The 275,131-nt window shown below is 40.2% G+C and overlaps 4 protein-coding genes across 7 annotated transcripts; 2 read left to right on the top strand and 2 right to left on the bottom strand.

Annotated features, from left to right (window-relative positions):
* Positions 1-39,025: 39,025 nt before the first annotated feature.
* On the bottom strand, positions 39,026-53,130 carry PTCD2 (pentatricopeptide repeat domain 2). The gene is made up of 10 exons (XM_089494057.1): positions 53,005-53,130; positions 52,041-52,133; positions 51,656-51,785; positions 50,204-50,321; positions 47,357-47,435; positions 45,257-45,348; positions 43,723-43,836; positions 42,534-42,608; positions 40,683-40,796; positions 39,026-39,327 (listed from the first exon to the last, which is right to left on the bottom strand). The coding sequence occupies exons 1-10, from the start codon at positions 53,117-53,119 to the stop codon at positions 39,103-39,105; spliced, it is 1,155 nt and encodes a 384-aa protein (XP_089350183.1). The 5' UTR covers positions 53,120-53,130; the 3' UTR covers positions 39,026-39,102.
* An 86-nt stretch (positions 53,131-53,216) lies between these two features.
* On the top strand, positions 53,217-134,320 carry MRPS27 (mitochondrial ribosomal protein S27). 3 transcript variants are annotated; one of them, XM_089494030.1, is made up of 11 exons: positions 53,217-53,327; positions 64,050-64,127; positions 72,078-72,148; positions 80,347-80,405; positions 112,537-112,651; positions 114,528-114,606; positions 116,300-116,415; positions 123,624-123,726; positions 125,998-126,143; positions 127,755-127,901; positions 133,582-134,320. In XM_089494030.1, the coding sequence occupies exons 1-11, from the start codon at positions 53,267-53,269 to the stop codon at positions 133,819-133,821; spliced, it is 1,215 nt and encodes a 404-aa protein (XP_089350156.1). In that variant the 5' UTR covers positions 53,217-53,266; the 3' UTR covers positions 133,822-134,320. The 3 variants fall into 3 exon arrangements, with proteins under 3 accessions (XP_089350156.1, XP_089350164.1, XP_089350173.1); XM_089494038.1 differs by lacking the exon at positions 72,078-72,148 and having other exon boundaries at positions 53,242-53,327; XM_089494047.1 differs by lacking the exons at positions 53,217-53,327; positions 64,050-64,127 and adding an exon at positions 82,586-83,337 and having other exon boundaries at positions 72,121-72,148.
* On the top strand, positions 87,663-109,900 carry LOC149323908 (uncharacterized). The gene is made up of 4 exons (XM_089499174.1): positions 87,663-87,709; positions 87,821-88,057; positions 88,397-88,874; positions 109,804-109,900. The coding sequence occupies exons 1-4, from the start codon at positions 87,697-87,699 to the stop codon at positions 109,898-109,900; spliced, it is 825 nt and encodes a 274-aa protein (XP_089355300.1). The 5' UTR covers positions 87,663-87,696.
* Positions 134,321-139,356: 5,036 nt separating the features above from the next.
* MAP1B (microtubule associated protein 1B) lies at positions 139,357-234,607 on the bottom strand. Of its 2 annotated transcripts, none has more exons than XM_089494014.1 (7): positions 234,251-234,607; positions 221,204-221,305; positions 170,680-170,762; positions 163,274-163,414; positions 152,123-158,402; positions 148,318-148,556; positions 139,357-147,434 (listed from the first exon to the last, which is right to left on the bottom strand). In XM_089494014.1, exons 1-7 carry the CDS (start codon positions 234,429-234,431, stop codon positions 147,279-147,281), a joined length of 7,182 nt encoding a protein of 2,393 aa, XP_089350140.1. In that variant the 5' UTR covers positions 234,432-234,607; the 3' UTR covers positions 139,357-147,278. The 2 variants fall into 2 exon arrangements, 1 of the variants encoding a protein (XP_089350140.1); XR_016277596.1 differs by lacking the exon at positions 139,357-147,434 and adding an exon at positions 151,947-152,026 and having other exon boundaries at positions 148,468-148,556.
* Between the last annotated feature and the right edge of the window lie 40,524 nt (positions 234,608-275,131).

Genomic DNA, 275,131 nt, shown 5'->3' with positions numbered 1-275,131 from the left:
TCTGTATTGCCAGTTGTCCAAGTCAAGACTTTGGAAACATGCCTGACTTTCCTGTAATACAGTATTGGGTTGAGGGAGTCAGATCACTGTGTCATATTTCCTGATCTATCCCATTGGTTCAGGAGGTTTCCTCAGGAGGTTGATCTTGTAGTCCCCTCTGGTGACCAGAATTCAGTGGGGGCTTTAAAACAGGAACAATGTAGCAAGTAAGACCCATTAGCTCATAAAACAGCAGAATTCTTAACTGTCCTGTAACAATTTCACCTTATAGGTGTTTTTCAGTGGTCCACATGGACCTCCCATAGGCATCTATGAGGGATTTTCCCCCAAAGCTAATAGTCCCTCTACAGAAGGGTTTTCCTTAGGATGGCAGCAAGGAGAGAAATAATTAAATGCTTCCTCCAAGCCTGTTTTCAGTCTGCATAATTCTCCCTCCCTGGCCCACTGCATCTGTTTATTATATATGCATTTTTAAAATATGCGCATTCAATGCAAGGACATACCATATATATTCAACTATAAGTCGATCTCATGTGGGCAAGTGTTGGAGCCAAAATTATGTATTTTGATATGACTTGTGGATAAGTCAAGGGTAAAACTTAAGACAATGTAACAAAGAATATAACGGATGAAGCAAAGGGAAATAATACCAAAGAATGTGGAGTCGAAGGCTTTCATGGCCAGCATCCATAGTTTTTTGTGGTATTTTCGGGCTATGTGGCCATGTTCTAGAAGAGTTTCTTCCTGAAATTTCAGCAGCATCTGTGGCTGGCATTTTCGGAGAATGCTTGCCTGGAAAAGAATTGGGTATATATGTAATGTGTGACCCTGGAAAAAGAGGAGTGATTTGAATGTATCCTCCCACCCTGAGACCTGCCATTAGCAACAAAACAATATACATGCAAATAACTCCTCCTTTCCCAGGGTCACACATTACATATACAGTCGGCCCTTCTTATACACAGATTTTTTATACATGGATTCAACCATACACAGTTTGAAATGTTCCCCAAAAGTATACATTTCAAATATCAAACATTGATTTTCCATTTTTTTATAAGGAACACCAATTTGCTATGTCATTATATTTAATGAGACTTGAGCATACACGGATTTTGTTATACACAGGGGATCTTGGAACCAAACTCCAGCGTATAACACGGGTCCACTGTATACCCAACTCTTTTCAGGCAAGCATTCTCTATAGATGCCAGCCACAGATGCTGGCGAAAAGTCAGGAAGTAACTCTTCTAGAACATGGCCACATAGCCCGAAAACCCCACAAAAAATACCAAAGAACTTACAAAATCACAGCAGGCATAAATGCTTCTGCTTACCTGAAAGGCTGGATGGATAAGGAGGAAACTACTGCCCCCATTTTCCAGCTAGAAGTATTGCCACAGTGGAGAAAGTAGAGGGGGTTGGTGCTTCTTTTAGGTTCCTCCAATATGGATGGTGTCCTCACCTTTTGCCACTCTACTCAGGGAACAGGATGATTCCTTTTTTGATAAGCGTTAACATACAGTACTTACATTGATCCATGGATAAGTCAACCCAGGATTTTTGGGTCAATTTTTTGACTAAATTTCTAGACATGATGTTAACCTTGGGCCTCTACTAATAGTAGGGCGAGCGTATATGTGTTCCATTAACTATGATGTCCTTTGGCTAAATTGCCAACATTATTGTACAGTCTGATTACTCACAGATTTATCAGGGTGTACACCTAAAATAACATGTTGTTTTAACTACTGTATCAGCCTTACAGTATACCCTTGGAACTGTAACTGGTATACTTGTTAAAATGGCTCATTCTCCCTATCATCAGTATCCTCACACAATGGCAGTATTCAGAATTCTTTGAGAGCAGCCATAATTTTCTGGGTCTTGATAATGGTAAATTGCTAATATAGAGACATAGGGCTAAAGATGCATCTAAATAGTTCATCAAAATCAAAATGTTTTACCCAAGAGCACACAGCACAGAGATTCTGCAAAGCTACATAGGACTCTGCCAGATACAGCAGAACAGACAGACAAGTGGAAAATTTCAAGGAAATATTGATTGCAGCTCATGTTGAAAGGATGCGGCTAGGACAACAAAGGGTATCAGTGACATGATGATCAATTAACAAATGAGTTTGGTCTTACAACAGCTGACTCAGAAGAGCTCAGATGCATTTGGAGGCTTCCTATGTCTAGGATAAACTGATGCACAATATGAAATCTAAACTCTGATTTATTGAGGCATATTGAACCATCTTCAAATTATTATTTTTTTAGATAAGGTCCTATATTACAAATTTACTTCTACCCTTATGTGAAAAAAGATATCAGACCTCAATTAATTTAATGATAATAATATAATATAATTTTATTTATATTTCTCGCCTCTCCCTATGGATCGAGACGGGATCACAGCATAAAAACATACACATTACAACATATTCAATAAAATCACAATATCACTACTATTGCTAAAAGCTTGTCGTCTATTTTCCATCTTGTCATAGTCGGGTGGGGTTCTTTCAGAGTCCTCAGGTGGGTAGGTCCACCGGAAGAGATCCGTCTTAAGTGCCCTCTTGAAAGCTTCCAAGGTGGCAATAAGATGGATCTCTTCTGGTAGATTGTTCCACAATTTGGGGGCCGCAACCGTAAATGCCTTGTGGGAAGTTGTTATTAGTCTTGCTTTTGGGTAGTCAACTAAATTCTTCCCTGATGTTCTGAAAGTGCGGGGCGGATTGGGTAGGGAGAGGCGTTTCCTCAAGTAACTCGGGCCCAAGCCATGTAGGGCTTTAAAGGTGATAACCAACACTTTGTATTGCACCCTGAAGCTGATCGGCAGCCAGTGTAAAGATTTTAACACTGGTGTAATACGGTCCGATCTAGGTGTTCCTGTGACCAATCTGGCTGCTGCATTCTGGATCAATTGAAGCTTCCGAACTTGGTACAAAGGTAGTCCCATGTAGAGTGCATTAAAGAAATCTAAGCAAGAGGTTACCAGTGCATGTACCACAGCTTCAAGGTCCCCCTGGGTCAGGTAGGGGCGCAGTTGACATATCAACCGAAGTTACTACCACACATTCCTGACCACCGCCTCTACTTGAGATGTCAACTGTAGAGACGGATCCAGGAGGACTCCCAAACTGCATACTTCGTCCCATCTAGGACTGGTTGGCAAATCTCCATTCCTGGACTAGGGGTTCCTATCACAGTACCTTCATTTTCTCTGGATTCAACCTGAGTTTGTTTCCCCTCATCTAGCCTATTACTGACTCCAGGCAGGCATTCAGAGGGGAGACACCATCCTTGGTCACTGCAATAGTCAGGGACATAGAGAAATAGATTTGGGTGTCATCAGCATACTGATAACACTGCGCCCCATGTCTCCGGATGATCTCTCTCAGTGGCTTCGTGTAAATATTAAACAGCATGGGGGACAGAATGGCGCCTTGAGGGACACGAAATGTCAGCTCCCTTTTACGGGAGCAACTGTCCCCCAGCATCACCATCTGGAATCTGCCTGAGAGATAGGAATGGAGCCATTGGAGCACAATGCCCCAAATACCTAACTCTCTGAGGTGTTCCAGAAGGATACCATGATCAATGATATCGAATGCTGCTGAGATGTCCAAGAGCATCAACAGGGTCACACTTACCCTGTTGATACCCAGACAGAGATCATCGACCAAGGCGAGCATGGCAGACTCGATTCTGTATCCCGTCCTAAAGTCAGTTTGAAATGGGTCCAGATAATCGGTTTCATCCAAGACAGCTTGGATGAGTTTGTTCTACATGGTTATGATTCCATCCTCCTTTTTTAAAAAAGTTATTTTCACATATTTTATCTAAATTAGTTGCCTCCAAGTTGATTTTCTGTTGCTGCTCTTCCGGTAAGACTTTCTCATTGGTTCTCCATCTTTTTTATCTTAGTGTTTGTGTGGTGTTTCTGCATTTGGTTGTAGACATTTCAAATCTTAAAAAGTGCAATTTCAAATGCAATATTTTTAATGCCAAAGAGAGTATTTGTTTATATCTTACTATTTGTTCAATGAATGATGCATCATGTCTGTGTAGCTGAATAAGTAAGAGCATTAACAATTTGTATTCTTGTAATCTGTCTGCTGGAATATGTGGGTGGTGTGCTGTAGACACTTTAAAAGAGGAATCCAAAGTTCCAATATAGTTCTTGATAGCCAGTAGCTCAGCTGAAAGTTACATGTAAAATATTATTTTGTTAATTTAAAACAAATAAATAATGATATACCAAAAGTACTGTTCCACTTTTTGTCAATAATCCCATCCCTAGACATTTGCATTATCTTTGTTCACATAAATAAATAATTACAAATTGAATTTACTTTCTTCTTTTTTTTAAATTACAAATGAAGTGACATGGTCCTGAACAATAGGAAATACATGAACGTAGGAATCTCTTTGTTTTTCCCCTTCAGTCTATAAGGTGCAGGGAAATTAAAATGGAAGAAACTATCATACATTATTAAAAGGAAGGAAATTATTTTCTCTCCTCTAGTTCTCCATAGTGCTGAACAGTCATTCCCATAAAAAAACTGAAAAGAATTGAGAAGAGAAAAACCAAGACATAAATTGCTATGATGGGAGAAACTGTACATAGTCTTACCTAAATGCCAACCTGTTACTGTTTATAGAAATAATGTGGGTAAGTGGGTGGGGGAATACATGATACATGTACACTTTTTCTTAAACATTTTATGCAGCATTCTAAAAGAAAATATCCCATAATCCATGTTTCTCTGGAACAAAAACTCTTCAGAAAAAGAAAAAAAAACACAGAAAAATACTGTTCCCCTCCCCCTGAATTTTCCAGGCCTTCAAATCTCTAGTCCAGAGGAGAGTGGCTAAGATGGTAAAAGGTATGGAAACCAGTTCTTTTCAGGAAAAACTATAGGGGTTTATATTTTTGTGTTCAGCCTCAAGAGATGATCAAGAGTTGATACAATAGCCGTCTCTCAATATCAGAAGTAATTTAGGGGTTATTCACACAATGAAAAATAATCCAAGCTGAATTCAGGATGAATCTTCATTGTTCACACATATCCCAAATGCACTTAATCAAGTTTTGAAAGTGGGAGCTGCCAAAAATCTCATTTACCCCAGGCTTTCCCCTGAGTTTTCTCAAAAGATGCGTATCAGCTGTGTGATTATTTGCTTGAACAACTGTGCAAATAGACCCAAATAGGATAAAACTCCATGCCTTTAAGGGGGTTCCAAGTGCATTCACATCATTGACAGCCCACACTGCTGAGAACATGCTCCCCTTCCCCAGTGGAATAGCCACCACTGGCAAGAAAAGAGGAAAGGAGAGGAAAGGGTGAGGAGAGAAAAAGGGATGCCAACCCCTCCTCTGTCCTGCTGAGGTGTGCTGGTGGGTGTGGAGACAAGTGAAGAATGCTGGCACATGTGAGCAACCAAACTCGCAGAGCTGTGGAGCAATGTGGTTCCTGGAAAGATGCTGTTCCATGGTGGGTGCGAATAACCAACCCAGAATGTATGAGTGAGGTTTTTCACATTGTTCCCTTAAAAAAAGATGTGTGAATGAGGCCACAGTGCAACAAGTTAACATAAAGAGTTCACCTTTCCCCCCACTGTAATGACTAACAGGAATGGGTTATTTTTTTGAACATTGTAATGAATTATGAAACAAATTACTTTTAAAAAGTGGCTTTTAAAGCTCTGTGTGTTTATACTTGTGCAACAGCATGATGTGGCAGCTAAAAAGGACAATGCAATTCTGGGCTGCATCAACAGAAGTATAGTGTCTAGATCAAGAGAAATAATAGTGCCACCCTGTTTTGCTTTGGTCAGGCCTCACCTGGAATGTTCTGGGTACCACAATTCATAAAGAATATTGAGAAGCCGAAGCGTGTCAAGAGAAGGGCAACAAAATGGTGAAGGGTCTGGAAACCATACCCTATGAGGAGAGACTTAGGGAGCTGGGTATGTTTAACCTGGAGAAGAGAATGTTAAGAGGTGATATGATAGTCCTGTTTAAGTATTTGAAGGGATGTCATATTGAGGATGGAGCAAGCTTGTTTTCTGCTTCTCCAGTTACTAGGACATGAAACAATGGATTCAAACTAGTGAAAAAGAGATTTCAACTAAACATTAGGAGGAACTTTCTGACAGTAAGAGCTGTTTGACAGTGGAACACACTGCCTCGGAGAGTGGTGGAGTCTCCTTTTTTGGAGATTTTTAAACAGAGGCTAGATGGCCATCTGTCAGGAATGCTTTGATTGTGAGTTCCTGCATGGCAGGGGGTTGGACTGGATGGCTCTTATGGTCTTGGTAAGGTGAGGAAAACAACCTGCCCTCTCGACCCTTGCCCATCATGGCTGGCCGTCCAGGGGGGGGATGCATTGAGGAGATTCCTCACGGATATCATCAATGCATCCTTTAGGGAAGGGCATGTTCCATCTTGTCTGAAGGAAGCTGCTGTTAAGCCACTTCTGAAAAAACCTTCCCTGGACCCCCTGGATATGAACAACTACTCTTTGCTGCCATTTTTGGGCAAGGTAATCGAGAGGGCGGTTGCTCTTCAGCTCCAAGCTGTCTTGGATGAAACCGATTATCTAGACCCATTTCAAACCGGCTTCAGGACAGGCTTTGGGGTTGAGACTGCCATGGTTGCCTTGACTGACGATCTGCGTCTGAGCATCGACAGGGGTAGTGTGACCCAGTTGGTGCTCTTAGACCTCTCAGCGGCTTTCGATACGATAGATCACGGCATCTTCCTGGACCGCTTGGGGGGATTAGGTATCGGAGGCACTGCATTGCAGTGGTTCCGGTCCTACCTCTCAGGCAGGTCCCAGAGGATGCTGCTTGGGGACAGTAGCTCCAGAAAGAGGGAGCTCCCTTGTGGAGTCCCTCAGGGAGCTATTTTGTCCCCAATGTTGTTTAACATCTATATGAAGCCGCTGGGTGAGATCATACGGAGTTATGGTGCTGGGTGCTATCAGTACGCTGATGACACCCAAATCTATTTCTCCATGTCTCGTTCGTCGGCCTCGAATTCTAATGGCATCTCTTCTCTCAATGAATGTCTTCGGGCGGTAATGGGCTGGATGAGGAAAAACAGATTGAAGCTGAATCCGAACAAGACAGAGGTGCTCACGGTAGTGGCCCCGAAACCAAGAATTGGGTTGCAACCACCAGTCCTGGACGGGGTCACACTCTCCTCTAGTGACTGCGTTCGCAGTCTGGGGGTGCTCCTTGACTCGTCACTCCTGATGATAGATCAGGTGAATGCGACGGTCAGGAGCGCCTGTTATCAGCTTCGGCTGATACGCCAGCTGCGCCCTTTTCTGGAAGTAAGGGATCTCGAGACAGTTGTGCACGCGCTGGTAACCTCACGCCTTGACTTCTGTAATGCGCTCTACATGGGGCTACCCTTGTGCCTGGTTCGGAAACTACAGCTGGTTCAAAACATGGCAGCCAGGCTTGTGTCAGGAACATCCAGAAGGGACCATATCACTCCGGTTTTGAGGTCCCTCCACTGGCTGCCTATTGGTTTCTGGGCCCAGTACAAGGTGTTGGTTATTACCTTTAAAGCCCTAAATGGCTTGGGTCCAAGCTATCTCAGAGACCGCCTCTTCCCATACAATCCTCCCCGCGCTCTCCGGTCCTCTGGGAGGAACTTGTTGCAGCCTCAAAAATCGAGGCTTGCGGCAACCTCCCGGAGGGCTTTCTCTGTTGTCGCCCCTAGGCTCTGGAATGGCCTGCCGGATGAGATCCGTCAATTAACATCTTTGGACAGCTTCAAAAAGGCTGTCAAGACGGATCTCTTCAGGCAGGCCTTCCCAGACTGAAATATCCCGGCCTCAGGATCTCAGGATTTCCCCCCTCCTCAGTAATGTCTCCAAAGCCCCCTTTTCTTTAGAACTGAAGTTGCAGTGGTTTATTGGTTGGTATTATTTTGTTTACTTTATTGTTATTTTAACTAGTTATTGTGGTTTTAAATTAGATATGTTGTTTAATAACTTTTTAAGGGGGGAGGGAAATATATTGTTTTTATGCTGTATGTTATTTTAATGTTGTAAACCGCCCGGATTGGTTCGCCACAGGGCGGTATATAAATAAAAATTTATTATATTATTATTATATGTCTCTTCCAACTCTATGGTTCTATGATTCTATGATTTGCAGTGGGTGGAGAATAGATCCGGTTGGACCTGGGGCTAGTACATGGGAGACCATTTCCAGTTTTTGTTTCTGGGCCACCAGCCCTTAACCCTAACCCTAACCTAGTGCTAGTTCCTCCAGGGTGTTTGTAGGAAGGTTTGCAGGCAAGAATTGTTGTTTACTACTGACATTGTTTCTGCTGGTGGTAAGCTCCAATCTAGGGTCCCCCAAGGGCAGGCTGGAGGAAAACAACAACAACCAAGAGAGCAATAACTCACCAGTTCTTCTGACAGATGCCAGGAATGGCCAGTTACCTGAACCTTTAAAAGTGACTTTTTTGGACTACAACTCCCAGACCCCCAGCCTGGAGCAGGAAATATAGGATCAGCAATATGGCAACTCGAAGATTGCTGAGCACGGTGTAGTGGATTGATTCTCACTTGGCCATGAAACCCACTGGGTGACTTTGGGCAAGTTACATGGTCTCAGCCTCAAGGGAAGGACAATGGCAAACCTCCTCTGGACAAATCTTGCCAAGAAAACCTCATGACCTTCAGGTCGACCTAAACTGGAAATGACTTGAAGGCACAGAACACACACACACAAATGCTAAACTCTTACAGTGAAGGAAGTGCTGTGAGGGCTGCTAAAAAAACCTGTTCAAAACCATGGTGTACTTCAACTTTTTATATTGTACCAATTCTTTCTAAATGTGCATCTACACATTTATATTATATACTTATATTCTCAATTATGTAATTTTTCCTCATGTGCTTCCCCCTCCCACATTTTGGATGTCAAATTACTACAAAAAGGGTATGTGACCATCAAAAGCTGGTGAAAAACAAAGTGGGTAACATACAAAATGTCAGGCTGGAACCATCTGCTAAAGAACAGAATGTTATTTTTCTTTTGAGAATTTTTTGCTTATAACTAGATAATGTTCAGTCCAAACATCCCAATGAACAACTCTGGGAGAAATAGATACCTTGTTAAAGGGATTGTGCTTGGTTTAGGAAAAGAAAAGAAAAGAAAAGGTCAGAGTTTGGAAAAGTTACTTGTTTGGACTCCAGCTGCTGGAATCCTTTAGCCAGTATAGCCAGTGGCATTTAAAATATTTTAAAATATTTTCAAACTGTGGATACTTGAATCCGTGGATTAAAAAAACAATGGATATGGACAGCTGACTGTATGTTGAAGATGCTCTTGAGGGCTATTAAACTAACAAGTAGATATATAGATATAATTTTTAGACAAAAGTTCTCCATCCTCATGGCAAGCAAATTCTCAAGGCAAAGATCCAAATGTTCCTGAAGATGTACATGAGTTCATAGTGCCATCAAAACAGAACTTTTTGACAGAAATCCAGGATGCCTCTCAACAGCAGGAGGGAGTAGAGGTTCCAGAAATGCAATTCTTTCCTATCTAAAGAGCACCATTTCCATAAGACCATCAGGTCTATTGTCATACGTTATCTAATTATACTGTACATTATCAAATTGCAATCAAGGGCCAAGTCTGTACAACTGGGCCAGCATCTTACATCACATGGCTAGAGCATAACCTTCCAGCTATGCATCCCTCTCATCCCCAAATGGCCATTTCCAACCACTCAGCATACCACTGCCGTACCTGTTCACTGGCCAGAGAGAAGGGGGCAGGGGGAAGGCAAAAGGCACCCAGGCAGCACTCATTTGGGAGAGGAGATCTGATGTTAACTTTCAGCATGTCCATCTGGAGATACTGCTTCTTTCTTCCAGTTCTGTAACTAAATTGGGTGTTGTATGGGTGCCTCTACCTTTAAATGCTGATGGCAGCATATTCCAGGGGATTAGAATCTGCTTGCGGGAAGGGAAGGGGTGTTATGCAAGGAGGTGTTGAATATTTCCTTCCACAATGTTAAAAAAAATGACATACACATGCAGAACTACTGGTTACATATGTATATGTCATCAATAAGATTCTGACCAAAATGTGAGCAAGTGGAGCTCTCCTTTAGCAGTGAGTTAGGCTTTGGGTTACTTCCTTCCAGGCCAACTACAGGACTCTAAAGGAACCCCGTTCAAGTTTAACTGGAACTATGAAATAAGCGAATTATGAAAAGGTTGCTCAAGTGCTTTTTGTCATTAAAAATTTATTGTTGAAGCTAGCAAAGAGGAAATGCCGACAGCCACTGATACTGAGCCACATGGGACTGTGCTGGTCACTCCCAGCTATCAAAGACACAGAGCTTCCTCCACATGCCGAATGAATTTATAGTGCCAACAAAATATACAATCAAATGCTTTTCACCATTCATGTTGTTCCCTGAAATGAACTATGCACAGAACTACAATTACTAACCTTTGCCTCAAATCTGTCCTATTGTTGCTATGTGTTCCCTTACGTGTGTTCACGTTATTGTTTATATCAGACCATTCTCTTTTAATCATGGTTCTGTTGTCATTTTAACAGCTCTATAAAGATATAGACATGAGCTTAGTTTGGACATTATAGGTTGCTTTAGGAATCGGGAAGGAAGTGTCCAGTAAAATCATTTGCGTTGCTTCCTGAGACCCAGGGCCAGTACTTCCATTCAGCCAGCAGATGCTATAAAGTGGAAGCAAGGGGTTAGAAGAGAAGTCTGTGTGTCACGCAACCTGTTATATGCCCCAAGATTGCTTGCTGTCTTCAGTAACTGTGGAGGGCACTGTCCCATTATCAGTGCTGAAGAAAAGATCCAAGTGCTATTCCAGTTGTCTCGGATACATAAAAGGGAAGTGTATTTCATTTCAGGGAGTGAAACATACAGGTACCTCCCATGTATATTAAGCCTGAGTTCCACATGTTAGTTAATTGTTGGGTATAGCCATATATTTATCATCTGGGTCTATTGCCTTCCTTCTTTAGGAATAGCAGGAGAAGTGATTGATAGGCCTTGGATGCCATCATAGCTACTTTGCTTGGGATCAGTGGGGCATCCCTAACAATCAGGTGCCTTTCACTGGTGAAGAACTGCCTTTCCTAGGAGCTGATCCAGGAAGAGCTATTGCAATGTTATCCTCATCATGCCCCTAATTAATTTTTGCACTACAACAACTTCCTGAATCTGCATTCAAACTACACTGCTACACTGGCTCTCTCTTGGTTGTGTAACTATGCCATGGTGAGCACCTGCACTGTACTTCAAAATTTACTACTATGTCACTGTGTGTACATGAGGACTTGGACATTTGGATGTCCAGATGGAAGGTAGGAGGTGCTTTACCTTGCTATGCTTAGTTTCTCAGAGTGTGGCATAACTATAGCACAATGATTTAGGAAGTTTTCCAAGCAGGAAATAGATCATGTATTTGTTGTTATTTGTTGTGAAGTTGACTTTGGGCTATGTCAACTTGAAGAGTGAGAGACCTCCAAAAGCCCCAGTTATCAACTGCCCTGTTCAGGTCTTACAAACTCAGGGCTGTGGCTTCCTTGATTAAATCAAGCCATCTCTAGTATAGTGTGCCTTTTTTCCTACTGCCTTCCACTTTACCAAGCATATCATCTTCTCCAGTCACATCGCCCTCATGACATGTTCAAATTATAACAATTTCGGTTTAGTCATCTTCACTTCTTGTGAGAGTTTAGGCTTTATCTGCCCTAAAACCCATTCATTTGTCTTTTTAGCAGTCCACAGTATCTTTTTAGAAAACAATGGGATTAAACAACCATACTTTAATGAAATAAGTTTGCATAATTACAAGTTGTTTACCCTTTAAGGCGTCAAGAATTAGACTAGGGCTGGGAAACTGATGGCTCCACAGGAGTTGTTGGGTTCCAATTCCTATCAGTCCCAACTAGGCTGCCAAACATTAAGAGATGATGAGAGTTGTAGTCCAACAATATCTGAGGGAACCATATGCCCCCATGTAATCTTCACTACATTAATGCAAGTGTGACTATATACTCTCACTATTAATATTAACTAGCTCCATTGGTTTTGCAGGCAGCAATAACATTGTGCATACAGCTATAGATGACTCACAGGTGGAATTATTTTTTGAAACTAAACCCAAGATGTACGTGAGCATTGAGCCTGTTGATGTTGGCGACTGAATACTTGCATGTTGGAGTGCACAGCTGGAGGTCTTTGCTGGAATATTTCCAGCACTGAGAATGTGTTTGATCATGGTCAAATAATAATCACCCATGCATTTTTTTAAGAAACTGAAAAGAAAAACTCGGGTTTGTGTACAAGCATTTTCATTTATTATTGTTACAATTGTGAAATATCTTGCCTGGGAACTTTTCAACACGTACATAAAGATCTAACACATTCCTGGCAATCTACACATATGTCCACTGGTACCATCAGACAAGACTTTTAAATGAAAATTGAGGACCCCACTCACCATCATTAGCAGGAGGGCTTCAAATATGGCTGAGATGGTTTATTACCTAGAGTTGCTACCATGGATACTATAAGATCATGGCATGCTGATGGGGAGAGCTGGGGGGGGCGGAATTTGCATCCACCTTACCATTCACTGAATCTTGATTTCAACAGTGGTACAGTTAAAAATGTAAGATAATGGACTTAATTAGGAGCCCTGTTGGTGCAGTGGTTAAATGCCTGTACTGCAGCCACTCACTCACAAACCATAAGGTTGTGAGTTCAATACTAGTCAGGGGCTCAGGCTCAACTCAGACATGCACCTTTCCAAGGTCACTAAAATGGGTATCCAGCTTGTTGGGGGCAATTAGCTTACAGTTGTAAACCGCTTAGAGACTGCTTAGGTGGTATATAAATGAAGATGCTATTGCTATTAATTACTGAAGTCAATTATTAATGAATGGTATAGGGCCTTGTTGTTGTTGTTGTTGTTGTTGTTGTGTGTCTGAGTCATTTTTGGCTTGTGGTGCCTATAAGGTGAACCTATCAAAGGAATTTATCACACAGGAGGAAAGCAGCCAAATCCTATGCAAAAATGCAGTTTAAATCCAGGAAAATCCTGCACAAGTGGGATTGTTTTTAGTCAACATTGGGTACATTGAGCATTAACGCAACATTAACCCATGCAGAAAGTCACAAAATTGTACCGCTTTTTACTTTCGGGAAAATCCCAAAAGTAAAAAGCAGTGTGATTTCCCCCACTTTCCTCACAGGTTAATGTCATGTTAATGCTCAATGAGCCCGATGTGTGTGAAAACAATCCCACTTTTGCAGAATTTCCCTAGGATTCAAACCCTGTTTATGGGATTTGGGCACTTTGCCTCCCATGTGATAAACTCCATTGAGTTTTCTTCTTGGCAAGTTTCTTCAAAGGGGTTTACCACTGCCATCCTCTGAAGTTGAGAGTGTGTGACCTGCCAAAGGTCACACAGTGAGTTTTTATGCATACGTGGAGAATGAAACCCTGATCTCCAGAGTCAGCCCTCAAACCTCTACATCACGCTGGCTGGGGATACCAGGCTTTTTAAAATGTCATGTTTCAGAATTATCTCATTAGCATGACATGGTCCAAAAAAATAACTTTCTCAGTTCTGGGAAGGCAATAGTGTAAGATGAATGAGTGAGTTCTGACTTAAACCCAGAGCTGAAGAACCAAAGAACCAAGGAATTGTGCTTTAAACATAGCTAAAGGACCAAACAAGATGGTTCCGTGCAAAGCATTGATGTGACGAACGTATTTGGCAACCGAGGTGAGGAAAGTCTGAAAACTTGGAAGTTGAAGCGGGGTGCCGTCCAGGTGTGACGAACCATGACCGGGAAGGACCTTATCTCCTGAGTCACCATGATGAGGAAATGACAGGACAATGGAGAACTTTGAACAGAACGAGTTGCTTTGAACACGGACTGATCTGAACAACCTGTCTGTCCTCCCAAAAGAAGAAGTTGAGTAATGGGCTGCAATATTGCAAGACTTCATCAGCCAAAAGCCAGAGAGAAGAAAAAGTATAAAGACCCTGGACTTTCATCTCCATTTTGTTGGCATCTACCGCGGCAACGGTGTCATCCCCAGCCTTCGAGAACAACTGATCAATGTTCGGCGGAAGGAAAGTGTGTGTGAGTATTGTATGAATGTGTGAGTGAAAGAGCTCTTGATAATAAATGTTTGTGTTACTTGTGTGATTCAATAAATGTTACATGCATGGTGTTTAAAACCAAATTTGGTGTCTCAATGTCTTTCTCAGCCTTGCTGTGAATAGATCCACGGAGGGAGAGGTTTTCATTACACGCTCTCAGGATAAACAGGTTGCCCTTACAATCTTGGGCATAACAATAGAAAAGTTCCAGCTTCTTACCAGCTGGATTTTCCCTTCTTCACTGAAGCAGTGGTACCAAGATCCCTTCTGTTATGTTTGAAGTGAAGAGCATTTACTGCTGAACTGGCTGATTCCAGCCCATTCTGTTCCTAGGGAAGTGTAAAGCTTGGTCTCGAAGCATGTAGGACAGCATGCAGGTTAAAGCTAAATGGGTTTGGCTATGGTCAATATCTCGAACGAAGCCTGCCTTTAAGCTTCTGTAGGAAAAGGTGACATGTACAGTATATATTATAAACAACCATTTCCTTCCATGTGGTTAGTTACTGTGACATTCCAGGGCTTGAATCCAATTGTTAGTCCTAAAAAGAGTAGATCCACTGAATCAAGGGAAAACTGGTGTGTCAACACTTATGCCATTTCCACTGATTCTATGGTTCTCATCAATTTGAAAACAATAGTTTGGTACCTCTGAAGAAATGGTCCCCAGATGTGATTGAACAAGCTACTTGGATAGGCCACTGACTCATCTCCCCTAAGCCTTTTGTAAAATAAGCCTTTGTCAACACAGTTGATACCCCCAGACCAGGCCCCTGATCATGCCTCATATTTAATATCAAGTTAATATAAAAAAGGGATGCTGGGGAGGGGTGTGTGTGACCCACTGTGGATACCTGACCTCTTTACACTTGGAAAAACCAGTTCGTGCTAGCAAGGGAGTTAGAGGGCATCCATCATAGGACTTCTCTCAAAGCCTATCGAGTAGCAATAAATGCAGCAAAGAAATCCTACTTTTCTGCATCTATTGCGTCTGCAAACTCTCGTCTGGCAGAGCTTTTCAAGGTGGTTAAGAAGTTAACTCAGACTCCTTCCACCTTGAATCCATTACTCCAACCTGCGGAGGCCTGCTGTGACTCTTTCAATGACTTTTTTGCAGATAAAATCTCTCGGATAAGGGCCGACTTAGACGCCAGCCTTAATACAGAAATGACAAGAGAGGTATCCAGCTACTCCATTAATGAGGTTCATTTGGATCAATTTCAGTCTCTGAGTACCAATGACGTAGACAAGCTGCTTGGAAAGGTTAAAAAGACCACTTGCCCTCTCAACCCTTGCCCTTCATGGCTAGCCATTCAGGGAGGGGAGGCAACTAGGACTCTTTTAAGAGCTATAATCAATGCCTCCCTCAGAGAAGACTGTTTTCCAGCCAGTTTGAAACTGGCTGTTGTTAAACCAATTCTTAAAAAACCTTCCCTCGATCCCCTAGAGAGATCCAATTATCGGCCAGTATCACTTCTACCGTTTTTGGATAAGGTGATCGAGAGGGCAGTTGCCAACCAACTCCAAGCAGTCTTGGATGACACCAATTATCTTGATGCATTTCAAACTGACTGCCATGGTCACCTTGGTCGACGATCTCCATCTGTGCATAGACAGGGGAAGTGTGGCCCTGTTGGTGCTCTTAGACCTCTCAGCGGCCTTCGATACCATAGACCATGGTATCCTTCTGGAGTGCCTGAGGGAACTGGGAATCGGAGGCACTGCTCTGCAGAGGTTCCGATCCTATCTCTCAGGCAGATTTCAGATGGTGTCGCTTGGCGACAGCTGTTCGGCCAAGAGGGAGCTCAGATCGGGTGTCCCTCAAGGCGCGATACTGTCGCCAATGCTATTCAACATTTACATGAAGCCGCTGGGTGAGATCATCCGGAGACATGGGTCGGGGTGTTATCAGTACGCTGATGACACCCAAATTTGCTTCTCCATGTCTCGGACTGCTTCATTGACCAAGGATGGCATCTCTCCTCTGAATGACTGTCTGAAGTCAGTAATGGATTGGATGAGGGAAAATAGACTTAAATTGAATCCAAATAAAACGGAGATACTTGTCATAGGCAATCCCAATCCGGGTATGGTGATAAGATCCCCAGTTCTGGATGGGGTTACACTTCCCCTAAATGACTGTGTTCGTAGCTTGGGGGTGCTCCTCAACTCGTCGCTTCACCTGTTGTCCCAGGTGGATGGGACAGCCAGGAGTGCCCACTATTAGCTCCGGATGATTCACCAGCTATGACCCTTCTTGGAACAGGAAAACTTTGAAACAGTTGTACACTCCCTGGTAACCTCTCGTCTCGATTTCTGCAATGCGCTCTACATGAGGCAACCCTTATGCCAAGTTCAGAAGCTGGAACTGGACCAAAACATGGCAGCCAGATTGGTGACAGGGAGTTCTAAGTTTGATTCTATCACACCCATTCTAAAATCCCTTCACTGGCTACCTATTAGCTTCTGGGCACAGTATAAGGTGTTGGTTATTACCTATAAAGCCCTACATGGCCTGGGTCCAGCTTACCTGAGGGAACGCCTCCTCCCATATAATCCTTCCCGCACTCTCAGGTCCTCTGGGAAGAACCTACTGCAGTTAGAGAGAACTAGACTGGTAACTACTTCCCAGAGGACGTTTTCTGTTGCTGCTCCAAAAATCTGGAACAATCTGCCAGACGAGATCCGCCAACTAACATCTTTGGAGGCCTTTAAGAAGGCAATAAAAACGGATCTCTTCCGGTGGGCCTTCCCAAATTGATCCCCTAATCTCACTCTCCACTTGCTTAAATTGTTCTCTTCGGTCTGATTTGTTCTTAATAATCAATAATAATTTGTTTTATTTATATACCGCTATTCCAAAGATCATAGCGGTGAACAGCAAGTAAGCTAATTCGCAAGTAAGCTAATTTTATTGACTGATTTTATTGCCCATTGTTTGGGAATTGCTTTTAATGTTAATTTTAGGGAGGGGGGGGAGTGAGAATCTGGAGTCTAGTGCACTTTTATCTACCATTTCTGTGCCTTTGATTTTAGTGTTTTCTCTTTTATATGCTTTTACCCACCTTGATCCAACATAGGGAGAGGCGGGTTATAAATAAATACTACTACTACTACTACTATTATTATTATTATTATTATTATTATCATTATCATTATTATTATCATTATGAGATTGCCTGAGTGCTCAGATTCATCTCTTTTTTCTTTAGAGGGAGGTAAAGGGATCCTGGCCAAAGAAGGTGATTGTTTGTGATTACCTGTGACAGGAATGCAAATATTATTGTCCAATATGTTCACATCAATCACCTGACCATTCACTTCTACTCCATGCCATTCTTTTCCTCCTGGGAAACCACTGAGCAAGAATCTAATCCTTTTATGCCTTGGTTTCTGCCCCCAAGACAAGGTTCTGAGTATAAATATAGGTAGCAAAGCAGCAGGGATGTAGCCGGGGGGGGGGTGTCTTGGGGTCCGGACCACCCCCTTCCATTAGATAAAATGAATGGTGTGTGCTGCTGCGCCGCTGCACCCAAGCCCCATTATAATGGTGGCACTTAGTCTGGACCCCCCCCCCCCCTTCCCAAAATCCTGGCTATGTCTCTGAAAGCAGCAGTTTTCCAATTTAGTTTACAAGCAGATAAGCACTCTGTCAATTAGACTAGACTAAGCTCCTCAATAAGCCAGCTACCCTTCATTTACCACAGCGGCTATTGAGTCTTCTCTGTTCCAGACTCCCATCGACTGGAATCAAGATCTATGGCCAGTAATGTATCTCTATTAGCAAGGCCTCAAACTATTCCATTTCTCCAACCTTTGCTTCCTAGATCTTGTGTGTGTGCATGAGTGCATATGTTGCATGTCTGTGTTTTGATTATTCTCCTCATAAAAATAAAATACAAAAACCTATTTGGATTTGCCTCTGAAGTTCTGTGTGATTTGGACCTGGTATAGTTAGACTGGTCCCCAAGGCCACTGCTCCCCTGGCCAGAATATCATTTCACTTGAGCTATTATTAAAATTCCCCCATAAACATATTAATTTGTGGGTGCCCTCCCAGGACACCAGCAATTTGGGTAACTTCTACTTATTTGCAGAGAGTAGGAAGACCTTCCCTTGTATATTTTGTTTGTACAATTTGAACAGCAAAACTCTCTTCCCACCTGAGGTGGCCGGGAAAATCTTCTTCACTGCTCCCCATCTTACTTGCTATTCCTATTCCAAAAGACTGTCTTTTGTCTTTGAGACGGAAACTGTGAGCAGGGGAGCTATGAGGAGAACTATACCTGTTGTGGCCAGCTTGCCTCTCTACAAAGGAAGGACTTTCCTTAGAGCCAGGCTTTGGGGAATGGTGTATCCTAGGACAGTAGTTCTCAACCTTTCATTTCCCAGATTTTCAGATTTCATCTCCCAGAAGTGTTGACCATTGTCCATGCTGACTGGGACTTCTGGGAGCTGAAGTCCAAAACATCAGGAGGACCAAAGGTTGAGAACCACTTCCCTAGAAGACTGATTAAGCTTATAGAGCAAGTAAACTCCCAGGGCTTCCTCCCCATGACACCTGGCTCTAAGGATTCCTCAGAGCCAATCATTTGATAAATTGTTAATTCTTTAGATTTTCACTTTCTGGTGTAGCAGATGGGAGTAGTACATTGAAAAACTATACAGACCATAAAACTCCACAGCACACTATTAAAAACTCATCCCATTCAGTTTCTAAAAGCTTTATGGCATGAGAGTGTTTTAATATGCCAGCTTAAGTCTAATATAATATATATTGTCCTATGCCTAGAGGTGGTAAAGCAGCATATTCAGAGGGAAATAATTATGCCTAGAGGAGTCAAGCAAGTCCAGATCACACAGAAGTAATCTAAGGATTTCACCAGATATGAAAGGAGGCACGTAGCAAGGTCTCAGCCAGAATCAGTCAAAAGCAGTCAGCAGTCCTGATAACCAAAGACAAAAGGGGAAGACAACAAGCTACTTATAGTCATCTGTGGTCAAAAATCCAAATAATTTCCAAGAGCATGAGTGTCCTGCAAGACAGTCTGGAGGAACCAATATCTACTACAAGAACTCTAAGCAACTGCTATAAAATTTATAGCTCCTTCACCTTGAGATGCCAGCTGGTTAATTGCCAGCATGTCTTATTTAAGTTTGTGCAAGAGACTCTTTTTATATTGCTGCTTTTCTGGCTGATGCACCATTAAAAAAAATTGGGGGGGGTCTCCTCTATGTCACTCAGTTTTGGCTAAGGTAGACCATACTGCTAAAGGTCTTCATTAGCTGTATCCGATACTACCTGCCCAGATTCTAAAGGAATCTGTCATCTGGAGCCAGAGCCCTTTCTAAGCCTGACTACTCTGCATCAGATTCCTCAGACAGCACAGAGTGAGTTATATTTAACTACAGAATCGTGGTATGGTTGAATGACTTTTCTAATATTTTTCCTGTTAGGTGCTGAGCCATCCAATATTGTTGTCTAGCAATGGATTCTATAAATACTGTCATATGATATTATGCAACCAATAAAATTTTAAATTGGAAAGGTTATGAAAATCTTTCACTGGTGGACAGTATAGCTGTTAGCATTGATAGCTGGTGAATAAAAGTTTCATTTGGGCATTCATCACCTGCAGATGAATAACTGATTGTCATCACACAAGTATCTTCTTATTTATGGAATTGGACACGCCTAACAAAGGTGTCTCAGGACCCTTGAACCTTGAATCACTTGCCAGCTGCCAGATAATGAAAGATAACAAAATATGTTGTCTGACAAGCTTCCTTTTTCTTCTGTTCTTGTTCCACAGCTAACAGCCAAAAAACAGTTGCACGGGAGGTCTGGCTTGATAGCATCAGTGCTGGTAGAGAGAAGAAGTGGGCCACCATTCAACTTGCAGTTGAATTTGAAATGGCAAACAGCCAATTTGCTACCAGTTGGGCTATTCACACTGCAATAGGAAGCAATTTCTCTGATGTACAAACTTCCTTCTTTTTCTGTTTTGAGTTGGGCAAAAATCTTGTGTGTGTGTACACACATGGACACACATATAAACACAGACATATATGAGAGAGAGAGAGAGAGAGAGAGAGAGAGATCCTGTTCAAAAACAAAGAGGTTCCATTGTGTGAAAACATAGCACATTCTGACTACTGTATTTACTCTCTGTATATCATGACAATGAGATCCCAGACAGACACCATGATTATCTCTTTTCTTCCCAATTAACCCCCTGAATCTATTTGTCTTTGGACTTGGACAAAAGAATCAGTTCAGGGAACAAGGGAGTGATTGATGGCTCCTTCTATTGCACACAACTTTAATATGTCCTTGTTTATTGTTGTTATTGGCTTGTGCTCCAATAGCACCACAGAAATAAATAATCACAATCCAAAACTACCATTCCAGTTCTACAAAGGTAAAATTCTCCCAGTGTGATTTCTATAGGACTGTTGAAGTGCAGGGGGGAGGGACTCTTGCATTTTTAGTGGTCTTAAAAGGCTTTTTTGGGGGGGAAATGCACATGTGGGGGAGGTTTAGGTAAGTAATATAACCAACTCTACCCTGGCTAGGGTGGATTTCTTGTATCTGTTTTAGTTATGAAGTAAACATTCTTCCCCAGTCACCATCACAATTTAAAAAAAGTGCTCAGTGAGGTCTTCTTAGTTCCATTTGTACAGTGAGCAGACTACAGCTGCAGAAACAACGGGGTAAGTGGGAACTTGTTCTGGTAATCCCCTTCTGTACAAAAAAGTTGGCTTGTGCAAGGCGCTGCCAATAGTATGTGTTTCTACACTGTAGAAATGATGCAGTTTGACACCACTTTAACTGCCATGGTGCCATCCTACAGAATCCTGGGATTTGTAGTTTTGTGAGGCACCAGCACTCTGGCAGAGAAGACTAAAGACGTTGCAAAATTACAAATCCCAGGATTCCATAGGATGGCGCTACAGCACTTAAAGTGGTGTCAAACTGCATTATTTCTACAGTGTAGATGCACCCTTCTTCTATTGGCTCTCACAAACATCACAACTGTGGTGGGATACCGACCACCCAAAAAGGGTGGTCTGCCGTCGCCTTAATTTCCGCCGGTGGGAAACCTCAGCCTCCAAATGGTGAGGCTTCCTGGCGGTGGAAAAAGAAGCTGCAAAAAGTGGCTTCTTTTTGCGGCGTGCAAGTGATGCTGCAGTGCGCCAATGGCACACTCGCAATGTCACCTGGGCGCCATGACGTGCGGACGCTAGGTATCCATTACGTCAAAATGGCGGCGCCCATGTGAACAGGGCGCTGCCGTTTTGTATGTACTCTGTACGTACTAGGGTTGCAAGTGTCTAAAAGAGATGCCCCCATGCAACCCTAGTATGTACAGAGTATGTACTTGGGTGCCCGTTTGTTCAGGGCCTGTGTCTTTGCACTCCATTTAATAGTGTCTGGCTGTTTTCTGCCTTTGGTCACATAACCATCTTTATACCTGGAACAACAAATGAGAGCTTGCATCCATGAAACAGTCATTGACAATCAGCTTAACAGCAAAAGCCAAGCCAAGCAGTTGCCTGGAGAACAATACTTTTCTTTGCATGTGCATTCTGTGTATATCTAAGCCTTCCCAGTCTAATACCATCAGTCCTTGGGGGCCTTTCATACTACATAATTATGGTGCTATGATTCTACTTCAGCTGATAGTTTAGAGAGGTGCTACAGTTTTCTGGAAGAATATTCTAAGTACCACTCTGTAAACCGCAAATCCCAGGATTTCATAGGTTGTTGCCGTGGCAGTTAAAGTGGCAACATACTATGAAAGGGCCCCATGTATGTACCTCTTACATTGTGGTAATCTTCCATTTAACTGCCTCATAGAGCTAAACAACTTCCATCAGCCAACAAGCAGTTCAGATCAGATACAGGTTTCTTTGACATTTTATTTGTTTTTCCTTAAATATGTATGCCACTCTGAATAAAAAAAATTGTAAAGCTGTTTACAAATATATATTTTTTGAAATACCAGATACTCATGTGGGAATACCTCAGTTAACTCATGGGCCTGGTCCAGATGGACAGGAAAGGACTCCAGAGTACCCATGGATTATATAGTGATATGAGAAATGCTAATGTGTACAGTTAGCCAGATTTGCAGCTTTGATTTTTGCAGATTTGATTATTTGTGGTTTTGATTACAGTTTGCCTTTTCTTTATGTGGGGGATCCATTCCAGACTCCCCTGCATAAAACAAATACTGCCTATGCTCGAGCCCCATTTACATGAATGGGGCTCGTGCACGCGGCAGCACATGCGCACCACAGGCATGCACCCCATTCATCCCTATGGGGCGCACTGCCCCTTCTCCCCGCACGGCTTTCAGAGTATGCTGAAAGCTGCGTAAAGCGCATCCGCATATGACGCGGGCACACTGTAATATGTTCTTTCTAGGTCCTCCAGCACAAATCTGCCAGAAGCTGACCATAGAGTTGTACTGGAGAATCTAGAAATTGATTCTATGATTAAAGTTTGGAAGATGTTGACCATAGAGTTGTAGAGGAGAACCTGGAGATGTTGACTATAGAGTTCACTAGAAGACCTGGAGATTCCTGGAGAGGTGTTCTCTCAGGTAAATAGAATAATGTTTTTTTATTTGTGTTTTTCCCCCACATTCATGGGGCTCTTTTACCCCTAATCCCAGTGAATGTGGAGGGACCACTGTACCAGTTTTTAAACTGCAGCATCTTAATTTACTAGTGATGGAACCACAAATTTTGCAAAAATATTCAAAAACAGGTTTCTCTGGCAGCAAGAAACACTGATGAGGAAAACCCTAGAGGGGTGAATCTTCATACTTTCAGACTTACTGTGTACAAAAATGCATGTGGATTTTCTTGCAGGGGAAATAGCATTTTCTGTGCCAAAAACATATTTATGATGGACAAACAGCATTTTCTAAACAGAAAATAATATTTCTTTTCAAAAACAGTCTTACAGTGAGAGACAGATCATACCCTAGGCACTGATCTGGTCCTGTCTCTGTTTTCTGCCAAGATATAAAAGCACAGGTGAGCAATTTGTGATTTCCCGAACCTGTGCAGAAATGATGTTTTCTGAGCAGAAAATAATATTTTCTGTGTAAGAAACTGAAGTATTATTTTCTGTATTTTTAACAGGAAATTTGTTTTCTGTGTATAAATGTTGTCTGTGCAGGAAACTTATTTTCTTTGTAGGAAACCTGTTTTCTGCATAGAAATGCAATTTTATGTGTTGAAGACTGTTCTATGCAGGAATTGCCATTTTCTATGTAAAAAACCAAAACAAAGCAATACATGTTTGCTTTTTTTTTTACACAGAATAATTCCCAACTATGAATAGTCTTCAGAAACTACAGTTTTTGACAATTGTCTTCCAGTGAGGAGTAGAATGTAGCATGTAAAATTATTCATTCTTGCCTGCAGTAACTAAATTTATGAAGATTTACACCCCTGGGTTGTTTTTCTGCTCCTAGTATGGAGAAGCAAATCATACTCTAGGCAGTGATCAGCACCTGCCCCTAGTTCTGCCAAGCTATAAAAGCAGGGGTGGTCAATTTGTACTTTCCAGAAGCCGTTGGACTCCAACTCCCACCATCCCTAGCCAGCATAGTCAATGATTGGGGGTGTGGAGATTTGCAATCTCAAAACACCCTAAAGCAATGCATTATCCATCCTTGTATAAGACCAGTCAAAGCATATTGATTTGTTTTGTTTTTTTGGTTCTGGTTTGTTCCCTTCACCTAATGGACTCTATAGCTTCTGTTTCAGAGAAAATAATCAGCATTATTGAAATAGAATGAGTGCCTTGTTTAGATTTGAATGGAACTTGAAAAATATTATTTTTTTAGACTACAGTTCCCAGAAAGTCTCAAGCCAGTATGGCCACTGGAAGTTGCAGTCAAAAAAGGCCAACATATCCAAACTCTGGATTTGAGATGGCAGATAGTAAATATTAATTTTGAAAATCTTTAAGTTCTTTTATCACCTCCAAAGATATCTTTATCCACTGAGTTAGGCTGCCAGGTTTTCACTCTCAGCTACACAGGCCTTTAATAGCTCCTCTTTTCTTTTTCGTTTTTGTCCCAAGGACTTTTAAGGGCTGTTTCTCACATAGCCACAAGAAAGGGGAAACATCTGATTATGATGTCAAAATAAGACAACATTTTTCAGAACTTTCATGTTGTTGGCTTCCCTGAAAGACACTCAAAATGAATAGGAAAGAATTTCCTGGGGAAAACGCTGGAATGCTTAGATAAAATAGAGGAAATGACTGAAACAAATCATGGCTCCTGAAGTGGTGCTGGTGGAGAGGCTGATGATTATTGTCTGTCAGTAGAAAGCTCTGGAATGTACCATCTGTGCAATCTGCAGTGCAGGGAGGCTCAAAATGATTTGATTTCAGATGATTTCATCTGATTCCATTAATAATTATAATGAGACATATGTACTAGGAATGGATTAATCTGGTAGTTGGCTTCTCTCCATTTCTCACTCTCCTGATTTTCAATTTGGTTCATCCTTTACTTAGAGAATGTTTCCACACAGTTTGTCTCAAATGCTGAGATTTAATTATTATTATTTTTTTGCAAGAAGTTGCAGTCAAGGATGGTTGTGTACTTTTACTGATAAACCCTAATATGCCATTTTTGTAAGACATTTTCTTAGTATGGCGCATTTTTAAAATAGCCAGTGACAATTGGTGCATTTTTATATGACATTTTCCCAAATGGATGGATGCATTTTTTTAATTGGGGGAAGTGCACTAAAAAAAAGTGAACGGATCACCTTGAAAGAAATGGGTGTATCGCAACATTTGATTATACTAATGCATAACCTTCATGTAGAATAAGAGGCCACCAATAGGACAGAATATAGAAAAACAGAGTAGTTTCTAATTGGCAAAGGGTCAGGCAAGGCTACATTTTATCACCCTGTCTGTTTAACTTGTATACTGAATGTATCATAGGCAAAACTGGATTCGACTCTGAGCAAAGATGTGTGAAAAACTGGATATGCAGATGACACCATACTACTAGCAGAAAATGCCAAAGACTTAAACAACTCTAGAAGAAAATCAAGGAAGAAAGTGCAAAGGTAGGTTTACAGATGAAAACAAAACAAAAATAATGACCACTTAGTTTTAAAGTAAACATTGAAATAGTGAAAGATTTCCTATACCTTTGCTCAGTCGTTAATCAAAATGGGGACTGCGGTCAAGGAATCAGAAGAAAGCAAGGACTTGAAAGGTCAGGAGAACCTATACAAGAACTTGAAGTGTAAAAATATATTATTGAATAACAAAGTCAGGATTTGTGAAGTCAAAGGCTTTTTTTGTGGGCTTTTCTGGCTATGTGGCCATGTTCTAGAAGAGTTTATTCCTGACATTTAGCCAGCATTTGTGGCTGGCATCTGTGGTATGGCTCCATGCTGTGGAATCTCTGAAGATGCCAGCCACAGATGCAGGCGAAACTTCAGGAATAAACTCTTCTAGAACATGGCTACATAGCCCAAAAACCCCATAAAAAAATAAAGTCAGGATTGTCCATGCCATTTTAGTTCCAATTTTTATTATGATTCTGAAAGCTGGACATTGAATAAAACAGGAAGAAAATCAACTTGTTTGAAATCCGTTGCTGTAGAAGAGTTGTATGGATACCATGAACTGCTAAAAAGAGAAATAAATGGGTGTTACAGGAAATCAACCTTGATATCTCCATAGAAGCCAAGATGACTAAATCGAAACTGCCGTACTTTGGATGCATCATGATTAGACATGACTCACTACAAAAGACAATTATGCCTGGCAATATAGAAATCAGTAGGAAAATTGGAAGACTGCATTTGAGATGATAGACTCAAGCAAAGAAGCCACAGCCCTGAGTCTGCAAAACATGAGCAGGGCTGTTGATGATGGGGTGACTTGGAGGTCTCTCATACATAGGGGTCACCATAAGTCAGTTGATTGTAGTCAACAACAGCAGCAACAACAACAAAAATTTCAGGGAATAATTCTATTTTTATTTCATGGTTCAAAGGTGCTAAATTAGATATTTTTAGCTCAGTTATGGATAAGAGAATTTGATTTTTTTTAAAAAAACACCTTTGCTCTTGTGAAAATAATGATTGTGTTCTTGATGCAAAAATTGCCCCATTCCACTCACCAACCACAGCTTTACAAGAAATGTGAAACTATAAGAGCAAATAAATACGCTGAGAAAGGGACTTTTAATGAACAAGTGCTATACTTTTTTAATAAATGTATCTTAAAATTCTTTTAAATTTAATAGTGTTATATTTATTTGATTAACTGCATATTTAAATACTGTAAATACTTTAAAATTATAAGATTAATTTTACTTTGTACCACTCTTGAATTCCAGTTTTCAGAAAAAAGACAGGAAATAAGTAAATTAAATATATACCTATAGTTCAACTTACAGCAACAACAACAATAAAATTTCTTACTCTGGGGTACAACATAGATTAAACTGCAACTAACTCATGAAACCATGTAACGTTTAATAAGTACAAATTAATGGCAGTCTTTTCTTTAGAAGATAAAGCCAAGAATTAATAGCCATTTTTCTATAATTTTGCATAAAGGAATTGTTAACTTGGGTACAATAAGCTATTCAAGAGGTGAACATAGCTAATCAAGTCATTCAATCTGCATGTCAGCAGGAATAGCCTACAGGTCACATGCAGCCCCAATCCCTTTCTTGAGGCCTCCATCCTCCCACATTTGCAGGCAAGATACCTGGAAAGGTAAAATAATTGAAGATTTGCTTAAAACATGTACAGTGGGCCCTTGCTATCCACTGGATAACTCATGTCCCATTATATACCTTGGTGTAGTAAAATAGTGTTCCTTATATAAAATGGCAAAATCAAGATTTATGCATTGGAATTTATATAATATTTAAATATTTTCAAGCTGTGGATGGTTGAATCCATGAATAAGGAATCTGTGGATACAGAGTGTAGATAGTATATCAAACAGGGGAAGTGACACTCACGTCTCACTGCAATTTTGGGATTCAAATGGGTGATGTGGCCTTTGGCAGTTGTGCCAAAGCTGGTCCCCACTGCAGTTGTTCACCTTAGGTGTCTGTTCATGCTTCACAATAATCGTGCAGTGATTTCACTTTACCTGCCATGATTCCATCCTATGGAATCTTGATTCCTGTATGTTTTTTTTGCACTGGCTATTTAAATTCTCAGCCAGAGAGCTCTGGTGCCTAATCAGACTCCAAACTTCTGGATTCCATAGGATGCAGTTATGACAGCTAAAGTGGAATCATAGCACTATATGGTTAGTGTGAAAGGACCTCTGCTCAATATGTTTCAGAACTGATGACCTGCGTTTTTTTCTTACCCATCACATGTCATGTCCCAATTAATATAAGGCAGAAATTCAAACCCACCATTCCAACTGCCTGATGCTTGACTGCATTTTCTGTGCAGTTTGTTTAGAACGTCAGCATGATTCATACTTTTCATTACCTTAGCAAAAAATATTCATCTTTAACAGAAGAGAACTCAAAATGCTCAGTTACAGCAGAATAGCAGTAATATTATCTATGCTGCCTGCTGAACTGCCTTGATAAATTTCATGCAATATTTTTCATGAAACACACTGCAAAGGTTTGAGTCATTTCTATGAGTTAAGTCACTGAAAACGTGCAAGTAAATGTCATGTAATCCAAATAGTGTATTCAGCTAAAAGACATGACCTTTATGCTGAAAAATATAGATACATGCATCATTTTTGAGCATCTCATGTGAAGCATGGTTGTTTGTTTCAGTTTTGATTACTGACCATGGCTAATTAAATTCAATGCACATTTACTTAGAAACAAATCTGACTGTCTTCAGTGACTCTTTCTTTTACATGGAAGAATACTGGATTGCAACCTCATTCACACAAGTTCGGGTGTTTCATCCCTGACCCAACATGTTTCAGAAACATTGGAATACATCTCTTATCTCAGCCTATCTCACCTGAGATTTTTGTGCCCTTTGTGGTTGTCCTAATAAAGCCATAACAATATGGCTGTTGTATTTTGTCATCTGGTCAGCACAGCTACCCTACATTTTGTGTGATGTGAAGAATACGCTACCACATTTAGTACTTCAACATTGGAGAAGGAGGGGTTTACACTACTTTAAAATGGGACTATTCCCACCCAGAAATCATTCCCTCCAACTAAGGCGCATTACAGACCGCCTGAAAGCAGCGGTCTGCCGCCGTCGGCGTTAGCAGCACCGAGGAGCCCCAGCGGCCAAACCACGAGGCTCCCCGGCACTGCAAAAAAAGAAGCGCCAAAATGGCGCTTCTTGTTGCGGTGCACTAATGATGCCGCAAGGCGCCAATGGCGCACTCGCAGTGTCATTAGCGCCGTGCGAGGTGCGGACACTAAGCGTCCGCTACCTCAAGATGGTGGCGCCCGTGTAGAAAGGGCACCACCATTTTGTACATCCCCAGGACGTACTAGGGTTAGGGGTGTGTGTAAAGCATGCCCTTTCCTAACCCTAGTACATCCTGGGGACGTACTTTACGCCCGTGCGGAACGGGCCGAAGCTACCCAATTTGGCTTCTATGGACTTGCTATGTCTGCTTCAGCACTCAAATTTTCCACCTATGGAATACCAGCTAAAGAATTTTCTCTTCTCAATTTACAAAGTGGACTGTGAGTTCTGAATTGGAAAGACCCTGAATTTCCAAAGGGTGTGCATTTCTTGAATTTTTGAAATGGAGACTCAAAATTTATGAGGTTTTGTTGACTTTCCTGGTTATCAGGGTATATATAACCTGATGAGTCTAATTTGAGAGTTTGCTGGCCTTCTTTCCAATAATATCCCAATAAACATGTACAATCAGCCCTTCTTATATACGGATTTTTGATACATGGATTCAAACATACACGGTTTGAAAATGTTTAAAAAAAGTATAAATTTCAAATATCAAACCTTGATTTTCCATTTTTTATAAGGGACACCATTTTGCTCTGTCATTATATTTAATGTGACGAACATTTAGTCAGAGGACATTTGCTATTTTCCTCCTCCGAGGCTGAAAGAGTGTGACATACTCAAGGTTTCTTGGTGGGTTTCCATGGCTGAGCATGAATTTGAACCTCATCTTCCAGAGTTCTAATCCAACCCTCAAACCACCAAACCACACTAGCTTTCTATGCCATGTTGTAACCAAAAATTACAAGTACAGTACATTTAGGACAACGGAGGATTAGTCAGAAATGTTCCTGTCAAACTGAGACAACTGGAGGGTATGGCATTATTCAGTAATGAGATAAATCTCAAGATGTTTGTATGAAGGCTAGAGAAAAACACCAAATATACCTTTATTCTTATTTAAAAAGAGAATCTTATTTCATTCTTCAGATGAAATTGTGAGACTTTCAGAGCCTCAATTTATCACCACTTCTAAAACTAACACCTCTCTGAAAGGTAGTAAAAGTGCAGAAGATCAGATCCTGTGGTCAGAATTTCCCCTGAAACTGCTTAACCACAGGGTGGGTTTTGTACATGTATCAGTCTTTCTCTATCCCAGTTCTCTTTTTCTTGGGCATGTTGCTGTGAGAACTGACAGAACGTGATACATAAAGGAGAAGTTCTTCCCAAAATATGGTGTCTTTTTATTTCTCCTTCCCCTCTCATACCATTGTTTGAAAAATGAAAGTTTGTGGGAAATGTATTTGTAGTCCAGTTATACTCAGTTACTGCTACGATAGAATCAGTTGTGCTGTTAGATTTTATAAAGGTCGTGAGCAAGATCAGATTTTGGAAATGTTACTTTCCCAACTCCCAGAATCCACCAGCCAGCACAGACAGTGGTTATATTAGCTGGAGACTCAGAGCAGTGCTTCAAGAATTGATATTTTCCAAGTTCTGCTCTGAGAAGACATCCTCTCCTCCCTCCCCTCCATCACAAGTTGCTTCACACTTTTCTTCCTTCCTCTTCATTTTCATCGCCTATCTGGTTCCAGTCATTTGCTCCTGAATCTGTTTTGTTCCTTTCTTTCTTTCCCCACGTTACAGTGGGAACAAGTTAGTGCATGTCCAGAGGGCAACCAAAAGGATGGTCTGGAAACCATGCCCTATGAAGAGCGACTTAAGGAGCTGGTTATGCTTACCCTGGATAAGAGACGGGAAGGAAAGCCCTGTTTAAATATTTGAAGGTATGTCATCTTGAGGATGGAGCAAGCTTGCTTTCTGCTGCTCCAGAGACATGGGGCAATGGATTCAAATTACAGGAAAAGAGATTCCACCTAAACATTAGGAGGAACTTCCTGACAGTAAGAGCTTTTTGACAGTAGGACACACTCCCTCGCCGTTTGGACGTGACACGGCCGTTACGTCAAAATGGTGGTGCCCATGTAGACAGGGCGCCGCCATTTTGACATACTGAGCACGTACTGGGCCAGGGACTGTTGGAAGGTATGCCATATGGATTGGGGAGCATGGGTGTTGTAGTTTAACACCCATAGGGCACACGCTTGGAGAAGGCTGGTATATCTTTATCAAGGATTGACCTGGGGACTTTCTGCATCTAGATTATGAGCTCTGCTACTGAACTACAGCCTCTCTAAAAAGCTGCTCTGCCCGTGTAACAACAGTTTATACTACTGTGCTAGCATTATGAATAGAGAATACGGGGCTGATGGAGTGGGCCAGCTTAATTGTAATTGCCACCAGGAGACATCACTGCAGTTTGCTGGAGAACTGTACTGCAAAAGTCCTTCTGTGGCTGAGAAAGCAAGTAAACAAATCAGGATAAAAATGGAGGACAACACATTTTTGACACATTCTGCTGGGCATTTCAATAATTACAATAAGATTGGCATGAGCTGGATGTCTACTACTAGGAGAGTGAGCAAGCATTGAGTCAGAACTGTAGCTTGAATTCTGCCTCTGAGATGAGCTCCCTACATGATCTTAAGTGCTGTGGCTACATCCTATGGAATACCGGGATTTGTAGTTTTACAAGGTCTTTGGCTTTCTCTGCCAAAGAATGCTGGTGCCTTACAAAACTACAAATTCCAGGATTCTGTAGGATGGAGGTGTGGCAGTTAAAGTGGTGTCAAACTGAATTATTTCTACAGTGTACATGCACTCTTATGCTTCTGATTATTTTCATTCCATCAAACTCACCCCCAACTCAATCTATAGAAAATAAGATGATGTGTGTGGGTAAGGATTATATTTGTGAAACATTTTGAATGCTTGAAATGTATCAAATAAATGCTAGGTGCTACCCTAGCAGCAGCTAAGAACCAGAGTATAAAACAAATGCGAGAAGCTGCCTTCACCAACTGCCACTGAAGCTAATGGGAACAGCCCTGTGTATTAATGTAACTCAGGATATCAAGAGGTGCAAAATGATGGGATAAATAATCTCATAGATGACCAATGAAGCAAAAGGCCCCATTTTCAGCTTATTTATGAAAATGGATGAAAAGACAGAGGTGACATAAAAATCAATTGATAAAATCCCTGTAGGCCCATTTCCCATTTACACTTTAGCTTTTTGACATTTCTTTTTTCTGTCACTGCAAATGGTCTTAAAGCAAGTGTTTAAATTATTTAATGTAAATGCACTGGTTCCCCTTGCCTGCTGCCCCCCTTTGAATCTTTTTACATACACATGGTACTGCAAAAGGGACCTTCATTTCAAACTCAGTGTTGTTGTTTTTTTTTATTTTTGTTTGTTTAATTGTCTTTTTAAAATGTTATACTTTATTTTTTTCCTGGCAGAAGTCTAATTCACAACACTCTGAAACACATTATTCAGTTGGCCGTTCTGCTCACTCCTTTTCCCAGCCCTTGTTAACTTGTTGATTAATCCTCTTAATCAAATCTGATGTCTTCCTTTCTTTCCTGAAATATAATAATAGTCTCTCCATTGATCAGAAACAATATCGATGAAATATATGGAATATTGGCCGCATACAGAAGGGCAAAATAAAGCTGCTTCGGGCCACTTTGGAGGTATACTGTTTAAATGATGCATGCGTACTAAGAGTCCGGAAGTCGCACCAAAGCCATGATCCAGTCCTAAGGACTAGAGCACAGCTTTGGCGCAGCTTCTGGACTCTTAGTATCCATGTATCATTTAAACAGCATGCCTCCAAAGTGACCTGAAGCAGCTGTATTTTGTATTCTGTATGGGGCCATTGTCTTAGTGCAACCATTCTGCTGTGGTGCTGCAATATTAGTAACTCTCATATGGCCCAATCCTAAATATGTTTCCTGAAGTGCTTGCTGAATTCAGTATATTATTTGTTTCCTGTTCGGAATGATTAGGATTGCAGACTTACAGTTCCCTCTGTTTTTCTTTACTGTTATTCAGATACTTTGCCTATCTAACTCTTTAGCAAGATTCTCTTCTCATGTAATCATCTGCAGTGCTTGAGAGATACTTGACTTTGTTTAAAAAGGCATCATGCTGAGGCTTTGGTATACTAAGGAATTTAGATATCTGGCTCTCAACCAGATAACAAAAGTACAGCATAAGATTAGAATATTTAAAGAGTGATAATCAAAGCATAACAGGGCATACCTAATTTGCTCACTGATTCACTATGGAAAGCATATTAAAATTAATACATGCCTACTTGAGATGTCTCTTAATCCTTTTTGTTGCCAAATGAGCTCCAAGACAGCTTTCCCCCATATGTGCCCCTAATTAGCCTACAACATTCCTTTGTCCCTGACCATTGGTCATGCTGGCTGGATTTAATAGGAACTGGAATCTATGATATCTAGAGGAATCCAGGATGAGGAAGGCTGTAAGGTTTGGGGCTGCTTTCCTGCAAGGCTCATTATGCATATCCAGGTATGGATCCAGAATATAGTTTCTTAAAAATCAGGCACGATTATCAGACTTATAAATGTTTGAGTTTTATCACCTCCCATTCATTATTTTATAGGTAATTAACACCAGAATCTTTAGTGTAATATTGGAGTTTGGCTTTGTGTACAGATTTCTTATACTTCCCTGTTGAAACTAGATGTATTGCTCCACATAGTGTGATCCATTGTGCCCTCTGCTGTCTACTCTATACTATTTGGATGTTGGAATTCATCATGGTCTTAATGTGTGCTTTAAAAAATATTTGAAAAATACTATTCTGTAGGAGATTTGAGTTCTAAAAGTTCACATGTGATGGTGATGGTGGTGGTTGTTATGTGCCAACAGCTGATACTGACTCCTAGAAGCCCTATCATCATAGGGTCTTCTTGGCAAAACTCATTCAGAGATTTGCCACTGCCTTCGTTTTAGGATGAGAGTGTGACTTGCCTAAGGTCATGCAGACCTTGTCTGCGTGGGCCAAAAGGCCTGTTCCACCCCCACATTCTGGTGTCATCCTGTCTGAACAATGCATGGCCTAAGCCCTGGTTCTGGTGCAAGCAGTCTGGATGATGTCTGGCATGTTTCACACCAGAACCAGGGTATAACGTTTTACATGGTTTAAAATGTTGCTTTGAATCTTCTGGGAAGATCTGGAGCCATCAGGTCCCACGCTGCCATGGTTGTCTGCATGGGCAGTCCACTAGGCCACCTAATGCATCCATCATTGGTCACTTGTTCTGAGGTCACAACAAGGTGGCCAGCTTGTGATCATCACTGGGCACCTTGTTCTGACCTCAAACATGAACAGCCTGTGGCAGCAATGGGAGGTGGAAACAGCAGGATGACTGTGCAGACAGCTGTGGTGATGTGGGAATGGAGAGCCAGGTAAAGGGGGCAGGTTGGGGCAGCTGCGGGGCCAGAATACATTTGGCTGCCCTTAAGAGTATTCTGGCCAGTGCAGAAAAGGCTTTCATGGGTTTCCACAGCTGAGTGGGGATCCATACTCTGGCCTCCTAGTCCTACAAATCTGGAATGACCTGCTGGATGAGACCTGCCATCTAACATCTTTGGAGGCCTTTAAGAAGGCAATAAAAACGGATCTCTTCCGGCAGGCCTTCCCAAACTGATCTCCTCAGAATTTTCACTCTCCATTTATTTAGCTGTACCCACCGGACTTTGATCTCAATTTATTTTATTAACCATTTTATTGGGAATTGTTTTTAATGGAATTTTAGGGTGGGAGGGAGATTGGGGAACTAGGATCTAATATGTCCTGTTATGCTTTTATCTACTGATAGTCATGTTTGATTTTGTTTTTGTTTGTTGTTACCCGCCTCGATCCAATACAGTATTTGTATACAATTATTATTATTATTATTATTATTATTATTATTATTATTATTACACTCCCTCGGAGTGTAGTGGAGTCTCCCTCCTTGGAGGTCTTCAAACGGAGGCTGGATGGCCATCTGTCGGGGATGCTTTGATTTGGATTTCCTGCATGGCAGGGGGTTGGACTGGATGGCTCTTGCGGTCTCTTCCAACTCTGTGATTAACTATACTATGCTGGGATGCTGGGACTATGCTTGGTTTAGGGCCAAATGCAAATACAGTATACACCTGCAATCCTCTTTCCTCACAGGGAGGGAACAGAAAGCATTAAAGATTATCACATGGGGGGACAAATGACGGGATCGAAGTGGATTTCTCCCATCTTTATCCTGTCCTTATTGTGCGATTGTGCAAAAGACTTACATGTCACGCTCATCCTGTCATTATTCTGTCAATGAAGTGGAATTGTCCTCTCACTTTTCAATAACAGAAACTTACGTTAATGCAAAATGACAAGACAATTCCACTTCACTGATGGGATGATCACCTTTTGCGTGATTGTGGACAATTGCAGCTCACTGACGGGATAATGATCACATTAGCATGATGTGACTTGAAAATCTTTCACGCAATCAGGAGAAAGGATGGGAAAAGGGCATCCTCTTCCCAATGTGATAATCTCCATTCTCTCCTTCTCCTCCCCATGCAAGGAAAGAGCAATTTGTAAGAGAATCTCTTGGGGAGATGGTGGGAAAGCTCTTCCTAGCTATTCCTTCCCCATTAATAGTATCAGGAAGGAAAGTTTGATTGCAAGGACATTGGCAAATGGGAATTCTGTTACAGTATGTGAGGCCAAGTGCACTTGTGGAAGCAACAAATTTATCAGGGTTATAACTTTTCAGACTAAGCAAATTACCTTTAAACTAACTGAATTATTAGAGCTATAGGTATTAAAAGCAGATCGCTAACTGATCCCAGGTATGTCAGCTTGGACATAAGTCCCACTGATCTCAGTAGAAGTGACTTCCAGGTGTGAGTTGTTTAAGATTACAGCCTTGAGAACTCTTTGCTCGTCATATATTATTTTAGATCTACTGTAATATAATCTTCCAGTATAGCATCATGTCCAATCAATTACTTATTTTCCCATCTGTAACCATTCTCTGCATATGCTCCTTCCAGCAAATAGTATTGTTTTGTAGAAAGAAGATTGTAAGATACCACCAAAGGCCTCATTAAAATCCAGATGCATCAATACTTTCCTTCAATTAGGTTTTCTTGCCTGTTTTTTCTTCTTCTTTCTGTTCTCAAGATGAAGACTGAGACAGGAAAATACTGTAGGTTACTGCTCTGGATTAGCAGCTCTCAAAGGTTCATCTATTCCTTACCAGTACAGTCCACTGGAAGAGCAAAACCTATATAGTATGGGATGCCTGTGTGTGTGCATGCACATGCAGGGAGCAAGGAAGGGGGAGTTTCACTTCATTTCTAAAGATGTTTAAAGCATCTGAATAGAGGTGCTTAGAAAATTCAGTATCCTTAATTGAATGCTTTTCCATGGTGGAAATAAAAACCCAAATCTGATGTACTTCTAACTAGAGTAATTGAATCAATACATGGTATATATGGTAAATGTATTTCCATTTATTCAATAGGTTTAGACTAGTTGTGACTGCCAAGTGGATTTATGCCCTAGATTTCAGTGTATTTTAAAGCCATTTATTTTAGTGTAACTGGTCCCATTCCCTCAGCTTTCTACCTGATGTACCATATTCCCCTTGATTCAGTGGTTCTAAGCACTAACACATTTTAGAAGCTGAGCAGGTCTTCTACTGTTTTTTTTAATTAATTCTTATTAATTGTTAACACGAACTGATTTACAATCAAAATAATATGCAAAGATAATGTAGAAGGGTTAAAGAAGAGAAAACAAAGAGGTAAAAAGGAAGAGGAGAAAAAGAAAGGAAAAGAAAGAAAGAAAAGAGGAAAAAAGAGCAAGCAAGAAAAGGGAAAAAGTTATATAAACACAGTAGGGCTCTGATCCCCAATCCTGACTATAATGAGAAGAAAAATAAAAAAGAGAAAAAAATTATTCTGTTATTACAGATCCAACTAATAATCCTGCTTACATTACATCATTAGATTTCTTATTGCTCAAAAAGCCCATAAATGGTTTCCAGTACGATAAATAAATGTTTTCCAATCTTTCAAAAGTCTTCACTTGGCTTATCCTTTAGAAACCGCTACAGTCGGCCCTTCTTATACACGGATTGAAGCATCCACAGTTTGAAAATGTTCCAAAAACGTATAAATTTCAAATATCAAACCTTGATTTTCCATTTTTTATAAGGAACACCATTTTGCTATGTCATATTTAATGGGACTTGAGCATCCATGGATTTTGTTATCCACGGGGGTCTTGGAACCAAACCCCAGCGTATAACAAGTGTCCACTGTAATTTGGCCATTTGGCCTTACTCAGGCGAGGGACAGACTGCCCGAAAAGGGCAGCCAGCTGGCAGCCTAATTTCCTCTGGAGGAAAGCCGCCGCCGCCAAATCGTACGGCTTCCCTCTGCCGGAAAAAGAACCCGGAAAACCGGGGGGGGGGGGGGTTGTGCCACAGGGCTGATGTAACGAGTGTGCCACTGGCGCACTTGTTACATAAGTGATGTGCAGCAACATGCAGATGCTGCACGGTACTTACGTAACAATGGCATGCCTGTGTACACGGGACGCCACCAATGTTATGGCACCACGCCGCACGGTCCCTAGCCATAAAATTGGTGCCAGCATGGTGCTTTTATGCAGTCTGTACCATGCCATTGTGACCTTAACAATCTATTTGTCCATCGCTGGTGCTTCCAGTCTGTTTCCAGGTTTGAGCAAACAATATTCTTGTTGCTGTTGTCCTATCAAAGAAGGGATCCATATTTACTAAAAGGTAAAGGTTCCCTCTTAGCCATGATTGTCTAGTCATGTCCGATTGTTGGGGGTGGTGCTCATCTCCATTACTAAGCCAAGAGAGCTAGTGTTGTCAAAGATGACTCCGTAGTCACCTGGCTAGCATCACTAAACGCCGAGGCACATGGAATACTGTTAACTTCCCACCACAGTACTTATTTATCTACCTATTTATCTTCTTGCACTTTTTCATGCATTCAAACTGCTAGGTTGGCCGAAACTGGGACTAGTGATGGGAGCTCAATCCGTCACATGGTGCTTAGGTCTCAAACTGCCAATCTGCCAACCTTGCAGTCATCAGAGTCGGTGGTCTTAATGCCACTGCGTCCCTACCCCTTCTTTTTCCATAATGTCTAAGTAAAACATTTCTGGTAACGTTACAAAATTTATCTTGAATTTTTTTTGGAATTATTATATAAATCTTAGAACAGTAACTTTTTGCCTTCTTACAAGTCCACCATATATGGGAAAAGGAGGTCTCGTTATCTTGACATCCTCAACGTTGATTTGAATTCTACTGTTGTGAGCTTCTGTGTGGAAGGACAGGGTATCAACTGAATTGTAATAAAGATGATGATGATGCTTGGGAAATGAAACAGTTTTTATGGTGGCACCTGGTGCCAGCTCTTCAGTCTTTTAAGCAGCAAACTGAATTTTTAGTTTCATAAGGATTTAATCAACAGTTATTTGGTTTCATCCTGCTGCTGCTATTTCTCTATTTCACCTTTTCATATTTAAATGGTTATTGGTAGTTTATTGTTAATACTTTTGTTTTGTTTTTTGCAACCTGCTTGAAGGCTTGCAGACATGATACCTGAGAATTAACCAAAACAGTTGGTTATCAACACTTTAGTACAGGGGTGGGCAAAACTCTTGTGAGCGTGGGAGCCATTTTTCAACATTGTTTTCCCACCCACCATCCCAGTGGACCATACTGGAGTACCCAACATGACTGGAAGTAGCATCATATTTGGATGTTAAAAAAGTTTTGGAGATATGTGTGGAGCTTGGGGTGATAGTGACACTTTCATTTTGACCCTTTTGAGATGATATTTTGGGCAAAAAAAAACCCAACTGAATATTTTTTTAAAAGAAGTATTGGGGGCTTTGGTATTTTCAGGAGTTTAAGGAGTTTGCAACCCACTGGCAACACTTTTGCCCCCGCCTCCAAGTAGGAATCAATGGATACTTATTGTCTCTGTAGTCCTGTAGTAAGAAACATGGATAGAGCTGGATTATTCTGACTTGGAAACTTTTGATCAGGAAAGGGACAAAATAAAGGGTACAAATGATGGCTACTTTCTGGAGGTCACCATGCCACCTTTATTACAAAATGATTGCTTTTGACATTTCTAGGTGTATTATTATTTACTTGTTTATATACTATTTATTCATTTAGTTTGCAGAACCTGGTAAAGCTACAATTTTTCCCCTTCCTTTTCTTTCTTTTTGGGGATAACAACTAAAATTCCTGAGCTAGTGGGCAAGCTGTCTGAGGGAATCGAGGAGATACAGGCCCCTCAGACGTTACTATGCTAAACTTTGAGGGATTTTGAAAGCAGCATTCAAAAGCATGATGTCACCAAGTTTGGTTGGTTTGTTTGAAGCATCAGAATTCACCAAGGAAAACAGAAACTCACTTTTCTAAACAAAGGAGATGTTTTATTGGATTCTAGTTCTAGCAGGAGAAAGAATAGTCCAAACATGGGATCTACTCAGCCAGGAGAGCAGAGTGTAGAGGCTTCAGAGTCCGTCGACTCACATGTTTTTGTTTCAGAACCTGCAAGTGGCGGCTCTTTGACTGTGGGATCTGACAGAGCAAGTCATCAAGAGACAGAGAGGTCACCTGTCCTGAGGCTTGCAGCTTGGCGAAGATTTCTTCAAACCAGATACAGAGGGCTGGATTGTCTTCCAGTTTCTCCCTGACTGTAGTCAGCTGTGAGAAGATCAGGGCAAAGATCAGGGCACCATCTATAAACTAAATCTGCATCTTCCATACAGCAAAAACAAACAAACAATCAAACAAAAAAACACACCCCTAATTTATGCAGCATCCTCTGGCCAACAGGGCATCACAGAACTCCCTTATGGTTTGCAATCAGCTACAACCATACCCTTCCATGCCTAGCTTCAACTGATCCACAGAACCTACTTTCTAGGGAAGTGGCAGGAGGGGGGGGGGAGAGAGATTAGAGAAAGCTGTAAAAATAGGACATGACTCCCTAGTGCTGTTGTTGTTCTTGTGTGCTTCAAGTCATTTCAAACTTATGGCAAATCTAAAGCAAACCTGTCAAGGGATTTTCTTGGCAAATTTTGTTCAGAAGGGACTTGCAATTGTCCTCTTCTTAAGCTGAGAGAGTGTGACCTGTCCATGTCACATGGCGGGTTTGCATGATTGAGCAGGGATATGAACCCTGGTCTGGTCAGGAGTACCAGTCCAACCCTCAAACCACTACATCATGCTGGCTTCAAAACCAGCATGCCATTCCTGAATGAGCATTAACTGGGATGGATCACATGAGCAGGAAATATTCTCCTGGGTGGCAACACTTAGGAGGTTGCAGGCAGCAAATCAGTAGTCCACCAATATGGCAAAAAAGGGCTGTCCACATGATTGCAGGCTCTCTGATAAATACTCTTCCATCACAGCAGCTTGATATCACTTTAACCATCACAGGTCTATGCTATGGAATCTTGGGTTTGTAGTTTTGTGAGGAACTTAGAATTCTTTAGTGCATTTCCCTGAACTATAGCCCTAGAGCTCTCTGGCATAGAAGTCTCTCAGAAGACTACAAATCCCAGGACTTCATAGGATGGAGCCATGGCACTGAAAGTGGTATCAAAGCACTATAAATGTCTAGTGTGGGTGCACCCTAAATCTATACTATATGGGCCTCCAGATCTATACTATACTATCATCTAAATCTATACTATATGGGCCTCCAGATATTCACTGCACTTTCCATCATCACTAGCCAGCCCAGCTAATGGTTGAGGATACTGAAAACAGAAGGGCTGGGGAACATGTGGTTTTCCACGTTTCACTATAGCTCCCATCAGTCTAATCAGCACAGAACACAACAGAACCTGGTTAATCACAAGTTACCCACACGTGTCACACTCACACACACAACCACAAACAAACAAAGAGAATACTATAGGTTTTTCAAGATCCTGAATCCATGAGATAAAAAGTAAGCCTTCTTTCGTCAAGGGAGGAAACAGGCCAGACTCCTAGCTATAAAAAAAGCTCTCTTGCACTCATTGCTTCCACAACAGCCATCCACTTACCACGTGCATACAGAACTCAGGCTTTTTCACAAAATCTGAAGTACTGGGATCAGCTGCTCTTTCCAAGGTCTGAACAAGGTTATTTAGGTCCCCAGATGCAGCCTGCAGAAGAAGCTTGAACAAATACACTAATAATGAATAAATCTTGCATAAGCTCTGGAAAGCAAAACACGTACAAAGCTGAAAAAATCTTAAGCTATCTTGATGTTAGAGACCAGCACTCCCCACCCACTCCAGTGTGCCAAGGACCAATACCATAATTTTCCCCGCTGGCTACAACTTTTTTTCTTTCCTTCTTTTTTGGAAAGTCATCAGGGACTGGCAGCCCATGGCTTTCACAGTGGTACAATGGACTCCCACTCTAAGTGGCACTGATCTAAACAGTGTTGCCACCTCTCTCACACCAACTACAGCAATTCCATAGTGAACCGTAGAAGGATTGTTAATTAAAAGGGATCAGAACATGGGAAGCTGCTGAAGCAAACCATTGGTTCATTTAGCCCAGTACTGAAGCTCTGACTGGCACCAATGATTCTCCAGAGTTTCAAGTAGAATTTTTTCCTACTCCCCAATCCCCAGGGACCACTGTCCACATATTAATCAGGCCTTGCTTAGATTCTGAAGTCACACAACATCAGCATTTTCAAGGCCAGGGACAATGAGAGTTGATAATAATTTGCCCTTCTAGGTTCATCTTGAACAGCTTTATTGTACTGACCACGAACATTAACCAATGTCCAGATAAATTGTATGTATTATTTTTCCATTACAAAAGTTGCACTAAGATTCTTTATGCCTTCATAATTCTGTATGATATTTTTTTTTATCCAATTCGATGAACCTGACCTAGGAAGGAAGACCCTGGTAGGGATGGTCCAAGAAGGACCATTCTTCCTAAAAATAACACATTTTAAATACATTTCTTCTCACTGTAAGTTTCTCCTCAAAAACATTACAGAAATGACCTAAGTGGATTAAGCAAGCTTTTCTGAAGGAAGTTGGTCTTTGATATTGAGTATACAGCAGTATTTTTAAGCAACTGGGTTAGAATTAATACTCAAATATGAGTTTATGTCATTATGACAGACCAGGAAGTTTATGCTGTTGGGGGCAGAATTAGTAAAAAATGGAAGGTGCGAGCTTTATTTCTAAATAAACAGTAGCTATGCTCCCTGATCTTTAGTTTCATCTTCCTCCTGATTCTCTTTGTGTCCTCAGCATGGAGGTTTTGCATAGCTGCTTCCAGTTTCATTGTATCTTCTTTCCTCAGCTTTGTCTTTCTTTCTTTCTCTCTACCTGTTCCTCAGGTCTCTGTGTCAGACAACATCCATCTTCACCTGCTGTTCCTTCAAGATCCTGCCTCTAAGTTTATTTCTTACACTTCTGTCCTCCTTGGGCCATTCTACATGTAAGCTGCTTGTCTTCTAGTTGACCTGTCATTATGGTCCTCCTCTCTCTCTGGACTGTTCCACGCTAATGGCCACTCCTATACCTAGGGAGTTGGGTGAACATAATCTTCCTCTAGACTAACCTTTCCCTTTTCTAACAGGAGGTGGAAAATATTTCATGATTCCATTTCCCTGATACCAAACAACATCAGAGGCTTTGCTAGCTCATTAAAACATGTTAAAACTGAAGAGCAGTAGGAGAAAGGTACTTATTGAAATTCCCGCAATGCAAGTCTGCCAAACAGCAATCTTAAGCAAGGCAAGGCAATGGTAGTTTGTCAAGAGTTGTTGAAATACAATAAGAGTTTATGTGTCCTAAGATTGTTCAAAGGACTGAAGAATCTTTCCTTAAAACAAAAACAACACACCCTCAGGGTTCAGAATGAGTATTCAACACACTTACTTTCAGATTATTGCATATCCTACTTTCTGTGTTTATGATCTGGGAAAAATAGGAGCGAGCTTTTGCAACATCATTCTAGAAGGAAGAGATAGAGACAGCAGTATGGTTATGCTCAGAGGTAAAGTGTTATCAAGCATTTCATTTAAGTCAGGAATGAGCATGTGCCAAGGGTCCAATTTTTGGCACCCAAGACACATCATAGTCCACATCATCTACATGCCAAAATTGGGGTGCCGGGGGGGGGGGATACTGAAACAAGAAGTAGCTAGTCATCCATTTCTGTTTTCTGGGAGGCATGGAGAAAAAAGGGCTTGCAGCAAAACCATCATCCCTAGCAATGGAAACTCACCCCCTCCCAATTTTCATCAGGAGGCAACATGGGGTCCAGGGAGGCACCGAGGCCCTTAAAAACCCTTGTGGGCTATATTTGGCCCACACTTTGCTAATCCTCATTTAAACCAAGTCAACTAAGTATCCCACAAAGCAGGGATGACCAACTTCTGTGCTCTTGTTGGGAAATCTGTCCTTTAGATTGTCTTCTGAGGACTAAAACAATTTGACCCCAACTTCGATAGTTAGGTTCTACAAGCAAGGTTAGCATTATTTACCTGGGAGAGCTTCACAGATGTGAAGCATGTGAACTTAAAATTTCCAAGATTCAGTTGGGAGGTTGAAAAACCAACCTGTTTTCTGAGGTACCTCCTTCAGTAAGTAGACTGGCAATGGTCCCTTGCCTTTCCAGAATGTACTCAAAATAACAGCCACAAAACATTAAGGCCACTAGGAAGCCAGACAAAGATGCTCCAGGTGCCACTATGCATAAACAGTTAATAGACTACCTGGTGCCACAGAATATTCGGTTTGTGATGCTTCTCCTGTGTGAGGCTTCCCCTTGATTTTCTTTTTTTTGAATTTTCAGATGGATGGGACATATGACCATTTCTTGTTAAGTGGTTAGATTTAAACCTCACTCAACAAAATGAAACTGCCATTACAAGTAAAAAACCCTCTCTCAGGAAATGTTGCATGAAGAAAATGAAATATCCAAATACATATATATTTAGAGACTAGGTATTAAAATTGTTTCCTAGGAATAGAACCCAAGTAACTAACCATATACCTGCACTGTATGTTATTCTACCTGTTCAACATCCAAACAACATAGATAATGAAGCAAACAATCCAGCACCTGTTTTAGAGCAAATGCGACTGCAAAATAGTATGCTCTTCTTAGCATCTGATCTCCTTTGAGCTGGGCTTCTTCAAGTAGTGTGGTACAAATTTTGCAAGACTCTGAGCTGTTCTGTGGAACAGAAGGTTAAAGTGCATGTTTGATAACAGTTCGAAGTACTTATAAAGATACTAGGCCCTTACTGAATTATCGAAGGCGTAATTCCAGGAGTACTGAAATTGTTCAGAAATTTCTCTAGAATCTTACGCACATAAATTCTCCAATAATTATTAAAAAAAAACAAGAAAACAGAGCCTTTGTACACATCCCCTTCAAAAAGGGGTACTAAATGTACCACTGAATGTACCTCTTAATGCTATTGAGATAGCTGAAACCTGACATAGGCATACTATACGACCCATTGATTTCTAAAAATCTCTGAAAGGAATAGATCTATAAGCATCTCCTTGGAACCAAATATGGAAAAAGTGCATCCCCAAATGGTTTAGATATTTTCATACAGCTCAGAAAGCTGAAATTTGCCATGCATGTGAACCCAGAGCTCACGGCTAACAAGAAAGCTCTGAAAAAATGAGACATGTTAAGATCCATGTATCAAACTATAGTTTTTTAGTGATTGACATTCCATCCTAGTGTATGTAAGAGAGAAAGTTGGGTTATGAGAGTTCCATTTAGATTTGGATTCAAGGTGGGAGACAACTGCAGCTATAAAAAGGAGCATTATCTGTTCCAATGGAATACAAACTTCATTTATTTGAAGCAAGCAAACAAAGAACATCTCAACCCAACATGGCAGGATAAGGCTCACTCCATTCACATCCTATTACTAGTACATACTTATTAGGGACATCTCCTTCTATTAATCAAAATATTACTGTGATTGAATTTAAACATACAGCTATGTTAGTCTGTAGAATCAGTATGTAGAGAGATCTTGTAGCACCTCTGAGACTAACTGAAAGAAAGAGGTTGGCAGCATTTATTACTGTGCTCGTTACACATAAATATTGTAAAATAACAGACTGCAATAACTATGAACTGCCCAGCTATTTAATTTAATGCAAGACTGAGCAAACAGAGAATTATAGCCTGGTATAAACTCTTAACAAATTCTTGTACAGTATATCATAGCTTTATACAAACACCACTGATGATGAGGTGCCAAAGAACTATCTAGTGAGAAAGACACGTAAAATGTATCTGGAAATAGGTTCCAGTTTTTATAAGAGTTATTTTGAAATGTCCTGCTCTAATCAAAACATCCCTTAAAGCACAACTCACCTATTTTTGAGAAGTTTTACCTGCTGCTGATTGTTAGATTATCAGTTTTTATTCACTGTACTGATTTGGTACATCTTGTCAGCTGCCCTAGAATTTATGTTTGCTTAAGATGAATCATACAAATGTACTAAATAAAATAAAGAAACAAATATCTAAATTAGGAAAATACATATTTAGGACTGACGGTATATAGATATCTCTCTCTATCGATAAAACCTGGAAACACATCTTATATAATATGTATTATTACCAGTTTGTAGCATACTGCAAATGCAAGCAAATAGGTTTCTCTGTTGAATTTTATGCCTTGCTGCTTCATTTCTAACAGCACTTCCAGAGCACCTGCCAAACAGATTTTCAATTAATGTTAGTTGATTAATTGTGATAATCACATACCCCCAACTGCTAATTAATAACATTTCAGAGAACTGCACGTTGAGTTCTAAAAAATAATTATAATCTGGGGGAAATACTTTACAGATGGGCTATACTGACACCTGATTTTTTTAAAAAAGCTAGTGCCAGATGTAATTCAGTTCCTAAAACCTGCTAATTAAAGGTAAGTTTTATCTGTGTGGCCAAGACAGTGAAACTCCTAAGAGCATCAACATTCACTAAGCAAAATAAGTTCCTAGCCTCTATTGTTTAGAAAGATTTTTAATACAAAATAGTACATTGTGACTTAAACAATGTCATCCAAACATGGCTATAGTAACATACTTTATCAACCCAGATTAAGGGTTGATACAGACTAGCAGTTTTTAGCAAAGTAAAGCTAATAATAATAATAATAAAAAATTTATTTATATCCCGCCTCTCTACAAAAAGCAATCAGAGCAGCTTACAAAGTTAAAATATACAGTCCAAACCCTCAACCCACCCCCCTTAAAATACAATTAAACAGTGTGGAATTAAAAACATAAAACATACTTAAAAAACAATACAATAACTGTGGTAAAGCTACATTTATTTGGAAATCAATCTACTGTATATGTAGTGAATGTGGCTCCTTCCTACCAGGCAGAAGGGCTCCAAAATCCTGGTCAGCCACATGACCAAATGTTAATAACTGTTTTTAGTGACCTAATAAGTGTTCAGCAGGCCTTGTTTAGATGGCTTATGCTTTAGTTGGCAGTTCAAGGATGCACAACTGGTTGGGAACAGACCAGAGGAGTCAACCTTCCTTTTAGCAATGTTATGTACTGTTCTCATATCTGTTAGGACGGGAGATAGGCCACACTTGCACAGTGCTGGTGTGGTGGTGCAATCCAACCCAGTGTTATCCAGTTGTGGGAATCTGTAGGTTTATCTGTAGGATGGTCTAGGTAGCATTTGTTGTTTAGGTGCCCAACTCTATATGTTATGAGAGGAAGATAGAATCCACCAGCTAAAAGGCTGTGATGTTCTTCTATGCTGTAGACCACCTCCTGAAACAACTAACCAGCCACAAAGCCAATAAAGTAATAATAATAATAATAATAATAATAATAATAATAATACAATTTATTTATATTCCGCCTTTTCCCAAAGGAATCAAGGCGGATTACAAGACATAAGCAACAATAGAATATAAATTATAATAAAATCATATTTCTAAACATCCCCTACATAATGGTGTGTGTACTGCATTATTATCTCTATTGCTATGTTTTAAAAATTATATATTGTTTTAAATTAATGGTGATTTTCTATGATAGCTCCTTAACTGATTTTTAACTTGTATATCATCAGGTTTTTAGTTTAGTCTTGTTTTAACCTTTTTGCAAGCTACTTTGGGTTCTTTGTTAGGAGAAAGGCAGGATACAAAGTAAATGCATAAATAAAATAAATGCGTAAGTGTTGTGTGTCAGTTTTCTCTATCAGACTTGGAATTGCAGCCAATTTCATCTCAGCTCAGCCACTGAACTCAGTGGATCTTTTCTCTAAGCAGACATGCATAGGATTCTACTGTATATTTGGTGCTCTCAACACCCACTCCCTCACCCATGTTGTACTCCAATGTGGTGTTCAGCTTTCCTGAAATGAATTTTAAAAATTCCCAGTGTCCTCAAAGAAAGCAGCTGCAGGAAAGCATGGATGAATTTAAAGAAAGACAAGACAAGACTGTTGCAGGGCTGCGTGATTACATTCTCAGAAAGACAGCAAGAGCTTAATGAGCATACTGCTAAAAGTGCTCTTCAATTATATTTACAAAAAGTGTTAAGAGTTCTTTTAATACCCAAAAGCGATTAGATAACATCTTGCCATCTCCAAAGATCAAACAATTCAGTGTCAATTACAGCTTCTTAATATTATGTTAAAGAAAAGTTTACTTTTAATAGTGTGTGCCTTTGGGGCACATGCTACTTACGTTCATAATGACCTTTGGTAAACAGCATATCCATCAAAATATTGAATGATGTGCTGTCTGAAAAGAAGCCATGGAGAGCCTGAAGAATACAAATAGAACTGGTTTGCAGCAATTGTTCAGTAGTGGTAATATCTACAACCAAATCACCTTTCTATTCATAATTTTTTAGAGTAAACCTATGATGTTAATTGCAAATTTCTAGACTGGTTGTGACATATTAAAGTCCGTAGAGGAAAAAAAGCATAATCTAAAAGGAATATAAATAGATCCCTATTTATTGTTCCTAATATTCAGGATTAGACTTCAGATAACACAAGATAGTACTGGGAAGAATATTAATATAATAAGAAGCCCTATTAGTATAGGAGGATGAGAGGTCCCAAAAGCACCATACCACACACAGATCACTGTATACAACCCTTTGGATGCCAATCTTAGGCTGTAGTCCTAAACATATTTTCCTTGGAGCAAATTTCCTTCAGCCCCAGGAGATTACCTCTGACAAGACATGCCCATGATTGCAGTGCCTCCAGATTAACAGGAAAAAAACATTGTTACTCATACACCTCTGTGATTATTCCTACTTAAAAATATCTATTGTAGGCATCCAGAAGTAAAACTAGATTTTTCTTTGAAATTTCTGTTCCAGTACAGACTACTTTAATAAAATACTCATACTAATGGCATATAAAGAACTGTAGGGAGTTTTCCCCAAATAACTATTCATAATTCTATATAAAATGTAAGGATCTGTGAATGGGATACAGCAAATGCACCTATTCATGAAGGGAGAGGTTGTTTGTTCCAGGTAGCAATTCTGGAATATTGTTACAATGTTGATTTTGATATCATGAATAAACCCACTTTATTACAAATATGAATATTGAAGTTCAGGTTGCATTATAAGGCTGTTAATCCAAAGAACCAATATAAGTACAAAGGAAGAGAACCAGATGCACAGTAGAAATAAGTTCATTCCCAAGGTGAAGAAAGGCGAGAAAAACTGACAACCCTGAAATCTTGCTAACATGGTTGACTCATTCATTTATAACAAAATCTGAGAGTGGAGGGTGTCTAGAAGACTGTTATCAACCAAATTAGAAGCTAGGTATTGGTTTCCTTCTAACCGTTTTAGACTGCAGCTCTCACCAACCCTAGTTAGTATAGTCAATGTTGATAGAAGATGGGAGCTGTAGTCTAACACTACCGGTAACATCAATAGGTGCCCAACCATGAACAAAGACATTTAGAATTTAATGTAGGAATGGAGAACAGGGAGGTCTCCAGATATTGGCTGTAACTTCCATCCTCCTTTACCATTGGCTATTCTGGATAGAACTGATGGCAGTTCCCATCTAACAACAGCTGGAGGATATGTTCCCCATATGTTCTTCTATAATGGGAGTAGTCTTTCAATATTGGAAAATAAATTCCCACAGCATCAGCCAACTGCTTAATGAGCTTAGTACCAGCATCAATAGGCACTTTCTGCTTTGACAGCCCTCTTGAAATGAATGCCGGTTGTGGGGTTTGTTTTTATTGTATGAATTTTACCAATGTTGTAAGCCATCTCGATCCTGCTGGAGAGGCGGGATACAAATAAAATTTATTTATTTATTTATTTATTTATTTATTTATTATTCCAGTTAAATCCAATGTAGTGGTGGTAGCTGTTGTTGTTATTTTATTCATTTATAGTCTCTTTCTCCCAATATTAAGTTTCAAGACAGCTTACAGAATATGAAAACCAGAACACAATACAGCTGGTCCTTCTTATACACGGATTTTTTATACATGGATTCAAGCATCCACGGTTTGGAAATGTTCAAAAAAAGTATAAATTTCAAATATCAAATCTTCATTTTCCATTTTTTTTAAGGGACACCATTTTGCTATGTCATTATATTTAATGGGACTTGAGCATCCCCGGATTTTCTTATACACGGGGGATCTTGGAACCAAACCCCAGCGTATAACAAGGGTCCACTGTAAATGCACACAAAGGCATCAATAATATAATATGCAAGTTATTATTTTTTTTAAAAAAATCAATATATGTATAGAATTAAAATAATTTAAAAATTCAATAGAAGATATGATATAAAGAAAAACAAAACAACACACCATGTCCATAGCTGTAGATTCCTAAAACCCTGTTGGAATAGGAAAGTTTTCACCTGGTGGAGGAAGGGGGAATTATCCTAGCTTTTTCAGGGAGGGAGGCTGGGAGCAGCCACCAAGAAGGCCCTCTCCCATCAAGCATACATGGGAAGGCAATGGGACTGAGCGAATGGGAGTTCTCCAAAAATCTTAGGGCTTGAGCAGGGTTATATAGGAAGATATGGTCCTTCAGATATACTGGACCCCAGGCATTCTTGCAAAACTCCCAATGAATTTATGAGTGCTTACATAATAAAGAGTCCCCTTTGGATTATACAATTTTTCTAAAATGAAGAATAAGGCGCGGAACAGACCGTCCAAAAAGGACGGTCTCCCAGTGCTTAGCTTTGGTCCGTGGGGAAGCCACAGCCTCCAGACCGTGGGACTTCACCGCAGACCAAAAAGAACCCGCAAAAAGTGGGTTCTTCTTGCAGCACGATTATGATGCCGCAGTGTACCAATGGCACACTCACAACATCATAATGGTGCTGCGACATGCGGACACTAGACATCCGTCACATAATGATGGTGGCGCCCATCTGTACAGGGTGCCACCATTTTGATGCCCTCATCACATGTGAGGGGCGAGGGGCATCTAGAAGTGTCGCCCCTCGCACGTGACGAGGGCTTCTTATCCCGTCTGTCTGGACCAGGCCTATGACACATATAGTTCCAAACTCTACCTACCTGGTCTTTAATTAGTTCCAATGCAGATGCTTCAAGGTCTAGCTCATAACAAAGCCTCATGAAAAGTGGGCCAAATTTGAACTCTCCAAAGGCCACATTTTTGTTTTCTGCATGGTACCTAAATAAAAAACACAGACTGGTGTTTGGTCTAGTTTTAAAGTACAGGTTATAAGAAAGAAAAGAATAAATGGGAAATAGCATCCTTTAAGAGTTGAAATAGACATAATATCATACAATTGAAAGGTACCCCAGGGTCACCAAGTCCAACACCCTACCATGCAGGAATACATAAACAGAGCGCTCCCAAGATGTGTCCACTAAGCCTCTATTTAAAGATCTCCAATGAAGGAGAGTCCATCACCTTCTGAGTTAATTTATTGCACCATCAAACAAACTTACTGTCAGAAGTTCCTTCTTAATGTTTAGGTACAATAACTTTAATTGCTATTTGAATTCACTGACTCATATCCTTGTCTCTGGGGAAGCAGAAGACAAGCCTGTTCTATCTGCTACATGACATCCCTTCAGATATTAACATGCCATATCTGCCTTCTCCTCTTCAAGCTAAACACCAAATTCCCCAAACATTCCTCATAGGGAATGGTTGATTTTCAGACCTTATAGCATCTTTAGCACGTTCTAGTTTGCTAATAAATAATTTTTTTTGCAATAAATATATTTTCCATGTTTGCATATGACACCTTGAAAGCCAAGAAGTGTTAAATTTATGCTCACTGGATGCAGTTGTTTGCTTTCTTGTGAACGTGCTAGGGGCTGTTCAGGGACCTGAACCACTCCAGGGATCACCATTTTGAGTAGCACTGGTTTAACGCATGGAAATATCACTAACACAAAATAGTAAAAGCCAAGAGAAAAGAACACAAGCTTATCAGCCTTCTGCAGCCTGGTACTTCCAGGTGTGCTGGACAATATCTATATTGACTGGAGGTTCTGTGAGTTGTAGTACATCTAGGGATCTCAAGCAGAGAAAAATTGGCCTATAGCATCTTCCAAAACTAACCCTTCTCTCTGTATTATCAACACAACACTGAACAATTTTAGAAGATAAAAGCTTCTGCTCATATTACTCTTCCCTCATTATTTGGTAATACACAATATTTCCAAGCAGAAGAAAATTTAACAGTCATTTTATTTTCTCAGACATTTTTTTAAAAAGCTTTTCCTGGCTCAATCAACCTGATTCAGTGCATTATGATAAAACTGCATTTTATTTCAGAACAACCACATGTAACGATGCTAAATTAGACGAGGCAGTGACATGTAAAGCATGCGTGAGCCCAATGATTTTAAAGCATGGATTGAAACATTTCAAGCATAAACCAATTAAAGCCAATCCCTTTAGAAAAATGCACAATGGTCACATGTCATGTGATATTTTGAACTAAATCAAATTAAAAATGAAGTAACAACACATTATTGCACAGACTGTACCTGTAAATAACTCTCTTGACTAATTCCACTTCATCTTTCGTCTGGCACAAATGTAGTAATGTTTTCAAATCATCTTTGAGAATCAGTCTATTTTTTGCTAACTTTTCTTCAATAGTTCTAAAATAGGTATCTGAAATTGAGATATTGACATGTACTTATTTCTGTTCATCTTACATGCAAATTATTTCCCATAAACATAAAATTGTTTCCCATTGTTTCCCATAAACAGCGAAAGAAATAAGGGATGATCTCAGACTGGATGTACAACTGAAAGATGCGTACTCAAGATGCATATCTGGTAAATCCATGTTTAAAGTTAGCCTTTGCGATATCAGTGAATGAGTATTAATGAGAATGAAGTGTGTACAGTACATGAAAGGAATACCTTTTTCACCATATATTCTATATCCGGTTGCCAGTTTCTGCTGCTGGAATCCTTGCAATTGCACAATATCTTCCGTTAGCAAATAACGCCTTGCTGGAAATGGAAGAGAAAGAGAAAATGTAGGTATCTTTCGTTGTGACATTTCTGACTTATGGCAACCCAAAGGCTGCATCCACACTGGAGAAATAACCCGGCTTTAAGTGCCCTGGCTGAAGGCTATGGAATTCTGGGAGTTGGAGTCTGTTGTGGGCCCAGAGCGGAACTCCGCTCTGGGCCCCACAACATACTCCAACTCCCAGAATTCCATAGCCTTCAGCCAGGGCACTTAAAGCAGTGCCAAACCGGGTTATTTCTCCTGCGTGGATGCATCCTAAGCTGAATCCATCCAGGATTGTTCAGCGATGGGTTGCCTTTGCTTTCCTTGAGGCTGAGAGTGTGTGACTTGTCAAAGGTCACCCAGTGGATGTCCATGGCTGAACTGGGATTCTCTGGCCTCCCAGTGTCTAGACACCAGTCCAACACTCAAACCACTATACCACACTGCCTCTAAAATAGGTATGTTTTAAATATGCATAATAAAACTGTAGTTTATTGAGGCACCAGAGCAGTCTCCTCTCTGACAGAGAAGGCTAAATGTCTCACAAACATTACAGTTCCCAGAATTCCACAGCACTGAGAGCCAGGGAGTTAAAGCTGTCCCAAAGTGGGACATTCCTGCAGTGTATTTTGGACCTTGATGTCTCACAAACACTACAGTTCCCAGAATTCCCTAAAAGGTTCACAAACACTACGGTTCCCAGAATTCCACAGCACTGAGACCCTGGGCCAGTTGAAAGGGGGTCAAAGTGGGTTGTCATTCCTTCAGTGTTGCTTTGGCCCTGTCTCTGCTGCAGTGATGGCGCATCCATTCTGCCAGCGGAGGGGTGCAAACCCTGCTCTTTTCCTTCCCCACTCTGCCATATACCTCCTTGCGGGAGCTGCCAGCAGCCAGGGGAAAGCGCGACCATCACGCTCTGCCTGGAACGCAGCATCGCCTCCCTGAGAACTCGATTGGAGCCTTCCACCACCGCTGTGGCCATTCTGCCTCCGGGGCGTACCAAGACTAGCGGAGAGGGGGTGGGAAACACGCAGGGACCGCCCACAACGCTCATTAGCATCCCTCCTCCGCCTCCATTTTGCTGCGCCGTCGGCCCTCCCCCGCCGCTGAGAAAGTGGTACGCCCCGAAATGGCTGCCCCTCTGATCCAACGCGGGTTCCAGAAGGCAGCCAAGACCTGGGTCTTTGCAGGTGGGTCTCTCTCTGCACGTGGGAACGCGCGCACATGCGTGTATGAGTGTTTCTCCACGTCTCTTGCCTACCCCTTTCATTTCATAGGGTTTTACTCAGGCAAGGGGCACTCAGAAGTGGTTCCCCCCGAGTTCCCTCTGAAATTTACCCTCGGTCTCCCATCCAAGTACTGGCCAGGGCTGACCCTGCTTAGCTTTTAAAATCAGACGTGGTTTGGTGCTTTGGGGGTGTTTTGGCTCCAATCCTGGTCTGTTTCTACCCTCCTTTTTTTCCTGCTCTTTAAGAGGAGTTTGTGGGATGGCTTGTAATAATGTCTTGGTTTGTAAATTAAAGCAAGCTTTTTAAAACCCTGGCTTCCTCAGGGGATGGGGTTGGTTTAGGTTATCTTAAAATGGTATCTATTTCACATTCTGAATGCTTTAAAATGTTTGGCACCGGAGCTCTCTCTCGACACAGAAGGCTAAATGTCTCACAAAGACTACAGTTCCCAGAATTCCCTAGCACTGAGCCAGGGTGCTTAAAGCGGTCTCAAACTGGATTATTTCTGCAGCGTGTTTTCAACCTGAGTTGTGGGAATTCACAAGTATCCCATGCATAAAGTGGTCCAGGATGTGCTTTTCCTCTTAGGGTTGTTCTAAGAAGGACCACCTGGGAATGAAGCCTGAAATGGCGTTGATCGTCCTGGGTTTTAGCTTGTAACAAATCATTTATCATGGTGTGATCCCATCCAACTCAACAGGGTCAGCACTAGTTAGTACTTGGAGGGAAGAATGCTGAACACTACCAGATTGTTGTTGTTGTGTCTCTTCAGGTCATTTCCCACTTATGGTGACCCTAAGGTGACATTATCATGGTGTTTTCTTGGCAAGATTTGATCAGGGGAGGTTTGCCATTGCCTTCCCCTGAAGCTGGGAGATTGTGACTTGCCCAAGGTCACCCAGCGGGTTTCTCGGCTGAGCCAGGATTCGAACCCTGGTCTCCAGAGTCATAATCCAACACTCAAACCACTATGCCACACTCATCAATACAAGGTTGCGTTAACTGCCCTCAAATGAGCTTCAACTCATGGCAACCCTGTGGATGAGACACCTCCAAGACCCCTGTCCTCCACTGCTCAGCTCAGGTCTTGCAAATTCAGGCTTATGGCCTCCCCGATCGATGAGTCTGTCCATCTGGTATGCGGCCTTTCTCTCTTTCTCCTACCCTCTACCTTTCCTAGCATTATTGTCTTTTCCAGTGATTCATGCCTTCTCATGTCATGGCCAAAGTATAGCAGCCTCCTCAGTTTTGTCATCTTGGCTTTGAGGAAGGGTTTGGGCTTGATCTGTTCTAGAACCTATTTATTTGTCTTTTTGGTTGTCCATGGCATCCTCAGCACTCTTCTCCAGCGCCACATCTCAAATTAATTAATTTTTTCTTATCTGCTTTCTCCAGGCTCACCTCCATACATGGTAATGGGGAATAGGATGGCTTGGACGAGCTTCACTTTGGTGATCAGAGTTATATCTTTACACTTTAGTATTTTGTCCAGTTCTTTCGTAGCTGCCCTTCCCAAAGCTAGTCTTCTTCTAATTTCTTGAGTACAGTCACTGTCACAGTCAGTATATGATCCAAGGAATGGGAACTTTTTGACTACTTCTATTTTCTCCTTATCCGTGGCTGTTATTTTTGTTTTCTTGATGTTCAACAAGAAGGCTATATTTCAGAGGAAGTAAAACCACCTCTGAGTATTCCTTGTCTAAGAAAACCCTTAGAAAGTCATGAGATAGCCAGAAGTTAACAGGTGGCATGAAAGCACATGTTGTTGTTGTTGTTGTTGTTGTTGTTGTTGTGTGCCTTCACATCATTTCAGTTTATGGTGACCCTAACGTCTCCAGAGTCATAGTCCACGATACCATGCTGTGAAGCCACATATATGCACACAATTCCATCTAAGTCAAGAGGACTGCTGTGAATTAAATGACTGATGAATTACACCTTTTGTTATGCTCATATAAATCTATAGGGTGGGTACAATGGGATGCTTGCCCAGTCCTAAAAGTATTTATTGCAGTGTCCATTGTTGTTGTGTGCTTTCAAGTCGTTTCTGACTTATGGCAACACTAAGCTGAACCTATCACTGTTTTTTCTTGGCAAGATTCTTTGGGGGCAGGTTGCCATTGCCATCGTCTGAGGCTGAGAGAGTGTGATTTGCCTAAGGTCACCCAGTCAGTTTCCACCCAATCTCCTCTTGAGATTCCTAGAGGGAACATATTGATCAAATCCACAAATAATCAAATCTGCAAAAGTCAAATCCACAAATGTGGAGGGTCGACTGTAGTTATTATATCAATATTGCAGGGCTGTGGCTGTGGCGGAGAGGTGGTGACTTGTAGCCCTGTGTTGTTATAACCATTTTGCTGGGTGGTTGTGGTGGTGTGTCCTGTAGAAGGCCTAGCACAGTCTAGAAATATTATTCAGTTTCTTGGTGTTTGGGATATACATTGGTGTCTTGTATACATACATGGGGCTATAAAACTAATTGTTGCTGCAGAACCCCTGCAGTTTAAGGGTTCAAAGGCTGTTACATGGGGTGAAGGAAATGGGGGTGGAAACAAGTTAGCAGCAGCCTGTGGAAAAACGTATTTTTGTAATATTTATTTATTCACAATAGGCAATTATAAGCAGTTAAAAAACAAACATAAAAACAACAACAAACTCAACAACAGACAAAAGAAAAATATCCCATATAAAAATTAGGCTCATCCTTACTACTATATATACTCGACGGTAAGACAACCTTATCCGTAAGTTGAGGACAGGTTTTGGAGCCAGAATTATGGATTTTGATATGACCCATGGATAAGTCAAGGGTAAAACTCATGTAACAAAAGATCTAAAGCAGTGGTCCCCAAACTGTGCCCTTTAAGAGATTTTGGACTTTAGCTCCCAGAATCCCAGACTATTGGCCAACATGGCTGAGGCTTCTGGGAGCTGAAGTCCAAAATCTATTAAAGGGCACAGTTTGGAGACCACAGATCTAAAAGATGAAGCAAAGGAAAACAATGTCAAAGAACTTACAAAATTCCAGCAGGTGTAACTGTTGTGCTCATACTAAAGACTAGATGGATGAGAGATTAGAAGGAGGGTCAGTGCTTCCAGGACAGATTACTCTCTTGTCTTTCACCAGGGAATGATTTTCTTTTTTAAAATATAAGAGTTAAAGGACAGTACTTACATCAACCCAAGGATAAATCGACTCAGGATATATGGATCAATTTTTCAACTAAAATTTCTAAACTTATACATGAGTATATATGGTAATCAGCCATAAAACCTTATCTTAACCACACTTAGAAATATATCATTGAACAATCACAAACAATAACATATTGAACAAATTCTTAAGAGCATAAATAACAATAACAAACATCCTTCAGAATATCTTGCATATTACAATACAATCATATCTCTCCCTATTTATTTATCCATCATTTCCCTTCTTGTACTCCTCCTAAATACTCTTCTTCAATCCCATTGCTCCCTTCAACCCAAACTTTTCTTATTACTACTCCTGCTACATCTTTTTATCTATATTAACATACTTCCATATATACCCATCTTTATATTGTCCCATTTCCTCTTTTTCATTCATCTTCCTCCTTTCCTTTCCTATCCTCTAACCTCTACCCCATCTCTCAAACCTACACGTACCCTCATCATGCATTCTCCAGCCTTCACACACTTTCCATACCTCTTGCACTTCCATTCCTACATCTTGACTTGCTCCCTTGCCTTCTCCAGTTCATACTCTGATTTATATATAATTTTTTCTAACTCTAATAAACATTGCTGTTATTTGTACCCCATATCCTTCATTATTTGAATGTTTTATATTTCCATATATCTTACTACTGTATCTAATTATCCATTCCCATCTTGTTACTTTGAAAAACCTATTGCTGCTAGTGGGCCCCATCTTTTTTCAAGAAATTTTATTAGTGGCATCCATTCATCATGCATTTTATCTATTGAATCATTTTTAATTGCTACATCATTTTATCTAATTCTGTCACTTCATATAGTTTAAAAAACAATCCATTCAGGATAGCTTTGTTTTGGAAAAACATACAGTGGACCCTTGTTATACGCTGGGGTTTGGTTCCAAGTTCCCCCGTGGATAACAAAATCCGTGGATGCTCAAGTCCCATTAAATATAATGACATAGCAAAATGGTGTCCCTTATAAAAAATAGAAAATCAAGGTTTGATATTTGAAATTTATACTTTTTTTAACATTTTCAAACCGTGGATGCTTGAATCCGTGTATAAGAAATCTGTGTATAAGAAGGACCAACTGTATTTCAAACACAAGGTCTACTTGCCTGGTATATATTTCTGGTAAACCTAGGGTTGCCATAAGTCAGGACCTCCAAACTGGGACAAATGTAGGACAACATTTTCAAATGTAGGACACAGTTTTAAGAAATGGAAGACACGCGAAAAAAATTGATTTTTTTAAAATGTTAATATAAATACATGTTTCTTAGGCATGATCAAAATGGAGGACATTTTGAAATGTGACAGAAGAGGACATGTCCTGGAAAAGGAGGAGGATGCCTGGTCACCTTGTCTCTGGTCCAAAATACATTGCAGAAATAAAACATAGCTGGACTGAAATGCCCAGAGTTCCTCACCAAAGCTGCATCCACACTGAGGAAATAATCCAGTTCGAGAGTGATTTAACTGTCCTGGGTTAGTGCTGGGGAATGCTGGGAATTGTAGTACACTGTGGCCCCAGAGCTATCTCTGACAGGGAGTCACATAACCCTCCAAACGTAGTTGAACTGCAGTGCCCAGAATTCCTCCCCAGGTGCATCCACACTGAGGAAATGGTCCAGTTTGAGACTGCTCAGTGCTGGGGAATCCTGGGAATTGTAGTCTGTTGTGGCCTCAGAGCCATCTCTGACAGAGAAGTCTCAATGTCTCCCAAACACTAGCATTCCCAGGATTCCCTAGCATTGAGTTAAAGCAGTCTCAAAGTGGGTTATTACTCCTGCAGTGTGTGAGAGAGATAGAAAGGCTAGGGACTGGATTCATTCATTAACTCACAAAAGGAGGATATCTGTGTCCAAAACACACTGCTTTGACTGCCAAGGCTCAGTGCTATGGAATCCTGGGAATTGTAGTTTATTGTGGCACCAGAGCTCTCTGACAGAAGGCCAAATGCCTCACAGACACCAGCATTCCAGAGCATTGAAAAAAATACACAGGGGCAAAATAAATATTGAAAATGGCCACGCACCTCCTCCTCCTCTTCCTCCTCATCCTTGCCTCGGTGCCAAAGGAAATGGCCCTCTCCCCTCTGCTGCCTTGCTGGGACCAAACAGAGGAGGAGCGCCAGCTCTTCCTGAGTCTGGCAACCTCCTGTTGCCAACAAGCCTCAAAGATAATTCCCCAAACGTTTGGCCAAAACTCACCAAATCCCCCCATATCTCACCAAATATTTAGTCAAAATCCCTGAAAAGTCCCTGTAATGTTAATATGGCAATAAAACGTAGCCCTAATTGAATAAAAATAAATGGAACTTATTTCAACTCTCCAAATTACCATTAAACCAACCACCAAAATTACACCAAAGGCTCTGAAAAGTACCCATTTGGGTGTGAAAGTCACCAGATTGGCAACAGGCCGGGAGTCAAGGAGGAAACCGTGCAGGGACGCCCCCTAGTGGTGAAAAACCGGGAATGTCCCGCCGGCAGGAAGGTTATGGCAACCCTAAACCTGGTACAGTATATATTTTTCAGAGATGTGATCTTCCTATCTTGACACATCTGATGGCCAGAAAGTAGTTCTGAGTTGGAGCCAAACTATAGCAATTTTATATCATTTTAACTATCATAGCTCCATCCTATGGGATACTGAGAGTTGTACTTTGGTGATGTGATTAGAAGTTTCTGGTGTGCTCCCCTGAACTACAGTTTTAGAATTCTCTGGCAGACAGTGCCCTGACTAAGCTACAAATCCCATGCTTTCATGGAATGGAGCCGCAACAGTTAAATTCATATCAAATGCTATAATTGTGCTGGCAGTATCTGGATGATCATCTGTGAGTACTTTTTTCATTGAATCCATGGCTGCTGGGGACACAAGCCAGACCTAAGTGGTTGCCCCTATGCTCTGAGAGGCCAGAATGATTTCTATCCTACTGTCCTTCCATTGGCAGGCTGGCTTTTTAAAGAATAATATTTGTATTATCCTACTTGAGAGTATATATTTTCCCTGGATGAAGATTAACCTTCCATTTTGAAGCCAAGCCCTCCCTCCAGTCCATCTGCCTTGGTCCAGGCCTCGGAGGTAGAGAGGAACTGCTGGACCTCTTACCATTTCCCACCACCACTCCTTTCTCCTTCTGTGTCATGTCTTTTTAGATTGTAAGCCCGAGGGCAGGGAACCGTCTAACTAAAAAGATTGCATGTACAGCGCTGTGTAAATTTACAGCGCTTCATAAATAAAGGTTAATAATAATAATAATAATTCTGACAGGTATTTGGGAACTGTAATGCCTTAAAGAAAGGACTTTCAAATTACTGCTGTAATGTTTTGATTGTAGTGTTTTTAAAAATAGTTTGTTTTTAATTATACATTTTAGTTTATTTCCATTTTACTGTTGATCATCTGTCTGTTTTTTTACTGCACTGTGTTTATTTTAATTTGTAAGTCATCATGAGTCCCAGTTTTGGCAAAAAGGCAAGGTGAAAATAAGGTTGATGTTGATATAGGCTGCAAGTCTTTCTTAGATTTATGCCTATGGGCCAAAACACGCTGCAGAAATAAGCCAATTTGAGATCACTTTAACTGCCCTGGGTCAATGATAGCAAATTCTGGGAACTGTAGTTTTGTGAGACATTTAGCCTTCTCTTTGAGAGAGTTCTGATGCTACAAGAAATTACAGTTTCCAGAATTCCCTAGCACTGAGCCAGGGCAGTTAAAGCGGTCTCAAACTGGATTATTTCTGGAGTGCACATTGGCCCTGTGTTGCAAAGAAATCCTGTTTTCTAAACACAAGAATGGCAATGTATTCTGCTTTACTTTTATCATATTTGAAACCTGAGATTTTACTCATAAACAATTATCTCCCTTCTCCCTTCAGCAGTGTTTGTAGCCCCAAAATGGGTTTGGCTCAATCATTCAGGCTGCATTTTATCACTTTATCCATTCAACTTGTATTCTGGATGTATCCTATGTAAAGCAAAATTACACTTGGAGAAAGGATGCATAAAAATTGGAGGAAGGTCAAAACATCAACTGATTTTTCAGATAACATCCTCACTGGAGTTAATACAGAAGGCTGAATGTCACACAAATACGAGTGTTATTCCCTGTTAGCAAACACTCCTTCTGGATATTATGGTCGTGAAGCGGCTAGGGCCATTTTCCAGCCAACCTTCCAAAGAAGCCGAGGTCAGCCTGAATGCTCTTCAGTCCCGCGTCATCTCACCCACGGGGCAGCGCTGGGTACCTCCTTCGAGCTCAATTTCTAGCCCCCTTCTCCAAGGGCTATTAGCAGTTGCTCGCCTACCGCGTCTGAGTCTCGGAGGACGCGTCAATGGGTCCGGAGCAGGAGCTCCTCCGTTACACGTCCGAACACCGCCTCCCACGACTAGAAGTTCCAAAATAGTTCAAGATTGTTTATGCCTTGGCTCAGTTATTAATCAGAATGGAGACTGCAGTCAAGAAATTAGAAAAAGATTAGGAGTTGGAAGCAATAGCAATAGCAAATATGTTTCTATACCACTTGTCAGTGCACATAAGCACTCCCTAAGCATTTTACAAAGTGTAAGCTATTTGCCTTCAACAAATTGGGTACTCATTTTAGCGATCTCGGAAGGATGCAAACCTGAGTCAAGCTTGAGTCCCTGGCTGGTATCGAACTCGCAACCTTATGGTTTATGAGTGAGTAGCTGCAATGAAGGGCAGTTATGAAGGACCTAGACAAGATCCTGAATTATAAAGATACATATTATTGAATGTTAAAGATAAGATTGTCCATGCTACCGTATTTCCAATTTCTATTTATTGTTTCAAGCTGGATATTGAAGAAAGCTGATAGGAGGGGGGGGGGAACTAATTTGAAGAGTTCTACAGATACTGTGGACTGCTAAAAAGACAAATAAATGGGTCCTAGAGGAAATCAACCTTGAATTCTTCATAGAAGCTAGGATGACTAAACTGAGAGTGTCGTAGTTCGGGTGCATCGTGATTAGACATGATTCACTAGAAAAGAAAATTATCCCTGACAATGTAGAAGGTAGTTGGAAAAGGGGAAGAATGCATTCCAGATGGATAGACTGAATCGAGGAAAGTACAACCTTGAGTCTGCAAGACCTGAGTAGGACTGTTGATGATGGAGGGACTTGGAGGTCTCTCATGCATAGGGTCATCATGAGTTGAAGCCACCTTGATGGCAGCTAACAACAACAAACCTTTATTGAATAGCGACCGCCAAAATTCAGTTGTTTAGGCTGTGGTTGGTGAAATCTGTGGCTTTCAGGATATTGTCATACTTAAGCGTTGGCTCTCCAGGCAAGGACTATGTTTTTAACTGTTATATTGTATTTTTTATCTTGTATTGGAATGTTTTAATAATTTTGTAAGCCGCCCTGATCATACCTATGGAAGGGCGGGGTAGAAATAAAATTTATTATTATTATTTATTATGAGAATTTCAGTCCAGCAACATTTGCATGCACCACATAACCCCTACAATCCCCATTCCCTTTTATGTGCCTTCCACTGCCTTGTTCAGTTCCAGGGCAAGAGTGTCCATCTTCTGCTAATATGGGGATAAGAATCATAAGGCCCAGATGCTGATGTACTGGAATTGCCAGAACTCCTTATCACTGGCTGGGGCTGATGGGAGTTGCAGGTCATCACCATTTAGTTCAGCAGTTCCCAGCCTTTGGTCGTCCAGATGTTTCAGACTCCAGCTCCCATAATTCCTGACTGTTAGCCAACTTGTCTGAGGTTTCTGGGATCTGAACTTCAAACAAATGGATGACCAAAGGTTGGGAACCAATGGTTTAGATGCACTTGGTTGCCTTGTTCAGTTCCAGTGCAAGAACATTTGTCATGTGGTGCAGTTGGACTGGGTCACTGGGAGACCTGTGTGTGAAAACCCACCGGATAACTTCGGGCAAGTCACACTCTCAGCCTAAGAGGAAGGCCTCCTCTGAATATACCTTGCTAATGAAACCCTATGATAGGATTGCCATAGGTCAGAGTTGATTTGAAGGCATATAACAACAAAATAGCAGAGAAAGAAGCAAGATCTGCTTCCATTTGTCAGTTGTCATATGTTCAACATAATCAATTGCTAGTAGTAGAGAGGGAGAAATACCAGCTTTCAATTTTCTATTTTGTATTGATGTAGTGTAACAACATAATGGACTTTTACCTTTGTTATCCACCTCAAGTGCACTATCGACAAGTAAGGATAGATCATCAGTACTCATGGATGCTTGCTCTGTAAGCAAGCATTTATTTTAACGCCTCCTCTGTTCTGGATTCTGTTAATTGTTTTGCAGATACGAAGACATCTGAGTAACATTTTTGTATATGTGCTCAGGGGAACATTCTGTAGTGAGACTCCGTGCTGAAAGAACCCATCACATGTAATCAAAATGACCAGGAAACCCTAATCTAGAATAATAGCTCCCTTTAATAGTAAAACATTTTGGGGTAGGCATGAATGGGAACAATTCCAAGGGACAAAAACTACAGTACTTAGTATTTACCATTACCATTGCAATTTTAAAAAGTAGTTATTTAGTTTTCGGCTTCTCAAAAGTAAATAAATTAGTTGTCTGGTTTTATGTTGAAGAATCTGAATGATATTAGCTTCAAGTGCCTCCAAGTTGTCTGTCATTTTATTGTGACCCCATGGATTTCATAAAGTTTTCTTAGGCAAGGAATACTCAGAGGTGATTTGGCCGGTTCCTTCCTCTGAACTATAGCCTACAGCACTATGTATTCATTGGTGGTCTAACATCCAGGTACAGTACCAACCCGGGCTGACCCTACTTCGCTTCCATGATAAGACAGGATCTGGTGCTTTTAGCATGTTTAGGCCCTATTTACATTTCTGCCGGTGCATATGTGTCCATCATTCCCAATTGGGATGAGGATTGTAGTCTAGTTCATCTGATTGCAGTTTGTGGAAGTCAGCAGTGATGTTTGCTTATTTGCAAGAAAGAGAAAAATAGGATGTTGATTTCTGTATCAAGGGCTACATCATTGTATCTGCCATTGCTTGGAGTCCAGATGTAGTTATAATGTTGGTGGTACTTCTTGGCCATATAAAAGCTTTATAAACATTTTATCTTGTAGTCGACACTCTCCAGATGTTAGAGAATAGTATATATGCAGTCACGAGAGTAACTGTCTAGATCATAACAGTCTATAATTTACAAGATCTTTTGGAGTTTTATGGAAATCTAATTCATGCTGTGGTAGGAAGACATCTCTAAAATAGTATTTGGTAAAGTTGACACAGGTAATTTAGGATTCTACCTTCTACATAGTTTGGATTCTAAAGTATGATGGAAATTAATGGGTTCTCATATATGAGCTTGTAAAATTTATTGTATTTAATTTAGAGAATGGATAAAAATCATTTTGAAAAATGTGAACCTTTTAAAATGATCTTGTTTATATATTGATCATGACTTTTTCTTCCACTTAGGTAAAAGATGTATTCTTTCAGCAGCTTATGTGGACAGCACGGCATGGGAACAAAGAGAAAAAGAACAATGCAAGCTGGGTAAGGAAATACTTCATTAATCTTGGACACTTGAAGTTTCAATTAATGGGATAATAAATTACCTGGATAATTATCTACTCGCTTTTGTGTGAATGCTACAAATGCGTGCTCAAGGTTTCCCAAAGCAGACAGCTGGATTCCTTGATGGTGGCATATTTAAAAAAAGTAGTAGGAACAATTTGTAGTATAGTGTCCAGATATTAAATTACAGAAGAACAGCTGTATTAATCTCAGTTGCAGGAAGAACAAAGGGACCCGTAAAACCAAACTATGCTATAGATTTGGGAGAGATGGAGCTGCCACTGCAAAAGACATTCCTAAGCTTGGTTCACTCCTTTCTTTTTTCCATGAGATGTAGCATCATATTGTACTCTGCCTCTGTTGTGCTCTCTCAGCTCCTAGCATTTCCCCATCCTCACTCGACGCTATTGTCTGTGACTGGCACCAGTGATGAAATGCACCACATCATGATACAGATTAATTATTAGTTGGCATCATGAAAGTGGGAGAGAAAACAGTCTTAAGAATAATATTAGCTATTCTGACTGGCATCACCTTTTTATAGGATCTCAGGCAGAGGTACTTTCATGTTACCTATCTGCTCTTTTTTTTTTACTAGAGTTAGCAGGATTTGAACCTGATATCTTCAGCATGGTGTAGTGGTTTGAGTGTTGGACTACAACACTGGAGACCAGGGGTCAAATCCCTGCTAGACCATGGAAAGCCACTGGGGTGACCTTAAGCATGTCATACTCTTTCAGCCTCAGAGGGAGGCAAAGGCAAACCCCCCCTCTGAACAAATTTTGTCTCCCCCCCGGTGGGATATAAATATTCGATATAGGGTGGGATATAAATATTTTAATCACCAACACTATCTTCACAATTCATTCTCTTTATGGCACTGATTGATAAAACCTTTATGCTCCATCCCTTTTTCAAAGCATTCAGGGAATCATATAATTCTCCCCCTTCCCGTAATAAGCCTGAGAGTTAGATTATGCTGGCAAGAGTGTCTGGTCAAGAGGCAGCCTGTGTGCTAAGCTGTTAAGAATATGACACAATATCTCCACCAGGCTATATTCCCCATTGTATCCATGGTGGTTGATAGTGAGTGAGTCAGTTATTACATTTATAATATTTTCATTCCAGCACTCCATCTTTTCTACCAATAGTAGTGTAATCACAATACAAAAACAAAAAACAAAACAAAAAAACCCTCATACTAAAATATTATGTGAATCCATAAACAGTGTCTTATTATTTGTAATATAATTTTATATTATATTTTAAAAACATTATTTTACCTAAAGCTCAAGTAGTAAATTGATCAGTAAATTGATCAGTGTTGAGTGCACTGAGCACATTTTAAGCAGGTAAGATAAGCTAATAGTCTAAAGAAGAAGAAAAAACTGATATTTCAGGACTCTAATCTTATAGAAATCTGGAGAGAGCATATAGGTCAATCAAGTCATGCGTCAAAACAACTTTCTCTTGTTGGGTTGAAATTTCAGAGCCTGTCAGTTGCAAACAGCAATCTTGTGACATATGTGGCTTGAACACAAGATGGCACTGTTGTATTTGGGGATGATGGATTTATTGTTTTTGTAACAATTGTCACTCACAGAAGCTTTACAATTACACATAGTAGAAATAATCTTGTGTATCCTGGGGGAGGGGGCAGTCTTAAAACAGATGTGAAAAATCATATAAAGTGTTTGTGGTGTTGTGCATCTACTTATTTAGAAGCTGCTATAGTTATTTTGTACCGGTATATGAAGTGGCTGTTAGTAAGGACAGCTTTTCTCTTGGCACTATTTAAACACCCTTTTGTTCACACCCATAGCCGTTAAAGTCCAGATTTGATCAATCTTTTAAAAAACATTAAAATGAGCTGTGATTACACAGCAGGTTTATTAATTTGGAGGAACAAAAGTGAGGATTAATGTAGGATTGTTCCAGTCCTCTGCACTGACAAATGTGTAGGGGAAGGCACAGAATGAACAGGGGTTTGAAGCAACTCTTCTGTGTGGAAAGGGTGCACTAGTCGGGTCTTTTCCTTTTTTTCCCCTTTCCTTTTCCTTTTCCTTTTTTTGAGAAAAAAAATGTGGGTAAGAGGTCGGTGGCATGATAGAAATTTAGGAAAATGCACACAGTGGGAACAAACTGGATAGATTCCTCCCTCATATTACTACAACCCAGGGTCATCCAATAAAGCTGAGTGATCAGAGATTCAAGTCAGACAAAAGAGTCTTCATACAGCAAATAGTTAAACTGTGTAATCTGCCACCATTAAATAGCTACCAGTTGAATTATGGCTTTAAAAATGGACCAGACAAATTCATAGCAAATAAGGCAATGAAATGATTACTAGTTGTGGCTTTTGTATGCTTCTCTCCCCACCTTCCCAATCAGAGGCATCAGGCTTCTGTATACCAGTTGTTGACAAGCAAGAGCAGGGTAGTGCCCTAAATGTGGGCTTTCCTCTACTTGTGGACATTCCATGGACATCTGGTTTGTCACCATAAAAAAACAGGATGCTGAGGGCAAGAATGGCCTTTGGTGTGCAGTTCAACTGATTTTTTTCTTTTTATGAGGGTTGATGGAGAATCTGCACTTGTACCATTTTTTAACTGTGCACATTTTGCAAAAGGTATATGAAGTTCACTGATATTTATGTAGCACAGCAAAATGTGCACCAATGTTTTGAGTACACTCGGCCTTCTGTATACGTGGACTTGCCATCCACAGATTCAACCACCCACAGATCGCAAGCATTCATTGTCCCCAACGGCAGTATGTGCACGTGGCCGAGCACATGGCTGCACCACCATAAGCGACAGCCCCATAATGAAAAGGTATATTGATGGTTGGTGCAAATAAAGGTATTGCTTATTCCATTTGTTGCTGCAGCTCCTTTTATATACAGTTAAACTACAACTCCCACAATGACAAGCAGAAGCATGCCAGCCAACCAGCAGCTACCCCTGCACAGTGACTTCTGGTCCCCCCTTTCCTTTTCCGGACAGGTAGTGTGTCCTCGGGTGGCCAGTCCAGGTCAGCTTTTAGTCAGCTGCTGTCTGCCCTCAGCGCTGGTCTCACCTCGTGATCTGGGTGATGGCTGTTGCCACCACTGTGCTCATGCTGGTTGCCGCCCCTCATCGCCCAGGGTTTCTTATGGCCGGTGGCCAGGAAGGTGAAGCAGTGCGCCTCCTCCTCTGCTGCTGCAGGGAAGATGATAGAAGGCAAGATTGTGATCAACAGGGGTTGTCTCTAATGGCAGCATAGCTGCGTGGCCGTGCCACCATTGGACACAATGGAACTCAAGTATCTACGGATTTTGGTATCTGCCGGGGGGAGGATCTGAAATGGATCCCCTGCAGATACCAGGGGCCAACTGTATTTTATTTTACAGTCTGACCTTCTCTCAGTGTGGTGACCTACAGCGTACCATATATACTCACATGTTAAGTCGACTTCATTGAGGATAGGTGTTGGGGCCTAAATTATATATAATTATGGATTTTGATATGGCCCGTATCAAATCAAGGATAGAACTTTGGGGCATGTAACAAAGGATGTAAAGGATGAAGCAAAGGAAAATTATGTCAAAATTCTAGTAGGCATGACTCATCCCAAAGCTTTGCTGGAACTATAGCAAATAGTAGCTGTGCAATGTGTTGGGAAGGTTACCAGGTGTGGGCAGGGCTAAGAAAACACACACATGTAAAAAAGGATGTAATGGCAAGAGTTGAGATGCATTAGTAACTCATCAAAAAAAGGAACCATCCCCTTCTCTGAGTAGAGTGGTGAAAGACGAGAGCTTATTCGTCCTGCGAGAACCTAAAAGAAACATTGACCCACTCTACTCTCATAGATCCTTTGAGGGGAGGTGCCACTATCACTATTTCAAAATGTCCAGAAGCACCACTGTGATAGAGGGGGCTAGTGTTTCTTTTAGATTCTGCTGGGTCGGACTAAGCTTTTTCTTTTTGCAACTCTTCTCAGAGAAGGGATTGGTTCTATTTTTAAATACAGTACTTACATTGTGGATACGTCAATGCAGAGTACATGCAGTAGTTTAAAACAGAATACAGTAAAATCAAATATAATAGTTTGAAAAACAAAGAAGCATCATATTAAAGAACAGTATTGGATTAAAATACCCTAATGCATTTAGTGCTTCATGATAGAAACATATGCTGTGTAAATAATGGACTAAAGTGTTTGAAACAGTTTTAGCCTTTTTGTATCTGCCTAAGACGAAAGCAGAAGCATGCCCCCACCAAACAAATCCTTACAAGAAGACCCTGTGAAAGGGTCACCATAAGTCAGAAACAACTTGAGGACACAACGACAACAACAACAAATCTGCATGAAAGACAGGATATATTTACTGCTTTACAGTGACTTACAATGCTGCACAAGTGTTTATTTATATGCACATTTATAATCTTATTATATTCCCACTGAGTATTGACAGCTGTAAAGTGACTAACTGCAAGCTACTCTTTGTGCTGGGAATATTTGTACTGTCTATTAGAACTTAAACTGAGACCACTGATTTATTTTTAAAAGGATACCAAACCACTATTATACTGTAACCTTTTATTGATCTGCGCTGACCTGAGCTAGATTTGAACCAGCAATTTTGGGGAGGTAAAAAGCTTTATCTCTTGTTACTAGTCCCTTGAGCCATGCATTTATAGAGAGCAGGAATTTTAATCTTCACAGGCAGTTTCATCAATAGGCAATCCTAGATCCCATTATTTTAGAAGGTAATATTGCCAGACTGAATTTAGAATGAGTTAGGATTTTCTTTGGTTGATTCATGACATTTCCATACCACCATTTTGCAGAAGGACAATATATGACATGCTGCAGTTTGATCCATGAGTAATATGGAGAGCTGGGTATTCCAGATAGATATTGACTAAATAGATATTAGCCACAAAGTCATTTCCCAAGAAGAGTGTGTAAGGGCTAGCCAAATAGTTCCCTTTCACTACTAAACAAGGTAATTATGCATACTATCCTTCTTTTCTTTTTTAATTGGGGTATATAAAACTAGGGAAGTTCATTTACACAAAGGCTGGGAATGCTTGAGGAGTTTGATTTTTGCAAATGGCTCTCTTAGCTTGATAGATTTGCTTGATACTGAATAAGAGTGAAACAAATAAAGCTCTGATTCAACCCACACTTATAGGGAATAAGTTCCACTGAATACAGTGGGACTTTACTACTGAGTAAATATAGATAAATTCAGATGGTACAGGCCAGGCCAGATGTGGAAAAAGTGTGACACTGTTATTGCAAGTGGTACCTAAGTTGTTTTTCTCATCTTTAATGCTCCAGCTCTGCTGAGTTGCCTTTTTTTACCCTTCCCATTAATTGTTCCTTCTTTTAAATAGGTCACAGCCTTCCTCTCAATTCCATTCAACATTTTAAAAAACCTTTATTTGCAAACAAGGAGTGGAGTTCTAGATGTTTCTGGTTTTGTCTTTCTTTCTTTCTTTCTTTCTTTCTTTCTTTCTGGCAGTGTATGTGGGCCTTGGAGGATTCCATTGACAGGAAAAGAAATATACCACAGCTTCCTGGCCTAGGAAAATAACTTGTCTGTTTCACCTACTTTTGGAAATGAAATGTTGTAAAATTATTTGTTAGTTACTTGTCTTTCAAAATATCAGTTGGCTCAGTTGCCTTTTACTAGGCATGCTATTTTGTGTGTTCATAAATTGCATTTCAACTTTACATTACTCAAAGCAGCACAGAAATAGCCAAACCGTAAACTCAGCAAAACATTAGCTCCATAAATATAGCAACAATAAAATACATTCTAATGCCAGTAGGAGGCTAAACACATACAGCTGGGGATCAACCCCTTTGAAGCTTGACCTGCCCCCACCTTCCAAAATAAACTTTTATTTTTATAAAGATTGGGGGGTTTGAGTCAAGGATATGTGTTTCATGGGGTTCTCTCAAAAGAAAGTTCCAGAAAATGGAAGCCAACTCATGAGAGGGCTCCATTCTTAGATTACAGTTCTGACTTCCTCATCAACCTCAAAGACCTACAATAGCATCTCTTTCCCCCCCAGTTCTTAAGATTTTATTTAACGTTGTAAAACTCATAATAATTCCAGCTTGCCCCCCTCCCTGTATTGCACTCTGTATGCTTCCTGTTATAACACAGAAGCCAAGAAACCCAACAGTTAAGAATTTTCTCCCCAAATTTATAGTTTAACTCTCTTAAAATAAATTTATATATAGAAAAGATATAATTTACAACCCATTCAACAGTATTCAGTCATTATACCCAAAGAATATTACACATCCCAAATTCAGCTGCTTCTTTTTGATAAGACCACATTTTTTTCTTAGCAAATATAATATTCCATTGTTAAAGAGCAACTCAGGTCAACTTTGGAGCAAGTGTGATGTACCTTTAAAACTTTAAATAAGGAAGAAATTGGAAAAAAAACACAGCATACTGAAAATATATACAGCTGTGTCCAATGCATAGCATTAACAGCAGCTTGTGAGAAGTTTACTATCCCAAATTGGCACACCATTATTTTGAAGGAAAATAATTCACACAGTAAGTTCAGTGCATTTATAGGATGCCAGTGAGGCACAAGAAAACAAGAAGATGTAGAATCATCAAATAAGTCAGAAAGAGATATTGGGATTTTGCCCTCGAGGTCAGCACCTTGGAGCAGTAAAGGCTTCGCCCTCTAATCCATCTCTTGAGAGAAAGAGCACCTCCTTTTACCTTCCGTACTATAATATGTTCACTCGTATTGATGATTAGAGCCTTCCTTTCCTGATCAGAATCCATCTGAACAGTATATTCTCTAGGTGCTGACCTGTAAGTACTCATTTCAAGCCTTTTAATTTCTTCCTCAGATAGTCCCAGGTCCTCTTCTGTCGCCTGTTCCTCTCTTCCAATAGTGTTTCTGTTAGCTGAGATACAGTCAGTCGTGCCGAATCATGCTGCCTTTCCTGAGTTCGTTGAGTTCCATATTGTCTATTTCAACAACAACTGCAGCTCTTTCTTGGGGAGCTCCTGGGGGAACTTCTGTTTGAGGTTCACCCTGAGCAGTACCTTGCACAAAAGCAACTTGCGCTTGATATTCCCTATCAAGCCACAAGTAACGATTCTGCAGGTTAATGTAATGGAGTTAGGGGGTGTCACTCAGTGGTAGAGCATTTGACTGTACAATAGCATCTCTTCAAAAATCTTTAAGTGGAATCATAATGGGAAAGAAGTGGCCTATATAAAGTTATTTTGGACTTTCAAAGTTCAAAACCCCAACCATATATTTGTCTCCGAACAAACTGGAAACCAGTGGAATTCATATAAAATTGTTTGGAATCCTTATTTAGAAGCTTTTGAGCTTTTGTAGGTTTTGTTGTGTGATCACTGCTAGATATTAAGAGGGGGCAATGACTGGGAGGAAATGAGTCACTGACTTGCTTGGGGACGGTAGTACTCACTAGCTTGTGAGCTCTGCTTTGGTGGAGAACTGCACTTTGTTCACATTATGAGAAGGCATGACTCATTAGAAAAAACAATAATGCTGGAGAAGATGGAAGGCAGCAGAAAGAAAGGAAGCCTGCACACTAAATTCAGTCAGGGAGGACATGGACATGAGTGTGCAGGACTTGAGGAGAGAAGTGGAAGATAGCGAGTCTTGGAGCTGTCTCATCCACAGAGTCTCGATGAGTCGGGGCTGACTTGAGGACAGTTAACAACAACAACAGGAAGGCAAATGGACTTCTGTTTGCTTCCTTCTTGGGAGGTTTTCTTTTTTACTTGTGATGTAGAGGCAAGTAGGCAGTTGGTTCTCCACAAGAATGCTGTTTTCATGGCATGGTTGGTATCCTTAATTCCCCCCTAAACCCACCATAACCATTCACTAGTGTGAATTGAAGGTGTTTATTTTATTTCTACAGCTGATTTGGCCAATTTGATGGACAGAACCTATGAGAGAAAGCTTCCAGTCAGCTCTTTAACTGTATCTCGGGTAAGAACACAAGCTTCCATTTGGATTAAAAACTGCAAGGACAGATGTGGCATGTTTCTTCTAAAAGATTATTCACTGAAATATTTTTGCTGTATTGCTTATGCTGCTTCTTTATTCAGGTACTAGATTGGCATTTTGCCGAGACCACACTCATAGGTATGATTTAATTAATTAATTAATTTGCTTTGGCATGATTTGGTTTTTCTCTGCAATCTCTATTGTCATGCTTTTTTCTTCTTATATTTTTAAATATGCATACCTCATCTAGCTCTTGAGCTCACCTTCTGTTGATATAGGATTAATGCTTTTCAGAAGAAACACTACTTCCCAGTCCCCTTAGGCCATCAGATAAGATTCTGAGTCTTGAAGTGTGAATAAAGTGTATCTGGCATGGAGAGGTCATGTGAGTGTCAATAGAGTTGTTGTTCCTGCTGCTTGTTTTTGCTTCCCTTTCACCTGCCTACTCTGAACTCCCAAGAAACAGGAGTTGCAAAGATAAGCATGAACTTCTAAATACACTGTGCTCTCCCTTTAGGGCAAGGACAATTTGTGGCTAATAATAATTATGTTTATTTATAATGCCCTTTCCACTAAAGGGTGGAATATCAGACATCCATCAAAAATGGATGACAAAACACAACACTATAAAATGCTAAAATAATATACTAATATACTAAAAACAAACTACTGGCTGCATAGGTGTGATTGAATTATAACTCCCATCATTACTCATCATTGATTTCTCTGGGCAGAGTTGATGGCAGCTGGACTCCAACACTGTTAGTTGCTTGCTTGCGCCCTACATGATTTGGTACCTATGTAACAGGAACATAGGAAGCCACCTAATACCAAGTCAATCTGTCCACTAATCCAGTGTGGTTGCAGTTCTCCAGGATCTTGATGTATTCAGGATTTCAACTGAAACAATGAGTCTGATCGGGATTGTAATCTGAAAAGAAGCTATTCTAGGTTCAGGGTACATTGGTTAGCTCCTCTCATGTTAGAACCCAGAACCAATTGACTATCCCACTGAAAATGGGGATAGCTGCCCGCTCTCCCTTTAGGGCAAGGACAATTTGTGGCTAATAATAATTATGTTTATTTATAATGCCCTTTCCACTAAAGGGTGGAATATCAGACATCCATCAAAAATGGATGACAAAACACAACACTATAAAATGCTAAAATAATATACTAATATACTAAAAACAAACTACTGGCTGCATAGGTGTGATTGAATTATAACTCCCATCATTACTCATCATTGATTTCTCTGGGCAGAGTTGATGGCAGCTGGACTCCAACACTGTTAGTTGCTTGCTTGCGCCCTACATGATTTGGTACCTATGTAACAGGAACATAGGAAGCCACCTAATACCAAGTCAATCTGTCCACTAATCCAGTGTGGTTGCAGTTCTCCAGGATCTTGATGTATTCAGGATTTCAACTGAAACAATGAGTCTGATCGGGATTGTAATCTGAAAAGAAGCTATTCTAGGTTCAGGGTACATTGGTTAGCTCCTCTCATGTTAGAACCCAGAATGAATTGACTATCCCACTGAAAATGGGGATAGCTGCCCGCTATCTTTTCGGCAAGATACCAACAATTATACCATGATACATATGTTCTGCTGCTGAGCTTTGCAGTCTTTCACTTTGAAGAAGAATATCAACTGTAACACATTCTATATTGAGCTGGCTTTGGAAACTTCAGCAGGTCCAGAATGCTATGGCCAGAATGCTAAATGGGGTCAATTATAGGGAGCATATAACTCCCTTGTTAAAACAATTTCATTGGCTCTTGCTTCATTTCCAGGCACAGTTCAAAGTATTGGCTATGACATACAGTGGACCCTTGGTATCCACTGGGATTTGGCTCCAGGACCCACCCACCCCCGGTACCAAAATACATGGATGCTGAAGTCCCATTAAACACAATGGAGTAGTAAAATGGTGTCCCTTACATAAAATGGCAAAATCAAGGTTTGCTTTTTAGAATACACACACACAGAGTGTTCTCTCTTCCCTTATGTTGGGGATCCATTCTAGATCTCCCCCTGTGGTGATCTGGGGGTGATCCCTGGAGCAACCAGCCCTGTGCGTGGCTCTTACTCCCAGGGTGTCCCCTTCACACTTTCCCCTCTAGGATCTCCTAGGTCTCCATTCCCACTCCCTGCCGAGCTGGATGAGACCGACCTCTTGAGGTCCTATTCTTCGCTGCCACCACCCAGTGAATCTCAATGCACTACGTTTCCCTAAGCACACACTGGGACTTGCTAGGGAGAGATCTAGTTTCCTTTCCTTGCTAACTTGAGCAATTCGCAACCGAGCTAAGACGCGTGTACAGGAGCAGGGAGAGCCAGCAGATACTTTTAAAGAAAGATATTTATTTTAAAGAAATAGCATAGGATAGGAAGGTATCATTCATGCAAAGCCTCCTTGCCTTGCAGGTATAGAAAGCATAGTTACAAAGTATTCATTTCAGGCAAGCTATTAGATAAACATAACAAAAACCTAGATGCACTAACTAACACAGTTCCTAGCTACTCACACAGGGATGGGATTTGCAGTCCTTGTTGAGTTCTCGGATGCAAGGAGCTGGCCCTCATTGCCTAGCTCCACTTGTATCACTTTTGCCTGCCTCTGTGCAAGCACACAGCTGGTTTCCCCAAACAGACACAAAGATGGAGAACAAAGGAAGCATGGTCCTACAGGGTATTTAAAGTCCTCTCCTGGAACCTTCTTGAAAAGGCCGCTCTGGCACTGCTGATTGGCCAGGTGAGCCTTTCGTCAGCTATGATGTAGCTGCTCATTAGCATGTGATGTCAGCTCTCATTAGCATGTACCTCCCCCCAGATTAACCCTTTGTGGTTCAGGGGAAGTCCCCAGATGACTGGAGGACCCAGTCATTACACCCTCACCCCTGCGTAAGGGGAAAATCGTATATGCTCACACCCTATTGAAAATAATAGGGTATGTTCACATGGTGCCATGCTCACCATGGGCGTACGCGCCATTCATTACATTATCCCATGGCTTCAGTGTATGCTGAAAGCTGCAGAAATGAAGCCCATGTATGGCGCGGGCTCACTGTATATATATTCAACTGTGGATACTTGAATCCGTGGATAAAAAAATCTGTGGATAAGGAGGGCCAACTGTAATAAAGGCCTATATGAAAGGCCATACATCCCCATATGAATTTACTAAAACTCTTAAGATCTTCAGGAGAAAATTTCTCTCACTCCTACCGCCACCACAGGCTTACTTGGTGAGTACATGAAAAAGAGCCTTTTCAATGGCTGCTCCCACCCTTTGGTTCCATGGGAGGCTAGGCTGGCCTGCTTCCTGTTCTCCACAAGTTGAACATGAGTGAACAGTGTGATGCGGCAGCTAAAAAGGCCAATGCAATTTTAGGCTGCATCAATAAAAGTATAGCGTCTAGATCAAGAGAAGTAATAGTGCCACTGTATTCTGCTTTGGTCAGGCCTCACCTAGAATATTGTGTCCAGTTCTGGGCACCACAATTCAGAAAGGACATTGAGAAACTGGAGCGTGTCCAAAGGAGGGCGACAAAAATGGTGAAGGGTCTGGAAACCATGCTCTATGAGGAACGACTTAGGGAGCTGGGGATGTTTAGCCAGGAGAAAAGAAGGTTAAGAGGTGATATGATAGCCCTGTTTAAATATTTGAAAGGATGTCATGTTGAAGAGGGCGCAAGCTTGTTTTCTGCTGCTCCAGAGAACAGGACCCGGAACAATGGATACAAGCTACAGGAAAAGAGATTCCACCTGAACATTAGGAGGAACTTCCTGACAGTAAGGGCTGTTCGACAGTGGAATGCACTCCCTCGGAGGGTGATAGAGTCTCCTTCCTTGGAGGTCTTTAAACAGAGGCTGGATGGCCATCTGTCAGGGATGCTTTGATTTGGATTTCCTGCATGGCAGGGGGTTGGACTGGATGGCCCTAGTGGTCTCTTCCAACTCTACGATTCTATGATTCTATCCTTTTGCCAGGAGGCAAAAATATTTCTCTTCAAGCAGGCTTTTAATACTGTATATAACTGCACCCAGAGAGGCTTTTTAGGGATGTTCGCTTTTGTATGCTTTCAATGGTTTTATATTTTTAACTTGTTATATTAATGTGATGTTTTTAATCGTGTTTTTAAAATTGTACTTTTTTTTATAAAGTATCTTTTGTGAGCTGCCTTTGGTTCAATTTAGTAGAAAGGCAGCATGTTAAAGAAACTAGCAAAAAATAAATAAAAGATCAACTATATTAATAGCTGTTGATTTTCTTACCTTCATTGAGTATGTTTCCCACCCCTGGAACCTACGGTATTTAAATTGTTGGCCATAATGAAATCTGGTGGTATAAAGTTGCATTGGTTATTTGAGTGTTATGTGAAAAACTGTTTTGTAAAACAAACAAACATATGGTTTGTTTATTTAATTGGATGTCCTCTATTCTGCTGTGTCAGAGAAAAAGCAGCTGCTTCCTGTTTGACACCTTCTAGTTCACAGATAATTATAGATAGCTCGATATGCTTCTTTCATGCATGACATATGCCCTTAAGCGCCAAAGCAGAGAGGATGGGTGATTGTTCTTCACTATCACCCAGGGACTTGAGATCAGGTGTTTGCTGCCCTTCCCCAACAAATACTGTGAAATATGGGTCTCCATGTCCACCAAGTGATCATTCCCCAAGGAGAGGAGCTAACTCTTTGGTGATTTGACTCTCACACTAGCAGCTTCTGTGATACTTTGAAGCTTGCCATTATCAATAGACAGGTCTTATGAAACCCTGTGGATGGAGCTGCTGTACTCATTTCATTAGATTTTTGGTGACTCACAGGAAGGAAGGAGACCTTTACTTTATCTAATGTCAGGACAGTCCTGCCTTGCACTTGGCTGTTAGGGTAAATGTTATTATATGTCCCTGGTGCTGCATCCATTACCTGAGGAATAATCTCATGATCAGTTCCCTTAGAGCTCCTGGCTATTTTTTAAGAGTTGAAAAGCAGATTTTTTTGGTTTGGCCATATATACGTAATTATTTTTCCCATTACAGCGCTGGAGAAGCAACAGCTGTAAATGTTCAGGCGATCTCTCCAAATTTGAACATCCTACTGTTGTTTTGGGTGTGTTCCTTTCTCGCCTTCCTAGCTTTCTACTCTTATCTGTGTCCTATAAATGTGGAATGATCCAAGTCCACATTCCCAAAGAAATTATCTATGGATATAGTAGTATCTATATAAATCACGAGTAGGCAAAGTGGCCTGCAGAAGTTGTTATATTGTAGTCCAGCAACATCTGGAGCACAGCCATTTATCAGAACCACCCTGGTCTAGATGATGCCATTCATTTCTTGTGGGTCCATATGTATTTTGCATGCCAACATAGCAGTTTAGTACCCCCCCCCCAAAAAAAAAAAGCTGACTTCTGTGGCTTTCATAGCTTACTCAGATTTTAACACATTTTTGCTTAGATTACTTGTTTCAATTACTTTATACAGTCAGCCCTTCTTATACATGGATTTTTTATACACTGATTCAAGCATCCACAGTTTGAAAATGTTAAAAAAAAAATCAAATATCAAACCTTGATTTTCCAGTTTTTATAAGGGACACCATCGGAGTGTAGTGGAGTCTCCTTCCTTGGAGGTCTTCAAGCAGAGGCTGGATGGCCATCTGTCGGGGATGCTTTGATTGTGATTTCCTGCATGGCAGGGGGTTGGACTAGATGGCCCTTGTGGTCTCTTCCAACTCTGATTCAATGATTTTACTGTCATATTTAATGGGACTTGAGCATCCAAGGATTTTGTTATACACGGGGGATCTTGGAACCAAACCCCAACGTAGGGCTGAAGGGCGGGGTATAAATACCATAGATAGATAGATAGATAGATAGATAGATAGATAGATAGATAGTATAACAAGGGTTCACTGTATTTGCTTTTTTGTTGAAATGGCAAAAGACCTATTTATGGTATTGCTTCCCTACTTTGTGACCATTGCTTGATACTCTCAACTGATCTTCCCATAATATAAGACTTGCTTTGCCATCCTACAAGTTTCTAAAAGAAAAGGAAGACATTCAAGGATGTAGGATCCTTCGACAGTTTAATTCTGATTAAATTTTTGACTCCTCTTGCTTATGAAGTCAAATGGCTAACAATCCCATAGAAGAAAGGGATATCAGTAAGAGAACTCCCCCTCCTCAGCAAAACAGTCCAATGTGAAGTGATGCAGCAGTATCTTTGTTGGCTGTAGGGATAGAGGACAGACAACCAGATGGAAGCAGTAACGATGGAGTGGAGTAGCCTATAATAGATTATGACTGGTTGGCTGGAATACTGAATATTAGAAACATTCTACATTACAATATTTTAAACTTTTTTTCCCAGTATCTACCGTCATATTTTGTGCTTGATTGCAAGCAAATCCATTACTACAATTTTGTTTGTAATCCTAAACTCACTGAGAGTATTACACCCTAACAATTACTAATTAACCAAAGGTTAATTAACCAAAGACTTGCAGGTGTTTGGGCATTGTATAAAACACAGATATATTCAGTCGTAGTAGGAATAGTTGTAAATCTCTTTTTACGTTGTAAGCCTGAGGGCAGGGAACTGTTTAATTAAAAAGATTGTACGTACAGCACTGTGTAAATTTTCAGTGCCATATAAATAAAGGCTAATAATAATAATAATAATAATAATAATAATAATAATAATAATAATAAATCAGTCGTACATGCAGATCTGTACAATGGTAGCTGTTTGGCTTAAATGTGTTCCTGGGTATTACTTTAACAGAAACTTTGGGATCAAAGGAAGAAATAACAGGGAAAGAATAGGAATTGGTTCCTACATAACAAAAAAAAAAGCATTTCAACGTGTTTCAGCAATCATTTTATTCAAAACTAACAATATGCACATGTGAAAGGTCAGGGGTAAGCCTTGCATAAGTAACCAAAAACTTTCTGGCTCTTCTAGAGAGAACACTTGAAAGCTATTTCCATAATGAATCCAGAGATGATTTTTTTTTTCCGTTCACCAGTCTCCAGTTTGTTTATGATTTTCATTTTGAGGGCCAAACTAATAAATTTCTGCCTTTTTAACGTGGTGGCTGTAGTTGGAAAGGCAGGCTTATCTGCTCTCTCCTTTTGTTTGTTATTCTGTTTGCACATAAGAGATTCATAGACACCTGATATTTATCTTGGCTGTTGTAGGAAGGCACACATCGCTACAGTAGATTGACTAGAATAGAGTCCCATTCTTTCCCAGGTTAAGCTTTATTGCACTGATGCTGCTGTAACCCAACACTGAAGATCTGTGTTTCCCCAGCTTGCCTTCACCATCCTCTCAATTTTGATACAGGGAGATAGGCAAGTTTAAAAAGACTTTGTAAAAAAAGAGCTTCTTTGTCAGAGTTTTGTTAACTGAGGTACGCCTGTATAAAAATAAAAATGCTGTTTAAACCCTCCCTGCATAAAAAAGACTCTCCTGAAACTAATTAATTACCAAATGCTTGTTTAAGTAAAAAGGTCTTTATTTGCTGTTGAAAGGAGAGTGGAGGAGCTCTGGCCTAGCCCCTTGTAGACAGGAATTTCATAGCCTGGTAGCATCAGCCAAGAAGGCTGTCTTCTGTGACCTTATCAAACAGACCTGTGTCAGGGATAGATCCAAGAGAAAGCTCTCTCAATACACAACATTATCTAATTATGAAGTAAATACTTTTATCATGCTTTGGATGCTCTTTAATTTTTTTAAAAATGAATTAAGGCTATGATAAGAGGGTCTAAATACCCTAAAAGGCACCATGTCCCGTCTCATCTTAAAAGCTAAGCTGGTTAGTATTATTATTATTATTAACCTTTATTTATGAAGTGCTGTAAATTTACACAGCGCTGTACATGCAATCTTTTTAGTTAGACGGTTCCCTGCCCTCGGGCTTACAATCTAAAAAGTAGGATGGGAGACTGCCAATGTCAGATGCTCGAGGCTTTATTTCAGAGAAAGGAACTGGCAAAGCCACCTCTGAGTATTCTTTGCCTAGAAAAACTATGAAATTCAGGGGATTGTCATAAGTTATCAGGCAAATTGTAGGCACATGCCTGTGCACACACACAATTTTACATGTGACTTAAGATATTGTGCTATGTATCTCTAAAGCTTTTTTTATTTCCCTCAGTTTATAGACAACATTTCTTGTCGCGAGCATGTGGATCAAGCTGAATATTATCTCTACAAGTAAGCCACTTTTTTATTTGTTATGATTCATTTCTGAGCTAGAGAACTTAGAAAGATTCAGTACATGATTTTTCTTCCAGTTCTTGGTCAGGATCAGTAAAGTGTTGCTTTCAAGTAAGTGATAGATGATCAAACTAGATGTTATCAGGGACTAAGGACCCACAGATACATTCTCCAGTTCATCACTGGAGAGTACATCTTTTGGTATAGTGTGAGCAAAGAATTGCAGAGTCACCCACTTATTTTCTATGCCTTGAAAAATGAAAGGATAATCTCTAATATCACTGTGAATTCAGAAGTGCGGGGGGCACGGGGGGGGGGGGTAATGTTTTGTGTACTAAGGTTCAGACCATGCATGATAGCCATTTTGTTGTGATGCCCAGGACAATGTCTTAGATTTCCAAATATGCACATAGGCCCCAAAATATTGCAGACACCATCACTATATCTTAATGGATTTATAGTACTCACAAAGCCCAAACCTGTTCATGTTTATTCAGAAATAAATGCCACTATGTTTAATGATACTGTTGGCCCTTCTTATACACGGATTTTTTTATACACGGATTCAAGCATCCATGCTTTGAAAACGTTCAAAAAAAGTATAAATTTCAAATAGCAAACCTTGATTTTCAATTTTTTATAAGGGACACCCTTTTGCTATGTCATATTTAATGGGACTTGAGCGTCCATGGATTTTGTTATACACGAGGGATCTTGGAACCAAACCCCAGCGTATAACAAGGGTTTGGTTCCAAGAAATGTAGAAATGTTGGGTTCATGTATTGCAGAGTGCTTCATTTGTTTTGGAAATGCTGTTGTAAGGTAGACCACCATTATCTTCATTTTACAAAAAGGGATCCATGGTAGAAAGAGAGGTGACTTCTATAAGAATCAGGACAGGTTCCATAATGAAATGGTCAGAATTTTGTTATTATGCATCTCACCTCCATCATGCCTGCTGTAGGCAAATGGGAGAGAACAGGTGAGATGCCTTGTAACAAAATTTCAGAAACTTTGTTGATGTTCATATAGTGGAACTGGAGTTAAGGCTTTGTGTGTGTGTGTGTGTGTGTGTGTGTGTGTGTGTGTGATATAGCCAGTGTGGGGATCAGTCACTCGCTGGCTCATCATTCTTCCTTTTGATAAAATGTAATTATCAAAGTAGTAAACCTAGTGGAACTTCCTCACCCATGGCCTAAAACACCACTATTAATAAAGCCTTTCTTTGCATATCCTTTAAAAATGCATTGACAAATATCTGCATTAAAGACTAGTTGCTACAAAAAATGAGATTTCAAGCACTAGGAAAAAATGTGCTGTGCAGTGGTGACCTAGTAATCAAAAGTTTCAACAGCTTACTGGTTTGGACCTCAGAGACAGTTTTAATTTGCATATACTCTCAGCATCAGAAATATTTAATTATTGTTTCATTATTAGCTATCCTGCTTATGTAGTAACAGCTGGGAAATGGGGTACAGATGTCACAGGAAGGTCAGGAATAGTTGGAAAACACAGATGGCAGTCAAGATGGTGCAGTGAATATGGCTAGCCACCTGCCTACAACAGGTATTATAAGTAATTGTGATCTTAACAAGCGCAAATATCACAATAAGGTACAGGGGAATCACACACACTTTTTAAAAAAGAAGCTACATTAGATTCATTTGCATCTGTAATTATGTGTTTGGACAACAATTTAATGGGAGAACCTATGATTTTATAGTTAACCTACATCAGTTAGGCACTTATTACTCGATGCCATGAGTTAGTGAGAGAACAGTGAAGTGATCTAAGAGTACGGAATACAAATTAGCTTTTTGGATATGATCCACAGCATCTGTGGGAATGGAGAGGGTCAGTGATATTTTGTTGTCCATTACATACACAGCCAAACATCTGTGCCTGCTTGGGAGGCTAATTACAAGGCAAGCTTAGCACCAACTGGCAAATGGAAAGATTTTTTTTTATAAGTGCTAATTGATCCGTTTTTAATTAAGTGTTAATTTATCACTTTCCAGAATTTGTGATCTGCTATAGTGTCTCCAGAATGTTTTCACTTCAGTTTCACTCTGCTTTGTTTTAAATTTATTTCTGGTCAAAACTAACATGCGTTTCTTTTGTTGTAATGTCAAATGCAAATTACAAAGTGGAATGATTAGATCATTTTTTTTTTTTAGAATGAAACAAGATAAGTACAAAGAAGAAGAATAACTTCGTTTTTCAATATGTACTGAAGCATGCATAAATGTGACATATGCATACATACAGAGACATTCAGTAGACGTTTATGGTTTGCTGTAACTCACTATTAAATGTATATTGAGTGGGAAATTAGCTTGTGTCACTGTGTAAAATGGCACAGTCCTTTAAAAATGGGCATTTCAGAAAAGTTAATGTATAAAACTACACACACCAGACTGGACTAAATTTTTCACCATCCTAACTTCCCATCATTTCCCCTATTCAGAATGCAACCTTTATACAAACAGTGAATATAGATGGCAGATGTAGAATCATTCATTTTCACAGGAACCTAAATACCTTTAGGGAATGGAGAAAGAAACATAAAATAACCTTGCTAAAAACTGACATATGGTTTGTTATTGTCTAATGCATTATTTGTTATATCAGTCACTGTTACAGTTGGCCCTCCATATCCTTGGATTCAGCTATCTATGGCTTGAAAAAATACAATTGCCCCTCTGTTTTTACAGGGGATACGTTCTGGACACCACCACCACTACCCCTGCGAAAATGGAAATGCGAGTATATTGAATCCCCATTGGCTTGAATTGGGGGTGCTCTCGCAGGCGGTTGCATGTGCATGCCATGGGTGCACGGCCCATTGTTTCCCTCTCCATGTCCCACTTGTTTAGATGCGAAAGACACGGATCTCAAGTCCATGGAAATGGTGGGATGACTGTATACGGTATTTATAAAAACATCCTGTATTTTAAAAAATCCAAAAAGCAAAATTTGATTTTGCCATTTTATGTAAGAGATATCATTTTACTACACCATTGTACATAATGGGACTTCAGTATCCATGGATTTTGCGGGCCCTGGATCCAAACCTCAGCAAATACCAAGGGCCCACTGTTTAAGACTTTGCATTTGACTGTCAGATTACAAAGGACAACAGTTCTAATGTTACCCCTGCAGAGCTGATACACAGATCAAATAGAAATTGATGACTTTTTAAAATGGCAGTGATAATGGCAGAATATGTTAGCATGGTGTAGTACTTTGCGCATTGGACTGGAACTGTGGAGACTGGGTGACCTCGTGCAGGTCACACTATCTCTACCTCACAGGATGGCAAAGGCATACCCCGTCTGGACAACTCTTGTCAAGCAAACCCTGTGACTCATTAGCCATAGGGTCATCATAAGTTGGAACCATTTGAAGGCACACAACAGCATTTAGTGATAGCATTTATATTTCTATACTGCTTAGTAGAGACCTCAGCACTCTGTAAGCAGTTTGCAATCTGCAAGCCAGTTGCCCCCAAGAAGCTGGGTACTCATTTTACTGACCTACGAAAGGATGGAAAGCTGAGTCAACCTTGGAGCCCTGGGATCGAACTCACAATGTTGTGGCTGTAGTACCAGCATTTAACCACTGTGCCATCAGGGCTCCAGGGCACACACAACAATGTTTTATAATCCCCAAAGCATATGCCATTGTTTGAGCAAGTTAATAAAAAAATTGTTGTTGAGTGCCTTCAAGTCATTTCTGACTTAGAGCAACCCTAGGGTGTACTTACACTTTTTTTTGTGCAAGATCTGTTCTGAGGAGGTTTTCCATTGCTTTCCCCTGAGTCTGAGAGAATATGACTTGCCCATGGGCACTCAATGAGTTTCAATTTATTTATTTATTTATTTATTTATTTATTTATTTATTTATTTATTTATGGTATTTATACCCTGCCCTTCAGCTCTAATGGCTCTCAGAGCAACTTACAATTATTATTTTTAATTAGACGGTTCCCTGCCCTCAGGCTTACAATCTAAAAGACACGACACAAAAGGAGAAGGGAATGGTGGTGGGAAAGGGGATGAGATCCAGTGGTTCTTCCCTCCCTCTGAGGCCTGGACCAAGGCAGATGGACTGGAGGGAGGGCTCTTCTTCTTCAGACTAGCCCTGGTGGAGCTGGGCCTGCCTGGTCACTCCCTCGCAGGCCGAAGGATGACAGTTATCATGAAGGGAGGGCTCTTCTTTTTCGTGGCTGAGTGGGGAATCAAAACCTGGTCTCCAGAGTTCTAGTTCAATGCTCAGATCACTACACTATGTTTAATATATTCTACAATTATCACTGACATTTTAAAAAGTTATTAATTTCTGTTTGATCTGTGCATCAAGTTTGCAGAGGAAATATTATATCAGGGGTAGGCAACCTTTTTGAGCCAGGGGCTGGGTTGCTGTCCCTCAGACAACTGGGGGGCCGAACTCAAAATGGTGCCTGGAGCGGCGCGGAAGCTGCGGCGGGGGTGGCAATCGGTGGCAGGACCAGGCTGGGGCCGGTCCCAAGGCCTCGCCGGGCCGTAGGTTGCCGACCCCTGTATGATATTATATTATATTGTCCCTAGTAATAAGTTGGCCAAATGGAAAGCCATATGCAGTCTTATAAATAACCACAATGTCATGCTGGCTCTCATAAATAATAAATAATAAAATCATTTAAAATTATTATAATATTCCAGCAGTAATGAAAAAATAAATATAAGTAGTCTGGCTTTTTAATATTATCCTGAATTTAAGAAAAAATGTTGTGCAGAAGTGCAGAGTGAAGATTGCTTGCCAAGCAAAAAGAAAAGTGTAGGAATACATTTCTCAGGTTTGTATAACACAGCATGATATTTCTAGAATATAGTTTGGCACCTTTTCCTCAGTGACTATCTGCTTAATTTTTGTTCTTAAAAATAGCTTGGGGTGCAATTACAGCAGCATCAAAGTGAGTTATTGAAATACTTCTTGTATAATAAGTAGTGGTAAATAGCTGAAAGAGGGATGTGGTTTATCCTTGACATATGTGAATGATCTACCTCCATTTTAGTGTGCTACTTCAGAGTAGAAACTCCTCAGTTCAAATATTGTTTCTGCTTTCAGTTCCAAGCCTCTACCCTTTGCAATAGTCCTCTACCCAACCTCAGATCTGCAAAATGGTACTAACAATTTGATGTTTGAAACTATCCTGTATTGTGCAGTCCATTGGCTATTTAACTCAGTGCTCTACTTGTTAGCAGCTTTCTGATATCTCATACAAAATGTTTCCTCTGATTTCTTATTACTTAAAATAATTCTAAATCTGGATGGGCAATACATATGCTTTGGGCTAGATTAGATTAGAATAAACTCAATATAGTTTTTTTGGGGGGGGGGGTTGGAAATATATGAGTGCTTCTCTTTAAGTGGAAATAAGACATCCAGGGCACATTTACGGTACCTTGTTTCTGAGGCTGTTAGTGCTCCTTAGGTCTCCATGAAGCACTGGATAAGGGAATTATTGTTTCCAAGGCAAGCTGAGGAGGTTGCTTTGAAAGCAAATGTATTCCCTAGACACATAATTTTCATACACACAAATTATTATTATTTTTCTTGCTACTGTAGCAAATTAGGGAGCAGGATAGTAACTCCAGCTGGATGTTATGGGTGTACTTTCAGTCCAGATTTCTGGGTCTGAACTTGGGATATTTTGTAGACAAGTCATGTAATACACCTCTAAGATTAGACCCTTCTAGACTGGCCTCAGTCTTAGGACTTGTAAGGAAGATAAATGCATGAAGACGTTTAAACTGGTTGATTGAGAAAATTAAGCATTTTTTTTAGACTGCCAAAGAAGCCCAGATTAGTTAAAAGTAAAAATTTATCAGCTATTTGTCATCACCTTAAAATCTGTACTTACTAGCAAATTTACTGGGCAGTGTGGAAGGTAGTTGTATTTAGTTTGCCATGCAGCAATCATTTAGCACATATGGGTCTTATGTTATACTTGGAGGAGCCATTGGCAGTTGTGCATTTTTTAACTTCTTGTGTTGGGTAACTGACTGGTGTCCTGTTCAAATATTACAGACTGATATCAGAGACTCAAGCATACACTAGAAAACTAGAAAAATATGTTGTTGGGTATAAAAGCTGGTCTTTCTAGAATGCTGCTTTGGTATTTTGTCAAGGAATTATATTGTCTAGATATTAGTCTTGTTAACGCAACAGTGGCGGGATACAGACGGGCAAAAAGGGGTGTATTCATGACGTCATGAAGGTAGAGCCTTCAGACGGGCCTTACCTGAATGCCGTCATGAACACGCCCCCCGCACGCCCCAAGCGGGAAGAAGCGGCATTAAAAAGGTGCTGCTTTTTTCCGCTTCTTTTTGATTTGCGGCGTACGTGCGCATCTCCGTATGTAAGCTGCTGCACCGGTACGTCCGAATTGCTACGCCGCAAATATAAGTTGCCCGTTTAAAAGCTCCGTGTCAGCTGCGTCGCATAATGGGTCGGGGTCCGGGACATGCGTGGTTTGCAGTCAAGCTTTAATTGCAGCGTCCGCTGCCATGCAGCTGTGGAAGCTGCGGCACAGCTGCGGCGCATTTTAAGACTCGTAACCCTAACCCTAGAGCCACTTGTGCGCATGCGTTGCTAGAATCGCGGGAAGTTGTAAGTTTTGCCGGCGGATGTTTTGGTTGTAGAAAGTGATAAGGGAAAGTTTGGAATTTAAAGTGACCCCCTACACACATTCCTGCGCCATTTTCACCTCGGAACGGGCACAGTTCGGCTGCTCCTGGCACAGCTGTGCGGCGGCTCCCCTTTGCCACCAGGCAGGATGGCTCAGCCATCCACCAGCACCCCGAAAAAAGGCAGGGGGACGTCTTGGTCTCATACTGAGACGGCTGACCTCATAGCTATATGGTCCCAGCCAAACATTCTGCAAAAATTGGAGCAGTCCTACCTGAATGCTGACACATATCGAGAAGTGGAAGAAGCCATGAGAGCCAAGGGCCACAACAGAACTTTGGAGGAGTGTCGCCGAAAATGCAAGTCGCTAAAATCTCAATACAAACAATACAGAGATGCCCAGGCCAGAGGTACTAAGAAGGCCACTCCCCTGCCCTTTTACAAGGAGCTGCATGCTTTCATTAAAAGTGATGGAAGCATCAGGCCCAACAGACTAGCCACCAGTGGGGAGCGTGTGAGGGTCCCGGCAGGCCAGCCAGCCAGAGCGGAGCCTGTGGTGGTGGAGGAGGAGGAGGAGGACGCGACCCCGGACCTTGAATGTGCCCAAGACCTTTTGATGCCCCCTCAGGGTAAGATGCGCCAGGGCCCCTGGGGGGAAGGGAGGGGGAAATGGGAGAAGGGGAAGATGTGGCCCCGGGGTGGGCACAGGGCAGAGATGACCCTTGTCCCTTGTCATACAGATGAGGAGCAGGAGGAGGAGGAACACCCCGACTCGGGCGACTCCTCCAGCAGCCAGAGACCTCTGGATCCCCGCGCCCTGCTCAGACAAATGTCTGCTGGGGCCGGGAGCTCCAGAAGGAGACCACCATCTCGTGCTGGGTCCTCTTCCACGACCAGCAGCTACCGTGACCGCTCACCTGTCTCCCGGGCCAGTGCACCCGCCAGCGATGGCAGTGAGGCCGAAGAGAGTATGCAAGGTAAACCCTATATTTAAGTTTATTACTGCATGGCTCAACTACGCAATTGTGGCATGTTTCTTTCACTGCTTACTGTGCTGGTATGTTTGCAAGGTTGCTGTGGAATTAGGATTGTGAGTGTCCCTGGCATGGTCATGTGCTGCATGTGTCCCACATTCCTAAGGCACCCCTCCCTTGCATGTAAATCTCTCCTTTCCCCACGCCCTTAGTTTGAAGCTCTACCCTTTGCCACAGCTTCGAGTGAGAGTTCCTGCATGGCTGAATGGGGTTGGACTAGATGGCCCTCAGGGTCTCTGCTAACTGTAGGCTTCTGTGACTCTCTGCTTGTATGTCCCATAGTAGGAGGACGAACTGAAGCAGAAGAAGAAGAAGGAGAACCACTTCCAGCTAATCCCATAGCTGCCATGTCAGCAGAGGAGCGACTTGCCACCAAGAAGAAAAGGGTGCGTCCGTCAGCAGCTACTAAAACTGTGGCGGCTGTGGATAAGCTCAAGACTTGCTCAGAAGAGCACATGGCAGCACTGATGCAGCAGGGGCAGCGAGCCTTTGAGGACAGGGAGAGGGGCAGACAGTCCCGCAGGGAGCTCATGGAAAGGGCACTGGGATTTCAAGAGACAGCACTAGGATTTCAAGAGAGGACACTGGGAGTTCATGAGAGGAACCTAGAAGTTAATGTGAGGGCACTGGGATTTCAAGAGAGGAACCTAGAAGTGCAAGTGAGGGCAGTGGAAGTTCAAGAGAGGAACCTAGAAGTGCAAGTGAGGGCAGTGGAAGTTCAAGAGAGGGCCGTTCAGAACCAGGAGAGATCAATAGACAGGTCAGACCAGGAGCAGAGGCGACTCAACACCACCTTGGAAGCCCAGACTGTTCTGATGGGGCAAATGCTGGAGATCATGAGGGGAGGGCAGGGTGGCCCGAGATGCAGAAGGGTACGTAGGGAGCAGGGTGGAAGAGGCAGGGCTGCTGTCCCCAGGGTCGTGGAGGAAGTGGTTGAGCAGCAGGAGCCCCCAGCAAGAGGTGGAAGAGCCAGGGCTGTCCCCAGGGTCGTGGAGGAAGAAGTAGGGCAGCAGGAGCCCCCAGCAAGAGCAATCCTTCCAGCTGAGGAGCAGGGAGTTGCCATGGAGGTGGAACTGGCTCAGCAGCCTCTTGCTGGGCCATCCTCCAGCCTCTTCAGTGACTCTGTGGCAGTCCCACCGCCCACACCCCGCCCCCAAAGGCAAAGGGCAACTAGAGGGGGCCTGGGATCAAGGGGCAGGGAGCACTGACAAGGCACTAGGTCCCATGATGTCCCATAAAGACATCATTTCACCTCCCAGGGCATGTGTTCCCTCCCAGCCCTATCTACTCTAGTCTACCCTTCCTGTTCTCTCCTCCCACCAGGCCTGGCTCACTGGTCCCCAAACCAGCAATGTCCAAACTCTGTCCTTCCAGGCGTTTGGACTTCATCTCCCAGAATCCCCAGCCACCTTGCCCTGTGGTCTGGGATTCTGGGAGATGAAGTCCAAACGCCTGGAAGGACAGAGTTTGGACATTGCTACCTCCCAGCACTCCTGCCTAGCTTTAGACTGCACAGTTGCGCCTAAGCTGTCACATTCACACTCACAGCCACACTGCCGCAGTTGCGCATAATGAACCACACAAGTTTTTTTTAAAAATAGTTTTTTATTTACAATAACAAAACATTTTTTATTTACATATGTACAATATTTACAAAGGGAAGGGGGAGGGTGAAGGGGGTGGTGGTGAAGGGGGGATGGCAGAGGGGGCAGGAGAGGGAAGCTGCTTCAGGGAGGGGGAGGAGGTGGTGGGGCGGGAAGCCGGCGGAGGAGTTCCCGGAGGGTCTCTTCCATGGAGGAGACTCTCTCCGCCAGCTTCTCCACTTTGTCCTCCAAGGCAGCGAACCTCCTCTCCGTCCGGTTCTCTGTGGGGGGAAAAGAAAGAGGATGGTTAGGGTCAGCCTGTGGAGCCCATCACCCACTCCCACAGGCAGGGTTTCTGGGTGCCCCCGCTCCCTTCCCTGGGTTCACCTCCACACTTACCTTGCTGCCGGGCTTGGAGGACTCGATCCAGGGTCCTGGCATCCAGGGCCAAGTCCCCTGGCTCCCCTGGCAGGCGGCGGCTCGGGCCAGGCTCCTCGGCGGCGGCAACAGCAGCAAGGACTTCAAGCCCTGCAAAAGAGGAAGAAAAGGCCCAAGTTACCATGCTGGCATGGCAGACGAGGGCACAAGTGTCGTGGGGGCTGCAGTCAGGCAACCCCCACCCCTCACCCTGGGGACCTACCTGCTGCCAGAGGAGCCTGCTCTGGCTGCGGAGGGGCCACAGCAGCTGGTCCTGGCTGTGGCCCACCCTCGGAGACATCCTCGTCCCCCGAGGATGGTGGAGAGGGCGACCTGGCACGGTGCCCTCCCTCCCTCCGCCTCCGCCTCGGCCGCACGCCTGCAGAAGGGAAGAGGAGGGATGGCATTGGCACCATGCAGGAAGGAGAGGAGGGCAAGGGAAAGGTCAAGGAGGGGAGGACAGGGCATGGCAAGAGCTCTGGCTTACCTGGAGGACGGCGATCTTCCGGCCTGGGCCTATCTCCCCTGACCCACAGGTCCTTCAGCCGCGAGAAGAATGGTGGCCGCCTGTCAACCGGGGGCTCCTCTCCGAAATCCTCAAGGGTTTCAAAGAACGCTGCCTTGAGAGTTTTAAACTTCACTCTACATTGGTGCAGCGTTCTTTGAAACCCTTGGTTTCGGAGGGCACGAGAGGACTCGAGAAAATGCCCCCGGTTGGGCTTGTTGGTGCTGGCCATCACCCTCCTCGCAGCTGCCTGTGGCATCAGGGAGTCCAGGAGGATCCCGACCTCCTCATCGGTCCAGTAGGCGATGCGGATCGGGACCCTCCTGCGTGGCGCTGCCATCTTGATCGCCGTCCTGGGGTCTTGCACAGTTGCACACGGGTATATATGGGCACCTGTGGCTCAGGGCCGTTAGGCCAAGGTGGTCCTAGGCCAATGAAAGCTTTCAGAGGAGCAGTTTGAATCTCTCCCCCAATAGATGCCCTCTGGGTGCCCTATTGATACATTCAAATAGGCCATTAGGAAACCTTGAATTTGAGGGGGATTGATACATTGTCAAAGGGGCAATTGGCAGTTGGAGCTGATGTATCTTTTTCACCCAGGAAAACAGGCGCCAGGAGACCTTTTGTGTGTGTGTGGTTGTGTGTGTCCCCCTCAGGCACGTGGCAAAACATGCCCACAGCACAGATCAGGAATGATAGGCAGACTCAAACTGTGGATAATGGGATACATTTATTCATGTGCTTATGCTATTACAGGACATTGCACTCTGACATCACAGATGATGGCACAGGAGCCATCCTTCAGATTCTCCTTGTCAGAAAAAAATCTGCCAGGGCATTCCTCACATCCTCCCCTGCTGCCTTCTTGGCATCCTCTTCATCCGCCGTGATTGCTCCCAGGGTGGGCAGCACAAAACGGCGCCTATATCGCATGCCCTCATCCAGGACCCTGCCCTTGGTCTCACAGATGTTGTGCAGAATGACACATGATGCCAGGATGGGCACCACGTTCTCCTCTGCCACCAGGAGTGGGGCAGTGAGACAGCGCCATCTCGCCTTCAATCTGCCAAACGATCTCTCCACGGCCCCCCTCACACGATTCAACTTCTTGTTGAAGAGCTTCTGTTTGGGGGTCTGGGGGGTCTTGAAGGGTGTCATGAGCCACTTCCGAATGGGGTAGGCACAGTCAGCCAGTATGAGTGGCCCGATCTGCTGGCCTCTGATGTTGATGCTGGGGTTCCCTTGCACATAGATGCCAGCCTCCATGGCCTCGTAGATGAGAGAATTCCGTGCCACCCTGGCATCGTGGGCTGACCCATGCCATCCGAGCTCCACGTCCACGAACCTTCCTGTGTGGTCACATGTCCCTTGCAGGATGACAGAATAGGAGCCCCTTCTGTTGACATAGGCATTCCTCAGCCCCAAGGGTGGTATGATCAGGCAGTGGCACCCGTCCATGAGGCCAACCACTTGTGGGAAGCCGCGGCGACCAAAGGCATCCATAATCTGTGGGGGAAAGGAAGGGAGAGAAACGGAGGAATTGAGATGACAACTCTTTTACACATGCGCAATTGCACCATAGCAAGAACAGCAAATGTACAGTGAGGGGGTGACACTTGACACAGAATATCACAGAGCTGCCAAAGATGAAAGGGAAGGTGGTCTGGCTGTCCCTACCTCACGTGCGTTCCCCAGGTACACGGTCCGTGACAGCAGCAGCTTCTCCATGGCCAGAGCAAACTCCACCACGATCTCCCCCACGGTGGCAACGCCAGTCCCAAACAGCGCCCCCCTCACAATGTAGCTGTACTTGTGTGCCAGTGAAAAGACACCAATCGCCACTCTCTTCTCCACCGGGATGGCTTTCCTCATCACTGTGTCTGCCTTCTCCAGTTCTGGGCGCAGGATGCCCACTAGTCTGTGGAAGAGGGCACGGGGCATTCGGAAGAAATGCCTCCATTGCCCATCAGACCATATGGTTGACACAAAGTTGTCCCACAAGTCTTGGGATGCAGGGACCTTCCAGCATCGGCGGAGGCGTGCCACTCTGGCCAGGGCTATGGCACCGCCAACAGTAGCCTGATGAAGTGCTATGGCAGCCACTGCCGTGCGCTGTTCTGTGTCATCATCATCATCACTGCTGCTGTCATCCAAGTCTACAGCTGTTATGGTGGTGGATGATGGGACCTCCATTGCAGCGGCAATGGAGGCAGAGGGGCCGGAGGGGGCAGAGGAGGCGGAGAAGACGGCGGTGGCACCGGCGACAGCTGTGGCTGTGGATTGCAGCTTCAGGAAGACCACAGGGAACAAAGGAGAGGAGGCATCCATGATGCCAGTGGTGGCACTCGCAATGCGCAAGCGGGCAAGGATGCCAACATCAGCTGATCACCAGCTGGCAGGAGGCCACCTTTGTTCTTGGGCAGGGCGGGGAAAAAATTTTTAAAGGGGCCTGGCGCTTTAAATGTGCACATGCGCACTTCGCAGCCGGCAAAAGGGAAATTTGCCGGCTGCTGGCAGACTGCCGCAGCTGCGCACTTCTCATGCAGCAAAAGAAAAAAAAAAGCCGCGGTTTGAGCCGCCCGTGCGGAAGCTGCCCCTTTCTTTGCGGCGTCCTCCGAGGCGGCGGTATAGAAGCTACGGGTCCGAAACGGACCCAGGTGAGGCGTCTTCACTGCCCCCCGTGTGGAAGCCCCAACACCTGAAGCACGTCCCCGGGGCGGGCGGTCTGGAGGCTCCGTATTCAGCAGAATACACCTCCAAGACGTCTTCTCCTGCCCGTCTGTAGCCCGCCAGTATGTCTCTTCTGTCAGTGGTAATTCATTCTGTTTCAAGATAAAATTTAACAAATATGTGTTATTTGAAAGGTATCTTACTTTTCCTTTGCTTGTTACAAGTAAGGGTGCACCAGCTTTGTAGAAATAATGCAGTTTAACATCACTTTAAACTCCATCCTGTGGAATCTTGGGATTTGTAGTTTTGCAAGGTCTTTAGTCTTCTCTGTCAAAGAGTGCTGGTGCCTTACAAAATGATTAATACCAGGATTCTGTAGGATTGCGTCATGGCATTTAAAGTGGTGTCAAACTGCATTATTTCTGCAGTGTACTTTATATACACTCTAATTTTACTTTGCTGTTAGCTGCTTAGTATCCAGAACATTTAGATGGAAATGGATTTGGGTAACTCTTTTTTGCTTCCAGTATTCTGGGTCTTAATGAAGCCTTAATATTTAGACCCAGTGGTCATTATGCCTCGGTCCTCAGGATATTCAGTGAGATCTGAGTGAAGATGCTTCAAGTACAGCTGAGGCCACTGTTCATTGGTTTTATATTGAATCATGCCCGTTCCTTTTTGTATTTAATCTTCCCACTAAAGCTTTCTTATCCCTTTGTATTTATCCGATAGCAACTGGTTATCAGAAATAAAGGGACAGCTTCCTTACATCTCCCAGCTCACCTGCCCACAAATAACCCACATATTTCTCTATTTGTTTTCATTGAGCCAGCTTACTTTCTCTGTTTATCATACTCAGATGCAAAGATATGTAGGATGCCTCTGCTTCTGTTAAAGTGGATCGCCAACAGCTATTCTTGAACTATAAGCGGGAAGGTGTCAGCAGCACTAACAACCAAAAGAAGCAGATGGAGCTAATTGTATAACAATTTACTGTTAGAAGCCATCACCTCTTGGGTATAATTCAGGCAGTGTAATTTTGTTCAGGACAATAAAGCTTTTAAAATTAATTACTTATTTATCAGTATGAAGTATGACTGCAGTAGTGATCTGTAGCAGTGCTGTAGAACAACTTGTAGCTATCTTTGGGCCACTATTAGTCAAAGAGATGGATTTTGATAACATATTCAGGCCCATTTTCCAAGAGGTGAGGTGTTGCTGGTTCTCTTCCTGCATGATGGATACCTCCTACAGTGTGCCCATGTCATATGCGGGCACATTATATGCTGCTTTCAGCATAGGCTGCAAGCAGCGCTGGAACAAGCAGCAGCACACGCTGGAAGAAACAATGGTGTGTGCGCCGCCACATACCACCATGAGCACGAGCCCCATTACATACATGCTTTTTCTTTTACAGGGAGGAGGGGGGTTTCCGAACGGATCCCCCGCATAAAAGAAGAGTGCACTGTATTGTCACATTTTTTGCATGCTGCTGATAATTATGGATACAGCTAGCCATTCCAAGATTTTGAATCCTTAAAAATATTGGAAGATTTTTAGAGGCCTTATTTAAACATTTAGGATGTGTGCCTTTGGACATGACATAAAGCATTTGCCAGTAAGAGTATGTGATTAGTTAGTAGGTTGTAGGCTTGAATCCATTTGCTGCCAGTATTGAGGAGACCCATTGGCTGCCTCTGCACTGGGGAAATAATCTGGTTTGACACCACTTGAACTACCATGACTCAGTGCTGTGGAATTCTGGGAATTTCTCCAGTGTAGAGACAGCCACTGTGAAGTCTTAAGGCTTTCATGGCTGGCATCTATAGTTTTTGTGGGGGGGCGTTGTTTTCTGATATTCCTCCAGCAGCTGGTGCTGGCATCTTCAGAGAATGCTGGCATGGAAGATAGTGGGGTATATATACTGTTGGTTGAGAGGAAGTGATTTACATGTTAATCTATGTATTGTTCTGCTGTTGATTGACAAGGCCTACAGGGCGTCTGTTTAATTAACGATCCATTTTCTGCTGGGAAACCACCTCACCCTGGGTGATTTTCATTTGCATTTGCTGGGTCTTGATTTTGCTGTTTTGGTATTCTGTTCAACAACCAACAGTACATACAGTGCGCTTACGTGGAAGCAGTACGATGGGAGAGTGAATGGCATGTGTGCCTGCAGCGCACATGCTCTCCCGTGCTGCTAGCACAAACCCCATTCAATCGGATGGGATTCATGATTACACATTTTTTGGCTTACGGGAGTGTGTGTCCAGAACGGATCCCCGCATAAGCCGAATGACCACTGTATATCCCACTCTCTTTCATGCCAACATTCTCTGAAGATGCCAATCACAGATGCTGGCGAAACATCAGGAATAAACTTTTCTAGCCTCATAGCCCAAAAATCCCATAAAAAACTACTAGAGGCAGCCATTGTTTCCTCTAATTGTGCAATGAACTCTCCCTCCACCTTGAGGGCTATTGGAGGGGTCATGCAGACGTCGTATTTTTTTAGCACGACGATTCAAATCATCTCAGTCACACATTCTGGGTTTGTTATTAAGACTCCGGAACTGATGTGCATCTCTGCAAGTTCTGTTGCTCTCATGTGCAAGCATTTGAATAAAAATGGAATTGATGATGCAAATGCATTTGGAACACATTCAAGGCATACAGCATTTCATCCCAGATTTATTCAGGTCTATTCACATCGGTTATTCACACTACCGACAGTGCGGATCTTTGTAAAAAAAACCTGGGAAACCTGATATTGATTATCCCAGATTAAGTGGGTTTTTTGGCAGCCCCCATTTAAAAAAAACACCTTATTCAGGTGTATTTGGAATGTGTATGAAGGTTCATGGAGGTTCAACCTGGATTCATCCTGGAATTATTTTCACAGTGTGAATAACCCCGAAGAAAGTGTTGCTTTGGCATAGTGTAGAATTGGTTAAATATACAACAGACATCTACAGTGACTCAGGGGACAGATTGAAAAAACACATTCTTTATTTGCTGTTGAGGCTATGGGTAATTTCGTTTGGGAAGAAAAAAATGCAGCTAAGAAGTGAATCCGACTTGAAGCTTTCCTGGAAAAGATGACAGAAGTTTTTAATCTGATGCATTCTACCATTGCCGATGTTTGGATAATGTTTCCAGAGTAAGACGTTAAACGATTTGGATAGCTTCCTTAAAAAGAAAAACTACCATGATGGAAATAACAGGGGAAAATATTATTCATGCAAGTGTCTTGTTGCAAATGAGGCTTTATTGTGGTTGTGCTGGGACTGTGGAAAGCACCAGAGGATCTCTTATCAGGTTGCTATAGCAACAACTCACTCCATCATCCTCTAGTGTTTTCCTGGGTCTCGCGTTGTGTGCTCTAACACTAGATTATTAAAGGAATTTGTATTCAAATCCAGTAAGTCTTTCCGAGAGAGGGAAATCTTTACTGACTGCTTTCTTTACTGTCAGCAGCTTTTTTAAAAAGCAATATTATTTCTCTGCCTATATCCTCATGCATTTCATCTGCAAGGGGATTTTAGTTCTGCAATGAAGAGTCATTTCGATTCTTTATTTATAGGTGAAAGGCAGATTATGATTCTTTTTGTATACAAGGAGAAGCAGCATAGGAGGGCAGCTGAAATGGGAGGAAAGCCACAGGGAAACTAGTTTCAGATTGTTATTTCATTAGCTTTACCTCCCTGAACACTGAGAGTCAACAAAGATAAACCTTGATCTCTCTCTCTTTTTTCCATTCCTGTTTGCTATCATATAAGGATTGTTAAAGTAGAAAACTGTGTTTGTTTCCTTTTAAACAAACAAATCAACAAGAGCCAGCCTATTCCACTTACAACCAGACACAGATCTAGGTGGAAGCTGTTTCTAAAGCAGGGGATGATGCCCACTGCTGCTTCAATAGCTCAAATGCCCTGAAAGCACAAGGGGTCTATTTACACTACCAATGTAATTTTTTTTCCAATCCTTATCCCACCAATTGTGGGGGGTTTACATTTGAGCAATCCCACCAGTGCCTCCAACTGTGAGGATTCCTCTCAGGCAGTCCCAACACTATGGCTAAATGTGAGATTGCTCCCCTTTAACCCATCAGCTATGAGGATTTCCAAGGTTCTCACTGCAGTTACCAAGAGTGATGGCTTTTCCTGACACCCACCTCTGTGACACCAACTTTGGGACCATCTAAATGCCCTCAAAGTACACATGAGGAGTTGTGCAACTTTCATGCCCAGTAGACGTCTCTCTCTATTCAGTGCTGCCAACAGTCTGAATCCAAGCTCTTAGATAAGAGTTTCCAGAGGCCAAATGTATATCAAAACAGCGACAAATCTTTATTTACAGAAGTTAAATATAGCACATGGGAGCCAACATGGGATAGTGATTGGACAGGTCATTGGGAAACCAGGGTTTGGCTCAGCCATGGAAACCCACTGGATGATCTTGAACAACACTCAGAGGAAGACAAGGGCAACCCCCTCCATTAAGAAATTCTGCCAAGAAAATCCTGTGATCGTTTGATTTAAGGGTCACCATAGGTCAGAAATGATTTGAAGGCACACAACAACATAGTTTCCATGGGAGGGCTGTTGTGGCCCTCTAGCTCTGGAGGTTGCCCACCCCCTCCTATACCTGTTAAAAGGGGGGCAGTGAAACCATACTGCTGATCCTAGTTCAGTGATTTTCTGGAAGTCTTTGACCCTTATTGCTTGAGAAAAGAAAGCCGAAACAGATCAGGATAGTAGTGGCTTTCTCCATGCCATTGAAACATTTCTGTTCTCTTCCCAAGGGAGATGGTTGTAAAAGTGACTTTTGTCATGCTGGAAAAATCTGTTTGGCAAAAGGCACATGTTTATGACCATTTCCCTCGGGAAGAGAATAGAAGTGTTACAACAGCATATGGAGAGACTAGGAGAAAGCTGCTACTCTCCTGATACATTTTAGCTTTCTTTTCTCATGCAATGAGGCTCTCTTGCTCTACATTAGTGCATAATTTGCACTGTAAAAACCTTTGTGCAAACATCTCTTTCTGATATATCCAGGCCTTCTTTGTCATCTTAGGGAAAAGCTAACAACATATTATCTTAGTTGAGTAGTTCTACTCTTTAAGTGTGTTTCTTGCCTGAAGTTGCCAACTGTGAAGCCACTGATGGTCATTGAGATCTAGGTTTTAGGTCTTTGCCCCAGTGTGATTCAGAGCTGGATTGCTACTTCTATGCCTGTGATCTGTCTTGGCAGAAAAAGATACATAGAAAGGCATGAAAAACTTTTTTTGGTAATGCAAATTGCGGGTGTAGAGGAAGGGAAGATTTGTATCAAGACAGCAGCTGTTGTTGTTGTTACAGATGCCATCTGCCTATTCCCCTTTCTAAGGTATTGATGTACACTGAAGGTCTTGTAACTGGCAGTATCTGGGACAGCCCTGGCACATAAGTGCTGTACATACAATCAATTAGAATAGATAAAATAAATCTGCCTATGGCGTACATTCTACAAAAATAAATGTAATACAAATTAGTACATGTTAACATTCAGTAAAATAAGGCAATTTCCATCTGGCCCCCACTGTCTGATAAATGTTGTCAAAACTGATCAATGGTTTGAAAACTCAAGTCAAGAATATTGCAAGATGTAACTGTCCAGAGCTTGTCCAGCCAAATTTAAGCATGTATCATATCACAGACCTGGTTCAAAGATTGCCTACTTTGGCTGCATCCACACTGCAGAAATAATCCAGTTTGACACCACTTTGACCTCCATGGCTCAATCCTGTGGAATTCTGGGAATTGTAATTTTTGTGCACCAGGGCTCTGTAACAGAGAAGGCTATATGCCTCATAAAATTACAATTCCCAGAATTCCATAGCATTGTGCCATGGCAGTTAAAGTGGTGTCATACTGGATTATTTTTGCAGTATAGATGCAGCCTTTCTATCCTGTCTAACTGCCTTTGTGTAGTTAATGCTTTAGTAGTCTTAGAGTGAAGTGTACTTTTATGTGTCCACCAACAGTGGAATGTAGCCCCCCTCCAGCCCATTCATTGTCCGTCTGCTCACCCCCTACCCCCCCAAATAAATTTAAAAAAATTATCTGGAAAGAGCCAGAACAGTTTTGGGAAGAGCATGGGACAGGGGGCTGTGAAGAGGAAGAGGCGCAGTTCCTCTGTATTTTTGAAAGACTGGTCATGCAACATTAAATTTAACACTTAGATATCACATTTTATCAAGAGCGTAGATATCATTTTGATGTAGACTCTCCTTTAGCAAAACCCATGATGTTGGTGATTTCAATAGCTATCTGGTGTCACGTGGTTGAAGCATAAGAATTAAAATGAACTTACTTACTTTAAATTCTTGGCCAAAAATATTAGCAGGTTTGAAAGCCCCTTTTCAAGAGCAGATGACTAACGATTATGTTTCTGAGGCTTGTTAACTGAAAAAATATGTCTGGCTTCCATGGGTAGGGAAGGAGGCAAAGAAGGAAGCTGTGTTTTTGTTTTTCAGTACAACAAAGACGTTCTCCCTTGCCCTTTTTGAGTTCTATAATTGTGTAAAATACGACTATTCTTTTACCATTACTGTAGTTGTTAAAAATCTTTGCTCAGAGCATGTGTTTCCCTTAATGCTACTTGGGAGTGCATTTATTTATTTTATTACGGTGCAAGAATAACTTCTACTAGTCACTAGAACATAGAGTTGTTGAAATGTGTACTGGAACTTTTATTATAAACAAATTGTTCATTGAATAGGTTGTACAAGGACTTGAAAAGAAGTATGGGGTATGCACATGCATACATCCGAAAGGGTACAGTGTTGACATAAGCGAGAGAATAAAAGGAAAGCTTCTTTTACTCATGCATGATTAAAAAGGAGCAAAGGGGTTTGTGGGGCACTTTTCTTTGACAGTGAAAGCATGATCTGTTGCCTCTGGGCTTTCTCCCACTGCTTGCAGCTTGATATGGCAGACAAAGGAGATTTCTTGGTGACGTCCTCCCAAGCCCTCTGAGCTAAGTCTGCCTAGAATCTATTTGATCATTAAGCTTTGTACCTAAAAATATGCTGGGAAGAAAGAATATGGTGTGTGTTTTTTTAAGCTGAAGCTTTAACGCATAGCTGTGACTTGCATTTGGAAAGAGAAGTAGCTTTGGATTCGTTCCAAGAGATCAGCTTATTTCTGGCTGTTTAAAACTTTCATCAGCAATTGAAGTATTTATTCCTTTGGGGGAGGGTTCTTTCAAAACGTTTTAGAATCTGAGATGAACTGGAGAGAAAATCCGTTTTGTGAAAGTAAATGAGCATGTGCAGATTTGCAGTGAAGGTATACATACAGTCTATGTTGTTGCATTTCAAGTGGCTCCATGGGACCTCTTTCATCCCGAGATACAATTTGGACTTGGCTTTCTGGTCAACATCCAAGATAGAAACATAGACACATCAGGCTACTTTGGATATGGCTGAGTATGCTATATACTCTGTGTACACATATCCTGTGTGCTCTCAATTTTTAATGGGAGACGTGGCCTTAGAACAGCAAGGAAGCATAAAAAATGTCATTTGTTCCATTGTGCCTCCCCTCCATCCTAAATTAGGCTAATTCAAACAACATTTGAGAGCTTACAAATAAAATAATTCAGCAGCAGACGGCTGTAATTTGTGCACAGACTTCAGCTGATTTGAGTTTTCTTTGTTATGAATTCCTTTCCCCCTCTCTTTTGTTTTCTTTCCCATTTTAAGTTAGAGAAAGACTGAGCGCTCTCTTTGTCTGGCAGTCTATTCCTGGCTTCATGTGGTTCTGTGTGTGCATTTCTAGGTGTAGTATTGACGTTTATGTACTTGCAATTCTGCCGACGTACTGCGTGTCTTCATTATGAATAGTTTATATATGAGTAGGTCAGTACAGTAGTTTGCCACATGGTGGCACTTTGCAAAACTTTAAGAGCATTGGTCATTAAAAGTAAATGAGAAAGGGAAGTTTGTAATACTGAAAAGAATGAGGACTACCATGGAACAAGGTTCATGGTCTTCTTTGCTGGTAATGGATGTAGTTGCAGGCTTCCCAAAGAGTTATTTTGGATCTAAACATGTTACTGTTTAAGAATAAGCTTTGTTGATGATAAATGATATAGCAAATCATAGACAGCAAAAAAGTATTGTATCACTTTTGCTGATGGGGTTCAGAATCCCCTTAGAGCTAACACCCTCACATTTCTGTGAATAAATCGTCATGGAAGTGGCATCACTCACTTGTCCCATGAGTAAAGAGTCCTTGGAGCTCCCATTTGGCAATATTGGGATCTTCCGTAATTGCCAAATGGCGGCTCTAAGGACCTTTTACTGATGGGATGAGCAAGCGATGATGCCTCCACTACAATTTACTCACAGGAGAAGCATGTGGGGATGTGAATGCCAATCATGGGTTTTCCATTATTTCTGACAATTTCCTGACAATATACACATGGTAAGCCTCCCATGTACCATCCTCTGCCAACATTTCCTCTACACACTCTACTTTGGACAAGCAGCACAGTCTCTGTACATGAGAATTAATCTGACATTAAAAGTGGCAACACCCCAAAAACAGTGGCAGAACATTTCAGCCTTCCTGGACATACGGTAAGTGATTACAAGTTACAGTCCTTGAACAAGAAAATTACAAAGGAAGACTAGAAACAGAAACTGCTGAACTGAATTTGGAGTGTGGTGGATTCTCCTTCTTTGGAGGTCTTTAAGCAAAGGCTGGATGGCCATTCCTGCATGGCAGGGGGTTGGACTGGATGGCCCTTGTGGTCTCTTCCAACTCTACGATTCTATGATTCTGTGAATTGTATTCACAAATTGTAATCCATTAGCAGAGGTATGAACATGGACAATGGCTTCATGGCCAGCTTGGCTTATAATGAGAACCAGTATGGTGTAGTTTGTTTGACTAGGACACTGAGAGACCAGGTTTCAAATCCCCATTTCAAATCTTGAACAAATCAGAAAACACTGTGATAGGGTTGCCTTAGGACTGCCATAAGTCAGAAGTGACCTGAAGTTACATAATAATAACAACAACACTTCCAAGTGCCTTCTGGGAGTGTAGGGAACATTTTTACCATGTTTTCAGACCTGTGCCATTTAAGAAGAGGCCTTAAAAATAAAAGAAGTGAAGAAAAGACACTTCCTATTTTAGAGAAAGGGCTCTCTTAGGTCTAAAATCGTCCAGGGAAGCCAAAGACATGGGGAAAATCCCTCCATCCCCAGAGGAGATCTGTGGACAATTTCTTTGGACCTTTGGGTGGTCCAGCAGGCTACCAACAAGCTGTGGGGGCTGCAAGTGGCCCACAAACTGCAGTTTGGCTGCCCAGCTTACACACACTCTGGCCTGTTACAGACTGCCAAAATAAAGCTGCTTCGGGTCTCTTTGGTGGTATGCTATTTAAATGATGCAGAGTCCGGAAGTCGCGCCAAAGCCACACTTCATTCCTAAGCACTGGAGTGCAGCTTTGGTGCAGCTTCCGGATTCTTAGGATGCATACATCATTTAAACAGCATATCTCTAAAGAGACCCGAAGCAGCTTTATTTTGGCAGTCTGTAACAGGCCTCTGTCTTTCTCATTTCTGTGTGAATGAAGGTCAGATGGAGGGACCAGTTTGATTGAAGCAATTGCTTCTTTATCACTTATTGGCATTCACTGTCATCCTCCAAATGCAGATTTGGAAAGTTTTGGCAAGGCTGTCTGACTCCTCCTTTGTTTTGTGCTATGTGAATTGATGGTGCTATATAAAACAACCCACAATAATGTAATTATGTGGGGGGGGGGTCACTGTTGTTTTATACAGCACCTGATCATATGCAAGAACAATGTGTGAGTGTTGTATCGTCAGGTTAGAGTTGCAGCACCTTGGCAAGCTCCAGTCTGACAACTTCCTCTAGCAAGGTATGAAACTCAACTGAGGCATCTTTCGTGGAGCAGAGACTACTCCTCCTAGGCTCCGATCCATTCCAGAGGATCCGAGAGTCTTAAAAGGCAGGTCTTCTGGCCTGAAGAAATCAAGTCTGGATTCTTTCTTACATAGAACTGTATCTTTCTGGGTCAAAGTAGCTCCAGTGTGACCCTGGTGATGAATACTCTTCAATTGCCCTTTCCTGCTGGATAGGAAAGTTTGGAATAGCTTCTAGTCCAGTGGCTCTGAGGATCTGCTCTATTGATTTGCTGTGCATTAGTATTAAGACAAACAGAATGAATACTGGGATTATTTTTCTGTTTGTAAGAGTGTGTGATTAGAATCTGAAAGAATATACTGTAGGTAGCCAAAAACCACAGGGAAACCTCCTAGTCTTTCCATTTGGTACATAAGAACTGCCGGAGTTTGCCATTTCATTTACTTGGGTTTTATCCCTTGGCTTACTATAGCTGCCTTTCTGTAATCTTAGAGCGCAGTCCACCAAGCACTATTCCTTACATGCCTCCATTCCTTTCAGTACTTTTGTGGAGGAACAGGAATTAGTGGCTTGCAGTTTTTGTTCCTCCTGCCTCCCTCTGGTCACCAGGTAATTATGTTTTGTTAGTATCACTCAGCAACTTATCTGTTGACCTCAGTTGTTTAAAAAAGTTATCAGCTATGGTTGTGTGTGCATGTATGAGCGAGAGACTGAGACAGTAGGCCAACGGTGGGGAAAGTGTAATGTACAAGCCATGTGTGGCCCCAGATCCCACTGTTGTGGCTTTGAAATGCCCAACCACCCAATTTTGGGATGTAATTTTCAAGCAGTTTTCATCACCAAATCATGCTTAACCGTTTCCAAACCCCCATCCTTCTGATACGTCCCAGAAACCGTCTTCTTTGGCCATTACCTAGCCAATATGGGCTAAATTAATATTACACTTTTGGGAAATGGCTGGAAAACAGCCAAAAACCCAACAAAATAGGTGTGGGCACCCTTGAGGAATGCAGCCCATGTAATAGCACACCCATGCATTCTGAATACTAGTACATTTTTGCACACACTTCACAACTAATAATAATCAAGTCAAATAAATGAGTCCTACAGAAAATCAGTCTTGAACTCACCATAGTAACCAAGATGATTAAACTGAGATTGCTATACTTCGGCCATATCATGGGAACACATGACTTAATAAAAAAGATAATAATGCTTGGTATGGTAGGAGGCAGTAGGAAAAGAGCAAGACCACATTTCAGATGGGTTGATTTAATCATGGAAGCCATGGCTCTTAGTCTGGAGGACCCAAATAGAGTGTTGATTACAGGGTGGTCTGAATGTCTCTCATTCATAGGAGACATTATAGTGCAGTGGTTTGAGCCTTGGACTACAACTGGATTTGAATTCCTTGACCATGGAAATGCACTGGTTGACTTTGGATAAGTTACATTCTCTCAACCTGAGAGGAAGGCAATAGCGAACCCCCACTGCGTAAATCTTGCCAAGAAAAACCTGTGATAGATTTTCCTTAGGGTCACCATAAGTCAGAAACAACTTGAAGGCACACAACAACATTAATAGGATCTCCATAAATCAAAGTCACTTGACAGCAATTAACAAGAGACCTATCAAACAATATTCCAGTCCTTTTAAAGAAATCCCCCTTTCATAATATTAATCCATTGTCCGGTGGAAGTTCTTTTATTCTACATAACATTATTCATATCATGCCTTTTAGTGAATGAATAGTAATGTTACTGTTTTAACTATTGTTTTATTGCTGTAATCCTGCCTCGATCCGCAGGGAGAGGCGGGAAATATAAATAAAAATTATTATTATTATTATTACCCAAACTGCCTCTTTCCTAAGCCATTTCTTCAACAACGCTGTATAATTGTTGCTGCTTCCAGTTTCAAGGGAAGCAAATACCTGATGCAAAGAGTGATAGGTATTTTTGTATCACAAATGAATGTTTTAATTGCAATGCTGTGGAATACAGCCTAAGTCCTGTCCACCTTAACAGCTTCGTCATGTTTGCATTATAAAAACATACCTAATTTTAAGAGCTTTTCCAGAAAAATATACAGCATTCTTCTCAATCAGGAGGAGGTAAACATGTGGCAAGCAGTGATATGGGTTTCTGGGAAAACAATTCTCCACGCCATGCCACACCACAAAATACTATAAATCAATGATAACTGCTTTAGAATTCTAAAATGATTTATGTTAATGATGATTCTAAATGTATGTTATGTTACTTTTTGTTGTTATTTATTATTATTTATTTCATTTATATGCCACCTTTCTCCCCGAAGGGACCCAAGGTAGCTCACAGTTAGAGTAGAATTCTAAAGAAGGGAAATGAATGAATTGATGGACTACTAGGAGCAGCACTACTCAGTCAAGACTAGGTTGGCAACTGTCAACTTGAGAACATTTTTCTTCAGCCACCCGAAGACTGTCGACTGACCTGCCAGAAGAAATTTGTCTGCTGAATATTCTGACCAGATTTAAAACACCATTGAAGACCAGTCTCTTTCGGCAGGCTTATCCAGATGATTTTAAATTAGGAATTTTAAATTAAGAATTTTAAATGTGGATCATTTTAAAATGTGTATGCCTTATTTGTCCTTTTAAATTGTTGCACATTTTAATTAATTGATGTTGTGCATTGTTTATTTGTTGTTATTCCCTGCCTCAATTCATGGCAGGTAAGTAATAGTAATAGTAATAATTAATATACTTCCATGGAGGAAGAGCTGGGGACATTGAAGTACCCACTCTCTGCTCTGAGCACATCTATTTTCTAATGGATATAGCAGATTTCCCTTTGTACTTGCTTACAGTCCAGGATAACTATATAACATCTAGCTGAGTGTTGGGTCCACCAGAATCTTTCCAGCTCAGTATTGGAGCATCTCTCCAGGTTCCTCAGATAGTGCTGAATCTTATATCCATCCTTATAGTTCAGCTCTCCCAGGGATTTTAAGAAGGTTTTTTTTAAGGGCCTTTAGATCTTAGAACATTTTTTTTATCTAGCAGTGATATTTTCACCTTTGCTGCTGATTATATCTTGCTTTTTTATGTGATGCTTTCATATAGGCATTTTAGATAGTGTACTATGCACTGCCCAGAGAACTCAGATGGTCTAAAAGAGTGGTAAATAAATAGTCCATCAGTCTGACAACTTGCAGCCTGATCTCTTGCCATGCTTTGCTGGAATTTGGAGGGGATATTCAGGGCACTATACAAAGATGCTTCTTGCTTTGAGTCTAGAGAGGGAGCTTAGCTCTCTGACCTCTTATATGGCGAGTAGCCAGTCAGTATCAATTAGATAATTGATTCATCACAATATGATTCAATCCGATTGCCTGTAATTGATGTTTCCTGCAAGCATTTGTGAGGCAGGCCCTTAATGAAAGCGAATATAGGATATTTCTGTTCTTAATACCAGAGTTCAAGTGAGGAGTGTGGGGAAGCAATTAGATCAACCAAATGGACATTCATAGCTTGATACTGAATGTATGTCTTTTAATTTTATTTTACTGTAAGACTAATTTGAAAAGAGGGGAAGAAGCTAGTTTGCCACTTAAGACACAGCGTGTGTGTGTGTGTATATTTCCCCTTTAGCTGCATATTCATCTAAAAGCTTCTGTACTTGGCAACTGGATGTATCACAACACTATAGACTAAAGCAGAACCCTGCCCCCCATTCCCCTTAGTAATCTGTGTAGCTGTTAGCCATAAGGGACAGTTCTCAGAAATGCACTAGAGGGAAGTGAAAAGCATTGGTGGCTATAATAGTCTGGTAAATGTTCTGGAAAGGATGCTCATTCAGATGGAAGAACCAATCCTGGAACTAAATGGTGCTGCAGTTTGGCTCCGGGCTCCTGCTAGCATCTGCACATTAGTGCAATTCATTCATCCTGATGTTCTGCAGGAAGTAGCTATGGGCACAACTCAATCTGGTATGGATCAGATCTTGAACAAGAGGGGTGTGTGTGTGTGTGTTTTGGGCTCCATTTTCCAGAATCTCCCATGTTGGTGTCTGCATCACAGTGTGAAAAGAGCACTCACACCACTAATATCTGGCACCACTTTTGGTGGAAGAGCCTGGAAGAGGCCCACTATCTTAATATATAAGAGACGTCAAGAGTGTGGTGGTTACACAAGGTGTAGGTTACGGTTTTCTTTTTCTGCTCCAAAAGCAATTGCCATTTTGCTGTGTGCAGTTTTGGAACTTTAAATAACATATTTCAGATCCAGTTTTGCAGTGTGGTTTTGGGAAATTGACATTGGAAAAATATTCAAGAGATTCAGATCTTACCGCTCCGACCATATCTCTCCTTTGTTATCATCCCTTCACTGCCTCCCCCTCCCTTTCTGTATTCAGTATAAGCTTCTGTTGTTGACTTTTAAAGCCCTCCATGGGCTGGCCCCTCTTATCAGACCTTCTTTCTCCTCACCTTCCCACTAGTGCCCTCCATTCTAGTAGTCAAGGTCTGCTGTCTCAGCCTAGGATTTTCTCTGCCCCGTCCCAGAGTCATCCCTTTTCACTTGCTGCCCCTCACTCCTGGAATCTCCTTCCCCCATGAACAAGGGCCATCACTTATTTAACTAGTTTCAAAACTAAGTTGAAGACCATCCTGTTCAGACAAGCATTCCCAGGCATTGTGTGACTATTATTTGCTATTTGACGTTCTTAATTTGTTGCCTGTTTTATTGAACTCTTTCCTGTATTGTTATGCATTATTTATATGTATTATGCTATTATTTCTTAGATTGTACACCACGGGCAGATTTACTCTTATCTATTTTATTGTTTGTATGTACAGCGCTGTGCAAATCTACAGCACTATATAAATAAAGCATAATAATAGTAGTAGTAATAATAATAATAATAATAATAATTTTCCAGAATTCTAGGAATTATTGTCCAAAAGAGTAATATTTCCACATTTTGGTTAGAGATAATGCTTTATGCCCCTTTTTGTTTACAGGTTGCATTATTCTAAGAGCTACATTCTGCTACTCAAAGATCAGGGCACATGTTAAGAAATTTTCTCCCCTACCTCCACACTCTTATAAAGACTGTGGTTCTTTATGTCATTCTTTTTTATTGGAAAATACTGTATTGCTTCTGTAAACAGATTAATAACAAATTAGACTTCATGTATTTAAGTGCATTTTCGAATGTAGAATTAGCTATCAGTTGTAAACTAGTAACCTTTGGGAATATTTTAAGGGCCTGAGAGTTTATGAGAAAGACTTGGAGAACTTAAGGTAATTGTATGTTTTTCTACAGCCTAAACCAACATTTCCTTTTCCAAATCTTTAGTCTTTAAACCACTGGCACTCACTAGAAAGTAGCTGCCTGACCATAAAACCTTGTGGTGTTTCAACACTTCCATTGGCTGTGTTTTTCTTTGGTATGTCTTTTGTCAATATTGGATAACTTTCTCTGAACTATAACTTTGGTTCACCAAAGTGTATCTCAGGAGATTTGATACTTTTACTGTCTATAGTTTGTCTTGCATTGTTTAGGCTAATTCCAAGCGCCAGGGCCTAAGTTTTGCACATTGCTGTGCAATGTGCACATTTCTCTTGCTTGGTGGAGACCTACATTGTAATATTGGAAGAGTTTGGAAATGCTACTTTTTTGGACTATTACAGCTCTTCATCTCCTAACCATCATGGTATATAGTCATGCTCTCTAGGGGATTCTGGGACTTGTAGTCTGAAAATACAGCTTTTCCAGATTCTGTGTACAGAAGTCTAGATAGCCATTACCTGGGAAAGGGAGACTCTTGTGTTCAGTTTAAAACTATTGCTCTAAGATCAGCAGTACAAGAGAGGTACTAGCCATGCCACAACTGCCACGTGTGAATCTTAGACAGGACCTTTGTTGTAGGGAAGATAAACCTGACCCTCCATAATTTGGACTGCATACCTCATGATGCCTCATTCTTGCCTATGCTGGCTAGGTCTGATGGGAATTGCAATCCAGCAACATCTGCAAGGCCACAGATTTTGGCACCCCTGATCTAATGTTAAAATGCCTTATGCCAAAAGAAGGGGTGCTGCATACACTACAGAGCCCCTATAAAAGGAATTTCCCTTTTCTTTGCAAAATACAGTATGAGATTTGGTTTGAGGACCCTCTGTGCATAGCAAAATCCGTGGCTGCTCAAGTGTCATTATATACGATGGTGTAGTAAATTGTGTCCCTTAAAATGCCAAAATCAAAGTTTGCTTTTGGGGGCTTTGGGGAAAGGCGATATTTTTAAAACTGCAAAAGTGGCTGAATCTGTGGATGCAGAATCTGTGAACATGGAGAGCCAACTGTACTATACAAAATAGTATTACAGTGTTTTAGTATATGTACAAGAACATTATTATAATTGCATGGCTAATAACAATTAGGGTCAGTTTCAAGGTGCCAATATATTTTGTGATGGTGGTGACAGGAAATGCTGGACAAGAATCTGTCATTAGTTCTTCTTCCATGAGTGTGCTGAACTCATCCCTCTTGATATTGTTACCATTGCTCATTTCTTTGTGTCTCCTAGTTCCAATCCACACAAATCCATGTCAGAGCCCAGCTTGAGCAATGTGCAGCGCTCCAGTAAGGAAGCCAGTTCCACTGCAGAACTCTGTCATGCATAAAGAGGCTGTTCATTGTCCATCTCCTGTATACCAGGATTGGCCAAGTTCCAAGGAAATGAAAGCCATTTTCCCACTCCAGAACCCTCATAATATATACAGCAGGGTATTTGTGAGGACATACATCATTTTATAAAAGATTCACTCCTCCAAAGCCACAACTCTCTAATTTTGTTGGTGGAAAGAAGGGGTTTTTGCCCCCGGGGTTTCCAGGAACTGCAGAAATAGCATTGGGACTACTTGTGGCCCATGGACCATGGAGGAGGAGAACAAGGAAAGACCCACATTCTCTGGTGTGGATCTTTGTGTAGCCAAACTAACAATAACCATGTGCACAGTGTCCTCAGTAGGTTTGAGGAAGCCTGAAGATTAGCAGAAGTTCCATTTTTTTTCCTTTTTTGGTGGTGGTGGTGGGGGAGAATCCCTTAGTGTGAAGAGGGAAACTCAGTCCCGATACAGACAGTGCAGTAGCACCGTCCTTGGGCCAAAACTAGGGCTGGGGAGCGTGCAGCAACTGCACACTCCCCAGCCCTAGTTTGTATGGACGGCACCATTTTAAAGGCACGCCGTCCACACACTGTGCTTGATGATGGTGTCACACACGTACCACCTCCACACGGACCAATGCGTGCGTGATGCCACCGCGGCACTGCAGGGCGCTTGGGGCACCCTTTCAGTGTTGCAGGAAGGAGCTCCAAAATGGCGCTCCTTTTGCGTGTGTGTATTGCTGGCGCAGCCTCTACATGGTCGCACCAGTGATGCAAAGTGGAAAGGGGCTGGGTGCCCCATGGACACTTCTTTCCAGGCCATGGAGAAGCGGCAGGTTGGAGCCTCTGGGCTGCCGGTGAGGCTGCCCTGCCCCCAACCCGGTGCGGAAAGGGGTGGCTGCGGACTGCCCCTTTTCTGTGGTCTGTACCACGCCTCAGATATATCCTAGTGATGATAAAACATGCTTAGTGGCCAGTGGAATACTGATAGACTTGATGGAGTGTAGGGGAAATAGAATGGGTCCTCCTGGAAGAGATAGGTGATAGGCCAGAATATTGAACAACAGCAACATTTTATTTACTCTATGTGTTTTATTTGAAAGGTTTGCCCAATTAGCAATGCACTTGGCCTGGTTAAAAGATACGAAAAACAGAAACAATAAAATTACATATTTTATAATGCAAAATTAACCTATGCAGTGTCAAAATTTTCAAATCTACAATAAAAATTTAGCACCAAAACAAAGCTAAAATGTAAAAAAAAAAAAAAATCAAGACTTGGATGCCTATTGGATGGAGGTCTTCACATGGTGTCTGAATATTTCTTTGATGAGGATTCCAGATAGATATCTTGTTGGAAGACTTTCTACAGATTTTGTTCAGGTCCTATTGGTCCTTTACAAATTTTTTATCCATCCAAATATTCCATTGGGTTAGTTTTGTGTATGACTTCCAGATTGATCAAACTGAGATAATTGAACTAGTATATGGATGTTAATTAGGGGGTCCTGGTGGCACACTGGTTAAATGCCTGTACTGCAAGTTACAAGGCTGTGAGTTCAATCCCAGGGTCTCCAAGGTCCACTCAACCTTGCATCCTTCCATAGGTCAGTAAAATGAGTACCCAGCTTGTTGGGGGCAATTAGCTTACAGATTGTAAACTGCTTAGGGAGTGTTAGTTCACTGTCAAACATTATAGAAATGTACAAGGGGCCCTCCCCATAAGTGGGGGATCCATTCTGGAAACCTCCCCCCATCATATTGGGAAAAACGTGTATATTCAAACCCCATTTGTTTCAATGGGGGAGCGTTTCTGCATTTGCTGTGGCACGCGCACCAATGTTTCCCCGACGCCTTAATCTTCCATGTAAGGTATGGTGCAGGCATGCTGTACTTGCTGTTGCTGTTGCTGTTGCTATTAATTATGATTTCCATATTTCAAAAACTGAGTCCTAATAACTGAAAACTGCTTCCTCTCAAATATTATGTTGGATCTAGTAACATTTATTTATTCAACCTATTGTCTCAGTTTGCTGTAGCTTTTTGTTTTGTGTTTCTCTGGTTGGATAATACATTAAACTGGAGTCTATGTTGCTTCTAAGTTCATCTTCACACCTTATGATTGTTTAGGTGTACAGCCAAATTCTTTAAAATTGCATACCAAAAATATAAAATATGTGTTTCAGATTATATTTATATGGAAATTGATTTCCCAGTGAACAATTGAGGAGTCTCCAATTGTATGTTGGAGATTTTGCATTATAGCATGTGAAACAGCCCTAACCAGTTCAGACAAAAATGACAGGTTCCCCCACTATTAGCAGCCACAAGTAAATATAAAAATAAATTAGATTTAAGTGTGGAATGAAGCAGCACTTCATTTTCTTATAGAGAACAGTGAATTTAAATTTAAATTTTGTCTGAGTTGGACCTAAAGAATTATGCCAATTGCAAAGTTTTTCTTTTCCTATTATTACATCTGAGAAATTAGAAAATGGATCTAAATTCTACATTTAGAAATCTGTGTTGATGTAATTACAAATAAAATCAGTATTTGGCCTTTTGTACTGCTCATATTTAATTAACGTACATATCTTGGAGGGTCAGCCTTTGTTTTGGTCTCTAATATTTTATGCTTGTCTCATCATTTAGGTTTCGTCACAGCCCTAATTGCTTTTACTTAAGAGACTGGATAATCCACAGTTGGATCAGACAATGCCTCAAGTTTGGTGCAAAGGACAAAGCCTTGTACACTTTTCAAAATAAGGTAATGTTTTGAGAGAGAGAGACACTTTTCAGGTGATGTTAAAATGCCTTTTTATGAAGAACATAATGGGATACACCAGGAACCTTGCAGTGGGTCTGATTCCTTTTCAAAGACTCAATTCATTTTTCATATAATAGTGTGCAGTAGTAATTAAATGTGGCACAATATCTTTCATTCCCATTTGACATTGGAGAAAACCCAGCCAAAATTAAACAAGTTCCCTTGATTCCAATGATGTCAGCCATGTTAACTGTTTCCTGATCCCCGAAAATCTGTAGGCTTAAAGCTGTATTTCTGCCTCGATTTTGCCCAGTGCCTGTTAATAAGTTATTTGTTTAACATATCTATTCATTATTTCATTCATTTTGAGTGTGATATTATGCAACCTGTAAGACCCCAAACCTCTGTGGACAAATGTGAGCATATGCCTCACATTCATATAAGATTTTGAGATATAGTTGTGTTAGTCTGTAGAATCAGTATGTAGAGAAATCTTGTAGCATGTTTGAGACTAACTGAAATAAAGAAGTTGGCAGCATGAGCTTTCCTAGACTTCAGTCTGCTTCCTCAGATGCATAAGATGATATGCTTGTGAGATGATCTTTCCAAGAAATATTGTTTGTAAATTTACAGCGCTTCATAAATAAAGGATAATAATAATAATAAGTGTTTTGATTTGTCTTTATAGCATAGACTGTAAGGTGGAGGTGGATGGGGTCTTCTTTTATAGACATATTTTGACATCTGAGACAGAGTTATTTTGACGTCTGTGTACAAACAAAGGAAGTGGGCTTTGCTGGTAAACAAAGGTTTTGGGGAAATAGTGCTAGGGCAGACACTTTTGTCTTGAAAATCCAAATTTGGAAAAAGAAAAACCCAGATTGAAATGACATGCACACCTAAACAGTCATTGTCTCTTAAAATTCTTTTTACACACTACACATAAAAGGGAAATGTTGAGAGATGTATGCTTAAGAAATCTCATTCTATCTAATTAAAGAAAAGTGAAGGTACAAGAATTTTTGGTTCCTATAGAAACTTTCAAGAGCCAGAATGGTGTGAGGTTTGTTGGAATAAATGTGGTTGTGTCTCCTTGTACTTGACTGGTTGTGTTCACAGTGTTTTTTAAGCTATTATGTGAGGGACTGGCAGCATATTTTTCCCCAGTGTGCCAGGGACCAGCACCATTATAGGCACATATTGGATACAACTATTTCTTTCTTTCTTGGAAGTTCATTACAGATTGGCAGCCAATGGCTTTCAAACTAGTACTGTTCCACAGACAACCACTTTGAGTAGTGCCAGTATACACAGTGCTTCAAACCATGAAGGAGATCTGTGGCAGCACTATTTCTGCTGCATGTACAGTTTTGTTTCTTAATTCAAAGAATTGGTTTAAGGGGAGGGTGGTAGGAGAACTGCAAATATGAAAATACAGCTTGAAGCTTAAGACTTCTGTCAGTCTCAGTGACAGCCTAGGGTGTTGGTGGCAGCACAAGGAGGCAGACCAGGGGTCTCAGCCATTGGTTTGTGGGCCTATATGGGGTCCATGGATGGATTTGGGGGTCTGTTAACTATGTGCAAAAGAGCTGTCTTTGTATTTCAGTTTCCTTCCTATTAGTCTGATAATTGTGTTTATGTTTTATCTGGAGAGGACCCATAGTTTTCATCAGATGCTCAAACAGGTTAATGAATGCAAAAAAGTGAAGAATCATTGAGACAGTCAGTCACTTGGTTGACACTTCTTGCCTCTTGCCATGGGCTGATGACATTTTAGAAGTTCCAGAAATATTGTTGCTGGTGCTCCTGTTTTAATTACTGATAGCAGAAGTATAAGGTTTCTACATTTTAAGTACTTTCTGTTCATTTATTTCAGGTACAATATGGAATATTTCCAGATAATTTTACATTAAATCTTTTATTGGATTCCTTTATAAAGGATGGGAATTATGAAGGTAAGAAATAAAATATCTACTAATTGGCCATATATCATGTGCCTTTCTATTTGGATGACACCCCCCTTTTTTATTTCTTCCTCTTTACCTTACCTGCCATTCTTTCAGTGGTACCCAGTCAAGAACTAAAAAGGGGGAAGTGAGAGAGAGAAATTAGGGGATAGCTATTAATGCTGTTAAATTGTCCAGAGTATTTCACAGCATTCCCTCATACAAAGTCTTCTGTATATAAAAAAGAAACTTCTAAAATATTAATTGATACAGCCTTCTGTCCTAAGTAGCTCTAGAACCAGTCATTCAAGCAGTAAATCCAGTAATTGCATCATTATTTTGCTCTAAAATGTCTTTTAGGAAGGGCATTTCCACTCTGTTCAGAGATGCCTTGGGCCCCAATGGGGGTAAAAGAATTGCAAACTTTTTCAAAACTTTTTTTGCTCCCAAATGCTACAGGTGCCAGAGCATTTCTGCCCGGGGGCAGGGGCTGCATCAGTTTAGGCACAGAAGAAGGCTTTTTGTTTTTAAACCAGAGATGACCATGAAATAACTGACTTACTTTCTGTTATTTAAAAAAGGACTCTTCGGGGCATAAAATGACTCAGGAAGAGCCAAAAACATGATAAAAATGCCCCCCAGGTTTGAGGGCAACCCCCCCCCCCTTTTTTTTTGTGTAAAGAAGGATATGATGGGGCAGTGGAGCACTCCAAGGTCTCCTTGGGGATTAATGTGGCTCCCTAACCTTTCATAGTTGTCCACCATACATTAAAAGCTCACTTGGATATTCCGCTCTTCTTGGGATGGTGTTCCTTCCTCCTCCTCTATCTTCGGGACCAACTCCTTCCGTATAATCCGTATAATCCACCTTCTGGGAGGAACCTAAAAGTTAGGCTGTCTGCAACTACCCAGAGGACCTTTTCAGCAACCACTCCCAGATTATGGAACGGCCTGCCAGACGAGATCTGTCATATAACCACCTTAAACAGCTTTTTAAAAAGCTGTGAAGATGGGTCTCTTCTGGCAGACCTTTCCTGACTAGATACCTGACTACCAAAAAGAAAACCTAACTTGTTGATCCATGATTTTTGCTGCAGTCACTGTCTGTTGTGTATTATTTTAAGTTTTGTTTTGTATTGCAAATTGTTTAATTGTATTTTAAAGGAGGGTGGAATTGGGGGATATGGTATGTATATTTTAAGGTTATAAGCCGCCCCGGTTGCATTGCACAGAGGGGCGGGATAAAAATAAACATCATTATTATTATTATTATTATTATTATTATTATTATTCTCTGGTAGCCAGAGACCATTCTTTAAGACAACAGATCTTAATTTATTTCATGTGTGGCTTTGGTAATGCAACTCAATCAGTCAAAAGGCTGAAGTTCCTCTCCTGTTTGGTTAATGTAATGCTTTTGCATTTTGATGTTTCCTGGCTCAGAGCACGACTTTGTCATTAAAAAAAGTGCTGACACAGTAACTGCTTCAAAATGCTTTCTTTTCATGCCTCTTAACCTATGCAATAGATATATCCATTTCTTTTCTGTCTGTATTATTTTGATACAGCTTATGTGTCTCAAGTCAGAAATGATAAAGCATTCAAATGTTTGTGAGTCAACTGTCTTAGAAAACCACTCATTTTAAAATGCTTTATTATTGTTGTTTGTTCATTTTTATTTATTTATTTGTTTAATTGCTAGATGCTATGGCTGTAGTCACTGTGATCATGATACAGGAAAAATTTGAGGAAGTATCTACACAGCTTCTCTCACTCCATGTCATGTACAAATATTTGGCAACCAAATCAGAATTAACGGTAAGCTATGTGCATAACGAACATGCATTGCTGTGGCTTAGGTGGCAGGACAGTGGTGTAATTCAGATGCAGCATTCCCAGTCTTCCAAACCCTGCTGTGTAGCAATGGTCCTCAACTATTTCTGCTCCAGATGTTTTAGGGTTTTAAGTACTGTATATATTTGATAGTAAGTTGAGGGTAGGTTTTGGGGCCGAAATTACGGATTTTGATATGACCCATGGATAAATCAACTTAGGGGCATGTAACAAAGGATGTGAAAGACAAGCAATGGAAAACAATGCCAAAGAACTTACAGAATTCTGGCAGGCATAACTCTTTGTGCTTACCCAAAAGGCTGGATGGTTGAGGAGGGAATGACAGTAAATTGTGGCTATGTGATGTGTGAGAGAGGCAACTAGGCATAGGTGGGGCTAAGAAAACATACGCATATCAAAATTATTATTGTTGTTATTTGCTATGCAATCTTCTTGCTATTTATTATTATTGTAATTTGTTATGTTATTTTTATTCTATTGTTATTGTGATGTATTTTTCTTATTGCTGTAACCCGCCCGGATTCTTCATGATTGGGCGGGCTATAAATAAATAATTCATTATTATTATTATTATTATTATTATATCAAAAGGGATGAAATGGCAAAGCAAAGAAAACGGGGTCTGTGTTAGCAATGATTATAGCCTTTAATTTTAATGTGATAACTTTGCCTGATTTTAACCCAGAAAAGATGACAAGCATACACAGATGTCTTATTCAGAACCTTCAAATCTCAATTGCTGTCATCGCCCCTTAACATAGAAGCACCAAAGAGCTGCCACCGCCACCATTTTCCTGTCCCCGCATTCAAAAAGGTCAGAAGTGAAGCCATGGTGGTGACAATAGAGGAAGCTGGTGCTTATTTTAGGTGCTCCCGGGATGGAATAAGCTCTCGCCTTTTCCCACTCTTCTCAGAGAAGAGGGTGGTTCCTTTTTGTTGATAAGAGTTTAAAGTACAGCGCTTACATTTAGCTATGGATAAATCGGCCCAGGTTTTTTGAGTCAAATTTTTGACTAAAATTTCAAGAATTATGCAGGGGTCCTTATGAAGATAGGAGGAAGGAACAAATTCAAGATATGCCGATGACACCATGCTACTATTGGAAAATATCAGAACCTTGGAACAATTACTAAGGAAATTTAAAGAAGAAAATGGAAAGGCAGGCTTACTGCTGAACATTGAGAAAACACAAATAATGACTATGGAGAATCTATATAAATTTAGCCTAGAAAATGAGGGAATGAAAATAGTCAAAGATTTCCCGTACCGCTGATCAAATATCAATCAGAATGGAATAAGAAGACTAGGAGTGGGAAGGGCAGCTATTAATGAGCTAGACAATATAAAGTGTAAGGATATACAACTGAGTACTAAAGTTAGAATCTTCCAAGCCATTATATCCCCCATCAACATGTATGGGGATGTAAGAGCTAGACAGTGAAGAAAGCCAGCAGAAAGAAAATCAACTCATTTGAGATGTGGTGCTGGAGAAGAGCGCTGAGGATACCATGGACGGCCAAGAAGACAGACAAATGCGTCCTAAAACAGATCAACCCTTGAATTCTCCCTGGAAGCCAAGATGACAAAACTGAGGCTGTTGTACTTTGGCCACATCATTAGAAAGCACAACTCATTAGAAAAGACAATAATGATAGAGAAGGTATAAGGTAGCTGAAAAAGAAGAAGATTGCATGTCAGATGGCTGGATTCAATAAGGGAGGTCACGGGCCTGAATCTGCAGGACCAAAGCAGAGCAGTGGAGGGTAGGGTAGGGTAAAGGGTCTTAGAGATGTCTTATCCACAGGGTCACCATGGACTAGTGCTAATTCGAGGGCAGTTAACAACAAATAACAAATTTTTATATTTTTATTACTTAACATCATTTTCCAGATTTTTCCTAGTCCCTTGAACAAGAACTGGAGTAAAGGGCTTTTGCCAGTAATAATATTCAAACAACTAATCCCGTACTACAAGTTATTCTTCAACATACATCTTTCTTGCTAACAGTATTTTTTAGGTCTTGTTTGTATCTCATACCCAGTAACGTTTTAAATACATGGAACAATATCAAAACTATTTTTTCCACCAGAATACCCTCCTATAAATTTATGGAAATATACATCTGTTGTATTTTTGCATTTCCAATATAAATATATGTTTGGATAAATTTTTGCTGCACTTGTGTATATCTACAATGTTTTATAGAAAATTTTCCTAGAAGCTGTATCCCTCTCCACCTACAATGTATGATTAAGAGGGCTATGGTTTTTCTTCAGGTGTCTAATCTATACAAATATGGTGTTTTGTAATTTCATCTAGTCAACGTTTGATTCCTTTTTGTCTACTTTTATTCATGTATTATTATTATATTAATATTATTATTATTAAACCTATTATTATTATTATGTTGAAGTTAGTGTACTGGTGAAAAGAGAACTGAAAAGCAGAAAACAATAAGGAGAAAAGCTCCATGTCCTCTAGGATGGTCAACTGTTTATTCAGTGTTACAAAAGCCCAACATTTTTCAGCCGCAATGCGAAAGGCTTTCTTCAGGGGCTAGAAACAAATACAAATATACATATATTATAATTAGGACTACACTCAATAAAGAATAACCTAATTTAATTGTGGTTCAGAGATTAATTCCTGTTGTTTATGCCAGCATTTATGCATCTGATGGGCCACATTCAACCATCCTAAAGCAATTTTAGTAGCACACTAACCTTTCTTGTGCGTTTACTTTACAAATGGTGGGAAATTGTGTTATATGGCACTCTGATACCTTTTATTTATGTTATTTGCTAGATAATTAGAATCCATATGATGTAATTAAGGTAGCTAAATTCTGTTATGTCATATGTAAGTTATGTTTGCAATTGGTCGACGATAATAGATAGAGTTTGACTCTGCTGTACTCTCCTCGATTTGAATTTTAATAATAGTTAGTAATTGTGCTGTACAATTATTATTTTATTGGTTTTTATTATTTTATATTGGTCAATGACTGAATAAACAGATTGCGATTGAGACTGAGATTGAATAAAATAAAAATACCCACATTGTCCATAGCAAAATTATACATACCCTTCAAAAGAAGTCACTGGAGTTGTAAACACTTTCTAAAATATAGGATCATAGAGATTAAAGGGAACAGAATGTGCAAAAGGCCTTTCTCATTGTGGCCAAAACATATTGGGCTTTTTAAACACTGAATAGTTGTCCATTCTAGAGCTTGTGGAGCTTGTTTCCTCATTGTTGAACTTAATATACAGCATCTCTGTGAGGCCAGCCTACTTTAGGATTTTACTATTCTTTTTAATTTAGGTCACATCTTCTAGTATCACTTGTGGCTTGTTTTTCATGATAAGCTTACATATAAATTCCTGTTCCATAGAATATCACCATGTCTCTATCCAGCCCGTGACCACTAATAACGAGGCTTAGAAAAATGCAGTGGTATTGGCAGAGTATACAGTAAAACTCTGCATTATATGAATGTTTGATTGTCCCAGTTCTGTGTTTGTTCCCCATATGCCTGCATAATCCTTTACAAACATTATCTCCTCTACGCATGTTTAGCTATGTACAAAGTGAATGAAGGGAAGAGGGTTTGGTAATCATATGTCAAAACCTTTGATATTAGGTTTCCTAGTAAATGATTTTCCTTCTTTTTTATATATATTTAGGAGAAATAAAAGATAATTTTTGCTTTTGTTTTTGTTACAGTTTTTAGTTCCTGACCATTCCCATTTTTTACTTTTTTTGTCCCTTTTATATTGCCATTGTGTTCTATTACATTTGTGGAATTAGATACTAGGCTGCTTTTTAGATGAAGTAAGTAATCTAGACTTTTAATCTAGAAACTACCTAGTAATTTGAAATGTGATGTTGCAGTCACCATGATTTCAGTATCAGGCCAGCCTACCACTTTTCCCTGCAGTTACCATCTTTCTCCCCCTTCCTTATTGCCCTCTATCCAGAGATCTCAGGCAGCATACAATAAAACCAATCCAACAATTTAAATCAGTGTGAATAATTAAAATGATTTTTAAAAGGCTTAACGAATATTAAACAATTTAATAAATCAGACAGATTAAAAGAGTTTAAAATAATTTAAAAAGAAGTATAATTTGAGATTTGGATGGCACTGGTATACCTGGTTTGGAAAACTAAAAGAAAATAAGGATTTTAACAATCTTTACATTAGAAGAAGTTTGTTGAAAATATGGTTAAAATGTAAATCAAAATTCTATCAGAACATACCCTTATGGGTATCTCCAGAAGAAGCTCTGTTTGGAAGATTTAGAGATGCAGGAGAACAATGAATTACTACCTTCAAACAGTAAATTAAGATAACAGATGGAGGAGGAGACAGAATAAAGATAAAATCAAGAGAAGAAATAGAGAAAGAAGGAATAAAAATACATTGGTTTAGATATAGACAATTAGCTGGACGAACAAAGATAGATTTAAAGAATGTAGGAATAGAAAAATGTACGAATGAATTAGATGATATAATTTTTGGAAATACAAGGGGGAAAATCTAAATTTTATGAATTATCATTAGAAAGAGAATTGGAGTAAGAAGCAGTGAAAGAAAATGATAAAATGGAGTCAGTGTATAAATCAAAATATAGATATAGAAACCTGAGAAAAAAACATGGCAAAAAACTAATAAATTCACTCTGTGCCAAAATTTAAAGGAAAATTACTATAACATGTTATATATGTGGCATTTAACGCCACTTAAATTAGCAAAAATGAATAAAAATAACACAGATCCAAAATGTTGTAAATGTAAAGTAAAAGAGGGATCTTATGTGGTGGAATTGTAGTAAAGCCAAAAAATACAGTGCACCTGCGTCATATGCGGGTGCATTATACACTGCTTTCAGCATATGCTGAAAAAAGTAGCACCGTGCACCAGAAAGAACAATGGCACAGGTGCACTGCTTCACCACCACACCACTGCGAGCACGAGCCCCATTACTTGAGCATACGCGCAATTTCTTTTACTGGGGGGAGGTCTGGAATGGATCTCCTGCGTAAAAGAAGGGCGCATTCTATTGGGACATGATTCACTTAGTATGTATGAAAATACTTGGAGTTTTCTTTTTTATGAAATCTGAAATGTATTTGTTAAATATAACATTGGTGATGCAGAAGGAAATAGAAAGTAAATACTGGAAAATTATATAATACATAGTTACATTAGCCATATTATTTTATGGACAAAAATGGAAATCTTCTCAAATACCTACGGAAGAAGAATGGTTGGAAAAACTGTTAGATATGAAAGGTTTAGATTTACTTACAAAGAATTTAAAGGAAGAAGGGAAGATAGAAGAAGAGTGGAATTTAATTAACTTTTGGAGAAATAAACTTGCTGAAAATAATAATGAAATTAAGAAATAAATAAACAATAATAAACAAGAACACTTGATTCAGTGGAGGAGTTAATAAAATAATAAATATGGGTAAAGAGATATGATTAGATATAGATGAAGATATGTAGTAAGATATATATTTAGGTATATACATATATGTACTCTGTATTGTATTGATGTGTATTATTAAGAGTTAAATGTTGGATATAAATAGCTGGGTAGGAAGGAAATAAAGGAAATTGAAATAATTGGAATGTTAATGTAAATTGAAGGGGAAAAGAAAGGACAAAGAGGAAAGGAAGAAAAAAATGATGAGAGGCTATTAGTTAAATTATAATTCAAAGTATGATTGAATTTAAGAGAGTAATTAAGAAATGAAATAAAAAAAGAAATAAGAGGTAGATAAGGAAAAGATAAGAGGATCAGTTCAAATTAAGCTTAAGCTGGGCAGGAACAAATCCATTTTAGATAGAAAATAACAAGTTTTATCAGTTGAAGGTTTTTTAAGTAGAGAATAATCGATATAGGATACAAGAATAAGGATCATGTTTTATGTATATGTATGTGTATGCATGGGGGTATGTATGGATAGGACTAAGGAGGTTTACGACCAAGGTCTGTTTGGTAAGATGAGAGATGTTTAGGTGTTTATATGACTATATGTTTGTATGTAATTTATGTTGATAGGTTTATATGTTTAGGTGTATGTTAATAGGTATTATATGTATTATATGTATTTGTTTATAAAATAATAAAAAAGAAGTAAAGTAATGCAATGGTTTTAGTAAAATCAGTAAAGCCACAAATGGTTTCATGAACAACCATAGTTTCACTTGGCATCTGAACAGCAGCAATGCTGGCAGAAGTCAGGCCTCCAATGGGAGGGTGTATGATAATTGAGGTGCCAAAACAGAGAAGGCTCTCTGCCGTGCCCTCCAAAAGCATATTGCCCTGATTGATGGAGCACAGAGAAAGACCTCCTACAGAAGATCTTAAATCTCAGCCAGACACATAAATCAAGAGGCGTTCCTTCAAGTGTAGCAGTCCCAAGCCATTACCAATGTCTTGAGTTGAGTCTGGAAGTATCTATTAATTGTTACCCCTTGGCTGATGAAGAGATGTAGTTTTCCTTCTGGATAATATGTATAGCAATAGCATTTGCATTTCTTTACCTCTTTATACTGAGCTAAGTAGTCTCTAAGCAGTTTATAATGTGTAAGCTAATTGCCCCCAGCAAGCTGGGTACTCATTTTAGCAACCTACAGAAGGATGCCAGGCTGAGTCAGTCCTGGAGCCCTGGAATCAAACTCACAACCTTGTGACTGCAATACTGACTGCAGTACTGGCATTTAACCACTGCGCCACCAAGGTTCCCTAATATGTATGCCGTTACTTTTTAAGCTACTTGGTGTTATTTATGATGTTCTTAGTTCCTTTGAATATCAGAAAATTAGTAATGGGGATGCAAGCCCTGAGAATCCATGGGACTTGTTTAATGTTTATATTGCTTTTTAAAATATAGATGTCAACTTTTAAAATCAACAATAAACATTAAAATGAGAGAAATAACACACACATGCAGCTGCTATGGCATTGCACTCCATTTATCTGACTTGTCAATCTTGATTGTAGCACATAGAAGCATGCTTATGGCAGAGAATGCACAGGGCAAAATAACAAAAGCCAAAGCACTGCCAGCTGTAGCCCATACTGCTTTATCATTTGTTTCAAATGATGTATGCCCTCTCTTTTTTTCTTTTTTCTTTTTTTTCTTTTTTTTGTTAGTGGAAGGAAGAGAGAAATCTTGGAGCGTCCCTCATGTTAACAGGATTGAAGCAGAACAACACTGTGGGATTCAGTTCTCAGCTGTATGGCCATGCTCTTCTTGGTAGGTTTTAAAAGTATTTAATTAAAGTATTCCTTACTGCTTTATCGATTAGTTCAGAATAGCTGGGTTAAGTTAGATTTTCAATTAAATTCTAATATAGCCTTTGACATGTGACAAAATTGGAACTAAATCAAATTCACTGAGCTGGCATAAAAACCAAGCAATGTGAGGCCCATCTGGCAAGCCCAGAAAATCAATCAGGCATTCTGTGCCTTCCTGTTGAATGCTTGAAAAGCCCCAAAGGTTCAACTGCAGGTCCTACCAGTCTCTCTCCTGTCCCACAACCCAACCCCTGGAGGAAAGAGGGCTTACTTTAGGAATGGGTAAAATGTAAATAGTGCATTCTTTTTGACACAAAGAAGCCCTGGGGGAGGGGGGGTCAATGAGCTTGTACAATTCCCTAGTTCAGGCCTAAATTCAGGATCATGCTAACAGGATCTAGCACTACAGGCCTTCTTTCCCTCCTCTCCCTCCTTCATCTTTCTAAGCTGCCCAAAACACTTCTCCTCAGGGTTCTTCCTAGCCTTCAGCGTAGATTTTGATGTTGCATAGAGGGTAGGGAATCGCCCACCACCTGGTTTTGCTGAAGGAAACAATTCTCTGAGTACAACAACATCATTGGATTATATCCTCAGTATCCATTTAATGTTTCTTTTTAATTTTTTTCATGCAAAGTTAAACAAGCCTGCTGTAGTTTTGTCCTCCCTATAAATAGTTTTTCATTGGCAGGTTACATTCAGGTGTGAGACAGTTTTGGCTCAAAGTGTCAGACAGTTGCCCTCTCCTTACATATCATAATTTGTTAACAACTGTAAGAGCACCCGTGATGTGACAGGATAAGGATGCTGAGTCTAATTTTGCCTGACTGTAAGACAAGGGGGAAAATAACCCTCAACCTTCCAGATTTTAATGGAATAAAGCTATAAACAAATGGATAGTATGTTTTTCCCAGAAGAATTGGTTTACTATTTATTTGCGTAGTCACCTGCTTGCCCTAACACCCCCCCCAAGCTTTGTCACCGTTTTATATACATATATTTTAAAATGCAGCCTGAATAATATGAGAAAGCATTACACTTAGCAAATCATTTTATTGGCTGTGTGCAAGTGACACCCCCACCTCCTCCTTTGACATTGACATTCAGAAGATCAAAAGCTATTTTCTGCAATGTCACACATTCTGAAGTCTTGCCAACTCAAATGGAGTAGAACTCTGCAAATAGTGAAAGATGTCTGTGGGCATCGCCTGGCCTGTGGGCACCTTAGCAGTTCATATTTAGCCTCAGCTCAGTGAGCTCTTATTTGCACACACACTCCTGCAGTCCTCCATGGACCCCTGCTTGGAGAAGAGAGGTGAAGGCGTGTCGCAGTCGTTTGCATTGTTAGATGTACCTTTATGATTAATGTAGACAGCTAGAGGTGATAACAGACACCAGTAAGGAAAGCAAATCCACATCAGAAATGTTTAACATCAAATACCAGGTTTTTACCTGCTGCATGGTAGCAGCAGGGGTTGGTTCTTGCTAATAAAGAATTTTCACTTAACAAGTATTCAGGTTTTTTTTAAATTCACACGCCATGATTTTAAAACATCAAAAGTATTTTCCATGTGGAAAATGGATAATATCAGTCTGCAAGAAGTCCTATGTGTGTAATTCTCCATACATATAAAAACACTAATATGTTAGTCTTGTTGTTTGTCAAGTCAGTTTCAAAGAAGTTATGTGCAAATTAAATTTTGTTTATACTATGTTATTTATTTATTTATTTATTTACTAGATTTATATCACACCTATTCTCACAGCAGAGGAACCAGAGCAGCGTACAAACTAAATCATATTTTACAAAGGTTAAAAAAAAATTACAAGCCCCACCCTGAGTGATGCTAAATGTGTCACTGAGCATCATGTGCAAAGGAAAACCTTTTCTTTCAGCGTGATCCTAGTGATAATTGTCCTACCACCACCTTTCCTACGAGGTTTCTTTCTAATATTAGGCATAGGAGGGAGAAGAGTTTTGGGTTGTGTGGGTTTTTAAACTTGTTGCCATGTGTTGAAAATCCAGTGACAAAACCTTGTCCTTCCTAAATGCTGTGTCCACCCCTCACTTCTACACGTATGTTAATATTTTTAAAAAACAAACATGTACATGATACCCAGTGACATGTTCACTGCCATGTCTAATTTTGTTTCCAGGAATGAAAAAGCTGTGAACTTTGTTTTCACCTTTAAATGGTATATAGTAACTTTCTGAGTGGTTGTTTCTTCACAGGAAAGGTGGAGCTACACAAGGGGCTCCAAGATGTGTACCGAAAGATGCCCCTTATGTGGACTCCTGGGTACCTGAACAGAGCTTTGCAAGTGATGGAGAGTGTGGCACTGCTGCCTGACCACAGTATCAAGCTCTGCAAGGAAGCTGTAAGTGGAGGGGCAAAGTGGTTACCCAAAAGCAGACAACCAGTATGGTTGCTGGTTCCTGTGGGCCCTATTTACAGCTGACATAAGAGAACACCCAAAAGGTCTGGCCGAGCTTCTGTTTCTCTTCCATTGCAGACCTTTGTGTTGTGCTTCTGGATTCTGGGGAATGGCAACAGGAAGATTCTGATGCCCTCATCTCCTGAATGTAGGATCCCCACAGACATCTGATTAGACACTGTGGGAAACAGAAAGTTAGAGTAAATTATTGATTGATTGATAATTTATATTGACTTTCATGTTAATAGCTTCAATGAGATTTACAGTAAAAATACATAATATAAAACCAATTGTCAAAACTAAGAAAATAAATAAATAACAACAACAACAACAAGTTGTCAGCCAGTTGTCAAAAAAGGCACGAGAGCTCTGACAAACCAGTCTAAATAAGTCACCAAACTACAGATCCAAGGATTCCACAGGATGGAGTCATGGCAGTTAAAGTGGTGTCAAACTGCTTTAATTGTGCCGTGTGGATACACCTTTAGCTGCTAAGATTTCTGCAGCCGTTTCAGCTCCATTGGATAGTTAATTATCATCCTTACAGAAACAGAATTGTTTACATGTTCATATGCATAATGAGAATCAATACATGGGGTTTCTAATGAGTGATTTTGGATGTGACACCGATACAAGAACATGTTCTTTGTGCTTCCTGTAACCTCACCTTTCTGTCCTGACTGAAATTGAACATTTGCATCTTTCCCATATGAGAGAAACAAGAGCATTAGTGCAGAGTCAGTGTGTGCCTTTTCCTCACCTGGACAGGATTTCTTTTTCCCCCTGTTGTCAAAGTGAGGAAACAAATAGATTACTATATTGAAAATCAAATCAGACAAGATAAGGCCATGATGCATTTTGACAAAACAAGAATTGTGATGCCTGTTACACTGTATAAGCTTGCAGTAATCTCTTCCTCTTCATGTAATCATTGTGGAACATTTCACTGATTTTCAGCAAGGGAATCTATGACCTGTCTGGAGCCAATAAGAAAATCAATAGTCATTTCAGAAAGGCCCAGCTTCATCAACTATCGTTGATCTGCCTGCAGGCACTTTCAAGAGAAAAGCAAAACTTGTCTTTAAATTCCCAGTGGTCTTCCCCCCCCCCCCCCCCAAACCGTTGTCAGAGAATCCATTGCTGATTCCTTTCTGTTGGTGCATTTCTGTTTTTAAATGTGATTCAAACGGCAGCAGACTGTCTTTTTAAGCACCTGTTCTGTAGTTCTTTCTAAAGGAGGAAAAAAAAACAATAATAGGAACAGAAAATCATGAGTGTTGGAAAACCATGCATGAATTAGGGTACTGCTGGTTTGACATCTCATTTTAAGCTTTCTACCAGTTTACTTTTGTTTTTTTCAAATGTGACTTATGTAGGCTAGAAATGTACTTTTTTAAAAAATGGCTGTGTTCTCAAGATTTTAATAAGGATCCTCTAACTTCAGAATGATGCCCATGGGAGTGGCGCATTGGCAATCCCTATAATTTTGGCTACTGTGACACTCTTTACTGTATTTCCAAGCCATTTATTGTCTTTCCCCTTTCTCTTGCAAAGATGGATGTTCTGGCAGCCATTTTGCAGCCTGTTCCTATGACAGAAGCTTCACAAGAGGACACCAAGGATTCAGAAGAAATGCTGAAGCAAGCACAAACAGAAGAAACAGAGATATCTCAGCTGCCTGAGTATCTGCATCGATTTACGGTATGCTGTTTCCTTCCCCCAGGGCATTAACCGGCTAGTGCTAGCTTCCACTGTTTCTAGTAAAAGAGATGCTTGCTTCTCCTTTACACAGAGGCTGTCTAGGTACTCCACCTGTAATATATATCAGGGCATTTTTTTCTTCCTTGAGTCCAGATGTTCATCCCAACTAGAGGAGGTCATTGCAATGAATTAGAGTTTTGTAACAATTGGGCTTAGGGCTGCTAGTGAATTATGTTCTTAGTCTTTCAGACGGGAAGATGTCTTGTGCAAACATACTGCAGACCTCCTGCCCTGTTCAAATGCTATTTTAGCTTTTCATACATCAAAGTTAGTAATACAGGCACCTGCTAACTAACATGGATCAGTTATTTGCTGTTCTATGTCTAGCTCATTCAGGCAAGTTTTGTTCTTCACCTCTGCTTCTCAGGTTAAAATGGTTTTCTGTCAAAGGTTTGTTGCCTTTTCTTCATATCCGCTCATGAAGTATAATTTTTTCATACTAGTCATCTATGAAAAGTGTGGAAGAAGTTACCACAACATAATACTTTTGTTAGCCCCTGCCCTCTTTCATGCAACCAGCTAATAACTGTTGCTTCTTTATGTAAATGACTATATTTTGGTTCTGGCTTAGTTCTATGGAGACCATAAAATAATAAATGAGATGTATTTATTTTGTTTGTTTTTTAAATGTAGCCTTAGACTATTTTACAATCCTTTTTAGTCATGGCATTGGAAAGGCCCTTTTTAGCAATGGCATAGATGGTGCTTTACAGATCAATATCTACAGCAATGCAGGCATTATTCTGAAGTATAGCTGGACAAATTTTGTGCTGTAGGAGAATAAAATATGCAGGAGAAAATAGATTTCTGTGTAGTTAGCAATATGAGCTTTAATCAGGAACAAAGTATTCCTAAATCAAGTTAATGAGAAAAAGGTAAGGCAATAAAAATTAAAAATAACTACTATTATATTTTGATCTAACTAACCTTATACTAATAGTATATTGCTGGGGTAAGAGGGTTCAGTGAGGTGTATTGATTTGAGTGTTGGACTAGGACACTGAAAGATCTGGGTTCAAATTCCTGCCTGACCGTGGAAAGCCACTGGGTGACCTTGGGCAAATATCACATTCTCAGCCATGCAGAGTAACATATGGTGGTGGATGGATCAGGGAGAAGCACCTCCATGGTACCTTGAGTTTTGTATGCAGGGGATGGAGTGAACTTAGAATAAACCCTCCAGCATTGCTCAAATTTTGGAAGGCTTGCTGAACAAAAACTATTAGTCCACTACAACTAGCCTGCATGGCCTATGCTCCGCACTGACTGTGCTGGCTGTAGGATTTGGGAAGATTTTACTTCATTGCTTCCTCAGAAGCTTACTCCCAGTGAGTCCAGTGGGTCTTATCACATAATGGTAAGAGCCTGAGCAATGTGTCAGGAAGCCTGATGCTTCAAATTCACTTCTGCCACAAACACAGTAGATTCTCTGTTTCTTTGACTCTGTCTTTCCATCTACAAAATGTGGGATAATAATAGTTTTGTTGTTGTGTGCCTTCAAGTTGGCTACTCAGGTTCTTTGATATTAAGGGAGGGTTGGACAGGATGACCCTTGTGGTCTCTTCCAGATCTATTATTCTGTGAGAGGCTCAAGAAAAGTACATAATGGTAGAAGTGTGATGGAGATAAACAAGATTTGCAGGTTCTCCTCTCCGTACAAGCCTTAGGCCTGCAGCCAGTGTATAGAGGAAATGTTTTTTAAAAAGTGATCCTCTGATGGGCAGCAGTGTTGGCTTGATTACTTGTTTAAAATGAAATGTTATCTGCATCCAGGAATTCTTCCTCCCTCCTGCCCAGCCTCCAATAGATTTTGCCTTGTTCTTTGCATGGATTACTACTGTCTATCTGCATACAGCCTTCCAGGTGGCTTGTAGTCATTGTTGTCACAGTTTGAACAGTATCCCATGCTGTTGATCCATATCATATTACACAACTCTGAGAAGGGGGCATATCTTTCTGAAAAAGCCAGGTGACCTGTGTCATCCAGGACCAGGTGCACCAGGGGAGGAGCACCACACGGTGTTTATCCTTATCTGCCTGTATTTCATGCCTGTCTCTCAGAAAAGAGACAACATGATATTTCCGGGCATTTTCTGTTTAAGCATGAATATTAAGAACGTTGCCATTGTGATGCTAGGGAAGAGTAAAAAAAAAAGTGCTAAGCAAGGCAACATGCAGTAGCTGAATGACTAGGTCAAGGAAGCCACAGCCCTAAGTTTTCAATACCTGGGCTGGGCTGTTGATAATAGGGTGACTTGAAGGTCTTTCATGCATAGGATCACAATAAGTCACAGTCAACTTGATGGCAGTTAACAACAACATCTGAATGATACCAGTTGAATGGGCAATAATCCTTATCAGCTTCTGAATACCATAGAATAATAGAGTACCATAGAATAACTCAATCAATAAAGCTCCCACAGATGGCCACCCAGCCTCAGTTTAAAAACCTCCAAAGAAGGAGACTCCACCACACTCTGAGCAGCTCTTACTGTCAGGACGTTCTTCCTGATGATGATGACGATGATTGTTAGAAGTATTTATACCTTGCTCTTTGGCCAAAAAGGCTCTCAGATGGTTTTACAAATTGTTAATTACACAGTTCCCTGCCCTCAGGCTAACAAACTAAAAAGACAAGACATGACACAAAAGGAGAAGGGAATAGCAGTGGGGAAGGGGTTCAAGTCCAGAAGATCTCTCTCTCTGAGGTCTGGACCATGTCAGATGGACTGGAAGGAGGGCTTTCTTCTACCTCTGGCTAGGCCTCATGGAGCTGGCCTGCCCCTCACTCCCTTTGAGGACAGATGTGAGTGGATGGAGGGAGGGTCTTCTTCCTCTAGCTTGGCCTGATGGAGCTGGCCTGCCCCTCGCTCCCCCTGAGAACAGATGATGGTTCAAACATGTTAAAAATGCTTAGGTGGAGATGTAGTTGTAGGGAAGAAACACAGCAGGTTGCACAATTGCCCTTGTGTCCTAATTGTGGGCTTCCTGTGAGCATCTGGTTAGCTGGTGTGAGAAACAGGTTGCTGGACTCGATAGGCTTCTGGTTTGATTCATCAGGGCTCCTCCTATTTATCTTCTCTGTAGAACTTATCCAGAATGTTTATCACAATTAACCTGGCAGGGGTCTTTTGAGAGATGCAAGTGCCAGAAGGTTCCATCACTTGACTGGGCTTGGAAGGATCATTCTTGGCTCCTTCCAGTCCAAACCCAAACCAATTTATAAAGACAGCCTCTTTATAAATAGATAACATTTCTGTCCTACTCTAGTACAGCTTTTTGTACCCCAGCACCTTCCATGTGTGTTGGACTGCAGCTCCCAGAATCTTCCAGCCAGCCCCACCAAAGTTGTAGTCCAACACAACTGGAGGTTGCTGGATTACAGAGAGGTGCTCTAATTGTATTCAGTATTATGTGGAGCAGGCCATTTTGTTGCACTACTTTATCTTCATTTGCAGCATGTCTGATTTCACAATTGGTTACGTCATCTGGGGCCAAAAAGGAATATGAAGATTGTTAACACATAATATATCAAAGCTGCTCCTATCCCAGGAGAGCCACCTTGATGGCATTTTATAGGTGTGTGAGACCCAAGATGGGTGGAAATGGTTGTCTCTGTTCTATCTTTGCTATGAGACAGAATGAACGTTTTAGCTGTTTATTTTGAAACCTACCCTACAGAAGAGGATGGTTGTGAGCATTGGTGGAGATCACAATTGAATGTCAGATGGAAATTACAGGTTACATAAAACAAGGAGTACAGGAGGATGTACAAACATAGGTGGTCTTTGAAACAGCTCGTGTTGTAGCTATTGTTGATAGCAGAAATTGCACTTGTGATTTGACATTTTTCAGTCTTCTCTATTATATAGGCATCCTGCGTATCTTTATTGTGACATGCAAAGCAAGCCAATGTGAAGTTGTGGTTAGAGCACAAGTTGGCAAAGTGCATTCCTCCAGATTTTGTTGAATGACACATGAGCGTCACATGAGCTATTCACACGAGCTATTACCAGCAACATTTGGAGGGCCTTACTTTCCCTTTTGCTGAGTTAGAATGATGGGCTAGAGCTGGGGTGACTGATCTTCAAATAGCCACATTTCCATGAAAGTCATCAAATGATTTGGGATAGTTCTTAGCCTTATATGCTACACAGATTTATTACAAAGATAACATTATATGGGGAGGGATGCACTATTGACACCAGGGATGGGGTGACTGGTGTCCCTCCAAATGATGTTGGGTACATCCCAACATCCTTGTCATTCCTTGCCTTTAGCCATGCTTAGTGGTGGATCCAATAGCAGTTAAGAGTCCTACAGTATCTGGAGATTCACAGGTTCCATATTCATCGTGACATGCCCTTGTGATAACAGTTAAATAAATAAACTATTGAGTAAATAACACTGACATCCTAAACATGCCTACTCAAATGTAAGAGCAGTTGTGTTCAGATGTGTTGCAGCCTAAGAATCTTGGGATGGAGGATTCATTGCCTAATATTATTTGACTACATTAGATGTCAATATAATCTAATCTTTACCTATCTAAAATACATCCAGTATGAGGAAATGACTCTTTCTGCTGTTAGAGCAAAGCCATTTTTTAAAAGCATGAACTTCTGGCTGACATCTTGTCTCCTTCCTAGGCAGCTCTCTTCCCACACTCTGGGAAGCTTCCCCATTAGGGCAATTAATTTGCCTTTGCCTGGGGAACATCAAGCTGTCCAGTAAAACTTCCATAACCACAAATGGCTCTGCATCTTAAAGCACTTAAGTGAATTAATATTTTTTATGATTCATCTGGGTGCGTTGCATGAAATACTGCACCACATATATAAGTGGAACTCTGATAAGATATACTGCCCAGATGTCTGGCCAAGTGCAGCATGACTGGCATGGAACACCCCCAGCTCCAGCACACACCCACACACCAAAGAAGGATGAAAGCATTTATAGTGGATGTGTACTTAGAGCCGATCTTAAAATCACATGATGCATTCAAAAAAAAATGCCATATAGAAATGTCCTGGGCAAACACGTGGGGGCTCACAGGATCTATTTAGTATGCCATTAGCACAAGACTATTTAAATTATTCCCATCTGTTGAGAGGAAGGTTAGCCAAAGCTACTCAGGGCACATCCTTGTGACAGCATTAAACTGGGGGTAGGGAGCCTTAAAACATTTACATTGCTAGCTTAGCCATTCATCATTTCTTGGCTTAAAACATTTTTATTAGTGATGTTTCTCATTCATTGTGGAAGCACAGCCAACCCCAGCACTTAGTAGAATTAAAAAATGATTCATTTTTGTCTCTTCTTTGTTTTTGCTAAATAATACAAATCCAGTCTATAAATTCTCCTCCTCCTTCTTCTAGTGCTTCTCCTTTTCTTTTTTTGAAGGAAGGAAGGAAGGTACAAGGAATCCTTTGTTGCAGCTGGCATACACTTTTCCAAGACAAAATCCAATCCAGCTATACTATGGTAGAAATTCCATATTCCAGTTCCAGTGAAAACAAGATTATTGGGGCTGGGTGATTGTGTTGTTACTGTATTGTGACGGGTTGATTACCTGCTGTTTTCTTCTTTCTTTTTTTCTCTTCCCCTCCTACTGTGGCAGGAACTGAATTCTAAACTACAGTCGCTTGGCAAGGTGGAATCTGCTCGGTTGTTGACACTGACCACCCAGCTTGTTGAGAAGGAGCTGCCAGCAGTTGAAGTGGAAGACACCACAAAATACAAACAGAAACTAAAGGAGTGGGAGCAAGAGCGAACTGCTCTGACTGAAAGGGAGAGAGAGATGAGGGAAAAGGCCAAGCAGGAGCTGGAAGCCCGCGATGCAGTAAAAGCATCTGCTTGATATTCTGCTTATAAACTTTTTCATGTGACAGAGATGCTCCTGGCAATGTACAGGAGCTACTATGAAATAGGCCAGAAACCATGTTGACATGTGGCCTTGACTGTATTCCAATTAAACCTTTTCAAATACATCTTATTTATCTAGTAAAACTGTTTCCTTGCTCCTGTAAAAGCTGCATGATTCTTCCCCTGAATATCTTCATTTTCTCTCTATTGTGTCTAGAAGCAAATATCTGTCATGTAATGGAAGAACTCATTTCTAAAACAAGCTCAGTGAGATCATATAGTCAGAATGCCATGGCCACAGTCTCTATTTGCTGTTGTGCCCACACCTACACAGTTACTAACAGTAATTCAAAACTTTATATATTTTGCTGGGGTCCATCCTTCAACTCGGGGCCACAAGTATCTACTTATTCAAACAGCTATTAATGGTTATTAATCTGGATTAACTTTTCCTGACCTGACACCCTCCAGATATATAGGACTGCTGATCCTATACTGCTTATCAGTGCATTTCTATACTGCTTATCAGTGAACTCAGAACTCTAAGTAATTTACAATCTGTAAGCTAATTGCCCCCAACAAGCTGGGTACTCATTTTACTGACCTATGAAAGGATGGAAGGCTGAGTCAACCTTGGAGCCCTTGGGATCGAACTCACAACCTTGTGGTTGCAGTACTGGCATTTACCCACTGCACCACCAGGGCACTGATTCTATATAGCCATGCTATGCTCTCTGGGACTGATAGAAGTTGTAGACTAGTGCTATGCAAACGTGGTCCTTGGACTGGGGCTGGTCCCTCACAAGTTTCTAGGAAAGAAGGAGTTGTATCCAATGGGCTGGTCCTTGATACAGCCTGAGAAGCAATGTTGTTGACAACATTTTTGTCGAACAATGTACAGTATTAGAGAAGGCTGACCTGTGTGTTCAAAAAGATGAAACTTCCTCATTTAGTACACTTGAATCTGTCTTACATTAATACCAATAATGGGTCCAACTAGCTCAAAACGTTGATTTATCTATCTTTGGCAGTATCTATCCAAAGCCCCAGTAGCTCTCCAGGTTCCCTGGATAGTCATTCCAGCTCTACTGCCTCAGAACCTTCAAAGAGGGTTGTGCATCAAGGGCCATGTACTGTGCTGTGAACTTTTATTGCAAGGTTTTTCTTCCATGGCCTGCTTCCAAGCTTGTCACAAGCAATTTATCTATAAACTTTTGAGGAATCTGAGTTCTGCTCTAAATATGCTTTTAGACTCATTTAGCAAGGTAAGCTACATGGCTCAAACTGAAAATTCCAGATCATTTAGGCATAATCTTTGAATCCTTGTGCAGATCAGTTTTGACCTTTTCTGTTTGCAGCTTGCCCCTGGCTTTGGCTGTGTTTTTCAGCTTACATACTAACCTCTGACCACTTGCAAATGCATAATGTTCTTGAAGAACTTTATCATGACACTTTCTTAGGGTTTATTTTTATATCACATAACCAGTTTGCTTGCTGTGCTATCCTGTCCTATAGAGTGTTGAGTTCTTATTGCAATGGATTGAAGAGTTGGCTCCATCAGTTCCATGATATAAGAATCTATTCTTTGTTACCTGAAATGTTTGTGATTCTGTGATGTGGTTTATTATTATTATTATTGTGTTGCAAACTACATCATAGTTTCTAAGAGTCAGTACCCAGTACAGTGGCTTACTAATAAAACTGCTTTCGACAGCAGAAAGCAAGAGAGGACTCCCCCCCCCCTTGACACCCAGCGCCACAGCTACCCAGGAAATCTTGAAACCTCTAGAGGACTGGAAAATCCTCCAGACCATTTTCAGGCAATGCAGAATGCTGCAGTGGAAAGATACTGATGAAACACTGGTTTTAGACCATTGTTTGCTCTTCACCAATTTTAATTTTGTGAGAATGCTATCTTTTCCCTTCTTGCTCCATGTTTGACTCTTCTTCATATTTTCTGATTGATCTGCAGAATCCCATCCTTTATGGAAGTACTGAACTTAGTAACTTTTCTAGTTGTGCAGAAAGCTTCCCAATTGAATGTGTTCTTTCTGTCCTGGAGCCTTTACCATGTCCTCAGTCTCTTTGTATACTGCTTTTGTCTTTTTACACTGCCTAAAAATATTTCTTTTATTTTCTTGTCTAAAAATCAGTTTTTTTTCTCCCTTTCTACAGTGTCTAAAAAACTGTTCTCTATTTCTTGCAAGCATCAAAAGATATGTGTCAAGTATGATACTGAAGGGAGCATTCATCAGTTTGGCCCATAACATGATGAAGTTGCCTTGCTGCAGAGACAGTAGCAGTCATCCAACTGTCTTGAATGATAGTCTTTTGGCTCTGATTTATGTAATCCTAAATTCTACTTGATCACTACCTAGACAAGGAAAGGGTACTCTCTGTCAGCTGCTCTAGATGTCTTTGGTATAAACTAACATGGACAATGTAATACTCAGGGATACTCTCTTGAAGCTCATAAGGAATAACCTGCCATTTTATAAGGAAATGCACGTACAAGGATTATACACTCAGCAGGCAAGGAACTCCAAGAATGAAAGTGTCTTCCTCTATGTATTTGTCTACCTATAAACAGCTGAGAACTTGTGGTTGTTACAGTCTTTGCCTAGCATATTAATCCTTTTGGTGAAATGTGGATTATAATTTTTACTGAAAATAAGTTACAAAACATAAACCAGTCCTTGTACTTGGTGCTTTAATAGGAATTGGCCTGTTTTATGCTCCAAGATTTCCAAAGAAGTCTGGCTGATAGTTCTAACAGTGCCTTAAGACTGTACAGAGATTACTTGCCACAAAGCTCCCAGTTCTCTGCTTCTACTAGCAGTTTCATCCTCCCAGCAGGAAAAGCTTTTGATTCTTCCCTCGCTCCACAGCATTAGTAGGCTAAGCTTAACTCTCAATGGTGTGTGTGCATATATGAAGTTCTGAGGAGGACACGTAGGCATTCATGCAAGACTAAGACAAGAAGAGTGGAGGGTATATGGCTTTGTTGGGTGCAGCACAGCGTAACATCAGTTCGTACGTTACTATGCATTGTATGACTCTTGTGTTAAGTATACATATGTAAATGCTTGGGAGATACATTAAATTGCTCTCCATATTTATGTAGGATATCATCTGGTACAGTGGTTTGAGCACTGGACTAGGACTCTGGAGAACAGGGTTTGCATCCCAGTTCAGCTACATAAACTCATTCTGGGTAAGTCATAATCTCTCAGCCTCAGAGGATAGCAATGGCAAAACTCTGAACAAATCCTGCCAAGAAAATCTTAAGATAGGTTCACCTTAGGGTCACCATAAGCCAGAAACGACTTGAAGACACAGAGCAAAACATCTGCACAGAAACAGGTCCTGTGTCTTTAACACTTAAGAAAAGTACAGGGCACAGAGATAAATCCTATTGTGTTCAATGGGGATTATTCCAGGTAAATTGATAGAAGATTGTAGTCTGTCTTTTCCCTGTGCAATTATCTGTATTGCTTATACTTGCAGACAGTTAAAGAGGATTCTTCATTTATGAACAGCAAGCATATAACCAGTGAGGATGCTGTAGAAAGAATCAACACTTTGTATATTCAGTATTTCCCTATAGTGATTATGTTTTGTATACATGCTTTGTATTTTACAGGGTGTGAATTGAAAATGGGTGAAGTGTCCACACTGTGCCCTGCCTTTAAAGAACCCTTGTGCTTTAATCTAATGACAGCTCGTGATTGAGAGCTTTTTATATCCAGTAATGCCTACAAAAGAGTTAATTTTTTTTGTTTCATTTGAAATGCAAATTGCTGATTCAAATTCAAAGCAGACACCAAATACTTTAATGAATAAGTAAGCAAATATACAACCCTCCCTTTCCTTTATTATTCACAACACTTTCAATCCAATAGAGAAAGGTCCATTATTCACAAGAGGAAAATTACACATCTACTTCCCTTCATTTCAGCTCAGTGTCAGACAGTCTTTTGCTATCCTACAATCAAGCAACTGTCTACACAGCTGGTAAAAGAATATTAGTAAGTCCATTCACATTCAGATTAGTTATGAACAGCAAGGTCCAAGCTGCAGACTATAGCTGAGCAAAACAGAATGTGAGTAGGGTGCTAGACTATTTACACTAAACGTTGGTTTCTGCTCTAGAATCTCAACCTCTCCAAGATAAATGCTATTTTTTGTTTTAAAAATTATGGGGAGGGCTTGTGGGGCTACATTTTCCTTGACTGGTGAACGCTCACATTTAGATATGTGGTGCTCTCATAGGTAAACTGATCTTTTCAAACTTGAGCTTTAATCATTTTACCTTCAGTCACCCAGAAAAGAGGAGCCAATCTAGTCTGAGAGATGCAGTGTAAACAGCATAAAATCAAACTGTCAGCAAGGTTATATGTAGATACATGTGCTGGTATAATCAGTATCACAGTCCTTGTTCCATCAACATGATTATTATTACTGATTTTATTGTGCATTGTCCTGAGGTTGTACAGTATTGAGTTTTTGTTAAGTGTGTTCAAGTCAGCTTTGACTTTTGACAACCCTGTCATGTTTTCTCAGCAACAGTTATTCCAGGAGGTTATCCATTGCCTTCCTCTAAGGCTGAGAGAATGCACCTTGCCCAAAGTGGGTTTCTGTGGCTTTGCAGGAATTCAAAACCTGTTTTTCTAGAGTCTAGTCCAACACTCATACCATTACATCACACTGTTAGAGTGGAATGTAAATACTTGAAGAAATAAATATGATTATGTAATGGCTGCTGCCACCAGGCTTGTATAAAAGGACTTAAACTGCTCTGAGGAGGTTAAAGAACAAAAGGGAACAAACATTAAGTGTCTTCAGCATATTGTCACTTGCTTAGTGGCTTCATTATGCATACTGAACTTGAATGGGAGTTGAGGTGAATCCTTGAAGAAACAAGAAATCCCTTCGGAGCAAGCGTTCAAAGGATCTGTCAGTCATAACAATGTCAGTCCTCCAACATCAGCCAAATTTTACATAAATGTCATTCTCTTGTTATTCTGTTGCAGATAGTCTGGTAGATCTATTGGTACCAATGGAAATCTGATTGTCATCCACTGTACATGGGATATCCACATGATCCTTCACACTTGAGAGATCTATAACATACAGTCAGATATTCAGGATTAATTAAGAAAGATTGGGTGACTATAGATTTAAAAACCACCAAGAACTCCACTTTCCTTATTCCTTTTATATATTAGATGAACCAGCAAGTCACAGCATTTTTCTTCGACCTAGTTGGGGAAACACCCATTGCAACAGTTTAGTTGCACGCCTCCCTTGGGAAGTGCAGTCCAACAGCATCTGGAGAGCCACACATTCCCTGGCTTGACCTAATCTAATACTCTGATGAAGGGATGTCCTGAAAAGTTTGCAAATATGATGATAGGAATGGCCACCCCAACCTCCCCCTTGTCTCCAGCAACTTGTAGCTAGGTATGGAAGGTTGTTATAGTAGGCATTCTCCCACCCCCAACGTACATCTAAAGACAAAAATTCATACCAACAGCACTTGTACTATTTTTGTATTTTATTGTGGAACTGAGCCTGTTTCTTTTACATCAAATATCCTCAATGGAAGAGGGGATATTGCACACAAATATCATAAAAGCACTACATATTACTTTTCACTGGAAACTAGTTTTCTACATTAGATATGACTGGATAGAATAGAGTGATGAAGGATTATAAGACAAAACCATACACAGCTGCAGACCGACACAAACAAGACCATTCGGAACAAGAGAGAGGAGTGTGTGAGGTGCTTCTCAGCCAGCAACAAGACTTTCTCTCCATGGTTTGGAAGAATAAATGGCTGCATGCAAACATGTGAAAGCATCCTGGAACTTCAGAATTGTTCTTTTTCTGGCATGGTTACAGCCCAGTCTTGCATGAATATAATGGTAGCTCTGGGCATATGGTGCTCCTAAGCTAATTTAGTGCAGAGAAGCATCCCTCCCCCCCCCCCAACCTTTAAGGTTTTGATGCTGCATTTTTATTTCATTTTATTTGTAAGATCACAATAGTTTTTTTAAAAATAGCAAACATCTTTAACAAGGCAAGCAATGCAACTGCAGATGCTTTTGAAGAACTGCTTGTACCTAGACAGATTTTCATAGTTTGTTCAACTTTTAAGTGTGTGTGGGGGGGGGGGGAGGAGAAACACAGGATTGTGGGGTGGGGGTGGGGACGGGTAAGTGTAAACATATTTTCCCATTGCTAATAATGCCAGACCACTACAATTACTATTTCCCTCTGAGCAATAAATTCTGGTTACATATGGACAAAAGAAAAGCTTATGACAAAATCTGAAAATGCAGGATAAACTCCTTGGAGCGTGAGTTCCCAGGGCAATTTCCCTTAGCAAATTTATCATCTTGATTCTGTGTTGCAAGGTTCCTAAACTGCTTAAGCTATGAAAGACAGCTAAATACATTCATATACACATTTGGATCCATTCGCCATAGTATGTGAAGTCAAAATGAAAACATGGAAGAATGGACCAATGGGATTAAAAGACAGGAATCGTTGTAATTAGACCCACCATAGGAGAATGAAAAGGTATGCGAAAGAAGATCTGTTTTATGTTTGAAAATGAACTGTGACCTCAACTGCTGTGTCACTGAACTTCATCCAGCAGTACAGTACTATTGGAAAGGCCATGATCAGGGGAATGTTACCAGTGGGTAATATTTTCTAGAGTGTTCTGAACACTCAAGTATTGACAACATTAAAATTAGACTAATCAATATTGAACCCACATTTTTAGTGATCTGTCCTGAGCCATGAAACTCAACGGTGTCCAGGGTACGTCCTGATAGACTTTTGCTAAGCTAATTGTGTATGGCTGTGACTAACACACTCAGGTTAGTTGCACAGGCAAGAAAGATATTAAACTGGTCAAGAGGAGTTTCTTTAAATATATATATATAACAAAGCAAAGCATAACACCAGAGTTGGCTGCTGCATAAAATGTGTTTATATGTGTGAGGGGGAAAAAAGCATTGTTTGTGAAATGTACAGCATACCCAACTTTTGCAGATTTAATTCAGAAACCTAAAATGGCTATCACAGGCTTAGATCCAAAGATCAATACAAAAGGAAGGCACTTCCACTCATGTAGGGAAGTTATCACTTTCACTCCCACTGTATCTTCCTGCATCCTCAAAAAAAGCAACTCTAGATCACTGGCCAGCCCTCAGATGCCAGCGTTCAAGAACTGCAGGGGTCCACAATAGACAGCAGCAGTGATTGGAATCAGTGACACTAGTTCTACACAATTAGGATCTTTGAGTTCAAGCCATAGAAGGCCACTCCAGTATTACAAAGAAAAAAGTTTGCTGACATCCACGAGCTGAGTGGGGTTTTGAAAGACTCTGAAGAATAAAATAAAAAAGAGCAGCTGACATAAGAACCTAATTACAATTTTGCTTCTACAATAAAAACATATGTAGGAGAGTGATCAAGAATCTGCTTAAAGTGAAAGAGTGTTAAGGCCAAATTTGAACCTCATTAAGGCCGCAATCCTAACCTTATTTCTGTGTGTATATATGCCTCCAAGTTGTCTGTCAATTTACAGTAACCCCATAGTTTTCATAGGGTTTTCTTAGGCAAACAATACTCAGAGGTGGCCTGTCAGTTCCTTCCTCTGAAATATAGGAATAAATCCCATTAAGCTCAATGGTCCTTACTTATGAGTACACCTACAGAACTGTACTGTCATGTTGATTTCAAACATGTTGCTGCAGTGAGACTGCTAATGATCTGAAGACTGGAAAAGATCTCCCAGGCATCCTTTTTTTGGGGTGGGGAACAGCTCTCACAATCTCCCAGTCAGAATGACCAGTATCCCAAATGGTAATTTTTTCCAAACTCTTTCAGTAGGGCTGCCATTACGACTCTTTTGCACCTATAAATGTGCAGTGCCTTGCAGAAGTATCTCCCTCCCTTTAACTTTTCAATATTTTGTTACCACCTGCAACTGAAATAGATTTACTGTATATACTCATGTATAAGTCTAGAAATTTAGGTCATAAAATTGACCCAAAAAAACTGAGCCGACTTATCCACAGGTCAATGTAAGTACTGTATCTTAACTCTTATTTAAAAGAAGGAACCATCCCTTGGTGAAAAGCAAGAGTATAATCTGTCCTGGAAGCCATTACCCCCTCTATTCTCTCACCCATCCAGCCTTAAGAGTAAGCACAAAGAGTTATGTTTGCTGGAATTTTGTAAGTTCTTTGACATTGTTTTGCTTTGTTTCATCCTTTAGATCCTTTGCTACATGCCCCTAGGTTTTACCCTCGATTTATCCACGATTCATAGTAAAATCCATAATTCTGGTCCCAAAACTTGCCCCCGAATTATACATGAGGTCGACTTATAGTCGGGTATATATGGTAATTGGCCTTACTATCATTTAATGTATGAAAGATATTCAAAACTGAACTTGCCAAACTGTACCATTTCATTATAGCACAAAATTAACCCCCCTGAGGTGTGTATGGTTAATACTCCAAATTAACCACACACACCTCAGCAGGCTCTGGTGCCTTCAGAAGTAGCTAAATGGAGTTCATCTGTGTGTAATTTCAGTGGCATATAATCTCAGATTAAATATCCCTGTCTCTGGAAGGCCCTGGAGTATACTAGAGAGTAGACCTAAACAAAGTGTCATGATGACTAAGGTGATTCAAAAACAATTAGGATCAAATTATGCAGAAGTACCAAGCACAGCTGGATTATTTTTTTAAAATACGAAACTGGCCAATATTGATAGTAAAACATATGGAGGTTAAGCACAAGGCAACACTGGAGAAGACAGGTTGAAGTTTGCAAGGGACCTGAGACTGGGTGGAGGTTCACCTTCCCAGAAAGACAATAACCCTCAACAAAGAGGCAAAATAACACTGGCATGGTTTAAAAACAGGAACTGGGATGTTTTAAAATGGGCCAGTCAAATGCCCAAGCCTCAGTCCAATTGTGGATCTATGACAGGTCTTAAAAGTTGGCGATCACCAGTGGTCCCCGGTCCAACCCAATAGAGACAGAATGGGAAATGGACAGGAATTTTTTTACAGGATGCAGGTAGCAAAGCTACTCAAGATGATTTATAGCTGCAACTGTTTCCTAAGGTATAATAGCAATAGCAAGTGCATTTCTATACCGCTTATCAGTGCACTTAAGCACTCCCTAAGTAGTTTACAAAGTGTAAGCCAATTGCCCCCAACAATCTGGGTACTCATTTTAGCAACCTTGGAAGGATGCAAGCCTGAGTCGAACCTGAGCCCCCACAACTTGATGGATTGTGAGTGGCTGCAGTACAGGCATTTAACCACTGCGCCACCGGGGCTCCTATAACTACTTACTAAGGTAATTCTTCTGACTAAGGGAGGTGAAACCTTAGGCAACCAACAAGTGCCAGTTTGGTTTTGCTTACTTATGTTTTGTGCCACGAAAAATATTTTGTGCCTTCATAATGTTGAGTGTACATCAAGTGGTAACAATGCCAATCAAATCTATTTCAGTTCCAGATTGTACTGGAACAAAATGTGGAACAGTCAGAGAAGACTGAATAATTCTGTAAGGCAGTGCATATGCCTGCAATATTGTTCTTTAATGCTGAACAATGAATCAAATAACATGTTTTTTTCATTAAAAGAAGCAGCCTCGTTAAGAGCAGCCTTTCAAGTGACAATTTTCACACTAGCCACAGCATCATTGCTCAGATATAACTACATTCTCCTTTTCTTTTCTTTTTTGGCAACAAATTAGTGAAATATACTCCCATTTGACAAAATTCTTAAAATTATCTGCTTAATTACAAAGTAGATTTTAAAAAAGAACAACTATAAAATAAAATCAGTTCTGAAAAAAATTAATATATGGTATATTGCATTAGTAACTAGATAGACTAACCTTCAATTTCTGGCAGAGTTCAGAAAAATGGACTGGGGAATTAAGAGAGCTTTCACCCTAATAAATAATTTTTCTGAGCTCTGATTCTTGGACATCTAAGATGAAGCCCCACTGATCTTAGCAAGACTTGCTCCTAAGTAAACATACAGTGTAGGATTAGGTTGTAAAAGATTTTCAGGTAATCTACTAGCAAAGCAAATCTCAGGATGCAGTGCAATAATGATGTACTCAGCACAGGCCCACCAGCAGCAGCACATAATGCATTATTGACAGGAGTGTGCTGGTTCATCCACTGTGGATGAATGCTCTGTTAAGTTGCACCACCACATCAGTAGATGCAGGAAAGCTATCATCTATCTAATAGCCACTGTTGAGAAGGGATGGGGCAGGCAATAAGTAATATTTAATAACATAGCAACAAAGGTGGGAATTTGAGCTTCCTGGTACTTCAACATAAAGGCAACAAAGCAGGACAAATATGCCCTGCCAAGAGTCTGCTATGACTTTTTGCTGTGGTGCAAAGCCATGTTTAGCATCAAGATCTAATATTAGAAGCCTATGAGCTCAACAATTCTGCTTCTTTCCACAATATGCTTTCCTTCACCTTTTGAACCACAATTAGGGGGATTTATTTTTTTTTAACAAACTTGGGCCAAACTTAATAGTGCTTTCATGTCTATTTTTCCCATAATAATCACAGGAACCTACAAGAACACAAGTGTTTGAAGTACCACCAGGATAAAATAATAAATAAAGCAGCATTTCTAAAGTTGTCAAACAAAAAATAAAATATTAGAATTTTAAACTGCACAAAACATTTAACAAACAATATTTCACAGCATTAACAGGGCAACATGGCCCAAATTAAAAGGGGTCTGGAGTAGTGTTTTAAAAATATATAAAAATTAGCAGTGCAAATGCACATTTATAAAATAAAACAAAAATAGACAAATGTTAACAATTGAAATAAATTATACAGCAAATAGAAAATAAAATGCTGCCATTGCCCCCTACTTAATGGAACCAAAGCCTTCTGCAAAAATTATTGGCATAGAACAATACAAATTCCTATTACAGAAGAAACGAGCTTATGTAAATCCTTTAGATAATTGCAATGTAAAACATAATGGTTTTCAATACATGTTTTCAATACATGTAGCCTGGTCCTCAAAAGTTTTCTACCAGCACCAGTAATAGCTCTCGGAAGATTCATCTATGAAAGGGTCTATGCTTTTCCAATTCTTTAAGAATTTAATAATCTTCATAAATGGTACTTTTTACTCAGGCTGTCTCTACTCAGAATGTGCATGATTTAATCAAAATTTTGGACAATCCCAATTCTGTAAGAACTAAGATTTAATTCTGCAACCTACCTAAACTATGCATATTTGAATTATTTCTCTTCTTCTCTTGTTCTTGGGGAAAGGCTTTACAGGGTACCTAAGACCTACACTCTGCCTGCCAGAAATCCTGAACAGCAAGTAATTTGCCTTCTCCCTTTAGCATTATGGGTTAGAAACTTTTTAAAAAGAGGTTTGATTTTTAGAAAGCTGAATTCTGTGCTCCGAACCAAATTATGCCATTCTTCTGTGTTATTACAGAATGCAACATATACACAGACCAAGTTAAACTTTTCAGAGAGTTCTGTAAATTATGAGAAGACAAACGGTTTGACTTCCTTGAACTAATGTGACTTAAGAGAAAGAGAACCAAAGTCTAGGAGACTTTGTTAGCCTCAGTTAGCAGCACTGGACAGTTTCAGAGATGTACAACAGGGTTATTCAAAGCATCACTGAGGATGTGTGCTGCAATTTCAGAATATACAACACTTTCACTAATACCATGAAAAAATATTGCTGCAACAAGAGACTATTTAATGTGATTGCATTCATGGGCCACCTCAGAATCTAGACTACCTTCTGATTAAAAGGAAGACAACTAGCCTCTCCATCCTAAGTTCTTTAATCATTACCACATAACAATATTTGTTAGTATGCCCCCTGCAAAATAATTCCTGGTAGTTAATTGTGTTCAATAAATACATTACTGCTATATTGAACTTCCTTCTTCGCAGAATTTAATACAGCACTATGCATTGTCTTAAAAAACTACCTTACATTAAAAAAAAGAAATTACACTGCCTTCACCTGAATGTTTTTTTCTTTGCATTTTCCTGTAAACAAAACTTCTGTTTAAAAATTCATCTATTAAAAGTCTGTGCAGAGCTAAAAAAATCCTTCTATACATTTGTTTCCATATTCACTCTTAAATTAACAGTCAAGATTACGTAAGACAAAGGAAGGCTTCAAAAGACTGTACAGATGTGCGGAGAACCCTTTTGCAACATTCTGTATATGTTTGTTTCTGGTACTGGGCACCCTTTCTTCCATACTTCCATAAAGCAGAAAAAAGGAAGGCAAGAAAAAAACGTTTTAAAAAGGGTTGCTCTTCAGGTGCACCAATGAAGTGTTCAACTTCCATACATAATTCATAGCACCAAACTGACTAATCAGAGAGGTTTCCAGTAGCACACATGCACAGGCATACTTCTGTACTCGTGTAACTATAATCCTACACAGATGGTTTAGAAATGTCTTATCTTGCATTAAAAAATAAGTGCATCAAGTATCTTTGTACATTCAAGTCACTTTCTAAGGCAAATTCTCAACCATATGTGCTCCCAACTGCTTTGGTATTTTGCTTCAGTAAACTTGACTGTGACTTGGGTGTTTCAGCACACATATTTTTGTCAAATTTAAGAGGACTAGCTGGGCTTTTACTGGGAGCATGCCTTAGACCAACATGTCTGCATGTCAAACTGAATGGGGTTGAAACAATTTGCACAGTATTGCCTAAGAGAATTATGTTATGTGAGTATGAAGCATTAAAGGTGAAGTTGCTAACAGTGAAGGAGTGTTTTGGCTCTCGTGTCCCTTCAAAGCCATGCTCAGTTTCACTTAAATGTTTTAGATAATTTACCAATAAATTCACGCCCGCTTTTGCAATAACTCAGACTGATGCAAACATTCTTTCTATTTATGTGATGGCAGACATCAGGAAGCAATACATTGATTGCTTTGAGAGTAATGCAGAACTAATGGTTTTATTCTCCTCTCTCTCTTTCTCAATCTCTCTCTCTCTCTCACTCCCTCCCCCCCCCCTCTTTTTTCTCCTTGTTTCTCTCAAGGGCAAATGCCTCTAACCTGGCAGAAGTCAGCAGTGTTTGCTAGTGCATGGTTTCCAAGTTTTCAGCAGAGATGAACCTGGATCTGCGGTTTTTGCAATTATTGAACCCTATGGTGGGAATACTGTTATTTCCCTTAGCAATCAGCAAAGACTGAAGAAAAAAAAAGTGACTTGCATCACTGTGATACAGTATAGCATTTGGCAGGTATATATAGTTCGGCAGCTGAATTAGATGGATTACATTTTTAGAAAAGGTGTTTTCAGATTGAAGAATTTCTGGAAACAAAGTTTAATGTTGCGAAGCATTGCTTTTTGCTTTTTTTAAAGTTCAATCTTGCATGCAGGGAAAGATTCATCTTGCATGACAACAGTGCTGCTGCTTGCTAAAACCATGATGTTAAGATCCTGTTGTTTCTCATGGGTTTCTTGATACCATTCCCTCATCACTTCTGAATCGTGGGTGGGGATTAAAGTCACCTGCAACACAAGAACAGGGCATATTTAAGATTAGACAGAATACATTAATCATCATTAAGAACAAATCGTGATGAGAAGTCTCATCACCTAATCCTAATCATCACTTTTGGAAAGTATGTACTGTATTTTAAGTACTTACGGTTAACTTAATATATTTTAAAAACTCATGGTTGACAAAAGAGTAAAATCTTTATGGATCACACTGTGATGATAAGAAGACAATCAAGATGTATCCTTCTTACTTAAGCCATTCTTACCTGATTTCTTAAATGTCAGAATTTTTCAGAATTCTAAATTTGCTTCTGTAAACCACTACCACGTATTTGTGTTACTTCAAGATTAATTTAACATTAAGCCATGTAGCACTTGAAATGGCTATATTTTTGGACAAATGAGAATCTTCACTAAGCATAGCCATATTGGCTGGAGGATTCTTGGAGCCTCTTTGCTCAACCTCCTTCAACAGAAATCTTGTCAGTCCATCCAAATGCTCCCACCCATCCTTCCTGAAAAGATACACACACACACACACACACACACACACAGAGCAATGAATAAGAAAATATTAAAGACAAACTGTTTCCTTAATAATAGTTTCTTTTCAAATTTAAAGCTGCTAAAAGTTACACTTCTTATATCTGTACTGGATGTGATGAACAAGTGGGACAGTTTGCATTTGGAAGATAGGTTCCCTCCCCACTCAATACAGTTAAAAAAATGATCAGCATGTGAGATGAAACCATTTCTCCCCATTTCAACTAGATAAAGCTCAAAGATAGACTGGTATCAAATAAGTCACAATTTAATGTCTAAATTTAGTAAGTTTCTCCAAGCTCTCTGAAGCTATTTTCAGATTTCAGTTTGGAAATATTGGACAGCTTACCTGCATATTGCTTCCCCATTGAGCTTTCCCTTCTAGCAGGGAGTCCAGGACTGCCCTGCTTGGTTCTTCAGCAGCAGGATCATTCCCACTCACCACATAGTAGGAGGACCTCACTCTCTTGAAAAACTCAACATCAACATTCTTACTATTACTGTGGTTGGGAATATAGACCAGGTCCAAATACACTGGTGGTCCGGGGGGCACAGCTATAGATTTTGTTGGTTTTCCACTTATAGGTCCTTGTTTTAAAAAAGGAGAAAAAAAGAAACAACAGTGATATATTTCAAAGTCGTACACAGCATCAGTTCATCACACCCTGCCTGTAACACTCAAACACTTTTCCTGGTCAATTTGTGTTGTCATTCTATTGATTCTAAATTATTGCTCACAAATGAAAAAATTGTATCCTCAAGGGTTTAATGAGGCAAGGAAGAAAGAAAAAAGCCCTGTTTTGTTATCTGGTGACATCAAAATACTGTAGAAATTGAAAGAGACACAGGGGCTGTACAAACCGTCTTGAAGCACTAGTGTGGCGGTGGCATGGGAGTGTGGCGTTTGGACGATACCAGCCCCGACACTGCCCCCATGCCAGCATCATGCTGCCTGCCTGACCACCTGGCAGGCGCTGTCACAATACTCCTTTCGAACGGCATTTACACGCCATGCACTGAAAGAAGTGCTGAAAAGTGCTGCGGCAGCAGCAAGGGCACCTTTTTTCCAGCTCTAAAAGGAGTGGCATTTTGCTGTTTCTTTTAGAGCCAGCAAAACGTCGGATCAGAGCCATTGTGTGCAGTTGCTGCTGCCCCAATCCAGCATCTGTTTAAGCCCACAGATACTCTATTCATTCAGGGGTGTAGCTACTGGGAAAGGGCAATTTGCAATTTATTCTCAAAATTTTTAGCATTCTACAATGACAAAGTTACTCACACCTTGAACACTTATATTTGCTGTGTTCTCATTTCCTTGGTGACTACATCTGTCCTGTTTCTTGGATGCATAACTGTATAGAAATAGTTTCTCAAATGCTCAAATGAACTTTTAAGTTACCGCAATGCTAAAAATTCAGGGACTAAAGTAATCATTCACTTGGTGGGGCAGAAATATCAATGCCCTCACTTAGCCTCTTCTGTAAAATATTCCTGTATTCGTTTGTCTGTCTGTCTGTCTGTCTCTCTCTCTCTCACACACACACACAGAGACACACAAATGAAAACATGACTTCAGATAAAGAGACAGGCAGATACACAGACAGATAAAGTTCATACACATATGCCAAGCAGGGAGAAAACACTAAATATGATTATTCAATATCATTTATAGTAAAGTCCTTAACCATGCCTTTTGTATGCCTGGTGATACTATTTGTGGCACTGCTGCCAAACAGGAAGAAACAGGAATGAACACTATTCCTAATTATGATTCAAAGGCTGATCAAGTCTTAGAACCAAAGGAAAACTGACAAAGGTCTATAAGGAAAGGACACCAAGCAGAACCATGGCAAAACATGATCTTCTAATTACAGGAGTAAGCTCTCCAGGTGTTCCACAACTCCCCTCATCCCTTACCATTTGCTGTGCTGTCTGCAGCTGAGATCTGTAAGTTGCCCATCCCTGTTCTAACACACACATACATAACACTGATAATGTTATGCAGTTACAACCTGGGAATGAAAGAAGTAGTTTCTTCAAATTAATCAAAAACCTTTGGGAAAAGTAGCAAGGACTTTACAGGAAAGTAATCACTTTGTTAGCTTGAAAATTGTTAAGGTAGGTTTAAGGCCATTAACATTTCAAGTTTCAGTACGAGTCTCATCGACATCAATTTTTTACCATTCAGTGGTTCCTACTACATACAAAGAGACCCCCAGTAGATGGTGTTCAGAATATGAACATCCACTATAAAGGGGAAGTGAAATATAGGGAGGACCAGCAAGACAAACAGAGGGTACACATCAAATCAAAGTCCAAAAGAAGAAAGATAATGAGACTTGCAGTGGTGGCATACAGGGTAATTCTTCTTCTTCAAAAGATATCAGAGATCAGGAAAATCAAATGAACTATAGCAGTAATGCAGAAACAGTGTGCAATATGGATAGCACAAGCTAACTATAATTGTACTGAAGAAATGCAGGAAACTATAGGCAATACAGGAATACTATCATAACAGAAATTGCTTATGTTTGTACAGTGAAGAAAACTGACAGAAGGAAATAAACTAATTTCAAATGAGAAGAGTTCTACAAATACTATGGATTGCTAAAAAGACAAATTGATGGGTTTCAGAGCAAATCAACTCTGAACTTTCACTGGAAGTGAATATGACTGAACTGAGGCTGTCATCCTTTGGATGTGTCATGAGATGATGTGACTCACTGGAAGATGATAATGCTGGAAAAATGAAAGGCAGTAGGAAAAAAGGGAGAGTGAACTACAAGTGGATTGACTCAATCAAGGAAGCCATGGCTCTGAGTTTGCAAGACCTGGGGAAAGTAGTTGATAACCAAGAATCTTGGAGGTCTTTCATTGATAGGGTAACCATAAGTCAAAGTTGACTTTATGGTAAATAGCAGCAACAAAATGTTCATGATTTCAGTCATCATGAGCTTAGATTAGAATGTAGGCCATGAGAAATATAGATGAACGTAGCCTATATTTATAGATGACTATCTCCATCTATATTAAACAACATAACAATGCTAGTACATGAGCTAAAAAAACACAGTTAAAACAGCTAGTCCATGAATTGGTTTTTTTTTTAAAGCAGAGAAACATCTTTCTTAGGATTAAACCAAACATCTGAAAACCAATCCGTTTTCTCTGAAACAAGAGATGACGCTTCTACATGTAATAGACAACGTACCATTTTTCTAGCATATAAGATACAGAGCTGTTTGATGAACATCTCTGCATTTATTTCAATGTTAATTTCTAAAACAAGATTCATTCACATCCTTTGCCATGTAGGAATGAAGTGAAAATACTCCTTGTTAGTCTTCAGTTTATTCTTTATTACTGGGAAGTTGTCTGGGTTTCATGAAGGAACAATAGTCATTCCATTGTTTGCTGTGGTCATTTATTTTATCCCCTATTGTTTGCAAAATAAGAACATCATAAATGAGAAACAGCTATGCTCTTCCCATTTCTTTCTACATCACACTGTAAATGAGGAGTGAGGAACTATTGGCTATCCCAACAGTTTTGGCCTACAACTCCCAGGAATCCCATACAGCATATTCAAAGGTAGGTGATTATGGGAACTGCAGTCTAAAAAACATGAGGGGATCAGGGGGCAACATTCCACACCCCTGTGTTACTTCTGCACTCAAACTACTGTAGTCTTTAAACTTAAGTGTCTCAGAACAATGAATTGGACTGGGGTTGCATCATATATATATACACAGTATGAATATATTGATGTTGTCTATGTGCTACAAAAGCTGGAGAAAACAGTAGCATAAGTCCGTTATTCCTACAACAATCACAGCTGTTATTAAAAAATAGTAGCTACCTCAAACATTGTCCAGAAATGCAGCCATTCTTATTATTTAAATTAAAAACAACCTAGATAAATATGTATTCATCAAAATCTCATTGAGCAGTCATATATGATGGCACCAAAATTATACAAACCAACAGTCTCTTGCATAAATTGATTTAAGATTGCAGTAACGGTCCTTCTGTAAATAACTGCTTTTGTCAAACAGTTATATCTACATAAAGACAACAAAAATTATTATTACACTGTGCTCAGATTTTTGCTTTATGTCATAAGAAAACATGTATTTCTCCTATCTCCATAATCTTACCTGCAGTTGTAGTCTTCGCTGACTTTGATGTTGTGGAATTGGCTGCATTTTTGGTTTCCTTATCTTTCTCCTCATTGCGGGAAGATTTTATCTCAGGAGTAGAGATATTTTTGGCAGCTTTCTCCACTGACTCCTTCTTCTTTGGAGAAGCTGTTCTTGAAACTTTATCCAATGATTCCTTCAAACCAGCAGGCTTGGGTGAAGCCACCTGTTTTGATTTACTGTCACTCTTCTTGGCAGGAGAAGAAGACTTGGTCTTTGTGCCCTGTTTTTTCGTTTTTGTTTTTTCCTTCAGATCCTTCCTCAAAGGTTTGCCTAAGTTCTGATCAATAGGCAAGGTTTCTGGATCTACCATTGAAACATCAGGGTGTCTAGGTGAAGGGCTACGATCTTGCATTGGGACTGGTGGAGGGTCAATGTGTTCGTATGTGATGGTTTTATCTGTTGGAATGGTTTCAGATTCATCTTCAGAATCAATGTTAGCATCTGCCGTAATGGAAGGGCACTCTTCTGTCTCAGGCGGCACATCTGAGTCAGTCTGTGATGGAGCAGATTCACTTACTGAGGTTGGAGGAGTTTCACCACAAAGGCGAGCCTGTTGTTTTCCTCCTGAAGGTGGTTGTCCTCCTCCAGATTGAGTCAATGGTTTCTCTTGTTCTTGAGGCTGTTCCTCACTTGCAAACCATTCTAAAGGGTTAGGATTAATAAATGAAGGTGAAAGTTCTGTTTTGGGATGTTTATATTCACAAGAAGAAACAAGGCATAAATCAACATCTTGACGAGTTTCTGTTTTTTCTGAAACAAAGTATTTATCAATTTCATAATGGTAGCTAGCTGTGTCGGGTGACTTGGTGGCTTTCCCAATCACTTCATAAGAGTAACTGACTGCCTCAGGTGATTTGCTAGTTTTTCCAATATCCTCATAAGAGTAGTTGATTGTTTCAGGTGATTTGCTTGTTTTTCCAGTGGTTTCATAAGAGTAGTTCACAGATTCAGATAATCTAGGTGGGGTTTCACAGGAATAATCAAAGGCTTCTAGTGATTTAGTGGCTTTCCCTGCTGCTTCATAGGAATAACTATCAATCTCAGGGGATCTGGTGGTTTTCCCTGTGGCAACATAGGAATAATCAAGAGCTTCAGGGGATCCTGTAACTTTCTCTATTTTTTCATAGGAATAACCAATGTCCTCTGGTGACTTGATGGTTTTTCCAGTCCCATTATAAGAGTAATTAAGAGCTTCAGGTGATCTTGTAGTTTCCCCAGCATCTTCTTGTTTTGTACAGTCTAGAAGCTCTTGACTATGTTTTGTTAAAGTATCTTGAACTACTGAGGTATGATAACCAAATGATTTGTCTGGGGACATGTGCAATGATAATGGAGGTGACTGGCTAGTGGCAGTTGTTTCTTTAATCACAGGAGGTGAATCTGAAAAACCAGGTGAGTATAAAGGAGAAGTTTCCCGTGGTGTTAATGGAGACAAATCAGACTTTGGTGAAAGTTTTTCTCCCAGGCTCTGCATTTTTTCTGATGAAAATGCAGAATGTAATGGCATATCATGAGGCTGGGTAACACCTGATATAGTTTCCTCTTGCAGTGGAGAACTTGCTGGTGAAGGTGTATGTGCTGAGGAGGAAGAGGGTGAAGCCTCTATCTGAGAAACTGAAATGATCTCTGAAAGATCCTTCTCATGGCTATAACATGCTTGGTCCACTGGTGATATTTTATGTGGGAAAGAGTGCTCCTGCATGTCTGAAGGGCTGTAATCAACTTCAGTTGGACCATTTTCAGATATATGGTGCATAGCAGTACCTACTATGGGATGTTCAGGGGACTGTCTGCTAAAGTCCATTGCCAAAGACTGCTCTGGTGAATCTTGTCCAAATTCAACAGACATTGTTGATTGTTCAGGAGACCTATGATCTTGAACAGGTGTCCTTGATTTTGCTGTTTTAGGAGAAAAATCTGGGGGAGAAATTGACATAGGTCGTGGGCATTCTTCTTTAGATGGAGACATTTCAGTTTCCTGGAATGTTGTTGGTGTTTGTACAACAGATACAGAAAGAGAATCATCTACTTCAGTTGAGTGAGGGGATCCAACCTCAGCATGTAGTGAAGGAGATACATCATCGGTGGTAGGTTCTGGGAAGGAACTAGTAGCAACAGATGCTGTGGAAACAGAGGCAACCCCCTCAATATGTGAATAAGTGTCTTCTGCTACAACTTCATCAACAGGAGTTGCTGATTTATCAGAGACTGTACCTTCAGAAATTGACATTTTGGTGTCTTCTTTGAAACAACCAAAATGACTAATATCTACCTGTGTAGGAGAAACCTCTCCTAACTTCCTTTCATCCAAAACAGATACAGGCTGAGTTTCAGAAGCTTCTAGGTCACCCTTTTTTTTTTCTAGGACAAAGTCTGATTTTGGTGGTGTAAGCTGCATGTCTTTTTTACCTTGCTGTTCTTGGAAAACAGTTGTAGAAGTAACCTCAGAAACTGGGCTCTTTTGCAAGGGAGATCCATCTTTTTCACTCTTTTCAGAGAGGCTCTCTGCTTCTCTAGGGGGAGATTTAACATCAGCACTCAAAAATGCATCATAGGAAGACTCTGAACCTATAAGTGGTGGGCTTCGTAAAGGTGAGAGCACTTTTTCAAATGGCGATTCAGAGTCAGGCACTGGTTCATCCATTGGGCTTATTCTGTTTTTATCAATATTATCTTTGGCATCACTAATTTCAAAGCTGATTGGAGCTTCTGTTGCTTTTCCAGCAATGTCAGATGGAAGTTGGTTTGACTTTTCATCTGTGGGAGACTGATAATAAGGGGTGTGTCCTGCACTACCAGCAGCCGATTGTGAAGGGGACACCACTTCCAATGTTTTATCATCAGGACTGGTGCAGTGCTCTTCCTGGCTTTCATGTTGTTTTTCAGACACTGCTGTGAGAGCTGTAGGTTCAGATGACACTTTAATCTCATTGGGAGTCAGGGAGAAGTTCACACTACGTTCACTAAGAGGTGTTCTAGCAACCGGTGACAGAGGGATTGGACTTTCATCTATCGGGCTATGCTTCTCATCCAAAGCTTCTGAAATTTCTAATTTTCCAGTACTTTTGACGTCATGTTCTTGTTGGCGGTACAGATCTTGGAAGGAGGATTTGCTGAATTTGTCTTCCTCTAAAGAAGAAGGTGGTGAAATAGTAGAAGCTGAAACATTGTAATCTTTACCTTCAGTGGCATCTGTTTTAGATCCTTCAGATAACCCATTGAAAGCATCAGGAAGTTCAGGAGGTTTAGGCCTAGTAAAATCTTGAGTGTATAGAGCTGACTCATACTTAGTAATGTTAACATATTCTTGGGAAGGGGATTCACTTTCTTCATTATTAGTTTCATCACTCATCACATCTCTTGGAGTTGACATTTCATCCATTGGAGTTGGTTCACTGGATATTTCAATAGTGGATTGGGTATAACCCGAAGTAGCAGTAAATTCCTCAGGCTGGTCTTCTCTGTTTTCTTCATCTGAAACAGTTGCTTCACTTTCTGAACCACCAGGTAAAGTTTCATCCTGGATTGAAGATGCTGGTTCCTTAGCAGGAGACTGAGATTCTAAGTGCTTCATTGGAGTGATTATATGCAAGCCATATTTGGCATCAATCTCACCAGCCTCTGCTGCTTTATCCACCACAGCCATAACATAGTCCTCTTCAGTTTCTATTTTCTCAGTTTCTTCTTCATCTCTGACATCCTCAGTTTTGTCTTCCTCCTCAGCGTCTTCTTCAGTCTCTTCTGTTTCTGCCTTTTCAACTGTTTCATCTACATTTTCTTCATCTTGCTCTTCACCCTTGGCTCTCAACTCTGCTTTTTCATCATACTGAAAATCTTTCATTTTTTCGTACACATGTGTTCTAGCCATTTCTTTTTCAATCTCCTCAGTTTCTATTGTATCCTTCATATCTTGTTGTCTGATGCCTAGAGGTTCCCCTTCTTCCTCATTGTCACCTTGTTCTTCAGCCTCCTCTGTCTCAGCCTTTTCTTCATAGTCACCTGCCTCAGAAGATTCTTCCAAACCAGTTCCTTCATCTTCAAATTTTTCATTGTCGTCAACCCTCTCCTTTCCTACAGACTCCAGCTCTTCAGGAGTTTGCTCACATTCTCCTTCAGGTTCAGTGGTTGTTATGCCTTCGTCAGGAGAATCAGCGGACCCACCTGTTTTTTCTTTCTCAACTTCATAATCTTCCTTTCGTTCTATATCGGTTATCTTGTCTTCATTTTCTATTATGTCTCCCTGAGGCTTTGTCTCATTCACCACTTCAACTTCTTCAGCTTTTAATTCTTCAAAGTCTTTTGTTAAATCCTCTGGGGAAGACATGAGTGATCTCTCAACTTCAAGTTCTTTCCCACTTGCTGCTACACCTGCAGCTGCTACTGTTGCAGCAACAGCCCCCAAAGCCGTCACTGCAGCTGGTGTTTCGGAAACTTTAATCTCTTTCTTGAGTGACTTGCTTTTAACTTTGTCCTTTGGTTTCCCAAGAAGCCCACTTTCTTTTTTGATAGATTCTTCCCTCTTTTGTGGCTTAGGCTTTGTGGCAGTCTTTTTTGACTCGGGCAAAGAGGCAGATGTTTTCTTTGTTTCTTTAAGAAGCTTCTTGGGCTCTTTCTTTTCTTCTTTTTTAATTTCCTTTTTCTCTTCTTTCTTAGATTCTTTTGGGAGAGTTTCTTTCTTTGATTCTTTTTTAGTTTCTTTTTTCACATCTTTCTTGGTATCTTCCTTTTTAGGCTTTTCTTCTTTCTTAGACAGGGTTTTTTCCTCTCTCTTAGATACCTCTTTCTTTGGTTTTTCTTTCTCCTCTTGCTCAGATTTTACTTTCACATCCTTTCTCACATGCTTCTCCTTTATTACTTTTGGTTTGACATCTGCTGCTTGTTTTTCGGCTGGTTCAGATTTTACAAGCTGTTGTTCCTTAGCTGTCAAATCCTTTTCTGTCACAGACAGCCTAGTTTCAGCTTTTGTTGTTTTATCCTTTTTTGCTGTGGATTTCTCTTTAGTTTCTACTTTTGGAGTCTTTTCAGGTGGACTGAACTTCCCTGTGTCAGGTGCCTCCTCTCTTGATTCCTTTCTGACTGTTTTGCTAGATAGTGGTTTTGTGACAGGCTTGAGACTTTCCTTACTCTCTGTTCGCTGTTTAAGTTTTGTTTGTTTTACTGCTGGACTTGCCACATTTCCAGTGAGGTCCTTCTGTGTAACAGTTGGCTGCTTAAGAAAGTCTAAATGTTTGAGTTTTTCTAGTCCATCTAGTATGCTATATTGAGTACTATTCCCTGGAAAGAGCACTCTGATGATTTTTTCAGTGGGGTTTGCTGGGTGCCATACAATCAAAGAGGATATTGATGTTAAATAGGAAACTGGGATGTCTATCTCTTGACCATTTGGTAGCACCAGTTCAGCTTTATCTTTGTTTGTACCTGTCCACTGATGCATGAAATATTGCATCTCTTTGCTGTTTTTGACTGGGTTAAGCACATACATTTCAAGCTTTCCTACTCCCATTTTTTGAAAAAGGATAATGGGCTCAGTGCTGTTTCCAGCATTTCTAAAGAGAGGTTCTGGTTTCATAGACAGCTTGCTTAAGTAGTGAAGTGTAAAACAGGCCTCCTCTATGCTTCTTTTTAACTGGAAATTAGGATCGGGGTTTCCTAGGCTTTCAGGGACATTAAGAAATACAACTCCTAAATCAGGTGAAATTAGATTTTTCATCCAGTCACTGTTAGTAGTAGAGCCTTGAGACTGCTCCTCTTCTAATTCAGCTATTTTTCGTTGTAGCATACTGTTAATTCCTGGCAGGTTGTCATCTCCAATGTGGGTGAGCAGAATTGAATCCACTCTGTCCAAATGTCGGATGAGTTTCCAGAAGCAAGATTTTCTCTCTGAGCCCCCATTGATGAGCATGTTGAACCCATTAACTGCAAACAATGCAGAATCTCCTCTTCCACCTGGGAAAATGTAACAGCAAGGCTTAGAAAGCTTCAGAAAACCTCCTGATGTTGGTGGCTCCAAGATATCAAAAGGTGATGGCACTTCCACTGATTCTGACAGGTATTCTGTGAATTCTGAAAGTCCTTCCATTTCAGGCAAGATAGAGGAAGAGTTGAGTTTGATATTGATGAAATCTTGAAGGTTATGCCTGTCAAGATTTGAATTCTTCCAGTCCCCTTCCTCAGGACAGAAAAGAGTTAAGCTGGCTTTATTGGCAGGGTGAGTAGTGCTCAAGAGTTCTCCAATCTGAAGTTGCAAAACACAAGAGGAGATATTATAAGGTAACTTACACTGAATCATTTTATGAAACTGAATAGCTATTCTTGAGGTCACCATAAACCTGAAAATAAATTCCTTTTTGAAGAGAAAAAACCAATATTTATCCTAAACATCTTCTAACCCATGGTCTAAATACTATCCTTTATTCATGTGTTGTGACTCACTAGTACTTTTCACATCCTATTAGTCCCAGGCAGGCAGGAAAAAAATGAAGATTTATCAAGCCCTTCTTGATTCACTATAGGCGAGTTCCAAACAAGGCCCAGAATCTTGTGGAATTATGTCTCTGTAAGTGGATTTACATGTGTGGGGATTAGAATTGGGCAGTTCTGTAAAGCCCATTTCCAGTAAAGGGCTGTTACATTACTACATAGGGGAACCAGCAAAGTGACCAATGTGCTTTTGGACTGATGTACAAGAGCCCAATGTACAATGAGACCAAGGCCTCTAAGTCCCATTGTGTTATGTTGTACATCAAGGCCCTTGTAGGGAGTGCCAATGCACATCAGAACATTTCTGTCAGTTGTCCAGTTGTGCATCATTGCAATGAGGTTTCTTAGTGCCTCTGCTACATAGCAAAGTATACATGAAGTACACTGCAATAAAGGATTCTAGCCAATATTTGGTTTGATGAGTAACAATTTGTGCATGTCTGTTTTAAACCATAGCTATTCTTAAACAGTTACCAACCCACATAAACTCCAGTAGAGTTATCCAGCAGCCTACTGTTTAAAGACACTTGTGCAAATGTAGCTCTGTATACATATCTAGTCTCTATACAGAGTGCATAGGAGACTGGATCTAGGCGACAGCTCAGAAGAGGCTACAGTTCAAATAACTGGTAGCCATACATGAGAGATAAAGCCAACTCTAAACACAAACTTCATTTATTTTCCATATATACCATATGCACAGTATTTTAAATAATTTTATGCAAGAAACAAAGTTTGTGTAACGTCAGAAAACAAAGTTGTTACAATCTCAGCCACCCAAATTTGGATTTTGGGGTATTTTGGGATTTCTGGATATGGGATATTCAACCTATAACAATGGCATCAATAACTTCAACAACATTTAGGGGTTGTTGGTTTTTTTTTAGATCAACAGTGAATCTCTATTATTCCAGTGGGGACATCAAGATTATTTCTGAATTGCCTTTTTTGGCTGATTGCTGCCAAATTTTTAATTTCTCTGTGTTTTGATCAATTTGTCACTTGATTGCTGTCTGATCAGTAGTTTGTAAATAAGCAAGACACCCATGTTATACTGCGTACAGAAAAACAGGACAAAAAGCCAAAATTTAACAACAAAAAATAGTGCTGTAAAGCAAAGGTGGGCAGAAGGCAGCCTGGGTTCTACTGATAGGTTTTTTGAGTCATCTACAGACATTTGACCAAATTCCAACTGTTTAACAAGGACAGTTTTGATATCTACATGAGACTGGTAAAATGCCTAACTGGCAGTAACTTACATAAAGAATTGTATTTGTTTATGCAAGTAAGTACAGAAGATAGGGTACAGCAGCTTATTGGACCTGCCACCCAAATTACTGTTGAATTTGGTTCTAATTGATGGTGGGGGGGAAATTAAATGGACCCCATTAGCCTAAGGTTTGTCCTTTCCAGCACTAAAGAGCTGGTTCAAATCAAGTTGCTTATTCTTTGTGATAATAAAAACCTTGCTATAAAACCTTAATTAGCTAGAAGAGGTGGAAAAGAGTAAGTAAACAAAAATATATTTACTTAGGAGACCAACACTTCTTTTCCTAAGGAAATAGATTTATCTGCTTTAGAGATGTAAGCACTTGTTTCTTTTGTATTTTAATGCACAATATTGTTCATTATTTATTTTGAAACTAATAGTCACCAAAGTCACAGGTTTAAATACTTCACCTAAAAGGGGGGGGGGGGGGATCACCCAACATGTGTTCATGTAATGAGCTGTTTAGTAAATAAATATATATTAAGATGACTGAACAGCTGTATTGTATTTATAGGTCACTGAAACTGACAAGACAGCCCACCTTATGGGAATATAGATAGATTTCATCTAAATGTCAAGCAGAACTTTATGTTTAAATGCCACAGCACTATTTAAAAAGTAAAACAGGAAACAAAATTGGGAGAGTAAACACTTCAAGATATGTGAAACACATTAAGGCAAAGAACCCAGTTTATGAAAAGACTGTCAAACAGATACACATCTAAAAATTTTTTAAAGGTTTGCATTTCCTATAAAATAACTGGAGGCAGCTTGGAGAAATTACCTTTTTGAACTACAACTCTGAGAATCCCTCCAGTTTCTCATCTTTTGTACTACTAAGATTTGTAGAGCAAAAAATGGTGGCTTGAATTCTACTGGAGTTGGGCATTTATGACTGGTTTGTATTCGCAGTCCCTAGATATTCACTAATTTATGGAATATGTAGGTATCATGAAAATCTCCCATTTACTGTGCAGCAGCTACTGTGAGCAACAGTGTTCTGTTCCCTTGTTAATGAGAAAGCAGCTGACAGAGATTTTTACCCTCACCTGCCATGAGTGATCCCCTGTGTAAGGGGGAATTGTGACAAGGACCCCTATTCTGGTTGTAGCACTGGAAATTACTCATGAGAGGAGATGGAAATATCAATCAGCTGCTTCTCAATCAACAGGGGAACAGAACCCTGTTGCTCACAGTGGCTGCTGGTTAGCAAGTATGTATTGCTGCTTAGATATGTACATAACTATGGTGGTTGTGTAGCTAAGTAGGTGATAACGAGCTCTGGCCAAAGTTGGCAAGCTTAGTCTGGAGGTGTCAGCTATTGAAATACTCTTCCAATGTTTTTGCCTTCTTTCCAGGAAGACTGTATCACATGACAACAAGATGGAAGTCAGTATTTTAGTATTCAAGAAATAGAATTTGCTTTTTATTTCAGGGTTGTTCCCAAACAAAATCTGTGTATGTCTCCTATAAATATGGATGCTTCTAATTTCTAAAAAGGAAGGGTATTTCCACCACCCTGCACCTTTAATAAAACACTAAGAGGCTGTACCGACTGGCCAAGGGATGGAGTAGGGGCATGGCGTCCACATGACACATACCCCGCCCTGACTCCAGGCTGGCGTGATGCCGCATCACATGGTGGGCGGTGGCACGGCGCTCCTCTGGCGCTGCGTCTAGATGATGCAGCACCAAAAGAGTGTTGAAAAGCCGTGGCACCAGAGGCTATGGTGCCCTTTCCGTGGCGTATAAAAGAACTGCTTTTTGCAGCTCCTATTTGCACTGTGGAAAGGCAAAATCGGGGCCGTGGCATGTGGTTGCCACGGTCCAGATCTGGCACTAAAAGTGGCAATCTGTACAGCTCCTTAGTTTGAACACTGGCATTTAAACTAGGGCTGGATGGAATAGAGATAAGAAAGTTCACTATCCCTGCCCGTTTTGTTTTTGTTCATTTATGAGAACAAACTGTTGTTCCATTTTCAGATTCATCTGTGTTGTTGCTGTCCTTTTGAAAATAAAACTGTTATTTTCTGCAAATAAATTTACAAGGAAATGTTAGCTGAAAATATGAATTTTAACCCAAAATACACATTTATGTAAAATTTTGGGGAGGTCTTCTAAGCTGAAAATGCATTGAAAAATTCAGAGAAGCATTACACACATTTCTTACATATGCCATATATCCATTCCTTCATTAGAGACTAAGCTTCTGCTTAGACTGTTTCATGCCAGGGGTCTTAGAGGCATATCCATGATATAATGAGTTTCATAATCAGTGTGACTCACTGCTTTCTTTAGTGATATTGTACTGTTATGCGTATCCATTTTATTGCTGCTTTTCCTAAATAAAATGGCTACCTGCCTAGGGAAGAAAGCTGCAAGGTATTTTGAGACACAATTCAAGACATTTTTCCTTTAATGGCCTATGGAATATGGCCATTGCTTACTCGGGGGGAGGGGATTCCTCTTATATGTTCATACATGTGAATCTTTTGAAGAGGCCCTTCCACAATTAACCATGCTTTCTGACATGAACGTACCAGGATTTACCAGGAGAAGCAGCAAAAAAAATCTAACTGCACTAGCAGCTGGCTGTTATCATGATATTTAAATATATGCCATGGCTATAAAATCTAAAGCTTTCTTAGTGCTGGTATCTCAGGTACAGATTTTCCTGATCAGTCAGGTGTGGCAATCTACAACTCTTTCGACCCACAGGAAATTGGCTAAGCAGTCAGTCCCTCCTTGCTGAAACATACTTGCTTATTTCTATAGAAGCAGACTTATTTTGGAGGCCTAAATACCTTTAAGTCACCATTTTCTTCAGGGATCAAAATGCCAGATCCCATCTGGTTACTGCCTGGATGGGGGACCATCGAGGAATACCAAATAGGCTATATTTCACTTCACAGTATTTTTTGCCTTTAAAAACGCTTACAAAATTCATGGGATTGCCCCAACTTGACAGCCAGATTGAAAGCACATACATACACAAACAAACTTGTTTGTACCTAAGAACTGAGTTTTTGTATATTAAGCTTTTCCTAATATGATCTGACTTTTATTTTGCCAACCTTTTCACAAAACGTATGTCTATCACAGCTTGGAAAAGTTCCTTTTCTGGGGTGACTATAGTTAACAGATCCTGTCAGCCAGCATGCCCAGCTTGGAAATTCTTGGGAGTTGTACTGCAAAAAAGTAACATTTCCTCTAACAAATCTCTGAAATAAATGTGCACATTACTAATTCTGGAAAGAAACAACCCAACACTTCATAAAAGTTTGTCACATTAGGTTAGATTATAAACCAATTGTTAAAGATTCTAGTTATTAGTATTGAACAATAAAAAGACAAACCTCTTGATCAGTGAAGATCTCAATAAAATTCTGAAATGAGAAAGATCCAGACTGAAGAATAAGCTCTCCTGTATTTTCAAAGCTTTGCCCAGTTAGTACTAGAAGTTTGTGCCTTGCAGCATCCGTTATCATTAAACGCACCTGTGATAAGAGAGACACTCAAATTATCATGGATTGAAGAAGGTTATGCATCATTTGTTTTGCTTTATATTTTCCATTTTTTTTCCTTTTTGTGTAATCCTTAATGCTACAGACTCCATTTGGATTACGTATATCATAAACCAGGGAAATGGAGGAATTCTGGCTTGTGGTAGGAATGGTTTCATGGTTTGTATATTGTGTCATTTCAATGGGGCTGCTCTCTTCTCTGGTTGGTTTCTTTAAACTTCTAAAGTTCTTTCTGTTTAGCTGCTCCTGCAGCAAGCAGGGAGAAATGCAACTAGTACACAAAAATGCCACACATCCCTGGTTTATCATGTCATCTAGACTGGTCCAAAAGTATGGGATTTCAACCTAAGAACCAGGGAGATGATGCAGTGTAAACTGTGGCCAATGAAGAGAGTGATTATTTTATTAAATATACCACTATCATCAATTTGCATAAACACATGTGTACATAAACAGAAATTAGGTGGGACTCTTTAGCAGAAAAATCTTTTTCTTGAGAGTTAAGATGAACACTGATAATAAAAATGTTTTCCCAACTTTTTGCTTTTATCACTAGCTCTATTCTCCTCTACTGTTTTCTCAGGCACATCCAACTGTAAACTGACTTTGTCATATGGGAACTCTTTGCTGACAGAATCAAAATGAAATGTCTGAAAATGTGAAGGCTCTTTTCTCCTTACAAAGGGCTGGGCAACTGCCATGAGCTAAAGAGCCTTTTCAGGTTGGTTAAGTGCTGGAGAGACACACATTTTTTCTTCTTTTTTTTAAGAAATAGTTTAAAACTGCAACATAAAATAAGTTATAAATTATATGAAATTAATTAATACATTTTTTTAAAAATTCTCAACTAAACATTATCTGACAAAATTCCTCCACTCATGCTTATTATCAAATTTACACTTGTTTTATTTATATGTTAAAATATTTATGCTGTTGTTGTTGTGTGCCTTCAGTTGTTTCCAATTTATGGCTGCCCTAAGGCAAACCTATCATGGAGTTTTCTTGGCAGGATTTGTTCAGATGTTTTTACTTCCTCTGAGTCTGAGAAAGTACAGTATGACTTTCCTAAGGTCACCCAGTGGGTTTCCATGGCTGAGTAGAGATTCCATCCCCTCTGATGACAATTGCAAAGAAAACCCTGTGATAGGTTTGCCTTAGGGTTGCCAAAAGTCTGAAATGACTTGAAGGCACACATCAACAACAACAACAGAGAATGCATACAAGTATTAGATCTCAAAGGCTTTAATGAAAGCCCATGTTTTAGTTTAGCACTGAAATTAAGCCAATGTTGGCGCCAATTGGGCCTCCAAGTGGAGTATATCCTACTACTGGGGACTCTTTCATGCTACACAATTAAAGCATTATGATTTCACTTTAGTTGCCATGGCTTCATCCTATGGAATTTGGGGATTTGCAGTTTAGGGAAGAGTATATAGAAATCTCTACCAGAAAGTCTAATGCTGAACCAAACTACAAATCCCAGGATTCAACTGGATATAGCCATGATAATTAAAGTGGAATTATAGTGATATAACTGTATAATGTGAAAGGGTCCTCCTGGGGGCATTACAACAGAGAAAGCCCCTCTCTCATGCCTTTCAACAATGTATTACTTCCACAGGAGGGATGCTGAGGAGGTCCTTCCAGCAGCCCTCAGTCCTTAGGCAAATATATATACTGTAGGAAGAGACTTTTCTTCAAGTACAAGGGTCCAAGCCATTTAGGACCCTAGAATGTCATCACAACCAATTTGAATTCAGACTGGCACCATACTGGCAGCCAATGCATTTAAAGCAATTGTGCTACAACTTCTGGCTGAAGAAAAGGCAGCTCCTCATAGAGCACATTGCAGTCGTCTAGTTAACAAGTTATAACTTCATGAACTACTGTAGCTTATTTAAACCTGCCCAGAAAAGCCACAATTGACACTGGGGCAAAACATTTTTTTCTTTTTTAATTGAAACTTTATTGTTAAGACCAACGATAGATAACACACAAACACAGAAAAGAGAAGGGGGGAAGGGGGAGACATCAAATTACTTTTTATACCTACAAACATTAATGAATACATACTAACATAATAATAGATACAATGAAAGACTTTCAACTTTCTTCAGCTTCAGTTTTTAACTTAACCTTCCACATTTCCTCTCATCATATAAGGCAAAGCAATTATATAAAATCTACTTTAAGTAAACTGGGATCGTAACTTTCAAATAACACACATTTCTTATCTCTGCCTGTTTTCACATCAACTACTGACACCTATTACCATGTATCCCCCTCCCTCTGTTGTACATATTCTATAAATAATATCCATTCTTTCGGGAAACCATTTATAGATTTCCCTCTAATCAGATGCGTCATTTTCTCCATCTCTGCAATTTCCATCATGAAGCTGGGCCCAGACATTCTAAGCCACTGAGTCCACTTGGACCTCTAGTGACAGACACATCTACGAATACTTAGAAGCTACAGGATTGCTTCCTTAGGGGCAACACAACCCCATCCATATATCCCTATTCCTGGACTCAGGAACTAACCATCCACAGAGCCTCTATCTTACCAGGTTTCAGCTTAAGCTGATTGGAGCTCATATGTAAATAAAGCTTATATGTATTTGTGGAGTCTCCTTCCTTGGATGGCCATCTGTTGGGAATGCTTTGATTGTGATTTCCTCCATGGAAGGGGGCTGGACTGGATGGCCCTTGTGGTTTCATCCAACTCTATGATTCTATGTTCTTAATATACTTATTATATTTATTGATACTGAAATAAAAGGAACCAAATTGATTGTGATATTGACAACAGTATTGACTACTCATTGGCCATAGAACATGTATATCTTTTTTTTCCCATGAACCAGAGTGCATTTAGTGGTCTACTGTCAAATTCTGGTGACAAATCACAATGCCATTTTTTTAAAGAAAAAAGAAACAAACATTCTGGGAAGCAAGAAAGGTGATGCATTTTTGCCTGCTCCTGTTGCATCAAACAGTTCAATTGTTCTTAAATAATTTTACCTTGTGCCATATTTGGGGGGGGGGGGGGGGAGAGAGAGAGAGAGAATACTGCCCTGAATTCATGTTTGCCTTTCATTGTGAGTTCAAGGGTATTCACTATAGAGCTTGGAACAGCAGGAAAACCACCTAATCAGAAGCAAATCCCAAGCTGCTTTGGCACTAATTGTGTTGGGATATAAAAATGTAACATTATTTTTGATAGGTCAAGTCCATTTACTGTATGTCTTTTTCAGAAAACAGTGAGAAAAAGATTCAACTGTCTAATGAATGTCACTTAAATCACATCTGTTTTAATTGCACACAATCCATTTTAAAAACTGAATTATCTTGGCTTTATTGTTTCCTGTGTTTAGTAGCAAAGCTCTGGGAAAGTTGCCAGCTTTTCAAACAAAGCCAATTGCTTTTTCAGGGGTGGGGGAAAAAAGGGCAGTGAAACTTCTTGTTGGTGTATTTAATGTTTATAACATGGCTACTTCATTATATTCCTGCACCTAATAGATGGCTCTCAGAACTATTTTAAAAATAAACATGTTCTTGCTAAATATTCTGCAAACTGTATCTGTTAATAATGTAAGATCTCTGGGGCTAACAGAACTGCAGAAGTAATCCAGTTTCACACCACTTTAATTGTCATAGCTCAATGCTATGGAATTCTGGAAATTGTAGTTTGTTGTGGAGTCAGAGCTCTCTGACAGAAAACATTAAATGTCTTACAATCCTACTATTCCCAGAATTTCATAACACTGAGCCATGGCAGTTAAAGTGGTGTGAAACGGGATTATTTCTGCAGTGCAGATGCAACCTGTGTCTGTTGCTAATACAGGTAAAGTTTTCTTCATAAGACCAAATGAAGACAACAAAAAGGAACACAAACACTGCCAAAGAAATGACCAAAGTTAAGCGAGACAAAAAATTATGAAGGCATAATGGTAAAAATATTAAAATTAACAATACATTTTGTGATGACGTAGATCCAAGCTAAATTAGTGATGCTATGTTCCTATGAAAATTAATGGGACGTAAGTTCTCTCACTGTTTTTAATGGGGCTAGAAGATCATGATTTAAAGCACAGTTCTATTTAACCAAGAAAGCTGAAAGCCAACCAAGCCAACACTAAGCCAGCTGAAGTGTGTTAAATCCAAATCCCTTTCATCCTCAGAGTATTAAAAATTATTCAGGACTGCACTGGCCTAAGTTTGCATAGGCAAGGTGACTGTCTTCCTGGGCTGGGGAAAATTTTGGATCTGGCATAACCTGGCTCCTTCCTCACGCTTCTTTTTCTTCACCTCTTTTTGACTTAGATCCTCCTAACAGCTGGTGTCTGAGATCAACAGGCACAAGTCAGAATACCATCATAACAACAATTCAGCTGGCAGAAACATTTCTGCATGTTCTGGATCCTCTATAGGAGGCACATCGCTGAGTTAGGGATGCATTCAACTCTTAAAAGGCAGCAAAAGAAAACTGGCTAGGAAAGCAACTGAGCCACTGGGTAACAATGGAATTATTAATAGTGTGCTAAACGCAAACAAGGAGATTGCAAAGAACTGATTCTCTTTTTCAGTTAGTATAATAATAAATAAATAATAAAACTTATTTGTATACCGGTTTTCCTCCAGATCAAAACGGTTCACACATGTCACAATACAGCACATCAGCAATTACAGATAATACAGTAAAAACTTTAAAACAGCATATTAAAACAGTCAGGCCATCGGATGATCTTAATCTATTAGGGAATACTTTCTCTACAGCGAATCGGGACGTTATGCTACCTGGAAGAGATAGGTTTTCAATGCCTTCTTGAAGGCTGCCAATGTAGGGCTAAGTCAGATGTCTTCCGAGAGTGCATTCCAGTGGGTTGGAGCTGTCACTGAATAAGCTCTTTGGTGAGTTACTGCTAATCTCACCTTTGGGTATTCAAGTACATATTTTCCAGTAGTTCTAAGGGTGTGGGGCGGATTATATAGGGAGAGGCGCTCCCTCAAGTAACTCGGGCCCAAGCCATGTAGGGCTTTATAGGTAACGACCAACACTTTGTATAGCGCCCGGAAGCTAATTGGCAGCCAGTGTAAAGATTTTAATACTGGTGTTATATGGTCAGTTCTTGAAGTTCCTGCGACCAATCTGGTTGCAACATTTTGAACTAGCTGAAGCTTCCGAACCTGGTACAAAGGTAGCCCCATGTACAGCGCATTACAGAAATCCAAACGAGAGGTTACCAGTGCATGTACTATCGTTTCAAGGTCCTTTTGGTCCAGATAGGGACGCAGCTGGCAGATCAGCCGCAGCTGATACCAAGCGCTCCTGGCCATCACATCCACTTGAGATGATAACTGTAGAGATGGATCCAGGAGTACTCCCAAACTGCGAACCTTGTCCTTTAGGGGGAGTGTGACCCCGTCCAGGACAGGATGGCAAATTTCCTTGTCTAGATTAGGGGCGCCTATCACGAGTACCTCTGTTTTCTCTGGATTCAGCTTGAGTTTGTTTTCCCTCATCCAGCCCATTACTGATCCCAGGCAGGCATCCAGAGGAGAGGTGCCATCCTTAGTCACTGTATCAGTCGGAGACATGGAGAGATAGATCTGGGTGTCATCAGCGTACTGATAACACCGTGCTCCATGTTTCCGGATGATCTGTCCCAGCGGCTTCATGTAAATGTTGAATAGCACGGGGGACAGAATGGCACCCTGAGGGACGCCAGATGTCAGCTCTCTTTTCCGAGAGCAACTGTCCCCCCAGCCTCACCATCTGAAACCTTCCTGAGAGGTAGGATCGGAACCACTGGAGTGCAGTGCCCCCGATACCCAATTCTCCCAGGCGTTCCAGAAGGATACCATGGTCGATGGTATCGAAGGCCACAGAGATGTCCAAGAGCACCAACAGGGTTACACTTCCCCTGTCGATACTCAGACGAAGATCATCGACTAAGGCGACCATGGCAGTCTCTACTCCGTGTCCCACTCTGAAGCCAGTTTGAAATGGGTCCAGATAATCGGTTTCATCCAAGACCGATTGGTACCTGTGTCTAAAACAACTTTTTTTTTGAGGGGAGGTATTTGAAAAGGGGTGACAAAAGAGGTCTACTGGCAAATCACAAATCAGCACACTATTTGGTCTGGGTTATACCTGAGAGTTTTTAAAGAGTATAAAAGTAAAACTGCTAATCGTTCAGCAAAAATATTTCACTTGTTCCTGCAATAGCTTTCCAAACCAGTGGTCTAGAAAGCATTTAAAAAAAAACTGTGGAGTGCAAATGAACTGACTTTGGTACAAACCTGTGGAACAGTTCATTCTATCTGAGCTCTGAATCAAGAAACTGATTCAGAGCTCAGGTAGAATCCTTTGCCAGAGGATGATATTTCAATGCTGTCAGAAGACAGAGTTGTCAGTGTGCATTTCAAAGTCCTTTACTTGAGTGTCATTGCAACTCTTGGAGTGTTCTGTGATTCTAAGGGTGTACAATTCCAGAGAAACAGTGAAAGTACACTAGGCAGAATAGAAAAGTATTTGCTTTACTTCCATGTTGAATTCAGAGGCTCTTTTGTTCTTGCGATGTAAAAAAATCATGTACGCTTATGCACTGACATTCTTGTGTACATGTTTATATGTAAGGATATTCAATTCACATTATATGTGTGTGTGTGTGTGTGTATTGTTTTGTGTGTATCCCCCCATACATTGTAAGCCTCATGAGCACACAGATTTCTAAGGCAAGATACATTCTGTTCCACTTTGTTGTCCTGGGAAGTGTGAAACAAAAATATCTGTACAGAAATGCAAATCAAACAAACTTCTTACTCCTCCCAAATTTCAGAATTCACTACTCCCCAGGCTCAGAGGCAGCATAGCTCTGAATACCAGTTGCTGGGGAACAGCTGATTAGACTAATTGTCTTCCTCTTCTCCTTTTGGGCCTCCATAGACTTCTCATTGAGCACTGAGAGAAACAGGATTCTGCCTTTGGTTTGATACAGCAGGGAACTTATATACTGATCATCTGGTTTTTCTTTATAAGTAGAACATCCACCCACAGAATCTTAGAAGAGAAAGCTAGATAGATATATTCAAATTAAGAAATGCATTATTGGGATATTTAAAATTTATGACAACTAATGAAGTGTAGTTATTGTTGTCCTAGCTGCAGTAAAATACAATTATTGTATGTCTACTGTGTAGAACACATTCAATTATATATTTTTATGGCTTTACCTCAGTGCTGACTGCTTCATCTGAAGGGTTAATCAGGACTACAGTTTCTAAGACATCACTTCTGTGGTGAAGAATTTTCTGACCTGCAAATATAGAAAAAAAGGATAAACATGAACTGGGAGTCTTGTAATTCCCTGTATTCATTTATTGCCTTAAAGTACTTTGTCTTCTAAGTGCAGTTTCTTCAGCAGGATCAGTCCTGTACCACTACACTTTCCTCTGTCATTTAAAAAATACTATGGATTCATGTATTAAGGTTTTCAAATGGAGCAGATAACAACATTAAGCTGTTGAAAACAAACAAATTATGTGTGATTTTGTCCCACACCAGACATTATTGGAGTAAGCACAAAATGGAAAAACAGCATTTGTCATCCTTGGGACCACTCCCACAACAGGGTTTTAACATCATTGTTTCAGCTGGGAGGAATTTAAGACCAGGCTAACTGCAACCTCAAAGAGGACTTTTTCCGCAACTGCTCCCAGTCTGTGGAATGGCCTGCCAGACGAGATCTGCCAAATCAACAACTTAGACAGTTTCAAGAAAGCTGTCAAGACAGATCTCTTCCGGCGGGCCTTTCTGGAATAAAGAACCCGGCCACTGTCATCTCCATATGTGTTTGGCCTACTGTTTTAGCTAATTGTTTTAAATATCTATGTTTTAATGTTTTTAGGTATTTTCATTCTAATTGTTTAATTCCTTTTTTAAGGGGGTGGGAAATATTGGTATGTACTATTTTCATTTTAAATTGTACGCCGCTTTGATTGTCCAGACAAAAAGCAGGATATAAATAAAAAGTTTGTTATTATTATCCTTCAATGTCCCTTTCATCTGGCATCATTCTTATTGGTTCTCTGAGAAGTGCATTAAAATTAATAAGCAAACTACAAGAAAAGAGATTCCATCTAGATCTCAGGAAGAACATCCTGACCGTAAGAGCTGTTTCACAGTGGAATGTGGTGCCTCCGGGTGTTTTAGAGTCTCCTTTTTTGGAGGTTTTTTAACAGAGGCTGTATGGCCATCAGTTGGAGGTGCTTTGACTGGTGTTCCTGCATGGTAGGGGGTTGGACTCAATGACCCTGTGGTCTCTTCCAACTCTATGATTCTAGCACTTGTGTTGTGGTGCTGAAGGGAATGTCATCCAGGCAGCCTCACTGGCAATTAGTCTGAAACCCAGAAAAGAAGCCTGGTGCATTTTTAAAAGAATAATTACCCTTGACTAAAAAGAAGATATGGAAAGGAAATTATAAGAAAAATGAAGGCTGGTGAAGGAAACTGATTGCTGGGTGCACTTTGGAAAATATGTTCTTAAAAGTGTTTTCTAAAAGGTTCAACACATTTCTGTTTATTTATGCAAGGTTCACCTGACCTGGATGTTTCATTTCATAAGTGCATATTGTTAGTTTTGAAAGAAAGATTTGCTGAAAAGGTTGATCTAATCTTTTTTGTGTGCTATAGGAATCTTTCCCTGTTCTTCTCATATTATGTCTATCTCTGGCACCAAATTTTCTGTTAAAAAAGTAATGTCCAAGAACACATCTACTTCATTAACTGAGGTATTTTTGTTGGTTTGTACCTTTAAGTCTTTTACAACTTATGGTGACCCTAAGGCTATCATGGGGTTTTCTTGGCAAGTTTCTTCAGAGGGGGTTTGCCAACGCCATCCTCTGAGGCTGAGAGAGTGTGACTTGCTGATAGTCATCCAGTGGATTTACATGGCCAAGACCAAACTCTGGTCTTCTAAAGTTATAGTCCAGCACTCAAACCACTACACCACTTTGGCTCTTACCTGTAATCTTAACCTCCCAAAAGTGAATTGTGCATTGTTGCTTTCAAAACTACAACACTGGATGCTACAGGCTGCTGGCCTGCCATACAAAACACAGCTTTCTGCTGTTCACCTTGTCATTATTTCAACACATAAGCAAAAATGTACACCAGAGCCACACAAGGCACAACAGAAAACCAGTACATGAACTATGTCATCTTGCTTCTCCATTATTTAATGTGAGGCCACACTACATTACAATGCTATACTGTATTCTATCACAAGAGTAGTGAAAGTATCCCCTGCTAAGTCACTGACATAGTATAACTTAGCTAATTGTTAACTGGCAAAATGAATTAAATAGATGTAACCATTACCTGAAGGAGGCTATAAAGGCACCACATCCTGTCTGATATTGGAAGCTAAGCAAACTCAGCCCTGGTTGATATTTAGATGTGGGACCATCAATAAATACCAGGAGCTGTGGGCTATATTTCAGAAGAAGCAACTGACAAAACCACCCCTGAGTATTCCTTGCCTAAGAACACCCTGTGAAAAATTCATGGGGTTACCATAAGTTGACAGACAACTTGAAGGCAAATATAGAGCTTAGAAGTAAGCAAGACTGTAGCCTAAAATATGTCTTAGTCCGAAAACAGATGGGCAAAAAAACCTGCCTTTCGCTCATCTGCTTCAGCGCTTAGATGTTCAGATCATATATCTACCATTTAATGACAAGATCTCTAATTTTGTATGATTTCTGTAAACAGAAATCTCCTACAACTATGCTGCATAGAGGGGGATTTAGAACTAAAATTGCTTACTTATTATGTTTGCCTGTAAGAGACAAAGTAAAGTGAACCACCTTCTGTATTTATAGGACCCTTCTTCTTTTTAGCCCAAATGTTTTTAAAAAATGGAACAATGTGTAATACTCAAGTATGCCAAATTTGTACTGAGACAATGCCTTCTGTTAGAGATGTCAATGATCAAATGAACTGGATTTTTCCCTAGAAAGTCAGTTTCTGGTGACTTTGGTCAAGATATCAAATGAGTTTTTACAATGATACTGATTTTATGTTGACTCTACTCTATGGGTCATTCATTTCATAGACAATGTCATCTATTTTGCATAATATTTTCATATTGAAATCATAAATGTGCATTGGTGTGGCTCTGACCCTGCTTCCATATTGATATTTCTGTCATGTCCTTTTGTTACCTAAATTGCTATATTTTCCATCAAAAATCATGGTTGGATTCAATACAGCAAACGAAATTCACCATAAGTTTTTATGAAACTGAATGCCAATTCCCTGCTCCCTCTCTTTCCTCTTTTAAATGTTTAAAAATAACCTTTATTCGCTTATTATATTTGTATCTTGTCTTTTCACTAGAAAATTACACTCAAGTATCTAATAAACAACACCATTTCATTTTAACAAGAAACAAGTTTAAAAAAAACTATTTTAAAAGACCTCTTGAACTTTCATTGCATCTTGACTTTTCATTGAAACAGTGACAACAGGACTGAGCATAACTCAGAAGGTAAAACCTTCCACAATTTGGGAGCAAAACAAAGGAAAGTCCTCCCCCGTGTGTCTATCAAGAGAAGAGAAGAGCCATGGTGGCACAGTGTTTAAATACTTGTATTGCAGCCACTCACAAACCACAAGGTTGTGAGTCTAATACCAACCAGGGGCACAGGTTCAACTCAGCCTTGCATCCTTCCGAGGTTGCTAAAATGAGTACCCAGCTTGTTGGGAGTAATTGGCTTACACGTTGTAAACTGCTTAGGGAGTGCTTAACTGATAAGCGGTATAGAATGTACTTGTTATTGCTATTAAGCCCATCTCTGTGGATATCCTCAAGAGACTCTCTCCTGCAGATCTTGGCAATCAGGTTCATAATAAAAGAGTCTCTTGCAAAGTCATGCCCCAAGCTGCTTAGAGCAATAAAGGTTAAACTATCATTGATTGAATTTCTAGTAGAAATTACACAAACATAAATACACCCTAAACTTTGAAAGATGCTTCTTGTTTAAAAAAAACAACATAGATAATATAAATCATTTAGTCTCATTCAAAAAAAGTATAATGTTCAACATGTTAGTAAAATATAGCAATGTGCCTTCACCTGGCTATTTTTTAATACCTACTTCCCTATGACTTTAATGCTGCACTTCTATACACAGTTACCAGGGAATTACTGCCACTGAACACAGTAGGATTTACATCTGAGTAGACAGGGTTGCCATAATTCAGAAAATGACTTGAAGGCACACAATACACAGACATGCTCATGATTGCTCTGTATCATTTCTGATGGTATGAATAATATGTTTACTGCAGACATGACGCCACAAGGGGCTTAACAAATGTTAGTGTCAGCAAAGCTCTCTAATGAATCTTCTGCTCAGTACAAGTGAATAGAAAAAATGAACTATCAGCAAATGGGGGAAGGACCCTTTGTGCACCTGCTAATTAGCTTTGATGCACAGAGACCCCCTACTTTGTCTTGCCTTCTGGAAATGCCCTTAATTTTGTAAAGAAAAAAAAAGCAAAAATGCTTTGAAAGTACACAAAAGTTTCTCTTTCCAAGATTCCAGTCTATTTTCAATCCATTTTTTTAAAGGTGGGGAAAAAACATATGGGATGCATACGCATTTGGAGAAAATGCTTTGCATAATAAACATCAGCCTCAATGTCTTGTTTAAACATTTTTAGGTTGACAGGAAAATTGGCCTTCAATAGGTATTATTCTCACTGAGGGCAAGCAAACAGTACTATATAGAGATTACATGAAACAACAGATGGCTCTGGTATCTCTCTATTTCTCAGTCAGTCAGACTCTACTCTATATTAATGAAAGCTGATCATTTTTCAGAATTTTCATGGACTGCTTTATGTTCACTGTATGAAACTGCACTTGAACAATTCAGTTTGGAACAGCAGTGGATGAAGTTCCAACTCTGATGCCAGATGAGCTGGAATGCTTACTGAATGCTATTCATCATTCAAACAGTCCCATTATAGATGTCTGATCGATCTGTGGACAACACAGAGTGGACAGTGCACAAAAGCACTGTCTTGGTGTCCCCACAGCTTCACGTAGACGTCAGCTAAAGGATTAGCTGGGGAAATTACTCCAACTTTCTCTCACACCCCTGTGTGGTTTGATCCAAGCAGATAGGTTTTCAATACTTCACTTCTCCAGTGAATAAAAACAACGTATCTGTCTCATATAAAGCCCTACTCTTATTGCAAGCCAAGACGAAACAATCCTAAGGATAGTAGTGAGCACATGAATGGAAAAACAATGCAATGTGCTGATCAGCATAATAAGAAATGACTAGCATAGTTCAACAGTACAATCAGATGTGTAAAAACAGGAGCCTGTCTCCAGTCACAGCCAGCCTTATTTCTAAGAGCATAAAGACAATAAAGCAGATAAATGCAAACAGGTAGTATGATTTACAGAAACTGTACAAAGCATGGAGTAATAGAAAAGTAATATTTAATTAAAATATTAAAAAATGAAAAGTAGATTCAAAAGAAAAAAAAAGAATAAAACTAATTGAATTTCAACCTAGTGCACATGTGAAATAAATGAAAATACTCAAGAGGTGTTACAAGTTATTATTTGTTGTCAGTGCATTCCTGCACTGGGTATCACTGGGTGCAGGGAGTGGGGCTTCTTAAGGTAGGGCTTCTGGTGAGGCTTTTGTGATCGGGTTTCAATGGGCAGGATTTCTGCAGACTTTTGCTCCCTCTCTCCATGCTGGACCTTCCTTTTTCTGATGAGGAAAAGGACAGGATGACACGTGAGGGACGGAGCAAGCGTGGGGGACAGTGCACATGCAGGGGGATGGAGCACCGCACACAGGGACAGAGCGGCCATGTGGGGGAGTTGAGTGATGCCCGTGTGAAGGTGAAGGAGTGTGGGGATGGTGCAGGGGGGCTGACCAGGTTTCACCCCCCTTCTAGGGTGTCACCCATTGTGGGCTGTACCCCCCCCACACACACACACAAAAAGTGGGATAGAAATATTAAAAAAACAGGTTAAACTATCACTCCAGTGATGCCACTATTTGCTTTCAAATTGATTTATGGCAATCCTAGGAATGGGCCCTGGTAATCAACTACTCTGCTCATATCTTGCAAACTCAGGACCATGACCTCCTTGATTGAATCAATAGACTTGTGCTATGGTGTTCCTCTTTTAATAATAATAATAATAAATAATTTGTTTTATTTATATACCGCTATTCTAAAGATCATAGCGGTGAACAGCAAGTAAGCTAATTAGAAAGTAAGCTAATTTGCCCCCAATAGTCTGGGTACTCATTTTAGCGACCTGGGAAGGATGTAAGCCTGAGTCGAGCTTGGGCCCTTTTGCTGGTCTTGAACTCACAACCTTGTGGTTTTGAGTGAATGGCTGCAGTACAGGCATTTAACCACTGCGCCACCAGGGCTCTTTGCTTACTGCCTTCTACCTTATTATCTTCTACAACTATTTCTACCAACATGGTCAGATCAGTTAAATGCTGCTCACCTGCCAGGTATCGACTCACATAAGCATTTTATCAGGGCGTATCTAATATATTTGGACTCCAACTGTACATAATTCCTAGCTAGGAAAGATGGCCTCTGTGGGGCAATACATCTGGAAAATGGGCAGGATGTCTGGAAGTCATAGCCCAAAACATCAGGACTGAACCAGGTTAGGGAAGGCTGACTGACAGGATCATCCATTTATCTAGACTTAACTTCAATGAAGACTCCACTGTTCCCAACAGTTTTTCTTCCTTTGTTTTTCTGGAAGGCTTTATAGTTTCAATTATATTTAATCTAGAACAGTCTTTACACTTGTCATTATTTATCATGCTTGTCATTATTTTATAGATTATTAGTAGCATATGTGCAAATACGGTAGAAACAAAGTCACTGTTCTTTCATATATTTAAGTCACTTCCATCTTGCCTTTTTGTACCAGCATATTCAAAACAATTCACAATAACAGAATATATATATATATATATATATATATATATATATATATATATTAGATGGGACATAAGGGTTGGCAATATGTGTACTTCCAGATATTGCATGACTCTCAGAAAGCTGAGTGCTATAGTCCAATATTTGGAAAGCCATGCATTTCCAGTGCCTATCAGTTTATTGATATGTTATTTGTATATTATTATTTACCTGTTTATTGCACTTACACCCCACCTTTCTCCCAAAAGGGATTACAAGGTAGCTTACAATAGCTTAAAAAACAAAGACAGTTAAAACACTGATAACATTGATTATCAGTTTTATTACAAACATGATTAAAACAGTTAAAAGGAATTAAGTTTCAGCAAAAAAGTTTTAAAAGTACAGCACACCACATTCCATACATATTGCAACTGCATAATTAAATTTCAAAAGGCTTGCCTAAATAAGAATGTCTTCACTGGCCAGTGGAAAGACAGGAGGGAGGGAGCCAACTGGTCCTCCTGTGGAAGGGAGTTCTACAGTGTGGGAGTAACCACAGAGAAAGCTATCTCACAAGTCTTCTGCAAGCACACCTGTGAGCATGGTGGGACTGTGAAAAGGCCCTCCCCAGCAGATCCTAATACACCCTCTGGCTTATGTAAAGCGATATGATCTTTCAGATATTCTGGACCCAAGCTGTGTGGGACTTTAAAAGGCTTCAAAACCAGCACTTTGAATTCTGCATGGAAATGGACTGGTAACCAATGCAGCTGTTTCAATGGGTGAGGAGGGTCATGTGATCCCTGTGCCCAGCCCTTGTCAACAGCATGGCTGCAGCATTTTGAATTCACTGAAGTTTCAGAAAAGTTTCCAAAGGCAGCTCCATGGAGAATGTGTTATAGTAGTCCAGATAATATGTAATCTAGGCATATGTTGCCATAACCAGATATGACTTCTCAGAGAATAGCCACAGCTGGTGCATTAGTTTTTAACTAGTGGCAGCGAGGAAGGATTTCTTTGCTGCTGCTGCCACCACCACAATGGCATAGCCTTTCCACTAAGCTCTAAGCCATGTTCAATCAGACTCACTTCATTTAAGCCATCATCACTCTAGTCTCTGTCCCACTGATTCCATCACCACCAGCTCCCTAGTGAACCAAGGGGCTTGCTTGGCTCCACTTCATGAGAGGGAATACTTAGGAGCAATCTTGTCCACTACCTTGGCCATTTCCTTATTCCAGAGATCAGCCACAGTTTCAACAGGATCACTTGCCAAGGCAACAGAAAGCTCCCTGAAATCCCTGAGGAATACATCCGGATCCATAAGCCTCTTGGGGTGGACCATCTTAATCAACCCCCCACCCCTGCAGAGGCTCTGAGTTGCAGTGAGTCTAAACCCACCAGGTAGTGATCAATCCATGACAACAGAATTGTAAAAAGTTCCTGCACATTCAGATCACTGTTATCCCATCCTGCACAGAAAACTCGGTTCATTCACAATGTGTCTTGCAGTATGGGTGGCACTAGATACTACTTGGGCCAGGCCCATGGTTGTCATAGAGGATTTAATGCAATTCCATCACATGATTTATATAACAATCTCCTCTAATACCAGAATTTGTCAAAGTTGCTTTAACACATCAAAAACAGTGAAAGTCATTGGACACTACAGTTGTTCTTGTCATGAATTAGAAAATAAAGTAAAAACTGTTTTAGAGAGAGGGCATAAAGAGAGCATCCCTTCTCAAATTCTGGAACTGGAGTACATAAGGCACAAAAATTAACTAAGGAAATGGGGCAGCAGAAAACAAAGCAAAAAATCAAACAGTTTAGTGGGCTTGATAAGCCCAATGAAAACACCAAAGATTTATTAGCCTGTTACGAAAAATGCCTGTAAATATAGATACAAAGCACTTTCAGCTTTAAGTAAAAGCAAAATGAAATATAGTAAGTAAATAATAGATAAAACTCCCCTACGCTAAATGCCAGGTACATTTTAAACTTGCCAAGCAAATATGATGCTGGAGCAACTAGACATATGTTTCTGTCATCTTGGAATTTAAAACAACTCAGACTTTTTAAAGCTCTGAACAGTATCCATGAACATTTTTACTCAGAAATAAGTACTGACAACTAACTTGTTCTCTAACAAATGTGTTTGAGATTGTGGCCCACATGTTTCTTTTTATAATTTCAAAATGAAAGCTGGAACAAATTTTGCAGGATGGTTTATTCCACTGATGTGACACTTAACAAATGATTTGAGAAGCAACCTTCCCCTTCACATAGTCTGCAGTGTAATCTAAAAGCAAAGCAAAAACTGGGTTTATTATGCTTTGCATCTCAACACTGACACCTTGTTAGTGCAATCTGAGATCATGCTCTCACTTGCAGGTGGCAGAAAGGCCTGGGAACACATATTTGGAACAAAGGCTTTGATGCACCTTTAACAGGAACTATGTGGGCCAGTGTATTGTGATTTATAAGTCATGCTAAGTTGAACAGACCTCTATGTGAACTTTAAGAGAGAGACAAGAGTGTCCTGCAATTTGCTGCTACATTTTAAAAGGTCGATGCATGCCATCTACTCTCAACTTTCATCAGAGGTATCAGCTGCCTGGGGAAAACAGTCTGTTGTAGATTGTTTTGATTAGTGCCTGTCCACTATAACACTTTGGGGATTCTTTTGAACACTCAAAGCATTTCCCATGAATACCTCTAGAGTAAATGCCATTCTTTAAATCAAGTTTTATGCACCTAATGCTCTTGATTGCCAAAATAATTGTATCAGGGGGTTTTGTACTAAATATTGATTTGCTGTGTCATTTGCCAGCTTTATGTGACATTTCATTTGCTATCAAATGGCTGTCATTAATCAACTATAGACAAACCACTGACCTTTTTGCCCCCATTAGATACCACAGGGGACAAAGTTCCCCTCATAAGTGTTGTATGTATCACACCTTCAAATGTTGTTTCTATTCGATTTCAAGTCATGCTGGAAAACCAAAACAAAAGCAGCATCCACTAAAACAAAAGTATAACAGCAAAAGCTAAATAAATAAATATTGCTTTTCAATTATATTTACTATCGATAGCCCCATCTTTGCACAAGTGTCAAATGCAGTACTTTGCTTACACAAACTATTGGATGACCCACTGCACAAACCTGTGTTGCTTTGCTTCTGTGTCTTTTCCACTGCAACAGGACCAGTTTGGCAATGTGGCACAAAGGCACAACAGAGACCACCCCCAACTGCATTTTTAGTGTGCACAGACACAAAAGCTTAGAGCCCAGCCAACTAAAGACTGGAATGTATATTCAGGTTGAAAACATCTCTCTTTTGCTTTCAACTTCACATTAGCAGCTTTTTCATAAATAATGCATCCTAGATTAAAACATATTTCCAGCATCACACACAAAAGGCTGTCAGTCTTTCAGAAGTTTGGCTAGTCCTTGATCATAGCCTCTGCTGAAGACTGATATTCCTCAGTCCAGCGGAAAGATTATTTTTCTCCTTTTTTGTGCCTGAGAATGTCTTTTGGGAGTATATGCATGCCTGGATGTTTGCCCAGTATGACTCCAGGGATAACTCCTTTAAATGGTTTAGGCCTTCACTTTGTGAGATTTTCTGTGACAGTACCAACAAAAGGAACAATATGCCCAGAACAAAGATGATGTGGAGGGAATAGCAAGTCCCTGAAGGAAAAGAGATGTGGATATCTCTATAAAATGTTCTAGTAAAAGATTTCAGAGGGGAAGGAATTCAAAAAGCTGAAGTAAGAATGACAGGACAAGATGCAGCAAAGTGAGTAATAAAATGGAACTACATAAAAATTTATTCACCTTTACTTTTGTTTTGTTTGTTCACCTCCATTAGCGGTTAGTTTTATGTAGTATTTATTTGTCTTTATTTAGTTTTTTTAAAAAAATATTAATTTTTATTTGTACAATAAAAAGGTACCATAAAAAAGGCTAAAACCTTACAGAATCTTACAATTATAAAACAATCTTTCAAAACTTTCAAAAACTACCTTTCTATAAAATCTTATACAGTTTAGCTTGTCTGGAGTAAGTCGGACCATAGTGATCCCTGGCAAGTTGGAGGGTGAATAGTTATAAAATTTATGTTAATATAATTGATGAAGGGAAGCCATTTTTCATGAAAAGATTCGTGGCTATGCTGTTTTGAATTGTATTTCATGTTATCTATTAATTTCTCCATTAGCCATTGGTCTCCAGGACACACCAAATTAGTGCTGGATTTACTTCTTTCCCAAGAAGTAAAATCTTTTCCTTGACCTTGTCATCCACACTACATAATTATAGCATTATTATTGCAATTTAACTACCATGATTCCATCTCTGGAATCCTGGGGTTTCTTGTTCGGTGCAGTGCTGGAGCACTCTGGTTGAGAGACCCCTAAACTACCAATTCTAAAATGGCCTAAGGCCCCAAACATGGTGAAAATGATCTCCATGTCCCTTAGAATATCTGGGGGAATTTGGGGGAGTAAACATGTGTGGGAAGGATGTTTTGTTTTTGCAGGAGCAGGTGTGATGGGAGGGTATGAATTTCCTAAATCTAATGGGGGGGGGGCACTACTGTGCTCTCTCTCTAGCCTTCCTTTCACATTCCTTTCACAGTGGGCCCACTCATCCTACAAATGTGGTATCACCTCAAACCTGCGCTATTAACTTAATGGAGCAGGTGTTCATAATACTTCTTAATACAGAGAACATGTTCATTTTATTAATAAAACAAAACAAATACTTAAAGTTATAATGATGTATGTGCATGTGCATCTTTCTGTATTTCTCGATCATATTACACGTGTTTTCATCAACAGAGCTACCGTAAGCAAAGCAGCTAACAACACATAAACACTTCATCGACAAAATCCTGATTACCATAATACAAAAGCCACTCGATGACAAAACACAACTTTAAAAACTGCAACAAAAGTTACAGCACTCAGCCAGTAAAGCCCTTCAACAATATTCAAGGGCCTGCATGAATAAAGAGATCTTTGCTTGCCAGCAAACATCTCCCACAGACCCCAAATTTTAGACACCTGCTTTGCTTTATGCAGCCATAAGATATTGATTATTCCTGCTTTAATACTCCCTTCATCCCTAAGACAATGAAAGGTTAAGTATGGATTCTCCAGAATCCCATAACAGATGCAGAAGTCAATTCTAGCTTATTAAAAATGCATTATTATTCCTCCAGCCTTGAAAACTGGCACTCAGCTGAATTCTGCAGATCCATAGTTCCTTTTCTATGTACAAAAAAGATATATCTAAAATAAATGTTTACTTCATACAATACATAGGCATGAAGAACAGTTCTACAGACTTGGGAAGAATGACACCATCAATGTCATTAGTATAGCACCATGGAGATATCTATTTAAATTTTAAGGAGATATGGGTATGAGGCACATTGCTCCTCCAAAGTGTGTGGGGGCAACCCTACACAGGATCTAGAGCAGTGGTTCCCAACTTTCCCCATTAATACACTTCCTTATGTTGTGATGACCCCCAACCATGAAATTATTTTCGTTGCTACTTCATAACTGTAATTAAATAGGTGTTTTCCAATGGTCTTAGGTGACCCCCATGAAAGGGTCCTTCGACCCCCAAAGGGGTCCCGACCCACAGGTTGGGAACCACTGATCTAAAGGATGAGACTACAAGGCTTCAACCTAATTTGTGGATTGCTACAAATGAGATATCCTTTTATCAGTAAGTTATAATTTTTGTCCCATCAGGCTTTGGGGAATTGATTCACATAAAAAGAGCTTTTCTTCACATGAAGTGTGCTATAATACTTTTAATCTTTGTTTTTAAATCATATTTTAAATGGTTTTAATTCTGTAGATCAGTGGTGGGATGGGACCCCTGGGAGGTTGTGGGAGTTGCTCAAGGGGGGGCACAAGACCTCCTCCTCCTCCCAAACAGCTTTATGCGTAAAATTTACACATGCATTGAGTTAAATATTGAATTTATGAGTAGTCTCTGACATCACTGGCTCTTCGACTTAGTGCTGGAGATGAGCACCACACCTATGGTCAGACACGACTTGAATACCTTTACCTATTTCCTTATAAAATGTTAAAAAATATGAATATACATGAATGTGGAAATGAAAATATGCACACTAAATAAACCAAATATTTTTTATTCATATACAGGGAGGGGGGATGTGCGCATGTAGATGTAAAGTAGGGTCCCAAGGATAAAAAGTTTGAATATCACTGCTGTTGACTGTTCAATACTATTTTAATCACAAATTTTAAATGTTTTATCTATATCTAGTTTACTTGCATTTTTCTTAATCTTGCGAGTCACCCTGAGTCCCATATACACAGGTGGATGGAGGGAGAGATAGAAGTGGCCAAAGAGGCCCAGTGACTTTGGTAGACTCCACACTCACATCATACCTTGCATTTGCACAGCACCTGGACTGTAGTGGTGGAAGGGGATCAACCAACAGCTGGGCTCTCCAGTGAATGGATCCTTGCCCTTTGCCATGTAAAACCATGTAGTATGTGTTGCCCAACAAATGATGTGACTAATGTGGTGGAAAACAAACTAAAAGTACTTACAAATATCACATGTAGCTATTAGTACATTCTATTGTGTCATTAAAATGGCATTTGATACAAGTCAAAATAAAACTATATTAAGGAACTTGATTTTTATGAATTCTACTAAAAGTTAATAAATCTGTATCTTCCTAAAGTAAAGAAAATATTGACCTAAAGTTTACAAAATCAAATCCTGATGTTTTGAATCATCTTCTGAGCAGTTATTGTTCTTAAGCTTTCCCACTTCTTCACATTACTAGCAAACCCGTTTTAAAAATTCAGTTTCAAATGCCTCTTTGCGGTTCTCTCACACTGAACCACTTGGGTTTATGCAGTATAAATAATATATTATAAAGCCTTAGAAGGTTTTCCATCATTTTAATATATTTATAAAGGTTCCCTCTGTCAGTCTGCAGCAAGTACTATAAATTGATTTTCTGAGGTGCTTACAGATAATAAGAGCCACTCATCTGCACTTTGCAATACTTGATTTCAGCCAGAAAGCTCACAGAAGCTATTTATAATCGTAAAAGAAGGCTATCCATGGAGTCCTATATCCTCATCTGTTTTAGTTTTGTTCAATGAGCTGCTTGGCTAAAAGCAAATATTTCTAAACCCAGCTACTATCTGAAGAAAGAAATATGTTCCAGAATCTAAAACTGTAACATTAACTTAAAACAGTTCTGGGGAATTCGCAGGGTGTTTTTCTTTCACAATTTTGTATAAGCTAATGTAGCTAAAGATCTTTTTCAGTTTTTGAATCACTCAAAAATTCCGCACTGAGGGTGCATCTACATCCTATGGAATCCTAGATCTGCAGTTTTATAAGGTGTTTAGCCTTGTCTGCCAAAGATTGCTGGTGCCTCACAAAATTAGGATTTTATAGAGTAGAGCCATGGCAGTTAAATGGCATCAAACTGCATTATTTCTATAGTGTAGATGCACCCCTGGTCTCCCGGAGCCTTAGTCCAATATTTGAACAGTGTTTTGATAAACTTTGAGAAGTAAACCTTTTGACTAAGTTTTGCCTTTGACTCGCCTTAAGTCAGAAACATTTTAAAGGCACACAACAACAAAAAGTTGTTTTGTTTAGGGGCTTAGGCTAAATCCAAAGTATTCATTTGGCCATTGCATGCAGATATTTTTTGCAGTGGACACCTACACTTGGGGAAAGTAAACCTGAAATGTCATGTGCCTTTCCTCTGCTTTTCTTCTGAGCTTAAAGGGGAAACAACACTTCCCCAACCAAGGTTATGAAATAGGTTGTTACCGTTAATACTTCTGTTGGACCATCTCTCATTCTCCTAGTTTGCCTATCTACCTTTCAGTGAATTTGTTCCTTCCAGTCCCTCACTTTTCCTTACTTGGTTCACAAACATTTTAATATGAGCTTGGAGTATTCAAGTAGAAATGTGTTGTTTCATTTCTATGAAACATTGCTTTTGCAACAGCTCCACTGGTTGCCCATCTGTTTCAAGACTCAGTTAAAAGTGCTGGTTAGGATCTATAAAACCTTATACAGCTACAATCCAGGTTATCTGAAGGACTGTATTCTCCCATCTGAGCTTGCCCATGTTTTGATGTCTTCAGGGAAGCCCCTTTTTTCTGTCTCACCAACTTCACAGGTACATCTTGTGGCAACAAGGCAAAAGACTTTGTTGGTGTCTTCTCCCATGTTTTAGAACTCCCTAGGAAAAGGTTAGACTCATAAGCTCCCTGTTCTTTTAGTAGGCAGGCCTTGGGGACTGATTGCTCAATACAAATGAGCCTTTAATAATATGCTGTATTGTTTATATTTGTTGTTTTTATAATGTTCATATTTTTAGTTGTTTTTAATCATAATGATTGTCCAATTATATTTTGATTATATTCAATATAGTGAATATATTTCAATTATATTTTTAAATTTTGCATCATGTGCCCCCCCCCCTTTCTTTAGCTGTTTTAACTTTTGCAATCCACTTTGAGGCCTGGACTGGAAAAAAGGAATGTTCCCACTCTACGGAACTCCCTTTCATGGGAGACTAGGCTGGCCCCCTTTACACTGGCCTTTTGCCGGGAGGCAAAGACGTTTTTATTTAAACAAGGCTTTTAAAATCTTGCAGGATTGGTTTTATTGGGGGATGAAGGGGTTGGTTTTAGATTATCATATTTAACTTTGTATGTTTTAAATTTTATATTTGTAATTTTTTTACATTTTTTACAATTTTAAGTGTACAATTTTAATTGTTGTTTTAATGTGTTTTATATATGTTGTTAACCTCCTTGGGTCCCACTTTGGGAGAAAGACGGAATAAAAATAAATAAATAAAAGCAAATATAACAACACTACTAGTACATAGGCCTCAAACATCTACGAAGTTACAGCCCATTCATTTCCCACTACATCCTTGTAACTCAGTATTTACAAATAAAAAACAAAACATTACTTCTATTGCATTTTTATCTCAAAAGAACCACTAAACCTTATAAGCAACACATAACTAATGATTATTCTACCTGTAATATATATTTTCATATATGCATGCTGCTATCATCATTGTTTTTCTTAAGTAAAGTAACACTGTTATTTATAGTGAAACAAGTATTATTCTTAAAATGTTACTGGGGGGTTATTTGGGGGGATTTTTGCCATTTTGGACCATGTGTTTAAGTGGCTTTTCAAATTCATTTTAAAAGTAATTAAGATTATATGGTACTCTTTAATGACTGGTAATCTTAAATTACCTTAGAATCATAGAATCATAGAGTTGGAAGAGACCACAAGGGCCATCCAGTCCAACCCCCTGCCATGCAGGAAATCACAATCAAAGCATCCCCGACAGATGGCCATCCAGCCTCCGTTTGAAGACCTCCAAGGAAGGAGACTCCACTACACTTCGAGGGAATTTGTTCCACTGTCCAACAGCCCTTACTGTCAGGAAGTTCCTCCTAATGTTGAGGTGGAATCTCTTTTCCTGCAGCTTGCATCCATTGCTCCGGGTCCTAGTCTCTGGAGCAGCAGAAAACAAGCTTGCTCCCTCCTCAATATGACATCCCTTCAAATATTTAAACAGGGCTATCATATCACCTCTTAACCTTCTCTTCTCCAGGCTAAACATCCCCAGCTCCCTAAGTCGTTCCTCGTAGGGCATGGTTTCCAGACCTTTCACCATTTTAGTTGCTCTCCTTTGGACACGCTCCAGTTTCACAATGTCCTTTTTTAATTGTGGCGCCCAGAACTGGACACAGTATTCCAGGTGGGGCCTGACCAGAGCAGAATACAGTGACACTATTACTTTCCTGGATCTAGACACTATACTTCTATTGATGCAGCCTAAAATCGCATTGGCCTTGTTAGCTGCCACATCACACTGTTGACTCATGTTCAACTTGTGGTCTACTTGGACTCCTAGATCCCTTTCACACGTAGTTTCATTCAGCCAGGTGTCCCCCATCCTATATCTGTGCTTTTCATTTTTCCGCCCTAAGTGCAGTACCTTACATCTCTCCGTGTTGAATTTCATTTTGTTAGCTTTGGCCCAGTTTTCTAGTCTGTTCAGGTCATTTTGAATCTTGATCCTGTCCTCTGGGGTATTAGCTACTCCCCCTAATTTGGTGTCATCTGCACCTTCTAAAATAACGAGTAACAAAATACTTAATGTTTCAAGTTCTGTCCTAGGGTACCAGTGTGCTCTTGTAAAATGCTATTTAACATGGCTACCAAATTACATCAGCTGCTTTCTTCAACCTGCATTCATTAAACTCTGCCAAATATAGAAAACACTTGGTGCTTCACAAGTATGCAAACATTAAAAAAGAGACCAGTACCAATTCCAATATGGGTTGATTATTCTTGAACTGATGTTTCACTTACTGTACTTGGTAAGATCATTCAGGAAGGTTAATTCATGAAATATCAGAAATAACTCTGGCAGTTACTTCTGTTAAGTGTCTGCATTTGATTACATCAACTATGGCTATTACTTCACAGAAGATATATTTTTAAACTTTTCCTTGTTTTTCTTTCTTTAGCAAAGGCACATACAAATGCATACCAAACACTACTCTGGACAGTGTGTAGCATAATTTATGAAATGGCCATTCTTTACTATGGCCCTACTTCATGAATAGCTAAATACTATAAATAAAAAAACAGAGGTCCAGTGAAGCTGACAAGTAAGGATTCAACACTGAGATGATACAGACTAATATAGCTTTCCCCAATCTAGTGCCACAGCTTACAAACGTTACTTCTTTAAAATATTACAGTTAATTTTTAATATTATAAATAAGAAAACAGAGGTCCAGTGAAGCTGACAAGTAAAGACTCAACACTGAGATGATACAGACGAATACTGTATAGCTTTCCTCAATTAAATTTTATAATTTTAAAAATTACAGTTTCCAAAGAGGGATTCGGGAATTCTGTCCAAAAAATAATGTTTCCAGGCTCTGTTTGGTGCCTTCCAAATGTACTGGCTGCAATTCCTGTCATTTCTAGCCAACATGCCCATTGTCCATGCTGGCTGAGAAGGACTAGAATCACAATCCAACAATTTAAAGACTGTCAGAATTTTTTTCTGTATCATTCTTTGAACCTCTAACAGCTTCTATTCCTAATAAAATGAGTTATTTCTTAGACTGTACACCATGGGCAGGTTTACTTCATTTTATTGTTTGTATGTACAGTGCTGTGTAAATTTACAGTGCTATATAAATAAATAATAATTATAACAACAACAACAACAACGATGGTCCAAACCCCCTCTATTATCTCTAGGTTGTGAGCTTCGTGTCCAACAAACAAGCCTGCATTAACTAGAGTAACTGAGTCTGGTGATAGTCGGGATGTATACCAAGGTGACAGAAAAATTCTGGCTTGTTTGGCCTGTGACTGGTTGGCTGGATCCTTTCAAATTGTCATGGCTAAAAAGGATAAAACCTGAGCTTTAAAACTTCTTGTTTAGATAGATTACTGCACGTGGCATTTAAACCACGATTAGAGGTGAAAAGGGGGACTTTGGTGATACTCGTCCCACAATGACACCTCTGACCTGTAGCAGCTGGATCCCCCAAGCATGGGTAGAGTGTCTCCAGTCCTTTAATTGAGGACCTTATTGCACACACAATTTTCAACTTTCTGGGGACAGAAGGAGGACGCTCATGTGCGCGCGCGCTCTGCAGAAAACGGAGTTTATCGCACATGAAGACGTCCTCCAAGAGGCCCCGTTCCGTCCCCCAGCGCACACCCGTTCGCGTCCAGTCCTGACGGGCGCCATTTTTTGCTGACGGAAGGTAATCCGTCAGGCAAAAATCACAGAAATGCACCCATGTAGCCAGGTATCCCGTTTTAGTGTCAGACACAGTGACAGGGTTCCATTACCAGTGGACAAACAAGGGGAGAAGGCAAGGTGTGCATGCTGACAGCAGGCCCCTGGGCTGATGCAAGGATGGGCTCAAGGCCTTATTTGCTATTGTTTTGTGGTGTCTTTCTTTAACTATTGCTTTCTATGAGATCCATGCCATTGGCATGCATTGGTAGACCAAACTGTTTTTTGAATACTTGTGTATGTGTTGGACTCCAACTCTGGAAACCAGAGTTTGATGTCCAGTTCAGCCATAAAATCCACCGGGTGGCCTTGGCCTTGACCAAGTAACATTCTCAGGGGAAGGCAATAGCAAACCTCCTCTAAATAAATATTGCCAAGAAAACCCCCATGATAGGGTCACCTTAGGGTTGCCATAAGCTGGAACTGACTTGAAGGCGCACATCACACACCACCACCACCACATATCATGAATGGTGATGGTTGTTATTCTGTGTTTTGATCATTTCCTGTTCACTTTTTTCCTTGTAAAAAAGGACACTAATATATAAAGTTACCTGTGGTCCAAAAGACACTGCAGAAATAATCCAGTTTTTAACTGCCCTGGCTCAATGCTAGGGAATTCTGTGAACTGTGGTTTTGTAAGACATTTAGCCTTCTCTGTCAGAGAGCCCTGGTGCCACAGCAAACTACAATTCCCAGGAGTCCTTAGCACTGAGTCAGGGCAGTTAAAGTGATTTCAAATTGAATTATTTCTGCAGCATGTTTTGGACCTTTGTGCTTGTTCCAAAGGGCTTTAGTATTCTTTTACTTGTATTTTCCATTTCTTTCTGGCTTGGGACTCTGGGACAGAAAGTGCAAGGTTTTGCTCTTGTTATCTAGAGTCTAGGGTTGTCATGTAACATCTGAATTGGACGGAAAATAGTGTCAGAAGTGTACTTTGCCAGGTTTAATTTAGACTCAGGAATATATTTTGTCCTCTGGCTGTCCTTCACAAACCAACCTGGAGAGGACAAATTTAAGGGAAACTGAGCTAATTGTTTTTGGGAGTCTGGTACAGACCTCTCCTTTACATTTGCCTTTTCAGTATTACAATGGTTAATCTTTTAAAGGAGTCACATAGTATCTAAAAATATCACAGCGTTTATATTTTACAAGAGGAACACTTGTCACATTCTCTTTCCCCCACTCACAATCCACTGGTTTTTCAAAAGCAGTGTTCAGTCTTGCAAGTCACGAAAGCCTCCCTACTACAACTTAATCCTATTTCTTCTGCTCTGGCACATAGAGATATTGCTCTCTGTGCTACAGTATACTTCTTAATTGAATTAACTGCCTTGAATCCTCCAAGGTAGGAGAAATAAAATTCTAGCAATTTCCTCCATAGAATTCTGTTGCATCAACTACAAGGTTAAATTTAAAATATCCATATTTGGACTAATTGTTGCAGCCATCACATGTACAATATCAGGAAGAAAAAGAGTCTTGATCAATAAAGAAATAAAATAAAAATCAGTATGTATTTACATATTTTTTTTAAAAAAAAAACCTTGAGTACTACCAAATGAAGATTAAGATCAATAAAACTGTATTAGCCAACCAACCAAACAACAGCAGGATTCATTTCAACAATTTCTTTTGGTTATGATACCACAGGAAGAAAAAGAAACTCTCTTTCTCATAGAAAAAGTAATGAAAGGTCTTCATTCAGGCCCGATACATACTGGCACTTTATGCCGACCTGTGGGCGGACTTAGGGTGCAGTGTCCACACTCAGGACGCTGTAACCCTGCCTCCAGGGCACCATTTTGGCATGCGCCAATCCACATGGCTTGTGCCATCATGTTCCAAATAACTGTCAGAATCATTTGCCACAGTGCATTTATTTCTTTTTTTTAAAAAATCAATTTTTCTCAATTATAAGAAAAAGAATTTGAGCAGTTGCATTTTGTTGAAAATAGACTGACAATATATTAGACTTTTTTTTCATAAACTCAGTTCCAAAATACACATCTACTCCCTTTCCTGTTGCTCAAAGAATATTCATCACATTGCTCCCCACTCTCTTAAACATGTTTATATAGTATTTTATTCTCCACTGCATTCTGGCCACAGAAAGCTGCATCTAGTACAAACCACTAAGAATAGGCAATTACTGCTGCCTATGGAGAAGAAAAGCTCACTAGAACAGAGTGGCAAATTTCCCTTGGGTGACCTTAGGAAGAAATGTAAACGTCCTTTCCCCTGCAGGAAATGTGGTCATAAAATATAGCCAGTCTTTTCATGCAGGATAAATCCATGTGAAATGTTACATAGGTGCAAAATTGACAAACCCAGGGGGGAAACTAGAAAGAAGAAAAAGAAAGAAACTATGGAACAGATGTTCACAGAAGCTTCTCTAATTCCTTAGTTCCCTGTGGTTCTCTCTTCCATTCTTCTACCAATTATGACTGCCATCTAAGATCTCTAAATGATGGATGGCTAAATGATGAGTTTTCTTGAATTTTCTTATTAGGACTCTCTCATTATTACCTCTGTCCAGCAGATGCATGGGAGACAAATTTCTTCTGATTTCATCTCAGAGAATGAGTGAACCATTAGTTCAAAAGTGTATCAAGAGGCTTCTAGATGTTCCCCTTGGAATGTTTGTCAATGGAAGAAAAAGCACGCATCAAAGTATCACAGGCCTCTCCTTATTTATACCAGGCCTCAAGAGCTCAATTAACAGACAAGGCCAACAACATGGGTGGTATCAAAGACTGTGTCCCTGAGGACTAAGGACCTTTGAAGTATCCTGCTATAACAAAGGGAGCTGAATCATTTCTGAGGTTTCACTCAGTTCTTCTGTGACCCAGGAGCCATGGAGGTTCATTATTTTCATAGATATAGCACTAATTATGAAGTCATTTGTCTGAATTATAAGCATAGACAATTTGTGTAGAGGTGGTGGCCTTCAGATGTTTCAGGCTACAGCTTCTAAAATTTCCCAAATGGCTGGAGGAAGGAAGGCTAAAGCATTATTTTGATCACATAAGATGCACATCTGGTGCTTTGTTTTTTCACAGCATTCTCCTTCCAGAACCATCCTACTGAAGCCCAATGAAATGAGTACGATATTTCTGGTAGAAGGATTTTCTGAAGAGATAATTAGCTGGGGTGTTAGTCTTTTAAAGATGGGGAAATCTGTTGGTGTTATATATATTTTTACACATTTGAATTTTTAAAACTCTAAATTTTTTCTGTCACAAATATGAAGAAATGTGAGGGCTTTTAAAAAAAATTCTTCAAAAACAAACAAAAAATAATTATCTCCAATCCCATCAGTCAAATTCCTGCTATTTCCTGCATGGAAAGGGCCATGTTTCATCTGTTTGCCATGTAGACATTTTAAATAAGAAAAACAGATGTGCCATATCTAACACAGCACCACAAACCTTGTGGGATGCAAAAGGATTCAAACATAGACCTTGAAAGTTCCAAACTCTTGCCCTGATGGACAAACCTGACAATTTCTGTCTCCCCCACATTCATTCCTCCTCCAATATAAAGTTTTTTCATACACCAGATATATAAAAATCTGCAACCAAAATTTTGCCAAAAATTAAACAAACTTCTTGCCCATCCCTTGAATTCAGTGCCAAAATCTATAAAATAGAAATATCTTTATTGAACCAACCAAAATGCATAAAATACATGATGTAAGTTTTCAAGGCTCCTCTGGCTTCTTCGTCAAGCAAAAGTGTTAAAAGTCAACCAGAAGAAAGAGAAAAATAACGATTTTAGAGTCACAGACCCAGTATTCTCACAGTAAGCCTCACACAGGACAGAGGCAGCCTGGATCTCAAAGGAACTTTTCTTTTCTGTTGCTAATGAAGTTTAAATTTTATTTTTTGGACTTCGTGACTCTTTGGCTTCCAGATCCCACATGGCCAAAAAGAGGAGTGGCTTCTGTCTACATGGATATCCTTCTTTACCACCTTGAGAACAAGAACATCTTGATACAATGTAGTCCTGTGACACTAACATTGCCATTTTTTTTTCTTTCTCCTTCATGATTTTAACATCTTTGTCTAATGATGCTTCAAAACACCAGAGGAGCTTCAAAAGCTTGCATCATATATTTTGTGCATTTTGTTTGGCCCAACAACCAAGGTATCACTGTTTTGTGGATTTTGCATGTTATTGTACTTTTTTGTAAAGAATCTTATTTAATTTTGTGAGTGAAATCGTATTTTATTCCATGTAGTTAAATACGCTATAACACCTCATATGATAGGACAGGAGTAGAAACACCCAACAGCGATAATTAAGAAGGAGAGCCAAAATATGGAGAACTGTAACAAAGACAATGCATTTAGGATACAGCTTAAATTTTGCATGAAATTTACTATAATGCAAAAGAGCAGGATCTCTGGCTCATGGTCTTACTTTGGCCCAGACATAGTCAAAATCCAGCTCATGGATGGTCTAGAGCAGGGGTGGAGAAAGTGTGGCCATTGGGCCATATGTAGTTCCTTAGGGCTACATATGTCAAAAACATATTTTTAAAAAACATTTGTTTTGCTCCAAAATGCCTCAAATTGATATCTAGTGTGTGTAGAAGGCATTTCCACTCAGAATCATAGAATTGTAGAGTTGGAAGAGACCACAAGGACCATCCAGTCCAACCCCCTGCCATGCAGGAACTCTCAATCAAAACATCCTCGACAGATGGTCATCCAGCCTCTGTTTAAAGGCCTCCAAGGAAGGATAGTACACTACACTCTGAGGGAGTGTGTTCCACTGTCGAACAGCCCTTACTCTCAGGAAGTTCCTCCTAATGTTGAGGTGGAATTTCTTTTCCTGCAGTTTGCATCCATTGCTTCGGGTCCTAGTCTCTTGAGCAGCAGAAAACAAGCTTGTTCCCTCCTCAATATGACATCCCTTCAAATATTTAAACAGGGCTATCATACCACCTCTTAACCTTCTTTTCTCCAGGCTAAACATCCCCAACTCTCTAAGTCTTTCCTCATAGGGCATGGTTTCCAGACCCTTCACCATTTTGGTCGCCCTCCTTTGGACATGCTCCAGTTTCTCAATGTCCTTTTTGAATTGTGTAGCCCAGAACTGGACACAATATTCCAGGTGGGGCCTGACCAGAACAGAATACAGTGGCACTGATAGGATACAGACCGCCCCTTTGAGGCGTCCTGCACCCGCCCCCTTCCCCTCCAGATTGGGACCTGGGTATCTGCAGCGGCAGCCCCAGAGGCCCCAATCTGCCGCTTTTCCAGGCCTTGGGGAAGCTGCAAAAGGCTGCTTCCCTGCGGCCTGGAAAGGGGTGTTCCAAGGATACCCCGACAGCTGTGGGGAAGGGGAGAAAGGGGCCGCTTGGCCCCTTTCTCTTCCGCATCGCTGGCACGGCTGAGTAAAGGCTGTGCCAGAGATGCATGCGGCAAATAGTAGCTCCATTTCAGAGCTCCTTCCCACGATGTTGAAAGGGCGCTCCAAGCGCCCTGCAGCGTAGAGGGGACATCACACCCATGCCGCACCATTTGTCTGCGGTGCAGCTGTGACGTCATAATGGCGGTGCCCATGTATATGTATATGCAAAGCACCGGTCTGGAAAGCCCAACTATTACTTCTCTTGACCTAGACACTATACATGTATTAATGCAGCCTAAAATTGCATTGGCCTTTTTAGCTGCCGCATCACACTGTTGACTCATGTTCAACTTGTGGTCTACTTGGACTCCTAAATCCCTTTCACATGTAGTCTCGTTCAGCCAGGTGTCCCCCATCCTATATCTGTGCATTTCATTTTTCCGCCCTAAGTGCAGTACCTTACATTTCTCTGTGTTGAATTTCATTTGTTAGCTTTGGTCCAGCTTTCTAGTCTATTCAAGTCCTTTTGAATTTTGATCCTGTCCTCTGGAGTATTAGCTAATCCTCCTACTTTTGTGTCATCTACAAATTTGATGAGTATGCCCCCAATTCTATCATCCAAGTCAGGACAGAGCCCTGTGGGACCCCACTGGTCACTTCTCTCCAGGATGAAAAGAAGCCATTGTTGAGCACCCTTTGGGTTCGGCCAGTCAACCAATTACTAATCCATGTAACAGTTCCCTTGTCTAGCCCACATTTTACAAGCTTGTTTGCAAGAATGTCATGGGAAACACGTTTGGAGCCTTTCTCCCAAATCCTTCAGGGATCAAAATGAATTTTTTTTAGTTTTATTTATACATACATAAGGTCTCCTGCACCTTATGTACATGTATATACATATACATATGCAAGGTCTCCTGGAGGGCCACTGTGGTCCTCTGGTCTTCCACAATTGCCCACCCCTGACCTAGAGGCAACCATGTTGTCCCCACTCCCACATAAGGAGAGGAGCTGGAGAGGGGAATCTGGCCTGCCCTGGCTAACCATGCCCTGCTGTAATGTCAACAACTATGACTCTAAAGTTTTAAAACTGCATATATACATCTTAAGCTGAGAGAACAGTGTAATTTTTTTCCCATTTTGGTCTTATTATTATTATTTTGATTTCAGTGTTATTGTTTTAAAATCTCTTTTGATATGATCTCATCATTTGAGTTATCCTACTTGTTACAGGGGAACTTTCATAATCTAAGGATAGATTATTATTATTGTTTATGGTATTTATACCCCGCCCTTCAGCCCTAAAGGCTATCAGAACAGCTTACAATTTTTATTTTTAATAAGACGGTTCCCTGCCCTCTGATAGAGAGTCAGCTGCTTTAATTTTCAACCAACAGAAGAGCTTAGAAGGGGAAAATGGTTACAAAAATGTCAAGACATTTAGCTGGTTTTAAAAATCTGAAACCACATATTACATTACAAATAACTTTCAAAAACTTTTGAAGTTTGACACAGAAAATGTGAGAGTTGCTGTAGGCCTCAAATTATCATTATTAGTTTATTGTAATGGGGAAAAAGCAATATTTCACAAGTCACTGTGCTCCACTAATCTGAGTTTTAACCTAGGGGCATTATTAAAATTCACAGTCGTAAGTGTCATGCTGAGGTATAATAAATGTATTCAAAATCATATAATAAGTACCTGCTACCCCTGTAGCATAATACTGGTACTCACAAAATGGATTGGAAGGGATGAAAAATCCAGATTTAACCCAGAACTGTTGTGGCTGCTTCTTCTGCACCTGAAATTGTTGAAACTGCCTTTATTCATATGCTGTCTATTCTAATAAAATCCATGACTTCTCTTTTCCATTTGCCTATTTACTGCCCCAAAATAATTTCTAAACAGTAGGAAAGTAAAAAGATTTTATGTAAAACTGTGTACACAATCAGATCATTATAATTTTTGGTCTTGATTTTCTTTTCATATTTCTTTGTATAGGAATGAATGCATTAGGGCTACTTGACACACTGGAAAACTAGTGGAAACAAAGTATTTTTTTTGTTTGTTTTAGATGTTGATAGTGTCTTCTATTTTCATTGTGGGTTTTTTTTTTTGGGGGGGGGGGTTGCCTGTGCCTCAAACTAGCAATAACCAAAGAGGTTCCTTGTTCAAGTGTTTATTAAACTTCAGGAACTTGTAGCTTCATTTGTAACAAAACTAAACAAAGCACAAACATTTAGGAATAACAAAGTTCAACTGTGAATAAAAACTACTTTTCATATTAAAAAACATTGTAGTTTTATTTAAAATCAAGTTATGTATAACACGTTTTATCAAACAACAAAGTGAGCTTCAGTTTATAAAGGATATTTTATTGCATTTTTCATTCAGAAAAATTCCATTTTACTCCCAACCCCTCCCCCTTCCATTTTTTTTTTTTGTTTTATTTTGTTTTGGTAAATTTCACATCTCTCAGGACTCTTCCTGAAGGCTAGTTCTATTTTAAGCGAACTCGGTCTGAGTAGGAGTCAAGTCAAAGGAGTCTTTTTTTCCTCCCACTTTCCCCCTTGGTCCTCAGCTGACCTCAGTTGCTGCAAAATGAATTCAAAGTGCAAAAGTAATTTGCTCTCAATCAGCTCAGTGGTGGGGAAAGGAGTGGAGAGATTCTTGTCCTGCCCAGAGGTCCAGGCAAAAGCAAACTGCTGCAGCCACTCTTAGCATGTGTGTTCTTCCTCAATAATAACTTTTGCCATGTCATCATCATCATCTTCATCATCATCTTCATCATCATCAAGACATCCATCAACTTTTGCCATATTGACTACAAGTGTTGCTTGGCCACAAATGTCCCATTTTTCACCTGTGAAATGTTGGAGGGTATGGCTTTATGATCAGTAGCTGCAAGCACTGCAGGGACCCTTATCACAAAATGCCTCATTGCCAGGAAACAGTAGGATGCATTTTCCCTCAGCATCCTGTTCCAGCACCCTGGAAACCTCTCTGTTGGAAAAAGGGGTAAGCTGGCTTCTAAAGTAGGTTGGGGGGGGGCAATTTTGGTCACTGCACCAGTGCAACAGTCATAAAAATAAATATGTAAAATTACAATGTCATCAGTTGAGCTTACAACACTGTCATTACTGAATAGGATCCTAGCTACTGTTTATTTTATAATTAGAAGGCTGAGGTTAACTAACAAGAAAAATCAGCTAACCTCTGTGGAGAGAGTAATCCTAATGGTGTTACATTATATATCTGGGAGTGCTATCAGAATATCTTTCTTCTTTAAGATGAGCTGAGAAGTTGTCAGAAATCCTTCTAATTGAAAATCTGGGACCCACAGTTTGGCATATCTCTTCTCTTTAAGGGTAAGTATTGGCTAGAAATTATGATATTTGACACTGGACTTACAATATCCTGACTACTGATGATTCACATTTATGGTAGTGAATGACTTCACATGATCCTGAAAAACCACCTTCACATACTGGTAGAGCAAAAGATATGTTTCTGAGGTGCTGGAAGTCAGGGAACTGGGACATGACATCTGCAATGTGCTCCCAGTCTTGGGACAAGCATTAGTGGCAGAACTCCAAAGGGTCTTTCCAGCTGCCAGTTCTCAAGGCACACTGTGACTGGGAGAATGCTGTGGACATAATTTCCCAGCCTTCAATCTCCAGCAACTTAGAAATGCTTCAGTCAGAGCACTGCCAGACTACAAAGGTAGGTGGTGGTGGGGATTATCAGTCATAATTACGATGACAGAATTGTGTCATCATGTTTACAATAATGCGGGATCTCAGCCATTTTTTAAAGAAAAACTCACAGTATATACTTGACTATAAGTCGACCTCATATATAAGTCAAGGGAGGGTTGGGGGGCCAAAATTATAGGTTTTGATATGACCCGTGGATAAGTTGAGGGTAAAACTTAGCAGCATGTAGCAAAGAATGTCAAAGATGAAACAAAGGAAAATGATGCTAAAAAACTTTTTTGGTAGGCATAACTGTTTGTGCTCACCCTAAAGGGTGGATGGAAGAAATATTATAGGATTATTATTATTATTTTTTTAGTAACAGTTGAGGTACAGTACTTACATTGATCCATGGATAAGTCAACCCAGGTTTTTTGGGTCAATGTTTTGACTAAAATTTATAGACTTATAAATGAGTATATACAGTATTGTAATTTGTGCTGCTTTTTTTTTCATGTACAAGGAGGCAGCACAAAGACAAGTACAATACAAACCTACACATGTCTATTTAGAAGTATGGGGCAATGATTTCAATGACATTTACTTCCAAGTAAGTGTATACAGAACTGCAGCCTTAATTCTATTTGTCTGTATATAGCTTCAGCTTTCATCAAGATTTATAGCAGACCTTTTTTTCACCTCTTACCACTTTTGTCCCCCACAAAAACACTGAGTTGCTTCTGAGAGAAAATAGTTTTTCATCTTCCTGGGAAATGTCAGGTTTGATTAGATTGCAGTGTGGATGAAGTGCTTTTTCAGATATGTAACCTTCCCTTAGCCAATTTATAGGTACACTGTGTAATTAGTTTCATAAATTGTATCCCATCAGAAAGGCAAGGTGTCAGCACCAACTAGACTTTAACAACTGGGGGCAGTGAAAGGGATTGAGTAAGCTTTTAAGATCACCATCAGCCAAAAATAGCATACAAAGATAAATGACAGGTGAATGCTAATTTTACCCAGAAGCTCCTATGCTTTTTCAAGAGAGTAAAATTTTGTATTTCAGGTCATGCTGATGTTGTTATCCAGTAGGCCTTAGTAGGGTCTGTGTGCTTTCAATAAAGTAATGACAATTACTGGGAGATGTCCAGTATTTCCATTGGGACCTCATCCATTTATATTTATTCTAAAATTACAAAAATATAGAAATCGCTGATCTAATACACACTTTGACCATATTTAAGATAAGTCTTACACAAAAGGAAATGGAATGAATATTTATCAGTTCAAACTGAAAATGCCGATACAAGCAGTTTGGTTGACAAGCAACCATGGCATTGTTTTATCAGAGAAACATCACTGACAATACAGACAAAATTATGCAGGCCAGCCAATTTGATTAAACAGCAGTGTGCACAAAAAAGAAGAAAAATTATATGAAGCATAAAAACCATTAGAATATGCTATTCTGTTCCTCTTTCACCAAGTATTTATCCCCTTACGTAGCAGGCACTTGGCTTAAATTATGCTATATGTCAGAATAAGACACACTGATCTATAACGGCAATTTGTGTATCATCACCACCTTGATTTCACATTCTATGTTAATTAGAGTTTTGACCATAAATTATTTGGATTCTATTCAAGAATGTAGGAATCAGAGAGGTACTGTTAGCGAATGTGGCATGTTCCAAGTAGTGTCACCTTTTGGAATTCTGCTTCTGTGATCCTGTCTATCTATGGTGATTTCATTCAAATGCATGGAACTGCTCCCAAATACCAATCACAGTTGGAATCACAGAAGCTTTCTCTTCCAGAGGCATTGAATCTCAGGTTGTATGTCTCCATGGTATTGCTGTTGTTGCTATTATTAACTTTATTTATACCTCAACCTTCCCCCAAAACCAAGTCTCAATGAGGTTTTTGTATTATGTCCTAATCACTCCAGATTGATCTGGACCCTAACATACTGAGAAATTTTAATGGGCATAACTTTTCTATTTCTCCATATATCTGGATGGAAAATGGATATGTGGTAGACCAAAAAGAGGAGATTAATTGCAAAAACTGTAGACAGATGGATCAGAGACTTTCAGAATGGGCCACTTTAATGTTTCCTTTCTTAACCTTTTAATTCTTGTTAAATAGACAAACAGAAAACTGTTCACTGTTTGATCTTGCCAATTCATGCAAAAAGTGGCCCTAAAACTGGTGCTCCAGACTAGTGTCACCTTCTTAAATCTCCCATCACAGTGGAAGAAATACACTAAATCAGCAAAGAAAGGATATTGGTCATTGGGCAGCACACAGGCAGAAGCATTAACTAGTATTACTGTTGTGTGTATGCTCCTTCAAGTTGCTTGTCAAGTTATGGCAACCTCATGTATTTTTCATAGAGTTTTCTTATGGTAGTTCCTAATCAAAGTATTAACTAGGCTCGATTCATCTTAACTTTCAAAATCAGATGTGATATGGTGTGTTGATACTTGACGAAAATAGGAAGAAGCTTGTTTAACATAAATACAAACACACAAATCTTCACTTCCTAAAGTGTAGTCCCTTTCAGATATAAACAGCTTATTTGATTTCACAAAAAAAAGCTGAAAATTTAAACCATATAAAAATGAGGAAAACCCCTCTGATCTCATAAACCTGTGTGCACACACACTTGCATGTCCAGAATAGTTAAATTAAACTAAACCTCAGTAACATGAAACAAGTCTCATAAACATGCACAAGCAGATCCAAAAGAAAAGAAGTAGGAAATCCCTTGTCTTTCTAAACTAGCATCTGAATCTGGTGCAAGCTGTTCGGATGGTGCCCAGTATGTTCCACTCCAGAACTGGGATAAAACACCCTTAACGTGCATTTTAAAAAGTTACCGGTTATTCTGGATCTTCCACAAAGATATGGAGCCCTCCATTCCTAGTGTTCTGCTAAGCTTGTGTGAGACATTCACTCTGAGGTCAGAATGAGGTACTTAGCCATGTAATCATTGGTGGGTGCTTCATTCTGACTTCAGAAGAGCAGTCTGCAGCAGTAGTGGGCACATCAGGTGACGCAGTGGGACACCCATGCAGAGAGCCACCACGGTGCAGGGAACAAAAGGCCAGGTAACAGGGGCAGGGCAGGGCAGCTACAGAGCCAGGATACTCCAGTTTGCCCCCAGGTATCCTGGCCCATGCTTTTTAAAAAAGTTTTATTTATCTTTAATTTATTAACAAACAAGAAATAAAAACTTATATCACATAAATCCACAGTTTTCTATAGGCAAACAACAAAAATATTACTTTAAATAAAGATCCAGTTTTCACCATTTTTTCCTCATTCTTTTCTTGCGTCCTTAGCATTTTCCTAATCCACGATATGCCATATATACTAAACTTCCCAATCTCAGTCATAATAAATTGATTATTGTCTTGGTTCTTGTTTGTCTTGCTTTGTTTTCATTATTAACAGTGTTAACATAATTAGTGTTTTATAGATTTCACCCAGTATTTCATCCTTGTCATCTTATATTGTTTTGTCTCCGATTAACATTAATTTTGGATTTCTTTTCCTGCTGGTATGTTTTGATAATTTCAATTTATGTAGATTCCCACAATTTAGCTGTTTCTTTCCACTCCTCTTCATATTTTTGTTTTGTGTTGTTGTTAAGTTGATTTGTCACACTGTCCATTGTTGAAAGTTCCATTAGTTTTATAATCCATTCTTCGAAGGTTGGGATTTTGTCCTCTTTCCATCTTAAGCAAAAATAATACAGGCTGCCGTTACCATATATAGCAGGATTTTCTCATACTTTTTGACATTTGGTCATTTAATTCCATCAGCATGTTTAGTAAAAGGAGTTTAGTATGTTTAGCATGTTTAGTAAAAGGAGAGGCTAAATTTTATATTTAGAGTTAATTGTATTTTCTCACTTTGGGGCATTGCCACCACTTGTGGTAAAAAGTACCTGGTGATGTTTTGCATTTCCAGCAGGTTTCCAGAAGACCTTTTTTAAATTTGGCTACTTTTACAGGTATTAAATACCATCTAAAAAAAGTTTATAATAATTTTCCTTTAAATCATTACATTTTGTGAAGTTTAAATTTACAATCCAGACTTATTCCCATTGATCCATTGTAATTGTTTCACCAATGTTTTGGGTCTGTGCTGCCATGTTTGATTTAACTGTTTCATCTTCTGTTTCTATCTCTATTAGCAGCTTATAAAATTTAGATATCTCCTTTTTATTATCTGAATCAATTATTTTATCCAGTTTGGTTTCAGAAAACCCGAACAGACAGGCCAAAATAAAGCTGCTTCAGGTCACTTTGGAGCTATGCTGTTTAAGTGATGCATGCATCCTAAGAGGCCAGAAGTTATGCTAAAGCCACGCTCCAGTCCTAAGGACTGGAGTGCAGCTTTAGTGCAGCTTCTGGCCTCTTAGGATGCATGTATCATTTAGGCCTGGGACAGACTGCCTGTAATGTACCACACCTTAAACATCGTATCTCCAAAGTGACCTGGAGCAGCTTTATTTTGGCCTGTCTGTTCAGGCCCAGAGTTTTCCAATCCTGATTTTATGTCTTGCTTAAAAATGTGGGTTATTTGATAATGCAAGTACTAGTGACAATTTATATCTTCTTTTGCTAATTCCTCCCTTGATTTCAGGAGATGAATATTGTTTTCTTTTTTCAAAAGTATTTGTAGGTCAACCAATTGCCTTTATGGAGATTTTCTCATTTAAAAAAGCCTCATGTAGTGAGGTCCATTGTGGAGTTATTGGGATCAGATATCTTTTATGTTGACAGGGCCTTAGATTGCTTAGTAGGGACAAGGTACAGGTACAAGGGAGTCATTTTCAGTAATACCTGTGGTAAAGCAGGTACAGAGTTTCATTAAAGTAGAAATACTGCTCATGGAATAATATGCAATAACTCACAGTCTTCTACATGCAAGCTGTTATGTTTTCTTCATTAATTTTGTTGTTGCTGTTTGCCTACAAGTTGTTTATTACTCATGGTAGCCCTAAAATGAACCTATCCCTTGGGTTTTCCTGCCAAGATTTCTTCAAATGGTTACCTTGCCTTCTTCTCAGGCTGAGAGAATGTGACTTGTCTCATGACACCCAGTGGGCTTCTGTGATTGAAGAGCGATTCAACCTCTGATCTACCAGAGTCCTAACTCATGCTGGTTTTCCTTTATAAATTACATAAATTTAATGCAATGTTGTAATTTTGAAACCCACCACCATAATTCATTAACTAAGCAAAATAAAAACAGTGCCTCAAGGACTGCATATTTGTTACCACCTATAAATGTCCTTCAGTCTTTTTAACAATTAGAAATTTTTACAGTAGTTATTAGCTCAATAAAATCAATAAGAAGTACAGTAGTTTCTGTAAGTGCAACAATTCTTTAATCAATGTTTAACATTTGCACTGGAACAGTATGATGTAAGAATATAATGGAAATCAAGAGGACAATCTAATCCCCAGTGCTTCGAAAAAGAAGACTTAATTGTCATGGGTAAGTAAATGTAAGTCTTTATGAGAAATGAGAAACCCTGTTTAGTATGCTGTACATATACTTGAAAGAACCTTTGAAATAAATATTGATTTTATCATATCATCTTGTCTCTTAGAAATATGGTCCTTTTGGTTACCTAATTAAATTGGGTTAATACAATGGTGTGGGCTACCTTTATAAGACACAGCAGATCTGCCAGACTGTGATGGGTCTTCAAGTCACATGTCATTTGAAAGATATGTATGGGAACTCTGTCTGCATACTAATGCGCTTCCCTGCTACATCCTAATCCACATGAATGGAATTTAAATCAACCCCCACAACTTCAGCTTTAACGTGTTCTAATTAACCCTCAGCTACAAGATATGCAGCAAGGAGAGTGGGTGGGTGGCAAATTCGAGGCGACAAAAAGTCAAATGCTAGTCAATTCCATCAACCCTAGGAGCTGAAGGTGACCCCAGACATTAATCTGAAGTCTGAGGTTTTAATCAGGATTTCCACCTATTTTGTCTCTGCATGGCTTTAATTTTTACACTGTAAGCATTTCTGGGCATTTTTAAGGGACTGGAAGACTTCAGAAATGACAAAAACCACATACTTCTACAGAGACATGGCAGCACTTAAAAGCATACAGTTTCTTTGTGAAGTGAAACTGTAGAAGATGGCAGCAGATGTTTCATCATAAATTTTGCTTTGCATAAACATTTCAAAGAGGAGTATCCACACGGCAAAGCCACTTACTGGCTGCCAAGACTATTAAAGCCAAAATGAAGGGGTGGAGGAAAATAACTGATCATATATTTGGAGGAAGGAGGGTTCCCTTTGACATAGGAGCTTAGTGCATTGCCTTCTCAGCAGAATATGTTGCATGCATTTTGGTCAGAAACAAATAATGAAGTATTATTGTTTTTAAAGAGATTCCAGAATTTAAATCAAGACTCAGAATTACCCATATATGGAATTTGTACACTGCAGTGTAAATGCAAAGACTTTTGAATTGAAATGAGTAATATGGACATATATTCAGCCAATTCTGAAGTCTCTATATAAACTAACGATGAGCTCATTTAATTTAAGGCACAACTTTATCAGTAAATAAGGATTTTAAATTTATTTTAAAATGTGTAGCCCTCCTTTTATTCAGGACATAACCTTTCCAAGGTAACATCAATCACTTTTAATGTTTTAATTTTAAAAAAAGGTATAACAATCCCTTGTTACTGTTTTTAAGAACAGTTGTTAAAAATCAGCATATAAAAGCTTAACAGAATATAGGCTGATGCCATAAAGTTTTCAAGGTCCATGTAGAGGTTAATGTACAAGAGACCATCCATAACTCCCTTAGAATGACAGCCCCCAAGGTAGCCGGTTACCCCAAAAAGTGTGATAAGCTAGGATGCCAGGGTCCACTTTTAAGGACTGAAATTTCCTTTTGTCCTACATTTTATAAAGTTACCATTCATTTCTTCATTTTAAAATACATGTAACTGAAGCTGAGGATACTATGCAACATAGCTAGGGAAAAGTTACATTTACAGGCTATACAATCCAGAATCTCTCAGGATGTTACCCACAAATGATGACAATTATAGGGCTTAATGATCTGATGCTTTTCTGATCTGACGGTTAGTATCTGGAAGGAAGACAACTATGGAATAACAGGTGCTGTAGGTTATAGTCTAAGGGAGGCAATGGCAAAGCATTTTTGAGTACTATTTGCCTCCACAAATCCTATGAAATCCATGGGGTTACAATAAATCAACAGATGACTTGAAGGCACATACATTATCAAGGAGAAAATGAACACACATTAACCCCTCCCCGCCTGAGAATGGTAGAATTCAGTTTACCTTATAAGAACATTGATGATGTAGATCAGTCAAAGGGGAAATACTTTTTCAGACAACATGTCATTAAGTTTATGGAAATTCCTCTGCCTCCGCATGCAGGTGTGGGTCTGGTGAGGATGGCTTTACATTGGATTATACAAATTTGTGGAAAACATGCTGCCAAAACTTGGTAGGCATGAATTATTGGGCAGCAAGTCTTTGATTATTATTATTACTTATTTGTTACATTGCTCCAAAACATACTGCAGAAATAATCCAGTTTGAGACTGATTTAACTTCCCTGGCTCAGTGCTAGGGAATTCTGGGAACTGTAGTTTCAGTCTTTTTTGTCAGAGAGCTCAGGTGTCACAATAAACTATACTTCCCAGGATTCCCTAGCACTGAGGCAGCACAGTTAAAGCGGTCTCAAACTGGATTATTTCTACAGTGTGTTTTGGAGCATTGGTACCTTGTGGAGCACTGGTCCTCTTTCCCATTTGTACCTTTGCAACAACTTTGTGACGTATGTCAAGCTGAGAGAGAATGACTAGCCCAAGGTCACTCAATGAGTTTCATGGCCACAATGGGATTTGAGCCTGGATCTCTAAAGGCATAATGTAACAACCAAGCCATAGTGGATTCTGACAAACAGAATGACTGCTGTTTCTGGCCTACTCTTGTGGGTTTCCCAGAAGTATCCAATGATGGAAAGAGGTTATAGAATCCTTTGTCTGATCCTGTAGGCTTTTTCTCATATAATAAAACAAGAGCTTGATAGTTACCTTTTGACTACAACATCCATAAGCCTCCTCCAGCATGGCTAAGGGAGTTCTTGAAGTGGCAGTCCAAAATAGTAACTCTTGCAAGGTCTGGATAAAATCAGCATTACTGCCAACAACAACAAAACTAACCAACTGTATCAAGTTAGCCATCTTAATGCCTGCAGTGTTTTTAGACACCAAAATTACAACATTAATGGGGTAGGAAACCCTAACTGTATACAAGAAGAGATCATTTTTTATTACACAGATAAAAATTAAAACATTCTGTTTCTTTCCATATATCACTCTTTAAAAGAAATTTACCATTGTGGTTTTTAAAAACAAGAAACAGAATCTACCTCATTTCTTTTCTTTAACTTGCTTATTCATTTTTAGCTGGCAGCTAACAAAATAAATCCTAAATACAGACTATTCTAAAGACCACACACAAATTTGAGATGCACACTGCAATCATGGTGGAAGCTAATTCTGGAATTTAACATGCAAAAACAAAATTACAGCATCAGTAAGTTACCAAATGCAGCAAAATGTACAGTGCCCCCCTCCCCAGCAATAAACAACAACACTTGCAAACTGGTGTCTACCAGGGATGTATGAATATCAACCCAATTGTGCTACATTCTTTGCAAGGTTCAGTAAAATGGATGAACGAATAGAAATACTCTTCCTGTACTTGTGCTAGAGATGGAATAGTAATGTGCCTTTGTACCATCCCCCAAGCCTAAAGGACTAGAAATCCAGTAGAGAGGATGAGGCTAGAGGTGGCACAAATGCATGTGGATTATCGGTGAAAAAGAAGGAAAGGCAATTGTCAGAGCTTTAAAAAGATTACTTTTTTGATCTACAACTCCCATTATACAAAGCTGTCAACTTTGTTGCCCCTGTTCTTGGTACTGCTGGTTGTTAATTTTGACCCTTTAGGCAAAGTAAAAGCCCAAGACTGTCTATTGTTAGGTCAGTGCAACATTTCTAAGCCTTATTTTAAATGGTTGTTTATTTTAAAAGGTGGGTGAGTAAAGACTACTGACTTTAAGCATAAGTTACCTGTACTCTTTCATTGCATCTCAAAGTATACAGGCTGAAACACTGGTAACCCTAATCAACTGAATAATTTTAGAGAAATGCTTTGTGTCTCCTGTCTTGCCTGTAATTGGCAGTAAAGGGTTATTATCTACATACTTGTATTAACCAACCCTGAAAATGGCCATGCCCGTCTGAATCATTATGAGATAATAAAAAAAACCCACCCCAGATTCTCCTATTTAACATAAATGACTGTCAGCAGGGTCCCCTTCCACTTGATAATCTCCAACTTGACATGCAATGACATTATCCCATTGAAGCCAGAGACAAATTACAATTCTTGATGTAATTACAGGTTTAATAGGGAGGGGGAGTTGTTAGGGGCACAGTAACCATTCCCACCAGGGTCTTTTTATGAATACAAATGGAGCAGACACAAACCCCGCATGTGGTTTTGGGCTCACACTGTGATTCAGACCCAAAAACAGAAAATCACTATTGTACAGTATTACTATTAAACAACTCAGTACAGGTTTGCAATTGTTTTTATATGTCTTGTTCTTTTGCTAAGAATTGCTTCTCTTCTCACTAGAAACAAACATCAATACAGTTTTTCTTTTTAAAAAGATAATTAGCATACTCCAAAAGTAGCACAAACTAAAAAGATGACAGTTTCAAGCTCTTAAAAAGTCTTCATTTTGAAGAATCCCTATTACCTATTGAAGAATATTTAAATCTTTTTAAGTCTAATGAACTCCTCAGAATCTGAGCTCTGCAGCTTACAATTGATAATGATGACTTTAAAAATTCAATAGACTGGGACAAATGACTATGAGTAATATTAAATTAACAGATTGCTAAATCCTGTCTTCAGACACATTAGAGTAAATGGGCTTTTATGGCTCTCTAATACATCTTTCAGACAGCTAAAATATTAACAAGCATTTTGAAAATTTTCAAAAATATAAGTCAGAATGAAGTACAGAATGAAATTTGGTATTTTATAAGTTCTACAAATAGAAGAAGAAGAAAAATGACTGCTGCTACTAGTAGTAGTATTACTAAAAGCTCCGCTCAGTTACCTCCCTGGCCCAATTCAAACGGGACTTGAAGACCTACCTGTTTCAAATTGCATTCCCCGATTAAGTCCCTATAGGCCCCCCCGCCGCACAGGCCGCACAGGCAATGGTTTGGCTAACCCGGGGGCTTTGGTTTTTGTTTTTGTTTAGTTTTTTGTCTTGTTTTGTTTTTGTCTGTAGTGTGATTTATGTAATTTTTGATATGGTTTTAGCCTGTATATGTGTATTTTTAACTGCTGTAAACCGCCCTGATCTTATGGAAGGGCGGTATACAAATAAAATGTTTAATTATTATTATTATTTATTATTAAAAGAAGTTTCCATAAGCAATCAAAGAACACAGGAGACTGGCATGATTATCTTGTGTGGGAAGATTTAAGAGGAGAGTTGTCACTTTAGAGTTCAGTGATAACACTTAACTGCCTTAAGAATGTGAATGTAAAAGCTTTGCAACAGGAATGCTACATAGTTTTCTGTTTCTGCTGGGTCACAAGTGAGGAGTGCAGGGGGCTGACTTTTCAGCAGCAACTTCCAGTGGTTTTCAGAGGATTCAGTGCATATCCAGACACCAAGCAGAGGGTGAATTAGATTCTCCTTTTCCCTAAGTCTTTCCTGTCCCACCTCGCCATGACAGTGGGACAGTATATCCCACACTCTCCTTTATTATCAAAAACTAGAATGGTTTGAAAAGTTACAGTCTTTTTAGTTTGTTATTCTTGACCAAACAGTGCACATTAATTTCTTTTGTCCTTCTAGCACATTTGGTTAAATCATCACAGAGACCTATAATGTACTAATCTGAAAAACTAAAGAGGAGAAAGTGAGGAAAAAGAATTAAGAAATAACAGCTACAGCTTTAGTCTGCATCACAGCAAGGACAGGAATTAGGATGTCAAAATATCCATTAATTGTAATCTTATTTAGGTGGGAAAGCATCATGTAATTAATGGGAGCAGGGTTATATCAGTGGGTCCCTGGCTTGCAACATGCTCTTGTCCCGTATTTTGGGATGGTGCTGTCTGTACAGAGAAAGTAATCCAAACCTAATTATTTACTTATTGGAAAACTTATATCCTGGCCTTTTGGTGCTTTAGATCAGTCAGGGTGGCTAAGATTAATCAAAAGCAAATATAAAACATAATAAAATTTCAAAACAGCAACAATTAAAAAAAACACAGACAGATGCTACAGATAAACATTAGGTGAAACTCACAGTGGAAATGTCAGCCTAAACAAGAAGGTAGTCCCTAAAAGATATCACTCATATCAGCATAATACTAGTGCTGTAACAATATTAGTGGCAAAGAGACAATATAAATGTTTAGAGTGAAGGCAGAGCTGACTCTAAGTCTTTTATATGGAGTTATGATGCCTAAGCAAGACCTCAGTGGGCTACCTTCCGAGAATGACCCATCCCTTATTTGATTTTTTCCCCCTCCTTCTGGTTCAATAAGGAGTTACAACTTCTATGTTGTAACCTGTTGCATTAAGAACAAGAAAGCCAACACAACTGTATTCCACATTAGCAGCATGATAGGGACACACATAACACTACCATTCTATTCTATGGGTGCCCAGAAAAATATCCTCCTTGCCTCATAGCCTTCTTCTCTCCTTCTGGCCTCTCCTTCTGACTTAAACTACATTACCTCCCATAGGAGAACAGCAGGTGAACAAGCAGCATCAACAAAAATTTAACAAGGTGCACCTCTGATTCCAGCTTTGTAAGAGAAAGTATTTTAAAATAAAAATAAAACTTTGATATGTCACTACAGCAAACTGCTTACAATCACTAAGCACCAGTGTTTTCAGTAGTAATTTTATTCCTGAGTTTGGTTCTAGAATCATAGAGTTGGAAGAGACCCCAAGGGTCATCCGCTGCGTCCTCCTGCCATGCAGGAAGACACAGTCAAAGCATCCCCACAGAAGACCATCCAGCCTCTGTTGAAAACCTCCAAAGAAGGAGACTCCACCACACTCCGAGGGAGTGTCTTTCACTGTTGAACAGCTCTCATTTTGCTTTTATTTTTAACAGGAGAGACTACCCTGGGTCAAACTTTCCATGGTTTCTACACAGATGTGAAATAAACAGCTGTGAGGCTACTCCAAGAGTTTTGTGTTTTTTCCTACATGCAGGAGCATTGCATACTAAAGAAATTTGCAGAAGCAGCACATCAACAAATACCTTTTTTTTAAAAAAAAAATCTTTTGTCATATTTTTGGCAGTGAATATTTCTGCTCATATATTCAAAAGATATTTTCATTTAAAGGCCAGTAATATGGTCTGAAGGAACATGAAAGAAACAAAACTTTTCTGAAGTAAATATCACAGGTTGAGTCTCCCTTGTGTAAAATGCTTGGGACTAGCAGGATTTTGAATTTATTTATTTATTTATTTATTTATTGGATTCTGAAATACCTGTATTTGCATATATGTACATAAAGAGATATCTTGGAGATGGCACCCAAGGCTAAACGTGAAATTCATTTATGTTTCATATATACCTAGGGATGCCATATCCCGCCAGTAGGCGGGACAAACCCACTTTTGGCGCTCCGGTCCCGGTCCGGTTTTGCACCAAAGGTGGGACTGCCTCGCCCACGGCCACCCACCTCCTCCTCCTCCGCCTCCTTCTCTTCTTCTGGCCGTGCGCAGCTGCTCATCCAGCTGGCAGACCCTCAGCCACAGCCTCCTCCTCCTCCTCTGCCTCCGCCTCCCGGGCCCAAGGAAGTGCCTAGCACGGTCGCGCAGAATTGTGCAAGGCGGAGGCAGAAGAGAAGGCAGAGGTGCCTGCCTGGCTTGGCGTGCTCCCCCCCACCCGCGCGCCAAGGCAGCAGGCAGGCAGCCACCCACCACCTCCTCCGCCTCGCGCGCCTCCGCGCAACCGCGCTAGGCACTTCCTTGGGCCTGGGAGGCGGAGGCAGAGGAGGAGGCTGAGGCAGAGTTGGGTGGCTGCCTGCCTGCCTGCTGCCTTGGCATGCAGGCGGGCGGGCGGGGAGCGCACTAAGCCAGGCAGGTACCTCTACCTCCTCCTCTGCCTCCGCCTCCGACTGCCACGGCCAAGCCAAGCGCCTAGCGCGGTCGCGCGGAGGCGCGTGAGGTGGAGGAGGCGGTGGGTGGCTGCCTGCCTGCTGCCTTGGCGCGCGGGCAGGGGGGAGCGCGCCAAGGCAGCCACCCACCTCCTCCTCCGCTTGGGCCCGGGAGGCAGAGGAGGAGGAGGGAGGAAGGAAGGAGGAGGAAGAGGATAGCGAGGATGATGATGATGATGATGATGATGATGATGATGATGAAATGAGCGAGCTTCTGAGGCACGACTAATGTAAGTTGCTCTGATTTTTACAAACTCATGCGCAGTGAAAAAAATCCAAAGTCCCTTGACCAAGTACACACTTCTGAGAAGTACAGTTGAATCCGAGGGCAAACCCACTTCTTGTTAAACCACCTTGACATATTCAGTATGCATAGCATGTTCAGTGTGAAACCCAAAGAGTTTGGTTATCGAATAAGCCTCTGAAATAGGCCATGTTAAGTAAAGCCATGTTCAATGCCCAAATGTGCTGTTTGGAATGGGGGGAGGGGGGGTGGCCAGAAAGGGAAGTACATTTCTGGCCTCTGTCTAGGAATAATGCCCAAATGCCCTCCATTTTGATCATGCCTAAGAAACATGCATTTATAGTAACATTTTAAAAAAAACATCAATTTTTTTTCGCATGTCCTCCATTTTGTAAAAATGTGCCCTACATTTGAAAATTTTGTCCTACGTTTGTCCCGGTTTGGAGGTCCAGACTTATGGCAACCCTATATATACCTTATATACACAGCCGGAAGGTAATTTTATACTATTATTTTAATAATTTTGTGCATGAAACACAGTTTGTGCACACAAACCATCTGAATGCAAAGGTGTCACTTTTTCAGCCACCCATGAAAAAAGCGTTGCCTTGTGAAGTATTTTGGATTTTGAAATTCCAGATAAGAGAGACTCAACCTGTATGTTACTTTGCCCTTTACTTATATGCTCAGCTAATAACTGGTGAAAATGTGGGATTTATTTTCTGTGACAAAGTGAACACAGTCCAAGGACTTTTAAAGACATCTGTATTCCCTACTTTATTACTGTGTACTGATGCTATGGCATTGTTGCTAACAGCAACACCTCCATGGGGGAAATGAAGCAAGGGCCCATCTGCGTGAGTCAGCTAAATTAATCTAACTTCTGTCTCTTTGTCTCCATTTTCTTTCTCACCAAAGGCAGCAAGCAAGTAGTAAAACATATACCAAAGACTTCAATGAGAGGTGGATATATTCTGAAAACTACAAGGCTTTTGTGATCAACTCCTAGTTATTCTGGGAATCACAATCTCTACTTTTAACTGTGTCTAGTCTTGAGGAAACACAATAAATAAATAAATATATAAATGAATTCAAAAATCTCCAAAAATCATTTAATGAGTGTAGTAATTTAACAACTGATTCCCTCCCCCCGCAAAAGCAAGTAATATTCCTTCCATATTTATCAAACTGCTATACAAAGGAGTACTGAATTTCCTTCACATCACACCATGACAGTGAAAGTTGTATTAACTTGATTCAGCATTAGTCTAGATTTATTTCTTTTAATTAAACTCAGCCTATCAGTCCCAATAAGGACACCCTCCTGGACTCCCATTCAAATTTATTTATTTATTTATTCTGAGACTTGTATGTCAAGGCAATACAAAGTGAGCTGGGTTGTTTACAACATTTCAAATTCCAAATCAAGATCACACAACCAAAACCAACAGAAAAGATGTGAAAAAGGCAAAATTCACAGCATACAAAATTAAAACATAGACATTGAAAATGAGAAAAATCAGCTTGCATGAAACTCTTTTGTGGGTTCTAGTCTTGCCTGCTGGTCCACCTTCTCTAGAGCAGTCATTCAAGTATTTCAAAGGACCTATGCTACAATCTTCCTTACATTTTTCTGTAAGCTAAGCATACTGATCTGTTTCAACCAGTTCCCAAGGAATTTTTTTCTGGGCTTATTCTTGTTTTTCAATGGGCCAAACCCACTGCAGAAATACAGTAATCCAGAAATAACTGCCTTGGCTCAATGCTTGGGAATTCTGGGAACTGTAGTTTTGTAGGACATTTAGCCTTCTCTGTCAGAGTGCTCTGGTGCCACAATAACTACAGTTCCCAGAATTCCCTAGCACTGAGCCAGGGCAGTTAAAGCAATCTTAAACTGGATTATTTCTGCAGTGTGTTTCTGCATCCTTACGTTCAGACACTAGTAGAAGTAGACATTGGTGTGTCTGGACAAGTATAAAACAGAATAGTAGTAATGCTTGTGAAACTGGCAATGAAGCCAAAGATTGCATTAGGTCCAAGTAAACCCCATAGTAAGGAAGTGTTGAAAGAACCCACCACTATACAAAAAAATGTTTCCAATGTGCATTTTTTTCAAGTAACCTCTCATCCATTACAGAAACAACACTAAAATGCATGTCTGAAATGGACAAGAGGTAGCCAGGGCCTTAAGTGCTCCACAATTTGTCAGAACAATGGCCAGTAAATCTACAGTATGCACAAGTTTGTAATTAGTTTTCAGAACATAAAATAAAAAATAAAGGAGGTCCTGGCAGGTAAATAAAACCAAGGTCCTGTTGTTTTTGAATTAGATATTTTCATGTTTGAAATTGATTTTTTAGTAAATCTAGGGTTTCCATAACCCGGCTGCAACCGGGTTTTTCCCGGTTTTGGCGGCACCTGCCTGGTCACGGCACGGGTGAAGCCAAAAACCGGGAAAAGCCCGGTTGCAGTGGGGTTGCTAGGCAACCCTGGGGCCTCGCTGCCCTCCTCCTCCTCCACCGTGCATGGCCACGCGGAGGAAGGGGAGGGCAGCGAGGCCTGGGGCGGAGGAGGCTGCAGTGAGGCAGCGCTTCTTGGGCGCAGCCGCGCCAACCTCCCCGCCTCCCTGCAGCCTGCTCGCCTCCTTCCTGGTCCCTGCGGGGGCCAGGAACGAGGCGAGGCCCCGGCGATGGCCGGCGGCCTGCTCGCCTCCTTCCTGGTCCCTGCGGGGGCCAGGAGCAAGGTGAGGCCCCGGCCATCGCCGGCGCTCTCCTCGCCTCCTTCTTGGTCCCTGCGGGGGCCAGGAATGAGGCGAGGCCCCGGCCATTGCCGGCACTCTCCTCGCCTCCTTCCTGGTCCCTGCAGGGGCCAGGAACAAGGCGAGGCCCCGGCCATCGCCGGCAGCCTGCTCGCCTCCTTCCTGGTCCCTGCAGGGGCCAGGAACGAGGCGAGGCCCCGGCCATCGCCGGCGGCCTGCTGACCTCCTTCCTGGTCCCTGCGGGGGCCAAGAAGGAGGCAAGGCCCCGATCCTGGCCTCTGATCGCGGCGAGGCCCGGGGCCCAGGCAGGGAGGGAAAGCCTCCTTAAGTGGAGGCTTTCCCTCACTGCTTGGCTTCCGCTCCCCGCCGCGATTGCGCGGGGAAATGTAGGACAAAATTTTCAAATGTAGGACACATTTTGTGTGTCCTACATTTGAAAATTTTGTCCTACATTTTTCCCGGTTTGGAGGTCCGGCACTATGGCAACCCTAAGTAAATCCACAAACTATGGCTATAAGATCTGCAGTTTGTTTGGGAGTTCCTGTCAGCAAGAAAAGCCAAGTGGGAAAGATGAGGCAGTGTTCAACAAGTATGCAACAATTCTCCAGGATGCTGGCTTTATGTGATTTGCAAACATGTCCATAATCTAATTGATTTAAAGCAGCATGGGCCACCGTCAGAGTTTAGAGTGCTGCATCACATCCCCTCTTGGGATGAGCCACACATGCACTCCCTCCAGATTTTATTTTATTTTATGCTTCCAAATATCCCTAGGGGCTGGGAGCAATTTCACGCTGCTTTGGCCCGCTCTCAGTCATATGTGGCTCAGGTGATGCTTTTTTCCCAACAGGAAGTAATCCCGAAGTCAATATCAGGGTCATGCTATCAGAAAAAATAATGCTCCCCCGAGCCTAGAATGGCACAGGGAGGCCAAAGGCATTCCAAAATTGCCTTACAACCATGCTAGGTATCATCTAGGGCCCAAAGGAGTTGGGTTTTTTTCCTCCAAAAACATGAAGAGTCCTGTAGGCCACAAAAGCCAGCATCACATAGTGGCTTGAGTGCTGGACTATGACTCTGGAGAGCAGGGTTCAATTTCTAGCTTGGCCATGAGACCCTCTGGGTGACCTTGAGTAACTCACATGCTCTCAGCCTCAAAGAAAGCAACCCTCCTCTGAACAAATCTTGCCAAGAAAAGCCCCACCATAGAGTCTCCATAAGTCAGAAACAACTTGAAGGCACACAACAGCAACAACAGCAGCCACAAAAATGGCAGAGCAGGGCAGATGCTGCCTATGGGCCATACTTTTTCAGCCCTGACTTAAAGAATGGAGACAATGGGTTTAAATCTGAACATGCTAATATACAGCTCCATATTATAAATGCTTTAATTAAACTTCTCTTTAATACTGTATATTATGAGGAGAAGATCAAAATAAAAATATACTGATTTAAATAAAATACTTGGAAGTGTCTCTTGATTTAATCCCAAGTAAGTGTTGCTACCGCTAGAACCAATATTTCTGGTCTTCCCAGAGAGAGTATTGCAATAGGCTGGTAAAACACAGACATTAATGTCTGACTGTAATTCATCCTCTATTGCTAAATACTTTCAAAGACAGGCTATTTTGGCACAGGTTTGACCCAGTAAAGCTGCATTTATTGTGGAAAATGTTCTGCTTGCTCTTCTTCTGTAAATGCTGTGAATGCCACTGCATCACAACAATGGGAAACCATTAATTAGAGTTTGCATTTCTTTAACATAAATAACTGCCAGCAATATCAGGTCAATGTTCATCATTTAACATCATTTCATCTTCTACTTTACATATCATGAGGCTCAGATGCTTCAGTGTGAATTTTATGATTAAGATCACAAAAGCCTTCTTTGCATGGCATTGTAAGGAATGGCAGAAAAATGTCTCACACAAAAGCTACACCAAGACATTAAGAAATGTGCAAATATACAGGCTATATCATGTTTATTATAATGCAGAAAAATCAAATGAAATAGTCCTGAGAATGGATTTCAACTTATTAATTTTTAGGCATTTTTCAAGTGTAAAACAGGTTCCTCTCAATACCTTTAATAGTTTTCCAGGGTTTTTTTTGTTCCACAGTCTGAGTATTGGAAACATATATGCATAATTGCATGCCAGAAAGGTGGCGATGAATTAGTCACATGCAATTAAACTGTAATCCTCCATGATGGCATACTACGCATACAATCTAGTCCAAAAAGGGAAGTTATTAATACTTTTCCTGAATACATTTCCTAGAGTACTTTAATTCTTACCACTCAAAACATGATGCATAAAATCTTACTTTATTCATCTGAATAGGAGCAAAAGGATTTGCATTATTGTAGGCTTTTGTATAATGCTATCAAGCACTTTACACAAGTAAGAGATTTAACAGCTTTTGATCTAAGTGAGAAATTTGCTGCTGTGTGCCTTCTAAATTTATATCTAAATTGGTGACTACATTACACACATTTGCAGCCTGACACAAGTTCACAGAACCCTGCATTTGAAGAACTTTCCCTATTCTCCTGTTTGTCAATGTTCATCATTTAATATGTCAAGAAATATTCAGTACCAGTAATGAGGCAACATGTGGCTCTCTAAGGGGCTGAATGAGCAGCCCCTTTTAGTGCTGGATTGGGGCCACGGCAACTACATGCCATGGCCCCGATCTGGCCTTTCTACAGTGCAAAAAAGAACTGCAAAAAGCAGCTCCTTTTTGCACCACGGAAAGGGCATCATAGCGGCTGGCAATGCATCTTTTTGGCACTCCTTTGGCGCTGCGTCATCTGGATGCCACGTACGGATACTACACCCCCACTCCACCCTGATGCCAGCCTTTCTTGCCGAACTGTCGAGGCTGTAAATTTTATTTGACTGCAAATTCTATGATCCCTACTATTTCCTATGATAGCTTGGGCTGATGGGAGATCTAGAAGGCCCTATAATGAAATCAAGAGGGCAATGTTGTTTACTCTAATCCTAAAATCCACTGTGCTGCAAAATAACATTTGGAGAATAGGCCTGGTAAAGAGTTATGGTAATGCAGTATAGGAGCCCTGGTGGCGCAGTGGTTAAATGCCTGTACTGCAGCCATTCACTCAAAACCACAAGGTTGCGAGTTCAAGACCAGCAAAAGGGCCCAAGCTCGACTCAGGCTTGCATCCTTTCACGGTCACTAAAATGAGTACCCAGACTGTTGGGGGCAAATTAGCTTACTTGCTAATTAGCTTACTTGCTGTTCACCGCTATGATCTTTGGAATAGCGGTATATAAATAAAACAAATTATTAATTAATTATTATCTCAAAACAGAATTGTGCCAAAACTGAAGGAGCACTACAAAAGTCCAAGATTTATTCAAACTATAATTCAAGACATAAATATAAATATACTGGCTAAGCCTACCATTTGGCCTTCTTGCAGCTAGAAGATATTGGTCCATCAATGCAGTTATACTGGGCTGTCACTTCTGCCCATGTAGAAGTCAGCTTCCCAGTGCAAATGGCACCCCCACAGCCATTTAGTAGCCAGGGCAGGCCATGGAGTGCCTGAAGAGCATAGCCTAGTCCAGGGGTAGGTAACCTGCGGCCCGCGGGCCAGATGCGGCCTGGCAAGGCCTTGGGACCGGCCCCAGCCCAGTCCTGCCGCTGATTGCCGCCGGGGCCTTTGGGGGGCAATTGTCTATAGAACCCTCAGAAACATGCATTTATACTAACATTTTTTTAAAAATCAGCAAATTTTTTCTTGTGTCCTCCATTTTTTTTAAAAAAAGTGTCTTCCATTTGAAAATTTTGTCCTACATTTGTCCAGGTTTATTTATATATTTAATTTTTTTTTTAATTAATTATTTATTTTTTGGCTTCGGCCCCCCCAGTTGTCTGAGGGACAGCAACCTGGCCCCCGGCTCAAAAAGGTTGCCTACCCCTGGCCTAGTCTTACCCATCCATGTAGTCTCACTACAGGAAAGAAGGGTCCATGGTCAAACCAAGGACTGAAGCAAGCAGTTTGCTCATTATCAGCTTGGCATAATGCACATGGTATATAATATTCTAAATGTTATTCTGTCCCCATGGAATGTAGCCATTTAGATGACTGCACTGGAAATTTTGTGTCTTTAAACCAGGAGGAAAAATAATAAAACCCATTTCCTTTTTATTCTTTTGGGACAGTCTGTGCTCATCAGTCACATTTTTTGCTACAAAGGCTGGGTTGGAAAGGAATCTACTACTGCTTTCCAGGTCTAAGAATGCAAAGAAGGATAAGACAGAGACGATAAAAAAACACAATTGTGATAACTAGTTCTAGGAATCAGCATAAACCAATACAGATTTTGAACCTGGCCTACCTTGCTACCTGATATTTATTTATTAAACGTATTCATAGTTTTCTTTTTTACTCACCAGAATCCCCAAACCAATGTACAATAACCACAGTATAAAAGCAAAACAGAAGCACACATTTTTTTAAAAAGAAACTAAACCAATGACATGATAGGATAATAATTTAGATAGCCTCTTGGAGGCTAAGCAAACATGACATCCTGACACTCCTGCAGGAGGTAGTTCTACAACTGATGTTTGTTATTTGTTGACTTCCACTTATGGCAATCCTATGAAAGACAGATCTCCAAGAGCTCTAGTCATAAACTGCCTTGCTCAGGTATTGCCATCTCAGGGCCATGGGTTACCTGATTGAGCCAATACACCTATAGTATTTCCTCCTGCTTTCTGCTTTACCAAGCATTACTGTATTTTTCAATGAGTCACGTCTTATGATATGTACAAAGTACAATGGCATCAGGTCAGTCATCTTCACATGTTGTGAAAGTACAGTTGAGGGGCGACAACAGAAAAACCCTTATCCTATGTACCCTGGTTGGACACAAATCAAACCCTTTGAGAACATAACAAATTCCAATTCAGTAATTTTTTTAAGTCAATAATTTATAATGCTAGAGATACATTTATAGCAACCCAGACTCATTTTCTATCTCCATTGTATTCTGTGTGGTTCTTGATCCAAACATACCTTTCACAGTGCCCGGCTGCATCAGAATAAGATGGTAACATGGACTGTAACACTGAGACTGCAGGTGGGCTATATTTAAGATTTTTTAAAAATTATTCCGCCACATTAGAACAAAAACATTTCCCTGCAAGTTGAAAACAGCAAGAACCAGAGTGCTAGAGAACCTCTCTACCAACTCATACTTTTTTAAAAAAAGTACATCTATTTGGGGCTTCTAACTGGATTATTTAAAAATTATTTTTAAAAAATTAACTTCTATCTACAGCCTGAAGTAGTACAATCCATTTCCCTTAAAGAGAGCTAACAAGCCTAATTCTGACAGAGTATCAAAGAATAGACCAAGAAGAGTTAGCTCAGGTGGCCACTCCAGACCTTCTTATAAGAATGATTATTAAATGGCTGAACATTTCAATAGGTCATTGTGGATCATGGTAGTTTTCCAGGTAATGGGTATAGCAGACTTATGCCAGAGTTATCAAATGGCATATTTTAAGTGTTGAACAATTGCCAGAATTTTTTTAAAAAAATTATTACATTGATCACCCAATCAATGTGAGTCCCATAACCCAAGATTCCTCCACACACATCACACCCCATCACAGTAGCTGTTAAAGTAGTTTGCAAGAAGGGTTGAAACAGAAAAGTCATGCAAATATACAATCTCAGAGGCTACCAAACCAATCTGAAATTGAAACATTTCCTCCCTCCCCAGAATATCTTTAAATTAAAATATTAAATCCCACCTTAAAAGACCCAACCTTCAATATGCCTACAGGACATGTTTGGCCTATTCTAACCCCACAATTATTTGTTTACACTTCAAATTTCCATGCGCATTTAGAATCAAGTTACATTAAAGCATTTACAGTTGCCAGACTTACAAAAAATTCCAGTGCTTAACAGACGATCCTATTATTGCAAAAGGTAGAATATCCAGGGGTGAACAAGGAGCATACAGATGGGTTATTCCAAGATCTGAATCCTATCTGGGTAGCATAATATGCAGCATGGTTACTAGGCTTTCTGCCCATCTAAGCATATTTCCTAGGAATTAATTCTCACTGAACGCTATAAAATTTACTTTCTTGTAAGCATGTTTAGAATTACAAGCCATTGGCAGTGATCCTATGTTTACATACTGAATTGTATTTTCCACTGTCCTCTGCAGGACCTTTTTTCAAAGACATACATTTATAATTCTGTTCTTATCCATAAATGGTATTATTTATAACAGTCAATCATACATGCAAATAATTTAATAAGCTCAGCTGTTGTCTCCAAGGATTATTTTGCACCAACACACACACACACACACACACACACACACACACACACACACTATCCTCTATTAAACTAAAACTAGGTGTCATCATGCCCATAAATGTTTTAAATACACCTGTGCTGTGTACAGGTAAAGACAGAAAAGTAAACTCACCTCGCACATCAGGAGAAAATCGAGCTGAATGGCGAGACACGAACAGTTTAAGTTCTTGATCCAAGTTGCATTCTACTAGGTTTGTGTCCCATGATCGGATTCCTAAAAAACAAGACAAGACACAAGATGTAGCTATATATTTTCTTTCTTTTTCAGATCCCATTTTCAGATCCTACTCTTAAAAAGCAATGTTGAATTTTTTAAAAAATAAAATTTTATCTATCCTGATTTTCTGTCTCACAGTCTTTCAGTAATAACACGAACATTCTTACATTTGTGTAAGTATGGTAGTTATTAATAGAACTTAGCATCAATGTTTGCCAGCACATCTTTAAAACTGTTTCGCTATGTCTGTTATTATGTAGGATACCAATTCCTATGTACTTTCAAACCAAGTTTGCAACATAATAAGAAACCCCAAAACTAATTGTTACATGCCTAAAATTCCAATGGATTCTGGACAAGGACATCTTCGGCGCATTTTATGAATCATAAACAAACATAATACATGAACCTACATTTAAAAAAAAACCTGAAGTGATTGCAAATATAATACAATTGAGATATTAGTTATTCTCACTTGCTGCAGAAACCAGAGCTTGGAAAGGTTACTTTTTTGGACAGCAGCCCTAAGAATCCCTAGCCAACATTTTACCAAGCTGGGTGTGGAATAACAAGTAATTTTCCCAAATTCTGCTGAAAACATATATTGGTCTGAGGACATCATGCCTTAAGCAATACCATAGCTACATTTCTGAACTCAGCCTCTAACCTGAACTAGAATCTCCATTTCTTCACGTATAAATATGCTGGAAGATGAATATCCAAGCAGTCACCAGTCTTAAACTGTATCAGAAATGGTGGCTAAAGTACTTAAGATTGATTGTGACTAACACCTCACACTGAAGTGTCTTTTTTCACACTTTAAAACACCCATCCTAATCCTTTGTTCAAAGATCTGTCAGAGGAAAATGTTTTAGGTCAGAATCCTGCATGTCTATTATACAACCAAATGTACTTTCTCCAGAGTCACGTAAGGGACAGCAGGAGGAAGTTGAGGAAACAGGTAAGAAGACTGTAAGTTCTGAGCCATCTGTTTCTCCAAAGCATAGCTACCAGAATGAAGATGCTATTTTCATATGCCATAGGACTCTGGTTCTTCAAGCCTCCACTCCCAGAGCACCAAGAACAACACTAGAGGAAAGAGATGCTGAGAGCTGCCACCTTTTTCTCCCATACTATTGATGTTTCCTTCCATCCTAACCTCTGCCACACCTGCAACCTTCTTTGTCCTGCCACTCTCATCTTCATACTGGTACACCAGTGGAGACAAGTGGAGCCTTTAGCTGGTCCCCTAATTACTAAATTGATGTAAGATGCCGGTGGAGTCCATAGGCCATCAGGCATTATGATCCATCAGCCAAACAATCAGCCTAAATCAGAGATAAGAAAAGTTCATTTTGTGTGACTGCAACTCGCAGAAATTCCCAGGCAGTCATGCAGGCCTAGAAAATCTGCAGTTCCAAAATGTATTTCCCTGTTCTATGGCCTAGGATTTATAGGTCTAGACCTTAAAGGTCAGGACAAAGACACCCTTTTGGCTCTTCAATGTTGCCAGTTGATGGAAGAGAGAGCTGTCAATTTGGTTGTGAGGCAGACAAACAGGTCCAAGAACTATGGTTGATAGAATCATAGAATTATAGAATCATAGCATTAGGAGAAACCTCAAGGGTCAGCCAATCCAAACCCCTGCCATGCAGGAACATACAATCAAATCAACCCCAACAAACTCTGTTTAAAATCCTCCAAAGAAGGAGATTCCATCATACTCTGAAGGACTGTGTTCCACTGCCAAACAGCTCTTACAATTAGGAAGTTCTTCCTAATGTTGAGGTGGAATGTCTTTTTCTGTAGTTTGCATCCAATGCTCCATGTCCTAGTCTCTGGAGCAGCAGAAAACAAGTTTGCTCCTTCTTCAATATGACATCTCTTCAAATATTTAAACAGAAAACACTTCTCTAGGCATTTGTAGGTCTCCCGATATGATCCTATGGTCAAATTCTGGCAAAATGGAGTTGTGCTGGAGGACCTAAAGATTCCTAGGGAGGTCCTTCTCTCAAGTTAAAAAAAACTTGTGATTTTTCCACTTCCCACTGTGCCTCTAACCCAGTACTTCTCAAATAGCGGGGCAGGCCCCCCAGGGGGGGCGTGAGGCTCCGTAAAGGGGGGCGCGAGGCTCTGTTATGCAGAGGTGTACTTATAACAATTTTATAGACAAATGATACTATTTACAGTCACGCGGGGGGCGCGAAATGTTTTCTTCTTCCTAGGGGGGCATGACAGAAAATAATTGAGAAGCACTGCTCTAACCCCAGTGAATGTGGAGGGCCCACTGTAGTAACTTACATTTATCCCTGTTGAAATTCATTTAATTACTTTTGGTCCAGCTTTCTAATCTATTCAGGTCATTTTGAATTTCAATCCTGTTCTCCTAATTTGGTATCATCCACAAATTTCCGAAACATACCCTCTATTCCTTCTTCCAAATCATTGATAAAGATAAAGATTCTGAAATCTCCATGTAATTGGAGAATTTTAGAAGGTCACCCAGAGGTCTCTTTAATGTCAGGACATAATGCCAATCAGAAATTAAGCTGGACAGCTCCTTCAGCTAAATTTGGGGGAATAGGAGCACATCTGCACTGATTCCCCTTAACCTAGAGTATTATATTCCAGAGCTGTCCCAAGTTGGCACAATGCAGGGCAATTGTGACCAGATGGGCCACAAAGAAACACCACATCATCCCCACTGGCCCATCCCCAATCAATGCCACTGCTGCCATGGCCTTGCCAGGCAAGCAGTTCCCTATGACAGCCTCCCTGTCACTGTCACTTCTGCTGAGGTCAGAATAGTTTGGCCAGTGTAGACAAGCCCTAGGCAGCAAGTAATCCATGAAACCATTGCCTCATATCGGTGAGGAAAGCTTATTTTCCTCTGATGGACATAGTGTGTCTTTAAAAATGTCTCACCAAATTAATTTTATTGTAGTTATTAGATTGTTTTTCAATTTATTGAGCTTTTTTGTCTTTCCCAATGAGTCATACTATTTCATGTTATGTCCAAAAACCAAAAAATTTAAATGTAATGCTAAAATATAGTATCAAACAATCCTGAAAATTATCTAAAATTTTGCTGTATATTAAATTGAGAGGCTGTCTTAAAAAGGATCAGTCTAAGTGTGAAGACAAAAGGGCTTCACCTGCTGAAAACACCATAAAGAGGTACGCAGAGAGCCTGTCTGGTGAGGATATTTCTGAACTGGAGTGCCACCACAGAAAATGCTCTCCCTATCAGTCACCCACCTAATTTGTTTGCATTAAACAAAGGTCTACTAAAATATATAATTAAGAACAGAATGAAACTTCTGCTGTGTACAGCTAAAGGTCTTTTTGGAACTTGATAATTATTGGATTACCATTATCAAAATTCCACACTGAGAATGACCAGCAGCACAACCCCTGGTTCAAGCATGAGTGGAACTAAATATGGGAACAGAACCAAATAGGTAATTATTATACTTTATAATACTTAACATTGCCTTTCAAAAATCCTAGAAATGATTATCTTATGCTTCTATTTCCACAAAAATAAATCCTAGTTAATTTGTAGCACTGGATCTTTTCAAGCCAAAGTAGCCAAAATTGTTATTTTTTAAAAAAAACAAGTTTACTATTTGTTTAGGAAAGGCTTTCTTGCAATTCAGAACTTTACAAGACACAAATACTAAACATTAAACAGATATAATTACTATGGACAGTTTAAGGGTTGAGCTTTCTAAAAACTAAAAATCCCTGCAAGCAATTGTTCTACATGGCAGGATAAATGCAGATGTTTTGCAAACAAATCCAAACTAGTTGCCATGTCATATTTCAAAAGGTCACCTGCCTCTTTGCAGACAGCAAAATTTTAAACAAAACTGAAGCATCTATGCAGGTAAAAGAAAGTTCAAGGCTATAACCCAATAACCATTACTGGAGAGTTAGCCTTCCTTTTGAGAAGATGTGCACTGTAGTTGTCCAAACTGTTTCAGTTAATGTAAAAGAGAAGGCAGAGCCAAAGGATAATAAAAGAAAATTGCACAAACATGTACATATGTTGCATTTAATTTCTGTACTTATATGAAAGCAGGAAGGAATTGGCTAAAGGGAGAAGAACCACAGCTACAACAGCACACTTCCCATACAGCTGGTTTTCCCATACAGTTGGCACATTTTAAGGCTGAGATTTTATTGCAGTTTGGTTTTCCTAAAAGCACCATGTGGTTAATAAGTAGATACCTAGAAAATCATACTGACCAGTTAAAAGTCCAAGCCTTGACTAGTCTAAACTCAGTTTGCGAGCAACAGCAATTACATTTCATTATGGGGGGGGGGGGGGGGGAATCCAGTTGTGTCATTTTTACAATGTTATTCCTGGATCTGTGGCTATTTTAATCTGCAGTTCTAAGTGCCCACTAAAATAAGCCCATTAAATCAGTAGAAGCACAGTAAATCAACACTAACATGAGTTCTATTGAATCAATGAGTGTAACCCAACTAGGGGACTAACAACTGCATTTATCCCAGAAATTTATCCCAGTGGTGGTTTTGTACCACCATTATCACTGATATTTGCTTGCTTCTGTTGCAGAACATGAAGCTGGCAAAAAGAGGACTGCTGTAGGCATTGTTTCTTAAAATCCCTTATTGCAAAGTTTTAATCAAGAGGTGAAAAATCATACAAGTCCCACAAATCCTGTTGCACTGAAGCTCCCAGCAGTCTTAGCAGAATCAATAGTGCCATCCCTGTTTTATTTCTGTCAAATTTGTAAGACAAATGAGATGAGCTGGACAAGAAAAAAACCCATGTATTTTATCACTTGTTTTCAAAATCTCTCTATTAAAGTTAAATAATACATTATACTAACTACTGAATTGATGTAGTTAATATCTCTTTATTTACCTATTGAGAGCCTTTGAGGTTGAAGAGTAGGCTATAAATATTCTAAATAAGTAAAGGAGAGCCAGCAAGGCATAGTGGCTTGAATATTAGACTATGGCTCTGGAGACCAGGGTTCGATCCCCAGCTCAGCCATGAAACCCACTGGGTGACCTTGGGCAAGTCACATGCTTTCAGCCTCAAGGAAAGGCAATGGAAATCCTACTCTGAATAAATCTTGCCAAGAAAATCCAAGGGATAGGTTCATTTTAGGGTCATCATAAGTTAGAAATGACTTGAAGGCACACAACAACAGGATTAAGCAATGTTCATGACACACTGATTATGACAAATACATAGTATAACCATAATGTACGCTACATTTCATGGGAAGGAATTGGTAAAGCCACCTGTGTGTATTCCTTGACTGAGAAACCCCTATGAAACTCCTATGGGGTTACCATAAATTGAGAAGCAACTTGAAGGTACATGTCTATACACATATTTATAGACTGTTTTAGATCATAAAGAAGTATTATTGAAAGCTATTAACTGAGGAATTCTACTAATTATTTGTGACACATAATAGGAGCATGGTAAATGTGATATACAGTGATTCTTTTTTGGACCAAACTGTGAATATATATTATGATTTTTTTTAAAAAATAAGTTTCAATAAATGGTTTCAATGTGTAGCAGTGACCTGATCTTGTGATATGGGGTGGAATCATTTCCAATTAAAACTGTAATGTTTTGCTGTATAAAATTTCCCATTTTTAAAATATGCTGTTTCATAAAATTAACCAACACAAGTACAGTGGAGCCTTATTTTACACGGGGTATCGGTTCCCTCGTGTAAGCCAAAAAGCGCATAAGCTCAAGCCCCATTTGATATAATGGTGCTCAGGCGTGGCGGCATGGGGGCATGCACGTGCCATGGGTGCGCATGCCATTCACTGTATTGTTGCACAGCTTCAGCATAAGCTGAAAGCTGCATATAGTGCTGTATGTTTATGGCAACCCTAAAGTAAATATACCTTGGGATTTATTTATTTATTTATTTATTTTGGAGGCCTATTAACTTTTTGATATTCTCTTAGGAAGAACATGCACATGACCAACAGTGATTAATGTGCTAGACTAGTACTTGAGAAATCCAGGTGTACGTCCCCACTAGGGCATGCAATTCATTGGTGGTGATCTTGGGCCAGTCTATCTCTTAACTAGCCTATCCTACATGGCTGTTGTGACAATAAAGTAGGAAGGGTATTCTAAATCAAACAAGAGATGTTGTCACCAGAATCAGCAGATGTCGTTTTCCTCTCCCCACTGCTGACTCATGTGTATCCCCCCTGGCCAACTTGCTCTGGAGTGCTGAAAGAGCCCTCAGAGCTCAGTTTTTATATCATAACTAGAGATGGAAGCTTTGTTGTAACTAGAGCTGAAGACAACTGTTGCACTGGGACTCCAGCACCCAGTGTATTGGATTTAGGCCAAGGTACACCATAGTGGACGGTGGCTCCCACACCAGGAATCTGTTTTGGATTTTAATCCAAATCTTAAAGGAGCTATCCAAAGTGCCAAAGCTTTTTGAGTGGGTGGTAGAGTTCAGATCTTTCCCTCTTTCATCATTTGGACTAAAACCCTGAGTGCATTCATTGCCCCATGGAAGGCAACAGCTGCACTGTGTGTGTGTCACTCATGTATGCTTTTTAAGAAAAGATAGGATACAGATATAACTAATAAATGACTGATTCTTTTCATAAGTATTTTAACTGTCAGTATTAAACTATTTACAAAATAATCAACTAAAAATAAAAGTATTTTCCAAGTAAAAGCTCTCAATGTACTTGACTAACCATATTACGTTAGTCTTTATTGATTTTCCCTTAAGATGTGTGTGCTGCAATCCCAATTGTGTCCACATACTTCTGAGTAGACACTAATTGAATTGCAATATACACAAATTAGGGAAAAAACTGAGTTTAGTGGGACTTAAGTTCAGATAATAACCTATGTGTGTGTTATATGCCTCTGAGTTCCTTGTTGACTTCTGGCAACCTCTTGAATTTCATAAGGTTTTCTTAAGTAAGGAATACTCAGAGACAGTTTTGACAGTTCCTTCCTCTGAAACATAGCCTGTAATACCTAGCACCTAGTTGGTGATCTCCTATCCAGGTACTAACCAGGGCTAAAACTGCTTAGCCTCCAGAATCAAATGGGATCTGGTGCCCTTAGGTTACTAAATGAGTTTGTATGGACCTCCCGCCCATCTCTTCGTGGTAACCTCTGAGAGTCAGTAACAGCCAAATGAGTCAGAGTTCAAAAGGGAGGGAGGGGGAGCTGAGTCATTCTTCAGTATTCATAATTTGACTCATGACATCATTAATGGTCCTCAGCCAAATTCTTAAGCTGTCTCCAATGAAACAGTATTTTCTGTGAGTTGCCATATTACAATATGAACGTTCTGTCTGTGATTAGGAACATGGAAAGTTATCTTATACCTGATCCAAATATTTTCTACATCTAGCCCAGTACTGTTTGCTTTGATCTTTCCCATCATCTGATCCCAAACCTTTTATAACTGGGTATCCCAGGGACTGAACATAGAACATTCTGCATACAAAGCAGATACTCTTCCACTGAGCAACAGTCCATTCTCTAAATTAGATGGCCCCACCATCTCCTTCAAAAAAATGTAAACAAGGAGGGGAAAAACATAGCAAATTGCCCCTGAGAATTCATTGGGGATTTTTTAAAAAATTGTGGGTGAGGGGCATGGCAGGGTGTGTAGTCCTACAAAGCCCTATAGGTAGCCATTGCAACCTCCAGACTCCTGACAGCTATTCAAATATGTCTGTTCAAAGGTGTAAAACCACTTTAAGGAACCTAACTCAGAACTTCAAGCACCAAAAACAATTTTCATACCTTGAAGATCAATGAGTCTAAGCTTGTTGATAATTCTGTGGCAACTAGTTCCACATATGTTAAATTGTCAATGCTCCAGCAGAGTTACTGAACCTATGGCTCTCTAGATGTCACTGTTTTCATTTGAAATCATTTATTAGCATGAACAATAGTGAGGGATGGCAGGAGTAAAGTGTTCATCAGCAGTTAAGAGAACCACAGCTCCCTGTCCCTCTGCTAAAGCCATTGACAAACATGCAAGTGTTGATCATCAAGCTCAATACAAGGTCTTCATGTGATTGCACTAAAGCTGTCAAAGACATTTACCCTAGAGCAGTTTGGTACTCTCCAAATGCTTTGTACTGCTACTCCTACCAGCCTCAGCTAGCATGGTTAATGGCCAATGATCCTGGGAATTGTAGCCCAAAATATCACCAGGTTTCTGATAGCATTCTACCTTTAGAGTCAAAATGAATAAGAATGAATTATTTAACATCTATTGCTCTATCCACTATCAGAAATCATCAAAAAGACACTGTTCTGAGCTGCTGCTGTAGCTGTTGTCTTCAAGTCATTTCTGATCCTAAGGTAAACCTGACATGGGGTTTTCTTGTTAGGTTTCTTCAGAGGAGGGTTGCCATTGCCATCCTCTGAGGCTGAGAGAGTCTGACTTTGCCCAAGATTACCCAATGGGGTTCCAAGAGGGTTCCATGGCTGAGTGGGGATTTGAACTCTTGCCTCCAGAGTCATAATCCAATGCTCACACCATGACACCACACTGGCTCTGAGCAAGTACGACTCTCTAATTTAAGATGCACAAGTCTGGTGCCTCTTTTCAATGTCACCTTCATTTACTAATACCTTTAAACTATAATTCAAATTGTATATTAAAAGTATGTCCAATGCAACATAATGGTGGCTTAGTCTTCAAAGTTCATGTCTTCCAGCATTAAAAAGAAATTCTTGCATACAGAAATTATTGTAGATGGGTTTTTTTAAATCTTATAATGCTCTACTTTTGTTCTTTTATCACTGATTTATTATTATAAATTTGACTAGATATCTTCCAGTTATTAGAAACTTTTCAGATTATATTATACAGGCAATGTTGTAGAGATAACATATTCACAATCAATCGTGTGTATAGTGAAATTAAGGTGTGTGAGTGTGCATATGCACACATCTTCTTTCAGAGCCACTTTTGCACTTATGAGTGCTGGGAAAAAAACTATTGGAAGATGGGTTATCAGGTTACAGAGCACTTAGCAGCATGGATGCTTATTTTTAATACAAGAATGTATTAAATAAATAAATAAAACTTTAGCCATGTATCTTTCTTAGTTGTGCATCATGCAATTCTCTTGGATCAAACAGGATACTTTACAAGTAAAAGTCAGAACTAAGGCTTTGACATAAAAGATTTCAATGTAGCAATCTAATGTTAGTCTTGAATATATAGACTCGTGATTCAGCACTTCTGATCCTCCACTCTCGCAAAATAAAAACACACACACAACAGAAAATTCACTAATGGCAGCAGGTCAGAATGCAGACAATACATTGCTATTAATGTGAGTGATAAAGCAAAGTCCAACTGACAGAGGATTGTCTGGTTTTTTCCTGTGTGAAGAAAGAGATCTGACAATGGATTCCTCATTAGCAACCTGGGCACACCCACAGATCTTTAGTTTTGTAGAGATCCATGGGTTTCATGCAGTGAAATAAACTGCTTAGTAGAAATTCTGAAATCATGCAGGATAATGCTGCAGTCTCAAGGCCTCTCTAGACAGTATCTAAAATATAGAATAAATCTTCATCATCCAGACCGACTAGTATAACCCTTTAATAAGGCACCACTACACAACAATGTCTTCTCAGATTTCTCTGCAGTGATTCACATGAATCGAGCAACGTCAAGGGTGCTGCCCAAGCAGCAAAAGCACAGACTCCAAAACCTGTAATCCTGAAGGCCTTATGGTGAATGCATCATCAAAGGGACAAGATACTGTTTCCAACTCGTCACGTATTTTTTCCCAAAATAAAAGCAATTTGATCAAGCTCATATACAGATCATAGAAAGAAATCCACAGACTTCAATCAAGGTTCAACATCAAACCAAGTATGCATCCAGTGCAAAATTTAAATCCAAGATTTTTTTAAAAGAAGCTACTGTGTAGCCAAAAGAAAAGTATAGCAACTTTATATATCTTATTGAGTAAAAAAACCTACATCAAATGGCTTCAGAGCATAATGCATTTCCACTTGCTATACTGAATTATTAATAACTTTAAATCAGATTCAGCTAGTTCAGACTTAACCTAAAACTTTAGATAAAACTGGAAAGAAGATTACCACAGGAGTATCAAACAAAGCTCAGCCTCTGCAGGTTTTGAATTGCTATACAATGGAGTGTGGGAGCAATAAAGCATGTCAATTATAAACAGCTACCAGTACAGATAGCCCTGTTTTCACTAGAATGCTAGATATCCTGTAAGATCGAAAAAGAAATGTTGAAAGTAACTATGAAATGAGAACCACTTGTGGGGAGAGAGGCAACAATACAAAGAGACAACTGGAGTCCTCCATCTGCTGAACCACACCTATATAGCGCAAATGCAATCATGGCATTGCCTAAAGCTTCTTTGACAATGGCAGACTCCTGAAATCTAGTATCCCTCCTTTTGAAATGGAGCCATAATCCATAAGAAGCAAAACATCTGTTTGTTCAAAAACTTAACTTTACTAAAGTGTTGTCTAAAAAAAACCTGTGGATGTATATTCAGTGTATAGCATTCATCCTACGCGTATATCTGAACTGCTTTTCTCAGACTGAAGCAACAGACACACGGCATTATATCCACTACCTAAAAGAAATCCATTTGTTTTCACCAATATTCCCATGTGCTGTGAGTTCTGGAATACAAAAGCAACTTGACTCAGTGGTCCCCAACAGCAGTTGCCTGTAGTTGGGCAGTGCCAAGGTTCGGAGAGAGAAAGTGCATAATATATATTTTTAATAATCGGGGCTTTTTTTTCTTTCCCATTTTTGCTCCTTCCCCTGCAAAATCCCCCTGGGAGCGTCTTTTTGCGCTTCTTGAAACCCCCAACACACAAAGCCCACACCACTTCTGACTCAAAGTTAGAAACAAAGGAAATGGCTGCATCCTTTTTTTAAATCAGAAGCTGCCCCTTCTCCTAGGCAAGAATTCTCCAGCTCCTTTAACCTTCCATTTTCAGAGAGGCAGAGACCAAAGGGATGGGCAATGGAGATGTGCATCTAATGTGCTTTTTCTCTTCCTTTTCTCCTTGACTGTGTGAACGCCCTTTGTCCGCTATGGGCTGCCATAGGGACCGCAGTGCGGACTGCACCACGCCCACCAGCCGGGATCTAGTCTGGGCAGACTCCTCAGCAGCAGCAGCAGCACCAACATGAGGGAAGAAAAAGGGAAACATGGGAAGGAGGCATGGCAAAAGAAAGAAAGAAAGAAAGAAAGAAAGAAAGAAAGAAAGAAAGAAAGACCTCTGCTCCAAGTGGAGGGGGGGGGGTTGAGTGTGTGTCCTTATGGCCATAAAGAGTGGTGATCCATAGGAGGACCAAAGGGAGCCAACTCACAAGCAACTGCGTAAGAGGATGCTGTCTTCTCCACCCCCATCTTGCTGCATGCCCACTGCAGAAATAACCTGCTTTGACACCGCTTTAACTGCCCTGGCTCAATGCTAGGGAATTCTGGGGGTGGTAGTTTGTTGTTGGCCCCTCTGCGGTGACCCTTAAGCGGTGTCAAACCAGATTATTCCTGCAGTGTAGATGCAGCCAACTGCAGATCTTTCTGCCAAGGCCCAGGCCCCAGCCTGCCTCTTTCCCCTCCCCTCCCCTCCCCTCCTGGCTGCTGCAGAAGCTCCAAAGCCAGCTCCAGACCTTGCATCCAGAAAGAGAGATTCACACGATCTTTTGGACAACTCCCTCCAAAGCTCCTCATCCCAACGCCTCAAGCTGGTTTCTGAGGTTTCTCCTTCATCTGCTACAAGGAAAGGAGAGCCTCTTTGGAAAACTTAAGAGCCCAACATTGAATAAGAGAAAGGCACTTTGCTCGGCATCATTTGGAGAGGATGCTGAGGATGGTTTTTGGTTTGCTTGTTTCAAGGCAGGTGCGGTCTGGGGTTGCTCTCTCTCTCTCTCTCTCTCTTTCCCCAGCCATTCATTACATGAGATCATTCATTGCAAAGGGGGCCCTTTCTCCCCCTCCCTCCCCACTGCAGCCTGGCAGAAACAAGGGAGGAATAAGGCAACACTCCCTTCCCTGGACACAAGGCAACTCCCAAGCAAGGAAGGGAAAGGGGGAATCTCGCCCTGAAAAAAGATGCGGAGGAGAGGCTGAGGGACCAGAGCAGGGAGGGAGACAGACAGACAGACAGACAGACAGGAGGAGGCAGACTGTAGGCAAATTCTACCGATAGACAGACAGACAGACTTATAGGGGGTGAGACTGCATAAAACTCCATAGACAGATGATAGATGATTGATAGATTGATAGGAGGGTGGGACTTTGGAAAGCTGTATAGATAGATAGATGAGACTGGGGTCAACTCTACGGATAGGTAGGTAGAAAGATTTATAGGGGGTGAGACTGTGGACAACCCTATAGGCAGATAGATAGATAGATAGATAGATAGATAGATGATAGATAGATAGATTTATGGGGGTGAGGCTGCAGACAACCCGATAGACAGATAGGTAGATAGATGATAGATGATAGATAGATAGATAGATGGATGGATGGATGGATGGGGGGGGTGTCTAAGACTGCTGCCCTTCCAGACAGGGGCCCCTCTCCCCCCCGCTGCTGCCCTTCCCTAGAGAGCGCTCAGGAGGAGGAGGAGGAGGAAGGGGGGGGAGAAGGGAGGGGTTGCATCCCATTCCCCCCTTTTTTCGGATCCGGAGGAGGCGAGAAAGAAGTCTTCCGCAGGAAAAGCTGTTGGAAGGAGAAGGCAAGGTTAGGCGCAGGGGAGTCTCTGCAGAGGAGCATCCGCACTGCAGAAGCAACCCGGTTTCATGCCCCTTTGGCGAGGGGATTCTGGGCGTGGGAGTTGGTTGTGGCCCCAGAGGACTAGGAAAGCGGGTTGCTTCTGCAGTGCGGATGCTTCTAGGGAGGAGTGTGGGTCACCTGTCTGGATGCTGGCGATGGCCCTGCGGAGGTGCTCCTCGGTGACCAGCTCCCCGATGACCACCAGGAGGTAGAACTTGCTGTCCAGGAAGCGGTGGGAGAGGCTGGGCGAAGGGGGCACGGCGCCCGGCGGGAGGCTGCAGGAGGGCTCCGACTCCGGCTCCAGCACCACCGCCGCCATCCTCCTCTCGGCAAGGCTGGGGCTGGAGGGGCTTAGGTCCACCGAGCAGAGAAGGAGAAAAGACCCAAGGGAAGGGCTCCAGGCAGGCGGTCCAGGGAAGGAGTGAGGCAGGGAGGGCAGGAGCAGGCGCTTTTATCCTGGGCTGGGAGCAGGAAAGAGAAAGAGGAGGAGGAGGAGGAGGGAAGGGAGGGAGGGAGGGGGCCCAGACACAGCCCCAGCCACGCTGCCTAGCCTTGCTCTTGCTGCTGCTGCTGCTGCTGCTTTGCCTGCCTCCCCCTCCCCCTCCTCCTCCCCCTCCTGCTCCCCACCAGGCAGCTGATGTCATCTGCAGCAAATCATTCCCCTCCGGAAGCAGAGAGGAGGAGGAGGAGGAAGGCCAGCAGCACACAAAGCCCCCCAACATGAAGGCCAGGAAGGGCCAGGGAGAGACTAGGGGCCTTGGGGGCCCACTCTCCAGCCCCAGGAGGACCCCGGCCCAAGGGAGGCGCCAGGCACTCCCCCGGCCTCAGCCCAGGCTCCAAAGGCAGGGCATTGGGGGGACTCCTCTTGGATAGAAGGGGGGGGGGGGACATGTAGGACATGGCCAGAGAAAAGCTCCAAACACTCATAGATCAATAGCAGTTCATGCTCCAAATGGGGGACATTTTGAAGCTCCTTCTGGACAGAAAGGGGACATGAAGGACATGACCAAAAAACCAAACTCAAAGCACTTAGTACCAATTCCTTCTTCTTTAAAACAAGTAAAAGCTCCAGGCACTCAAGTCTCAGTCATTGCTTCATGCTCCAAATGAAGGGCATTTTGAGGCTCCTCCTGGACAGAACGGGGGACATGCGGGGCATGACCAATAAATTAAATAATAATAATAATTAATAAATAAAATAATTTTTTATTTATATTGCCCCACCTCTCCCTACAGATCAAGGCAGGGTCACAACCCAATAAAAGCATACAGATACAATCTATAAAATACAGTAATTTCCAATAAATACATCATGTCAGCAATAGTGACATCACTTAAAAATAACTTATCGTTATACAAAAGTTTTAGACAGAGTCATCATCAAGGGTTAATGAGTGACTATCCTAAACAGGTTCAGAAGAACAGGCCCACCAGAAGAGCTCCATCTTGACTGCCTTCTTAAAAGTGTCTAAGGTGGTAATGAGACGGATCTCTTCCGACAGGCCATTCCACAGTTTAGGGGCAGAGGCAGTGAAGGTTCTTTGGGAAGTCATAATCAATCTAGATGCTTGCTTTTCCAATAAATTCTTCCCAGATGTTCTGAGAGTGCGGGGCGGACTATGTAGGGAGAGGCATTCCCACAAGTAACTCAGGCCTATGCCATGGAGGGCTTTAAAGGTAATAACCAACACTTTGTACTGTGCCTAGAAGCTAATTGGTAGCCAGTGAAGTAATTTTAATACAGGTGTTATATGGTTAAATCTGGAAGTACCAGTGACCAGTCTAGCTACCATATTTTGAACCAGTTGAAGCTTCTGAACTTGGCAGAAGGATAGCCCTATGTAGAACGCATTACAGAAATCAAGATGAGAGGTTACCAGTGCATGTACCACAGCTTCAAGGTCCCTTTGGTCCAGGCAAAGGCGCGGCTGGTGTATCAACCAAAGTTGATAGCAAGCACTCCTGGCCGTCGCATCAACTTGAGATGACAACTGTACACTTGTCCCTCCATATTCACTAGGGTTAGGGGAACAAGGCCCCCGTGAATATGGAAAAACCACAAATAACAAAAACACTGTTTTTACCTAAGAGGACACCTCTCTAGGAATCTCTAGGTCCTCCAGTGCAACTCTGTGGTCAATGTCCAACATACACTGACCATAGAATGGCACTGGAGTAGCTACAAATGGTCTTTCAGTGCAACTTTTAGTTAAAGTTGACCACAGAGTTGCACTGGAGGGCTTAGACAGTCCCAGAGAGAACATATTAATGAAATCCACGAATAATCAAATCCGCAAATATCAAAGCTGCAAGTATGGAGAGATGACTGTAATGACAAGTCCAGGAGTGCTCAAAATGGAGGAGATTTTGAGGCTCCTCTTGGACAGGAAGGAGGATACATAGGACATAATCAAATAAAAGTTCCAAACACTCCTGTCTCGGTATCAGTTCTATGTTCCAATTGGAGGACATTTTGAGGCTCCTTTTGGACAGAAGGGGGACATGGAGGATGTGACCAGCTAAAAGCTCCAAACACTCATGTCTCAGTATCAATCCATGCTTCAAATGGAGGGCATTTGGGAACTCCTCCTGGACAGAAGGGGGACATGTAGGGCATGACCAAATAAAAGCTCAAAACACTCATATCTCAGTATCTATTCATGCTTCTTCATCCTGCTCCAAATGGAGGATATTTTGACATTACTCCTGAACAGAAGGTTGAAATGTTGGGTGTGTCTTGAAAAAGGAGGTCGTCTGGTCCTTCTGCAACACGCCCCTTCTTTAGCCCACTTAGGCCCCATTCACACTACGAAATAACACAGTTTGGAAATCAGGTAATTTCCCTGGAGTTCAGACTTGAATGGATTCTACTCAATGCAGTTTGCGGGGGGGGGGGGGGGCAAAAAGACCATTTAAAACAATACATTTGGCACCGGACCCCTTAGCAGTTCTTTTTTTAAGAACTGCAGCGTTCTGCACCTCCTATAATGTGAGTATGCTATCGGATCAATTCAGATTGTGCAGCTACTGTTCAGGGACCTAGCCAGGATTTTGCAAAGGGGGAGCTTGGGCGTGGCACAGCGGTGGTACATGCACACTATGGGTGCACACGCCATTCATTGTATTCCAGCACAGCTGGAGTAAATTAATGGAAGGGGGGTCCGAACCCCACAGTGGCTACGTCACTGCACTGTTCAGGAAATCGAGGTGCCTCCATTTTGATCTGGAACAGTGGCAAATGGGAACTTCAGACTGGATTTAAATGCCACGGAGAGATTTGCTGCCTTAAAACATAGTGGGAATGGAGAATTGATTTTGAATCAACTCTCTTCCATGCTAGCATTATCTGAAGATGCCAGCCACAGATGCAAGTGAAACGTCAGAAATAAACTCTTCTAGAACATGGCCACATAGCCCCCCAAAATCCACAAAAAGCTATGGATGCCGGCCATGAAAGCCTTTGACTTCACATTGATTTTGAATCAGTTCACAAACCAAAATTTCTATGCAAATAAAGTAAGTGTGTCTGCCCCCCTGATTTCATGTCTATTTCTTTGATTTTGCATCAAATCCTACTGTGTCCAAGGAAGCTAGTTTACCAGAGAATAATTGTTACAGTATGGACCCGGCATATTGTCTAGGTTCAACATTTTTACTTGACCTCACATCATCACCTACTGTACATAGGGTTACAGTTTGGGCCTGGCATGCTGTGTGGGTCTGACATGTTTTACACATGTGCACACAAGAAGCAATCACCCAGCGGAAGCACTAGCTCAATTCCTTCAGTGGAGGCTGAAGAGAAAAATTGGGGAGACTTCCTTCTCTGTATAAAACCAGCCCTATTTTGTTGCATTTGATACTTTTGTCAGATATAAAAGGCAGGCTTTGAATGTATACAACCAGTTTATTGCATGGTTTGGTGGAAGTGGGTGGAGAGGCTTTGTTTCCCTCATAATAACAGAACATCCAAAAAAAACTGGTTTGGCCAGAGATTCAGGGCAGACAAAAAGCAGGCCCTTCTTCACACAGCAAACAGTTAAACTGTGGAATGGTTTGCTTGACAAGCTGCTTGCATCGGGACGGGGGGCCATGGCGATAACAATATTCTTAACCTCAACTTCAGAAAGCAACATGGGATATTTTAACCATTGGGTCTAACAAGGTTCCATCTTGTCTGACAGGTTGACTATGTTGGTTAATATCCATGTTGCTGATGGGCCAGGATGCCTGGTGATTTGAAAGGAGGTGTCATCAGGATGCTGGTGATTTCCAGGTCTTTTGTTTGTTTGTTTGTTTGTTTGTTTTAATCATCTGAATCAAGTTAAGCCACACAGGTTATTTGCTATGGTGACATGGTAAACACAGAGGTGCAGGTGCTATCATGGCAGTCCCCATATAGCCATGCCCTCAAAAAGAATGCCAAAATGCAGACAGGTATATGTCAGCAATTCAGTTTTAGCAGTTTTCAACCTTCATGAGGTACAGGCCTTATGATGGGTCTTAATTGCCCTCTCATGATAAGGTCCACCTTATCATGTATTATAACAAGGATAGCTTACAACATTGAATTGTTGCTAGGAAAAACAATTTCCCAGGCAAGTTACTGTGATGATTTCAACTAAGCAGCATCAGAACAAGAAATCATGAGAGTAATGGGGTGGGTAGGGAGTTCAGATGGCATCATAAAAGGTTAAATAGAACTTTGACTTTGTGATCTCTGACAGGTTCACAGCCTAGCATTGATAATTCATCTGACTCACTAGCAAGCCTGAGGAACTCAAAGCAACATTTACCACAATTAATTGGTGTTAGCTGTAACTTTTCCTGGGTAGGGACAAACTTGCTGCATTGGCTCATTTTCTAGTCACCAACAGGAAGACGCTGGAACTGAATCTTTGATTAAACCATTGTGTTATTGATTTACTAGAACTTTCTAGGGATTTCATTTAACTTTCTAGACCCTCCAATTAACACTAAAGTACAAAATATGCATTAATAATTTGTATCCTTAAGATTCATTAGGGAGGATTGCCTCTCCTTTGTCACATCCAGTAGAAAAGGAATAATAATAATAATAATAATAATAATAATAAAATTTTATTTATGTTTCCCCACCTCTCCCAATGGATCGAAGCGGGATTACAGGCTACTAAAATCGATACATACACAATCTAAAAATATTACATCAAAACATCAACAATCAGACATCCAGGGGCAAGGCCGAATATCATTGTCAGACAGGCATATTGTTCATCACTTCTCGGGGGGGGGGGGAAGCTTGATGAAAGAGCATGGTTTTAAGTCTCTTTTTAAATGTTTCCAAGGAGGTCGTGAGACGGAGCTCTTCAGAAAGACTATTCCACATCCTCGGGGCCGTTATTGTAAAGGCCTTTTGGGATGTGGAGACATATTTGGAAGATGGTGTTTCCAGTAGATTCTTCCCGGATGTTCTGAGTGTGAGGGGCGGATCATATGGGGAGATGTGGTCCCTCAAGTAACTCGGGCCCAAGCCATGTAGGGCTTTATAGGTAATAACCAACACCTTGTATTGTGCCCGGAAGTGAATAGGCAGCCAGTGAAGATCTTTCAGCTTTGGTGTTATATGGTCAAACCTAGATGCACCGGTGACCAATCTGGCTGGCATATTTTGCACTAACTGAAGCTTCTGGACTTGCTACAAGGGTAGCCCCATGTAGAGCACATTACAGAAATCTAGGCGAGATTACCAGAGCATGTACCACTGTTTCAAGGTCCCTTTGGCCCAGGTAGGGTCGCAGTTGGCCTGCTGCCTTGGGAAAAGAAATAATAGAATTTGAGGAAATGTGTTGCATGGTTCTTTTGTTAAGCAGACTAATCTATGAAGACAGCAGGAAGGAAGGGGGAAGCTAGAGAGAGAGAACTTTCTGATGCCAAGTGAAGTAGCTAGGCTTGTACAGATGATCAACAGCTAAGTTTGGGGGAAAAGAAGAGAAAAGTGAGTCTTGAAAGGAAATAGGGCAAGAGTTAAGAGCTGACATTATAGCAATGTTTAAATATGTAAAAAGATCTCATACTGAGAATGGAGCAAACATATTTTCTGCTGCTCCGGAGATTAGGACACAGAGAATGGATTCAAATTACAAGAAAAGCTATTCAACCTAAACATTAGGAAGAGCTTCCTTGTGGTAAGAACTGTTCAACAGTGCACTGCCTCCAAGTGTGGTGGTCTCTCCTTTGGAGGTTTTTAAAGAGAGGCTGGAGGGCCATCTGTCAGTTGTGCTTTGATTATGTATTCCTGCATGGCAGGGGGCTGAACTGGATGGCCTTTATGCTCCCTTCCAAATTTATGATTCTTTGGGTTATTTGTTTCCTTACCAAGAGACCAAGACCCTCAGACAATCAGGACTGTTTCAGAATGCCCCCCAGTAGCCTGTATGGAAAGAAAATGTTTAGAGCCTTTCGAGACTTGGGATAACATATGGAGATTATCCCACTGTCTAATAATCCAACTGCTTCCCAACAGGATACAGTTGGGCTGCGAGTTGCTGGCAGGTATTATCATTTGTAATTTGCTGCTGCTGCCATCAGGCAATTGCAACCTGGCTGCATCCCGGGTCCCAGGTGCACTTCAGAGGCCATTTTTCCAAGATGGGAGCTTGTCTTTTTTGGAAAAGCTGCCTCTGAAGCATGCCTGGGACCTGGTTGCAATCACCCAGCAGCAGTAGCAGCAAATGATGAGCAGTAGTACCCACCAGCAACCCACAACCTGACTGAATTCTATTGGGGAGTAGTCGGATTATTAGTCAATGCAAAAGTCTCCATTGAGTCATATTGTAACTCTGTTCTTTTGAATATGTTCTGGACTGGTTGCTATTGCATATTGTGATATAATATATAATTATTCAATAGGGGGGCTATCAGAAAGCCTTTTAGGCTGAAAGGCAGGTAGTCCCTCTTGTTTTTGTATGAAAGCAGTGGATTCAAAGTCTCTCTGGAGGGTAGAAATGCACTCTCTTCAATAACATCCCCTGTTGTTATATTCTGGACTGACTGCTATTGCAAATTGTGTAATATAAACTATAATATTATATGGGGGTTTTACCCAAAAGATGGGGGGATTTGGGGTCCCCAAATATACAAAACAAATGCAACATTAAGAACCATACAAAGCTAACAGAAAAAAAGGTGTGAAAGGTTAGATAGTGAGAAACTGGGAGTTAGAGGAAGATATAATTATCAGTCCTGAAGAGGGGGTTCCATGGAAGATGGAGAGTGGCTCAGACAAGGAAGTTTACCGGACAGGGATAAAACGTTCCCCGATGTGTTGCACATTGGGGAACATTTTATCCCCCGTGCGATAAACTTCAAGGTCTGAGTGCTGTACAGAGAGCAAAGCTTTAGCCTGTGCAAGAAAGCCTAGGTTAGTAGCAGCAAATTGACTAATTGTAGAGCCAATATTTATATCGGATTTCTAGCCTCAGGGGGTGCTTGGTGCTATCCTGCAGCATAACGAAGACCTGATAGTCTTCCAAAGGAATTAGCAATAGGACTCCAGCATGACTAATGGCTTTAACTTTGGAGTAACAAAACATTGGTTGGATTTTGAGACAGCCCCTGGATATATGGATGGATGAGAAAGGTGAATAGAGACACAGCCTGGGAATAGAAAGAAATATGGTATTTAATTGCTTTATGATGGGACTCAGTCCCTATTGTGAATGAATATGCAGAGAGGCTGGGTGAAAGATGGGGTGAACAGCAACACCTTTATGTAGTGCTATCTAGATCCTCCACAGGTCTTCAGGTCACTGCGCCTTTCCCATAGGAAACTTGCTAGTGTTCCAAATGTCATTGTGACTGCTTTAAAAATGCCTGACTCTGGATATCAAAATATGAAACCCCATATTGAGTGAGCGGGTGTAGGGTATGCTAGCAGGGTAAACTGCAATGAACCTCCTTTGCAAGGGATTATGATTTAGAAAAAAAAAATACAAAAAAAGAAAAAGAAAAAAGAAATGTAGAATTCACCACCTCTAAAGTGCTGGTGGCTAGGACCTTCTAGAAACATTTTCCTCTGAGAGGGAGAACAGTATTTCTCTCCTTCCCAAATTAGCTTGGCACTCAGAATTCAATGCCATGTCAAGAGGCAGCATACCCAACTCCAGCCAGGTTATTTGGTCAGCTGAGGGAGAATATATGTCAAGTACTTCTCCACATCTGGAATATATATTTAAAATTTATCTCAACTCACTATCCTTTTATGACACCTAAACCTTATGTTTAGGTTTCATTCTGCCTAATGGTAGAGCCAGTATTCCCGAATTTAGAAACTGTCTTTTGTTGTTGGTTTCCTTCAAGTCGTTTCCAATTTATGGCAACCCTAAGGGAGTTTGCCTTTACCTTCTTCTGAGGCTGAAAGTGTGTGACTTGCCCAAAGTCACCCAGTGAGTTTCTATGACCATGTGGGGATTCAAACCCTGGTCTCCACAGTCATATTCCAATGCTCAAACCACAACACTATACTGGCTCTCAGAGATGAGCTTAGATGGTTTGAGAATTTAATGGAAGGTAAGTGTATCAACAGCAGTAGTTGTGATATCTGTATGTCACTTCTAAATTCAAAAGCCAGCATGCCTTCAAATACCAGTTTCCTGGGAACAGTAGCAGAGAGTTACCCTCAACTCTGATCCCTGTGAGGACCAGGACACTAATCACTTCAGGACCCACATCTTACCATTTCTGCTTTATTTTATTTTTACAACAGCTTCTGAAAACCCCATTCTTGGGTTACAGTCCAAAAATTAACATCCCCAAGATCTGGATGGACCTTTATCTATATACAGTAAGTATCTTCTTTTTCTTTTTAGGAGTTTATCACTAAATTGTGATAAACGAATTATTTGGGGTCAGCTTCCAGTTAATAACCCAGGGGGAAATTGGTAGTTTAAACAGTGATTAACTGGTCAAAATTGTGCAATTTAGATTAAAATGTGATTAAAATGTGATTAACACGAGCCATTGTCCCATGAATAACCAGGGAATAACCAGACAATAAACAGCAAAAAAAATTCATCAGAAAATCCTATGAATGATTTGTTGTTATTTATTGCCTAGTTACTCATGGGATAATGGCACTTCCATTGCATTTAATCTCGATGTCATGTGAAAACCATTAGCGCAATTGTGCAACTATCCTGGGATATTCCTGGGATAACAGCACTTTGAACATGATGTTGTGTAAAAAATATTAGCACAATGGTGTGATTATGGCAGGTTAATCACCATTTATACTTCTAATTTTCCCCATGTGATAAACTCCTTAGTTATGGGCCTGAACAGACAGTCCAAAATAAAGCTGTTTCAGGTCACTTTGGAGGTATGCTCTTTAAATGCTGCATGCGTTCTAAGAAGCCAGAAGCTGCACCAAAGCCACGCTCCAGTCCTAAGGACTAGAGCGCAGCTTTGGCTCAGCTTCTGTCCTCTTAAGATGTGTGTGTCATTTAAACAGCATACCTCCAAAGTGACCCAAAGCAGCTTTATTTTGGCCTGTCTGTTCAGGCCCAATATTTCATAGCAGATCTTCTGGGATGGTTTCAAAGAAGGAAAAGTGGATGACTACTAGGAAGAGGGTCCTTTCAGTGGTAATATTCCAATTCAGGAACAGCATCCTTAGAGAAGCTCTCTGAGCACCCTCTTTGTGGGTTTTTTCAGCACTGTTGTTTGAGGAGAATGACAATCCAATAAATACATCCACATAGACATACATTTTTGGATAGAGTTCTCAAAACAATACACTCTTTCCACTAAGCTTAAATAAGGCTGTGTTTGTACACTCCTCTATTAGTTCCATTTCAGCCTAGGTAGTAGGAATGGGTTATTAACTGGAAGCTGACCCCAAATAATTTGCCAGAAATTTTTCAATCATGTGGAGAATTCCGGAGCTACAGCCCCCAAATGGCAAGTATCTTGCAGCAATTGAGATTTGCTCTGCATCATCCTGTGCGATATTCCAATGGAGTCTTTTAACCACCTTGGCCTGCCATGGGGACTACAGAGCCGATTACTGAGCAACCTCTGGGCCTGGCAGGAATGGATGGAAAGCAAGGCTGTGGAGTTGACTCCTCTATCTTTCTACTGTACAACTCTGACTCAAAATTCTTCATAAACAGCAAATGTGTACTAATTATGAATACCATATTTACTGTAGTGAAATGGTAGCACAAGGCATTTTATTGCCACCACATGAATTATCTTGCTACATAGACCAATAAAACATAAAAATATTTATTTGATTAAAATGTCTGAACAAGACAACTTTCCTAATTCCTATGAAAGTAAATATTCAACAAACTCAACATTTAATATTATAAGTTTTTGTCTTGAAGTCAGATTCAGTATATTTCTACTAACTGACTCCACCCAAAATTGCTTCTAACTCCGACTTCATGATTCCAACTCCTATTCTACAGCCCTGATGGAAAACATTAGTGCACAGCATTAATGAACAAGTCTAACCAAGGGATGTTTCCTTTATTTCCTAGTTGGCTACTGTGCAGTTGGAGGAGGCACAATTATACAATGGTGTTTTGTTGTTGCTGCTGTTGTTCAGTTAATTAAATCACTGTTGTGAAATTGCATGTCTCATTTTAGCAATTGATGCCCTATTTTGTCTTTACTTGTTGAGATTATTTCACTGACACTGCCAGATCTTACCACACTGTTTAACTGATGTGGGTCTCCTAGGTGTCCAATGACAGGAAAAGCAATTGATTGTTGTTGATAATTGGCTGGATGAACTTTATATCCTGGCAAATTCAAATAGGGCTGAGAGAGGCAGCCTCAGAATACTTTTTGCTCATAATACTAAAAGCTTATTCTTACAGTGATATGCCACACATATTTGGGAACCAGGGTTCCATCAGTGAAGGTATATACTGTAATTTATCAAGGAATATGGTATACAGATTGGCCTAAAAAAGTATATGATCTCACAATATAGCTCTTTCGGTTTTGCCATTTGTTGTCACCTCCTTATTCTCTTGTTCCATTCTTTAGAGGGGTTGTTTGCACTAGTTTTGTTTGTTTTGTTTTGATCTGCAAATTGGAGTATGGTTTGCTGAGGAGTTCCTGTAGTTTGAAAGGCAAATGTTCTCTTCTCTGATTTTTTAAATTTATTTTTAAAGGACTGATGGAATTATAGTACAAAACTAAAAGTTTTTTTTTTAAAAAGAGAAAAATATTTATTTTTAATTTGAGTATGAAAGTCCCCAAAATTATAACTATTGCAACCTCTCAACACATTGCCCCATCTGGAGGAGCCCAGTATTTCTTAACTTCATTCAAGGCTTTGGTAGGATTTTAAAAGTTTTTTTTAATTATCCCAAAAGATAGAAGAAAGAGAAGACATATGGATATTTTTTTAAATGAAAGAAATGTCATTTCAAAAGGGCCATGATTTCAATGAATCTGTTCCTGTGAGTTGCCCATCTAAGCAGCTAAAGAAGAAACCTTTGAAGATTTTCACATACTGGAAGACTCATACTGGAAGAGGCACTTTCCCAGATACTATTTATTGGGTTTATATGGATTGATTCTCTGCTTAAACGTGCTTAAGGTGATATACACAAACCAATTAAAACAACAATAAAAATCATTATCATCTGGGACCAGGACATTTGTGTCCAACAACATAATCTTGAATTTCTTTTAGAACCCAGACAGTAGCCAATAAAGTGCTTATCAGTACAGGGGTTATAGGTTAAGACTGACATCTATTGCACAACAATTGTACCACTACATTTAATCTAGTTGTCATTTCTAAATCATCTTCAAGGTTATGTTCCAAATAGAATGTATTGCAATAATCTAATCTCAAAGTCATCAGGCAAGACATTATCTTATGATGATGGCAGCATATAGGTCCTCATCTTCCAGAAAAGAGCACTCCTGATTGGATTTGACATAATTTCATTATTTTTTTAATTCACACATTTTCCAGTGAGATGATGCAATTTTTCTGCAAAGCATGTAAAATACACATTCTGAAGATGCTTTTTTCTGTCTTTGTTTGCATGAGTGTTAATGTCTATTCCTTTTATTATATATCTCTTTAGTAAGTTCTTTTAAGGGCCCAGACTCAATACAAGGGCCAATATTTTCCAGACAAAAGTATATTGCCTAAAGGTAGATGTAAAAGTATTTTGCTTTTCAGTAACTGTATGTATAGTTCTTCAGTCAATAAATTTTAGCAGCGATGCTATTATGGCATTTTTCTATACATTAAAATTATAATATTGACCTGAACCTTGCTTAGAATTTCCTCCCGAGTACCTAGTTACAGTTGAAGTCAGCTCCAGGATTCAAAGACGAAAGTTGCAGTAAGATCTTTCTATCATGTGAGTAAATATATGATGCTTTATGTTGCTCCTTGCCCATCCATGCTTCACACTGAAGAGGAAGGTAACAGGTTCTATACAAATTGGTTTCTCATTTACAAAATAAAATATTAAGGATGCTTATCCTAAATATACTCACAGGAAGAAAATTTCAGTGGTCCTTTCTGCAAACTAAAGCAACTCAGAATTAGATCAGGGGTTTGTCTACACAATGAAAATACTCGCCATTCCATTTGAATAGATTATGACCCCTCCATTTGCAATTCAGAGAAATTCAGGCTAAAGGGGGCAAAAACCTGCAGAAAAAGGAATCATGTTTTTTACGAAGGATACACATTACTGAACATGTGGCCATGTATCCACTTAGCAAGGATTCACATGCCTGTGCATTTTAGGCAAAGGGAAAATAAGTAGATGTAAATTTGCACAGGAAAAGTGAAGATGTGTCAATGTAAATGTAGAAAAATCTGCAGCAATTTGCATTGTGTGTATACTAGCTCCAGGTGTGGGCAACATCAATGGATCTGGAAGCCAGTTTCCTGTCCCAAAACCTGCAATGGGCTGTGCTTATGAAATTCAGTGGGACAATATTAAAACACTTAATAATTAGCATTTCTTGATTGGATTAAAAGGGTTTTCCAGGTGTTCAACTAAATTAGAGAGGCAGAGTTTTGGAAAAGCCTGGGAAACAGAAAAAAGGGCTTTGGGGACTGTTATCAGGTTGGATGTTGTCCACCCTGAGTTAGACTGAATCTCGGATTGTATGTTTTCCATTTATGGATAGACTTTCGTGCACATTTGAACTGACATATTTGTTTCCTGTCAAATCTGTTGAGTAGTCTTTGGAATTAAAATACCAAGAATATTTTTCATATTGTCTTCTCTTGTCTTACTAGTATAATGTTCTGTTTTAATAATGATTTCTGGTGATTTGTCTTGGTCTTTTCTACCCATTCCCCCTGCCTTCTTGCTTTGATTAATTTTATTTTTTTGTTTATTTAGTGTCATATTATGGTATTTGGCCACAACTGCAACATGTGGATTTCACCAGCAGCTTGCAGAAAAGTATCTTACAGGGAAAATTGGGAGCAGCTTGCCTCCGAAATTATGCTGTTACTATGAACTCCTGTAGAATATCACTGAAGACCAACAATAATACTACAGCACAGTTTGCAAATATTAAAGCTTTATGTTTATTTCACCATTGCTGACATAAAAACTGACACCTTAATTCTATTCCCTCTAACATATCACAGGTGAAAACCGGAATACGTGTGGCCAAGCAACAACAGGGTGTGGTCAGCATGACAACAGTAAGGGCTGTTCGAAAGTGGAACAAACTCCCTCGGAGTGTAGTGGAATCTCCTTCCTTAGAGGTTTTTAAACAGAGGCTGGATGGCCATCTGTCGGGGATGCTTTGATTTGGATTTCCTGCATGGCAGGGGGTTGGACTGGATGGCCCTTGCGGTCTCTTCCAATATGATTCTATGACAATAGTTATTAATAAGGATTAACAGACAAGCTAGGAGAATTTGCTGCAGCATGCTTTTGCCTAAGTTTGTTGGGAAGTGCAAAATTCTGTTTCTCCTGTCCCCCACTAAGTTTTGAATCAAACTTACTTTTCACTTTGAATTCAGTTTGCACCTGTCGAAGTAAGATGAGAGCACAAAGGGGAAATGGGAGGAGGAGAGAGACTTTTTGTTGATGTGTGCCTTCAAGTCATTTCTGACTTATAGCAGCCCTAAGATTAAGGGTTATTTTATCTAAAGGTTTTCTTGGAAGATATTTGGGCAGGTGGGTAGTCTTTGTATTCCTATGAGTTTGAGAGATTATGATTCTCCCAAGGTCATCAAGCTGGTTTCCATGGCTGAGCAGAGATTCAAAATCTGTTCTCCAGAATTGTAATCCAGTGCTCAAACCACTATTGAGACTGGGACATATAAAAACCAGTTGAAGAGAAATGGGATGACAGATTATCCAATTGTCTCCAACTGAGACAAATTGGAGGGCCAAGTTGGCACTGGAGGGTACAATGAAGGTCCAGTGATAGGTGGAATTTGATCCATCTAACTGTGTTTTGACTGGCGATGTGATAGGAAAAAGTATACTTTACCTCAGGGTTCTATCATTTTCTGGAACACAGATGCTCACAAGGCTCATGTTCAGATGTAGAGTTTGAGAACCACTGTACAATTTAAAATTAGAATAATGCCATCTGAAATGTTAATTTTCTCATAACCACCATTTAAGATATTGGAACAATCTTTGAAAAGAAGTGTTTGACACCTGCCAGTCAAGACTTGCTTGGAGCCCATATATGATTTTGTCTTGGCCCTGGGTGTCCTTAGAATTTCTTTCCTCACTCTAGAAGCACAAACAGGTTGTGTTTGTTTTTTCTCTACAGTGCAGTCCAAATATTTCCTGCTTTTTCCATTCCTTCAGGACCTAGGGCAAGTAGTCACATACCAGAGTCTTTGAAATTTCATCCTTCTCCCTCTTCAGCCTTGAGTAGGTTCTCCAGTAAAATGAATTCCTTGCATTTCTGCATGATATCTGCAAGTTAACCAGAGTTCTGAAGGCTTGTCTGAACTGGTTGCACTTAAAAAGAATCCATGTGGTTCCTCCTTTAAATACATATTTTGTTTTTAAAAATTACTGCAGTAATAGTTTTATTCTTCATACAACATCTTCCTTCAATCACTCCTGCTGTAGAGAGATCCTATTTATGTATGTGTATATGTGTCTTCAAGTTGTCTGCCAACTTATAGCAACCCCATAATTTTCTTTTGTTGCTGTTAACTGCCCTTGAATTGACCTCAACTCATAGTAACCCTTTGAATGAGATACCTCCAAGATTTTCATTGCTCTGCTTTAGGTTCTGCAAATTCATGCCTGTGACCTCCCTGACTGAGTCTACCTGCCTGGCGTGTGGTCTTCCTCTATCTCCTATCCTCTACCATCCCTAACTATGGCGTGAGACAGATGGGCCTGAAGGGGTGTCGCAGCAGCAATACTAGGGTTCTGGACCACACAGCTACCACGCAGCATACTAGGAACTCTAGTATGCAATGGCGGCATCCTGATGGCAGCATCCCGTCCACATGGGTGCCGCCATCTTGACATAAGGGACGCACAGCATCACATCACTGCACATCCATTATGTCACAAGTGTGCTAATGGCGCACTCGCAACATAACCCAGGCACCACTAAAAGAACACAGGAAAAACTAGGTTCTTTTAACTCAGGAGGGACATTGTACCGTCTGGTGGCTGTGGCGTTTCTCCGGAGTGAAAACAGGTGCCTGCAGACCACCGGTTTCGTCTTTTCTAGTGATCCATGCCTTCTCATTATGTGGCCAAAGTACAGCAGCCTCAATTTGATCATTTTGGCTTCCAAGGAGGTTTCAGGATTTATATGTTCTAGGATCTATTTGTTTCTCTTTTTGGCTATACTCAGCACTCTTATACAGTCACTGACATCACTCTTTACCCAGTGTTCACAGAAAAGATCAGTGCAATTTAAGATGAGCCAAGTAGGGAACAGGAGAAAATGATTATATACACATAAGAAAAAAAATTGCAATGGTGCATTTATTAGATATTGAGATCAGGCATTTATCATGACAATCTCTATAGACACACAGTGGTAGCTGTCCACTATCCCTTCAGAACAACATAAATACAGTCAGCTCTCCATATCCATGGATTCTTTATCCATGGATTCAAGCATCCAATTTGAAAATATTCCAAAATGTATACATTTGAAATAGCAAACCTTGATTTTGCCATTTTATATAAGGGACGCCATTTTATTATCCATTGTATTTAATAGGACTTGAACATCCACGCATTTTGATATCCATGCAGGACTGGGGGAGTTGCTGGAACTAAACCCTAGCAGTTAACAAGGACCCACAGTATCTGCAAACAGAGATATGCTATGCCATCCCACTATTTTAGCTACTCTAAGGATTACACATAATCCCAGAATAAAACTGGAAAGGAAGTCAAATAATGCATTCATCCCTTCTTTTCTTTCCTTTCTCTTTTTAAATGATTTTATCGACTAAGCCCTGATCAGTTGCAGTTGATGGCTTGCATGCGAGGGAGGCAGTGAACTCACTCTAGGTTCTAAATCAAATTTTCAAGAAGCTATTTACTGTGTTGAACCTATTTGAGGGATATTCTTCCACTCCTTGGATGGCTCCATTAAAGTTCAAACTAAAACGCAGAGCAGATTCACTGTCCCACTGTCATGAAGGCCATCAGTTGCTACCATTACCAATTACAGGATGATTCAAAAATAATGGTGCAAAAGTAAGGCTGTTCTTATTCAGTTTTGCACCATTCTTTTTGAATCACCCAGCGTATTGTCATGAATTCCTCCAAAAATACGAATAGGTCAGCCTTGTAAAATTAAATGTTCAGAATACCCAAATGAGGTGAGATACTGAATATTCTGAAAGATGTTGTCTGAATGATCAATAAATCAGAGGAACATGCCAATTATAGAGGTCCATTTCAACGTGACAGGCCCCTCTAGACACAAATTGTCTCCTTATGATGGATTGCTTAAACTCATGGAAGAACACAAATGCAAGAAAACTCAAGGGACAAAGCTATCCCTCTGCCTGACTCCCAACAGGCAAATGATGTACATATTTAGATTACCGATTCTGTAGCAAACTGGGTAATTCAGCCTGACAGACTGATGCCCCTTCACCCTGCAACCTCCTCATTACAGTCAATGTTTCTGTTGGACAGACAGACAGAAAGTTATACTCTGGAACTCATACGGGAACGGCTATGAAAAAGAGCTTTGTCTCTTTGAAACAGCAGGAGAAGGGAAAGGGATGCATTGGAAAAGTGCATGGAACAGGGCAAAAAAATAGGGATTTATTTAAATGCAGATCGTAGGACAATAAAATAATATTAAACAATTGTAAACAATTCAAATTAAATTAAACTAGTTCAGAACAATCTGACAAGCTGGAACCATGTACATAAACCCACAGGCCAATAGATCATAGCAAAGCCAGAGTCACTGAGCTCAAAAGGTATGGGTAAGGAGCCAGGTGCTGAAAGAGGACAATGTCAGTGCCAATCAGGCTTTCAAGGCAAAGCCATTCCACAATCTGGGTGCCTCAGCAGAGGAAGCCATCTCCCATGTCTCCACATAGCATACTGCCTCACTGGAGGAACACAGGATGGCCTCTGCTGCAAATATCCGTGGCTGGGTATATATAGGAAAAGATTCCAAGCCCTTTAGGGCTTTACATTTCATTATCATCAGCTTCAGTTCAGTCTGGAAACATATTGGCAGCCAATACAGTTAATTCAAAACCAGTGTCTTGTGGTTTCTATATTGCTGAAGCCTTCCTGGCACCTACAAGGGCAGCCCCATACACATCATATTGCAACAATCAGAAACGGGAAATTGCCAGCGAGCAACTAGGGCTATGCTATTCCTGTTTTTTAAAAAGAAGTTATGGTTTACAATGGTTTGTGGAATTCTAGCATTGGGAATGGGGAGGAAGATTGAGTGATAAGAGTGATGGAGCGAAAGAAGTAGGGATATGGAAAGAAGGAGAGAAAAATATGGGACTAAGGTGAAATGAGAGATCCAAGAGGGAAGAAAGTACAGGTCTTTCTGATACTTATAGTGGTCATTTTCACAGAAAATATAGTGGTCAGAGAGTAGTGACATTTGAAAGCAGTAAGTCTGCTTACCAAAACCGACTCCTCCTCTGAAGATATTCCGTGTGTGTGTGTGTGTGCAATTATGAGGACAAGTATTAATATATGCCATGCAAACATTATTTTTGTTCATACCTCTGCTAACAGATTAGAATTTGTGGATCAAACTCTCAGTTCAATCATTTCCAGTCTTCCTTTGTAATTTCCTTGTTCAAGGACTGTTACCTGTAAATCCCATATAAGGAGAGAAGTAGATTAGCAGATGTGAGGGGAAAGGAGAGAGAGAAAATCTGTCAGATCAAAGGGGGAAGAAGTGAGGATTAAGAAACTGGTGGAGGGAGGAGGGAAGCAGATTAGCAGATGAGGTGGGGGGAATAAAATTATTAAATCAGATGAGGAAGGAGAGAATGATCAGAGAGGAAGAGGAGGAATGATACCAGGGGAGCGCATTTCTGCTCTGTGGGGGAGAAACCATAGATTGGAATGGGAAGAAAATTGGGAAGCAGCAAGCAGCTGGTCCTCATATGCCTTTCCTAAAGCACCTGGGCAAAACTGCTCTGTGTGAAGGGGGGAGACATGATCAAACGTCTAATGAGAAAGCCTAGTTACAAACAAAGGTATCAATCTTTTTTTTTTTCCCTTTAGGAGTTGCTCTTAGAATGGGAACAAAATTCATTTGAAAAGGAGGGGACAAAAATGAAAACATGCTGTAACATGTATTGTCTGATTAATAATAATTTTTAAAAGACCTGTAAATACCACAACAAATAGTGCTTTGTCCCACCACATTTGCGCTATCTGGAAGAGCTCTAAATTGTACTTGTTTCCAGTTGAATTGAATGGGATTGACTAAGTTATAACTTACTTTTTACACTGATTTCAGTTGACCTAACAGATGATTTGTTTGGAGCGAACCTGATAAGCAATCATTCATGTTACTTGTTTGTGGGTAGGGTAGACAGTTGTATATTTGGCCATTTTAATTATTATTGTTTTTACTATAATTCTGCTCGCCACCATGGGAACATGATTATATTGGGCATGCAGGATGTGGCTGGGATAAACAGATAAATCTGGCTCCAGGTTTCAAGCTCAACTCTTATTTGCCTCATCACGTCCTTTCTGTATAACATGACCAGGGTTATTCCCTCGGGTTTTTTTGCTATCATAACAATCCTCAGCTCCTGCCTCAGACACTCAGTGTTTTCACTTCCCAGAAATTAGCCAGTCCCCTAGCATTAAAAGTTTACCAGCCAGCCCATAATTATAGTACTGAATGGAATTCTTTATGTGAGAATGGCATCTCAGCTGAATTCTACCACAGAGCGCTATATAAATATACTCCCCACACATACCCCCGGAGCCCAAACATGTCAGTTGGAGTCTGTCTTTGAAAATAACTGAAGTCACTGCTATCTAAGAGGGATGTACAGGATCAGGTACACTGTGATCAAAGCTGAACTCTCATCCCTCGAGGAGGAACTTCTGGAGGTCACTTAGAGAAGCAGGAATTCTGAAGGAATGACCCGACTTATTGGATGTGATTGCTTGTCCAACTGAAAATGTGGATGGCACACTTCACAGGCCAACACTGAGCCTTTAGCTGTTTTCTATGACTTCAGACTGACTAGATGTACGACCTTAAGCAGATCAGTCAAAAATGAATGTTTGCATTTATCCCTTCCAAGTAACTATCAAATTAACTTGGCTCCATTTGAAAATAAAATATCCTTCTGCCCCCTAAGTGCCAGTTCTAACCAATTTCACTAGAGTATGACTGAGTTTGACAGCCAAGTTAAATTCTGTGTAACTTAGAAGTCAATAAGATTAACATCTCTGATGTTATTACTGTTCATGTCTTCATACAGATGATGCAAGAATCAGGGGAGGATTCTGCTGGTCACAGTCAGCTTGGTCACCAGGCAAGGAGATGTTCATCCTAGGTGCAGGTCACACCACTCCTGGCTATTTTGTCAGCAGGTAACAGTAGGTGTTCATATGTTTTAAAGGAATTCATACAATACTTGCTTCCAATTGATACCCTTTCTGATCCATCACCTGTGACAAATAGGAACTTCTGTAGGTTCTTTGTATTATCTGTTATATGTTCTTGGTAAGCCATTATATAGAGTTTGCAGAGAATATAGTCCTGAACTCTATTGTTAGTCCCAACTAGAATAGATTCATGGAATCAATGGTATTTAAATACATATTGACTCAACATTTGAGGGAAGTAGTACAGGTTGATTCTCCTTTATCCAAAATGATAGGGGCCAGAAGCATTTTGGATTTTGATTATTTATTTTTTTCAGATTTGGGAATATTTGCATATACAGAATGAATTATCTTGGAGATGAGACCCAAGTCTAAACATGAAATCCATTCCATAGTTTTAATAATTTTGTGCCTGAAACAAACTTTGTGTACCCTGAACCATCAGAAAGCAAAGGTGTCACTATCTCAGCCACCCATGTGGACAGTGTTGGATTTTGGAGTAATTTGGAGTTTGGAATTCCAGATAAGGGATGCTCAACCTGTAGTGTCACTCCATTCAGCTCTTTTCAAACCTCATCTGGAATACTGTGTCCAGTTCTGGGCACCACCATTCAAGAAGCATACTGACAAGCTGGAACATGTCCCAAGGAGGCCAACCAAGAAGGCAAAAAGCCTTATAAGGAACAGTTTAGGGGGATGAGTAGATTTGCCTTGGAGAACAGAAGACTGAGAGGAGATATAATAGCCATTTTAAAATATTTAAAGGGATGTCATGCAGAAGATGAAGCAAACTTGTTTTTTTTCTGCTCCTGAGATCAAAACATGAATCAGTAGTTTCAAATTACAAAAATTCCACCTAAACAATTAGAAAGAAGTGGTTCTCAAATGGTGGGGTGGGACCCCTGGGGGCACACGGGTTGCTCTTGTGAGAGGGGGACACAAGACTTGGAGGTCTTGCTCCCTTCTCCTCCTCCTCTTTCCAATTTCTTTTTATCTGTAAAATTTACCCATGCATTGAGTTAAATATTAAATTTGCCTAAATAAAACGGTTCTAATTTGAATGATGTTATTTCCTTATAAAATATTAAAATATGAATGTACACGAATGTTCAAATGAAAATGTTTGTTTTGTTGTGTGCCTTCAAGTCATTTCTGACTTATGGCAACCCTAAGGCAAACCTATTATGGGGTTTTCTTGGCAAGATTTGTTCAGAGGAGGTTTGCCATTTGTTCAGTGAAGGTTTGCCATCTCTGAGGCGGAGAGAGTGTGACTTGCCCAAGGTCACCCAGTGGGTTTCCATGGCTGAGCTGAGAACTGAATCCTGGTCTCCAGAGTTAAAGTCCAATACTCAAACCACTACGCCATGCTGACTTTCAAATGAAAATACACACACTAAATAAACAAATTTATTCATATACTGCATTGAGTGGGTGGTTAAGTCCACATGTAGATGTAAAGGAGGGAGCCTCCAGTAAACTAAAAGTCTGAATACCACTGTCCTAATTCACATTTTTTAAATTATATATGTTGCTTTATTTTTGCAAGAAAAGTTATTACTATAATTAATAATAATAGTAATAATAATAGTAATAATAATAGATTATCTGAATGTCAATATGTCATTGCTGTGTGGCAGAACTGATTGACATTCCCCATTATACCTGAATCAATGAAACTTCTTTATGAGCAGCAATCATTTTCTCCTTCTGTTGTGCAATGGCTTTGCACAATGTCCCTGTATTAAACTAGGTACTTAAGCAAATGGAATGCATTAATATTTCTTTTTCTTCCATACACCATATATGGGTACGATGGCTATGAACGTAACACAAGACCCACTGTTGTATGATATGCATTAGGTTTACTCATACATTATAAACACATATTAAGTTTCCTAACATATCGTAATTTAGTTTAATCATGTTCTGAAAGCTGCAAATAATATATATATGATCACATTTTAAAGAAATCAAACCAAATGCCAAAGCAGGCAAATGCTTGTCCCAAAGCTAATTTCTGAAACCAACCAGAGGAATTATTTCACTACATTAATGTATTCAGTGAGACAGAAAGTTGATTTTTGTTAAAGCTCCATCTTGCAGTTACCATTTTCCAGTCTCTCTGCCCGGTACTCATCTGTTTAATGATGAAATTGATTTCACAATCAAGAAAAATTGTTGTAGATTAATAGTGGACTGGGAGGAGCTGATGGCTATAAGGAGAGCCAAATGCAAATAATCTCATCAGGCTGTTAGTTTCCAGGTACTGCTATGGACTGATTTATTCATAACACAATCGTCAGGAGTAAACTCCTCCAGAACATAGCCACATAGCCCGAAAAACCCACAAAAAACTGCAGACTATAGAGATGGCCAGAAAGAGTCTTCTGAAATAAAATCAGCAAGAGGCATTTTGTTCAAATGTCAATTTTTATTGAATGCCCAGTAAACTATATGAATACGTTTGGTCTGTCTCTGGATTCTTCACTCCAAGACATGCATCTAAGGATGTAGGCTCAAGTCTATGAAAGTTCATGCTACCAACTTCTTTCTTTCACTTAATTCCAAAGGTGCTATGAGATCCCTTTGCATACTAATTTTCCAGCTAACACAGCTATATCTTTGAATTCTACCACATTTGGGCCTAGTTTGTTTTGCCTTTATAAAAAAAAATTAATCCGCATTGACTTGTTTTTAAAAGTCCTAGAGATTTTTTATATATATAATTGTATTAGCTTGGACCCCCAATGAGATAGATGTATTTCATTCTCTTTGAAATCAGTGGGATTTAAATATGACTAACGTCTACCAACAACTTCAGTGAAATCTAAATGTCAGCTACCATGGACCCCTCAAACATGAATTACCTTAAAGGTGCAGATAGCAGCTATGCTTTTCCCTGTTTTTTACTCTAGAGTAATCACAAGGTTGCAATCAGGACCCTGAGATTTATTTGCTTTCATGGAGTGTTATTTGCTTCAAACTCATGGGGAGCTGATCTGCACCTGGTTTACAGGTAAAAGAATAAAAGACCCCTTACCCTCATTCTAAAGTCCAGATTCATATCCCCATCCCTATGTTATCTGTAGAACAGAACTCATCTAGGGTTCTGAAATAGGTTGCTACAAGTTCTGTGAAAGATTGCAACTGGGGAAAACAAAAACATCATTTGATTTGTAGATAAAATTTTCATGCAGTGATTCCTTCAGACATTGAAACATTATTTCAAGGGTTCCTCCAGGGTAAAAAGGTTAAGAAAGGCTGTTCTAGAGTAAAGGGAAGGAAAATTTAGCTACCTCTTTAAAGTAGTGGGCACTTTGGCTCTTAGTCTGGATCCAACCTATTGTTTATATGGTGTTTGCTTTTTGGAACCAAGTGAGACTTCCAACAAAATGTTACAGTGTGTGGTACTCTTTTCCAAATTTCCTACCAGACAGCTGGAGCCTTTTTCAAGAGTCTATATTTCCATTCTCTCATTCTCCCTTTCCCCCCCCCCCAAAAAAAATCATTTTTTTCAGCATCCTCTAACTACTGGATTTGTTTTGGGCCTTTCCGCACTATACAATTATAGCCCGTGAGATCCATTGCCACATCAGACTACAGATCTCATGACTCCATAAGATAATAGCCAAGACAATTAAAGTTTTATCAGGCTGCTATAATTGTGTAGTGTGAAAGCACCTCACCTTCCAAAATGATGGAAGTCATTTGGGCTTTCTGAAACCCAGAATCTTACAGATTAAGAATTTTTCTTTGCAACAATAAATGCAGGCTTTTGCAAAGTGAAATTTACAGTCCTCTTGGGATGTAGGTAAAGATGACATGTTTTATGGGAAGTCATGAGATGGCATGGAGAAGGAAATTACTACATATGTAGCACTAGGCTTTTCTCCAACACTGTATTTGTATATTTGATTGAGTTACCTTAATTTCAGCTCATTAAATATAACTGATGTCAAGAATTAGGAGAAAATGGATCATCTGAGAGTGGGCTAGAGCAATGCTACTCAAAGTGGTAGTCCATGGACCAGCTATAGGTCTGTGAGCCATTGGCTGCTGGTTCACTGTGAGTGTCTAGCAAAGAAAGGAACCGTTTTAGCCAAAGCACACAAATATGGTACCAGTTCTTAATGCATCAGGAAAAATGCCAGTCCACTGCAGGAGTTAGTGTGGGAAGCACTGAGTTAAAGAATTAGAGTAATTGCAGCCACACTAGGTAGTTGTTTTTAATCAGTGAGTAATCTGTACTCAGTGCAATCACAACTGAGCAACCAAATACACTCTGAGCCCAATTGCTGACTGAAGCAAAGGAGAAGTGATGTTGCTTTCTAACAGGAAACTGGATGGAGACACTGAGACAGAAAAGAAAATGAAATGCAGTATACAATAAGGTGAAGAGAGAGGAATTCGAAATTCTACCCTTTTCTGAGGTCTAAATCCTTTTGCTTTTTGAATTTCTATTTTCAAGCCATGGATGGTTGACTCCATGGATTCAGAATTCATTGATATGGAGGGCCAACAGTATGTTTTTTAAATATCTTTGTAAGCCAGCTTAGAAAAAAACATGGAAAAGAAGAAGATTTAAGTCTAAAACATTTCCAAATAAAACAAAAGTTATTAATAATTATCCTTCCTTCTGGCTTAAGCAGTGGGGAGAAATGAACATACAAATGACATATAAATTATCTGTGGTAGCACCTGGGGCATTTTTCACTTCTTTCCAAATGCCATCCAGGAATGGGTACAGGCTATCAGATATTAAGCTGGGAGAAAATAGAACAAACATACCAGAACTCATTGCAATAATACATAGATAGTTATCTCACTGAAAGCACTCTGTCCAGATTCCAGTACTGGCGTAGAGTTCTATCATGTATGGAGTGAGATTCAGGAAAGGAAGCAGCACTAGGGAACGCATTGCAAAGATACATTGAATAATGAAGTGCACCAGGGAATTACAGAAGAAAATGTGCATGTGCTTTATCAACTACAGCCAAGCCTTCAACTGCACAGATCATGAAAGGCTATGACCTGCCCTTAAAGAAAAGGGAGTGTTGCAACACTTGATAGTCCTGATGCATAACATGTACTCAGGACAAGAAGCCGCCATTGGAACAGAATATGGAGAAACAGAACAGTTCCCAGTTTGCAAAGAGATCAAGGCAAGGCTGCATACTTATCACCCTATTTATTCAACTTGTATGCAGAAAACACCATACACACAGCAGGCTTAGATTCAGAGACAGAGGTGTGAAGATTGGGGGAAGAAACCTTAACAACCTAAGATAAGCTGACAACATAATACTACTAGCAGAAACCAACAAGGAGCAAATACTGAAGAAGGTGAAGGATGAAAGTGTCAAGGTAGGCTTAATGCTAAACATCAAGAAAACAAAAATAATAACCACGTAAGATTTACAAGAATTCATCCTGGATAACAAGAAAATCGAAATAGTCCAAGAGTTCCCATACCTTAGATCAAATATTGACCTGTGTGGAGACTGCAGTCAAGAAATCAGAAGAAGGTTTGGAAAGGGCAGCAACGAAAGAATTAAAAATCCTAAAGTGCAAAAATATAACTCTGAACACTAAAGTGAGAATTGTCAAAGCCATCATTTTCCACAACACCATGTACAGATGTGAGACAAGTGAAGAAAAGCAAGAGAAAGAAAATCAATTCATTTGAGATTTGGTGCTGAAGAAGAGCATTGAGGATACTGTGGACAGCCAAAAATATAAATAAATTCTATAACAAATCAAGCCCAAACTCTCTCTGGAAGCCAGGATGACTAAACTGAGACTATCGCACTTTGGATACATCATAAGAAGTCATGATTCATTAGAAAAGATGGTAGAGGGTAGTAGAAGACCACATGCCAGATGGTTAAACTCCATCAAGGAAGCAATGGGCCTGACTGCAGCGCCTGAGCAGAGCAGTTGAGGAAAGGGAATTTTGGAGATTTCTCATACACAGGGTCACCATGAGTCAATATCAATTCAAAGACAGTTAACAATTACAGTTGTAAGGCTGAGCAATGTCTTCCTATCAATTCTTAAGCCAGCCTCATGATTCTCACCAAATCAGTGCTCTGAGTTCATATATAGTCTTGAAAATTATATTCTGCATACCTGAAACCTGAACAAACTCTGCAATATAGTCACCACAAAGGGTGATTTCTCCCTTCTGAGATGTAGCAGTAACCTTGTGACCTTGCTCAGCCTTTTTGTACCATCTCAAAGCAACAGCAGCCTCAAGGCAAGAGGATTTACAAGCCAAGCCCCAAGAAGATTATTGCCAGCATTAGCCTGAAAGGAAGCTGACAACAACTTTCAGCTGTGAAGTGGAAGATGAATCAAATGGGGAATAACATTATAATTCTTGCTAAAGCAATATGAAAAGATGCATATTTAATGTATCATAAAATTGCTTTGCAAAGGCTATGTTCAATCACAAAGCTATGTCTTTTCCCATGATAAAGGTACATGTATTTCTCTTTGATACAAAGAGTGGTGGTAGAGTTTTGTACTTCACATTTATAAATCCCTAAGCAGCTGAAGATCTTGGGTTGTATCCAATGCAGCTTTGCACATCTGCCCATGCAAGGTGGAGTACTCAAGTTTTGCACCCCATCACCACCACCGCAAAACTGGGGGATGTTATTTTTTAGATTATAACGTCCAGAATCCCGCAGCCATATTGGCCAATGATCCTACTCACTAGACTATTCTAGGAGTTGTACTCCAAACCAGCAACTTTTCAAAGCTCCACACTACGCCAAGCTATTTCTAAAGATTGGAAACCTTCCAAAACATACACCAAACTAAGGAGAATGCTTTAGAAGGCTGAAGTAGGGTGATAAAGAGGTATGTAAGACTGGCACAAATCAAGTGCTTTTCATTAATGAAAAGTTGTTGTTGAATGCAACCCCTTAAGTTTATAATGTATGATATGAGTCTTTCGCCAATACAAATTCGTATGACAACACCATGTTTAAAATAGGAGCAATGTTTCATTTACAGAGTGGTGTATTATTTTTCTTCCTATCCAGTTTCCTGTATCTACCCACTTGGTTTGCGAAGTATACCAGAATAAAAAGAGAGCGGTGTCAGAAGAATCCCTTCATGCTCTACAGTGTATCAGCTGTGATGGCAACACTCTACACATGTGAAGTCTGAGTAGTGGGTAGTGATGATCTGGTTTCCACTCTGCAAATTCTTGACTGATAAATCTATATAATGGATGAATGAACCCAAGGTGCTCATTAGTGTTTAAACATTTCACTAATTATATTCAGTCACTAACCGTATCTTAAAGGTTAAATATATCTTCAAAACTCTCTCATATAAGAAAATCAGCCTTAGAATTAACTATGATTTATTGTTTGTTATAGATGACAAACTGCCAGGAGGCAGAAAGATAATTAACTCAGATATAATGATTCCATGACCAATAATACTTCAGATATTGCATATTGCATCTGTACATATTATGTTAAAAAAAACAAGCAAGAGAATTGTTAGAATTATTAAGTCATACAAAATCAGGAGGTAATCTGCAGCAAGTTTCATTAGCTACATTTTGCTTAATACTTATATATTTGGCCAAATACATCTCAAAATAATGTTCTTAATTTTTGCAACAAGAATTTCACCATTGTTCTCATGAGAATAATTACTCAGTGTCAGGCTCATATCAAAAGAATACAATGAAGGAGTGCTGCCCACAGATAAATAAGTTCCAACAAAATTAATGAGACTGACATGCAAATTTATAGTTATACATCATTGATTTCAATGGGAATGTGCCTTATTCTCTCTGAATTGTACCTTGGATGTATTGGATTTACAGTATAATTCTACTTATGTCTACTCAGAAGAAACATTCACTGTATTCATTGTGATTTAATCCTAGGTAAATGGGCATATGATTGCAGCCTACCGTAAGTAGTGTAAGTAATGTGAAGTATAAATTAACAGCATACACTAGTCTGTCATTTAGTTTTCTTACAAACAAATAAATCTTTGTTTAATGTTTTTGACTCACCTCCTAGAATTTATCCCTAGAAAGAAAAAGACAGAAAAGGATATAATTGAATAATAAGAATTATTGTTAACTTTATTTATACCTTGCCTCTTTACCAAAACCAGAGCTCAAGGTGTCCTATAAATTAAAACAAGTACAATATAATTAAAATATACCCAAAAAAAGGAGGCTGAGAAGGGAATTAAACTATTCAAAATGCTAAAAAAAATGGTTTAAAGCAAACAATTAAAAATATTAAAAAGCAGTTTAAAAACTAGTACAATTAGAATATTATAATATGCTTTGAAATGTCCTTTCTTTTCAAAGCATCTTTTAGGACATATATTATAGACTTAGAACAAATAATAAAACAAAATAAATGACTGTATTTGTGGGAGTATTCTTCTCATGGATTTTAATTTTATTGGCAGGGGGAAGCCACAATAAGAATGTAAAAACAAGATCATTAAGAAAGTAAAACACCAGAGATTCCTGGGGCATATTTAAGACTAAGAGGTTCATTGTAACATCAGCTTTGGTAGACTGCAGCCCATATTATCAGATTCATTGGTTTTATATTCATGTGGGTTTTTTTAGAATGTGTGGCCTACAGGCCACATGCAAACCACAAGGGCACATCTTTCAGCTCCCAGTCCCCCAATTTGTTTTTAAATACAACAAACTGAGCTCTCACAGAAACATATAAGGTTGATTCCCTTGCCCTCCAGTACTTCAACCCCTCCAAAAGGTGGAAATTGCCCATATCTTGGTTGCTTCCTGGAACAAATGACTTGACATCACTTTGAGATGTGCCACAAACAGCTGTATGACCTCCAGATGGAGGCAGGGAGAAATGGCTCCCACCCATTGTACAATTGCCTACCCCTGCTCTATATACATAATGGACATAATTATGGTTGGATAATCACCAGTTATAATTCTTAATATTTCATGGCTATACCTATAGAATGACTAGTGGAAGGTACAGGTTGAGTCTCCCTTATCTGGAATTCCAAAATCTGAAATATTCCAAAATCCAAAATTGTCCACATGGGTCACTGAGATAGTGATACCTTTGCTTTTTGATGGTTCAGTGTGTACAAGCTTTGTTTCATGACTAAAATTATTAACAATATTGTGTATAAACTTACTTTCAGGCTATATGTATAAAGTGTATACAAAGAATAAATGAATTTCATATTTAGACTTGGATGTCATCTTCAAGATATCTCATCATGTACAAGCAAATATTCCAAAATCTGAAAAACTCAGAAATCCAAAACACTGCTGGTCCTAAGAATTTCAGATAAGGGAGACGCAACCTGTATTTTCTTTCTAACCAGAGTAAAACAGTGTAAGGAAAAGTTTGCTAATGAAGAACTAAAAATATAACTTGTTTATATTATTGTTTATATTACAACGGGTGGATGTGGAAGCTAAGCAGTTGATACCAGCACAAGAATTTGTACAGAATAAAATAAAACAGACACCAATTGTTCAGTCTGAAAACATGAGACTATGAAGCATCTTGATGATTTGTTTTTGGCACAGATTTAGGAGCATGGTATTCATTTGTGAAAATTACTGTATCAACTTGGTTTTGGAGAGCCAGCATGGTGTAGTAGTTTGATCACTGGACAATGACCTTGGAGACCAGAGTTCAATTCCTTGCTCAGCCATGGAAACCACTGGCTGACCTTGGATGAGTCACATACTATCAGCCTTAGAAAACCTTGTGATAGGGTCACCTTAGGATTGCCATATGTTGGAAATGGCTTGAAAGCACACAACAGCAACAAAATTTTCTTCATGAAGCAAATACTGGAGAAGCGGAGTGGGTATTTTAACTGTAATGAAGGATTGCTTCAGATGTTTAAATGCTACACATGATAAGCCTGGGGAGACCAGATGCAAAACTCAAGAGAGCTCTTCTTGTACCTATTACATTTAGGTAATGAATTTTACCTGGCTCAGGTTGCATTTGGGAAGGTGCAGGATATAAACAGAATAAATGGAATCCTATATATGCACAATTATTAAGCAGTAGTCTCCACTGAATTCTGTGAGACTTACTTCCAAATATATATGCAATGTACAGAAGTGTGCTGGACTGTGGGTAAAACCCAGCAAATGCATGCTTTTATAGATTATAGCAGCTCCTTGAAGATGAAGCAGTAGAAGGGAAAACCAGTGGAGACCTTGAACCACTGGAAATATGTTCCTTTCAGCTTTGCCCTACCAATTATAAAGCTGTCTCACAGAACACAGATTTCACAGAATTTACTCCTGCAAACTGCTGCGTGCTGTAAAACATTGTTCACCTATATAGCTCTGTCTCTATAGTAACGCTGTCATCCATAATACTATAGCTCTGTCTTCTCAGATGCGTATTACAAAGGAAATTCAATGCAATTGGGAGGACTTTCATCAACTTTGTGTTGTCTGTCTCCTCTTCAAAGCCCCTTCACAAACAGCAAAAATATTGCTAAACTTTCCTTTGCAGTTGAGAAAGCCTTTGAGCCCAGGGAGCAGAAAGGTTCTGAGGCAAACTTTCTATTTCAATTTGTTTGTTCCTGTGACTCAACAGACAGGCTGCCATCAGAGGATAAATGAACTAGAAGCCTTCACCCTTCCATTTTAATCTGCATCTGCAATTACAGGACAGAACGCCCAGCAAAGGAGGGGAGTAAATAAAGACACCCAGATCTTCATGGATTGTACTACTGCCTTTTTCAGTGACATGACATGTTCCAACACTAATATACAACCCAGAACTCTGCAGGTGCTTGGGAAAGACAATCCCTGCAATTTTATTCTCTGAAGACATTTTCAGCAAGCAAGCCTGGAAGGTTTAAAACTCTTTGCAAGTGCTGCCAAATGTGACCCTCCTCTAGACGCCGCAGGCATCTTATCTCAGGGATTCCATCCAGCTGGAAGCTCAGCCATGATGATAAAGCAAAGCTGCAAGCAAGTGATGCTACATGAAAAGTAATCTCTGCATACAAGTTAAGGCTTCTGTCAGAGATGCCAGCCACTGCTCCATTTCTCTCTCTCTCTCTCTCTCTCTCACACACACACACACATTTCTTGAAAAGCAACAATAAGCTGTAAAATATTGCAGCTGTTTGCCAGATTATGAATTTTTAAAAGCTTGTTTATTCTTTTCATGTGCCCCTATACTCTCAGATATGGTCATCTTATTTGAATGACTTTGGAAGTTAACCTATCAGGGAATACTAAGGACTTCAGAGTTCATAGTACTGGGTGGAATGTACAAATGGTTTGACTCATTGAGAAGAAGCTTCCAATATTTTCATTTATTTTGTTCTTTGATTTGTATCCTGCCTTTCTCTCAGACATGAAGTCCAAGATGTTTTGCAAGATGATTTTTTAAAAGTACAAATCAGACACAGCAAGTTACATTACTAAACAGCAATTAAAGATATAATGAGATCCAACGTGGTGTAGTAGTTTCAGCATTGGACTATGACTCTGGGAACGGGTTTGAATCCTCACTCAGCCATGGGTGACTTTGGGCAGATCACACTCTCTCAGCCTCAGAAGGCAAAGCCCCTCTGAACAAATCTTGCTAGGAAAACTCTGGGGTGAAGCATATCATCATCTTGGAGCTGCCTCTGGTTACTCCAGCCCTGGTCAGCCCCCAATCGGCATGGGACTGCAGTGACCAGACAGCCCTCTCTGGAAGCAGGCCACCACAGTGGTCCTGAATGGGACACTGGCAGGAGCAGCTTTTTGCCACTTCTTTTTTTGCCAGCTTTTCCCTGCCTGGCTTTAGGGGCATGCATCTGACCCTGAAGCAGCCCAAAGCTGGCGCTTTTTGCCCATCTGTTTTGGGCCTCTGTGATAGGGTCACCTTAGAGTCAGAAATTACTTGAAGGCATGTAACAGCAGCAACAATAACAAACAGACTATAATATTAAAAAACAAAGGGATTTTTAAGAACATTGAAAACGGCATACAGGTGTTGTTATGATTAATATTTTAATTAATGCTGTTTTCAATGTTCTTAAAAATTCTTTTGTTTTTTAATGCCCTCTTTTAATAGGTGGGCCAATCAGTTGCCAAATGCCAGCCTGCGCAGAAAGGCCTTTGACTTCCAGCAAAATGACAACAGAGAGAAGGGCAGTTCAGTCACCCTTGAAAAGGAGTTCCACAACTTGGGAGTTTTTATCTAAAAGAACCTCTTCTTGACATATGCAGATTGTCTGCAGAAGGCAACTGTTACATGGATTTGTAATTGGTTGACTGGCCGAAGCCAAAGGGTGCTCAACAATGGCTCCATTTCATCCTGGAGAGAAGTGACCAGTGGGGTCCCACAAGGCTCTGTCCTGGGGCCAGTGCTATTCAACATCTTTATCAATGACTTGGAGGACAAAATTGGGGGCATATTTATCAAATTTGCAGATGACACCAAATTAGGGTGAGTAGCCAATATCCCAGAGGACAGGATTCAAAATGACCTGAACCGACTAGAAAACTGGGCCATAGCTAACGAAATTCAACACGGAGAAATGTAAGGTACTGCACTTAGGGCAGAAAAACGAAAAGCACAGATATAGGATGGAGGACACCTATATGAATGAAACTGTCTGAAAGGGATCTAGGAGTCCAAGTAGACCATAAGTTGAACATGAGTCAACAATGCGATGCGGCAGCTAACAAGGCCAATGCGATTTTAGGCTGCATCAATAGAAGTATAGTGTCTAGATCAAGGGAAGTCATAGTGCCACTATATTCTGCTCTAGTCAGGCCCCACCTGGAATATTGTGTCCAGTTCTGGGCACCACAATTTAAAAAGGACATTGAGAAACTGGAGCGTGTCCAAAGGAGGGCAACTAAAATGGTGAAAGGTCTGGAAACCATGCCCTACGAGGAACGACTTAGGGAGCTGGGGATGTTTAGCCTGGAGAAAAGAAGGTTAAGAGGTGATATGATAGCCCTGTTTAAATATTTGAAGGGATGTCATATTGAGGAGGGAGCAAGCTTGTTTTCTGCTGCTCCAGAGACTAGGACGCAGAGCAATGGATGCAAACTGCAGGAAAAGGGATTCCACCTCAACATTAGGAGGAACTTCCTGACAGTAAGGGCTGTTCGACAGTGGAACAAACTCCCCCGGAGTGTAGTGGAGTCTCCTTCCTTGGAGGTCTTTAAGCAGAGGCTGGATGGCCATCTGTCGGGGATGCTTTGATTGTGATTTCCTGCATGGCAGGGGGTTGGACTGGATGGCCCTTGTGGTCTCTTCCAACTCTATGTTTCTATGATTCTATGTATGATTTCAAAAATGTATAAATATATTAATTGACGCTACATATGGCAGCTCCTCTGGAATGAGATTAGTTTGGAAATAGGATCTGAGTGTTAAAACCCCATGGTATAAGATGTAGCCAAAGGGGCCTATATGTTCCATTTGATCTTCTATAAAGGAAAGTATAATTAAAATACTTAACATGTGGTACTATATTATTTTAAGATTAAGTCATATTTCAACAAATATGAGTCCCCTTTTCTAGAGAAGTAAGAAAGATATAAGTTCTTACCTTCATACATACTGGCTCTGCCCTAATGTTCACCATTGCTAGTTATTTTTGAGGAAATCTCTAAAATTACCAATCAGTGTGTTCATCCAAAGCCCAAGGTGGGCTTATTACAGGCTTATAACATATATTCCAAGGAGATAATGTAACTTGTAAAAATAAAGACCTGATAGGTTTATTTTGGGGTGTAGCCAAACGTTTGGTTGCCAAAAAGATATATAGAAGGGTGGGATTGATTTCTCACTATACGAGTGACAGAGCAAATGATGGCAACTTGTGGAGAAATTAACTGTGTGAGACAAAAGGTATTACATGACTCATTTAAGGAAACCTGGTGGCCTATTATTGCATATTCCAAAAGTAGCAATATTATTTTGCATCCCCCAGTAATTCATAACAACCTTAGGAATGATCTATTGTCTTAATTATCTACCTGATACAGATTTCTTCCCAATCAGTCTTGAGGCATTCCTTCTTGTTAATTTATTGTTGTGTTCCTGCTATTTTCTTTTCATGCAACATAATGTAATAATAAAGGATTGAAACAATAAGGTTTTTTTTAAGACAAAGCATAAACGGTTATCCCACCCCATCTCCAGCTCTGCACAGGGCACGTCACTGGGGTTCAGAATAAATCAGACAAAGATTTTAAGGCTGTGCCTTTACATTTTACAAATGGAAGGGGGCAGGAAAAAAAATAAGGAAAGGAAGAGAAAAGTTTATGAAGTAAAATTATTAACAGATGGAGAAAATGAAGAGATAGAAACTACCCATACTCCCCAGTATATTATGATTCAGAGCTATCCAGTGAAGTTCAGGAGAGACTGTCCAACCTCACATCCCCCAAATACAATGAAATACAACTCCCATCGTTTTCATCAATATGGCCAATTGTAGGAGTTGCTGATGAGGTCTGGAGTCCAACATATCTGGACAGAACTGTTTTGGGGGATTGTTAAAAATACTACAGAATTAGCTTTTACAAATGAATGCCAGAAATGAGGACCATTACTTTAGATGTTATTTTAAAAAGAGTAAACAAAGCCACGAAGAACAGGCCTGTTGACTGTGACTAGCTTTAACAATGTCAATGAACCCCATATATGTAGCTAATATATCTTTGATTACCAGATCCTATGGACAAGCCTTGCTTATAAACTTCCTATGGTTTTTGACTCAAAATAGCTAGAGACAGGATGGACGGGCCTCTGGCTAGCTCAGCATAGTAGTGATTTTGTTCTTATTTCACTTTTCAAGGACAACACAATAATACAGAAATGACACTATAGTAAAATATATTAATCCCTTCCTTTGGAAGAGACCAGGGCATGTAGAAGGTCTCAGGTTCAGCCTCTAATATCTCCAGTTAAAAGGGATCAGGTGCAGGCGATGGTGAAGATCTCTGCCTGACACCCAGGAAAGCAGCTTTCAATTAAACCGTATTGGATCAGAGAGACAAATAGTCTGTTCTGATATAAATCAACTTCCTATATTTCTAATACACATAACTAAAAAAAACAATTTTCTATAGTACTTTTACAATTAAAATGTTTTATCTCAATTTTTTTTGCTTATCTCTGTATTATAAAAAAGGGATAAATAAACTAAAAGATTATGACTGAATGGGTATATTTGTAGATCCTTCAAATTCCAGGTCTAGCATGCTTTCTAGGAAATTGCAATGGTTGGCAACTGTTATGATAAAATTATTGTGATAATTACACTTTAGTAAAACCATATCATGACTGGTTTACAACAAAGCAAGAGAAAGAAATCACTTCACTCAGGGGCTGCATTCTTCCATTTCACAGTTTGCTGAAATTACCTCCTGACATACACCAAAACAGTAGTGGACTGCTGTTGTTAAATCGAACACAGCAAACATTTGTGCTGGTGCATATAAGAAGCACAGAGAGACAGTGCAGTTTGGCTTCCTCCATCTCTCCAAAGATTAGAAACACTGCCTTGCAAGAATGCTTGTACACCATTAGCCAGGCCCAGAAGGTGAACAATGCCTACTGATAAATGTCAGTTTACTCCTTCTCCCTCCTCCACCTCTGGATGCCATCTTAATAATCAAGCTGCTGTCTTATGTACAAAGCAAAAGAAAAGAAAAAAAATCTAATTCTTTAGTATGGATTGGAAGTGGTTACCAGTATTTAGAATCTAAATTTTATATTATCTGTGTTCTGGTATCAAAACAATACCTAAACCAATATACTAGGTATTGTATACATGGCACAAAACTCGTCCTTTCCTCATGGCAACTTTCAGATAAAGTCTGTCTGTTGTCCATTGTTCTTAACCTTTATTTTTGAAAGAGCAGCAGGTGGCAATATTACCTCTAACCCATCCCATGACACTGCATGCTGATTTTGAGTCTCTGGTCTTAATTTCAAGAGGAACTAGAATGTGCAGTTGAGGCAGAGGCTTTTGTTCAAGAAAAACCTGTCCCCTTGAGCTCACTGAACTAATTTAATGGTTTTTTATATCCTGCTCAAAGCCTACAGTTCAGGACATGTAATCCTACTTCACACTAGGATTACTGTGATGAGGGTAGGTTGGGCAGATTTGTGATGAGCATCTGGATCCATAGGGACTTCAGAGATATTTGGAAATGTAAATGCTATTGTTTTTATAATAAAATATTAATTATTGAGTAAATGGATTGTTACCAATGTTTTAATATTAATATATTAATGTGTTTAAGATAAGAGCTTGCAAAAATTACTTTTTAGAATGTAATTCCAAGGATCCCCTAGACAGTATCAGAGATCTGGGAGCTGTAGTCAAAAATTCATTTCCTTGAGCTGTGATACGGGAGGATCATTGACTGGGCTTTGTAGAAATACCAGATTTTAGGACAAATATACCAATCACTTTGAAGAAGGTGTCTAATTGGGGAAGTGGCTAAAACACCATGATGAAGTGGATAAAACTGGCAAGGAACCAATCGAAGGGAGTTGCTAATCAGGACCTTGGTCAGTTCCCTGCAGAGCAAACATCCCTACAGAACAAGCACTGGATCCAAGACAACTCTAGGCAACATACACCGTCAGTCAGGACATTGTACCAATGCAGACAAGGATAGTTACCTGCCGCCTCTCAGGGAGCTGTTGCAGTTCAAAAGGAGAGGGCAGACCAATTCTTCAGAAATCGGATCTATCAGGGATGCCTCTTACTCCTCTTGGCTATTGTGACATTGGATGGGTGACATCCAGCAGCATGAAAAATCCAAGGAGTTTCTGAGAACTCAGAGACAGAGCAGCAAGGCTGCCTCCTCCACTAAATCCCAGGAGACTTTTCTCTCCTTGGGAATCTCTAGGAAAGCAAATATTTCTAGAGATTTCCACAGGCAAGATTCTTTGTTTCAGTCTTCCCCATCCCCCAGGGCATCAGACAACACACCCCTTGCATTCATTTTTTTAATCTGCCTTTTACATCATATTAATATGACTTCCATTTCACTTCTAAGATGTTGTGCTATCACAAGACAATATCAACGGGCATACCAACTAGCCTAAAGTAACATTAGATAGCTGCCTGAAACTATGCTATGCAACAAGAAAACTGTTTGCTAGGTGGAAGAGCCTAATGCTTCCTTCTTTGGTTCAGGCTTTCAAGGACAGCATTTGCTTACCAGCTGGTGGTTAAAGCAGTAGACCTAGGAGCAAGAGATGGCATGGTTCAAGAAGTGCAGCCATTTCTAGCACTTGGAGAAATTACTGTTTTAGACTCCAGGTCCCAGAGTCCCCCAGCCAGCAAGGCCATTGCTTCCTTGAAAGTTCTGGGGATTAGAGTCCAAAAAACTAACTTTCCCTAGGCCTGGTGATTCCTAACTGAGACATGTGGGAGAAAGCAAGGAAGACCTGCAACCATAATGTCAATGCCTATAGTTTTTTGTGGGTTTTTTGGCCATATGGCCATGCTCTAGAAGTGTTTATTCCTGATGTTTCCCCAGCATCTGTGGCTGGCATCTTCAGAGAATGCTGGCATGGAAGAGAGTTGGGTGTGTGTGTATATACATATATATACACACACATGTGTGACCCTGAGTAGGGAGGAGTAATTTCCATGTTAATCTGTGTATTGTTCTGTTGTTGATAGCAAAGCCTCAGGATGGGCGGATATGCAAAGAGGTGTAGTGTCAGAAATAAACTCTTCTAGAACATGGTCATATAGCCCAAAAAACTCACAAAAAACTATGGATGCTGGCCATGAAAGCCTTTGACTTCTCAGTGCCTATATCCTCAGGGCACTTCCAGGACCATGGCACTCTAGCAGGGCCCACCGCTATATTGATGTCTGCCTTGCAGCTTCTAAGGCAGTGGAAACAGCCATATAAACACCTTACAATTCCCTAGTGCAATACAATATTGGGGCATTGTGCAAAACCAAAATGGAGGCTTAAACCCAGCCAAACACAGTCATGAGCACAGTATGCTGACCACTGCCCTCTCACTATCAGACTGACTGACTATTATCTACCAGTATTTTTAGAGCATATTTAATCACAGATGCAGTGGAAACAGCTAAAACAATATAAGCCAAGATTTGATATGATTATGGACAGAGCATATATTTTCACTAGCATTCTTCTGCCCCTACATACTGCCTCAGTTGATGGTACTGGGGCACATCCAGTGGCCAGAGGGAGTAGAGTAATACTTCTTTGGACCATTTCACACTAGAAAATCACACTAGAATGATCCCACTGCCATGGAAACATTCCATGAAATTCTTGAATTTGTAGTTTGATGAGGCACTAGAGATCTTTGGCTGACAATCTTAAGTACTTCCCTTAAACTAAAAATCCCAATATTCCATAGGAGGGAAACATGGCAGTCAGAGTGGAATAACAGTACTATAAATGAGTAGAAAGAAAAAACCACTTCGACAATGACCTTAAAAATAGATATGTTGACATGACAAAAGGTTATGCCAAAGTATGTCCCCAACCAAGTACTGGCTATAGAATACAATACAATAACAGCACACTAAACGATCAAAACCAGTCTTTATAGTCAGAAGAAAAAGGCTTCACTTCAGAGAGAGTAATTTGTCATAGGCATGTCTCAGGTATCTTCAAATCTTGATAGTTTCTTACCACTGATTTATTTTCCTTACATTAGAAATTTGTGTCTTGTTTACTGTAATCTATCAGCAGATCCTGTCTGATCTTGGAAGCTAAGCAGGGACAGACCTAGTTAGTATTTGTATGCGAGACTACTAACAAATACCAGATACTGTAGGCTGTATTTCAGAGGATGGAACTGGCGAGCATTGTTTGCCTAAGAAAACCCTATGAAATTCATGGGGTCACCATAAGTCAACAGGCACTTCGAAGACACATACATACACAATATATCATCATATATACTGTTACTACAGATGAGGCAGAGAAGCTGAATTTTCGCCTTGAAATTTGAGATAAGTGGTTAAAAATGGTTAGAGATTTTTAGTAGGAGTTGATTAGATGAATGTGTCCAACATTTGGATGAAATTTTAAATCTAAAGAGTATTATGTTTTGCAGAGATAAATATATTTTCTCAGTATGTTTGATCAAATAGCTCCTTTGTCTCTATTGGAGTGCGTTACTATTTCTTTAAAGCAGTGGTGGGCAACCTGTGATCCTCCAGATGTTGTTGAACTGCAGCTCCCATCAGTCCTATGCTGCAGAGCCAATTGAGGTCTGTTGAAAAGGTAGGATGGTGATAATCATGATGAGAGGAAGAGGAGAAGGAGGAGAGAGGGAAGGGTGGGATAGTAGTCAATTAATATCAGGAGGGCCACACATTTTCTATGCTGACCTTAGGAATGTTTATTCAGAAGCAAGTTCCACTGAATTAAATGGAGTCTACTCCCTATGAAATTCTTGGCGTAGCCAACAGGTGACTTGAAGACACATGCACATAAATTATGCATATGATTGTAGTTTTAGTCTTTCAAAAATTATCATTATTTAGTTTCTGTTATTAGAAAAACACAGCTATCAGATTCACTACACTCCTTTCATATAGAAATGAATCGATATAATCCTGTGTTTTCTGTGTCACCAGAACTATATAGGGTAAAGAAACTGGTAGTATAGGTTCTAACACTGCTTTGGTTTTAGAAGTGGCTATAAATAAACATGACAGTGAAAGAAATGGTAAATATTATTTGTCATTCAGTGCACTTAAAAAGAGGCTTAAATATAAGCAAGAAAAAAGTCAGCATTGACTTCTGTTTTTTAATTAATTAATTACATGTTAATTAATTGCCATAATTACCAGCATGATTCCCCCTCCCCAACAAACAGAAAATCCACAAGCCATAATACTTTGTATGCATGGGTTCATTATACAATAGTAGACAAAGAGGAATTGGAAGTAGCTCATCAAGCAGCATTTTGCAAGTGTCTGTATTGCTCAGCACAACGTTTTGGCTAAAAGCATTATGGATGAGGTGATTTTCAGGGTTGTGGCTTTGGATTTACTTCTGAGGACATTGTTTCTAACTCCTAAACATTATGAAATACATATTGGAAAACCAATCTGTAGCAATGTAAATGTACAGCATAGATGATATTATCTCCCTTACCTTGCAAATTACATTGCAAGAGCTTCTATTTTTCAAACTCACAATGCCAGTGCTTATGCAGCACAGCAGTATATGTGGCTAATTAGGTTCTCTGCTAAAATATGTATAAAGGTGCCAGTTCTGCAAACACAGCTGTAAATCCAGGCCTGGTTTTCCTGTTGTAATATAATAAACCTTAAAACCACATCTAGGATTTAAATCTGCCTTGTTTTTGGGATGAATGCAACTTACTACCAGGGATGGTCCAAGCTATTTTGTTGCATGAACAAAAGGAGCATAATCCCATGAGCAAATATACACAATTCAAGATTCACAGAACTCAAGGCCAATCATGTTTGTTTGACCATGTGAGGCAGAAAACCCCACAGAATCTGTCAATAAAAATAAATCAATAAATGAAATATAAGTCAGACTCCTTTCTTGCCACTGAAATTCAGCCAGTGGAGGTAGTCACCCCTCTCTGAGTAGGACTGGCTCAGTTTACCAGAATGGATTAAATGGGACCGTAGAACAAAAAAGATGTGTGTTTTTGTGAAGGGCTGCGAGGCTGAAAACTGGAGATGACTTCTGTATCTTTAATGGTTGTGTAGAAGAGGGAATTTCAATAGGTGTTGCTTGCTACCAGGTTACATGATAAACAACCGCTGCTGAAATTCTCTCTTCTACACAACCATTAAAGGTGTAAGAGTCAGCTCCAGTTTTCATAGAATCATAGAGTTGGAAGAGACCACAGGGCCATCCAGTCCAACCCCCTGCCATGCAGGAACTCTCAATCAAAGCATCCCCAAT

Source organism: Sceloporus occidentalis, unplaced genomic scaffold (assembly GCF_023333645.1).
Source record: "Sceloporus occidentalis isolate IW3139 unplaced genomic scaffold, rSceOcc1.0.p SCAF_1, whole genome shotgun sequence".
Classification (NCBI taxonomy): Eukaryota; Metazoa; Chordata; class Lepidosauria; order Squamata; family Phrynosomatidae; genus Sceloporus; species Sceloporus occidentalis.
Note: the sequence above shows the minus strand (reverse complement) of the source record. Positions and strands in the feature narration are given on the sequence as shown.

Bases quoted from the DNA above. Each gene is read 5' to 3' on its own strand.
- MAP1B (XM_089494014.1), bottom strand. From the start codon at position 234,431: ATGGCGGCGGTGGTGCTGGAGCCGGAGTCGGAGCCCTCCTGCAGCCTC. The intron at 158,403-163,273 runs GTTTGTCTTTTT...TTGCAACTTCAG, and splicing joins AGATCTTCACTGATCAAGAG to ATTGGAGAACTCTTGAGCAC. The intron at 147,435-148,317 runs GTAAGCTGTCCA...CTTGTGTTGCAG, and splicing joins AATGGGGAAGCAATATGCAG to GTGACTTTAATCCCCACCCA.
- LOC149323908 (XM_089499174.1), top strand. The intron at 88,058-88,396 runs GTAAACCCTATA...TATGTCCCATAG, and splicing joins GGCCGAAGAGAGTATGCAAG to TAGGAGGACGAACTGAAGCA. The intron at 88,875-109,803 runs GTCAGACCAGGA...TGTGTCTCCTAG, and splicing joins CAGGAGAGATCAATAGACAG to TTCCAATCCACACAAATCCA.
- MRPS27 (XM_089494030.1), top strand. From the start codon at position 53,267: ATGGCTGCCCCTCTGATCCAACGCGGGTTCCAGAAGGCAGCCAAGACC. The intron at 114,607-116,299 runs GTAAGAAATAAA...TTTAATTGCTAG, and splicing joins AAAGGATGGGAATTATGAAG to ATGCTATGGCTGTAGTCACT. The intron at 126,144-127,754 runs GTAAGTGGAGGG...TCTCTTGCAAAG, and splicing joins TCAAGCTCTGCAAGGAAGCT to ATGGATGTTCTGGCAGCCAT.
- PTCD2 (XM_089494057.1), bottom strand. From the start codon at position 53,119: ATGGCCACAGCGGTGGTGGAAGGCTCCAATCGAGTTCTCAGGGAGGCG. The intron at 43,837-45,256 runs GTAATAATACAT...TCTGTTCCACAG, and splicing joins TTGCAGTATGCTACAAACTG to AACAGCTCAGAGTCTTGCAA. The intron at 39,328-40,682 runs GTAAGTGGATGG...ATCTTCTCACAG, and splicing joins CTGAGTTCTGTATGCACGTG to CTGACTACAGTCAGGGAGAA.